The 288,358-nt window shown below is 47.0% G+C and overlaps 1 protein-coding gene across 1 annotated transcript; it reads right to left on the reverse strand.

Annotated features, from left to right (window-relative positions):
• Nucleotides 1-10,858: 10,858 nt before the first annotated feature.
• Nucleotides 10,859-147,848, reverse strand: LOC138266432 (carbonic anhydrase 15-like). Its single transcript, XM_069215192.1, has 8 exons — nt 146,324-147,848; nt 97,653-97,688; nt 59,682-59,852; nt 40,212-40,372; nt 33,737-33,829; nt 14,854-14,920; nt 12,664-12,830; nt 10,859-11,460 (listed from the first exon to the last, which is right to left on the reverse strand). The coding sequence occupies exons 1-8, from the start codon at nt 146,385-146,387 to the stop codon at nt 11,251-11,253; spliced, it is 969 nt and encodes a 322-aa protein (XP_069071293.1). The 5' UTR covers nt 146,388-147,848; the 3' UTR covers nt 10,859-11,250.
• Between the last annotated feature and the right edge of the window lie 140,510 nt (nt 147,849-288,358).

Here is a 288,358-nt window from a genome sequence, read left to right on the forward strand (position 1 = left end):
CAACACCCCGATATTCTGGAGATCCACATAAAGTAAAGGAATTTCTGGACCTTTTGACAGTCTTCTTTGCCTTTCGATCTTTACAATTCTCATCTGACAAAGCCAAGGTGGGTTGTTTGATCAGTGCCTTGTCTGGCCCTGCACTAGCTTGGGCGACCACCTTGGTCTCAGCTGAGGATCCTGTATTAGCTAATTATCCTGCCTTTCTTAACCTCTTTAAGCATATGTTTGAACGACCAGGGTTGGAGGCAGCTGCTGAAGAAGCATTATGTGACATACAGCAAGGCAATCAGGATGTATTACAATACATAACCTGATTTAAACAGCTAGCAGCTGAGACCACTTGGGTGGAACACACTTTTGTAACCCTGTTTCGCCGAGGACTTCGAGAAGAGATAAAAGATGAATTGGTGCATTCTACTCAATTTAGATCTCTGAAAGAACTGATGGATCAAGCATTGAATATAGAGTATAGGTTGCAGGAAGATGGAAAGGTGAAAGACTCGCTTACAGTATCAGTTTGGATACCCTGTTCCACAACTCGTCGTTCTGACGAAGTCCATCATGAGGCAAATAAGTCTACAGGAGAAGAACCCATGCAGATAGATCTAGTCCTTGTTCCTTTATCTGACTCAGAAAGAGAGGATCGGCGACAAAAGGGCCTTTGTCTATATTGTGGCAAAGCTGGTCACTTGATCCGGATGTGTCCTGTCCGTCCTTCCAGACTTTCGGGAAACGCCAGCTCCTGCCCTTTGTGAGGAGGAAGGGGACGGGAGGTGTAGACTTACCTTCAATATGTTCCTCCACAGAGAATATCTCTGCTCTGTTTATACTGTCTGTTACAGTACGGTGTTCCCATAGTGAAGAAGAGCAGGTTTTTGCTTTATTGGATTGTGGAGCCAGCGGTATATATTTGGATGAGACTTGGGCCAAAGAAAGAGGTATACCACGAGTTCCTAAAGAAATACCAAAACAAGTCCACACAGTTAATGGGTCTCCTTTAACCTCAGGACCAGTGGTGGATTCTACGCCCACTCCCTGTCTGTGTTTTAGGAGACACCAGGAACACATTACCTTTGATCTAATATCCTCTCCAAATCATACCATGATATTAGGAATTCCTTGGTTAACTCTGCATAACCCATATATCAATTGGTAAACAAGACCAATATCTTTATCATCACAGTTTTGCCAACAGAACTGTTACTCTAGGAACTCTTATTGGTCTCCAAAAGGTTTAATTCTTTCTTCCAAAGATACGAGCTGCTTTATCAACATGATACAGGGAGTACCAAGTTGTTACCAAGAATACTGTGACGTATCCCAGAAGCCTTGCAAACCTGTTTTACCTCCTCATCGGGTCTATGACTGCGCCATTCCGGGAGAAGAGGTTCCCTTTGGACGGATGTATTCGTTGACTGAACAAGAAAAGAAGGTACTTAAAGAATACCTAGATGATAATATACAGTATGGTTTAATCGTCCCCTCTTCATCTCCTGCAGGGGCTCCTCTTTTCTTTGTTCCAAAGAAAACAAAAGATCTGCGTCCCTGTGTTGACTTTCGCGGACTCAATAAAATAACCATCAAGGATCGATATCTCTTACCCCTTATTAGGGATCTACTTGACACCGTCCAAGGTGCCAAGAGGTATACAAAATTGGATTTGAGGGGTGCCTAACATCTCTTACTTGCCAAAGAAGGAGATGAATGAAAAACAGCTTTTGTACTCCATCTGGTCATTATGAATACTGAGTCATGCCTTTGGGTTTAACCAATGCACCCTCCATATTTCAACGATTCATGGACTCCGTTTTTTCTGACTTATTGAATCACAGTGTGGTGATTTATCTGGACGAAATCCTAATATATTCTCGTATACCTGAACAGCATACTGAGCAGGTACTTCAGGTTTTGGAAAGACTCAGACAGAATCAGCTATACTGTAAACCTGAAAAAATGTGAATTTAACAAGACTAGAGTACTGTATCTTGGATTCTGCATCAATCAGACTGGAATAGCTATGGATTCAGACAAAGTACAAGCCATTTTGGATTGGCCCTCTCTCTCTTCTGTTAAGGAAACCCAATGCTTCCTAGGTCTCTCCAACTTCTGTTGGCAATTCATACAAGACTTTGCCCATCAACAAAGTTTTATCACCCAGACCATCAAGGGATAAAATCTGAAGAAGGGATGTGTCTGGACTGACAGTACTGAAATGGCCTTTCAAAATCTGAAACGGGCCTTTACCGCAGCTCCTATCTTATGACACCCGGATACTACTTAGAAGTTTATAGTAGTCACTGACGCCTCTGAGAGAGCAATTGGTGCAGTCTTGCTTCAGAAACAAGAAGACAATGGCTTGGAACATCCTATCTTTTACTAATCCCACATACTAACAGAAGCCGAACGCAATTATTCTGTGTTAGAACGGGAATTACTTGCTCTCAAGGCTGCCTGTAAAGAATGGAGACATTTCTTAATGGTACCAAAGAACTGTTTGAAGCAGGAACTGATCATCGTAATTTCCAATGTCTCTGAAATTTCCAATGTCGAAATAGCCATCAGGCAAGATGGGCTTTCTTTTTCAGCCAATATGACTTCATTGTGACCTACATTCCCGGATCCCAGAAATTAGTAGCTGATGCATTATCCTGTCATTATCCAGAAAGTGCTACCACTTCCTCTCCAAATATAATAGAATTCAGTTGAATCATCGGGGTTGCTCAGTCCTTTCTTGATCATGTTAAGTCAGAATACCTGTATGTTCCACTTGAAGAATGGAATACTTTGAGTCCTCAATTACAAAAGGATCAGGACTACTTCTATTATCAAAACTTACTATTTTTGCCAACCAAGAAAGTACAGACTCAGGCTTTACAGATGTGCCATGATTCTTCTGTAGCTGGACATCATGGAATTAAAAAGACACAGAAGTTGCTCGTACGTTCTTTTTGGTGGCCTACTCTTAAGACTGATGCCGAATCCTATGAAAAATCATGTCCTGTATGTGCCCAAACTAAGGTACCTCGGACCAAGCCAGCAGGACTATTGATGCCCCTGCCTGTTCGCTCTGCTCCATGGCACACCCTATCTACAGATTTCACATGTTCATTACCTTCTTCTTCAGGGAATCATGTCACCATGGTAACCGCTGATTCCTTTACTAAGATGGCACATTTCACAGCCTTAAAGAAATTGCCTACAGCCAAAGAAATGAGTCATATATTAATGCAAGATATCTTTCGCCTACATGGCCTTCCACAAGTAATCATTTCATACCGGGGACCCCACTACATGTCAGGTTTGTGGAAGGGTTTTTATACCTTACTGCATATTGATGACTCCCTTGCATCAGGATTTTATCCACAAACTAACGGTCAAACCGAACACTTGAATCAGGAACTCCAACAGTATTTACTTTGTTTCTGTAATGCCACTGAAAGTAACTGGTCGTATTTCCTTTCTTTAGCTGAGTTTTCTCATAATAATAATGTGCGTAGTGCAACAGGATCAACACCTTTTTATTGCACCTATGGCTTCCATCCAAAGACATTTGCCACTAGTCCTCATGTGCTGCCTTCTGTTCCTGTGGTTACATCATTTTCATGATGACTCTGCCATATTCAGGACCTGATCCGTACTGCTCTTTCGGATTCTAAACAAACTATGAAAAGAAAGACTGATAGCCGACATCGAGTGGCACCATCTTACCAACCGGGAGACAAAGTGTGTTTTTTGTCTAAATTTCTGCCTTTTCGTTTTTCTCAAAACAAGTTCAAACCCCGCTTTTATGGTCCTTTTTGAATACTTCAGTTATTGAATACTATTGCTGTTTGGCTATGTTTACCCCAGACTTGGAAAGTTCATCCAGTTTTTCTTGTCACACAGCTTAAGCCTTTTGTTCCTGATCCTCACCATAGGCGTTTTCAATGTCCTACTCCTCTTTCTGTGGATGGCCATCCTGAATATGAGGTACAGGAAATCTGTGATTCACGTATCTTTCGGAACAAGCTACAATTCCTGATTCACTGGAAAAGTTATTCCCTCAGTGACTGTTCATGCGAAGATGCTTCCTCAGTTAATGCACCCCGTTTGGTTTGCACTTTCTTCTCTCTTTTTCCTGACAAGCCTGGGGGCCTGGGGAAGAGAGCCTACAGTGACGCAGCGAACTACCATGGCGTCTCTCTATGGGACCATGGTCTGGCCGGCAGTCTGCATTTCGGGATGCTAGCACTGCCGCGGCCTGTTTTTCTGTGTTCATTTTGCTGCAGTGAGGCCCAGGAGGCACATTTTGTGCTCTGGGTCACGCCGCAGCCCCTGACAGCCTCCCTGATTTTCCCTCTACTCACCTCCTTGGGTCTTTCCTCTTCTTTCCTCCTTTTTCTTTTTCTTCTGTCTTCGTTTCTTCTTTCTTCTTGGTCTCCATATTGTCTTCTTCCTTGGTGTTCTTCTTCCCAGAATGCCTTTTTCCTTTTCCTTTTCTATTTGGTCATTTTTCCTATTCATTTCTAAATGGTCTTTCCCAATCCAAGATGGTGTCGTAATTTCTTCCTGTTGTGTCACTTCCTGTTTTCTGGTATATAAGCACTGCAGTTCCTTTCTTCCTTGCGTTGCAAACACTCCTGTTTTGGTGGTGATCCTCACTCCTGTTTTCCATTTTCTCTGTGCTCCTGTTTCTTCCTGCAAGATTATATTCCATTTTTCCCTTTTTTCATTGTTTTTTTCCTCTTTTTCAGGAGTTCCTGTGTGGAAGAGGTTTTTTCCCAATTTTGGGGTTTTTCCTCTGGGACTCCTTCTGGAGGCTACGGTCTGCCTTGGCGTCTTTTCCAGTCAGCAGCACTGTGGCTACTAGAAAGGCTCGCTCCTATCTTTGCAAGTCCAGAACTAGTAAAAGACCAGGTGTTCCTTCAAGTTCTTCAGCCTAGGGTGGTAAGAGACGTGCAGACTGTGACAAAAGCAGACTCCCTGTGACATTAAGGGATGGTAAAGGTTTGTAGGGTTCAGGGATGGGTAGCATTGAGGGGGAGTTAATGGTTTCAGGATTCATGGAAGGGCAGGTTGAGGGTTAATAAGGAGTTTATATGGCTCATGAAAGAGTAGCATTAAAGGGTTTTTTATGGTTCAGGGAATAGTAGTGTTTAGTGTTCCAGTTGGAATAGTATTTAAGGCATGTTGACGATTATAAAAGTTATTTTTATTTTATCTTTTCAAAATATAAAAAAAGAAGTGTTGCTTTTCACAGTAACCCTGCACCTAATTAATTTCAAAGAACACACTAGAATTGTGAAGTAAAGCAATTAGATGTGTTAGAAAGGAAATTATGCTATTTCTCAGTGAAAAAATGAAGTAACAACGTGTAACAAACCTATTATGAGGGCAATCAAATCTGTGACCTGCAAATACACACAATGATGCAAATTACACACAATGATTTCTGCAGCCAGCGCAGCATTATGGAGCAGGGCCACTGCCTTGGAAGATGTCCACTGCCCAAGAGCAAGCTGATGTGTGCAGACATGGAATGGAGATGAGCACGTCACACCATTCCAATATTCTTTAATCACACCTGCATAGAACACATCCCACGGACAGCAAGACAGCTTATAAAAACCAGAGGCCATGTGGTGTTTGAATAAACAGCCACACTAAATGGGCTACCACAGATTTCAAAACAGTTTTTAAAATATGATTATATATATATAGTGTGTGCGTGTGTGTATAAATATTCACTTGAAAAACAAAAGATTACAGGGACGTTATAGTTAGGCTCACATTTTAAACGTACAAAACCATAGAAATTCACCTGTTATAGTTAGAGTTGTCTCAAGTAACTATAACTCATGCCCTAAGGTAACTATAACACGTGCCCCCCAGCACATAGCAGGAGCTGGCCCTTGGGGGGTGGCGGTACCTAGGACAAATACTAGCTCCCCGAGGGGAGCTGCACAGCCCCCCTCCAACGAGCATTGCCCAGGGAGGTGGTGGTCCCCGGGCTGGGGGGGCACATGGCCCCCGCATCATATTAGTTTAAAGCCCCAGGGCTGCGGTGGGGCCGAGTAGCCCACAACTTATATTTGCTTAAAGCCCCAGGGAGGTGATGGTCCCCAGGGCTGCGGGGGTGGAGGCAGGCGCCCCCCATGCAAACTTTAATTGCCCCAGGACCTGACCCACCTGGGTGCTGTTTACAAAACAAGCGCTGGAGCCTGTGCCTTTTTATTTTTATTTTAGGCAGATCTGCCCTTAATTGTTTTTTAAAAATTACTTTATAAGCCCTAGGGGGTCCCTCTGGGACTCCAGTAGGAACCCGTTTTTTTTTTTTTTTTTTGGCAGATCTGCACTGAAAATGTTTTAACAAATGCTTTATAAGCCCTAGGGGATCCCTCTGGGACTCAAGCACCTGAGCTGTGGGGTCAGGGTGTCTTTACCCTGGTCCCTTTTCTTATTTTTTTACTTTTTTTCTGGGACTTGGCTGAAGTCGAGTCCAAATATGGCTGCCCACACTTCCTTGTACAAGTGTTGTCAGCCAATCAGATCTCAGCACAAGATTGGGAGGGTTTGCAGAGCCTTTGCATTCCTATATATACACATTTGGATTTTCTTTAATTTCTCAAAAACTACTGAAAATATTTACACCAAAATCCAGAAAGGCGCTTTCTGGACCAAAAGTTACCTTTCTGACAAATTTGGTGTAATTCGGTCCAGTGGTTCAGGTTGTAAACTGGTTCAAAATCCCTACGGGAATTAACATTGGAAACGCACCTTTTTTACCCCCCCACACTCACTTTTCCTTGGTCCCTGCTGGACGGATTACCCCCAAACTTTCCAGACAATAGCTGATGTGACTGTCAAATTATTTAGGAACATTTTGTGAAGATTCATCAAGCAGTGCTTTTTCTATAGAAACTTGGTCCTAACTATAACTACCTAGTGGCGACAACCACTAGGTAATACAGGTAGAGCTATAGATAGATATAAATAGATACATAAAAAAAATCAAAGTACCTCAGTGTAAACATGAACAGGAGCACTCAGGATGAGGAAGTGACCACCAAAAGTGTTTATTTCAGTAAACACTTTTGGTGGGCACTTCCTCATCCTGAGTTTCTGTTTACATGGAGGTACTTTGATATTTTGCTTGTTTTATATATATATATATATATATATATATATATATATATATATATATATATATATATATATATTTATACATATATTACCTAGTGGCGGTCATCACCAGGTAGTTATAGTTCGAACCTATTTTCTATAGAAAAAGTAGTTTTTTGCTTACCTATATCTTTGGCGCCGCTTGGCAAATCTTCACAAAATTTGCCCCAAAATTTGACAGTCATGTGAGCTGCTGTCTGGAAAGTTTTGGGGTGATCTGTGAAGCAGGGGCCGAGATAAAGGGGGGATGAAATTTGGATCATTTCAAATGTTAATTCCCATAAGAAAAATTGAACAGCGATAGCGCCAAAACCACTGGACGGAATGTGAGCCTCACTATAACGCCCCTGTAATCTTTGTTTTTTTGCGGAAATTTCTTAGTTTTTAAAAAAATTCTATTTCCTAACTTTAACGTCCCTGTAATCTTTGTTTTTTCAGTGAATACATATATAGATACATACATACACACTTACATGCATATATATATAAATTCACTTAAACAACCAAAGGGTTACAGGGATGTTGTAGTTAGGCACACATTTTAAACGTACAAAACCACAGAAAATCACCAATTGTAGTTAGAGTTATCTCAAGTAACTATGGGCCAGATGTATCAAACATTTTTTGCGATCGCAAAAATGCATTTTGGTATGTAACAAGTCCAATTTGCGGTTCGGTAACTTGTTATCTAATCACAAATTGGATTTGCGACTACATACTGATTCGGTATTAGGAAGGGGCGTGTCAAGGGTGCCCTTCCCAATACCGAAACGCAGAGGTATGTATGATTGTTTTGTGACCATGAATGTGGTTGCAAAACAATCACAGTTACTACCAGTTTCAAATTGGTGGTAAACCATTCGCAATGTGAATGCATGCGAAAACATTTTTTAGGAGCAGGCAGTGGCCCCACGGACCACTGCCTACTCTTAAAAAATGAAAAGAAAACTTTTAATTTTTCTTTTTTAAACGTATCCCGTTTTCCTTTAAGGAAAACAGGTGGCATTTTTAAAAAAATTGCTTTATTGAAAAGCAATCTCAGACATGGTGGTCTGCTGAGCTCAGCAGGCCACCATCCCTGTGATTGTAGCCATTCGCAGTGGGTTGCAGATGCGAACTACCTCATAAATATTAATGAGGTAGGTCAATTTGCAAGCCCTTGCAAATCACTCTATGAAACTCCTAGAGTTTCATACATTCAAATAGCGATTACTTAATTGTGATTTGCAAAAAAATCGCAATTTGGTAATCGTTATTGTAAAGAATGATACATCTGGCCCTATAACTTATGCCGTAAGATAACTATAACTCGCACCCCTGCCATGACATTTTTTTGTCAAAAATGTTACTGCAGATATTATATTGCTATCAACAGTGATATTATCAAAGATGTCATGAGTGCTGTAATTTGTGGGGTAATTAGCAGTGCATGGCTAGGGCACGAGTTATAGTTACTTAAGATAACTCTAAATAAAATAGGTGAATTTCTATGGTTTTGTGCATTTAAAATGTGAGCCTAACTATAATGTGTCTATAACCTTTGTTTTTTAAGGTGAATTTCTATGTTTTTTTTAAATTCTATTTTCTAACTATAACATCCCTGTAACCTTTGGCTTTTGCAGTGAATTTCTAAGTTTTTTTAATGTAATGTAATTTTCATTACTATACGTTAATACAACCAAAGCCATGTGCAGCCTTTGGTCATGCATGGTGGTGGTTGGCCACAGGGCCCGGCCTGTGGGCCAGTCCCTGTGGCCAACCCCCTGGCCACCCAACCCCATGCTCTACCCAGACTTTGACTACAATTCCATGGGGAAGGCATACATCCCCCCTTCCTAGGCCCACCTCTGCCCTAGGACTCCATTCTCCGGGGCCTAGCCTTCAATAAATGAAAGAGGACCCCCGCATTCATACTTTGATTAGCCCCAAGGAGATGATGGTGGTCCCCGGGTTTTCCGGGGGGCTGCATGCCCCCCACCTCCCCAAGTCATAGTGAATTAAGCCTTCAGGATGTGCCAGTCCACGGGGCATGGATTCACCCAATCCCAAGCTGCACATGGTCTTCGGCTGCATGCAGCATTAGGTTGGATGCAGTGGGTGGTTTGTTTTTTTCAATTTTCTTCTGGATCCGTGGATCCACTGTGTGGATCCGTAGATCGGACAAAAAAAAGATAATTTTTTGCCCATGAGGGGTCCGACCCCTCTTTGTGTCCCTAGGGGTCAGGATACCTGTATCCTGACCATTTCTGTGTTTTTGCACTCTTATTTTTCCCACACCCCAGCTGACGTGATGAACAAAATGGCAGGCACAACTTTCCTATCAAGTTGCAGCCAGACAATCAGGGTCTTGCTTTACCCCACAGATCTGGGGAGCTGACAACAGATCCACAGATCCAGATCCGCGGGTCCTCTGAGTCCCTATATATCCATATGATTTAACCTTAAATAACTCCAAATCTACTGAATGGATTTACACCAATTCACAAAACAGCACAATCTGCATAGCAAGCAAGATCTAACTTTCTGCCCAATTTGGTGACACAATGAATTAATGTACATCTAGGTTAATTGTAATTGCTGGATAGGTATCTTTGTTAGTTTTATTTTAATGTATTTTAATTGCAATGAGTGGGTTTTATGGTACACTTTTTGATAGAGGTGACACGGGTGCACATATCCGTACACACATATACACAATTTTTGAATATCAATTTTAGGGCTGTCTAGGTACATATGTTGGTTGCTGTCACAATAAAATAGAGTTTCAGAAAACCTCTTGGAGTGCGATGAATATTTAGTCAAAATTGATTTTAACCAAGGTTGGTCTCCTCCGTCATTAGCACCATCAGTGGATTGCGCGCAACCTATAATTATTTTCAGACCATTCGATATATATATATATATGTATATTCATTAGTGTATAGATATTCATTGATATATATATATATATATATATATATATATATATATATATATATATATTTTTTTTTTTTCATTAGTACTACATTTCAAAACAACAAAAATGATCAAATATCGAAGTCTACCACATAGGTTTGCTAGTTCCCTCTACGTTACAAGAGCGCATGCCAAACTCTGTTTAATGTCATTTAAACGACAATGAGCCTGATTTAGGTCTCGCGGGAGGGGAATACTCCATCACAAACGTGACAGATATCCCATCCACCTTATTACAATCCCATTATATCCTATGGAGATCGTAATAAGGTGGACTGGATATCTGCCACGTTTGTGACGGTGAATTCCCTCGGCCAAGGCCTAAATCAGGCCCTAGGTAATTAAAACCCAAATTCAGCTATCTCATTTCTTCTCTCTGAAAAGGAAGGTTCTGTTTAGGAATTTATCAAAGCACATAATTCTAACCATATAAAGTAATTACATAGGCCACCACACTTCTTTTACGAGTCCCCTACTTAAGCTTTTTATTTCATTCATTTTGTGGCAACCTAGAACCTTATTTGTCCCACATAAAGCAGTAGTGTACGGTGACAAGTTTCATAGAGATAAGTTTTAGAAATATTAATCGAACTACATACCTATTAACCGATTTTTCGATGAAATGTATCCAATCGGGGGAACAGTATTTTTTCTAGTTGTAGTTCTCACTAAAGGCCACTGGAGGCAGAGTGAGCTAACTTCTGTTGAAAAGAATGGAAGAAAGACGATATCCAATACAATAGGTAAAAACACTAAAGATTTAATTGATTTTCGCAAAGTATTTTTTAAATATTATATTTGTGTGCGTATATACAGAGAGAAAAAATTTTCGACAAGGAAAAAGTGTTACATGTGAATCATCAAATATTTTCATTAGCATCATCACTTGCATAACAAGAATTTTTAATTTATAAAAGCTATCCCCTGATTCCTGAAAATCGTTCCCCTCCCCCGTTGACAAACTAAACTTCTTTGTCAGTGTTAATCGATAATATTACGCACATCATTTACATTCAATCATTTCCAGTGCGTTACAGGCAGAATCACAGTGCGGAAGTGCAGGTACGATCACAGTAAGACACAGTTTATAATCAATAAAGCCATCCTGGAGGGTGGGCTTGGGAGAAGTCTTCAGGTATAGACCATGTGCTGGCCAATCAGGAGCAGGACAAGCAAGGCAAATACGCTGGTGTTTGACATGGCCCCCCGGTTTACTGTTGCGTCTCTGGAGGCGGAGACCTTCCTGCTTTTCAGGGGTTGTGGTGGTCGAAAGTTGTTGGTCATCTTCTGTCTTGCTTCCCCAGCGGCGGAGAAGTGGGCGGTGTCTACGAAGATGTCAAGCTGTATTGGCGGGAGAAGATAAATGGGTCATTTGTCATGCAACACAAAGGACAGACTTGTCCTTTGGAGCATTGGTTCCCAACCTTTTGACCTCTGTGGAGCCCCACTAAATCATTACTGGAATCCAGGGACCCCTCCAATGAGTCACTACAAAAAGCTGGGGACCTAATCTGTTAATATTATTTAATTTTCTAAGCAGTTGCGGCTCGCCTGAGGAGGCTTTTTGCGGAACCCCAGGGGTCTCCGGACCACAGGTTGGAACTACTGCTGTAGAGCAATACAGAGCCTATTTGCAATTCTTCTGCCTCCAAAATGGTCCTGCCTGGCAAAGTAGTTTCTTTGCTCTAGCCCTCCTACCCAGTCATGAATTGTGACTTTACCATCTTACATGCTATGGTCAGTGCTTAGTTTGTAAATAAAAAGGTGCCTGTGCCCAAAGCCCTCCTCTTAAACACATGGCTGCTGCAATTAAATGTGTGAACACGGAATACTGAGGCGGTGCAATCCTGAAGACATCTTGGGCCTCTTCAATCCATTTAAAGCCACTCCCTGCCCCTTCAGCTCACTCTAGCAGCTTTCTACTTTCTCCCTTTGTGACGCTTTTTAGTTTTTCCCTTCCTCCGTCTGTCCCATATGTGTCTTTTGCTCGCAGCAAATGCTTGAGGCTAAAGAATAAGCCCCGGCCCTCAAAAATAAGTGCCAGTGCTCAGCACCGGAAACAACAAGCACAAATTAAGCACTGGCTATGGTCGTTTACGTTATGCCTTGTAAGGGCAGCCATGATGGAGCAAGCCTGGTATTTAGAAATTAGAGAATACCTGCAGCCTTTGCACCATCACTCAGGCTTTGCCTCTGACACTGCACAGTAGAAGCACAATTGTACACACTTCCCCCGAGTCTCACAAATTCCATCACTGGCTCTTACGATCCAGATGGGCCAAACCCATTCACCTTCCCAAACTTTTTGGATCTCACTGGAGGCACACTCATTCCCTATTACTCGCTCATCCTCTTCACAAGAACTTCACTAATTCTCGTTCTCTTCAAGAGAACATTATTCGGTCCTCAAAACCTGGCTTCATTCACAGGAGTGTGCCCCATCAGTGCCCACGTCCCTGGTCTTAAGATTGCTCGATCCTGGGTCCGCCCTCCACCTCGTTCACAATGTGGTTGGTTGCAATGGGGGTGATATCGGGCTCATACCTGTGCACGACTGATGTTAACTGGTTCTTCCAGTACTGTCCAAGTCACGGCCTCCGAGCAGTCAGGTGTGGTTAGAGAGCCCTGGTAGCGGTAATACCTCGAAAGCTTGTCTGCCCTGGGGAGTAGGCTATCCAGGCGAAAGGTGGAGGCCAGTTCTACAAACTCTCCTGCACGAGGGAAGAACAAACAGGATAAGGCAATGGGCAAAAGGAGAGTGAGAGAGTGGAGGGCTGAATAGGTGGCATAAAAAGGCCAGGTAGAAATATATTGGCAAATCAAGAAAGTAAAGAAACTTTTACAGGCTAAACAAGCAAAAGGAGACCTCTCTATATCCCCATTTGTTTTTTTTCTGTGCCTTTGTATTTGTCTCAAGTCTTGAGCATGACAAATATAGATACATAAAGAGAGGGAAGCTCAAGGTTAGTAATAAAGACATAAACAAGTCAGTAAAACGTCCTAACAATCATGTTCTGTGTGTCATGTATCCAGGGCATCACATACCAGATTCGTTTGGGGGGTAAAGAAGGTGAAAGCGAGAGATGTTGAAAAAACTTCGTTCAAAGAATTGCTAAAACATCTTTTTATGGTAGCACGTATGTGCAGGTGCCCCTGGACGCCAATGACGTCACTAATCCACCCTCTGACTATCCATCCATCGCCAAAGGCAACAGTCCATCTCCTGGGTACCATGGTAGTCCCAGCGCAAAGAAAGCTGGTCATACAGCCTCTTCTGGGACCTTTGTTGATGTCCTGGGGATACAGTCTAGGCTTCCACCCATGACATCTCTCCCTGTGGTGGACTTCTACATCACTTCCTGTTGCTCTTTCCTACATCACTTCCTGCGGCTACCTCTTGCCACCTGCTTCTCCTCCCCTTGTTCTAACTTTACCTACCGTCTCTGGCTATATAACCACATCATATCCATATCTAATCCATTATTTCACATTCCCAATTGGATCATTACTTCCTGTACCTGGCCCAGGATTCTCTGTTGCTTTACGTTTTATGCTCCTCCATTATTTCGTGACCTTGGGTCATCCATCAATTCCTGTCCATTTTTATGTATCTTTTATTATGTCTTGAATTTCCAGCACTTTACAGCTCTTTGCTTCCACTAGGCCCTGCCGCTGGCTTATACATAACTTCCTCTTCTTGACACGTCGTTACTTCCGGTACCTTGCTCCTCGTCATTTCCTGTCATGAGAAAGTGTTGTGGCATCTGTTTGTCTTCATCACTGCTTTCAGTGCATATCTATTTTATCACTGTCTGTCTCTGGCTCTCCCATTATTTGCTATGCCTGGTTCCACCTTACCTCCTTCATCTTTTCTTCTCCTTCTTGCGCAATCATTTCATTTCTTCTCGCCATGAATATAATTCACATCATTACTTATTCCTCAGGCCTCCAACATTCCCTGTTCCTGTCGCTCCCTCCGGTTGATGCTCTCGGTCTCCCCACTGGGATCCTGTTACTCTGACTAGCCCACGCCTCATTTCCTCTTTTACTTTTTCCAACTCAAGCATTTAGACCCTAGAATGCATTGCTTATTAAGCACTCTTTGCTCCTTGGTAAATCCCTATTCCTAGTGTTTCATTTAAAAAAAAAAAAAAAAAGTGCTAAGGCCCTCGTCAGGAGGCTACTGCAGCCTGAACCCCCTGTTCTCCCTGCCAGCTCTTGTAAGTGTCAAAATTCTAGGTTCCTAAAGCTATTTAAAAAATTTAAAAAAAGGCCTGCGCTGTAGGTATTGGTCAGTTTTATTGCTTATTAAATTAACAAAACAGCTGTTTTGCTCATCTCTAAATTTGACTGACAGTGCCACCATGTGGGAGAATGTCATAAGTGCCAGTGTTGACCGTTAAGTGCCTATGCCAAGCACCGGAAACCACCAGCACAAATTAAGCACTGTCAATTCCTTTCCAATGATTCAAGATCTTATCTCCGGTTCCATTATATCATCTAACATTTTCTACTCTGCTTTCTGCCACTCTCCTCTTCATCTGAACTGAAATGCCAATGTCACATTACATTATGTTATGTTCTGTTATCCTTAGGTTGGAAAGCAAACAGTCATCATTGGTATGGTCTCTTGGGCTCGGCATGTACCGGTATGTAACAATGGAACTAGGGGCCAGATATAGCAAAGGGTTTTTCCCATTCTGTGTCAATGGCCCTAGGTTACCAAACTCTTACCTTCAAGGGACACGTTCTTCATGGCAGCTACTAGGGTGTTATAATTTGTGTTATCAGTCTCCACCACCTGCACAGAGGAAACAGCAATGATAAGACTTAGAGCTCAGAAGAGAAAAGTAGAGCATGGCCTAGTGTCAACGAGGCCACCTAGGTGTCTCTGATATCGCTCAGGCGTCTTTAAGGTCATCCTGGAGTCATAAGACATTCATGATCAGAAGGAGCAGGGAGGCCAGGACCAGGAGGACCAGCTAAGGCCAGCATAAAGAACATGAGGATGAGAAATAGGACCAGGAATAGAAGGATGAGGACCAGAAGGAGAACCAGAAGAAGAATATCAGGCAGAAGACCCTGAGGATCAGAAAGAGGACATGGACCAGGAGTCAGAGGAGGACCAAAGCAACGGTACCAGGATGCAGGGGAGAACTAGGATTATGGGGAGGACCAGGACCCAGAACAGTAACTAACTAGGAAGATTACCAAAAAGGAAAATCAAGTGGAAGAAGCGTGGATTGGGAGTAGGAGAAAGAGGAAGAGAATAGGGCCAAAAGCGATCAAGAAGAATCAAGGTGAGGAGGACCAGGTAAGTGGTGAGGAGGAGAAGATTGGAAGGAAGGCCTGGAGGAGGATGTTGAGAAAGAACAGATGATCCATGGGGAGAAGCCAGATCAGAATGAAGAAAAGGGCCATGCAGAATGAGGCCAGTGTGACTATACGCCACCTCAATAAGGACACACCCTTGATTACAGAGGCCACAACTCATATATATGGCTCTTAATTACTGTTCAATAGTTGCCACATTTACCAGGTCCAGGGGTGGTGCGCTGCTCCAGTCTAGATTTTTTCCTTTGAATTCTGGGACTTGTAGTTCTGTTTTATAATGGAATAAACAAGACTACAAGTCCCAGAAGTCAAAGGAAAAACCTGGACTGGGGCAACACATCACCCATGGACCTGGGAAACTTGGTAGGGTTATTTTTAGGACACCACCCCATCAGAGGCCCTATCTTTCTCACACCACTGAAACCAGCACGTATTCCACTCCTTTATCTTTGAATACAGTCGGCAACCAATTAAGTAAGCCAGAGCATCTCTACTGTCACATTTGTCCCTGTTTCTTTGGAAGCATAGTTTTTTTGGTACTATTGTATAGGCTGCCATTGGCTCCGCCCCTCACGACAGTGTCCTTTCTGACTCTGTCCATGTAGATGCAGGGAAACTAAAGAAAACACCAAACAAACACTCCCTGTCCCCACAGATTCGGCCAAACCGAGACTGTCCAGTGCCCAAGATACACAGACATAAAGTACTGAAAACTTTGCAGTTTATACAATACATTAAGAACAGCCCAGGGCAAGAAGACAAAGAAAGGCCGACAGAGATAGGAAGAGAGAAACGACAATAGAAAGATAGGGAGAAACAAACAAAGTAACAGAAAGACAGGGAGAGTTGAGGCGAGAGGGTCAAAGATAGACAGTTCGGGACAAGAAAGATAAGAATAGACAGGGTGAGAAAGAAACATAGAAGGGTGGGAGGAGTCAAGGAAGAGAATAACAGGGAAAAACAAAAAGACAGAGAGATAGGGAGAAAAAGTGGGAAGAAAATATGGGAAGGAAGTGAGACAGAAGGGAACAGAAATAGAGAGATACACATACAGAGAAATACAGAGAGAGAGAGAGAGAGAGAGGTAGAGGCAGAGATGGGCAAGTAGAGAGAGATAAAACTGTCTGAGACAGGGAAAGAGAGATTCTCTTTGTCGCTCTCAGTCTGTGACTCTTTACCTATCATTGGTCATCTATGTCCTTTTGTGTCACATTTCTCTTTACTCCATCAAAACATGGCCTGTGCCCTCTGCACCACACTTAAAGTGCCATTGACTCTAATGAACTCATAATACAGCAGAGAGGGCATCACCACATTTTTGACAGAGTACCTGTACACCAAACACTAACTAAGGACCTAAGTCTGTTTAAATCGCAATCTGCCCATTATTATTGGGCAGACATTAGTGTGTGTGCAGCACAGGTGATTGCAGCTGTTGCCACTCCCTTGGGCCTTTGACATGGGCGGCTCTAACCATGGCAGTGCACTGCATGGAGGCTGGTAGCAGCATGTGATGTACATGTGAACTTGGCACAGCCAGCGCCACCATGACTTCCTGTGCTCCCTGTGACACTGCAGAGCCACAAACGGAAGCTGTCACTTGAGCTGTGCATTGCATGCACAGCTGCAACAACAAAGGTCCTGCTTACAAAGGCATTTTGGTTTACATAAAACATAGCGCCTGAGTCACAAAAGTAAACTTTAACTTTTGTGGAACTTTACTACTTTTTACAATTCACAAAATAATTTTAAGAGTAGTATCTTTTTTGAATGCATATCTTTTTTTTTTTTTTTAAGTAAGCGCGCAGACTGCACAGTCATATAGGTACTACTTATAAATTCCTTTGTGAATTGCAAAAAATGGTAAACGTACACAAAAGTGAAAGTTTACCCTTGCGACTCAGGCCCATAGTTCCGCAGTATTCTTTTACATACTCTTACATGCATATGTGTATCAGCCCTGAAACATTCAACTCCCTGTTAGCAAAAGAGCCACTTGATTCAAACAAACCTGGCTGATGAGGGGTGATACCCCGAAACCAGTCCCAGGATGCTTGTTTCCGGTCCAGGGAGGACCTGGTCTGGCAGTTCGGGTTGGACTGTTCCGATGGGGAGCAGGGTCAAGACTGATTTGCATATGGCTGGGTCCAGTGCTTAATTTGTAAATTAAGAGGTGCCGGTGCTCACAGCCCTTCTTTTAAAAACGAGGGTGCTGTAATTAAATCTGCCAGCACTGAATACTGAAGCAGAGTAATCCTGAAGCCGTCTCGGGCCTCTTCAATCCCTTTACGGCCACCCCTGCCCCTTCAGCTCATCCTGCAACTTTCTAATTTCTCCCTTTATGACGCTTTTTAGTTTTTCCTTCTTCCGTCTTTCACATACGTGCCTTTTGCTCGCAGCAAATGCTTGAGGCGTAAGAATAAGCCCTGGCCCTCACAAATAAGTGCCGGTGCTCAGTACCGGAAAAAACAAGCACAAATTAAGCACTGGTTGGGTCCAAACTACGGTGAGGTGGTGAGCAACAGAACCATTTATTAAACCCAGATCTGTGACTGGGGGTGAGTTGTCTCAAAAGTTTCTGCCCATCGTCTAGTTGTGTAGCAAAAATGGGGACAGGGCACAGTCCTTTCTATTAGTACTAATTGCATATGAGTATTCCCCCAATTTTCCCATCTCATTCTGATGTTAGATGTTTTGGGGCTAATTCAAAAATGCATGGAAGAGTATAGAAAAGAGTATTACAGGGTACATTTTTGCATACTCCTAAGGACCGCCCAACAAGTGAGAGATATCTTTTATAAGGACATTTTATCTAAAGAGTTAACAAAATGCGTTATTATGGTCCAACTTCAGTACGGATTACACTATCTGACTTCACACTCGTGCAGGTGTCATTAATAACCGAAATATTGGTACTTTTTTAACTCAGCCTCTGAAAGGGTAACTTCTAAGTCTATCTCACTGATGTTCAAACCTGTGACACACTGATCCCTGCCACAGACTCTCAACCCACTAAGCTTTCACATGAGATTTAAGTTACATCGAAGTTCTAGGGCATTTTTCCTATTATTCAGTTAACAAATGGGACATTTATCTAAGCAATGAACCAAGGCTGGAGGCTTTTCAGTGGTCTGTTCATCACCTTCTCCTTTACATTATTGCAAGTAACTGAAAAAGTAAGTATACAAAATAATTGAATGGAAAGCCCCAGAGCTTGAAATGCACCAAGATTCGAGTCTTTCTTCTGTTTTAAGAACTAAGGGGTGTTGTCAGTGTGTGATGGGCACACCAATACTTAGGAGGGAACCTGGGTGTCCAGAACAATGGTGTCGTAGATTTACTAATCAGCAAATGCGTAGGTGGTGTGCTGAAAAGACCGGAGGCTACCATTATGCATACATCCCTTCAACGCTACTCCACACAGCACTTAAATTGAATTAACATCATAAAGGACAAAATACATTCTAGAATAGAACCATCAAACACATAAATAGAGTTTCCCGTGCAGAAAGGTGTTAGACAGGGATGTATGTTAGCTCCAACCCTTTTCTTGCTTTTTATAAATGCATGTATCCCATATTTGCTTGATACCCAAAATGATGCACCGAAATTGGGTGGTATCAAGACACCATGCCTGCTGTTTGCTGATGACACCCTGCTCTTATCCCAAACTGCCTCTGGATTATCTAGGCTTTTGGAAAAATTCTCGGATTTTTGCAAGGACTACGGCCTTCAAATAAACTGCACCAAAACTAAATGTATGATATTTGGTGACCCAAAATTTAGGCAAAAAAAAAAATGGTCCTAGATGGTGAGGTCCTTGAATGTGTCAGTGATTTTGATTATTTGGAAATCAGGTTAGACAACTCCCATAACTGGACATCACACCTGTCAAGGTCCGTTATGTCCCTGAAACAAAAGGCATTTTGAGATTTGCAGCTAAAACGCCCGCCTTTTCCATCACACCCGCAATGGATATTTATAAAGTGCAAGCTAGAGCAGGTATTTTATATGGCACTGAGCTCTGGGGGAATGTCAAGCTCCAAGATATAGGAAGAGCAGAAAATCTCTTTATTAAAGCCCTGTTAAAAGTTCCATCTAGTTCTCCAACCTTGCCCATCCGAATGGACCTAAACCTGCACTCAATTATGGATCTTGCAGCTTTGCAACTGCTCCAATATTGGATTTGGATTTGGTCCTCAGTAGCGTATAAATAGTCCAGCTAGACAACATTCTGCCTCTTTTAAATGCTGTCCCTGGCAGAGAAGTATCTCCTTTATTACGATGGCGCTTAGCGTATTGTATGTAAAGTATATCCTTGACATTTTAATTTGTGTCCTTAAAGGACATGGCTATCAGCGCTTTTACAAGATCCTCAGGTTGATATAATCCCATGGTGCAAGTATGTAAAAAGGGGCTTTTTAAAACTCGGGCTGGGGTCCTACTGGGCGGAACCCTTGCACCTTTCAAAAAATGCTCCCCAGATGTTGAAGGACGCATACTGGGAAAATGTACATACGTTTTCTCTAGCAGCTGTCCCGTTGGGTAGTATGGCAGACAGTTTCTTATCTTTCAAGTGTCACTATGAGTTTGAGCATTTTTTAGACACTATTACACACCCAGTGGCACGTGCACTTTATCTAAGACTTAGACTGGGATCCTTACCAGTGCGCAATCTTATCGCTAGATGGAAGCAATCTAGTAGCTCGTCAAATTCTTGCCCGATAGGATGTAACACTAGAGAAACTATTAGACATCTTCTATTCTACTGTCCAGCATTTGAAACGCAAAGAGCCCATTGGATAAGACCTCTTTGTAAGACATTGGGCATCAGAGACCGTCGTTCGGCCCTTAGGATTTGTAGTACAAACACCCATGGGCTGGTGGCGTGTGCTGAGGCAAAGTTTTTAGCAGCTATCTGGCGGCACAGAGCAGGTTTCATAAATTGATAGAAAATGTACTTAAGGGTAGCGAATGTGTTTTCGATTGCTATTATTTCAATTTCTAGATCTCAATACATGTTTTTATTATATTAAACTTTTTAATATTGGGAGGAGATTCATAGGTTCTGTGAACTTTCTTAGTATATGGTTTGTGTTCCCCTAGGCCCATTTCTAACTATTGTGATTTTCACTATTTGCACTCTTTTCTAACTGTTTTTACACCTGTTTCGGCATACTACTGTATATAATATGTGTATTAATTATCTCCTAAGGGAGTATAGTCTCCATGGTATTTTTGGCATTTGTGTCACCAAAATAAAGTATCTTTATTTTTGTATTTTCTTTCATGCATGTGAGTATTGTGTGACTACAGTGGTATTGCATGAGCTTTGCATGTCTCCTAGATAAGCCTTGGCTGCTCAGCTACAGCTACTTTTGAGAGCCTGGCTTCTAAATACTGCCTACATTTCACAAATAAGGGATAACTGGACCTGGTGTAAGGTGTAAGTACCATAGGTACCCAGGCCAGCCTCCTACAGTTGAGGAGTGTGAAGACTGCCTTCATGCGCATCCGGATTCAAAGCAGAGGATGGGATTTGCCTGCGGGCGCTTCAACCTCCGCTAAGGTCTTTTCTCTGGGGTCTGCCTCAACGCATAGATGGGCTGTGGCAGACCCCAGGCCCTTGCACTCTGTCGGAGAATCTGTTTTCGGCCCAGAGATTTCCGAGCATAGGTCCCGATTGAGAGGTGGTGCCTTGTCCTCCCGTTCCCACATCGGTGCAGCGGGTGAGGCTTCAGGCCAGAACCTTCCATTCACGAACACCGAATCAGATGCACTCCTCTTCGAGGAGTCAGGCGATCTTTGACTCGCAATCGGACCAATGCGTCCATTTTGGGAAGTGATGCGTTTGGCCGAAATTAGAGGAGAACAGTCCGCAAACAGCTTAGCCCTTGTTTGACTGATATTGACTGCTACACGGAGACTGCAAGTGTCTCTTTGGTAACGGTGGCAGTTAGCTTAGCCTCGATTAGCTGTTTCTCTCTCCATCGCAACAGCTATTATTTCAAGAATAATTATATATATATTTACTGCAGTATAATTATTGGGATTATTTTAACCCCTTATTGTTTTACCTAGCACTGCTAAAATTTTGGCAGAAGAGCTTTAATTCATATTTCATCAATTATTTATAAGTTTTCTCTAGCCAAGAAAGTGATCTGCCTGAATTGTCTCAAATAAGAATGGATGAGGAGATGATTAAAAAAGTATTCAGCAAGAAATGCGGGAGACCCTTAACCAGGTTATGTCCATGAGAGATTCAAATAAGGATGAAGGTCTAGGATCCCTTATGAGGGTAGTGTCAACAAGAGAAAATTTTGAACGAAAAAGAAATCGAAAATCCAAACCTTTTGAGAAAGGGGTTATACCGGTTAAAAAAAGAGGAGGTCTAAGCACTTCAATGTTAACTGGAGGTCTAAGCACCTCAAAGAGACAAGAAGGTCCAAGCACTTTGACGCAGAAAGGAGGTCTAAGCATCTCAAAAAGTATTTACCTGGGAAAGCAAACATTTCTGCAGATTGGAATTTAAAGTTTTTGTGACACTTCACTGACTGGAAACTGAACAGTCTTTACTTCAGACAGTTAGCTCACATATGGGGTAGCCTGAAGATAGATCTCTTTGCGAGCAGGTTGACTGAAGACATGCTACAGTTGGATGCCAAACCCAGGTGCTCTAGCAGTGAATGTGTTTCTTCAATCATGGAAAGGAGCAAGGGCTTATGCCTTTCCCCCTTTTGCCATGATTCCGAGAGTTCTTCAGAAGATCAGACAGGAGAAATGTTCTCATGTTCTGGTAACCCAGTTTTGGAGTTAACAGGTATGGTTCACAATGACCTTGGAACCAGCATACCACACCCCTTACTTTTTTCTGGCAGAGGAAGGTCTACTGCAAAATGTAGATGGGGAGGGACATCCTCTGGTTCTGAGTGTAACTTTGATCCTTCTTGCCTGGAGAGTGTCCGGAGATCTGCAGAAGGATCAGGACTTTCAAAAAGGGCTAAGGAACTCCTGGAGGAATCCTGGGCACCAAGTACCCATGGTAGGTAAAGAGGAATATGGAACACATGGGTGCATGGAAAGGGGCCTGGATCCGGTGCAGGCGCCTATAGTGGAAGTTGTGAATCTTCTAGTTAAACAATTTGATAAGGGTCTTAGATACAGAACCATAACCTGTTATAGATCTGCAAATTCCACAGGTCATAGTTTGATCAATGGCAAGACTATAGAAAATAATGTTTTGGTTTGCTGAGTGCTCAAAAGCATTCGATTGAGGAGACCTTTAGAGCTAGATACAATTGTTTGTGGGATCTAAATGTAATCTACTTTATGTTTACGTCGTGCCCTTCTAATAAGTTTTTGGATTTGAAAAGACTTTCTATGAAGTTGGCTTGTTTACTTTGTTTGATTTCCTTTCGAAGAGTGTCTGATATTAAGGCATTGGAAGTGAGTAATAGAATCTTTGATGAGTTTGGAGTGAACCTTGAGGTGACTAAAAGAGCAAAACAATATCTGACTCCCAAGTTTTGATACTTGTAAAAAACTTTGCGTAGTGAATTGCATGAAAGAGTATGACAATAGTATGTATGAACTGCGTCCAGATGCTGTTAATCAACTTTTGATTTCTTATGTTAAACCTTTTAAAGCAGTTACCACGGCCACCTTAGCCAGATGGGTTAAATGGATTATGCAATCTGCTGGTATAGACTTAGATATATTTCAAGCGCACTCTATGAGGGGGCTATGGCAAGGTTATGGCAAGTCAGACCCTTTTCAAAGGTGGCAGATTGGAAGGCATTTTGACAGCAGCTGACTGGTCTAATTCCTCCACCTTTGTGAAACATTTTTTTAAACCAATTGAACAGATGTCCGATGTGGTACTGAGGGGCTACCAACATGCATAATGGTAGCCTCCAGTCTTGTAATGAAATAGCTATTCTACAATTGTAATGCCAAGAGAATAAGAATTTCATTAAAGACACTGAGGCTAACATTATCCTACCTTCCCGAACCCTACACATAATGCAAACATTTAAAAAAATTAGATTTTGAAGAATTAAGGTATATATAAGTTATTTATAAAGTTTGTAAATTGAATGATAAACTATTATATGCCTATTGTTATACAGTTCTTTTTCTGTTTGCACACCTCTAGATGGTTAATGTCTTACATTACCTTTTTTCTTTCATTGTCTTTGCATTTCTTTTATTGTCTTTACATTTCATAGGTTGATATCTAACATTTTTTGTTTCAGAAAATATCCAATAAGGATCTGTAAACGAAAGACCCGATCCTTGGAAATTCTACATTTCAAGTGGGTTAATTTCAAGTGCTTGTTCCCTGATCGGCGTTCTATGTTTTGGAAACTACATTGTTTGCATTTAAAAGAGGCAGAATATTGTCTAGCTAGACTATTTATAAGTTTGATGGTTCTATTCTAGAATGTATTTTATCTTTTATGATGTTAATCCCTTTTAAGTGCTGTGTGAAGTAGAATTAAAGGGATTTATGCATAATGTTAGCCTCCGTGTCTTTAATGAAATTCTGATTCTCTTGGCATTACAAATGGAGAATCGCTATTCTAAGCATAGAAAGCAGAGTATAACATATTCCACTTCAGGATTAAATAAAGCTCAAATATTTGAAATATAATATGGAATAGTTACATCAGTACTCATCTATGCATGAGGAGCAAATATGAAGAAGCAGTTCGGTTAATACAGCATAATTTTTCATAGCAAATATGAATACAAAAATGTAGGAAAACTGCTCAAAATGCAGTGGCATGCCAATGAAATACAGTGTCCTTTTGTGTAAACAATCAAGTACCAGAAAAAAGAAACTATGACTGAATCGCTTATTAAGGGAGTGCATGCCACGAAGGCGTCATTACGACTTTGGCGGATGGAAAAGGCCATCCGCTGAAGTCCTGACGGTCAGGTTGCTGCCAGTGCGGCCACATTCCCGCAGGCCCCATTAAGAGTTTCCCGCTGGGTCAGAGGGCGGAAACAATGTTTTCGCCAGCTGGCCCAGTGGGAAACTGCCTACAACATTGACGTTGGCTCATAATACAGCTGGCGGCAATGCTGTAGTGCGTAGGGTGCACCAGCACCTGTTGCGATTTTCACTGTCTACAAAGCAGACAGTGAAGATCGCAACAGGGCTGGCCAGAGGAACCTGCACTGTCCATGCCAAGTGCATGGGCAGTGCAGGGGCCCCCGTGGGGCACCCTGCACCCCGTGTGCGCCAGCAGTAACATGGTGTTGCTACCGCCATGTAACCGCCGGTTGAGAAGGGACTCGTAATCCCCAGGGCTGTATGCAGCACTACCCTGGCAGATTAGGTCCGCTAGCACCGCCAGACCGACGTAAAGTCATAATCAGGCAGTGCTGGCAGTCCGACAGTGGTGCAACCGCCAGGGTCATAATGTGGCTGTCGGACTGCCACATTGGCGGTGGTCTGGCCACCATCACGACCCTGGCGGTCTCAAGACCTCCAGGGTCGTAATGAGGCCCTAGATGTTCAGTTTGCTTAAAGGAAATGGCATATAGGTTTAGTCAATGGTAATAACAGTAAACTTCTCAACCCTAAAGGCAAGTGCCTGAGGGTCTCACCAGAAGAATGTCAATCTAACTTGTGTCATGAGTCACAGTGGGCATTTATACATCCGGCATTCAGACATCTGTATGGTACATATGGCTTTGATGCTCTTTAAATGGAAAAAAGCCTGCTTTAGGTTCAGTAGAATCACTGGCCAAGAAAACAACTTGAACCAAATCAGAGCAAATAGAACCACTCAATGTCAGATTCCTGCTCTGAACTCGTACCTGTATGAACCATCAGAACACGGCAGAAAGAGGCCCTGTCCGCATATGCATGCATATCGGTTAGGAAGGCTTTCCTCAAATCCTAAAGGCAAAAAATATTAGAGTAAATTTGTGACAAGATAGCTAAACTAGAGAGGAAACTCCAAGGACAACAGAGGATGTCTGGAAACGGGGAGGTTTACAAACAAGTTTGATTGCTTCTAAAACCATCTGGCTTCCTAAAACCTGTTACTAATTCTAAGTGAGTCCAACATGTTTTGTGTAGGAAACCCCTCCTTTTTGCCCTGGTCACCCTCCAAACTTTTTGGGAAGTTACTGGTGGTTACTGACGCTTGGCTGTGCCCTGGGCACTGCTTACCAGTCCCAGGGCCATTGCTCTGTGTAAAGTGGATATGCAAATTAGGCTAATTATAATTGGCAGAATCAAACCTACCTATAAGTCTTTAGTATATGGTAGGGCATGTAGGTGTAGGGACCTCAGCATAAATGAGGTGCCCAGTGTCATTTTAAAGGCAGGCCTGCCTTGCTGACGGCTTCTACACTGAAGTTATATGCAAGACTTCCAAAGACTTAAACTACCTTCTTTTTACATATGTCACTCCTAAGGTGTGCTCTAAGTGCCCCTAGGGTTGGGTGTCATGTAACTATAAGCAGGAACCTTATAAAATTGTTTTATAAGCCCTGGTGAGGTAAAATAGCAGAATTCGTTTTTCCCTTACTGTAGTGAATGGCCTCCATAAGCTAAAATGGGGAGACTTTATTTTAATTAACTAAGTCCCCTTAAGTGTCAGATACCTTGAGTTTGGTATCAAATTAATTGTTATAGTAAATCCCACAACTTGCAATTTTTGGATTTAATATAACTAGTTCAGGTAAAGAGTTTTAAAACCCTACCTAGGAGTTGCCAACTTCAGCTCTGTAGTGCCCTTCTCTGATTGGCCAGCCTCTGGCAGCCAAGGTGCCTTGACAAAGTGTGAAGTGGCTGGCCTGGGTTGAACACAAAGGATGTGCCTGGGGAGGAGATCTCCCTCAGCAGATGGTGAAGCAGGATGGGGGAGAGTGGCCAAACTGGTCTTCAAAGGCAGGGAATGACATCTGGAACAGCTCAGGACCTCCCTCACATCCTGCAATCCCAGACAATTAGGTGCCCTCTTGATTAGATTAGGAGAGGGCGGGAGAGGGGTTTGTTTCGGATTTTTAGCCACACCAGTGGGTGGGCTCAGCCAGATCTAACCTCCAAAAATCACTTTCAGCCATGCTGGATTTTTGCCGATTGTTGCTCCCTGGGATAGATTTTGAGGTGAAATAGCCACATTAATTTTTCCCTCACTGTAGTAAATGGCCTCCATAGGCTAAAATGGGGAGACTTTAATTTAATTAACAAAGTTTCCATAAGAGAAAGATACCTTGAGTTTGGTATCAAATTAATTGTTATAATAAATCCCACAACTTGCCATTGGTGGATTTAATACACCTACTTCAAGTAAAGAGTTTTAAAACTCTACCTGAAAGTTGCCAACTTCAGCTTCGTAGCGCCCTTCTCTGATTGGCCAGCCTCTGACAGCCTAGCTAGGCTGCCTTGATGAGGTGTGTAGTGGCCTGGGCTGAACACAAAGGATGTGCCTGGGGGAGGAGATCTGCCTCAGCAGATGGTGAAACTGGACGGGGGAGAGCTGCCAAACTGTTCTTCAAAGCCAGGGAAGGACATTTGGAGCAGCTTGGGGCCTCCCCCATTTCCTGCAACCACAGACAATTAGTTGACCTCTTGATTAGATTAGAAGAGGGCAGGAGAGGGGTGTGTTTAGGATTTTTAGCAATACCAGTGGGTGGGCTCAGCCAGATCTGACTTCCAAAAATCAGTTTCAGCCATGTTGGATTTTTGAAGAATGTTGCTCCCTGGGATTGATTTTTTCCACACTTCTCAGGAAGTGGTCATTCAAGTGGGGAGTGGCTTGCCTGTGATTGGACATTCGGGCCCCCTGCTTTTAATCCCAGGAGCAAGGATACATTTGGCAGAGCTGCACCCACACCTCAGATCCCTACAAGGAAGAACATTAGAAGAAGAAGGACTCCCCTGCTGGACCCCTAACCTGCAGCTGGACAATGCACTCTGAAGGACTGCACCAGCTGCACACTGCTTCACCACAAGAAGGACTTTGCCTGGCTTCCTCTGCTTCAAAAAGGGACTCCGTGCTTGCTACATGTGGAAAATAGCTAACCAGAGTTCCCTGCATCAAATCCTGAAGAAACTGACCAGCTGACCACTGTCCAGTTGGAGTTCGAGCCAGGTGCATTCTGGGAGTTGGAGTCCTAACCCTCAAAGAGATACTTAGAGCTTTTGGAACCTTGGGGTGAGCTGTGGACTCCTAAAGGACCTTTAAAGGCCTCTGGAAGAAGATCCAGAATTTTGGAGAAGCTTGGAGAACTTTTGGAAACAAACTCCATAAAGACACTGACCTGTCATCAAGAGTCAAGCAAGCTTACGTCGAACGTGACCCGGCCTGACTTGCAGGCTCGTCCCACTGAAAAGCTCCAGACTTTCCAGGATTTCTCTGGGGGCTCCTGCAAAGGCAATCTGACAACATCGACTCAGAATCGGCTTGCTGTGGAGGGTTGTCCAATGTTGGAGAGAAAAAACTAAAAAAAAAGGGACTAAGGCCCTCATTACGACCCTGGCGGTTTGTAACCGCCAGGGCCGCGGGACGCGGTGGCACCGCCGACAGGCCGGCGGTGCCCCGCGGGGCATTCTGACCGCGGCGGCTTAGCCGCGGTCAGAGAAGGGAAACCGGCGGTCTCCCGCCGGTTTCCCGCTGCCCCCAAGGAATCCTCCAAGCCGGCGCAGCTTGCTGCGCCGGCTTGGGGATTCCGACTCCCCCTCCCGCCATCCAGTTCCTGGCGGTTCTCCCGCCGGGAACCGGATGGCGGGAGGGGGAGTCGCAGGGGCCCCCGTAAGAGGGCCCGCTTGTATTTCACTGTCTGCATAGCAGACAGTGAAATACGCGACGGGTGCAGTAGCACCCGTCGCACCTTCCCACTCCGCCGGCTCGATTACGAGCCGGCTTCATGGTGGGAAGGTCGTTTTCCCCTGGGCTGGCGGGCGGCCTTTCGGCGGCGTCGGATCAAGATTCAGCTTTGGCCCAGACAAAGATCATCTAAGGCAGAACGTAGAAATCTTCACGGAGGACTCCTGCAACAGGTATCCGAAGAGGGCTCCAGGGAGGTCGAATTGGATTGGTGACTTCGTCCCACTGAAGAAAATCTTCAAGAAAACAACTAAGTCCGAAGGTAAACTTTGACGGAGGCCTCCCACTTGCTGTAGCCGAGCAGGGTTCCATCGCGGTTGGCCTGAAACGTTGACTTTGCCCTGGTCGAGGTGCAACCAGAAAACCAGATTGGCGTTTTTAGTTTCTATGTGCTAGAAAACATGAATTCTTTAAAAATTCATATCTCCGGTTCCCCATATCCCATTTTATTCAATTTAGTATCAAATTAAAGATACAAATATTTCCTATACTTATAAATTGGTTTTGGATTTTTGAACTGTTTACTGTGTTTTATTTTATTACTCTTTTGTGATACTTGAACGCTTTACAATCTTTGGCCCTCATTACGAGGCTGATGGTCATGAGACCGCCAGCCTCGCCGTGGCGGTCCCTCCGCAGCGGAGGCATACCTTCCACAGCAGAGCTGGCGGTAAGGACTGCCACATTAGGAGTTGTGGGGCTTGGCAGACGCCAAGCCTCCATAACCCCCTCCTGGCCCACCGGTGCTGTCACCCAGCCACAAAAACCCTGGTGGTGATGCACCCTGGGACAGGATTCTCCATTCCTGTCACCAGCACACACGTGCACACATGTCTCCACACATGTACACACCTGTCCACACACTCACAAACACTCACAAACCCCTTCACGCACTCACATACACACCCATTCAGCACATGTATACATGCACTCAGACACCCCTCCTCACTCGCATTCACCCACTCAGACACCCCCACTCACTTCCATTTATTCACACAGACACACCCATACACGCACACATATACGGACACACACATTCACATTCACTTGCATACACGCACGCATTCACCACCCCCTCCTCAGACACGCACACACGCACCTAAACACACAGACACCCTTCCCCCCCTTTTGGACGCCCACTTCCCTTCTCCATAGAGGAGGACATCTGGGAGGGGATGGGACCTGACGGTCTTCGATCACCAGCACCACCACGCTAGCAGGACTCCGCCAAGCCTTTTTATGGCTTGTAATATGGGGGTCGAGTCCTGCTGCAGTGGCGGTGCCAGCGGTGGAACCGCCTCTGCACTGCCGACCGCGAGCATGACTGCTGGTGGCTTTCCACCACAACTATGATGGATGGCTGACATCAGTTGTAGTATGCCGGTCTGCAGACCACCAGCACTGGCGGTCTAGTGGCGGGTTTGGATTTTGACCACCAAAGTCAAAATGAGGGCCTTTGTCTCCTAATTTAAGCCTTGTTGCTCGTTGCAAGCTACCAAGGGTTGAGCTGGGGTTAATTTATTGAGACCTAACTGAATCTAGTGGGGGTTAGTGGCCTATTGCTAAGTGTAGGCACTTACCTGCCCTTATCAATAATCCACTTCCCAACATGTTGGCTTACTGACAATTAGTGGCATTGGAATTATGCGATTCTGCGGCGATTTTCTAATTATAGATTTGCCACATTTGCCACATTATCCATTATCTGACGCATAATCTGCAGATTTTAACACAAACAATTGTTTCCAGCTCAAACAGATCAAGTGTTACAAAAAATATGTTGACTCAGGTTCCTGTGCACCAAAAGGCTTTTTTCAAGAGTGGACTGGTCATCTTTCAGTTGCTAATTGCTGTAGTTGAGTGTTAAATTGGTACTACTTAATATGAACTCTTTCTGCAGACAGTGTTACCAGATGTAACAAGCATTTGCAATGCGAAGGGCCTCGCATTTGCTCGACTTAGAGCTATTAGCGTTGTAAATTTCTAACTGGACTTTTCTTGCCACATAAATTGAAAATGAAAAGTAAAACAGTTGACATAAGCAAGTAAATTCAAAGCGCCATGGCCGCCATGAGTACAAAGGAGAGACACAAAGGGGAAAAGAAGTTCGCTCGCAGTCAAACTTATCGCCAAGCGTGCAATTATCCATGTAACAGGGGCAGTCTGCAAGGCGGTAACAAAACTGCCCCAAGGGGGGACAAACGTAAAGCATTTATCAATGATAACAAGGGATTTTTGAAAGGCAAGCCCATGAACGAGTGATAGTGATGGGCATGCAGTGGGCGTGGTTAAAAGCCAACAGATAGATTACAACAGGCCAGAGAGCTTGCGTGCTCGACCTAGAAATGACAAAAAGATGAAGTAATACCACCAAAAAATGTGCCACACTATGGGCCAGATGTAGGTAAGTAACAAATTGCGACTTGCAATTTGCGAGTCATAGCGACTCGCAAATTGCAACACGCAATACGAGATGCAGAAAGGTGTCTCAGACACCTTCTGCGACTCGCTATGGGGTCGCAAAGACCCACCTCATGAATATTTATGAGGTGGGTCGCAGTTTGCGACCCCATAGCGAGTCTAGGCACTCACAGGGATGGTGGCCTGCTGGAGACAGCAGACCACCATGTCCGTGACTGCCTTTTTAATAAAGCAGTTTCTTTTTCTTTTTGCAGCCGGAAAACGAGCTGCAAAAAGAAAAAATACTGAAACCATTTAGGGCCATATGTACGAACACATTTTCCCATTGACACAGAATGGGAAAAACCCTTTGCTACATCTGGCCCTTAGTTTCGTTTTTTTCAGAGTAGGCAGTGGTCCATAGGACCACTGCCTGCTCTGAAAAAATATTTTTTTGGGCATTCACAAAGGGGAAGGGGTCCCAGAGGGACCCCTTCCCTTGTGCGAATGAGTTACCATCCACTTCAAGTGGATGGTAACTGCGAGTTGGTTTGCGACCGCATTCGCGGTCCCAAAGCAACTCTGCATGGCGATGCGGTCGCAAATAGGAAGGGAACACCCCTTCCTATTTGCGAGTCGCAGCCAAAAATTGCGAGTCAGTACCAACTCGCAATTTGCGGTTGTGCATCGCGTTTGGCCTTTTGCGCCTCGCAAACTGCGTGTTTCGGCGTTTGCGAGGCGCAAAAGGCTTCCTACATCTGGCCCTAAGTCTCATACTTTGCCTTTTCCTGCTGCATAATGTAGTCAACTCTGCCGCATAATTGGGTCCTCCTCTGCCTCATAAATCCATTGTCCCTGCTAATAATTAATGAGGCCTTCCATAAACCAAGAAGCTATTATGTTCCTATTGATTTAGTGCAATGGAATGGCCTAGATATGATTTATGTTTCATAGGGTTACATAGTTTCTCTCAACTAGTCACCTGGTCCACCCCAAGGAGCTAACCATCTGCATGTCGGGAGATTTCAGTAAGGCAGTGTTCTTTGCACCTAGCTCTTAATTATACAACTCATACTTACACTAGGCATTCAATTAAAAGAGCTAGATGTGTGTTATGAGTCAATCAGCTTCTTCAAATTAATTATTTGGCATTACATCACCTAATAGTAATACATGTGTAAGCCACTGTTAACGGAAACAGATTTTAGAGGCTGGAACTATGGGATATGACAGTATAACCATAGGGCCCAAATGCAGAGCTCCCTACCTTAAAGAGCTGTACGTGCCACAGGTTCTTTGGTGACAGAGTGCATGGCCAGAACTATTGGTCAGGACAATACACGCTCCTTTTCTTCAAGAGCTGTAAGTGCCACAGGTCCCTTGGTGACAGAGTGCATGGCCGGAACTATTAGGTCATGACAATAGAACATGCTCCTTTTCTTCAAGAGCTGTAAGTGTCACAGGTCCTTTGGTGACACAGTACATGAATTGAACTATTGGTCATGACATTAGAACATGCTGTAAGTGCCACAGGTCCTTTGGTGACAGGGTGCATGGCCGGAACTTTAGGTCATGACAATAGAACATGCTCCTCTTCTTCAAGAGCTGTAAGTGCCACCTATCCTTTGGTGACAGGGTGCATGGCCAGAACTATTGTTCATGATATTAGAACATGCTCCTTTTCTTCAAGAGCTGTAAGTGCCACAGGTCCTTTGGTGACAGAGTGTATGGCCGAAACTATTGGTCATGATATTGGAACATGCTCCTTTTCTTCAAGAGTTGTAAGTGCCATAGGTCCTTTGGTGACAGGGTGCATGGCCGGAACTATTGGTCATGACATTAGAAAATGCACCTTTTCTTCAAGAGCTGTAAGTGCCACAGGTCCTTTGGTGACACAGTACATGGCTTGAACTATTGGTCATGACAGTACATGCTCCTTTTCTTCAAGAGCTGTAAGTGCCACCTGTCCTTTGGTGACAGAGTGCATGGCCAACACTAAGGGCAGTTTTGACCTGGTGAGATTGGTGGACTTACCTGGGTCTAACCTCGTGGTGACAGAAGTCAGGAACTTATGACGTTAAAATCCTGGTTTACTGGGCAGGGCCCTTGAGCACTTTCCAAACAAAATCCAGTATAGTAGCTCCGCCCTCCTTGTTTTCCGCAAAAAATGTTGATTATACTCATAGTAAATACTGGTCTGTTGCTTACTATTAGCGCAATAATAAATGGAGCACCAGTGGCGTTCACTAACATCTGAGGCAAGTACAAAAAAATTAAATGTATGTTGTGCGCATGCGTTGGCTTTATCAAACAATACATGTGGGCACAACTAATATTGTTTTTTAAATCTCTCTTTCCTCTCCCTGTGATTTATGAATACATGTTTCAATGTTTCATAAACTAGTGTACTATTAAATCAATACAGTTTGTGGTGTAAATAATTTAAATTCCCATAGTCTGTTCTGGTTTTGTAGCACTACAGCCTCTTCAGATAAACACATAACCTTCAAAACCTTTCAAGTGATACTGATATAAAGAGAAACGCGTAATGTTCCTGTGGCATACTGTGCCAGCACCCTAATAGAGATGGGATCTACAATAGAAATCTTTCTGTGTTGAGTTGTTAAATTAGTTATTATTATGGAACCTTAATGATGTCAATTATTGTGAAGTCATCAATGTTAAGTTCATGTGACATCACTTCCTAGGAAGAAGCAGGGTCAAAGGTCATATGATGTCACTTCCTGTAATGTCATGACAGTAAAAGCGTGTGTGGCTTCCCTTCCACTACTCCTGGCATTTTGTTGAATCAATGTCCATGAATTTGTATGGTGAACCAATGGGCAAAACCACAAACATGGCTACTCAATATGGTTTGATGGTTGTGTTCTCCTTATGATGTCTGCACCCTTTTAAGCCAGGTAGGACCGCAGCAATTAGCACAAACATGGAACCCCTCACAAATGTATAAAGATGTAAACACACCTAGATGGTTAGATGGGCCCATAAATGGGGTTTGCGTCACCACTTACCTTAAAGAGCAGCCCCAAGACAGCCAATCCATCTGCATTTGCTTTAGCAGCCGCGATGTTCGTATACTTGGAGTTCAGATGAACGATGTGCAGCTATGAAACAAAAGACCAGGGGAAAATGTTACCCATAATCCTCAGCAGCTTCTGGACCAGGTTAATGGTTACCTAATAGGCTTAAGCTCCCTTTCTGCTTAGCTACCTTCAAGTGAAAGAGTTGCATGCTACCTCAAGCTCTTTCACTCACTGGTTAATGGGCTCCAAGAGGGTGGGTTGTTTGTGAACCTCAGCCTCCCTCTCTTCCCGGCTGCAAGGTACCTAAGAGAAGGGTTACCGGTTAACCTAAAGCCACCTTGCTTTAGGGTTACTTTGTTTACATGTTGATGTCACTATTAACACGTCAGGTGTTCATCTCAGGCCTCTTCACTTCCTGGTTATATGGGTCATGTGTTAAACACAGTTTCCTTTATTGCTTGGTTACCTGGGTCCAGCGGCAGCTCCTCCGCTAAGGAGGAGGAGCATTGCCCCACTGCTTTCAGGGAAAGTAAAAATAAAATGATAACATCATTTTTTTTTCACCTGGAACCAGGTTAGGTTGGGGTGGGGCTGGGCTAGAGGGTCAAACAGACATGCGCACTTAGCTGTGCAATACAGCCGGGAGGAGAAAGTGCACAGGGTCCCACTCCCTGTGTGAGTGCCGAGCGAGACCGCTCACACCAATCACGACGCTGCTGTCATGCTGGTGACAGCAGTGTCGTGATTGGCTTAGGGGAGGGTGGGAGCCTGTGTGCTGCCCAGAAGAAGACAAGGCTGCTCAGGTCGAGAACGGAAGAGAGAAGAACCCCTCTCCCGATAGAGTAGGTGTTTTTTTATTTTTTTATCCCTCCCCTGCCACTCCAGTTCAGTGGCAGCCACCTCTGCATGGGTCCTTAGGTCTCCTTCACCTCCTGGTTACCTGATCCCTAAGTGGAAGGGTTAATTGTTTAACTCTGGCTTCCTTGCTTCCTATTTACATCCTACCAGGAGTACTCCAGGGTCTCTCAAAGACTAGTTAAATACTGCCAAGTTAAAGGATTACCTTTGCACCTGTAGCTTTGTCCTCAACAAGGATACAGCAGAGTACTGGATCCTAAAATAACACTGCTCTTCCGTAACAAGATACCATCATGGAACAACTAATTCGTTCTGCACCCTCACTGTTCAGCAACTAGAAACCAAAATAGACAACCCAAACCTTCTTCTCTTTTGCTGACCAGGAGATGATGCTGATGAAAACAAATAAAATGAAAGGAAATGGCATGGCAGTTATAAAGCGCACTATCACTCCGGTGAGTATTTTGGCGCTCTGCTCCTCTAGTTAACTGTCCAGAAGCAGCAGACTGATTATACCTGATTAAAAACCCACATTTTCAGCTTTTTTCTGAGCTGAGCAATGCCTGAGATAGTCTGCAGCTCCAGAGGAAACTTGTCCCAGGCTGTAGGCCCTAGAAAAGACGTGGACCTACTACTGGGCCTAGCACACCTAATCCTAGGAATTCTAGGCAAAAAAGCATTGGCTGAACATAAGTGCCTAGAGGGAGCATAGAAATTGATCCTACCCCTGAAGTACGGTGCGCCAAACTGATGAAGGGCTTTGTGGACAAAGACAAGAGTCTTAAATAAAATCCTCGTTTTTACAGGAAGCCACTGGAGTGCTCTCAGGTGCAGGGCACATGTGCTCTTAGAGGCAAGGCTGGGAGAGGGCAGGCTGCAGCGTTTTGGACCACCTGTAGTTTGTTGGACAAATATTCAGGAAGGCCAAGATATAAGGCATTGCCATCATCCAGCCTTGATATAATTAGAACCTGTATGACATTTCCTGGCTGACAGCGAGGGAGAGTGTAAAAACACGTCACTGCCACTGTATTACAATCGTATTTTGTAAGTTTGCTCAGCTTTTGCGTCAAAAGTATAAATCAGGGCCTTATTACCCAGATTGTTTACTGAGTTCGCTTGCCGTCAAGGACGGGGGCATCCGCAGGCCAAAAAGTCCTCCTGTCTCAGGGGCCTCCATGCCAAAGAAAAACAACTCACTCTTCTCTGCTTTGCATTTGAGCTGGTGTTGGGTGAGCCACATTAAAACAGCTGACAATCTCTGATATCCTTGGAATGCCTAGAACTTTCCACTCTGTTCCTGACCAGTTCAAGATATTAATGGGGAGAATTTCCTGAAACTTTGGCTAATACAAGAGCCCACTGAGTAGAAATGCCCAGAACCTTCAGCACTTTTACTAACCAGTGCAATAACTTATTGAAAATAATAACATGGAATCGTCAGTTACCATACTGATGCATTTAAGGCACCAAGAATAAATGTTGCCTAGAAAGTTAATCTCACTCATCGTCCAGTACGTAGCATCTTAGAAAAGCTCTCTCTAGCATCTTCTTAAAAAATAAGGTCTAGGAGGGCCTCAACTAATCCCGGGGGCACCAGCACTGGCCAAAAAAGCATTATGCTGATCACAGGGTTATGTTTTAGGATGGAAAAATGGTCGGCATAAAATGGCTCTGTAATGGGCCATCACTAACATGATTTCTCATTTATATCCAAACTGGAGTGTGTGTCAAAAGGGAAGGGACTCCAAATACCCTTCAAAACCTCCACCCCCAATAATCACACTGTGGATACTTTTACACATTAGTAAGGCCTGCCTGACCAGCACAGTATGTTTGGCATCATGTATTTGATTGTACTTTTAAAACAGTAAAATAACTTAACTGCAATGTTTAAATGTTGCCAATTTAATCACATAATTGTGAAAAATTTGGTGGGGGACCCTGATGATTTTATTTTCCTCTGAGGGGGCGTGACCTTAAAAAGTTTGAAGACCACTGCTCTAGCAAAACAACATATTAATGAAAAGGCTTCATGAACTTTCAGCTCCTTTCCTGACCTCTCTGGAACCAACACAAACTAGGATCATTACATTTCAACTGCTTGGTTCATCAGACCAAGAAAAAAGTACTCAATTAAAAGGAACCGATCAGTAATGTGGAGTATTACCTAGTTCATTCTTTTAACACCTTCTAATGTCAAGGGTTACCTGGAAATCTCACAGCCCTAAGGTCCTTCCATCGGGGTTTTGGGTTTCAGTAAAGAGATGAGTGGGTAATTACTCTTCCAGACACACTACAGCCAGTTGCGGCTTACTGGAGGGAGGGGGGGCGTGTGGCATGGGCGGGTGACCAAAAAAAACTCTTTTTTTTGTTAACTTACCGGTTTCGCCGCGCCACTCCGAACTGCTCCTCATCTGCAAGGACAGGCTCAGGCTCCCAGCCTGCCCTGCATCCAATCCTACTGCTGCTTTCATGCTGCTGCCAGCATGAAAGCAGCGGTACGACTGGACGGAGCACCCTGGCTGGGCAGTCCGAGGCAGAGTGTGAGCCTCTGCCCACTCTCTCCAATCCGGCACTACGTTGCCGGGTTGGACAGAGTCTGCTGTGCATGTATATTTGGCTGGCCCAAAACACCTGGCCAAACATACATGCGCACTGAAGGGGAGTGCTATGCACTCCTCCTCAGTCCCTGTCACGCCCATGGCCCAGCTACTTCTGCAGTAAAAACATAAAACATAGTTTATTTTGTTTTTACTATAAAAGTTTTTCAGCTGTTGCTGCAGGCGGGGGGGGGCGACACTCCTACGCAATAGCAGATGAGCGGCCTCTGCTTACAGCCCTCTATACTTTCTGTTCCTGCCTCTGACTTCACGAGAACAGTGGTAGCAAGGTAGGGTGACCAGTGGTCCCAGATTTGCCCAGGCAGTCCTGTTTTTTTGATAACTGTCCCTGCGTCCTGACACTTGTTGCAAAAACAGATAAATGTCCTGGTTTTGAGAGAGGGTCGGCTGAGCGCGCACATTTATCACTGTGCTCTGAAGGCTCACGTTCAAAGCGACCCTCTCATGGCACCAAAGACAGAGATGTGTTTAAAAGACTCTCATCCTGTGCTGCCTGACTTAATTTAGGCAGCACAGCAGGATTTATAGGGGGTTTCATTAACCCCTGCAGTGTCCATCACCTGAGGCCAGATTCACAAAGCCCCCCTTGCAGAACATGGCAGCATGGCTGAGGAAGTCTTTAATTTTCGTGCTACAAAGGTGTGTGTTTCTGTAGCGTGGAAATTAGAGACTTCCTTGGTGGGGTGGGTGTGTGTGTGTGTGTGTGTGTGTGTGTGTCTGTCTGTCTGTCTCTCTCTCTCCCTGGTCAGTGCAGTGTCAACATTGAGTATTATTTCTATGTCAATAGCTGTCCCGATTTTTTATTCTGGAAATCTGGTCACCCTATAGCAAGGCCAGTACTAAGGTACCAAGGATGCCAGGGGTAACGAGCTGTCTCTGAGCTCCTGGTGAGAGTGGAGTCACCACATGTAAGACGCAATGCCACGTGAGGACGTCACATGGCACGGGCAAGCGCTATTCATGACGTGACCTCTGAATAAGTAACACCAAGCCCCATCCAAGGCGTTTTTCCATTTCGTGTCTAGGGGTTAAGATTTCAGGGTGCTGTCTGGGGGAGAAGGTAGTAGTAATCGGCGAAAGCGCAGGAACAGGGAAAGTTTGTTCTCAAGATGGCAATAAAAAGGAAATATCGCAAAAATGAGGGGTCTGAAGGAGAATTGGTTTAATTGTGGCCCGAATATTTTCCCTTTGCAAGACAAAGGAAGAAAACATGTTTAACTCACGTTCATATCGCAGCCCTTTGTGTAGAAATGTGTTTGTGTTATATTTAGTGTGAGAAGTTTTTGAAACCTGAGCAGATTCCACAGGGAAAGGCTGTAGTTATTTCTGAATTGCAATAAACAGAAATGTTTTCCAAACATAGCATCCCTTTCAGATGCAATTGTCCCACTTTTTCCTATAGGTTGTGTGAACAGAGTTGTAAGAGAGCACAAGTGTGACAAGGTCTGAACCAAGGTTGCACTGGCTGGGCGTTTCCTCGGGAGGCTGGAAGGGTAGGGGCAGTGCTTAGTTTGTAAATAAAAATGTGCCAGTATCCAAAGCCCTCCTCTTAAACCCGCGACTGCTGCAATTAAATGTGCGAGCACGAAATACTGAGGCAGCGTAATCCTGAAGCCATCTCGGGCCTCTTCAATCCATTTACAGCCGCTCACTGCCCCTTCAGCTCACTCTTGCAGCTTTCTACCTTTGTGACGCTTTTTCATTTTTCTCTTCCTCCGTCTTTCCTATATGTATCTTTTGCTCGCAGTAAACGCCTGAGGCAGAAGAATAAGCGCCGGCCCTCAGAAATAAGTGCTGGTGCTCAGCACCGGAAACAATAAGCACAAATTAAGCACTGGGTAGGGGGCTGCTTTGGTTACTAGGGGGCGTTTTTTAAAAGAATTGCAGAGTTCCTTGTATATCCAACAGTTTTCAGGCAAAAATAAGAGTGGCAAGATAACTCTGATGATGAATGTACCTGCTGGAGAGAGATGGAGTTTTGTCTACTGGCAGTTTTGACTCATCTAAGGTAGTGCAAAGGGTTAATATGCCTGCTGCAAAGAACGGTTACTACCAGATCACAGAACAGTATTTTATGTGCAATGCTCAGTGGGATACTGCTTTTGCCACAGAGGTCCTTTTGTTTCTGTGCAGTTCATAAGTTACAATCATAATCTAGCACAATGAGCTATGAACGGCCACCAAAGACCTGCATGCAAACTGCATGGTACAGCTTAGAAAGGTATCTGTGTCTTCGATTGTCCTACTTTTGCTAGAAAAGGATTTGTTTTGGTAGAAATAAATTGTTATTATTAAAGTCAGCTCAAACCACTGTGTTACTTTGTGAATCCTAAGATTATACTTCCCCAGACCAATAACTCGTAAAAGGGGTTATGGAGAGATGAGAGGCCCTGTTACACGGTGATGTGAGGAAATCATTGAAGAGCCCCCATAAAGACTGCCATCTCCTGGTGCACTGTAAGGTCATCGTTTACTATGCTTTACAAACTAACGAATATAATTGAATATTCAAATATATAAAATAAGATGCTTTGGTGCCAACCATGGATGTCATTTAGGGGTCGCCAGCTTGCCCTTTGTGACCCCTGGCACTGTCTTGGTGACCCCAAGCTTCAGAGGTGGCAGATTCAGTGCCAAGAACACAGTGGCAGCTCTCTTTGTTTTCTGTCAATTTTTTTGACAATAATATTGAATAATAAAATATTATTCACTATTAGTGTAGTAAAAAAGGGGTGCAATTAGCTGGAATATGCCCTTCCATGGCAACTGCAGTAAGTAAAAATGCTTTTGTATGTATGGTGTTGCATGCATGCAGGTGAGAGTGTGTTCATGTGAGAGAATGTGTATTTAAGTGTAAATTTGTGTGTATGCGTAAGTATGTGTGTGAGTGAAAGTGGAGGTCAAAAGGCGCGTGATGTCACATCCGCCACCCCTGGCATTTCGGTGAATTGACGCCCATGTGCCGATCCCCCATTTCCTACCTCCATGGGGTACTGCTTCCCGTCGATCCAGTGCTCCGAGCCATTCTGCTTCAGGTCCCCCCAGTGGAAATGGAATTGTACCGCCTGGAAGACATTGGGGAGCCCCGCCCCGCTGATGTTTATGTGTCCCAAGATGGTTTCCCCTTCCAGGGTGACCAGCACTGGTAAGAGAAACAACACACAAGAAGTTCAGAAGACAAACATGGAGTAAATATACTGCACAGCAAACACGTGCCAGAGATGGAGGGATGCGCCAGTATGCACATGGCACAGAAAGACAGCGGGGGATGCACACCCTTGCACAGGGGAAAGACATGAGGGGTGATGCACCACTGTGCACCGGGCACAAACAGACAGCAGGAGGTGATGCACTCAAGTGCACAGGGGACAGAAGCACCGCTGGAGGTGATTGTCCACTGTGCACAAGGCACAAACAGACAGCAGGGGGTGAAGCACCCCAGTGCACAGTGCACAGACAGACAGCATGGGTTATACACGACTGTGCACAAGGGACAAACAGACAGCAAGGAGTTATGCACCCAGGTGCACTGGGGACAGAAGCACAGCAGGAGGTGATTGTCCACTGTGCACAGGGCACAAACAGACAGCAGGGGGGTGAAGCACCCCAGTGCACAGTGCACAGACAGACAACAGGGGTTATACACTACTGTGCACAGGGGACAGACAGACAGCAAGGAGTGATGCACCCAGGTGCACAGGGGACAGAAGCACAGCAGGAGGTGATTGTCCACTGTGCACAGGGCACAAACAGACAGCAGGGAGGTGAAGCACCCCAGTGCACAGTGCACAGACAGACAGCAGGGTTTATACACCACTGTGCACAGGGGACAAACAGACAGCAAGGAGTGATGCACCCAGGTGCACTGGGGACAGAAGCACAGCAGGAGGTTATTGCCCATTGTGCACAGGGCACAGACAGACAGCAGGGAGTGATGCGCCCCAGTGCACAGAGGACAGACAGACGGCAGGGAGTGATGAGGTCCAGTGCACAGGGCACAGACAGCAGGGAGTGATGCAGCCCAGTGCACTGGGTACAGACAGACAGCAGAGAGTGATGCAGTCCAGCGCACAGGGCACAGACAGACAGCAGGGGTTACACACCACTGTGCACAGGGGACAGAAGGGCAGCAGGAGGTGATTCACCACTGTGCACGAGGGACAGACAGACAGCAGGAGGTGATTGACCACAGTGCACAGGGCACAAACAGACAGCAAGGAGTGATGCACTCCAGTGCACAGTGCACAGACAGACAGCAGGGGTTATACACCACTGTACGCAGGGGACAAACAGACAGCAAGGAGTGATGCACCCAGGTGCACTGGGGACAGAAGCACAGCAGGAGGTGATTGACCACTGTGCACAGGGCACAAACAGACAGCAGGGGGGTGAAGCACCCCAGTGCACAGTGCACAGACAGACAACAGGGGTTATACACCACTGTGCACAGGGGACAGACAGACAGCAAGGAGTGATGCACCCAGGTGCACAGGGGACAGAAGGACAGCAGGATGTGATTGACCACTGTGCACAGGGCACACACAGACACCAAGGGGGGATGCACCCAAGTGCACAGAGGACAGAAGGACAGCATGAGGTGATTGATCACTGTGCACAGGGCACAAAGAGACAGCAAGGGGGGATGCACCCAAGTGCACAGGGGACAGAAGGACAGCAGGAGGTGATTGACCACTGTGCACAGGGCACAAACAGACAGCAGGGAGTGATGCAGTCCAGTGCAGAGGGGACAGACTGACAGCATGGAGTGATGCAGTCCAGTGCACAGGGCACAAACAGACAGCAGTGAGTGATGCAGCCCAGTGCACAGAGGACAGACAGACGGCAGGGAGTGATGCAGCCCAGTGCACAGAGGACAGCCAGACGGCAGGGAGTGATGCAGCCCAGTGCACAGGGCACAGACAGCAGAGAGTGATGCAGCCCAGTGCACAGAGGACAGAAAGACAGACAGCAGGGCGTGATGCAGCCCAGTGCACAGAGGACACCCAGAGGACAGACAGACAGACAGACAGACAGACAGACAGCAGGGAGCGATGCAGCCCAGTGCACAGAGGACAGACAGACAGCAGGGAGTGATGCAGTCCAGGTCACAGACGACAGACAGACAGCAGGAAGTGATGCAGCCCAGTGCACAGGGGATAGAAAGACAGCAGGGAGTGATGCAGTCCAGTGCACAGGGCACAAACAGACAGCAGTGAATGATGCAGCCCAGTGCACAGAGGACAGACAGACGGCAGGGAGTGATGCAGCCCAGTGCACAGAGGACAGACAGACAGCAGGGAGTGATGCAGTCCAGTGCACAGGGCACAGACAGACAGCAGGGAGTGATGCGGCCCAGTGCACAGGGCACAGACAGACAGCCGGGAGTGATACAGCCCAGTGCACAGACAACAGACAGACAGCAGGGAGGGATGCAGTCCAGTGCACAGAGCACAGACAGACAGCAGGGAGTGATGCAGTGCACAGAGCACAGACAGACAGCAGGGAGTGATGCAGTCCAGTGCACAGGGCACACACAGACAGCAGGGAGTGATGCGGCCCAGAGCACAGAGGACAGACAGACGGCAGGGAGTGATGAGGTCCAGTGCACAGGGCACAGACAGCAGGGAGTGATGCAGCCCAGTGCACTGGGTACAGACAGACAGCAGAGAGTGATGCAGTCCAGCGCACAGGGCACAGACAGACAGCAGGGGTTATACACCACTGTGCACAGGGGATAGAAGGGCAGCAGGAGGTGACTGACCACTGTGCACGGGGGACAGACAGACAGCAGGGAGTGATTGACCACAGTGTACAGGGCACAAACAGACAGCAAGGAGTGATGCACTCCAGTGCACAGTGCACAGACAGACAGCAGGGGTTATACACCACTGTGCACAGGGGACAAACAGACAGCAAGGAGTGATGCACCCAGGTGCACTGGGGACAGAAGCACAGCAGGAGGTGATTGACCACTGTGCACAGGGCACAAACAGACAGCAGGGGGGTGAAGCACCCCAGTGCACAGTGCACAGACAGACAACAGGGGTTATACAACACTGTGCACAGGGGACAGACAGACAGCAAGGAGTGATGTACCCAGGTGCACAGGGGACAGAAGGACAGCAGGAGGTGATTGACCACTGTGCACAGGGCACACACAAACACCAAGGGGGGATGCACCCAAGTGCACAGAGGACAGAAGGACAGCATGAGGTGATTGATCACTGTGCACAGGGCACAAAGAGACAGCAAGGGGGGATGCACCCAAGTGCACAGGGGACAGAAGGACAGCATGAGGTGATTGATCACTGTGCACAGGGCACAAAGAGACAGCAGGGGGGGATGCACCCAAGTGCACAGGGGAAAGAAGGACAGCGGGAGGTGATTGACCACTGTGCACAGGGCACAAACAGACAGCAAGGAGTGATGCACTCCAGTGCACAGTGCACAGACAGACAGCAGGGGTTATACACCACTGTGCACAGGGGACAAACAGACAGCAAGGAGTGATGCACCCAGGTGCACTGGGGACAGAAGCACAGCAGGAGGTGATTGACCACTGTGCACAGGGCACAAACAGACAGCAGGGGGGTGAAGCACCCCAGTGCACAGTGCACAGACAGACAACAGGGGTTATACAACACTGTGCACAGGGGACAGACAGACAGCAAGGAGTGATGTACCCAGGTGCACAGGGGACAGAAGGACAGCAGGAGGTGATTGACCACTGTGCACAGGGCACACACAAACACCAAGGGGGGATGCACCCAAGTGCACAGAGGACAGAAGGACAGCATGAGGTGATTGATCACTGTGCACAGGGCACAAAGAGACAGCAAGGGGGGATGCACCCAAGTGCACAGGGGACAGAAGGACAGCATGAGGTGATTGATCACTGTGCACAGGGCACAAAGAGACAGCAGGGGGGGATGCACCCAAGTGCACAGGGGAAAGAAGGACAGCGGGAGGTGATTGACCACTGTGCACAGGGCACAAACAGACAGCAGGGAGTGATGCAGTCCTAAGCACAGGGGAAAGACAGACAGCAGGGAGTGATGCAGTCCAGTGCACAGGGGACAGACTGACAGCATGGAGTGATGCAGTCCAGTGCACAGGGCACAAACAGACAGCAGTGAGTGATGCAGCCCAGTGCACAGAGGACAGACAGATGGCAGGGAGTGTTGCAGCCCAGTGCACAGAGGACAGACAGACGGCAGGGAGTGATGCAGCCCAGTGCACAGGGCACAGACAGCAAAGAGTGATGCAGCCCAGTGCACAGAGGACAGAAAGACAGACAGCAGGGAGTGATGCAGCCCAGTGCACAGAGGACAGACAGACAGCAGGGAGTGATGCAGTCCAGTGCACAGGGCACACACAGACAGCAGGGAGTGATGCGGCCCAGAGCACAGGGCACAGACAGACAGCAGGGAATGATACAGCCCAGTGCACAGAGCACAGACAGACAGCAGGGAGTGATGCAGTCCAGTGCACAGAGCACAGACAGACAGCAGGGAGTGATGCAGTCCAGTGCACAGGGCACACACAGACAGCAGGGAGTGATGCGGCCCAGAGCACAGGGCACAGACAGACAGCAGGGAGTGATGCGGCCCAGTGCACAGAGAACAGACAGACAGCAGGGAGTGATGCAGCCCAGTGCACAGGGCACAGACAGACAGCAGGGAGTGATGCAGCCCAGGTCACAGACGACAGACAGACAGCAGGAAGTGATGCAGCCCAGTGCACAGAGGACAGACAGACAGCAGGGTGTGATGCAGTCCAGTGCACAGGGCACAAACAGACAGCAGTGAATAATGCAGCCCAGTGCACAGAGGACAGACAGACAGACAGAAAGCAGGGAGCGATGCAGCCCAGTGCACAGAAGACAGACAGACAGCAGGGAGTGATGCAGTCCAGGTCACAGACGACAGACAGACAGCAGGAAGTGATGCAGCCCAGTGCACAGAGGACAGACACACAGCAGGGTGTGATGCAGTCCAGGTCACAGACGACAGACAGACAGCAGGAAGTGATGCAGCCCAGTGCACAGAGGACAGACAGACAGCAGGGTGTGATGCAGTCCAGTACACAGGGCACAAACAGACAGCAGTGAATGATGCAGCCCAGTGCACAGAGGACAGACAGACAGCAGGGAGTGATGCAGCCCAGTGCACAGAGGACAGACAGACAGCAGGGAGTGATGCGGCCCAGTGCACAGGGCACAGACAGACAGCCGGGAGTGATACAGCCCAGTGCACAGACAACAGACAGACAGCAGGGAGGGATGCAGTCCAGTGCACAGAGCACAGACAGACAGCAGGGAGTGATGCAGTCCAGTGCACAGAGCACAGACAGACAGCAGGGAGTGATGCGGCCCAGAGCACAGAGGACAGACAGACGGCAGGGAGTGATGAGGTCCAGTGCACAGGGCACAGACAGCAGGGAGTGATGCAGCCCAGTGCACTGGGTACAGACAGACAGCAGAGAGTGATGCAGTCCAGCGCACAGGGCACAGACAGACAGCAGGGGTTATACACCACTGTGCGCAGGGGATAGAAGGGCAGCAGGAGGTGACTGACCACTGTGCACGGGGGACAGACAGACAGCAGGGAGTGATTGACCACCGTGTACAGGGCACAAACAGACAGCAAGGAGTGATGCACTCCAGTGCACAGTGCACAGACAGACAGCAGGGGTTATACACCACTGTGCACAGGGGACAAACAGACAGCAAGGAGTGATGCACCCAGGTGCACTGGGGACAGAAGCACAGCAGGAGGTGATTGACCACTGTGCACAGGGCACAAACAGACAGCAGGGAGTGATGCAGTCCTAAGCACAGGGGAAAGACAGACAGCAGGGAGTGATGCAGTCCAGTGCACAGGGGACAGACTGACAGCATGGAGTGATGCAGTCCAGTGCACAGGGGACAGAAGGACAGCATGAGGTGATTGATCACTGTGCACAGGGCACAAAGAGACAGCAGGGGGGGATGCACCCAAGTGCACAGGGGAAAGAAGGACAGCGGGAGGTGATTGACCACTGTGCACAGGGCACAAACAGACAGCAGGGAGTGATGCAGTCCTAAGCACAGGGGAAAGACAGACAGCAGGGAGTGATGCAGTCCAGTGCACAGGGGACAGACTGACAGCATGGAGTGATGCAGTCCAGTGAACAGGGCACAAACAGACAGCAGTGAGTGATGCAGCCCAGTGCACAGAGGACAGACAGACGGCAGGGAGTGTTGCAGCCCAGTGCACAGAGGACAGACAGACGGCAGGGAGTGATGCAGCCCAGTGCACAGGGCACAGACAGCAAAGAGTGATGCAGCCCAGTGCACAGAGGACAGAAAGACAGACAGCAGGGAGTGATGCAGCCCAGTGCACAGAGGACAGACAGACAGCAGGGAGTGATGCAGTCCAGTGCACAGGGCACACACAGACAGCAGGGAGTGATGCGGCCCAGAGCACAGGGCACAGACAGACAGCAGGGAATGATACAGCCCAGTGCACAGAGCACAGACAGACAGCAGGGAGTGATGCAGTCCAGTGCACAGAGCACAGACAGACAGCAGGGAGTGATGCAGTCCAGTGCACAGGGCACACACAGACAGCAGGGAGTGATGCGGCCCAGAGCACAGGGCACAGACAGACAGCAGGGAGTGATGCGGCCCAGTGCACAGAGAACAGACAGACAGCAGGGAGTGATGCAGCCCAGTGCACAGGGCACAGACAGACAGCAGGGAGTGATGCAGCCCAGGTCACAGACGACAGACAGACAGCAGGAAGTGATGCAGCCCAGTGCACAGAGGACAGACAGACAGCAGGGTGTGATGCAGTCCAGTGCACAGGGCACAAACAGACAGCAGTGAATAATGCAGCCCAGTGCACAGAGGACAGACAGACAGACAGACAGACAGACAGAAAGCAGGGAGCGATGCAGCCCAGTGCACAGAGGACAGACAGACAGCAGGGAGTGATGCAGTCCAGGTCACAGACGACAGACAGACAGCAGGAAGTGATGCAGCCCAGTGCACAGAGGACAGGCACACAGCAGGGTGTGATGCAGTCCAGTACACAGGGCACAAACAGACAGCAGTGAATGATGCAGCCCAGTGCACAGAGGACAGACAGACAGCAGGGAGTGATGCAACCCAGTGCACAGGGCACAGACAGACAGCAGGGAGTGATGCGGCCCAGTGCACAGGGCACAGACAGACAGCCGGGAGTGATACAGCCCAGTGCTCAGACAACAGACAGACAGCAGGGAGGGATGCAGTCCAGTGCACAGAGCACAGACAGACAACAGGGAATGATACAGCCCAGTGCACAGAGCACAGACAGACAGCAGGGAGTGATGCAGTCCAGTGCACAGAGCACAGACAGACAGCAGGGAGTGATGCAGCCCAGTGCACAGAGAACAGACAGACAGCAGGGAGTGATGCAGCCCAGTGCACAGGGCACAGACAGACAGCAGGGAGTGATGCAGCCCAGTGCACAGAGAACAGGCAGACAGCAGGGAGTGATGCAGTCCAGTGCACAGGGGACAGACTGACAGCATGGAGTGATGCAGTCCAGTGCACAGGGCACAAACAGACAGCAGTGAGTGATGCAGTCCAGTGCACAGGGCAGACAGCAGGGAGTGATGCAGCCCAGTGCACTGGGTACAGACAGCAGAGAGTGATGCAGCCCAGTGCACAGAGGACAGACAGACAGACAGCAGGGAGTGATGCAGCCCAGTGCACAGAGGATGCACAGAGGACAGACAGACAGACAGCAGGGAGTGATGCAGCCCAGTGCACAGAGACCAGACAGACAGCAGGGAGTGATGCAGTCCAGTGCACAGAGGTCACACAGAGGACAGACAGACAGACAGACAGACAGAAAGCAGGGAGCGATGCAGCCCAGTGCACAGAGGACAGACAGACAGCAGGGAGTGATGCAGTCCAGGTCACAGACGACAGACAGACAGCAGGAAGTGATGCAGCCCAGTGCACAGAGGACAGACAGACAGCAGAGAGTGATGCAGCCCAGTGCACAGAGGACAGACAGACAGACAGCAGGAAGTGATGCAGCCCAGTGCACAGAGGATGCACAGAGGACAGACAGACAGACAGCAAAGAGTGATGCAGCCCAGTGCACAGAGGACAGAAAGACAGACAGCAGGGAGTGATGCAGCCCAGTGCACAGAGGACACACAGAGGACAGACAGACAGACAGACAGACAGACAGAAAGGAGGGAGCGATGCAGCCCAGTGAACAGAGGACAGACAGACAGCAGGGAGTGATGCAGTCCAGGTCACAGACGACAGACAGACAGCAGGAAGTGATGCAGCCCAGTGCACAGAGGACAGACAGACAGCAGGGTGTGATGCAGTCCAGTGCACAGGGCACAAACAGACAGCAGTGAATGATGCAGCCCAGTGCACAGAGGACAGATAGACAGCAGGGAGTGATGCAGCCCAGTGCACAGAGGACAGACAGACAGCAGGGAGTGATGCAGTCCAGTGCACAGGGCACAGACAGACAGCAGGGAGTGATGCGGCCCAGTGCACAGGGCACAGACAGACAGCCGGGAGTGATACAGCCCAGTGCACAGACAACAGACAGACAGCAGGGAGGGATGCAGTCCAGTGCACAGAGCACAGACAGACAACAGGGAATGATACAGCCCAGTGCACAGAGCACAGACAGACAGCAGGGAGTGATGCAGTCCAGTGCACAGAGCACAGACAGACAGCAGGGAGTGATGCAGTCCAGTGCACAGGGCACACACAGACAGCAGGGAGTGATGCGGCCCAGAGCACAGGGCACAGACAGACAGCAGGGAGTGATGCGGCCCAGTGCACAGAGAACAGACAGACAGCAGGGAGTGATGCAGCCCAGTGCACAGGGCACAGACAGACAGCAGGGAGTGATGCAGCCCAGTGCACAGAGAACAGGCAGACAGCAGGGAGTGATGCAGTCCAGTGCACAGGGGACAGACTGACAGCATGGAGTGATGCAGTCCAGTGCACAGGGCACAAACAGACAGCAGTGAGTGATGCAGTCCAGTGCACAGGGCACAGACAGCAGGGAGTGATGCAGCCCAGTGCACTGGGTACAGACAGCAGAGAGTGATGCAGCCCAGTGCACAGAGGACAGACAGACAGATAGCGGGGAGTGATGCAGCCCAGTGCACAGAGGATGCACAGAGGACAGACAGACAGCAGGGAGTGATGCAGCCCAGTGCACAGAGACCAGACAGACAGCAGGGAGTGATGCAGTCCAGTGCACAGGGCACAGACAGACAGCAGGGAGTGATGCAGCCCAGTGCGCAGGGCACAGACAGACAGCAGGGAGTGATGCGGCCCAGAGCACATGGCACAGACAGACATCAGGGAGTGATGCAGCCCAGTGCACAGAGGACAGACAGACAGCAGGGAGTGATGCAGCCTAGTGCACAGAGGACAGACAGACAGCAGGGAGTGATGCAGCCCAGAGCACAGGGCACAGACAGACAGCAGGGAGTGATGCAGTCCAGTGCACAGAGGACAGACAGACAGCAGGGAGTGATGCAGTCCAGTGCACAGAAGCCAGACAGCAGGGAGTGATGCAGCCCAGTGCACAGAGGACAGACAGACAGCAGGGAGTGATGCAGTCCAGTGCACAGGGCACAGACATCAGGGAGTGATGCAGCCCAGTGCACAGAGGACAGACAGATAGCAAGGAGTGATGCAGCCCAGTGCACAGAGGACAGACAGACAGCAGGGAGTGATGCAGCCCAGTGCACAGAGGACAGACAGACAGCACGGAGTGATGCAGCCCAGTGCACAAGGGGCAGAGATACAGCGGATGGTGAGAACTAGGGGCCAGATGTACCAAAGGATTTTACCCATTCTGTGTCTATGGGAAAATGCTTTAGTACATATGGCCCTAAGGCTCCCAACTGTGGTATGGGGCCCTAGGCCCTCATACAGCTTATTTTTGCAGATAACACACAGACCGAAAATTATTTCAACTATTTAGTTGCCTGCCTGCTTTATTTATACATGAGGATAAAAACGGAAAGTGCATTTAGCTCAGATTGACACGTGAGTAAGTTTGCTGATGGAGCTTGAGCATCTGCAGGTGTGCGCATGCGTGTACTACCCTTGTGTTTTCACGTGTGCGTACTTCAACTCTTCTGTTTTCGTAGTGCTTCAGATTGTACTGACGCGGCATCTACGAGTACCTGAGACATTAAAATGCATCCGACGTTCATGTAAAATGTACCATTGATAAAATGATGAGGAAACATACTAGCAGCAGCTTAGTTTTTTTCACAAACCCTAAAATATTCGTAGTTAAATACATTAAAAGCAGAAAATACATATGAAGAAATGAAGACTGAAATGCCTGGAAACTTGGAACCCTAGTGACAGCAAACATAGAAACACACTGACTGCAAGAGCCAGTACGGAAGGACGCTCATGGCTCCCACATGGCTGGGTCTGGCTAGAAAGAGTATCCGATTCTTTTTCGGAGAAACTTAGGCCCATATTTATACTTTTTTAGCACCACATTTGCATCATTCTTTGACGCAAAACGGCGCAAACTTGCAAAATACAAATTTAGGCCCATATTTATACTTTTTTTAGCACTGCATTTGCATCATTTTTTGACGCAAAAGTGGAGCAAACTTACAAAATACAATTGTATTTTGTAAGTTTGCGCCGCTTTTGCGTCAAAAAACGGCAGAAATTTGGCGCTAAAAAAGTATAAATATGGGCCTTATTTTGTAAGTTTTCGCCGTTTTTGCGTCAAAAAGCAGCGCAAATGCAGCGCTAAAAAAGTATAAATATGGACCTTAATGTACAAGCAGACTTGACTCTCATGATCAGACACACCCCACCCCGGGCACAAATTGCACAATATTTACTGGGTGTGCATTTTATGTACTATTGCAAGTTTCAGACCCTGGGATGGCAGAGACCTCAGTAAATGCACGTTTTCCCCTTTTCCAGGTGCGCAAACTCGAAATGTGAACATTTTGCCTGCACGATTGGCTCCGTGTTTCACATGGTGAACATCGTGATGCAATAAACCCGAGGGGTGCACGGTTTGTTCACAGTCCGCCTGTAACTCTACCTGTACAAAGCACAAAACACTAAAAATAGCAGCCCTTCCATTGTGTGAGCTAAGCTCCCAGAGCACTGCAGTGTTTGTTGTCTGTATTTAACTACTTAAACCTATCAGATGAGACAAGCAGAGCAGTGTTCACCTTTTCTCTGTGTGCACCTGTACGCTATTACACATATCACATGGATACACCTGGGTTTATAGACTGTACCTGCCTGACCTGAACCCCAAATCCGAATAGAGTTGAGTTTAGATCATGAGGGATGGAACAGTGGGGTGAGTACAGTCTCCATGCATCTGAAGATATGATGAAGGAAGTGCAGTTTTCAGCTGCTGTCGTTGTATCTGTCAGCGCTCTAAGCATCTTATGAATTAATAAGTCTTTAGAACTTAATAAAAACTTACTTTAATATATGGACAGTATTGAAAAGAAACCCAATTGAGCCCCTTCTCGTGAAGTTCCATGGTGTACAGATTAGTTTCATGAAAGTTCGAATCTCTGAAGAGTTAGCTGTTATTCGTTGTTCCTGATGTGGATGCTTCAGTTCTGTATTGATTTCCATTCCTAGTTATGTCTCTCTGATTAAAGGGACTGGGGGTAGTGTCTATTACTCTACTGCCAGGTGGCACAATTGCAGTGTGCCATTGGAGAGCAGTAGCTCTGAATACTTTGCTATTGAGTCTGGTAAGAAGAACTCAGCAGGATGTGGTTTTGAAGATCAAGAAATGTAGGACAGAAGGAGACCTGGACTTTCAAGGATGCACTTAGTAGGGATATGAAATAAGTCTGATATGCAGGTTTTGCACGTTTTGGTGACGGCTCACATACAGTGTATTGTCAAGGGGCACAAGTGCAAGAATACCTTCTTATTTATGCTTTTTTATTTGTGGTTACAGATTTGCGTCCTGCAAATTATGTATTTGCTGAAAGTCATCAGAATTTCCATGATGCTGTTCTGGTCTCTCTGGATGTGCTTCACAGAAGGAGGACTTCATCCCCATTTCCAGATGTAGCCTGCTAGTCCATCCAGGGGCGTACCTTCTGGGGGGTGTTTGGGGTGTTGCATCCCCCTAATACATGTATTTTCTGATGAATAGTTGGGTACAAGCGCTTTCGGTTAGATATGTTGAGGCGTCTGTCAGATTTCACCTGGGATTTTTGCATCGACACACTGGCAGAAACACACACATACCTCTCATCTCTGTTTTGGAAACCCTAAAAATGTTGATTATTTCACAAAATATTGTTTCTCTCACTTAGTAATCCTACCAATCCACATTCCTCTCCCTTTTCCACTACCTGTTAAGCCCCTCTCATGCGCCTTACTTGTTGTATAATGTATTTTAACATAATATGCCATCGTGATTGTTGAGAAATCTGAAGCTCACACCCCCAATCTTACTGACCAAGCTAGGCCCCTGAGTCCAGCTTGGCAACAATGTGTTAGGTTAGTTTGATATCAGCTGGACTCATCCTCATTTCCAGACATAACCTGCTAGTCCATCTTTGGTGGTGATGGGTTACATGAGTTTGATAAAAGCAGTTCTTCATTCTCATTTCCAGGTGTAACCTGCTAGTCCATCTTTGGTGGTGATGGGTTACATGAGTTTGATAAAAGCAGTTCTTCATTCTCATTTCCAGGTGTAACCTGCTAGTCCATCTTTGGCAACAATGTGTTAGGTTAGTTTGATATCAGCTGGACTCATCCTCATTTCCAGACGTAACCTGCTAGTAGATCTTTGGTGGTATGTGTTAGATGTATTCTTCTGGGGCACTGTAATTGTTAGATCATGTTCAGGAGTATGCGATCCTTCCAGTTCTCAATGTCACAGTAAGCCCCCACTTTCTTTTGCAAGTTTGATCCTTGTTCTATTGGTCCAGGATTAAGACCAGTGAAATGCTGATAATATCCTGCCTGGTTCCCTCCAGGTTTGACTGCCTCCATAATAACAAATCATTATTCAGAGCAGTCACAACCAGTTGCAAGAATGCACTTGCAGAAGCCTTAGGTACCACCTGATGGCAGCTAAGGTTGTCACCCCTCAGTAGCCCTCCGTCTTATAGGTGATGAGTGCCACATACTCTTAACTTGACACAGGAACATTGTGAGCAAGAGGCCCTCTTCTAAACCTTTCTGCATTGCACAGGGGTTGCACAGCAGGAAAGGTTACATTTGGAAACGCTGCAAGTGCTATGACGTATCCATGAGGGAAAGTCGGAGCTATCCTACCCCGTACAAGTCTCTAAAGCAGTTTTGGGGGCTCACAAGGCCGACCTGTGACAACTACATGTAAATGATGTCAGTGGCCCACCTGCCAGATGTCATGTCCTGCTACATTCCCTTCTTTTAGCCTTTAAAAATGACTGCAAAGAGATATTTTGTGCTAAAAACAACCAAAAACACAAAAACAGGCTAAAACTCATTTGCACTAGTATGCCAATTACTAAACTGACATGATTGCTCACATTCTTGAACAGGGAAAGCTTGGTATCAGTCTACTCACACTCACCACAATATAATGCACTCCCTCCAAGACTGACAGTTTGAATACAACTATTTTAAGATACAACATAGTGGCAGATATTTTACTTATCTTTTCTGGTTTCTTCCCGGCTAAGAGGTCATTAGTGGTATACCTTCAGAGAAAAAAATCTAGAATTTCTTGTAAAACATTGATTCAGGAGGCTTTATCAGGTGTGTAGCTTCATGGGGGCAGGTGTTTGTGTTGTGACACCCCACCAAATAAATTCATTCTAGACTTGGTAGTTGGATCTGGGAGCTCTGCTTTTTCTCGTTGTGAACCAAAAATGAAACACAAAACAGTGACCTTTTATGTGAACAGGAGGGGGAGAGACCCATCTAGTGGCTGAATGGCAAAATGTAAAACTAGATAACCTCTAATCAATATTGGCTCCCCTGCTCGTCCAATTTATGTGACCCTAGGCAAATATTGTATTTCACAGAGCAACCTTTTTCTTAATTGTCACATATTAAATACTTGAGTTCAGGATGTGCGCTGTACAAGCACCTCTTATATTAGACTATAATGTTGCTCTAACTGTAATATGAATCTAGGCCATGGTTAAGGTTTACATGACATCGTACTTGCTTCTTGTTTACTAATGACTCTGTTGTTGGGGGTCAATGTATCAATGTATCACTTTTAGTAAATTTCTATCTATGCAGGGATATAATCTGATGTACTAAGGTGAAATGCTTCCACGTCTTAAAGAAATACACTTTTTTGAATTTTGAAGCAATTGTATCATATCTTTACGTTATGTTTATTCCATGATTTACATTCCTAATGTTTTCATGGTTTGGCTCATGAACGGACTCCTGGAGCCAAGCCAGACCCGTGGCTCAGCTCAGCTCACCCTATCATCTTGCCTGCATGCCCTCCTCTATTTGCGGTTTGGCTTACCACATGGGGCCATCAGTCACTTGCTAAAATGATTTGTAAGAGGTGAGGACTAGACACATGGAGCCCTTCATACATGCATTGATTTCACAACTCTACCATTAAGGCTTCTTGTAGCAGAGATGAAGAAGAACACATGCAGATAAAATACATTTAAAATAAGTGATCCCAGGGAATGAGCTCAAGGCCATTGTGCTGCATGTTACCCTAGTCATGAGTTCCCAGAGAGAAATACCAGGCCAGGGAAAGTGGGGGCAGGGTTGTGACTTCAGAAAGGGTGTTTTTGTGTGACACCCCTCAAATGAATACCTGGTTTGTTGGTTTATTTATTTCTGTCTCTTGATATAGCGCATGACTTGCTCGCGGAGGAGTATCTCGGCACTTCAGTGATCAGGCAAACTAAGGCATTTTAAAAAAAACATGTTTTGAATTTATTTTAAAATTTAACAAATTTGGGCAAGTAAATGTATAAAGAGAAAGGTGCATTGGCTCAAGAGGCCCTGAGTCAGGTCTGCTATGCCTGTGTCAGTTTGTTCTCGTCCTTTCACTTCACTAAAAGTGTTTCAACAGTGACCGGTTTACCAAAAAAGTAGTAAATCTGAACCTATAGAAGTGCTCCTTACATTAATGCAATTTTACTACTGTTTTGGAATTCAGAAACATTGGTAGCAGTACACTTCGATAGCTTCACCTGTCTCAGCTTTCCAGGCATTTATGGGCAATCAGGCACCCAAAAGGTGGCAATTGCTCGGGGGAGTGTTCCAACCCATCAGTTTTTGTCCACTATGTCACTCTAGACAGAGGCCCACCTCATGCAAATTAGTACTGACCCAGTTCCTTGTGGAAGTGCTCCATCTTGAACATTGGCCATCTCACCCCCTCACCCTGTAGCTCGCAGCTTTTTTTTATTTGGGAATTTTGACATTCACATCCCAAAATCTCATTGACTAAGCTATGCCCCTGTGATTTATGCTTGTCTTCGTAGAGATAGATTGCAAATGAACGCCGTCAATGGGATCTGGCGAGGTAGAAGATCATGCTTTTGCATCTGTGATCAGTGTCATTCTGGGAGGCAGGATTTACAGAATGGATTATTCATGTGTCTCGCTCTATCTCCTCCCTGCATAAAATGTCAAAGTTCAAGGGTAGTGATGCAAAATCTGTGCAGGAAACTACAACATTTATATCAGGGCCTCCCTCCCTAAATTAATATTATGAAATTGCTTTTTTTATTGTAAATTATGAAATTATGTATGTTTAATTGCTCTGCTTGGTGATTTTGTTACTTTTGTAAAGAAGAAGAAGAATTTATAGATCTTACGTAGTGGTCATCATCAATTTTTTTTAAATACACCTGGAATCTGGTATAAAATATATATAATATCTTACAAAAACACTTGAGTAATGAAAACAAAACCTACTAGATGAATTCTGGCTAAAATATCAGACAAAAGACCATAAAGGGTAGAAGATATGATGTTTTTAGAACAAAAGGAGAGAGACTTCAAGGTATGAATATATGTGACAAGCTCAGAACGAGGACAGGGAGAGTTAAAGATATGAATATGTGTAATACGTACAGAACAAGGAAAGAAAAGCTTGAAGATATGAATATGTGTGAGAAAGACAGAACAAGGAAAGGAGGGGCAGGGAAATATGAATATGTGTGATAACAACAGAACAAGCACAGAGAGGCTTCAAGGTATGACTATGCTAGATAATGAAAAAACAAGGACAGAGTAGCCTGAAAATATGAATATGTAAAAAAAAAAAACAGAACAAGGTTTAAGAGGCTTAAAGATAAGAAAATGTGAGAAATGACTGAAGGTGGACAGGAAGAATTCAAGTTATGAATATGCCGGCTGACAACAGCATATGGACACTTGAAATACGAACATGTCACATAGTAACAGAACATGGACGAGGAGAACTGAAGACATGAATATGCCAGATAATGATAGAACAAAGAGAGGCTTGAAGACATGAATATGCCATATAACAACAGAACACGGACAGAAAGACTTGAAGGAATATGTAATATAACAACAGAACAGGGACAGAAAGGCTTGAAGATATGAATATGTAATATAACAACAGAACAGGGACAGAAAGGCTTGAAGATATGAATATGTAATATACCAACAGAACAAGGACAAAGAGGCGTGAAGATAAAAATATGTAATATAACAACAGAACAAAGACAGAGAGGCTTGAAGATATGAATATGTAATATAACAACAGAACAGGGACAGAGAGGCTTGAAGATATGAATATGTAATATAACAACAGAACAAGGACAGAGAGGCGTGAAGATATGAATATGTAATATAACAACAGAACAAGGACAGAGAGGCGTGAAGATATGAATATGTAATATAACAACAGAACAAGGACTGAGAGGCGTGAAGATATGAATATGTAATATACCAACAGAACAAGGACAGAGAGGCTTGAAGGAATATGTAATATAACAACAGAACAGGGACAGAGAGGCTTGAAGATATGAATATGTAATATAACAACAGAACAAGGACAGAGAGGCCTGAAGATAAGAATATGTAATATAACAACAGAACAAGGACAGAGAGGTGTGAACATATGAATATGTAATATAACAACAGAACAAGGACAGAGAGGCTTGAAGATATGAATATGTAATATAACAGCAGAACGAGGACAGAGAGGCTTCAAGAAATGAATATGTAATATAACAACAGAACAAGGACTGACAGGCGTGAAGATAAGAATATGTAATATAACAACAGAACAAGGACAGAAAGGCTTGAAGATATGAATATGTAAGATAACAACAGAACAAGAGCAGAGAGGCATGAATATGTAATATAACAACAGAACAAGGACAGAGAGGCATGAATATGTAATATAACAACAGAACAAGGACAGATACAGATATGAATATGCAATATAACAACAGAACAAGCACAGACAGGTGTAAAGATATGAATATGTAATATAACAACAGAACAAGGACAGAGAGGTTTGAAGATCTGGATATTCAATATAACAGCAGAACAAGGACAGAGAGACGTGAAGATATGAATATGCAATATATCAATAGAACAAGGGAAGGGAGAAATGAAGATATGAATATGTGATATAACAACAGAACAAAGACAGAGAGATTTAAACATATGAACAAACCAGATGATGACACAAGAAAGACAAAGAGGCAGTAGGACATGAATGTGCCACATTATGACAGAACATAATATAACAACAGAGCATAGACAGAGAGGCTTAAAGATACAAATATGGGATATAACAATAGAACAAGGACAAACAGGCGTGAAGATATGAACATGTAATATAACAACAGAACAAGGACAGAAAGGCTTGAAGATATGAATATGTAATATAACAACAGAACAAGGACAGAGAGGTGTGAAGATATGAATATGTAATATAACAATAGAACAAGGACAAACATGCGTGAAGATATGAACATGTAATATAACAACAAAACAAAGACAGATAGGCTTAAAGATTTGAGGGTGCAATATAACAACAGAACAAGCACAGGAAAGCTTGAAGACATGAATATGCTTGATGACAACAGAACAAGGACAGAGAGGCTTTAATATGTGATTATGCCAGATAATGACAGAAGGACATAAAAACATGACTATATGAATATGTGAGATAAGATAACAAGGAGAAAGAGGTATGAAGATATAAATTTATGGAGCAATGACAGAGCAAGGAGAGGCTTGAAAACACACATTTGTTGATGATCCCTTTTTCGATGAACCTTTATTTTTAGATTTTCTACTTCAGGAACACTACAGACTAACTCTGGACTCTGCAAAGTAGTGTGTTGCCCTTCCGCAAAGAGCTTCAATGCCTCGTCAGGGTAGATTAAGCGCTATATAAATCTACAATACAATTGGTTCCCCTTGAGAAGAAATGGGGCAATGGAACTTACAGGGCAACAATTAAACGCCATTTAAAGGCACTGTAGGGAACTACTTTACAGACCCACTGTCAGAGGCTGCCAGGTTACAACAAAAGGCCTAAAAAATGCATTGTAGCTGGGGCAGGGCGGCATCAAATGGCAATTCATCATTTTGCCAGGGTCTTTAAAAACATTAGCACCAGAGCTGCACCAGAGGGGACACCACCTACCACATGCTTCAGCTGCCAAAATCCATTCATGCCTGCACTGTACCTGAGAGATGGGGGGAAATTGTTTGGGAGGGACAAAGATTGTCCAATGCCCAGCTCTCCCCGTGCTGGTACATCGTCCTTGCTCCTGTCTTCTCCCTGCTTTTCCCCCATTTTTTGTGAACCTCCTCCTTGGCGTTTCCTCTGTTTTTGTGTGCCTTCTCCTTGCTTTTCTCTCGTTTTGTGTGTGCTTTCTCCTTGCTTTTCCCCCCGTTTTTGTGTACCTTATCCTTGCTTTTCCCTTGTTTTCTCCTTTGTTTTTCCCTTGCCACTGCTGTTTCCTGCCTCCAACCTAGCCCCGCACACCACCTCCCAGCGCACATCCCTCCTCCCAGGATCCGCATAGTGGAGGCCCCAGTGCGACTCTATTGGGCACGTCCCAGGCCCAGCTCCCCCGTGCTGCTTCGTCGCTCTTGCTCCTCTCTTCTCCTTGCTTTTTCAGCACCTTGAAACCTGCACGGGTGATTTGCTGCGCTTTATAAATCCTTGATTGATTGATAGAATGAGCCGCTCAATGGACCAGGTTTTATTTTTGCAATCCCACTTAATCCACCCTTATCACCTGGCAGGAGTGAAGTTCAAATAAAAAGTGACTGAATTTTACATCGTAAATAGTCTGCGGGCATGTAACCTAAACCAAAAAAGCTCTCTCCTCCCGCAGAGTGCCTAGAAACAAATGAGTGCTGTAGTGTGAAACTTCCAAAAACATTAAACACATATCATTGAGAGATGTCCAGAAGCGCCACCCACCTGTGTGTCCATCATTCATGATCTTCCACTTGCCCGGAGGTGCCTTGTCGTAGCCATTGAAAATGATTTCTCCCAGGTTCTTGTCTCTGCTGACCTTGGACCTGTCAATGTCAATAGGTGACTGGTTGTCTCCCCCACAGTTGTGGTTGATGTCCTTCCAATGGTCAGGGCCTGGAGGGCGACAAGCAGTGGTTGGCTGGTTAACTCGGTCGGTTTTTACGCGCCTGTGATGTTTTTTGGGTGGGGATTTGGCGTCCCTGCTAGAGAGCTCTCACCATCTTAGAACACTTTGCACTGGTTCAAAAACCAGGCAAATTATTTTGAGCAATTTAGTTGCTGGTGTAATGGGAAATAGAGCAAACAAATGTTATTCTAGTCCATACTGAAAGTGATTTATAACACACAAACACATAGGAAATAGATTACAGAACCATTGCTAGATACATGTAACACGCTTACTGCTTACAAAATTAACTATTTGAGGGTCCAGCCGAGATTTTAGGAAAGGATTCCAAGTCCACAAACATTGAAAAAATAGTGTAAAATGATTTTACACCGACTTTGCTAATTATGTAATACGAAGAAAACGATTTTGCTATATGCACAGTATCATCTTGAGCATTTAGTAAGTCCAGGAGTACATATTCTCCATGTCATAGAATGAGACACAGCAACACACTGTGAAATGAGTCTTCGTCCTGCTTCTTCACGCTTTGACCTGCTGAAAAGCTTTCCGATTGGAGCACATGCTACAGTCCCCATGATGCAAGCAGCAAAAATGGTGTAAACAGTTTTTTCCACAAAAGTACACATGTCTGTATTGTGTGGCTTTGTGTTTGCAATAGTTGGTCATTGGGATGTGGGATGCCGGGCTGCTTTTTTTGAGCCACCCTCCTCGTGCAGTCCTCTCCCATCTCTCCTTAACTCTCCCACTTTTCTGTTCTGCTCATAACCTGGGTATTGTCTTTGGTCCACCCCTCACCTTCTCCAGAGTCCCTCACATCTCCAGAAAGGATGAAGACCACTGGATGAGTTGCTGACCTTGGAAATGGGAGACCATCATTTTAATTCTGGGCCAACCATTAAATCACCCGGTGGCTCAAATCGCAAATAATGGTGAAATGCAAAAATAAATGTTGACAACGGTAGAGTGTATTCTCTTGAACCCTCACCATCAAGTCCTAGTTTTTGGTGCCCCATAACCTACTGCCCTATGGGTATCGTTTTGTGATGCTCGGTTTGCCCTACACAAGATACCTTGTGCCTGATTCACATTTCTGTAAGTTTACTTTTTTTCATTATTCACAAAACTGCAATTTAATAGTAAGTTTAGGAGTGTGGAGGCTCCACAGTTGGAGCACTCTACACATAAAAAGATAGGAGAAGCCTATATTTTATGGGTAAGTTTAACTTCATCAATCTGGCCATCAAATTCGAAAGCTAGAAGAGAAGAGATAATCTTTATTGTATAGTTGCCTGAAACAATAAGAATTATTTATTCATTCAGCAATAATCACCAAAAGATACCAAAAATCAATATGCATAAAACCATCTTATGTGACTGATAAAATTGTCAATGCGTTAAGTAAAAAACTGTAATTCAATCATATATAAAATGGACATAGGTAGCCTCGGAAGTTTTCTGGTTCTATTTGCTATGTTTTCTGGGAGTTTTGTTTCAGTATTCTCAATAAATACAAAACTCCGTGGTTATCAGTGTGTATACTTTTTTGCTCTCTAGGAAATCATGGGAGCGGTATTGTCTAGTGCTTATAATTTGACTTTTATTTCCTTCCTTGCCTCATTTATTCCAAATATCAAATGTTCTGTCCCTCTTTCCTTGTCTTAAATCCATTGTCTCTCCCTTTTCATTGAATTTGCTCTTGCAAGTACCTTTTCATTATTTCCCCACCACCCTGCCTGTCTCTCATTTCTTCTCTGTGAAACTGCTCTTTCCAGCATTCCAGTCTCCCCCTGTATCCAAGATGTGCATGGATGGAGATATGTTGCACCTCAATATGATTTAATTGCAGCAGATAAAAGGTTAATGGTGGCCATTTAACACACCTTCATCATTGCTCTAGTCATCCTACAAATGGCAAAGAGCAGAGGAATGAAGAATGAAGATGTTCTAGTTAGGACATGAGATATGTATTGTGTGGTACTTGATGCTTTTTAGGTAAACGCTATGCTGTCTGATACTCTTACAAAGTCTTGTGGGCATACTGAAAGCTTCCCTGGGAATACATTCTGCACATTTCTGGCCATTGACTTTGTGGTTTGTAAATCACATTTTCTTGTTTTCTATTTGGTGGCTTTATTTGTTTTAGGCTGTCCAGCTTGAGTTTTCTCCTCCTGTTGCCCAAAACTTGTTTACTGCATTCTTCCACAAGCTCCCGCTCTGTAAAAAGTCCTTTAAATCTTGTTCTTATCATGTCACATTTGCTGTGAATTTAAAGACAGAGGTCAAATGTCAGCCTCTGTCTTCCAAGGGAGCTTTGTGTTTTCTTTTTTTCTCTGACTTCAAAGTGAGAGAATGTATGTGACAATCCTGCTGAGTGGCATGTGAGAGAAGAGGTTGTAGGTTTTTTTCCCTAGCACACAAGCAAAAATGATTTGTGCTAATGTTTAACATTTTATCAGAATTAGTACAAATTAAGTTCTTTTTTGTAATTCCAAAGTTTCGTGGAAACAACTATTAGAATACGATCAAAACACATCCATACACATCCATACACTAGGTGTTGACAGGCATATATTATTGTTTGTGCACAGAAAACCGTATTTTTGTGCAAATGTGATGGTCATTTCAATTGAAAATGTGTTGTTTGTGATGGCTGTGCACTACCACACCATGCATACTCCACACTACACCACTCCACTGTACCCCCTCTCACTGTATTAAATGCCACTCCATTCTACAACACTCCACTCCACTGTAGGGCACGCCATTCCACTTTATGACACTCACTAAACAACACATCAGTCTATTTTACACCCCTCCACTCTATGCCCTGCTCTCCGCTCCAATCTACCCCACCCCACTCTAATATACCTCACTCTCCACTCCATTCTATCCCACTCCACTCCTATCTACTCCAACCAACACCATTCCATTTAGCTACAATTAAGTCCACCCCAATCTATCCCACTCCACCCAATCCACCCACTCAGCTCCAGTCTATTCCATTCCAATCCGCCCATTCCAATTTACCCAACCCCATCCATATCTACCCCACTCCAATCTACCACACATAGCTCCAATGTACTTCACCCCACTCCAATCTACCCCACTCCACTCAAATCTAGCCCAATCCACTGCACTCCATTCCACTCTTCCCTATTCTACCCCACTCCACTCCAGTCCACCCCAATATATCCCACTCCACTCTATCCCTATCTACCCAGTCCACTCCAATCTACCTCAAGCCATTCGACTACAATCCAATCTACCACACTGTACTACAATCTACCCCACTTCAATCTACTCCACTCTCACCCAGTCTACTCCACTTTACTCTAATCCACCCCAATCTACTCTACTATGATCCAATCTACCCCACTGCACTCCAGCCTACCCACTCCAATCTACCTCACTCTACCCCAATCTACCCCACTCTGCTACAGTGTACCTCACACCACTACAATCTACCCCACTCCACTACACGCCAATCTACCTCACTCAATCTAACCCAATCACCCCACCCCCTCTAATCTACCCCACTCAACCCCAATCTATTGCACTCCACCCAAATCTACCCCACTCTGTTCCAATCTACCCCAGTCTATCCCACTCGAGTCCACTCCAATCTACCCCACTTTAATCTACCCCAATCATCCCATTTCCAGTGTACCCCAATCCAACCCACCCCACTCCAATCTACCAAACTCCATGCCAATCTACCCAACTCCACCCAACTCCAACCTACCCCAATCTATTCCACTCCAATCTACTCTACTCCACGCCAAGCTACCGACCCCACTCCAGTCTACCACTCCAATCTACCTCACTTCAATCTACAACAATATACCGTACTCCACTCCAGTCTACCACACTCCAATTCACCCCACTCCATTCCAATCCAATCTATACCACTTCACTCTACTACACTCCCCTTTACCCAAATCTACCCCAATTCACATCACTCCAATCTACCCAACTCCAATCTACCACACTCCACTCCAATTTACCCGACTCCACTCCAATCTAACCAACTCCACCCCATTCTAATCTACCCCATCCTGATCTCCCCTGCTGAAATCTACCCCTCCCCACTTTGCCCCACCCCAATCTACTCCACTCCAATCTACTCTACTCCAATCTGTCCCACTCTACCCCACTACTCCCCACTCCAGTCGACCCCACCCCACTCCACCCTACCCCAGTCTACGGCACTCCATTCCAATCTACCCGTTCCACTCCACTCTACCTCCCTCCAAACTATCACACTCTAATCATCCCACTCCAACCAACTCCACTCCAATCTACCCCATCTAATTCCAATCGTTTTACTCTAATACACCCAATCTACCCCCCACCACTCTAATCTACCCCCCTTTACTCCACTCCAATTTACCTCACTGCACTCTTCGCCAGTCTATCTCACTGCACTTCAAACTCAACTTCACTCCAATCTATCCAACTCCACTCCAAGCTACCCCACTCCAATCCATCCAATCTACACCCTACCACTGTCTCCCACACTCTATCTCACTCTCCTCAATCTACCCCATTCCACTTCACTCCAATCTACCACATGACACTCAAATCTAGCCCACTCCAGTCCAGTCTAGCCCACTTCACCCCAATCTACCCAACTCCATTCTATCTCACCCTACTCCACACCAAACTAATGTACTAACCCAACCCACCCCACTCCAATCTACCCCACCCCATCTCAATCAATTCCAACTCCACTCCAACCTACCCTCTCCACTCCAATCTACCCTACTCCACTCTCACTCCAGTCCAATCTACCCCACTTCACTCTAATATACCCTACTATAATTCACTCAATCTACCTCACTCCAATCAACCCCACTCCACCCTAATCCACCCTACTCCAATCTACCCCACTCAACTCCAGCCTACCACACTCCACTCAAATCTGCCCCACTCCACTCCAATCTACCTTTTACCACTCCAATCTAACACCCTACAATTTGCCACAATCCATGTTTCCCCACTCCAGTCCAATCTATCCAGATTCACTGCACTCCACTCTTCCCCAATTTACCCCACTCCACTCCAATCTATCCCAACATATTCCACTCTACTGTCTCCCAATCTACCCCTCTCCAAACTACCCCACTCCACTCCAGTCTACCGCATTCTACCCCACTCCATTGCAGTCTGCCCACTCCACTCCAATCAACCCAAACCACCCCACTCCACTCCAATCGACCCCAATATAGCCCACTCTACTCTACCCCAATCCACCCAATCTACCTTACTCCTATCTACCCCACTCCAATCTAGCCCACTGCAATCTTCCCACTTCAATCTATCTTACTTTACCACACTCCCCACTCAACTCCAATCTACTCCAATTCAATCTACCCCACTCCAATCTACCATGCCAGTCTACCTAACTCCCCCACTCCAATCTACCATACTCCATTCTACCCCATTCCAATCTACCCCCCTCCAATCTACACCCATGTCAGCCCTACCCCACTCAACCCCACTCCAGCCTACCCCAATATACCCTGCTCCACTCTACTCTGTTTCACTCTACCCCAATCTGGCCCACTCCAATTTACTCAACCCCACCCCAATAACTTTTAGCCATGCTGAACAGCAGCCTCACTGGTATTCAACATGGCTAAAACACATTGCCAAAATCAATAGCCCTTGCATAGGCGAGACCTATTGGCTTTGCCAATGCTTTTTATTGTAAGCCAGTGTCACACTTCTCTGATTTTTGTCTCCAGATACCAAGAAGGGACTAGACTATTAAATGTGGCATTAGTATCCAATCTGGGCCTATTCCTGCTCAAAGGGGAGAAGTCTGCAAAATAACTAATGTGATCACTGTTGACAGCAAAACTCTGCTGCTGTAGAGAGAAGCATCTGAGGTAGTAAAGGAATGTCATGACCTTCCGTTATTTGCATGCACAGTTAACACAGCAAATAAAGTTTAGATTGGGTAATGCCTGCGGGGTTTCTGTTTCCTTGAAAGCCAGTGTGAGGACCGCCAAGCATTGATTTTTACCAGGCATGTTGGCCTTTGATTGTTTGAAAGAAGTGTGGGAACTGCGCTCTTGCCAGATATGTGTGAAAGTTGCCCAAGGCTCTTTACCTTTGTGTCCTCTGCAGCATTCACTGTTCTAATGCATTTACACCTTCAAGGATAGAATGGCCACATCCCAATATGTAAACAATGTAACTGTAGCTTGTGCAGTTGATTTTGCCTAGTGTCGAGCTTTGTTCTGGCACCCTAAGTCCAAAGTTGGATGCAATAGGAATGAAAGTTGAGCTTGAAGATCCTGTAAGAAAACAGGGCTGATTGCAGAGCCCCCCTAACCTTTTGCCACCATTTTTCACTTTTTGCTGGTGTTTTACTGATTCTGACGGTGCCCTGGAAACTGCTAACCAGTCCCAGTGCTTGTGCTCTTTGTAAAATGGGTATGCAAGTTAGGCTAATTATAACTGGATATGTGAACCTACCTATACGTCCCTAGTATATGGTGGGGCATGTAGGTTTAGGGACCCCAGCATAGGTAGTGCCCCATAGGTGCACTGCTGAGGTGCCCAGGGTCATTTTAAAGGCAGGCCCGCCTCGCTGGCTGCTTTTAAAGTAAAGTTATATGCAAATTGGACTTTGGAATTAAATGTTCTTCCAAAGTCTTAAACAACCTTATTTTTACATATAAGTCACCCATAAGGTGTGCCCTATGTGCCCCTAGGATTGGGTGCCATGTAACTATAAGTAGGGACCTTATAAAATTGTTTTAGAAGCCCTTGTAAGGTAAAATAGCTAACTTTGTTTTTCCCTCACTGTAGTGAATGGCCTCCATAAGCTAAAATGGGGAGACGTTATTTTAATTAACAAAGTCCCCGTAAGTGTCAGATACCTTGAGCTTGGTATCAAATTAACTGTTATAATAAATCCCACAACTGGCAATTGTTGGATTTAATATAACTAGTTCAGGTAAAGAGTTTTAAAACCATACCTAGGAGCTTCCAACTTCAGCTCTGTAGTGCCCTTCCCTGATTGGCTAGCCTCTGGCAGCCTGGCCAGGGTGCCTTTATGAGGTGTGAAGTGGCTGGCCTGGGTTGAACACAAAGGATGTGCCTGGGGGAGGAGATCTGCCTCAGCAGATAGTGGAGCAGGATTGTGGAGAGTGGCCAAACTGGCCTTCAAAGGCAGGGAATGACATCTGGAGCAGCTCAGGACCTCCCTCACATCCTGCAAGCCCAGACAATTAGGTGCCCTCTTGATTAGATTAGGAGAGGGTAGGAGAGGGGTGTGTTTAGGATTTTTAGCCACACCAGTGGGTGGGCTCAGCAGATCTAACCTCCAAAAATCACTTTCAGCCATGCTGGATTTTTGAGGAATGTTGCTCCCTGGGATTGATTTTTGCCACACTTCCCAGGAAGTGGTCATCAAAGGGGTAAGGAGCCTGCTTCTGATTGGCTAACAAGGCCCCCCCCTGCTTTCCTCCCAGGAGCAAGGATAAACATGGCACATCTGCACCCACACCTCGGATCCCTACAAGGAATAAGACAAAGAAGAAGAAGGACTGCCCTGCTGGAACCCTGCACCTCGACACTGAACTCTGAAGGACTGGACTAACTGCACACTTTGGCTTCACCACTAAAATTACTTTGCTTGTCTTCTACTGCTTCAGGTACAAAGGAGCTGCCCAGAGGCCCCTGCATCAAGTCCTGCAAGCAGAGCCCAGCTGACCAGCGTTCAGTGGCCACTTGAGGGTTCTGACCAGGTTCACTCTGGGAATTGTAGTCCCAACTCCCAAGGAGAAACTCAGTGCTTCTGGAACCTTGGACCAAGTTGAGGACACTTTAAGGACCCAAAAAGGACCTCTGGAAGAAGATCCATAAGCTAGGAGAGGTTTGGAGCAACTCCATAAGTTGAAGAGGTGCATTGTGGGAGTTGTAGTCCCAAACCCAAGAGGCAAACCGGAGCCTATGAACCCTGGGCTGGTGCTGTGGACCATTTTCCTGAATCAAGAAACACTTCTGAAAGTAAGTGTGACAGTGTTACGTCATGGGTGGCCTGAACTCTGGACTTTGTCCCTTTCTAGGTTGACCATTTTTTAACCCTTGGAGCGCTAGTTGCTTCTATGTGCTAGAAAACATTAATTCCTTAAAAATTCATATCTCCAGTTCACCATATCCAATGTTAATCATTATAGTGTAATTTTAAAGATAAAAATATAATCTATTTTTATAAAATGGTGTTGGATTTGTATTGTGTTTTGTGTTTTACTTATTTATTGTTTTATGATTTTTAAAAGCTTTACACTCTTGTCTCCTAAGTTATGCCTTGTCACTCGTTGCCAAGCTACCAAGGGTTGAGCTGGTTTTAATTTACTAAGACCTAACTGGACCTAAGTGGAGGTTAGTGGCCTATTGCTAAGTGTGGGTACTTACCTGCCATTACCAGTAGTCCACTTTCCAATAGATCCTAATTGTATATACGTTCTACTTCTGTAGACAGGTTTTTGCTCAAACTGCTGTCTGCAGCCCATTCTAGGAACCACAGAGCATTAGTTGTCTCTTCAGGTTTCTTAGCTGCACTGTCTGCAGTTCATGTACTGACTCACAGATTAAGTTTAAGTTAATATATATGCACTGCTGTTAGTACAGTGTTAGCTAAACCAGCACATAGACCCCTTCTGGAACTGTAGGTGGTTGCTAAATATGTTCATAAGATGGTCCTTGTCCTTCCGTATGAGGGATAGCAACACCTATAGGTCTCATTTTCTTCCCATCGTAATTTACATCTAAGAACAGGAGTGTTCTATATGGTGCTTTATAGGACATTGATTTAATGGGCGTCATTTCCACAGACATCTTTGTTGCTACAATCTTGATGCCTGAACGATGGATGGTATTTTATGCGATGCAGAACGATGTGGGACATGTTTACAGGCGGGGGTTCTGACTGTGGCAGATGGTGGAATGTAGCCTAGTGGCAAGTACCGGACCTGTGTACTACTGTACTTCAATAATGTATCTTCAACCACTTACATGGGCTTCTCATTACTGAGCTTTCAGAAACCAAAGTTCTGTCCTGCTCTCTGTGAAGGAGGAGGATATTATGGTGGTGTCTTTGGTCCTGGATGGACGCCTTGTTCATAGTTCAGCTGCAAAACTCTAACCACTATATAGAAGCGTACAGTTAATGGTGAGCTGAAGACATTTAAGGTGAGATAAGCACCCAAAAGGGGGTACAGGTAGTTCCAGGGAGTCCAGTGGGCCCAGAAACCTTGTAGACGGTCAAAAGGGCATATTAAGTAGCTGACCATTGCTGAAGTGGATCATAATGAGAGCATCCATCATAGAACATTGCAGTTAGAGGCTGCACTTCTACAGCTTTGACACCAAAATGGTAAAAGATTAGCAAAGGCTGGTGTTTCCACTTTTACTGAAAATCAAGTTTCAACATACCAAGCATTTGTCCTGTGCTTGTTGATGAATGCAAAAGATGATCTGGGCTCCTCTCAACAAGCTCAAGGTTCGCACATGTTGTCAAGCACTTATCCTTTCAGTGAATAGAGAAAACCCACAATTAAACACCAGATTTGTCAAGTTTATGGGCCTTGTTGAATGTAAATTCCAAGAAAAGGACAGTGAATTAAAATTATTTTTAATAATTGTTTGCAACTTTGTTGGAAAGACAACAACCCATCCTCCTTGTCAAATGTGAGTCAGGCATTGACTAGCAGAACGCAAGTATGGCCTATTTCTAGGGTTTACGGTTTTCAGTTAAAACCGATTATAACCGAATCAGTATTTGATTCTCGCTTGTATTCACTAAAGCATTTGATATTGTCAGAACGACGAACTCATGCTGTGCTAGATCTTTTGTTGAAAACATGTCAACCAGTGCCTCATGCATTTGAATTGCAGGTTTGGGGGAATCGTATTATCCACAATAAGAATGCCAATGACCAGGCTCAAAGGTATTCATTCCCATCCAAGAATGTGATCAATCATTTAAAGCAGATTTGTCATATACCTGTGAACTGATTGTTAAAGCTTACCAAATATCAGCCTTATTTGAGCCTGTGATGTGCAAGTCAAGAGGCAAACAATGTGTCTATAAACATTAATTTCAAAGCTGTTAACTTTCATAGTCTCACTATTGTCCTCTCTTATCTCGCTATCCTTCTTATCCTCCATCCCCTCATTTTGACTATCACCCCCTTTCAGTTACTGTTTAATTGCTCATTCTGTCGGATTGCCTCTGGGTAAGAACTCGCTCTATAAACTCCTCATTCATTCATTCTTTTTAAACTCCCATATTTTGCTCATATCTCCTCTTCCCTTATTTCTTTCATTCGTGGATGTGGATTCACTGTAATGCCAAGAGCAGCTGAAGTGTCATTACTTACCCTTTGACATATGATGGCATCACAGGTTGGGCCCCTTGACATATCCTTAGCTCCGCAACACATTCCTGTTTTCCGCAGAAAGATGAGAAGGGCATAGAGTGCCAACTACATAAAATGGCAACGGGTATTCAAATCTATGGGGCATATTTACAAGAAAGTGGTACATCACAAATGATGCTTCACTATTCTGGCGTCCCCCCTACCGGCCCCTAACGACACCATAGTTGTGCTGTATTTACAATACGGTGTACCGTGTCAAAATCAAATGTAAGTCAATGAAATACAATTAACCTGAACTAGGCAATATTTGAGGACAACTAGTAATGAAGTGAGGTCAGTTTACCCCAGTCGGGAGTCAGAGCCAACTTGGACTTAGCCACATTTAGTGGCCAATCGCTGAGGGCCTTAGTTTAGGGAAGGGTTCGTGGGCCATCCCGTCCTAACTTTTACCTTCAGGTTTGAACTTTTCTGGAGCATTTAAATACCCAATGGAACATGGGTGTAATCTGAGGCTGAGCAGGGCTCCTTGAAATAGATACATCTGTCTTGTGGTACCCTGGTAGTCTTGGACTTCACATTCAACATATTCCAAGCAAGACAAATCTGGAAAATGCAGAGGGTGAAGACTTTTCTTTTTCTAAGACTGAACTTTCAGGAAAACGTCTGTAACTTCTTTCCTGTCGCTTGAAAAGCCTCCAAACATTAAGTAAAGTCCCCATGAACACTAGGTAAGGGCTTGAATATGGAGAAAGTCTAAATGCGAATCTCAGTCAGATCCACAACTTAGTGCCATATTTATGGCCTGGTTTGCGTTGCTCTTGCACCACGCTATGTGGTGCAAGAGCGACACAAACTTAAAGAGAGATTTATGGAGCCATGCAAGGCCACTTTGCGTGGCCCTGCAAGGCTCCATAAATCTTGAGTAATGTAAAGTAGCGCAAATCACTGCGTTACATTACTCTGTGCCAGGGAGGCATTTCTATGGGTGTTGCTTGGGTGTTCCTACGCAACATCCATGGATTTTAACGCATTCACAGATTTATAAGAACTTGTAAACCAGTCAATACACCAAAAAGATATGTCTCCCCAAGAGAGGTGTAACGAGGGGAAATATCTTTATTTCTTCTTGTTTTTTCCTCTTTCTTTGTGTGCTGCTTTCTGCAGCACACAAATAAAAGAAGAAAAAGCCTCTCAGGATTGTTTTTGTGCAGGAAGGTGTCCTTAGCCTCTCTTTCCCCGTGCCCTGCTTGCCATGGCGGGGGCGGAGGGCAGTTGAGAGTTCCCAATCCTCCGGCTTTGTTAGCCCTCTGCCTGCTGACCTTGCTCAGTTGACTCCTACGCACTTGGGGCGTGTTAGGATCGACCTCTGTGGGCCTGCTACGTTGGCCCTGCCTGCGCTCATTCCATATGATCCTCTTTGGTTATTTATGGCACTAAGTCAGCTGAAATAAAATACTCTAGGCCTGATTTAAGAAAAGTGGCGCTGCATCCAATGCAGCGTCACTTTTATTGCACCCCTTAGCGCCCCCCAATGCCACTATGTGTGCGCTGAATCCAAGATATGGGTGCACCAATGCAATAGTTAGGGAGCTAGCATCAAAAAATGTTATGCTAGTTCGGAGCTTTGCAGCATTAGCCTCAAAACTGTTGGCGCTAATCCTGCAAAGCCCATTGAGGCCAATTGTAAAGAATGCTCTGCCACCTTTTAACGCCTGCACTGAGCAGGCATTAAAAGTACAGAAAAAAATGACGCAATAAAATCTCATGGATTTCTTTGTGGCATTTTTTTGACCCCCCCTAACGGGGCAATGCCCTCTTTGCATACATTATGCCTGGCGCAGGCGTAATGTAACACAAAGGGTTACGAAGTGGTGCAATGCATGCATTGTGCCACTTTGTAAATTTGGTGCAGTGATTTTGGCTTTGTTTGGGCCACAATAGCAGAAATTGAGGTCCATTGCAAACAATTAGAGCGTCACTTCATCGCCTGCCTAAGGGAGGCATTAAAAATGAAGCTGAAAATGTTGCAGTGAAATCTTGTGGATTTCATGCACCATTTTTTTGGGCCTCCCTGCGTGGGAACATCCCCTTGTATACATTATGAGTGACGCAGGTATAATGTGGCGCAAGGGTTTACAAAGTGGCGAAATGCATGCATTGGGCCACTTTGTAACTATGCCGCAATGACAATGCCTCCTTAGCGCTAATTTAGCGTAAAACAATTATGCTAATGTGGCGCAAGGAGGCGCGAGGGGCTTGTAAATAAGCCCCGATGTGTGTGTGTGTCATAAGCAAGAATGACACATGACAAAGATGCTGGAGGTGGAAATGCTAAGGGCTTGGGATCTCTTTATTGCTGCTTACAAGCTGACAGGATGTGTCCTTGCAGTCAGAGCTGCCAACTTCAGAACTGGCGAACCAGGTTCGAGTCCCGGCGTTAGCACAACATCCGGTGATTCTGGGCAAATCACCTCACCTCCCTGTACCTGCAAAATGAATGAGATTTTGTGCAATGTAACTCCCTTCAGTTTGAGTTTGCGCCGTGTAAATAAAAAAAGAAAGAAACGTGGATTGGTGGCTTGTGTGAAGCCTGATGCCCAGGTCTGCTGTCAACTCCCTTTATAAAGGGCTCACAAAAGTCAATGTACAGATCCGCATGCGCTGAAGGGAAGCTCCGAGTCAGAGCTTGCGCTGTGATCTTTGGAAAGAGTTTCTGGATTGATTTTTGTTGACCCGTGGGCTGCAAGCAGCCCATCCTCTGGCGGTTTGCTTACCACAGTTCCCACAGGCCCACGCTGCACTAGACTGAAGCCCTGCCAAGCCGGTCATTAGCTCCCCCACGCCTTCCGCACAGAGATACCCCCCTTGACCTTTGTTAATATTAAGGAGGAGAGACCTTTTTAGAATTAATTTATAATTCATCAGGATTTCCTCTCCGTCACCGAGCTATTCCTGGAGCTGACAGTTTCTCCTAGGCTGATGTCAGTGCTGTCGGATTGATGTCTTTCTCCCAAGCAGGGCCTGACTGGCCGTGCGGGACACAGGGAAAGTCCGGGTGGGCTGGAGGACCGGGGGGGGGGGGGGGGGGGAGGGGGTACAGCATGGCAAAAGAGATTTTCAGTCAACACAGTGCCATGAATTAAAGTATCTGCATATTTCACGAGTTACTTTACAAAAGTGACTGTAAAATCGAGGGCTTTGTCGCCCGTTTACCTGCAAAGTTATAATGTAGTCCTGTTTAAAAAAATATAGGGGCATATTTGTGAAAATCGCCACTTTTCTTGTGCCACTTAGCGCCCCCTAACACCACAATGTGTGCGCTGTATTTCATATATGGCGCACCACGGCGGTAGTTAGGGAACTAGCATCAGATTTTGTGATGCTACTGAGATGCTTTGCAGGATTAGCGTCAAGAAGCTTGAGGCTGATCCTGCGAAGCACCCAGAGGCCCATTGTAACCAATGGGAACCTCCTTTTAACACCTGCTCGGAGCCTGGCTCAGGCACAATGTAGAGCAAAGGGTTACAAACGGGCGCAATGGATGCATTGCGTCACTTTGTAAATATGTTGCTGCGCTTTTTGGCCATCTAACGCCTTATTACCGTAAGAAAAATGGCACTAATGTGTCGTTAGGATGGCGCTAGGCCCTCTTAAATCTGGGCCATAACTTTCTAGTCTACAACTCACGCGTGCTCTTGCTATGTGCAGCATGAGCTGGGTAAGATGCAATCCTTGGGGGTGTCGGTGTACAATCACCCTATTTTGTACACCTGGGTATTTGTTTTGCGTTGTTCTCGTCATGGAGATATTGCCAGCACATAGTAAGGTGCAGAGTTTTCCATCTTCAGTCCTATACCACACTATCAAGAACTGAAGTGCGGTTCTATGAAAATATCAACCCCAGACCATCGACTGCCAATAGCTGAACGAGAAAATTGTACAGGTAGATAAAATGGATTTACCATTCTAAACTACTTGCCTTTGCCATGTGTACGTTGATGTGGAGTATGGAATAGTACATTTATATTGACCTGTACACACCCGCCTCTGCGATTCAGAGCCAGTCAATATCCAGGAGTCCATTTTTTGGATGATATTAAAACACAACAATGTGATAAAACACAATATTTTCTCATGTTAAGTTAGCTTTTTTTTTTTTTTTTTAATAAATGTGCTACTTACAATAAATAAGTATTTTTCAATGCTGCTTTTAGCTCCCTCCCGAGCCCCGCCCCCAGGTCTGACCAGCAGACTGATGGACACTTTTATGGAAGATGTCTCCACGTCAAGGAGGCACTTCTGGGCGCACAATTGAAGCAAGTCAACCCGAATAGGGCACCAACAACCTGTGTTGTGCCAGAGCAAAGAATGAGCTTTACTGACTGCAACAATAAGGGAGGAGCCAGAAAACTAAAATGCCCCCGCCCCACTTTGAACCATGTCCCGAATAGCTGTGATCCACAGAGACTGCCCCCCAGGAGGACATTCTAAACTCCTGTTTTCCATTCCTTCCTTTTCTGCATTGCTCTTTCGCCCTTTTGTCATTCATTCTTTAAATCCCTGTGTACCTTTACCATCCATTAGGCCACCCTTTCTACCTTTTCCAGTCATTTATTCTTCCTTCTCTCCATCCTCCTTTGTCTTTTTCCTTCGGTCCATTTTTATCCATCCTTTCCTTCGTGCTATTCATCCATCATCAATCTGTCCATCATTCATTCTAGCCAAACCCTCCATCCATCCATCATCCACCTTACATTCCTTCCACCCATCACTCTATCTTGTCTGTCCTTCCATTCATCTTTCTCTCCATTCATACTTCTCTCCATTCATCCATAACTTCATTCACCTCTACATCCGTCCTTCTCTCCAACCGCCCTCTCTTCATCTTTCTCTGCATCCATCCATCTCTGATTCATCCATCTCTGCATTCACTCATCCTTTTATCCTCTCCAAATCCTCTCCCCACCTCTCCTTCTCTCCATCCATCCCTCCGTCTCTGCATTCATTCATCCTTTTATCCTCTCACCATCTTTCTTTCTCTTCATCCCTCCTTCCTCTGCAAGAGATACAGTTATACACTTCTTGCAGACCAGAGCTTCCTACCAATATCAAAGGACAATAACTTACATCTTTCATATCACACACAACTGACCACTGACGTCCACCCCCACTCAAGCTGCTAAAGTGAGGGGTTAATGACGCCCCTCCTGCAAAACACAGAAAATAAGATGTAAATTGCACAAAGAATTTGTACTTTAATAAAGAGCATTTAGAAGAGCAACGGTGACATCCATCGCAGTAACAGGGATGGGTGAAAATATTCCCAAAAATGCAGCTAATGGCAAATGAGCTATTTTCTTTCACCATGGAGTGGCCCTGCTTCCAAGAGTGGCATAACTCTGCTGTACCTTCATGTGTCACTGACCGAGGAAAGTATGGACTGACCAGGTACTCTGACTGGCTGCTCGGTAGACACTGTGGATGATTTAAACTTTCAGGCACATTTGAATAGTTGAAGACAGCCAATCTGGTTTCAGCCATTCCCATTGGCTGCCTTTGACCAATAATACTGGTCATTGTACGGACCATTGAGCTTGGCAGGCAATCAAATAGCCTGGGTTTGAAGTGCTTTACTGTTCAAAAAGACAGGGGTTGTCTTGTACAGGGTATAAGGCTGGCACAGCAGGAACCAGAATAGGTCTGCATCGCGCTATGCAAATTCATATAACTATTTTCTGCCATTTTTGTCCCAGGTCCAGAAAATGGTGGATCCACTTCAGCAATCAGGGAAACCTGCATCTTGCCAGCCCTACTCTGGAGCATGGCTGCAAAATAACACTAATTCCACTTTTATTGGAGTTTCCTTCTAATTGACATGTACATTCACTTCCTAATGCATCGATTAATATCAACAAACATATTAGCCTTATCTCAGAGTCCAACATTGCCTTCAAGTACAAGGCTCCAACCCTCTGTGTACCCTCTGAACAAAGAGATGCCTTCTGGGTACCCTCTGAATAAAGGGTTGCCCTTTGGGTACCCTCTGAACAAAGGGATGCCTTTTGGGTACCCTCTGAATAAAGGGTTGCCCTTTGGGTACCCCCTGAATAAAGGGATGCCTTTTGGGTACCCTCTGAATAAAGGGATGTCCTTTGGGTACCCTCTGAACAAAGGGATGTCCTGTGGGTACCCTCTGAATAAAGGGATGCCCTTTGGATACCCTCTGAATAAAGGGATGCCCTTTGGGTACCATCTGAAGAAAGGGATGTCCTTTGGATACCCTCTGAATAAAGGGTTTCCCTTTGGGTACCCCCTGAATAAAGGGATGGCCTTTGGATACCCTCTGAATAAAGGGTTACCCTTTGGGTACCCTCTGAATAAAGGGCTACCCTTTGGGTACCCTCTGAATAAAGGGGTGCCTTTTAGGTACCCTCTGAATAAAGGGTTGCCCTTTGGGTACCCCATGAATAAGTACCGTCTGAATAAAGGGATGTCCCTTGGGTACCCCCGGAATAAAGGGATGCCCCTTGGGTATCCCCTGATTAAAGGGATGTCCTTTGGATACCCTCTGAATCTTTATTGTTTTTTGGGGGGGGTTTACACAGAGGTAGTTTTAAGAGTAGTTTGTATCCTGTGTGTATCTAAGTACCACTTATTCTGAACTCTCCCTTCTGTAGGTTGAGACCACCTTGACGGTAATTACCTATCAAGGTGGGACGTATAAGCTGATGATGAGGCATGCTACAAAAGTGTGGGAGAGACTTTTCTGTCCAGTATTAACAATATTGACTTGCAAAGCCCATTCGCTTCTAAATATGCATATGTCAATATTTAATCTTCTTGTGTGTGTGTAGATTGGAGGGTATATATTAGCATAGGAATAACCTCTACCTCTGCGCTTGTCGTACACATTTGGAAAAGGATGTCCCTTCAGCTACATGATAAAAATGTGTTTTCCGTCAGTAAAACTGTACCTGTTTATTCAATTTCCATAGTGCATGCAATAAACCGAAATCTCTAGTGCCTCTAATGCAGTAAGTGTTGTTACTTAGGGCCTGATTTAGAGTTTGGCGAACGGGTTACTTCTTCACAAACGTGATGGATATCCCTTCAGCCGTGTTACGATTCCCATACGTTATAATGGCCCTAAATCACTCAGTGATTTCCAGTCAAATGAATGACCTCGGAAAGATAGAAGGCTGAGTCAGCTCTGCCAGGAACCCAACCTGTGGCATGCAGATACAGAGCTCTGGTGCTGGCACTCTTCCACTCAGTCGTAGGTTACATTATGTTATCTGGCGTTTGTATAGGGGCAGCTGTTAGTAGTGTTACATTGATGCGATCAAACTAGGGGGAGAGATTACACTTGATGTGTTTGGTGTAGTGTGTGGCTCTAATAAGACCTGTCAGAAGAGTTGGGTGAGGTGTGTGAGGTCTTGATGTTTGGTCTTCACGTGTCTTGATATGTTATCTAAACATGTTACAGGCAACTTGGTGGTACAGCTATGCATGCAAATTTTTATGGAGGTATGTGAGATTACTAGGGAGCATTTCATGCAGCATGTGTGCGACATAACAGACTGAAGCATAGAATCATGGTGGGAGCGATATCCCTTCCTGCTAGAGGTGATGATGCAACCTGGAAGAGTGAACATAGCGCCTCAGTGTGTGAGACTCTGAGGTCCACCCAACTCTAGGGAGCAGCCAACTCAAGAACTCCAGTGATGCCATCAGCAGAAGGGCCCATGGATCCCCAGAAAGGGCCCAAGAGAGTCCACTGGAAGCTCAGTGGGGGGCCTAGGGGTCCACCCGGGGGGTGGTAAAAGGTATAGTCTATGGAAGCTATTTGCACCTCATTCCAGGACCTGCGTGGCCCACTCAGCTTAATTTCAAATGAATTTGTAGAAGTGATTGGTGGAACTTTCACATTAGAGTATTTGAAAGTATTGGTACATCAGTGTCACCCCAGTGTATTGTGGTGCATGTATTTTTCAAGTTCATAGACCCAAATCTCGGTAGAGCCATTGTGGACAATATCAGAGAACAGGGCCGGCTTTAGCACTGAGGAACCCAGTTCAACAATCTTTTTTGCCCAAAGCCCACCACGCCCCCGCCATGACCTCCTCCTCAGATTCCCTCACTGCACTCAGCAAACATGCCCCTCATCCCTCCATAGCCCCTCTCTCACAGATATTTTATTTGTTTTAAAGCGCTTGTAAAGGCTGGATTTACTGATCCACAGAGCTATCCACACAAAATACAGACCTGTTCTTTGCAGCAGGCATATTAACCCTCTGAGCTATTTTACAGCATGTCAAAACTGCCACTATACAAAACTCTGATCTCTCGCTAGCAGAAACATTATTCACAAGAGTTATCTCGACTTTTTTATTGCTGCCTAAAAGTTGATGCACAACGAACTCTGCATCAAGTGTTTTTAAATAATAAGATATGGCTAAACACGTATCCCCCATCCCAGAGGTCAGCGTCCCCCATTCCAGGTCTGTGCCCAGGTGGCACTGCCCTCAGCCCTGGCAATGAGCTGTCTCCTGACATGTGCTTCACGCACACTATTGATCATAAGAGCTGCTGAAGTTTTCTTGCACGTAGGCATGCTTGGCATCCAAACTCTGGCGCCAGCGGTGGTATCAGAGCCCGGGCTGTGAGATGGTCGAAGCAGATTCAGAGGAGGGCCGTCGGTGTTTAAACTAGCGGCGCGTGGCGGTGCGTGGGGTGCGTCACGTGGCGGGCTGCTGCAGAGCGCTCAGTGCACCCGTGCATTGCCCATGCTCGCACTGGAGCAGGCCGCACCAGCACCAGAGAGGGGCTCTGCCAGCCTGCCCGCCTCCTACATTAAACTCTCCCTGGTGTGCACATTTCTCGTCGTTGGCACCTGCTAATGACACTGTCTAATGAGCAGACACGGCGGGGCATCTGTTCAGCTACTCAAGCGAGAACAGTCGAGCGAGAGGAACATTAATTTATGCAGAGCAGGGTTTGCTGGAAGCGGATTCCATCACCCGAGCCCGCCCTCCCTTCTCTCCCCTCTGCCCACCGATGCTGAAGGCAGCACAGGGTGAAGGGCACCAGCTGCCAGGGTCTGTCCTGGCACCCTGTGCGCCGCCGCTTGCCAGACTGCTGAAATGAGTACATACCTGCGCCTGTGGAATCCATACCATGATTCTGGAAGGCATTACACTGAGAAGTTAGTGTTCAATATCATTGCATTCAGACTGATTTCTGTCCTTTGTGAAATTAGGGCCCAGAAGTTCCAGAAGAAATCCAGTTCTCTTGGTCAGAGGTCAGTAACTGTTGTACCAACTTCACTGCGAGGATGTTTAGAGCTCCAGGCAAAATGGCAGTTCTCCATTTGTGCACTCCCACATCAATAGGGCCATTGCTAAATCTGTGTTTTTTTATTTTTTTTATTGCAATCGGGTACAATCCAGGATTAGAGGAATTCTGTGACTCTGCGGCAGCTGTTTTTCACAACAATATGGATTTGCTGTACTTACAACATAATCGTCTGCCTCTTAATTTATAGATTTTTACCCAAAAAAAATTCTAGCTCAAACAGATCAAAAGTCACTGACAATGCTGCCACACGTTGTGGCACAGTGGAAGGCCCTTTGCAAATGTTAACTTGTCACTTTTCATTTGATGATCGTTGTATTTAAGTATTGCACTTCTATTAATCAGGAAAACCTTTGAGCGAAGGGTTTCAAAAATGAAGAAAAGTCAAAATAATGAAGCAAAATGTTCACAAATTCTGTCACTTTCTGCTGCATCATTTGCCTTTTCATGACACATCATTGAATCACCCTGCTACATACCCTGGTCTCCTGCCATGCAGCTCCTGTGGCCCTGCCTGGATGGAAGACGTTGCTTCTTGTGTCTGGAAGTTCTTCCTTCAGCAAACAGCGTGTGGCAGTAGTAGGCACACATGGGTGCTGCAGTGGCACCTAGGGTCTCACTTACGAGTCCCTAGCGGCACACTGCGCCACTGGAGTGTCGTTTCTTTGATGCTCCAGGGGCACAATGTGCCAGGCTATATTGACAATGGCATTCAAATCCACCTTGCGCGGCTTTTCATGGCCTAGTAAATTTGGACCCTTTTCACACATAACACTGTGTGAAAGGAGCGTTCAATGGGTGCTGCTTGGGGTGTTTCCTTGCAACACCCCTGGAACTGGAAGGAATATGACACATCCCCAGATGTACAAGTCTGGGGATGCATCAGATTCCTATGCCCCCTCAGTGGTGGCGTAAGAGTGACGCAACAGAGAGAAATATCTTTATTTCTCCCCGTTTTTTTCCTCTTTCTTTGTGTGCTGCATTCTGCAGTACACATCAAAGGAGGAAAACAGCTCTTGTGACTGCTTTTGTGCAGGAAGGTGTCCCTTCTTGTACAACAAGGAATCACGCCCACAGTGCATGGATCCTTGCACCATGGTGCACCATGGTGCAAGGGTGCCTACGTTGGGGCATGGCAGCAATTTATGCACCAGCACAGGGGGAGAGGACAGAAATGTGCTGTATCTTGTAGATATAGTGCATTTTTGCCCTTTCCCAGTGGCACAGGGCGGCACAGCAAGGCACTTGCTGCACCTCCGTGCGCCACGGGATGGTAAATGAGGCCCCTAGTGTGGGACAGAGTGCACATTTTTATTTTATGTATTTATAAAGTGTGATTCCTGGTACGCTGTCTTGGCTCTAGGTGGATCCACAACAATAACCATTCCAAGCAGGTTCTTAGTCTGTTTGCGACAAGAAGCTAGTGTTGTTTCAGAATATGGTTAGGGACGTGGGACCCATAGACTTTTAATGGCATGGGTAAAATGGGCAATTGTCCATGGCCCACACCTTTCAAGGGGCCTCCGGGGAAATAAATGTTCTCTCTATTTGACCACTGTCTATTCCAGATCTAAACCTCTTTTCCTCTTTATTTTCCCTACCAATGAGTCTATCTCTCTTTCCAATGTCATCTTAGGGATTTTTGAGGTCCCAGGGAAGACATATTTCAACAGTTTTTGCGTGATCCTGTTAAAGTTTACCACATCATTTAGTATTGTTTGGCATTATGTGGTACATGCACTTGTGACATCACACCGTGACTATGCCAACATCCTCTTTCAGGGTCTACCTGCCTATTTGACCTGTAGACTCCAGAATGCAGCGGCCAGGCTGATTTGGCAAGTCCCTTTTGGACAACACATTTTGCCCCACATAAAGCAGCTACATTGACTTCCAGTGATAAAACGGATCAAATTTAAGGTCCTCGCTCTGGCTTTCAGAGCCCTTGAAGGCAAAGGTCCTCTCTAATTGAGAAGCAGACATGGCCTGTACCAACAAGAGAGATCCTTGAGATCTAACAACTTCCAGCTTATGCATGTTCCCAGATTTGCTTAAGTTCAGCATGGAGGAAGGTCATTCATGGTATTGATGGTGAAGCTTTGGAACACACTACCACTCAAACTTTTCATGGTCCAGTCAGAGCACTGCTTAAAAAAAAAAGCTAAAATCCTGGCTCTTTGACCACGATTAGGCTTGATAGTCTGGTACATTCTCAGTCGCTACTTTGAGCGCCCGGACCCTTATGCCAAAGCAGCCAAGCGCCTTACAAGTGCTCCTGATTGATTCTGTAGGCTTGAATTAGCAGGGATTGGGAAAAAAATCTAATTTGTTCCACATCGGGCCCTCAAAATATTTCTTGCTCAGGCCCCCCAAAATCCTTACAATGACATTGACGGGGTCTCCTAGATGGATCCAGAAGTAAGTGGGTGACAGAACTTTCAGTAATCCATTGTCCATTATGATGTGCCGTGGAGGGCAAAAGAGCACGCAGGAGCCAGGTAGGTGCTTTCCAATCGTCTATTTCTCATGTTTATAGGTATGGTCAAATCAGGGGTCATGCGTCTTGAGAAGGTCCCTTCCATCCTCTTTGTCCACTGGTCCTTAGTATCCTGTGTCCCCTTCCTGTCCTCACCACTTCCCGCTTTCCCCACCAGCTGCTCAAGAAGTGGTGTCCCTGGTATCCTAGTGTCCACGACACATTAGCCCAGTACGCCAGGGGTCCTAGTTAGAGTGCATGGCAGTAACAATAGTCTCGACTACTGCAAACCAAAAGGAGGGGATAGAACATCCTTCACTATTTTCAGATAAAAGAAGCACATTTCTGATCTTTTATTAATCGCAGCGGCCAAGATCGAAACCCATCAAAAGGGACCTCTAGGTAGTGAATCGTGGAGGCCAAGAAGGGGGACTACCTAGCTCTGATGGACAACAACCAAGGCACCAGATTGAGGGGACCCACTAGGAACTTACTCTCACTTTATAGGGTTCTTATTCTTCTGTTCTGCTACTTTAAAAAAACAAAGATAAAGGTTGGTTCCATCATCTTGTGGATGGTGTCTGTTCTCAGGATGAACTGAGTATCATCCACATAGGTCATAAAGGTGAGCCCAAAAGGAGTGAATGAGGGGGGCGAGCAAGGTGCCCCTGAGGTTGAATAAGATTTCGACTGAGAGAGAATTCTGGAGGGATCCACAGGTAAACTATTGTTAAGAGGATTCTCGAGTTGGTGCCCTAGATGGCACGCAAGATGTGACTATTCCATACAAGTGATCTGTATGTGCCCAGTGGTGAGGGTGTACCGGGACATGCTTAAAAGACAAGTACAGTACCATTCGGCAAAGGAATAATTAATCATTGAAGCAGTGTGTGGTGGGTCTCCACCCAATACCAAAAAGGCAAAATGAGAAATAAAATGGCGGTGGTATCCCTACTCCTCCCAAAGAGGGGTTTCACCCAGAGAGATGTTTTAATTCATGGGCAAAGTGGGCAGTTACCCAGGTCCCCACCTTTCAATGGGTCCCCTGGGTAGTAACCATTCTCTCTCTCGCGTCTCTATCTACTCTGCCCATTTCATTGTATAACCCTGCCTCCCTTTCTTTATCGGCCCCACCATCTCTCTACCCAGTCTCATCTTAAGGATTGTTATGGTCCCAAGGAAGACATATTGCATCCATTTGTGTGACACTATTCAAGAAAGTGTCATGTATATTTCATCATATTATATCTTCATGCAAGGTTGAATTAGCTGGAAATGTGTCATACAATTTGGAGTTGCTCTGAACATGGGCCCCTAGCATATATCTTGCATGGGCCCCCAAAATCCTTAAGATGGCACTGGTATTGCCATCCACTAGTTAGAAGGTGTAAGGCCATCTTATGGTGGTTGGCTCTGAGACCTCAGAGGATTCTTAGGTGAAAGAACTCGCATGGTGAGAGTCCCTACAGATCACGTAGCAGGAGAAGGTTTTAGAGATCAGAGAGAGATTATGAGAAGTTAGTGGAAGATGGGAATGAGGAGCTGGCCTCTTCCTGGAGGATTAACCTCACACAGGGGCTACTGGATAGAAACTACGCACAGGCAAGAATATTACATGGCCCTAATTGCTATGATACTTGTAAAATGAAATTTGTGCTAATTGCTCCAGTGTAACAATGTTGCTGCATTGTCACATTTGTTGATGTGAAATGGGGAAGAGTTCCGGCTTGTGACTAAGCTGAGACACCAGCCAAGCTAGCGCCTTGATATGGTTAAGTACAATCTAGTCGCAGGATGAGGATATAATGAGACACGGCGTCAAAGACAGCGAAGAGGTCTCGTGGGGTTTTGACGGCAGTCCTGCTCTGGTCCAGGGTGAGTTGCTTGATCCCTTGAGAGTCCCATGGTCCTGGCAAAGGGACAGGCAGATGGCACTGTTCATGCAGCTAGCCAGGGGGCAGGGTCAGCCAGACCCGGACAGCCTCGATGAGGAGCAAGAAAGATGAAGGCACGTAGCGACACCTAGTGGGCTTCATCTGGAGTGATGAAGGAGGGAGCCGACAGATGCAGGTATTTCATTGACACCCACTGTCACTTCTAGAGATCTTTACAGAGGGAGTAGATGGACCAGGTTGTTGCAGGGGCCCCTGCTGAGGAGACAGAGTTGTGCACGGTCTAAAAACAGAGAAGGAGAAGCCGACAGCCATAGGTTCTGGGTGACTGCTAGTGGACAGGAGTTTGGCATTGTCTAAGGGTTGGATGTTGGGACACCAAGAGGGAAGTGTATGGTTGGGTCTGCAGACTTTAATGGCAGAGTGGACACACGTGGTGGAAGCAGGGCAACTCAGTGACGCCTAGTGAAAGGACAGCGAATGAGGGTGCAGATAGACACACGCACTACAGTGACATCTAATGGAAGGGTAATGGTGTGGTCTGAGGTTCTTACAGACGGAGCAGTCAGACATGGTGCTACAGTGACAGTGAGGAGAATCAGGTGTAATCTGAGTTCTGAAGGGCATAGGAGAAACACGCAGGTGACGCAGTGCCACCTAGGTGAAAGACTGTAGCTAGGGCTGACAGGCAGACTAGAAAGAGAGGTGATGAGGTACCACCGAGCGGGAAGACTAGTATGGAATTGTCTGAGTTTCTGCAAGACAGACCAGAAAGACAAAGGTGAAGCAGTGCCACCTAGCGGGAAGGGGATGGCATTGTCTGAGATTCTGAAGGGAACAGTAGAAAGACACAGGTGATGCAGTGCCACCTAGCGGGAAGGGGATGGCGTTGTCTGAGATTCTGAAGGGAACAGTAGAAAGACACAGGTGATGCAGTGCCACCTAGCGGGAAGGGGATGGCGTTGTCTGAGATTCTGAAGGGCATGCTAGAAAGACGCAGGTGATGCAGTGCCACCTAGCGGAAAGAGTATGGAATTGTTTGAGTTTCAGAAGGACGTAGTAGAAGGACACAGGTGATGCAGTGCCACCTAGCGGGAAGAGGATGGCATTGTCTGAGATTCTGAAGGGCATGGTAGAAAGACACAGGTGATTCAATTCCACCTAGCGGGAAGAGGATGGCAGTGTCTAAGTTTCCACAAGGTACAGGAGATTGTTGGTGCAAGCTCGGGGGAACATGGCGGCCAGCAAGAGCGCTGAGCCGCGAGCTCCTCGTCGGATGGGGAACGGAACGGAGACGTCTTGAGACGTAACACCGCATTCGCGGTGAGCCTGGAGTGTTGAGCAGACGCGCGCGAAGCCGCTCGCCGTTGCTGCTCGTTGCTGCTGCTGCTGCTTCTTGGCAGCGGCAGGTTTTTTAAGAAAAAGGATACGGGGGACGGACGGATTTCGGCTTCACATATGGAGAACAACGTGGAGTGGGAGTTTTGACTATCAGATGTGCTCGCCTTCTCTTCGTGTGGCCTGGACGGAGCGGCTTTTTCGAAGGGAGGTTTGTCCCTGCCCCCGCGGTGCAAGCTGTGCACGGGGAGTAGGGTTTTTTTTTTCTCCGTTTAACTGTTTTTTTTTTTTCTTTCTTCTGGGGCCAGGGGAGACTTATGAGACTTAATTTGCCATACTATAGGCTATATATATATTTTACTCACTGCATCCTATTTTTTACTCAAGACTAAATAACTTGAAGTCTTTCTTCCCTCTCTATTGACTTAGTTTGACTAAGGTATATATCATAGGTATTTACCTAGAGAGTGGAGAGCAGCCACTAGCTACTAGGGAGGCTACATAATTATTTTCGACTCTTAAAGGTGATACTCAACTGGTTATTCTCACTTTGGAGAGATTTTGAAGCAAGAGGTCTCTAAGTTTGGACTGTGGTATTGATCAGGGCTCTGAGTGCATATATGTATTTTTGACGGACTTAATAAGTCTTCTTTTGGCACGTATATCGATTAAAAAGGAAAATAGCGGCAGTCTACTCCACCTATTGGCAAAACAATGTTTTTTTTTTTTTGCATTGTCTTTCCCTGGCCCGGGGTGGGTCACGAAGAAAACGGCGGACAGAAGAAGGGAGGTGCGGGCTCCAGCGAAAGGTAGCGAGGCGGTGGGTTGGAAGGAAGCATCGGTCTCCAACATCTGGGCAGAGGCGGTAAGGGGTGTGCGACGTGGGCGATCCTACACCTCTCGCTGTTCTCTTCGTGGAGGCTTGCCAGAGACTCCGGGGTTTTCAACCAGGAGGAATTTAAATGGAAGTTGGATAAGAGAAGAACAGGTTAACGTTGGACTTTCCCGGTGCATGTCGCCAGTCAAGCGTCGCCCCAGGGGTGTCCGGGCAGAGGTAAAGGACTTGGTAGGTGTGAAGAAAGGTAAGCCTGGCCTCCGTGGGGCGAGTATCAATCCCCAGCTGTCAGAGTCCATAGCGGCAGTTATCGCGAGTACAGGAGCGGAAATTGGTGATGATGGTTCAGCAAGGGGGATTGAGCATTCAGCATCGCAATTAGAACTTTCCCAATTCCACCTCGAGGAAGCCCGAAGGGAGCCTTTTGGAAAGGGCGACTCATTGATTACAAGGTATTTCCGAAATACATCCTTCCCCTCGCAGGTCATGGCAAACGCTCAACCCATTTTAGATGACTTGAGAGCATCAAAACAGGTCAAGAGTTTGGATAAAAGTATGGCAGATCAAGTAATTAAGAGCGAGAGGGACAGAGGGGGGTTTCTTCCAGTTCATTAACATTGTCGGAATCCGGGGGGAACCCCTCTGGTGGTTCAGGGTCTCATAGCACAGATGTACAGGTTTTGTTAATTTCTCTTACTAAAGAGATTAGGGAGAAATTTGAGATTTCAGAAAATAATCAAGCCAGAATTCGGGAAGCCTGTGAAGTTTTGGAAAGTAAAATGAATTTGTTATCAGACCGGTTGGGTAAGCTGGAGACTGTGGTGGAGGTTCAGGAGGAGAGGTTGTTAGCACAATCTTTGGTTATGGTTATCCTAGGAATGATAGGGAGGGTTCCCTTGGGGGGGGGTTTGGGTGTGTGGTGGTGTTGGTGGAGGGAGAGGGTGGCACTAGGTGTAGGGGTTGGGTTTGGGTTAGGGGGTTAGAAAATGTTAAAAATAGGAAAGTCCTTAAAACTTGCTATATGGGAGAGGGGAGGTTTTGTGTTCAAGTTTTTTTTTTTTTTTTTTTTTTTTTTTTTCCTCTTTTCTTTTGGGTATGACTAAGTATGGGAATCTACGATTAAAATTTCTTTCTTGGAATGTTAATGGTCTAAGGGTGCTACAGAGGAGGAGGAAGATTTTTGAATATTTAAGATTGGCTGAGGAGGATATTATTATATTGCAGGAAACTCACCTTCAACGAGAGGAGTGGGAGAGTTGGGTTAAACGACTGAATTGGGTCTCATTTAGTGTCTGTTCTTTTCAATCTAGCACAATTAAAGGTGTGGCAATCTTATTCAAAAATTCTTTAAGGTTTAAGATAGGAGAGGTCCAAGTAGATTCTAGGGGTAGGTGGGTAGTGGTAGAAGTTTGTGTATGTGGCTACTGGGTAACAGTTGCAGGTTATTACGGCCCAAATTCGGATGATCCGACGCCTTTTCAAGATTTGTTTAATATCTTACTGTTAGCTAGGTACCCAGTAGTACTAGGTGGCGATTTTAATATTCTGTTAGATCCCGTTCTTGATAAATCAACCCCCAGGGGTACGGTTAATTCACCTAAAACAAGGGCACAGGTGAGGCAAGCCATGCGGGATTTAGGTTTGATAGACATATGGCACTGGAAAGGGGGTGAAGGAGACAGATACACATTCCACAATAAAAAATATGGACACAGATCCAGATTAGATTTTTTTTTACTACATAAGAGTTTATGTTCAGAGGTGATAAAGGTAGCTCACAACCCAGCACACCTTTCGGACCACTCAGCTGTAAAACCACATTTGGATATCAGGGTTGTAAGCAAGGGCATTAGGACTACAATTAACCGTTTTTTATTCTTAAATGACTCGATAGTAGAGGAGTTAAAGAAAGACACAAGAGATTTTTTCTATTTAAATCGAGGAACAGCAAGCTTAGGCTATGTCTGGGACGCTTATAAGGCATATATTAGAGGGAGGCTTGTGAGTCTAGCAATATATAAGCGTCGCGAGGAAAGGAAGCAGGTGGGGGGCATGGAAGCATCCTTTAATACTTTTCAAGCTCTAATCCATAAAGCACGAAGAGAAGGGAAGGAAGAATTACTTGAGGAGTTGATACGCCAAGAGGATAAAGTTCGGATTGACCTAGATTGTTTTTTGGAGAAGCGTAACAGGTTGAAATGGGAAAGTAGTCAATATGCACATTTTGAATATGGAGAAGGTTGTAGTAAATTGTTAGCTTGGAAGGTTAAGTCAGATCTCTCTAAAAGGCATATTTTATCGGTTAAAACAGATTTTACGAATCAGATTTGTACGGAGCAAGATGAGATTGAGGGGGCATTTGTGTCTTTTTTTCAGGAAATGTATTCAGAAAGTTTGGTAAGCTCAGAGGAGTCGGTTAGGACTTTTTTGGAAGAAGTGCATCTTCCAGCTCTAGATGATTCAGCAAAGTTGGTGTTGAATTCCGAGATAAGTAGGGCTGAGCTTGTCGATGCCATAAAAGCTTTGAAGACAGGGAAAGCAGTTGGTCCAGATAATTTACCGAATGAGTTATACAAGGTACTGGGGGAAGATCTTATTTCGATTTTATTGGAGTTATTCAACTCCATGCTTGTAGAAGGGGCACAGATACCTAATTCTTGGAGAGAAGCTATAATTTGTTTATTGTTAAAATCGGGTAAGGACTCAATGTCTTGTTCATCATACAGACCAATTTCATTGTTGAATTCGGATTATAAACTGTATACAGGGATCTTATCTAGGAGACTGGGGAAGGTTATGGGTAACGTGATACATCTGGATCAAAAGGGATTTATGAAGGGTAGACAACTCCGCGAGTTAACTCATGAGTTATTTGCTGCAGTAGATCTAGCTGAACAAAAAAAGGCTCCATTAGCGATTCTGACTTTTGATGCGGAGAAAGCTTTTGACCGTGTGAACTGGTCTTTCTTGGGGGTCGTGCTGGAAAAAGTGGGATTGGGTTCTCCTTTTATTAGGGCTGTTAGAGAATTGTATAGATGCCCTTTGGCGAGAATCTTGGTTAATGGTCAGTTATCACAGGAATTTAGGATTTTTCGGGGTACTCGACAGGGGTGTCCTTTATCTCCCTTGCTCTTTAATCTATACATTGAACCTTTGGAAACTTTATTACGGGTTTGTAAGGACATCCCACCGTTTCGGATTGGGGACGGGGAAAAGAAAGTAGCATTGTATGCGGACGATCTTATGCTATACACTAGTGATGTGATGACTACTTTACCTATTGTCAAGACATTGATGGAGCAATTTGGTAGATTTTCAGGTTATAGTATAAATACAGAAAAAACGGAAATCATGTGTTGGAACTTGGTTTATGCTTCTCCTTTAGTTAAATAAGAGATTAAATACTTGGGAATTCGGGTCACAAACGATCTAAATGATGTAGCTAAGCTAAATTTTGATACAACCTATAGGGATACTAAAAAGCTGTTAAAGGCATGGGCTGTTCTTCCACTTTCTATAATAGGAAGATCTAATATTTTGAAGATGTGTATACTCCCAAAGTTTACCTTTTTATTTAACACAATCCCACTAGAGTTTAAGAGGAGTTGGTTTAAAAAATTGCAGGGAGATTTATCCTCGTTTGTTTGGGCTTCCAAGGGAGTGAGGATCTCTTGGAAAAAGATGAGTAGAAAAGTAAAGTGGGGTGGTATTGCATCTCCAGATTTTTTTAGATACTATCTGGCCTTTCAATTAAAAAACACCAGAATGTTATGGAATAGGAAGTCAGAGTATTCATTGGTTTGGAGAGCTTTGACGGCACACCTTGAGGGAGGTGCGGACTATTTCCTATATAAATTTGGTCACCCAAAGTATTTTAAGAAGGTGCATTTGAAGCTCCTCAAACAGGCTTGTAATGTTTGGATCCATCTTCGGAAAGTGCTAGGGATACCTTATTATTGCAGTTCTGCTCCTATTTGGGACTCTCCCGGTACTCCTGAATGTCTTACCAATAAACTATCAATCCCTTTGAGAACTAGCGGGTTGGTAAGATGGGGTCAGATTATTGAAGGTTCTGATTTGCTAACCTGGTCTGCATTTCAGGAGTGTACTAGGGGGACAAGTTCTAAATTCAAGTATCTTCAATTATCTAGCTGGGTTAATTCTCGACGATTGGGAGAATTAGGGAGGAGCATATGGGAAGAGAAATTAAACTTGACTACAATTAAAAAAGAAGTTGCCTTTTGGTATCATGCTTTGTTGGAATCAGTAGACGATGCCCCTTCCCTTCCTGTGTTGAAATGGGGAAAGATTTTTCCAACCTTAGAAGTCGCAGCTCTATGGCAGAAGTCTTGTTCAGAACTTTGGTTTACTACTAAACCTGCGGGATTGAAGAAAAACCATTTGTTTACACTACATAGGGTTTATTGGACACCTGCTAGATTAACAGCTATTGGGAAAATTAAGAAATATTGTCCGCGATGTGGGGAAGACAATGCAGACGATGTTCACATGTTTTGGCAATGTGCAATGTTGAATAAGTATTGGGAGGATATAGGAAATATTCTGAGGGTAATTTTTGATGTAAACGTAAGAATAAACCTTCTTGTGGTGGTGTTTGGGGTTTGTGACCCGGGTACAAATTACCTGAAATTATCAGCACAACAGGAGCACTTGTTGTTTGTATTAATGCTTTTGGCTAGACGAGAAATATGTCGTAAATGGGTTGATCCACTGCCCCCCCTTGTTAAAGACTGGCAATCATCAGCAAATCGATTGTGTAAAATGGAACAATGTGGTCCTCTGACTAGAAGAGATAATTTTTGGGTGGATTGGCAAAATGTGTATCAGTAGCTTACAAATGTTGAGTAGTTTTCAGTCATATAACTTATGCTTTGTGGTTTCTTTGTTTGATCGCCTCCTCTTGAAATTTCAGTCCAATAATTAGATCTCCCCTCTCCTTATTGGGTGTTGCTTTGGTTATGATCAGGTTTTGAAGAAAATAATAAGACTTGGTCGATGGCAGTCGATTGGGAAAAGTGCAATATCTAGAACAGGTGGGGCGGCCCGGCAACGATGTGGACCGCACATCTGGACTCATATCATAAGTGCCTCGGCTTTTGCCTTTTCCTTTTAACCAAAGCAAGGGTGGCGAAATGAGGACAAAAGATAAAAAAAATAATAAAAAGGTACAGGAGATTGTTGTTTCACACAACGAAGAAGGACAAAGACATCCAAGAGACTGTCGCGGGGTAAGCATGTGCTCTATATAAATATTTGTCAGCCATAAGCACTGCTCCGACATTTAAGTGCCCATGAATGGAATTGCTTGTGGTCCCAGATGTGACCACGGAGAGACACTTGTGCCGGAGTGACCAATTCCACTGGAGGCTTAATGATGTCCAGCGCATGTCCTGCCCTTTACAATATTTTCAAACTTCATGATTTTCACCATCTGCCACTTTAGGCAACCTAAAAGTGCATTGTTTTATTCCCCTCATGAAAAATAACACAAATCTGTTCGAGGCACATCGCATGAAACTGCACTTTTGCTTCCACTGGACACACAATGAACAATAGGAAGAACAGACACACATTGCACAAAAAGCATTGATTTCAAAACCCATATTTCACAGGAGTAAGGTCATAATTGTGAATTATTCATCCATGCATAGTAATTATTCTCCGAAATCGACAATGTGAAAAAATAATCTGCACAGTTCCAACCTGATCTTTGTCCTTTATTTAATCAGCATTCTCTCCTGGAACAGTGAACAATGCCTCAGCATTCCATTGTAATCAGAGACCCAATGTTACCTGAATACTGAAAAGCACAGGTGTAAAACCCTTGAATTCAACAGACAATACCAGCTAGAAATCACTTCACTAAAAAGTCTCGGCTTTCACTAATGTACAAAAATAATATGGGCCTCGTGTACAAGAAACTGGTGCATCGTAATCGATGCACCAGTTTTCCTGCACTGCCCAGTGCCCCCCCTAGTGACGCCATGGGAGCGCCGTATTTACAATACAGTGATCCATGGCGCACAGTGTCCACAACTGCGATGGAAATTCTGACGGAGTTGTATCGCTAAACCTTAGCATTGCTAGACTAGCGTCAAAATGTTGGAAGGTGACGCAAGTCCAGCAATGCAAAGGGGGCCCCATTGAAAACAGCACAGTGCCACTTTAACGCCTGCTCTGACCAGGCGTTAAAAAATTACGCTGGGACAGCACCGAATGGCACAGTGAAATCTTGTAGATTTCACTGCGTCATTTCTGCATGGCTTTTTGCGGGGGAACGCCTCCCTTGCATACATTATACCTGGCGCAGGTTTGATGTGGTGCACGGCTTTACAAACTGGTGCAATGGTCTCATCGCGTCAGTTGGTAATTGCGGCACACTGTAGGGGACTGTTTGCCCCACCGTAGCATAAAACAAATGATTCTATGGCGGCACAAGGGCTTGCAAATGAGCTCCCATGGCAAAAATTGTAAACTTTGCACTTGTATAGTGCACTACTCACCTGTAGGGTCTCAAGGAACTGTACGCATACTTTTCCCTGTGAGGAACCCACTCCTGGACAGCCCCAGGGTGAAGCCAGGCATCCAAGCGCTGTGAGGGCCGTTGTGGAGATTAAGCAAGCTTTTGCCTAGAGTTACAGAGTGGGACCCATGAATTAGATTAGGCACTGAGACAAGAATTATCTGGTCCAAGGGAATTGAGCCCAAGACCCACCAAGGTGGGAATTGAACCCTGGTCCCAGGCCAGATCTCTGCATCAGGGTCTGCCACTCTAACCATTGTGCCACACTTATCCACTTTTTTTTTACTTCGGAACTGCAGCCACTCAGTGTACTACTGTATTTAACTTAATATTCAAGTAAATATTTTACTTTTTGAATACAATTTGACTTTTTTTATGCCAACTAAACTAAATATATCTGTAAGAGCCTACGTTATAAACATCATTTATACATATAGATTTAATTTAAACATGCAAATTAGCATGATTTATGAGTGCAAATTCATATTTTGTGTTTACAAAATATGAATTTTTACTTTCAAATCTAGTTGCTCACACTAAATAGTAAATAAGTATGGAGCAATGTATGGAAGTAAATCAGTTCCCACAAAGGAAGAGTGGACATTACAGGGCAGAGTAGCCATGGAAAGTTTGTGCATACCCACAAACGTATGGGTTTGTAGGTATTTATGAACCTTGTCCAATGCTGAAAATGACCAGGGACTTACTCCTATCTAAGGAAGAAGTAAATTCGTTTCCAGGCTAAAAGAAGAACCCAGCCCATAAATTTGTGGGGAAGTAGTGGAAGGAGTTTTCCACACGGAAAGTATTTCCTGAAGAATTAAAAAGTTTTTGAAGTGCAATTGCACACATTAGAAAAAAATAAGAATGTGTAATTGTAAAGCAACCATACCTGTCGAAATGCCTTTGGATTAGCATACAGAGGAATTTTCTAATGTTTTAAGGAGTACACCTATGAACCTGTGAACGTCACAGCTTTCCAAGAATTCTAGATATGTGCAAATCTGCACCTAAATGTAGGCGAATCAGAGTCTCACGAGGACCAAGGGCCCTATTCACAAATGTATTTTGGCCATAAACATACATTTTTAGTCAAAAATATCTCAGTTTACACCTACAAGGAATTCACAACACAGCAAAGGTGTGGTGCTTGACCTACACCAAGGCTGGGCTACAGTACATTTAAGTCTGTTTTGACATGATTAGGCCTGTAGTAACTTTAGAAGTGCATTTTGTGAATTGAAAAGGTCTATCGTGCCTGCTTTCGACTTTGGCGATCAGGAGGATGCCACCAAGCTGGCAGCCTTCCGACTGCCGTATCACGATGTTCCCGTGGGGCCGGATGGCAGAGCCGAGGCCAATGCCGCACAGTCGGGATGCGCACTGTTGCAATTATAAACAGTGCGCATTCCTACTCTACTGACAGGGAGGGCCTCGCACAGCCCACGACAGAGGCATGGGCAATGCAGCGGCCCCCTGGGGTCCCATCTCTGCCTTTCCATCGGCTTTCGGCACTGCCGGAACCGCGGTATCCCTGATCCTGTCAGTTACAGCGGTCTTGTGGCAGTCCGACCACCAGCAACCAAATTTGGCAGTCTGACCACCAAGGATACAGTGGGCAGACTGCCACCATGGGTATGGCGGTCCTAGGACCACCGTACTCGTAATCTGGCCCTTAGTCTTTTGTGGGTGTGTGTTTTCTAATACCATGTTCCTTCTAAAACTGTCTTTAGTTGTCTCTTAACCTCACGGATTTTTGAGTAACTATACCCCATTTTCTCGCCACTCTCCCTGGTCTCTGATTCGAGAAAAAAAATGCTTCCCGCTAGGCATCTTCTGACTGATCCAGACTCCCAGGGGCAAAAAGTGTCCAACTTTTTGTGTGTAAAATGTCAGGAAATGTCCAGAAATTTGCATTAATATTCGAAGTTCACAGTTGTAAAAACAAACGGACAAAAACTTTCTCGCAGGGCCTGCTCACTTTGGGTCATACGTACAAACCATTTTTGAGATAGGAAATGGCTAATCGTGCCGTTCCCAACCGCAAAAATGCTTTTACATATGTACAACAAAAACACAAATTGCGGTCCGGTAGCATGTTACCGAAATCACAATTTGTATTCGCGATTTGGTATTTGGAAAGGGCGAGTTTAGGGCCTCCCTTTCAAATATCGAATCTGAATGGTACGTATGAATGTTTTGCAGCTGAATTACGGTCGAAAACAATCATGTTTTACCAACTCCTTGAAGGAAGTGGTAACCTATTCACAGATAGTAAGGGGTTCCCAAGGAACCCAGTTCCCTTTGAGAATAGAAAACAGATATTTTTTAACTCAATGGTACTCTGTCCAAGGATCACAGGATGAAGGGGGTGTCAATTTCATTCTTCAACTAAGGGACAGATTTACAAGGCCCCGTGCTGCAGGGCAGTGAGGCAAGGGTCTTGCTGCGCTGCCCTGCACCACCGGGAAGGGGCATAAACGCACTGCATCTATGAGATACAGCACATTTCTGTCCTCTCCCCGTGCACGTGTGCAGACATTGCTCCTAAGCGCCAGCCCAGGCACCATTGCACCATGGTGCAAGGGTGCCTTCATTGTGGGGATGATTGTTTTTGTGCAGGAAGGCACAAAAACAATCAATGGAGGCGTTTAACTCTCTCTATGTGTGCTGCAGAACGCAGCACAAATAGAGGAAAAAACAGGGAGAAATAGATATTTCTCCCCGTTGCATCGCTCTTACGCCACCCCTGGAGTGGTGTAGGCTTTTCACGCATTCCCAGGTTTACAAAATCTTGTAACTATGGGAATGTGTCAAAATCCACACAACACCCAGGGAAACGCATCCCTGACGCATAGTAAGGCAACGCTGCGATTTGCGCTGCATTGCTTTATTCCATATCTACAAGGCCATGAAAAGCCATGCAGAGTGGCTTTGTGTGGCCTCATAGATATGGGTCACCAGCCTTCGCTGCCGATGCATCACTACAAGTGAGGCATTGGCGGCTGCTTGTAGATATGGGCCTAAGTGTCTCACCCCAGAACCCAGGGGAATCTCGAATCAGCGGCCACTGGGATCTGGATTCACAGCTTCGCACAATTCAGATTTCACTGGAAAAATGTTGCCAGGAAAAACCTGTCAAAGTTGTCTCGGGACAACTGATACCTGTTCCTAATGGGGCAAAAATACTGATCGATTTCTCTAAATTGACTGTAAAAACATCACAAGTATTCCGTATAAGCGATGCACTCCCTTTTTCACATTTCACTCATTTTACTTCATCTTGCATGCCCTCTGAGTTGTGTTTTTTCAAGATGTTGTGCTTCTGTAGTTTTAAGACTCTCGTAGGGGGCACACCTTGAACTCAGTCGCCTGCTGGGCCTGTGTGAGCTCAGGTGTTCAGTGGGTGTCTGTGATGGTGGCACACCATGGAGAGCTCTGGAGTTGAAGCTGAATGCACTGCAAGTTTCAAAGAGTTCTTGTCAATGGGTTATAAAGATATGCAGACTTCGAGCACCTTCAATCCTTGGCCTCTCAGAACTTAGGACTGGTTCCACGTTGGCCAATTTGGGAAAGTGTGAGATATGCAGATGGAGGATTTCAGAAAGATTTGGGGGCAAAAAAGGCCTAAGATTGAGGGTCTGCAAAGGAAAGTGGTGTGAAGGAGAGCACAGGAGTGTCTGAGAAATTCCGATGGTCACTGCCTATCCCACAGACCATAGTAATTTTTAATTCACTGTCTCAAATTTTCAGAATTGAGAGATTTCCAATTCTAATTATTCACTTTAAAATCGTTGTTATTCGTTTATTTGATACCACTAGCAAGCAGTGGCAAAGCCAACAGGCCTGACTTGCTGAAAGTGTATGTGTTAGTTGTTGTGACTTGTATGGATGCGCTGACACACTGTGTGAAGTGCAGAACATTTTTTTTGCAAAGTTTACTGTTTCCCAGTTTCGGTAAATGTCACCTGTGATAATAGTTTTGCTCGAAAATGATTGATCCAGAGAATTCTTGTTCATAAAACATATTTGCAGGATTATTTCCTACTAATAGGTCATTTGCAGAATTTTTGTCTGCAAAACTAATTTTAGAAGACGTTTTCTCAAACTGCGTTATTTTTAGCTGAGCAAACAATTGCATGTTTGCAAATATTGCAAATAAATATGAAGTTGCAGGCGGAAAAACATCTCCACACCTTGGGACACATTCATCCTGTGAATTGCACAGTGGCAGCTCCTCCGTTTGGGTGGAGGAGCGTCACCCCCTCACCCCCACCAGCAAAACCTTTTCATGTCCTGTTTATTATCATTTTCTTTGAAAGGGGCGGGGCCACGGGGGTGACGTGCACTGAGGGGGAGTGCTCAGCACTCCCCCTTCACGGCGCATGTGTGTTTGGCCAGCCGTCTCGGGCTGGCCAAACACACATGCGTTGTAGGCTCTCTCCGGCCCAGCAATACGGTTGCTGAGCTGGAGAGAGCCTGCACAGGCTCCCAGTCTGCTTGCGCCAGAGTCAGGATTGGCGCAGGGCAGGCTGGGAGCCTGTGCCTGCAGAGGCAGAGGAGCATTGAGGGACAGAGGAGCAGTAAGGAGGTAAGTGTTTTTTTGTTTTTTTTATTAAATTCAGTGTTTATTCCTTCCCGCCTCCCCTCTCCTCCTGCGCCTCCCACACCGCCCCTTCCGCGGCCCGTGAGCCGCTACTGGAATTGCACACAGATTTCCGCAGCACATGAATTGACCCACTCAGCTAGTTTACTGGTCAGTGGATCACCATTGTCATGAACAGACCGTCTGGAGGTTTGTAGGGCAGTGGACAAGTCACTTATCGCTGTTTCACGGTATGTGGCCGCATAAATGATTCTCACATGTTTCAAGCGCCTGGACTACCAGCTTTGTGACATGGGACCAGGACTGGCCACCGAGACATTACAGAGGAAACAGGTAACTCACCACATGATGGGTACTGAGAAGAGTAGCACCAGTGACCTGTAGAAAAACAAAAAGAAGCCAGGTGAGATACCATGTAGGCGCTAAATACACCAGCACGTTAATATGGTGGGCGCGATTTCAGGGGGCATTACAGATGAGAGTCAAGAGGAACCACAGAGACAGTGATTTCTGAATGGCTACTGAGCCCCCACATTTACCCCCATTTGCAACTATTTTTTGCAAATTGACCTTCGAAGAAAACTGCTTTTCTCAATACATATCTAGGCAATGGTACAAGAGAAAGGTAAGTGGTCCCAAAGGGTCAGGCAGACCCCACTCACAAATGTCCCATGAAATTCAAATCAAGTGGTTTTGTCTCACACAGGTTTAATGTGGATATCTTGAAAATCAGACTCGATTGCATAAATGTTAATATGCAGCTGTCCCCAGGATATGAGTGAATGGAGATCGCCAAGGGTCACAGATATTTGGGGATCCTGTTTCAGTTTAACTAATACCCTGGGGTTGTCTCCATACTAAGACCCTAAGATGGAGGGCAAATACGGTAATTATTTACAGGAAAAGCAGAGCAGCTGATCAGATTCCCAGGACCCCTGGTTGATGATGAGTAGTGGGAGGTAGGTATTTACCCAGTGCTTAATTTGTGCTTGTTGTTTCCGGTGCGGAGCACCGGCACTTATTTTTTTAGGGCCGGAGCTTATTCTTCTGCCTCAAGCATTTGCTGCGAGCAAAAGACACGTATGGGAAGACGGAGGAAGGGAAAAACGAAAAAGCTTCACAATGGGAGAAAGCAGAAAGCTGCAAGAGTGAGCTGAAGAGGCAGGGAGTGGCTTTATAAGGATTAAAGAGGCCCGAGATGGTTTCAGGATTATGCCGCCTCAGTATTCCGTGTTCCCTCATTTAATTGCAGCAGCCGCATGTTTAAGAGGAGGGCTTTGGGCACCGTCACGTTTTTATTTACAAATTAAGCACTGTATTTACCCATCCAGAACTGCTGCTTTGAAATCTTCCTGCAGGATGCTGCCCCACCCATCATACCTAACAGGATGCACCAATCTACGTCCTCCTTGTTGTCAGCATCCCAAGAGGTGCCTCGCTCTCACCATCCTTGTAGAGGGCACAAATCACAAAATGTTTTGTGCCAATAAGTGCCACTTGTGGTCGCAAAATGTTGAATTTACATATGTAATCTAAAGATCCTGACTCATGAAGCCAATATTTGTGTATATTTGTGTAACCTCAAATTCCACATCCTAAATTGAAAAATTCATCAATAGGGTAGATCTTCTGTGGTTGGATGTCGCGATGGCGCTACAGAAATATCGTTCTACCGAAATATCTTGGCCAAATTGCTGAGGACCAAAATATCGAAGAGGTTACTGCATATAGATAACTATAGATTTAGGGCCATATGTACGAAAGCTTTTTCCCATAGACACAGAATGGGTCAAATCCTTTGGTACATCTGGCCCTTAGTACTCTTAAAGGTCCATCTATGTACCTTGAAGGTATATATGTTGTCTTAGTCACTTGTAACTGCGTCGCCTCGCCTTGGGAGTCCCATTAGAAGTAACAGGAACCTCAAGACGGCTCCATGTGAAAACATTGTTTTCCAAACATCTTTTGGAAAAGTCACTTTTCAAAAATCATCATTTACAATAACTTTTTTAAGCGGTGTATTATTTTGACTAAAACATGTTTTAATAAATTGCACCCTTTCTTCGACATTTTCATTCAATTTCATTTTATGCATTTACATCTGTTTCTATTTACATAACTGTTTCCATTCACACTCTTGTATAGCTATACCCGCTGTTTAGAGGTATAGGTAAGCATAGTTATGTTCTGATTTGTGTTTTTGGTTTGGCCTTTGGTATATAAACAAACCATTCAACTCAATATACTTTTATATGTTTTATGTGTGCCTTTCTATTGTGTGTGTGTGTGTGTGTATAAAACATATCAAATGTATAAATAATATATGTACATAAATAATATATATATATATAGTGTTATTCTGGTTTGCTAATAACTTTAGCAATGTTTGGCGAACATTCACAAAACTTCCCCCCAAAAAAGCAAATTAACTTCAGCTCCTTCCTGGAACGATTTGGGGGGGGTTGGGGGAGGGGGATCCGCCAAGAAAAAAAGGGGGTCTGAAAAAAAAAGTCCCCATGAATTTTCCATTGACTCCTTTGGGCAGTGCTACCGCAAAATCTGCAGAATGGAATTACACCAAACTTAGCAAGAAGCTAGATCTTGGTTGCAGATTGTGCTTTTTGTGATTGTGTTTAAATCAGTTCAGAAGTTTTTGAAAACTTAAGGTACAAAAATATTTGTATATCTGGATGGTTGGGCCCGAGGGACTCCTGCAGGAATCTCACGGGAGCTCCAATTTAAAAGTAGAGTGTTCTGATTGGCCCAGGGAGTTATTTTTTTCCCTGGGGTCAATTCGCTCCTGTGGGACTTAGACTCCTGCGGGAGCGAGCACTCTCATTGGCTGCCAGCAACATGAGAAAAATGTTGCTGGCAGCCATTGCAGGACTCGGAGACTCAGTCCACTGAAGTAAAAAAAAAAGATATATCTAAGGAGGCAGGAGAGGGATACCATGCCCCCTAGACCGTCTGAAGGGGGGACCCAGAGCCAAAAAATTTAAAAATGGCAATCCTGTAGGATACCCATTGGATCACGGCAAAAGAAGATGCGTCCCACTTTTTTTTTAAGTATATGAGATGGGCTTGTGAGTAGTACTCCCCTCCCCAAGGCTAAGGAGGCCCCAGAGACCTCATGCCTCAGAGCTGTTGCTTTGAACAAAAGGGGAGCGGGCTGCATGGCCCGCCTCGCTGAGTCTTTAAAGGCCCAGGGAACCCCATCCCTCAGGTCTGGCTCACTTACTGTTTCTTGGGGGAGCCCAACTTCAGGACATAGTAGTTTCCCTGCCCATACTAGCACAGGCAGGGAAACTTGTGTTAGCTCCCACCTGGCGGAAGCGTTTTTAAATCTTGAGCAAACACGTAGGGTCTTATTACGAGGCTGGCAGTCCGATGACCGTCAGCCTCGGGGTGGAGGCCGGATCGCCGCGGCTGTGGTGGTCTGACCGCCACATTACGAGGTTGGCGGACAGACCCACCAACCTACTGCCGTCCACACCAGGATTCAAGATCCCGAGAGACTAATGGCAGTCCTGGTTGTAATCAGTGCCGGCCTACTTATTACAACCATGTACCCTACCAGCCTTTTCCTGGCGGTTCAACCTCTATGAAAAGGCTGGTGGAGAACAAGTGCAGGGGCCACAGGGATCCCCTGCACTGCCCATGCCTGTGGCATGGGCAGTGCGGGGGTCCTCCTTCCCAGCACCCTTCAAATGCACACTGTCTGCTGGTGCACCCTGCGTGTGGCAGCATTGCCGCCAACTCAGTTATGAGCCGGAGTCAATACTGCCACACCTTTCCCAGTGGGAAAGTTGTAATAGGGCCAGTGGGGAGGCCGCCACCTCGACAGCGGCCTCCTCACCACATGTCTGGCGGCCAGGTTTTCTGACCGCCAAACTTGTAATCAGGCCCTAAGTCTGCTCCCAGCTGGTGGGAAATGTAAGCATGCTCCTGCTGGCTGGGATGCGGGCAGAGATAAAGAGAACTTATTTATGCGTGGCCCCTTCCGTTTTTTATTGTATTTGGCCCCGGGGGATGGGCTTCCCAGGACCTGATAATGCTTGGCGTAGGAGGATACATGCCCCCCCTCACCTTAGACTTTGGCTTTGGGGGATTGTGACCACAGGGCCAAAGGAGGTTTGTAGAGAGGGGCAAGTGGGCCTCCTCCCCTTCTTTATACAATTTGGCCTAGGGGGGTGGGGTTCTTGGGTCCTATTCAGGCTCAGGTTGTAGGGGCTGCATGCTCCGCTCCCTTGTTTTATTGTATTTGGTACTGGGGGATAGGTGCACTGTGACCAATCCCCGCTGCGCATGGGCAAAGGGGTGGGGTTAGCTCCCTGCTAGGGGGTTGGCCACAGGCCCAGCCATGCAGCCCACCTTGCAGCATGGGTTGGCTGCCCTGCAGCCAATCCCCCGCCGTGCTCCGTTTATTACCCACATATTAATTCACTCATAACATCTTCTATGACAGCATTGATGATATCAGTGCAACATTTGCAATGAAATTATTGATAAGAAAAGTGTGCATGGTATAGTTACGTTAGGGCATGAGTTATAGTTGCTTGCGATGACTATAAGTGGTAAATTTCAATTTTCTTCTGTTTAAAAAGTTTTGTTGCTACTGAACATTTCACCTAACTGTAACATTATTTTAATGTTTTTTTTTTTCAGTGGATAGATAGATAGATAGATAGATAGATAGATAGATAGATAGATAGATAGATAGATAGATAGATAGATAGATAGATAGATAGATAACCTCTGAGGCCATAAAAGCTAAAATAAATGGACATCCTCTTGAACCTTATGGACACACTTAACATGGTACAGCATGTCACACAACTGACACACTCCAAAGGACACATATTTGACCTTGTCTTCTCAACATAATCAACAATCCAATACAAACCACCAACATTCCTGGATTGGACTGACCACTTTGCCCTCCCTATCTCACTGCTCAGTGTGCTACCAACAAACCAAGGGCAACACAAATGAGAAGATGACGACTTCATATCCTCCAAAGACTTCTCCATGAATAACCTAATGCTTGAACTTGTGCCTCACCCCATCAACTCCACGTCCATTGTCAATACCCTTTTAAAAACATCAGCAACTTTTTGGAAAGCTATGTGAACATTCATGCACCAATTATATAACATGCAATTGAAAATGAAAGCCTTCAGTAACCTGCTACTCTAAAGATCTTTCTCACAATAAATGATCCATCCGCAGACAAGACAGAAAACGGAAGAAAAACATAACTCCGGGGTACCTCTTGATACTGAAGTTCTTCCATGCAACACACAGACAGCGGATCATATCAGCCAAAGCAAATGCCAAGCCAGCTCCATCCATGAACACACCAACAGAAGCAGAATGCTGTACTAGACAATCCAGCTCTGCATCAACCTCCTGCACACCCACCCATTCCTCACTCCACTGAAAAGTGCTTTGCCATCAACTGCTTCTTCAGTGAACAACTACAGAAATTCCGACAGCACATTCACAACACCAAGCCTGCTCCATCTCTTACACCCACCCATTCCTGTAGAAGCCTGCAGTGTTCACCCTCTAAAACCCTCTCTCTCTCCCACATCTCGCTGACATACTCACCTCCCTCAAAGCCATGTCTTATGAAGATAATTTCTTACCATCATTTCTCATCAAAGCTCTGTCATTATCAACTTTTTTTTTAATAAAAATTCTATTTGTGCAAAAAGAACTACAAATCGGATCAATTACATTAGGTTAATTTTAAGAGAGTTTTTTTTTCAACTTACGAAGTCAAACATTCTCTTCATCCCTTCTCACCATTGTCATTCTGCCCCTCACTGAAGGCATCCTCTCAGAAGCTCTCAAACAGACCAGATCCTCCCACTCCTAAAGGAACCTAAACCAGACCCTGTTGACTCGCCAACTACCGGACCATCACTCACCTACCATTCATTAGCAAGATATTTGAAACAGCAGTCTACGTTCACCTCCAAGGTCATTTCAGTGCTAACCATCTCCTGGATGACTACCAGTCTGGCTTCAGATCACACTGCAACACGGAGACCACTACCCTACACATCATAGACAACGCCCTCCTGACCGCAGATGACCCTGACTCTTGATATGATTGGACCTATTAGCTGGCTTCAACACATCCTTACACACACCCTCAAATGGGATTTACAGCAATATCCTTAACTGTTCTCTACTCCTACCTTTCCAACCAATGCCAGTGTATTCACATGAGCATCTCCAGGTCACTAAAGATCCCATTTGCTTCTGGAGACCCCAAGGGCTCCATACTGTCTCCTGTCATCTTCAGCCTTTACATGGAGCCACTTGGTGGTCTACTCACAGATAACGTCATCAAGTATGGTGTGGTGGGGTGTTGTGTTGTGTGGTATGGTGCACAAATATATATATGGTATGGTGTGGTATGGTATGGTACGGTATGGTATGGAATGGTACGGCATATCATATGGTATCCTAATACAAAGTATGTTATGGGATGGTGTTGTATGGCAATTCACAAATTGGTTGGCATTGTATGGTGTGGTGTGGCCTGGCATGGTGTGGAATAGCATGGCATGGCATGGTGAGGCATGGTATAGCATGGTCTGGTAGTATGATATGGCATGGAATGGTATGCTAATGCATGGTATGTTATGGCATGGTATGGTCTGACAATTCACGGTATGGTATCATATGGTACTGTATAGTATGGTATGGCACATATAGAGTGACATGGTATGCTCATGCAAGGCATATTATAGAATGGTGTTGTATGGCAATTCACAGTATGGCATGGTATGGCATGGTATAGTATAGTATGGTAGGGCAAGACATGCTGTGGTATGGTGTACTAATGGTCTGGTATGCTATGGGATAGTATTTAACAAGAGTTCCCAGATACAGAGGTTTGTAAAACTTCCCACCTGTAAAATCCACTAGGCAATGACGTCCTGTCTAGTGAGGAGTCTGATCATCAGAGTGTGAATGTTTCCTAAATATTGTCACTTGTGATATTGTACATAATATCATGTGCAATGGAATTCTGGATATCATAGGACGTTTGCAATTCATAATATAACATGCAGTTCATAACGTGTCATTCATAATGTAAGGCGTCAAGTCATATTTCATGTCATTCAAAATGTCATTCATAATGTAATACGTCATTTAGGTCATATTTCTTGTCATTTCTTAATGCAAAAAAAAAATCATATTATAATATAATTCATCAATTCATATGTCATTCATAATGTAATACGCCTTTTAGGTAATTTTTCATTATTCATAATGACAAAGCTAGTTCATAATAAAATGGCATTCATAATGTAATATGTCATTCATTATATAATACACCACCTGGGTCATATCTCATGTCATTCATAATATTCAAGTCATTCATAGTATCATATGTCGTTCATCATTTCATGCGCCATTCATAATGTAATATGTCTTTCACCAAAGCATGTCATTCATAATGTAAGACGTTGTTAATAATGTAAGGTGTTTCATGATGCAATGCCATACCTGTATGTCATGCCTTTCTTTATATAGCCCTGTCATGCCATTCATAATATAGAGGTGAGTTCATCATTTCAGATAAGGATGCAGGGTCTCCGAGGTTTTCATGGCATCTAAATCAGTGCTTAATTTGTAAATAATAACGTGCCGGTGCCCAAAGCTCTCCTCTGAAACGCGTCTACTGCAATTAAATGTGCGAACACAGAATACTGAGGCAGTGTAATCCTGAAGCCATCTCAGGCCTCTTTAATCCATTTACAGACACTCCCTGCCCCTTCAGCTCACTCCTGCAGCTTTCTGCTTTCTCCATTTGTAATGCTTTTTCGTTTTTCTCTTCCTCCGTTTTTCCCATATGAGTCTTTTGCTCGCAGTAAATGCTTGAGGCTGAAAAATAAGCGCCGGCCCTCAAAAATAAGTCCACCAGCACAAATTAAGCACTCATCTAAATGCTACTGCAACAAGCATTCCTTCAGAGAAACATTTCAGTTTGAGCTCCATGACTGGGGGCTCGAAGGGTAAAACACACAGCTGACCCGGAAGTACATATGTGCGAAGCAGCGGGAAGATGCGCAAATCAGGAGTCACAAACTCAGGCCTGCCAAGTGCCACCCATCACACGTCACACTAACGCAAATCATTGAGGAGCACCGCATTGACTCACTGGAACATTTTTTGACACAATCTTGAGGGCTCTTTTGAGCTGAGCAGCAGTAGCTGTTTGTTTGACACCCAGTGGAAAAAGTTGCTTATTTGTCAGTGCAGTGACTATAAGTATTAAGCAATACGGGGTCAGGAAAGGTTAACTGTTGTCATGGTTAGACCCCCAATGTGCACTATTTTATAAGGCTTATTTATGATGGGAGTCCCTGCTCTCTATAGACCTAGGTAACATTTTATGGCTTTCTGTTGCCAGTGAGCAGCAGTGTCTCCCTGCAAGCAAGAACAGTTGAACAAAAATAAAGTGCCATTTACTTCAAGAGTTTCATGTTGTGCCAGTCAGGAGACTTTCAGATATGTATCTTATTCCAGGGATTTTTCTGTCTATGTTTAATCAGAATTAAGTTTTGCTTTAAGGGCCTGTTTTAAGAAAAGTGCAGCCCCACTTTTCATGGCCCCATAGCACCCCCTAATGTCACCATGTGTGCACATATCTAAGATGACCATGGAGGTAGTTAGGGAACTAGGTCAACATTTTTGATGCTAGTTTGAAGCTTTGCAGGATTAGCACCAACATTTTTGACGCAAATCCTGCAAAGCCCATTGAGGCCCATTGTAAACAATGATGTGCCTCCTTTTAATGCCTGCTCTGAGCAGGCGTTAAAAGTGTTGAAAAAAATGATGTAAAGAAATCTCTTATATTTGTTTACGCCATTTTTTTAATCCCCCCTAATGGGGGAACGCCCCCTTTGCATACATTATGCCTGGCACAGGCATAATGTACCACAATGGGTTACATAGTGGTGCAATGCATGCATTGCACCACTTTGTAAATTTGGCACAGTGATTTTGGCCCCGTTGAGCCACATTAGCATTTTTATGGGCGAGCGCAAAGCGCTCCATCCCATTCTGTAATCTCTCTTTGGGCTAACAACCACGCCCATGTCACATCAGTCACTTACATTGATTTGTGGGCTTGCCTTTTAAAATCCCCTTGTTATTATTTGTGAAAGGCATGCATGCGTCATGCCTTTTCCAGTGTTTAGCCCACCTACACAGTACCGGTAAACTACTAAAAACATCCGAGGCTCGATGTTTTCGGCATGGTGTCTGGACCACTTTATCTGTTTATATTCCACGCAGCGCGATCGGGCTGCATTTTACATAATGCGTTTGCACTGTGTTTTTTTTTCTTTACAACGCTAATAGCTGTAACTCGAGCAAATGCGAGACCCTTTGCATCGAAAATGCTTATTAAAAAATGATGCTAATGTGACACAAGGAGGCGCTAGGGGGTCCCATATCTACCCCTAATATCACTCATAAGCGCACTTAAACGTTGGCAATGTCACACATATGGGATCTGAAGTCTTGGCAGCTATGCAAACTGAAGCCGCGGAGTGTAACCCATCACTTCCTCCTCCCTGGGTCGATGACTGTGCCAGGGCCTTGGCACCTTCCAGGAGTCTGGCTCCGCGTATCCGTGGTCACGGGCACCTGCCGAAGCACCACCCTCTCCAATGGAGAGCAGAGCACCCTGTGCCAGGGTCTTGGCACCTTCCAGGAGTCTGGCTTCATTACCTGTACTCACGGGACCCCTGCCAACCTGTCACCCTCCGATAGAGAGCAGAGCGCCATGTGCCAGGGCCGTGGCTGCTTCCAGGAGTCTGGCTTCCTCAACCCGTGCTCAAGGGCCCCTGCCAAAGCGCCACCCTCTCCGATGGAGAGCAGAGCGCCATGCGCCAGGGCCGTGGCTGCTTCCAGGAGCCTGGCTCCCCGTACCCGTACTCACACGACCCCTGCCAACGCGCCATCCTCTGATGGGGAGCAGTGTGCCCTGTGCGAGGGCCGTGGCTGCTTCCAGGAGTCTGCCCCCACACGTACTCACGGGCCCCTGCCAAAGCGCCACCCTCTCCGATGGAGAGCAGAGCGCCATGCGCCAGGGCCTTGGCGCCTTCCAGGAATCTGGCTTCATTACCTGTACTCACGGGACCCCTGCCAATGCGCCATCCTCTCTGATGGGGAGAGAGAGCCCTGTGCCAGGGTCTTAGCGCCTTCCAGGAGTCTGGCTTCATTACCTGTACTCACGGGACCCCTGCCAACCTGTCACCCTCCGATAGAGAGCAGAGCGCCATGTGCCAGGGCCGTGGCCGTGGCTGCTTCCAGGAGTCTGGCTTCCTCTACCCGTGCTCAAGGGCCCCTGCCAACGCGCAACCCTCTCCGATGGAGAGCAGAGCGCCATGCGACAGGGCCTTGGCGCCTTCCAGGAATCTGGCTTCATTACCTGTACTCACAGGACCCCTGCCAAAGCGCCATCCTCTACGATGGAGAGCAGAGCGCCATGCGCCAGTGCCGTGGCTGCTTCCAGGAGCCTGGCTCTCCGTACCCGTACTCACAGGACCCCTGCCAACGCGCCATCCTCTGATGGAGAGCAGTGTGCCCTGTGCCAGGGCCGTGGCTGCTCCCAGGAGCCTGGCTCCCCCCACCCGTACTCACGGGCCCCTGCCAAAGCGCCACCCTCTCCGATGGAGAGCAGAGCGCCATGCGACAGGGCCTTGGCGCCTTCCAGGAATCTGGCTTCATTACCTGTACTCACAGGACCCCTGCCAACGCGCCATCCTCCGATGGGGAGCAGTGTGCCCTGTGCGAGGGCCGTGGCTGCTTCCAGGAGTCTGGCCCCCCCACCCGTACTCACGGGCCCCTGCCAAAGCGCCACCCTCTCCGATGGAGAGCAGAGCGCCATGCGCCAGGGCCTTGGCGCCTTCCAGGAGCCTGGCTCCCAGTACCCGTACTCACAGGACCCCTGCCAACGCGCCACCCTCTCTGATGGAGAGCAGTGTGCCCTGTGCGAGGGCCGTGGCTGCTTCCAGGAGTCTGGCCCCCCCACCCGTGCTCACGGGCCCCTGCCAACGCGCCACCCTCTCTGATGGAGAGCAGTGTGCCTTGTGCCAGGGCCGTGGCTGCTTCTAGGAGCCTGGCTCCCCGTACCCGTACTCACAGGACCCCTGCCAACGCGCCATCCTCTGATGGAGAGCAGAGCGCCCTGTGCCAGGGCCGTGGCTGCTTCCAGGAGTCTGCCCCCCCCACCCGTACTCACGGGCCCCTGCCAAAGCGCCACCCTCTCCGATGGAGAGCAGAGCGCCATGCGCCAGGGCCGTGGCTGCATCCAGGAGCCTGGCTCCCCCCACCCGTACTCACAGGACCCCTGCCAACGCGCCATCCTCCGATGGGGAGCAGAGCGCCCTGTGCCAGGGCCGTGGCTGCTTCCAGGAGCCTGGCCCCCCCACCCGTGCTCACGGGCCCCTGCCAACGCGCCACCCTCTCTGATGGAGAGCAGAGTGCCTTGTGCCAGGGCCGTGGCTGCTTCTAGGAGCCTGGCTCCCCGTACCCGTACTCACAGAACCCCTGCCAAAGCGCCATCCTCTGATGGGGAGCAGTGTGCCTTGTGCTAGGGCCTTGGCGCCTTCCAGGAGCCTGGCTCCCAGTACCCGTACTCACAGGACCCCTGCCAACGCGCCACCCTCTCTGATGGAGAGCAGTGTGCCCTGTGCGAGGGCCGTGGCTGCTTCCAGGAGTCTGGCCCCCCCACCCGTGCTCACGGGCCCCTGCCAACGCGCCACCCTCTCTGATGGAGAGCAGTGTGCCTTGTGCCAGGGCCGTGGCTGCTTCTAGGAGCCTGGCTCCCCGTACCCGTACTCACAGGACCCCTGCCAACGCGCCATCCTCTGATGGAGAGCAGAGCGCCCTGTGCCAGGGCCGTGGCTGCTTCCAGGAGTCTGCCCCCCCCACCCGTACTCACGGGCCCCTGCCAAAGCGCCACCCTCTCCGATGGAGAGCAGAGCGCCATGCGCCAGGGCCGTGGCTGCATCCAGGAGCCTGGCTCCCCCCACCCGTACTCACAGGACCCCTGCCAACGCGCCATCCTCCGATGGGGAGCAGAGCGCCCTGTGCCAGGGCCGTGGCTGCTTCCAGGAGCCTGGCCCCCCCACCCGTGCTCACGGGCCCCTGCCAAAGCGCCACCCTCTCCGATGGAGAGCAGAGCGCCATGCGACAGGGCCTTGGCGCCTTCCAGGAATCTGGCTTCATTACCTGTACTCACAGGACCCCTGCCAACGCGCCATCCTCCGATGGGGAGCAGTGTGCCCTGTGCGAGGGCCGTGGCTGCTTCCAGGAGTCTGGCCCCCCCACCCGTACTCACGGGCCCCTGCCAAAGCGCCACCCTCTCCGATGGAGAGCAGAGCGCCATGCGCCAGGGCCTTGGCGCCTTCCAGGAGCCTGGCTCCCAGTACCCGTACTCACAGGACCCCTGCCAACGCGCCACCCTCTCTGATGGAGAGCAGTGTGCCCTGTGCGAGGGCCGTGGCTGCTTCCAGGAGTCTGGCCCCCCCACCCGTGCTCACGGGCCCCTGCCAACGCGCCACCCTCTCTGATGGAGAGCAGTGTGCCTTGTGCCAGGGCCGTGGCTGCTTCTAGGAGCCTGGCTCCCCGTACCCGTACTCACAGGACCCCTGCCAACGCGCCATCCTCTGATGGAGAGCAGAGCGCCCTGTGCCAGGGCCGTGGCTGCTTCCAGGAGTCTGCCCCCCCCACCCGTACTCACGGGCCCCTGCCAAAGCGCCACCCTCTCCGATGGAGAGCAGAGCGCCATGCGCCAGGGCCGTGGCTGCATCCAGGAGCCTGGCTCCCCCCACCCGTACTCACAGGACCCCTGCCAACGCGCCATCCTCCGATGGGGAGCAGAGCGCCCTGTGCCAGGGCCGTGGCTGCTTCCAGGAGCCTGGCCCCCCCACCCGTGCTCACGGGCCCCTGCCAACGCGCCACCCTCTCTGATGGAGAGCAGAGTGCCTTGTGCCAGGGCCGTGGCTGCTTCTAGGAGCCTGGCTCCCCGTACCCGTACTCACAGAACCCCTGCCAAAGCGCCATCCTCTGATGGGGAGCAGTGTGCCTTGTGCTAGGGCCTTGGCGCCTTCCAGGAGCCTGGCTCCCAGTACCCGTACTCACAGGACCCCTGCCAACGCGCCACCCTCTCTGATGGAGAGCAGTGTGCCCTGTGCGAGGGCCGTGGCTGCTTCCAGGAGTCTGGCCCCCCCACCCGTGCTCACGGGCCCCTGCCAACGCGCCACCCTCTCTGATGGAGAGCAGTGTGCCTTGTGCCAGGGCCGTGGCTGCTTCTAGGAGCCTGGCTCCCCGTACCCGTACTCACAGGACCCCTGCCAACGCGCCATCCTCTGATGGAGAGCAGAGCGCCCTGTGCCAGGGCCGTGGCTGCTTCCAGGAGTCTGCCCCCCCCACCCGTACTCACGGGCCCCTGCCAAAGCGCCACCCTCTCCGATGGAGAGCAGAGCGCCATGCGCCAGGGCCGTGGCTGCATCCAGGAGCCTGGCTCCCCCCACCCGTACTCACAGGACCCCTGCCAACGCGCCATCCTCCGATGGGGAGCAGAGCGCCCTGTGCCAGGGCCGTGGCTGCTTCCAGGAGCCTGGCCCCCCCACCCGTGCTCACGGGCCCCTGCCAACGCGCCACCCTCTCTGATGGAGAGCAGAGTGCCTTGTGCCAGGGCCGTGGCTGCTTCTAGGAGCCTGGCTCCCCGTACCCGTACTCACAGAACCCCTGCCAAAGCGCCATCCTCTGATGGGGAGCAGTGTGCCTTGTGCTAGGGCCGTGGCGCCTTCCAGGAGCCTGGCTCCCCGTACCCGTGCTCACAGGACCCCTGCCAACGCGCCACCCTCTCTGATGGAGAGCAGTGTGCCCTGTGCGAGGGCCGTGGCTGCTTCCAGGAGTCTGGCCCCCCCACCCGTGCTCACGGGCCCCTGCCAACGCGCCACCCTCTCTGATGGAGAGCAGTGTGCCTTGTGCCAGGGCCGTGGCTGCTTCTAGGAGCCTGGCTCCCCGTACCCGTACTCACAGGACCCCTGCCAACGCGCCATCCTCTGATGGAGAGCAGTGTGCCCTGTGCGAGGGCCGTGGCTGCTTCCAGGAGCCTGGCCCCCCCACCCGTGCTCACGGGCCCCTGCCAACGCGCCACCCTCTCTGATGGAGAGCAGTGTGCCTTGTGCCAGGGCCGTGGCTGCTTCTAGGAGCCTGGCTCCCCGTACCCGTACTCACACGACCCCTGCCAACGCGCCATCCTCTGATGGGGAGCAGTGTGCCCTGTGCGAGGGCCGTGGCTGCTTCCAGGAGTCTGGCTTCATTACCTGTACTCACAGGACCCCTGCCAACGCGCCATCCTCTGATGGAGAGCAGTGTGCCCTGTGCGAGGGCCGTGGCTGCTTCCAGGAGTCTGGCCCCCCTACCCGTGCTCACGGGCCCCTGCCAACGCGCCACCCTCTCCGATGGAGAGCAGTGTGCCTTGTGCCAGGGCCGTGGCTGCTTCCAGGAGCCTGGCCCCCCCACCCGTGCTCACGGCCCCCTGCCAACGCGCCACCCTCTCCGATGGAGAGCAGTGTGTCTTGTGCCAGGGCCGTGGCTGCTTCTAGGAGCCTGGCCCCCCCACCCGTACTCACAGAACCCCTGCCAACGCGCCATCCTCTGATGGAGAGCAGTGTGCCTTGTGCCAGGGCCGTGGCTGCTTCTAGGAGCCTGGCCCCCCCACCCGTACTCACGGGCCCCTGCCAAAGCGCCACCCTCTCCGATGGAGAGCAGAGCGCCATGCGACAGGGCCTTGGCGCCTTCCAGGAATCTGGCTTCATTACCTGTACTCACGGGACCCCTGCCAATGCGCCATCCTCTCTGATGGGGAGAGAGAGCCCTGTGCCAGGGTCTTAGCGCCTTCCAGGAGTCTGGCTCCATTACCTGTACTCACGGGACCCCTGCCAACCTGTCACCCTCCGATAGAGAGCAGAGCGCCATGCGCCAGGGCCGTGGCTGCTTCCAGGAGCCTGGCTCCCCGTACCCGTACTCACAGGGCCCCTGCCAAAGCGCCATCCTCTACGATGGAGAGCAGAGCGCCATGCGCCAGGGCCGTGGCTGCTTCCAGGAGCCTGGCTCTCCGTACCCGTACTCACAGGACCCCTGCCAACGCGCCATCCTCTGATGGAGAGCAGTGTGCCCTGTGCGAGGGCCGTGGCTGCTTCCAGGAGCCTGGCTCCCCGTACCCGTACTCACAGGGCCCCTGCCAAAGCGCCATCCTCTACGATGGAGAGCAGAGCGCCATGCGCCAGGGCCGTGGCTGCTTCCAGGAGCCTGGCTCTCCGTACCCGTACTCACAGGACCCCTGCCAACGCGCCATCCTCTGATGGAGAGCAGTGTGCCCTGTGCGAGGGCCGTGGCTGCTTCCAGGAGCCTGGCTCCCCGTACCCGTACTCACAGGGCCCCTGCCAAAGCGCCATCCTCTACGATGGAGAGCAGAGCGCCATGCGCCAGGGCCGTGGCTGCTTCCAGGAGCCTGGCTCTCCGTACCCGTACTCACAGGACCCCTGCCAACGCGCCATCCTCTGATGGAGAGCAGTGTGCCTTGTGCCGGGGCCGTGGCTGCTTCCAGGAGCCTGGCTCTCCGTACCCGTGCTCACGGGCCCCTGCCAACGCGCCACCCTCTCTGATGGAGAGCAGTGTGACTTGTGCCGGGGCCGTGGCTGCTTCTAGGAGCCTGGCTCCCCGTACCCGTACTCACAGGACCCCTGCCAACGCGCCATCCTCTGATGGGGAGCAGTGTGCCCTGTGCGAGGGCCGTGGCTGCTTCCAGGAGTCTGGCCCCCCCACCCGTGCTCACGGGCCCCTGCCAACGCGCCACCCTCTCTGATGGAGAGCAGTGTGCCTTGTGCCAGGGCCGTGGCTGCTTCAAGGAGCCTGGCTCCCCGTACTCACAGGACCCCTGCCAACGCGCCATCCTCTGATGGAGAGCAGTGTGCCTTGTGCCGGGGCCGTGGCTGCTTCCAGGAGCCTGGCTCTCCGTACCCGTGCTCACGGGCCCCTGCCAACGCGCCACCCTCTCTGATGGAGAGCAGTGTGCCTTGTGCCGGGGCCGTGGCTGCTTCTAGGAGCCTGGCTCCCCGTACCCGTACTCACAGAACCCCTGCCAACGCGCCATCGTCTCTGGTGGGGAGCAGAGCGCCCTGTGCCAGGGTCTGGGCGGCTCTAAGTGTTCCCATCCCAGGGGAACGAGCGAGAAGCCATCGATCGCGTTACAATTGCTTGACTTTGATTAAAAGTCCAATGCATTTTGTTAAAAACAGCTGCCTTTTAAGGCTGGCACACGCGCGCCCCGCTGGCTCTAAGCCGAGACAGGAGAGTCCCTCAAGTACCAAGGTCATTTTTCCAGCAGGTTTTTTAAGTACATCACGGTCTCAGGTGGCGCCCAGGACGTGTGCTTGCTCCCTGTTTCTGGGCGCACCCAGGGCTGTGGCTGTGAGCAATCCTGTCTGATGCCAGCATCTCCCCGAGTGTCTCCATCCTTCTGACACATTTATTCTTGGTTTTTGCTGTGCCTTTTGACTCTTTTGTCCTTCTTTGCCATCCAGTACAGTCCCTGTGAGATGGACCTGGGTCGCCACATTCCCAGCCCCGGGCACTTGAACTGATCCACTGTGAGCTACCACGTAAGGCATGTGGGTTCCGTCTTAATGTAGCAGATTTCTCTATATCTTTTTCCAATAAAGACATATGGGACAAAATACATAACATTATGTTTCAGCTCAGGATGGAATAAAGTGAATTCAGATTTCTGTCTGGAAGAGGAAACTTAATTAAAGAATGCAAATGCTCCATTTGGCTTCTTCTAAAAATAATTATTCATTTTAATGGTGTGGATGGTGAAAAGGAAGTGAGCCTCGGTAACTGCACACACTAAATGTTGCCTTTCCTGTCTGCTTCGCCCCCACATCAGTCCCAAACCAGACAACAGGTCTCCAACCGAACAGCATAAGTCCTGGCACCTGTTGCAAATATGACTGAGCTTTGATCTAGAGAGAGTTCACTAGCCATTTAGGAATCTCTTTGTGTGAAGGTCTCTAGGACAGTGGTTCCCAACTTGTGGTCCACGGACCCCTGGTGGTCCGCAAAGCCTCCTCAGGGGGTCTGCGACTACTTAGAAAATTCCCAGATTCCAATAATGATTCAGTGGGGGTCCCCAGTATCCAGTAATGATAAAATGAGGGCCCAAAGAAGTCAAAAGGTTGGGAACCACTGCTCTAGGAGATTTTCAACCACAAGCTATTCTTATTGGACAGGAAATACTCATAGGCATATTTAAGAGCCCCTAGTGCCATTCCACCGCCACATTAGTGTAATTTTTTTTTATGCTAATGTGGTGTTAGAAGGCCAAAAACGCCACTCCATATTTACAAAGTGGCGCAATATATGCATTGCGCCACTTTGTAACCCTTTGCGCTACATTATACCTGTGCCAGGCATAATGTATGTGCAAAGGGGGCGATCCCCTGTTAGTGGGGCCTAAAAAATGTTGCAAGGAAATCTAGGAGATTTCCTTGCGCCATTTTTTTCGCCACTTTCAGGCGTTAAAGGGAGGCTTCCACTGGTAACAATGGGCCTTTGGCTTCTTTGCAGGATTAGCGTCAACAGTTTTCACGCTAATCCTACAAAGCACTGGACTAGCGCCAAAATGTTTTGCACTAGTCCCCTAACTCCTGCCATGGTGCGCTGTATTTTAAACACAGTGCATACATGGTGGTGTTAGGGGGACGCTAAGGGGTGCAAGAAAAGTGGCACTGCACTGTGTGCCGTGCCACGTTTCAGAAATTTGTCCCATAATTTCATAGTAAACAATGGGGTGTGGTCGTGTAGGAATGTTAAGCCATTCCCATCAAACACAGATTCATATACTCCTACTAGGGACTCTGCTGCTGAGAAGCACCTTGCAACTTGAAAGAGGAAGGTACATGCTCTGCCCTCCAGGATCAGACAATCTCCCCACTGACTGTCAGTGATAGAAGGGACTGCAGCAGTGCTTAATTTGTAAATAAAAACATGCCGGTGCTCAAAGCCCTCCTCTTAAACATGCGGCTGCTGCAATTAAATGTGGGAGCACGGAATTCTGAGGCAGCGTAATCCTGAAGCCCTCTCGGGCCTCTTCAATCCATTTACAGCCACTCCCTGCCCTTCAGCTCACTCTTGCACCGGTCTTGTTTCTCCCATTGTGACCCTTTTTCGTTCTTCTCTTCCTCCATCTTTCCCAAATGTGTCTTTTGCTCGCAGCAAATGCTTGGGGCAGAAGAATAAGCCCCGGCCCTCAAAAATAAGTGCCATTCCTCAGCACCGGAAACAACAAGCACAAATTAAGCACTGGACTGCAGCCAGCTCATTGGAGGTGTCTACTGGCTGCCAGCCTGCTCGAAGTTCTGTGGCCCACTGGAGGTACTTACTTGCTGTAAGAAACCTTTGGTGCATCTGCAATAGGTTGGTTTTGAGGCCCTGCCTGTCCTACGGAAAGACTCGGGTGGGAGTCGCAATGTGGGAGTTTGTATATGAAAAACAAAAAAAAGCCAATGGCCCCTATGCCATGGGAATTTTCGCCTAGGCTGTAATTGTTTTTTTCTGTCCTTCACCACCAGGTATGTCCTGGCATGACAGAGAGAAAAAACATCACACCATCAGCTCTAAATTGTGCAAACAGTGTGATGGCTTTGCTGCAACAGTCCCTAATCTGTCGGGCAAACAGGAGCAAACTTTCCCTCAACAGAGCCAGCTGAGGCTCCACTGATAGGAAGCTTGTAGTTTGTCCATCTCTAAATGAGGAAGGCAGACAGAGAGTTTGCAGACAGGGTACTCAGTCAGATTTGCAACAGAGAACCTCTCTGCCAAGCTCTAATCAAACTTACAGTCCTGTGACAATTCATGGAATGGACTTGTCTTGAAAAGTGTAACTTTTACAACAATCTATGATGCCAAAGGTTAACTTTCTCTGAAAAAAATTGTCTTGATTGGGTTTGATTCCTGAGAAAGTGATCCCGCAATGTGGTGAAAACTATCTCACAATGCTCAAAAAACCTTGCAGGGCAAAAGAAAACTTAAACCTGCAAACTGAAAAGTTTATGAATTGCGAAAATTGAAACTTTGCACTTAGCTGGTGTAAAACAATGAGCACTCCCCCAAGTAGCAGGGCCTATGTGGTTTAAGCGTAGAATGGGACCCTTTCTGTCTGCCTCTTTGAGCTACCAACTACCTCTCATTGTCCCATAAATTGTGATTGGGCTAAAGGATGAATTCTCCTGACTGCTGATCAGCTACATCCTTGCAAGGGGTATCTCAAGGATCCTCAAGAGCCTTGCCAAGTGTCCTGCCACTTTCTCATTTACACTTGAAATCCTGTGCTCCAAGACATTGAGACGTTTGCCTGCCTTTAGCTCTTCTATGGAGTTTCTAGTGGAGCTGGTCTCGAGACCCCTTTTGTTGCAAGAAGAGTTTTGCTGTCGGGCATCTGAGCTGCAAACTGGGATTTCATGCTTTTTTGCACCACCACAGATGTCCTATTTGTAACAGAGCAAAAGAGCTATTTGTAGTCTTTGCATAAATGTTAGCATATATATATATATATATCCAAGAAAGAAGTGACTCAAACAGATGATCACACTCATTTTCTTGTGGCTCTTTGTATCCTTTGGGATCCAGATTTTTGCCCTGGCTGGCTGTTGTTTTCTTGTGATCCTGCATCTTCCAGTATATATATATATATATTGTGCAACCTTCAGAATTCCTGTAAAGGCAGAAATGGTGGCCTGAGAGGCAAAGCAGACTTTCGTCAATATTTTCGCATTCACGCATCGCTATCTTTGTAGCCATTATTACTTGTTCTTTGCTGAGTTGCATCTACTAAATTTAGGTTTGCTTGTAATATAACTAAATGCAAGTAGCCGTGGACTCTAGAAAACTACATTTCCAATTCTTGCTGCCCCAGGATTCCCGCAGCTAACAATATAATAGAAATGGTCCCTCACGAGTATTGGTATCCCATCAATGGCGTGTGATCACAGTACCCATTAATACAAAACAGTGGGAGTCACAAAGAAGTTAGGATGCAAGTTTCATGTTCCTCTTTTCCTTACAAGTAGCAAAAATTTGCAATATGGACAGTATGAGTCGCAAATCCAGTGCCACTCATAGTGTCGTTGTACAATGCTGCAACTTCGACTTTTCTGTTTGCAAAGCCTTCATACTCCATATTTTACAAGTGCGCAATTCTTTAATACATTAGCCCCAGAGTCCTTTTTGGGTCTGAGACTGTGATAGCAGGCGCAAGCGCATGTGTCTCACTTGCGAGACAATATTGATAACAAAAAGGGCCCACCCGTTGCTTACCATTTGTTGGCTTGCATGGCACTCTTCATCAGAGCCTTGCATTTGGTCAATGCAGGCCAAGCATCATTTCCATTCCTTTCAGTGGAGCAACATGGCTAAAACACATTGACAATGCCAATAGCTGTTGAATAGGTGAGACCTATTGGCTTTGCCGATGCTTGTTTAAAATTAGTTATGAAGTGCAGTGGAATGATGTTTTTTTCCTTCCTTACACAGCCATCGAGGTTCCATTCTTTTCAGGCTTGAGTTCAGTGTTGGAGTCATTGGAACAAAGAAGCTCTTACTTTCCTGCTCACTCAGAAACTGTCAGACTACCCTCTGCTCATCAAAGCACGGAACCCCTCCTAGACAGATGAGTGCTCCCCATTGCCATAGGCACCTAACACTCTTTATTTACACACAATAGACATAGTTGGTGCAAAACAGCCGCAGTTTATTCACAAATCAAGTATCATCGACAACAAATCCATGACCACCACAAACTTCATGCATAACTGATATTGTTAACGCCATGTTTTGTTTTAGTCCTTTGACATGACAGGACCCTCTGACAGTGACTTGAGCGATTGCCTCCCTTTCTTGTAGACATCTTGCATCTGTGTGGCCCCCTGGCTCCACCTTGCTGCTAAGATTTTTGAGGCTGGGCCTTGTGCTTGGCCCGGGCTGCAAGTGCTGTTGCCACCATGTGCTGATCCCCTTTCCTGGCCATTCGCCTGCTCCCCAGTGCCCCTGCTGTAAGGCATCTCAAGGACACAGAATTGAGTGGCTCCTTTTTGTAGGCTATTGCGCTTATCCTAGATGTTCTTCGGTGCTGTCTATGCCACAATGCCAGTGGTTTTCTGAATTCAGGCAGATCCCCCCATGCTTCCTGATTTTTCTCCTAGATTGACAGCACTCTCTGGTGCCGTTCCAGTCAGTACAATGTGAGAAAAGGAACCCTGGGGTTACGCGGTGTGGCTTCTAGGCTTCCCCTTGCTCCCGATGTATGACATTTGTGGCACTCTCTGGGTGGGCCCGGGATGCAAGTACCGTGCCTGCTCTGAGGCTATCCCCTTCCTGGCTCTTCCAATGCCGCATGGTGTCTGTAGGAGGCTGACCTGGTTTGTAGAGGGTACCAAAGGTACTTTCACCTTATACCAGGTCCAGTTATCCTGTATCAGTGAAATGTAGTCAGTGTCTAGAAGCCAGGCTCTCTGGAGGTAGCTGTGGATGAGCAGCCAAGACCGAACTAAGAGACATGCAAAGCTCATGCAATTCCACTGTAGTCACACAGTACACACACACAAAAGAAAACACCCAGGCCCTCATTAGGACTTTGGCGGTATATACCGTCTACCGCCATGGCGACGGCCGGCAAAAGACCATTGCCGCGGCTACCACCTGTCTGCCGTACCATGACCACAGCCGGATTTCCACCAGAAGGTTGGCGAAAATCCAGCTGTGGCCATGCCGGCGGATGGGGGTAAGGTGGTGCTGCTGCCACCAGCAGCGCCATGCCAGTAGACCGCCGCCAGCCATATTATGAGAAGTAATAAGGCCAGGCGGTGTTCTGCTGGCGGACGCTGCGGCTGGCAGCAGCACCACGTCCCGTCTCCTGTGTGGGGGTGTGTGTGTATGACTGTGCATGCATGTGTACGGATGTGTGTTGAGCGTTGTATGTGTGTGCATGCGTGGGGGTGTGAGTGCGTGTATGTTGTGTTGTGTGAATGCGTGTTTGCATATATGTATGTAAGTGTGTGGATATGTGTGTGAATGGATGTATGCATGCATGGATGAATGTTGGAACGGGTGTGTGTATGCGTGTGTGTGTGTGAAGGGAGGGGCATGTATGAAGGGGGTCTGGTGAGGAAGGAGGGGTGGGGGTAAACCTGAGGGGGCAGGGAAGACCCCTATCAGTGACAGGGAAGGGATTCCCTGTCACTGATAGTGCCTACCGCCATGGTGTTTGTGGCGGTAAGGATGCCATGAAAACCATGGCGGTAGGCGGGCCATAATCCCGCAGGCGGGCACGTGACAGCCGCCGAGCTGGAGATCGAAGTCTCCAGCCCGGCGGCCGTTACCACTGTGGTAGTCGGTGCAGTACATTGGCGGTTTGGCTGGAGCCAAACCGCCAATGTCATAATATGGAGGAAAGAACCGTCAGCCTGTTGGCAGTACTTTCCTCCAAATTACCACTGACCGCGGGGTCATAATGACCCCCTCAGTGTTACAAAAATAAAGGTACTTTATTTTAGTGACACAAATACCAAAAATACCACAGAGACTATACTCCCTTAGGAGATAAGTACTACACGAATGATATACACTAGTGTTCAAAAACAGGGGTAAGAATAGTCAGAAAACAGTGCAAACAGTGACAATCACAATAGTTAGAAATCGGCCTAGGGAGAACACAAACCATACAGTATACTAAGAAAGAGGAATGAGAATGTTGGTTTCCCACTTAGGCAAGTGTAGTGTGTAGAGGGGCGTTGGGAGTATTAGAAAACACCAAAGGTAACTAATAGAACCCACCCCAGGACCCAGGAAAACAGGAGTAAATCACAGTAACTTTCCTAGAACACTTAAGAACACGAGAAAGAAGATATTGCAAGAACCAGAAGAGACTGCATGGCACCATTGATGGATTCCTGGACCTGAAGACCTGTGGAAGAAGGGGACCAAGTCCAAGAAACACAGAAGAGTACAGGGAGAACAGGAGCCTCTGCTAACATGGATGAAGGTGCAAAAGAAGAACCACCGGTGAAGAACAACATTCAGTACTGCACCCAAGAATAAGGGATGTCGGTTTCTGGTTGGTGCATACGATGTGCCACGCTGGATGGATGATTCAGTCTGGTTTGCGTCACAGGATTCTGCCAACAAGCCTTGGCACATGCAAAGCTCTCAGTTAGCGGAAGATGGCGTTGCCCCGGACCATGAAGGACGTCGTGAACTCTACCCGGGAGAGGGAGTCAGAGAGGGTTCTCAGCAACTCAGAGAGCCCACAGAAGACGAGGCAGCATGCACAGGAGTCCCACAGCACGGGGACAAAGGAGGTGCAAAAGGAGGCCCACGCAGCACTACAACAAAGGATCCCATGCCGCTAGAGAACCACTCAGGAAGCTGTGCATTGCAGGATGCAGTGCTAGGGCCAGAGCTGCAGGGTGCACAAAGAACTTTGTGGAAGGATGCCAACAAGCCCTGGCAACTGCAAAGCAAGCAGCGCATGGGGGTACTGTCTTACATGGGGAGGCAAACTCTTACCTCCACCAAAGTCGGACTGTAGGAGATCAGGACCATCAGGACCACTTCAGTCCACCACCTGTGATGTTGGATCCACGCAACTCATCAGGAAAGGGGACCCACGCTGCCGGTCATCGATGCAGAGAGGTGCCTGTTGAAGCAGGGGAGTGACTCCTTCACTCCAAGGGAGATTCCTTCATTCTTCTGGTGCAGGCTGAAGACAGGCTGTCCTCTGAGGATGCACGACCAAGAAACAGTTGCAGTTACTGGCTGGAGCTGAAGATACAATGTTGCAGACATCATCTTTGCTTCTTTGTTGCAGTTTGTGGAGTTCCTAGAGGGTCCAGATGCAATTTCTTCGGTAAAAAGGTGAAGTAAAGGATGCAGAGGATTCCTGCTGGAGTCTTGCAATCCGAATCTGAAGAACACCCTAAAGAGAGACCCTAAATAGCCCTGGAAGGGAGATTGGTCACCTAAATAGGTAAGCACCTATCAGGGGAGGGCTCTGACGCCACTTGCTGGCACTGGCCACTCTGAGGCTCTCAGAGTTCCCTGCCAACCTTGAATTCAAGATGGCAAAACCCAGGGACCCTCTGGATGAGCTCTGAGCCCCACCCCTGGGGTGATGATGGACAGGAGAGTGGTCACTCTCCTTTGTCCAGTTTCACGCCAGAGCAGGGACTAGGGGTCCCTGAACCAGTATAGACTAGATTATGCAAGGAGGACACCAAATGTGCCCTTAAAAGCATTTCCAGTGGCTTGGGGAGGCTACCCCTCCCAAGCCTGTAACACCTATTTCCAAAGGGAGAGGGTGTAACACCCCTCTCCCAAACGAAATGCTTTGTTCTGCCTTCCTGGGCTTGAGCTGCTCGAGCAACAGGAGGGCAGAAACCTGACTGAGGGGTGGCAGCAGCTGGGGCTGCCTTGAAAACCTCAGAAGGCTGTAATGGCAGTACTGGGGGTCCTCTAAGGAGCCCCCAGGGTGCATGGAATCATACAACCAATGCTTGCAAAAGCATGGGGGTATGATTCCTACATGCTTGATACCAAACATGCCTATGTTCGGAGTTGTCATTATGTACCTGGACATAGGTAGTGACCTATGTCCAGAACACATGTCAAATGGCGTCCCTGCCCTCACAAAGTCTGGGAAAATGGTCCTGTAGGTCATGGGGGCACCTCTGCTAGTGCAGTGGTGCCCTCACACACAGGTACTCTGCACCCTGCCCTCAGGGCTGGAGGGACTGCTACAGGGGTAACTTATAAGTGACCTGGTGCGGTGTAAATGCAGTGAAAGGGTGCATGCACCTTTTCACGCAGGCTGCAATGACAGCCCTGCAGAACCCTTTGCATGAGCTCCCTATGGGTGGCAAAATATATTCTGCAGCCCATAGGGATCCCATGGAACCCCAATACCCTGGGTACCTAAGTACCATATACTAGAGACTTATAAGGGGGCACCAGTATGCCAATTGTGGGTGAAATACTTGATTACCAGTATTCAATAACCATAATTTAAGGGAGCGAGCATAACTACTGATTAGCAGGATCCCAGTAGACACTGTCAAACACGCTGACAAACAGGCCAAAAGTGGGGGTAACCATGCTACAAAGAGGCTACTTAACTACAGTGTGCCTGCTGTGTGGCTTCTCAAAGGCACCTGATCTGGCACTTTCTGTATTATTGATGCTGATTCTTGGTGCTGCCTCAGCCACGCTGTTGGTGGTTTCACGATCGCTGACATCTCCTCCCTTTCTAGCAGGCAATCCTCTTCCTATGCATGAGCCCCGACGATGTCAGGAGGATGAAAGAAGGCTGATTTGACACTCTGGGATTTGTACCTGTGACCAAGAAGTCAAACTCAGGCCCTTAGAGTGGACGCATTACTCCCTGAGCCACTAAACCCGAATGTGAACCAATCAGAAGGCACTTTAGAACCAGTTGCATTTCCGAAGGCCATGTTCCTGTTTTATGTAGGCCCGGGAGATTACACGATTTGCCCCAAACCTCTGGATGTTAATCCAGCTCCGATACTCGCGACTGATTGCCTTTACCGAAAGTCACCACATCCTCACCCTTTATTCATGATTAGCTCGCCCTTTCATCATGAGGTACCTCCTCCTCCGCCGGAGTTCACGAGCTCCGGCGGTGTTCTGAAGCCACCTGTCCATATCAACCCGAGAGTTGTACCCAGTCTTTTGAATAGTAGCCTGGTACTTTGAGGCTGCTGAGCCTGTGAATGACACACTCCCAACCATACCTCGCAAGGTGCACTCAATACAATCATGAACTTCCTCGAGGGCAATCAGGTGTCCTCTACTTGTTCCCAGTGGGTTGACCTGGTCTGTTCTACTGGGCCTCTGTCGCACAAGTAGCATCATCCATGACTTGGTCCGTTTCCTCCTGTGGTTCTTAACAGGAGTTGTTCGACCGACATCCGTGCTACTTCACCTGCAGGTGGTTACTTATTCTACTCGTTACTTATATCGCTGCTACCAGGCCTGGCTCCAAATGACTAATTCAACAGCCGGATTTTGCTAGATTCCAGCAACCTGTGTCACTCTTAGCCTGAGGACTACCGGTAGTTAGTCATCCCTCCTGCTATCTTCTGTCCCTTTGCTAATGTGCTTGGTTATAGGACACTATACTGGACTACATCCTTCGGCCCATCCGTCCTTGCGTGCGGCTATTAGAAGGCCACCCAAGGAGTTACTTGACTCAGTGATCTCCCAGTAGCTTTGGAACGGTGAGCTTGTATATTGCATTTGGAAAAGATCCATCCCCTAGGCCAGGAGTTTCCTAGGTAGAGATTTGTGGATGGAGTACAATGTTGTACTCATGCATCCTACGCAGCCCTGCACCCACCAGAGCTGGGGAGCTTGGCCTATTGGGACGTGAATCGAAGGCCGGTCTCAGAAGCCCTGACTTTCAAGGAAGTGACTTGTGAACGGAGGTGATTCTGGCCCTGAACGCATCAAGGCCACCCCTCGACAGGGCAAGACCAAATGAGCAGCAGTATACAATGGGCAGTGCCCTGGAACCATGGGGCAAGAAAACAGCAACTGTGCCCGCTTTGCCCTCAATTATTCGTCACCTCGCAGCTGTCAGTCGTGCCTGGTCTCAGGCTTCATTCCGATAATCCAGTGAAGTACTTCACTACCACCTCCATGGACTGGCCGGTGACCAATCGAGACTGGTTAAGCAGAAGATAGGTTATGTGGCATGTGCGGCAAACCCATAATTAGTTGGTAGAGCTTGAGTTCCACACCGCTGTAGCCTTGGTAATGGCAGATTCCCCCCATCATGTCAGTCTCCCTTCATCCCTGTGCCGCCGCTTGCCCCTTTAACCTTGTCCTCCACAAAGCTCTCCTTACGATTGGGCCATTTAAATGCCTCCAGCCAATCGTGGTGCCCGCTTCTCGCGGGCTGGGGTCCATCCTGCTCCAATAGAGCCTTTGCCAAAAATGCCGAATTTCGGGGAAATGAAGTCCCTAGTTCCGCCGGAACACTTGGTCCATCCCCCATTCCTTCCCATACTGGACCTTTAAAAGCTGCCCTCAACCCGGTGCAGGGTGACAAGACCACATCACCCCAGTCCTTTGGGAACTCAACTGGCTCCAACTTCAAGAAAGTAGAAGGGAGGTTAAAACGGCTTTATACATAAACTTAGCTAAAGATGGAGTGAATGCCATATTATTGTAGGTCAACATTAGCGATCTCAATATAGTGCCATGCAGCCCGAACAGGCCTGCTCCTGTTCTCTGCTGGCCTTCTCTCCTGGTCTGCGGAGGATGTCTGCGCTGCACTGACAGACTGTGCCCCTCCCTCCCATCTATCTCCTCCCTGGTGTCTGCCCGCGCTCCTCTCTCAGTGGTACCCACACCTAACCCTGGCCCTGGTCTCTCCTGGTCTGCGGAGGATGTCTGCGCTGCACTGACAGACTGTGCCCCTCCCTCCCATCTATCTCCTCCCTGGTGTCTGCCCGCCCTCCTCTCTCAGTGGTACCCAGGCCTGCCCCGGGCCCTGGTCTCTCCTGGTCTGCGGAGGATGTCAGCGCTGCACTGACACACTGTGCCTCTCCCCTCCCATCTCTCTCCTCCCTGGTGTCTGCCTGCCCCCCTCTGTCAGTGGTACCCAGACCTGCTCCTGTTCTCTCCTGGCCTGCGGAGGATGTCTGCGCTGCACTGACAGACTGTGCCCCTCCCTCCCATCTATCTCCTCCCTGGTGTCTGCCCGCCCTCCTCTCTCAGTGGTACCCACACCTAACCCTGGCCCTGGTCTCTCCTGGTCTGCGGAGGATGTCTGCGCTGCACTGACACACTGTGCCCCTCCCATCTCTCTCCTCCCTGGTGTCTGCCTGCCCCCCTCTGTCAGTGGTACCCAGACCTGCTCCTGTTCTCTCCTGGCCTGCGGAGGATGTCTGCGCTGCACTGACAGACTGTGCCCCTCCCTCCCATCTATCTCCTCCCTGGTGTCTGCCCGCCCTCCTCTCTCAGTGGTACCCACACCTAACCCTGGCCCTGGTCTCTCCTGGTCTGCGGAGGATGTCTGCGCTGCACTGACACACTGTGCCTCTCCCCTCCCATCTCTCTCCTCCCTGGTGTCTGCCTGCCCCCCTCTGTCAGTGGTACCCAGACCTGCTCCTGTTCTCTCCTGGCCTGCGGAGGATGTCTGCGCTGCACTGACAGACTGTGCCCCTCCCTCCCATCTATCTCCTCCCTGGTGTCTGCCCGCCCTCCTCTCTCAGTGGTACCCAGATCTGACCCTGGCCCTGGTCTCTCCTGGTCTGCTGAGGATGTCTGCGCTGCACTGACAGACTGTGTCTCTCCTCTCCCATCTCTCTCCTCCCTGGTGTCTGCCCGCCCTCCTCTCTCAGTGGTACCCAGACTTGCTCCTGGCCCTGTTCTCTCCTGGTCTGCGGAGGATGTCTGCGCTGCACTGACAGACAGTGTCTCTCCCCTCCCATCTCTCTCCTCCCTGGTGTCTGCCCGCCCTCCTCTCCCAGTGGTACCCAGACTTGCTCCTGGCCCTGGTCTCTCCTGGTCTGCTGAGGATGTCTGCGCTGCACTGACAGACTGTGTCTCTCCCCTCCCATCTCTCTCCTCCCTGGTGTCTGCCCGCCCTCCTCTCTCAGTGGTACCCAGACTTGCTCCTGGCCCTGTTCTCTCCTGGTCTGCGGAGGATGTCTGCGCTGCACTGACAGACTGCGCTCCCTCCCATCTCTCTCCTCCCTGGTGTCTGCCTGCCCTCCTCTCTCAGTGGTACCCAGGCCTGCCCCGGGCCCTGGTCTCTCCTGGTCTGCGGAGGATGTCAGCGCTGCACTGACAGACTGCGCTCCCTCCCATCTCTCTCCTCCCTGGTGTCTGCCTGCCCCCCTCTGTCAGTGGTACCCAGACCTGCTCCTGTTCTCTCCTGGTCTGCTGAGGATGTCTGCGCTGCACTGACAGACTGCGCTCCCTTCCATCTCTCTCCTCCCTGGTGTCTGCCTGCCCTCCTCTCTCAGTGGTACCCAGACCTGCCCCTGGCCCTGTTCTCTCCTGGTCTGGGGAGTATGTCTGCGCTGCACTGACAGACTGCCCTCCCTTCCATCTCTCTCCTCCCTGGTGTCTGCCTGCCCTCCTCTCTCAGTGGAACCCAGGCCTGCTCCTGGCCCTGGTCTCTCCTGGTCTGCGGAGGATGTCTGCGCTGCACTGACAGAATGCGCTCCCTCCCATCTCTCTCCTCCCTGGTGTCTGCCCGCCCTCCTCTCTTAGTGGTACCCAGACCTGCCCCTGGCCCTGTTCTCTCCTGGTCTGCGGAGTATGTCTGCGCTGCACTGACAGACTGCGCTCCCTTCCATCTCTCTCCTCCCTGGTGTCTGCCTGCCCTCCTCTCTCAGTGGTACCCAGGCCTGCTCCTGGCCCTGGTCTCTCCTGGTCTGGGGAGGATGTCTGCGCTGCACTAACAGACTGCGCTCCCTCCCATCTCTCTCCTCCCTGGTGTCTGCCTGCCCTCCTCTCTCAGTGGTACCCAGGCCTGCTCCTGGCCCTGGTCTCTCCTGGTCTGGGGAGGATGTCTGCGCTGCACTAACAGACTGCGATCCCTCCCATCTCTCTCCTCCCTGGTGTCTGCCTGCCCTCCTCTCTCAGTGGTACCCAGGCCTGCCCCGGGCCCTGGTCTCTCCTGGTCTGCGGAGGATGTCAGCGCTGCACTGACAGACTGCGCTCCCTCCCATCTCTCTCCTCCCTGGTGTCTGCCTGCCCCCCTCTGTCAGTGGTACCCAGACCTGCTCCTGTTCTCTCCTGGTCTGCTGAGGATGTCTGCGCTGCACTGACAGACTGCGCTCCCTTCCATCTCTCTCCTCCCTGGTGTCTGCCTGCCCTCCTCTCTCAGTGGTACCCAGACCTGCCCCTGGCCCTGTTCTCTCCTGGTCTGGGGAGTATGTCTGCGCTGCACTGACAGACTGCCCTCCCTTCCATCTCTCTCCTCCCTGGTGTCTGCCTGCCCTCCTCTCTCAGTGGAACCCAGGCCTGCTCCTGGCCCTGGTCTCTCCTGGTCTGCGGAGGATGTCTGCGCTGCACTGACAGAATGCGCTCCCTCCCATCTCTCTCCTCCCTGGTGTCTGCCCGCCCTCCTCTCTTAGTGGTACCCAGACCTGCCCCTGGCCCTGTTCTCTCCTGGTCTGCGGAGTATGTCTGCGCTGCACTGACAGACTGCGCTCCCTTCCATCTCTCTCCTCCCTGGTGTCTGCCCGCCCTCCTCTCTCAGTGGTACCCAGGCCTGCTCCTGGCCCTGGTCTCTCCTGGTCTGGGGAGGATGTCTGCGCTGCACTAACAGACTGCGCTCCCTCCCATCTCTCTCCTCCCTGGTGTCTGCCTGCCCTCCTCTCTCAGTGGTACCCAGGCCTGCTCCTGGCCCTGGTCTCTCCTGGTCTGGGGAGGATGTCTGCGCTGCACTAACAGACTGCGCTCCCTCCCATCTCTCTCCTCCCTGGTGTCTGCCTGCCCTCCTCTCTCAGTGGTACCCAGGCCTGCTCCTGGCCCTGGTCTCTCCTGGTCTGCGGAGGATGTCTGCGCTGCACTGACAGAATGCGCTCCCTCCCATCTCTCTCCTCCCTGGTGTCTGCCTGCCCTCCTCTCTCAGTGGTACCCAGGCCTGCTCCTGGCCCTGGTCTCTCCTGGTCTGGGGAGGATGTCTGCGCTGCACTAACAGACTGCGCTCCCTCCCATCTCTCTCCTCCCTGGTGTCTGCCTGCCCTCCTCTCTCAGTGGTACCAAGGCCTGCCCCTGGCCCTGTTCTCTCCTGGTCCGCGGAGGATGTCTGCGCTGCACTGACAGACTGCGCTCCCATCTCTCTCCTCCCTGGTGTCTGCCTGCCCTCCTCTCTCAGTGGTACCCAGACCTGACCCTGGCCCTGTTCTCTCCTGGTCTGCGGAGGATGTCTGCGCTGCACTGACAGACAGTGTCTCTCCCCTCCCATCTCTCTCCTCCCTGGTGTCTGCCCGCCCTCCTCTCCCAGTGGTACCCAGGCTTGCTCCTGGCCCTGTTCTCTCCTGGTCTGGGAAGGATGTCTGCGCTGCACTGACAGACAGTGTCTCTCCCCTCCCATCTCTCTCCTCCCTGGTGTCTGCCCGCCCTCCTCTCCCAGTGGTACCCAGGCCTGCTCCTGGCCCTGGTCTCTCCTGGTCTGCTGAGGATGTCTGCGCTACACTGACAGACTGCGCTCCCTCCCATCTCTCTCCTCCCTAGTTTCTGCCTGCCCCCCTCTGTCAGTGGTACCCAGGCCTGCTCCTGTTCTCTTGTCGTTCGGTCCCCCCCGACCCCCCCACAGGCCGGATCCTAGCTCCCCACGGCTCCCAGTGTTAATCACCCTCCTGGTTGGTGGGTGGGGAGGAGGGGTGCTCTGGCTCACAGGTCTCTGCTCTCAGGTCATGTTCTCCTTTTGTCTTGTTTTCCCGCCTCTCATTAAGTGGTTCATCTTAAGCCTTCCCTCATCCCTCTCCTTCTCCCTACTCTCTTCCGCCCTCTTCCCACTGTCTCTCCATTCCTCTTCTCACCTCCATCTCTGCCTCCCCTCCTCCTTCACTTTCACCCCAGTGTCTCACCACCCTCAGTCTCTCCTTTCCTTCTCTCCACTAGCCAGTCTCTCTTTCCCTCTCCCTCTCTACTTCCCCTCTCCTCTTCCCTCTCTCTCCCTCTCTCTCTCCCGCTCACACTCCCCCTCTCTGTTCTCCCTCTCTCTTCTCCCTATCAAGAGCTGTAGTTTCCATCAGGCTGTCGTAGAAAAACAATTACCTTGATCCCTCTAAGCGCTAGTGACCCAGTCATAGGAGCTGTAGTGACCCTTGACTGTGGGAATGTCCTCATTCTGGGCATCTCGAAAAGATATCAACAGGTTACAAAGCGTGCGGACGTCGGGGGTGTGTGCGAAGAGATATCCGAGGCAGAGGAAGGCTCTGCTGACCGCCAATCCTCTCACGAGTTCACTTCAAGCTACCAGGAGCTGTTTTTAAATCCCTTCAGGCCGTGGCACCCGGAGATCTGCAGGAGATCTTCTCACACTGCTTCCCTTCATGGGTCCCTTGGATCCCAGGATCTGTTAGATTCCTTTCAGTCTCCCTGGTACGAGTGGAAAGCACCCGAGGGCTCCTCGCTCTTCTACGTCCTTTGGAGTTATGGAGAATACAATCACTCAATCAGTTTTTATAAAGCGCAACTACTCACCCGTGGGGGTCTCAAGGCGCTGGTGGTGGGTTTGTGCCTCATTCGAAGACCCAGGTCTTGAGGTTCTTCCTGAAGATAGTGAGTGATGGGCTCTGTCTGCGGTGAGTGGGCATGTTGTTCCAGCTCTTTGCTGCGAGGTAGGCAAAAGCTCCTCCTCTGGCGGTGGTTTTCAGGATGCGTGGGATGGTGGCTAGCGCCTGCTGGGAGGAGCGGAGGGGTCTGGCGGGGTTATGGAAGGAGATGCAATGGTTCAGGTAGGATGGTCCAATGTTGCGAAGGGCCTTGAAGGTGTGGGTGAGTAGTTTGAAGTTGATTATCTTCACCACTGGTAGCCAATGGAACACAGGTCTCTTCCCTCTGCAAACTGATTCTCACATGAAACAGATTTACAAATCTTTCATGCAATGCGACTCAGCAACCAAATATGCTCAACGACGCTGATTGCACAAGGGATCAAACACAGTGTCGAGCCATTTCTACTAACATTGACCCGCTGTGGTGTCATCCCCGGCACTGGCCCTGTAATAAGGCTGCCTCGCACGATGTACAACCCTGCAGCATGGTGCAGGGGGGAGTATGTGCTGTTTGGCACAAGACTGTACTGGAAGCACACCCGTCCAGAGCCAATTCCTATGCCTATATGAACTCAGAAGGATCCTGGTCATGGGTGTGCACTGTGTACTTCAACACAAATGCAAGGTGTGTTTTTCTGTTTTTGAGAAATGAAAACATTTCCCCTTGTTAACGCCTGCATCAAGGAGGCTGGTTTCTGAGGCAAAGAAGGGTGTGGCTATCTAAGTAGATTAGGCTTTGCTCAAAACTTTGGGTGTTTGCACTGATCTGCCCAAGTAATGCCCCAGTAATGTCCTTTTGACGCAAAGAGACACAAGACAATGCAAGGTATTCTTTTGCGATGAAAAAAGGGTGCCTTTCCAGCTCAAAATATCTAGCAGCCCTTTTCTCGCTCAATGTCTTTCTCCCATCCCTTAAACCCAGGCTGGTACTTAAATGTGTACTAGGCACCTATCCACAGAGCCACCCATAAGGAGGTATGCGGCCCCTACAAGCAAAAAATATTTTCCCCATGCAGGTGTTGGGGTGGTGTTAGTGACCGCAAAAATTACTTGATGTGGACAGCACTTGCACCACCCCATCCTCTGCAATCCTGCCTGGCGTGTGTGCACGTACCTACACACCCACACACCCACCCACACTGAGGCTCCAAAACTGGAAGTCATGTTTCAAACGAAAAATAATGGAAAAAAATAGTTTAGCAGAAGTGCAAGGCATAGAATGACAATTGCTGATGAATGTTAGAGATGCAGGATTGAGTATAGAGAATTGTATTTCTCTCTTCACTGGAATGTATGGAAATGAAATCTGAAAATCTCAAGGCTAGCAAGTATTACACAGGCTTTTTTCCACTTACAATTTGATTGTGCTGAAAATTTAGGAAAATTAATAAGAATTGATTTGAACTTCGCCAGGAGATGCTGTCATTACAGAGAAAGGTGAACCCTACAGAGAAAATGTGTTACTGAATAATACCTTTACAGAGAAATCACTACAGAAAAAAGTCGATTCAAAACAAACTATTTTAGGCTCTGACACTCAAAATAAAAACCACTCAAGCTGACTTGCAGTAAACTGGCAGCTTCTTTCCAAACCATAGAAGTCAGAACCTCAGACTTTGCTGGTTTCATTGAAATCTTCACATCCAACACCTATGTATTAGTTATTATGTCGGACCCATCTATCCATAGGTGGGATTTGGAGAATACTTTAATGTTCATTCTAAATCCATGAAGGTCTTCTTGCAAAATTGTCTTTCTTCATTTTCCCTTCCAGCTTTTTTCAGGAATATACACAATCCTGCATTTACTTCTGTTTGAATTGTGTAAAATAGTAGGTTTCAGTCTTATTGGGATGACAATCCTCAGAGTAATCTGTCAAGTGGAGACCCGAGAAAAAAAAGGGGGGGGCATCCAAAACACACTTTCCCCACACAGTTTCATGAGAAAATGTAACTTCAATATCACAAAAATGGCTAAATGGAATATTTGGCAGACATTTGGCAGAAAGCTAGTCCTTGGTTCAAAAAGCATGCCTTCTGTGATTTGATGTAAATCTGTTCAGTAGTTTTTGAGAAATGAAGATTCACATTTTTTGCATATTTCACACCACAGACAATATGCAGAGCTGACAGATCACAAGATGAGATCTGATTGTCTGCCACCAATGGGGGGTCGATGTGTTTGGTTTTTGGAGAGGGAAGGTACAACACTTCCCTCAGCCTGTTTTATGCACTGAGGACCCCATTCTCCAAGTCCACATTTCACTAAGTGGGGATATAAGTGTGTGACCCCCACAGCGCCCTGGGCCTTTTTAAGGCTCGCTGTGTCCCCATCTCCTGTGGCTCATTTATTTGTTCAGAAAGGGGGCCCTGTGGACCCCATCACCTGCTGCCAATTTCTGTATGTAGTTATGCATCTATATAATTATTACTTTACTCCTACTGTAGAAGAAAGAAAAAAATAAACTTTGTCTCCAATGCACTACTCTATGTCTCATCCTATACCTCTCTCAATCTATCCTCTACTCTCTGACGCATGCTAAACCTCAATCTATTATTATGATCTTCCAAATAACCCTTTCTAGATTCTTCCCCTGATGTATCCCTCCTTTGAATAATCCCAAATCTCATTTCACAACATTAATCTCACTAATCCCTTTGCAGACTCTTCCCCTCTGCATCTCTCCTTTGACTCATCCCAAGCCTCATCTTACTATTATGATCTCCAAATAACACTGTCTATCCCAGAGGTCTTCAATCTTTGGGACGCGACTGCTAGGGGCGCCTTAGAGTCCTGGGAAGGGGGTTGCACATACCCCCAGACTGACTTTGTTTTGGAAAAAGACAGCCAACCCTCCGATCATTAAAATGCTTCAGCTGAACTTTAATTCATCGAGTCTCCTATGCTGTGAAACAAAGCTGCACACACAGCTATAGAAGCCTTCCTGCCAAGGTGCCTGCTTCCTGAATGAAATGCAAAAGTGCGCGACGAGTTAATCTGCAAATGCAAAGTGTGAACTATGCAAATGTAAAGGATTCTGGCTTTAATTGATCAAATCACTCCAAGCTTTGTGATGGCAAAGAGTTGTTCTTTTTGAGTGGTAGTGCAAAGAGTTAACAACTGGGCTGTGAAGTGTGTGTTTTTAATTGTAATTGTATTTACACTTTGCTTACTACCCCATAGGTAGTGTGGAAGGGGCAGCTATTAAAAAAGTGTATTACACATGGTCTGGTATTACTTAAATCTACATTTTGGAAGCGCCATTTTATTGTAAAACTATTTGCACATTTTGTAGCAGTCTATCTTATACTGTGTGTAATTGAAGTTTGAAATAATGAATTACATATTCATAAAAATTATTTGCTATGGGAATTGGGGACATTCATGGTTGCCAATGATGAGGAGTACCAGGTTCTAGAACTTTTTGTGAGGAGGGGGTCCCTATGCCTAAAATGTTTTGAGAGGGGGGTCCCGGCCTCAAAACGTTTGGAGACCTCTGGTCTATTGTCTTCCCTCCTCGATCCATCCATTATCCTGTTCAATCCAACTAACGGACTCTCATGTCCATCGCACAACTTAACTCATATTTCCCTATGCTAATCCACTACTAATCATTTTTGGGTTCAGGAGTAGCGTGCTATTCGTCGAAAGGCGATTTGACCCCTTATCAGGGGTAGCAAGCACTATATAAATACAATTACAATTAAAATATTTATTTCAATCTCTTTATTTCAATATGAGTTTAAGAATAAATTAACGAGTTGAAGGTACTACAGATGGATAGTGGGAGGTTTAGGGATGGAAAAGATGGTGGTTAAGGTGTAGAGGGATGTTCAGGGTTAGGGTGTGTTTATGGCTTCAGAACAATCATCAGGTTCCAGGTATGGATTAGGACACGATTGCTGGTTTAGAGTTACATTTAAGGGTAATTATGCAGCTTAGAAGCAGGTGTATAGAGCACACTTTCCATGAAAAGTGTTTTTGTACCGGATTTTCTTTTGAAGTTGTTTGTCTCTTAATTAACAAAGGTCTGGTGAGGTTGTAGTGACTGATCAGCCAAGAGTATTGCTGGTTTCTCTTTAAAGGTCTACTTTGTAATGTCAGAGATGCTTCTGCCAGCAGAGTGTGTGTGTTTTCCATGGAATGAATTAACAGGAATGTCACTGCTGTTTTCACCGGGCTCTTTAATTCATGTGCAGTTTCTGGTAGGCAGATATTAAGACAGAATTCAATTATTTGTTGGTAAAACACACAATTATTAGGTGCCTCCGGTAAGCTTTCATTGGAAGTGTGAAAAACACTGGAAGTGCGTGAACCTTCACCGACTACTGTTAGACAGTCCTACTGGCTGCATAAATTCTAGAAAGTACACCTGCCTTTGTTAGACACTCTTACCAAGGCCACAAATACATGATAATTTTGTTCATTTTGCTTGACATACCTACGATCAACATAAATGTTTGATTGTTTTCCAGCCTTTGTTAGGCACTAACCACAGCCATTAAATAATGATTGTTCTGTAGCCATTGTTGGACAATCCTATCGCTGCTGTAAACGGAAAGTTACTCTTCCCCGTTTGTTAGATAACCCATCGCAAGTGCTTAATTTGTGCTTGTTGTTTCCGGTGTGGAGCACCTTAAGGGCCAGCACTTATTTTACTGCCTCAAGAATTTACTGCGAGCAAACAACACATGTGGGAAAGACGGAGGAAGAGGAAAACGAAAGCGTCACAAGGGGAGAAAGCAGAAAGCTGCAGGAGTGAACTTAAGGGGCAGGGAGTGGCTGTAAATGGATTGAGGAGGCCCGAGATGGCTTCAGGATTACGCTGCCTCAGTATTCCATGTTCGCACACTTAATTGCAGCAGCCGCGTGTTTCAGAGAAGAGCTTTTATTTACAAATTAAGCACTGCCATTGCCACCATACATTCATGATTGTTCGCTTGTCTTTGTTTCACAACATTACCACCATGACATCAACAAGTGTTCTCCAGCCTTTGTAAGACAGTGGCACAAAGTACATTAGTGTTCTCTTGCCTTTGTTATGGGATGTTCATCACTGTTAATTCATAATGGTTCTGCTTTTGTTAAACAATCCCACCATCTACGTTAGTTCATGACTGTTCTAATCTAAAGCATTTGTTAGACAATCCATCCAACATCAGAATGTCACATTTGAATTCTTACCTACCTACCTTTGTTGGGCACTCAGCAACATCATAAATGTATTTGTTCTGCTTTTATTAGGCTTTTTTAACAACGCAATACATTCAGGATTATTACCTTGTATTTGCAGCACCTTTCAACGTGCACCAAACATTTATGATTGGGACAGGTGTGCCCAGATGTGAGACCCTTGCCCACTCAGGTTTAAGACTCAAGCTGCGTTCACTGATGAAACTCAACCAACTGGTCCAGGATGTAGCCAGATCTGAACTGTTCCTACTGGAGCAGGGCCAAGGCTGGTAGATATCTGTCTACAGTGACTCAGGCAGGCGAGGTGACCTCAAGCACTAGACCTGTCACCCTTTCTCAGTAACAATGCTATTTGCACATGCCACACACCCATTAGGACTTGGAAAGGTGTTAATGTGCATTGGACATCCGCCCACAGCATTTCCCTTCCTACCTGAAACTGGCAAACCCTCGGTAGGATGAAAACATGTAAATGTGATTTCCTCAGGCTTTAGCAGGAAGAGTCATTCCTTCTGAGGGATGGCATGCAGCTCAACACTTGAGAACTAATGTAGTGACTTTTCAAAAGCTCAGTGAGAGGCAGTGAGGTTCATTTGTATTCGATGCCTGTGTCTGCGATGTTCAACGCACCACCTTTGAGAGCAGAAGTGGAACTCACCGCCTGCAGTATGAGAACTCACTGCCAGCAGTGTGAGGAGAACTCACCGCCTGCAGTGTGAGGAGAACTTACTGTCTGCAGTGAGGAGAACTCACTGCCTGCAGAGTGAGGAGAACTTACCGCCTGCAGTGTGAGAACTCACCGCCTGCAGTGTGAGGAGAACTCACCGCCAGCAGTGTGAGGAGAACTCACCGCCTGCAGTGTGAGAACTCACCGCCTGCAGTGTGAGGAGAACTCACCGCCTACAGTGTGAGGAGAACTCACCGCCTGCAGTATGAGAACTCACTGCCAGCAGTGTGAGGAGAACTCACCGCCTGCAGTGTGAGGAGAACTCACTGCCTGCAGTGAGGAGAACTCACTGCCTGCAGAGTGAGGAGAACTTACCGCCTGCAGTGTGAGAACTCACCGCCTGCAGTGTGAGGAGAACTCACCGCCAGCAGTGTGAGGAGAACTCACCGCCTGCAGTGTGAGAACTCACCGCCTGCAGTGTGAGGAGAACTCACCGCCTGCAGTGTGAGGAGAACTCACCGCCAGCAGTGTGAGGAGAACTCACTGCCTGCAGAGTGAAGAGAACTCACTGCCTGCAGTGTGAGGAGAACTCACCGCCTGCAGTGAGGAGAACTCACCGCCTGCAGAGTGAGGAGAACTTACCACCTGCAGTGTGAGAACTCACCGCCTGCAGTGTGAGGAGAACTCACCGCCAGCAGTGTGGGGAGAACTCACCGCCTGCAGTGTGAGGCGAACTTACTGCTTGCAGTGTGAGGAGAACTCACCGCCAGCAGTGTGAACAAAACTCCCCGCCTGAAGTGTGAGGAGAACTCACTGCCTGCAGAGTGAAGAGAACTCACTGCCTGCAGTGTGAACAAAACTCACTGCCTGCAGTGTGGGGAGAACTCACCGCCTGCAGTGTGAGGGGAACTCACCACCTGCAGAGTGAAGAGAACTCACTGCCTGCAGTGTGAGAAGAACTCACCGCCTGCAGTGTGAGGAGAACTCACCGCCTGCAGAGTGAAGAGAACTCACCGCCTGCAGTGTGAGGAGAACTCACAGCCTGCAGAGTGAAGATAACTCACCACCTGCAGTGTGAGGAGACCTCACAGCCTGCAGTGTGAAAAGAACTCACTGCCTGCAGTGTGAAGAGAACTCATTGCCTGCAGTGTAAAAAGAACTCAGTGCCTGCAGTGTGAAGAGAACTCACCGCCTGCAGTGTGAGGAGAACTCACAGCCTGCAGAGTGAAGATAACTCACCACCTGCAGTGTGAGGAGACCTCACAGCCTGCAGTGTGAAAAGAACTCACTGCCTGCAGTGTGAAGAGAACTCATTGCCTGCAGTGTAAAAAGAACTCAGTGCCTGCAGTGTGAAGAGAACTCACCGCCTGCAGTGTGAGGAGACCTCACTGCCTGCAGTGTGAAAAGAACTCACTGCCTGCAGTGTGAAGAGAACTCATTGCCTGCAGTGTAAAAAGAACTCACTGCCTGCAGTGTGAAAAGAACTCACTGCCTGCAGTGTGAAGAGAACTCATTGCCTGCAGTGTAAAAAGAACTCAGTGCCTGCAGTGTGAAGAGAACTCACCGCCTGCAGTGTGAGGAGACCTCACTGCCTGCAGTGTGAAGAGAACTCATTGCCTGCAGTGTAAAAAGAACTCACTGCCTGCAGTGTGAAAAGAACTCACTGCCTGCAGTGTGAAAAGAACTCACTGCCTGCAGTGTGAAAAGAACTCACTGCCCGCAGAGTTCAGTGTGCTGCCTCTCAGGGCACAACTCACTACCTGCGGTATTCAATGTGCTGTCCTAGTGTGTGGATCTTACTTCCTGCAGTATTCAGTGCACGGCCTCCAAGTGTGACACTAGTGGGGTTTCAGTGCACTAGCTCGGAGTGCAAAACTAACTGCCTGCGGTATTTAGTGCAGGTGAAACAAGCCCTAAGCACATGCAAACCAAAACGCAATTCCACAAAATAGTGAGGTTTAAACCTTCCTTTGTTTGCTTTATTCCGTATCTCTTTAAATCCATGCCACAGCCAGCCAACACGTGTTTCGTCACTCGGTCATATACCCCACAACTTCCTCAGGACTGGAAAAAAACAATAGCACAACTTACAATCAAAATTCCAACATTTTACACTTTGTCCCCAAGTTAGTCTCAGATCCAAAAGTGAACATATTAAAAATTGTTGAATGAATTGTAAGATAAATTGAAGCCACGCTCTCACACAATAAGGCAGGTACACAAATACCTCACTTGTGTCACACGTCCATTGCCACGCCATCATATAGGAATTCCTACTGTAAACCACACCAGTCTAAAGACTGGAAACTCCTACAGTAATCCATAGGTAAATACCTAATAAGGTCCAGGTGCCATTCGGAAAGAACATAGACATAGTCACTAATTGATATTTCAAAAAGACAAACTATTGAAGGATTATGTGTCGATGAGACCCAGCATTACCTTTTGAAGAGGTCAGACACTGACAACTTTACTGAGTCCCAGTTACCCAAAACAGCTGTCACAGGGCAATTGGCTTATACAGCAGACATTGGGTTTTCACAAATGCGGACACCTGAGAACGTGTAGGTGGGCGGAGGACAAGGTTAGGAATTTCAGAGGAATGGATATGAAGGAATATGCCATAAGCACTAATATTACCTCTCAATGGAAATTTTTAATTTACGTTATTACTTGTAAGTGCAACCTGAAGTGCGTAAGAAGGACTGTACGGACTCTCAAAGAAAGATTGGCTGAAGATATAAGAGCTGTGAAGTCAGGCAATACTAAACACCCATCAACGGTTCATGTGATATATAAGGGATATACAAAAACGTGACATTTTGTGGCATTGACCACGTGCCCCGGGACCCTGGAGGAGGTAATAGGCAATTGTTGCTGAGAAGACGTGAAGCTAAATGGATTATGAAATTACAGACTGTGGAACATGGGCTAAATATCAATCATGAATTGCAATACTATTTGGGCGCCCAATGGAGGAAGATGTGGTTCTGAATTGTAATGTGCCAGATGTGTTATTGCCTCTCCATCAAGGATAGGGTAATTCTATTTGGAGTGATGGTACAGGTTTACCCAAGTAAAGATTAAAGTTAAGGCGGTTTGATATACACTACAAGCAAACCATGGAACTATCTCACTAATACTGAGGGTAGTTATCTGTAGCTATGATAATTTTGCACTTAACATGATGGTCTGGTATTCACAGGTTGTAGGGATGACACATACATTCCATTTCATTGTTGGAATATTGGGACCTAATGATAAAGGAAGCTTTCTAAAATGACCATACACAGTAGATAGGTAGTCCATCATTAGTTTAAGCCAGTTCCTTGTACAAACTTAAAAGAAATAAAGTTGCAACAACGGGATCAATTAGATGAAACTGAGAGTTTGATATCAAGCAGAGAAGTGGAAAGGATTTTTACGGAGGCAGTACAGTGGGTTGAAAAAGATTCATAATTGGTGTTTTGTTTGGATCTATCCAGATTATTAAGATGAATGATACATTACAAGATGTCACCAGTGATGCTGATGGACGTATTGTTCTTCATTGCTTTTAGTACTGCAGTGTTACCTGTTAGACAAAAGGTAGTAAGATGGCGCATGGGTAGACCGTGGACACTGAGAACATACACATCTTAGCTCACAGGAGCAATTTATAAATACTCGGTGAGGGATATTACGGACTGCAATGAGGATGATGTAGTAGGGTGTGAAGTATGTACTATGTATTTGTGGTTACGAGGTTAGGCCGAGGGGCTTCAGTGGGACTTGATATGTATGTGAGATAGATAATGGACAGGAAAGTTGATACGGCACGTGGTATAAGAGTTATATGTAGATGATACTTCAGCATCAGGACGAGTGTTAAGTAAGCGAACACTTCAGGAACACAATCTGAAGTTAACAAATGTTATCTGAAGTTTTTGCATTTGTCGCCCCAAGTGGGAAGGGTATGCCCAGACGTGGGTCCCGTGCTCTCCATGCCACTGGAGTCAATCTGGCCTGGCTGATGAAGGGTGATAAAACCGGACCTAGGATGCTTGTTTCCAGTCCAGGGAGGGCCTGGCTTGGCAGTTCGGGCTGGACTGTTCCGATTGGGAACAGGGTCAAGACTGATTTGCATATAGCTGGGTCCAAACTGGAACGGCATGGGTGGCAAAAAAACGATGGATTTAGGCCCAGATCTCTGTACTGGGGGTGAATGTTTGACATTGTTCAGCATTCCGTTCATCACTTGTTGTTTTTGCATTTTTAACAAATAAGAGGATGCCACAGGGAATGGTAAAGCAGGATATATTGAGTATGTGCTAATTGTGATACGGATATGCCGCGTGATCCTTCGGGTACTTGTTAATAGACTAATGTTAGTGGAATACCCGTTGATGTATATATTTATTTATTTTCCTTCAGTTAATTATTGCCATTCACACGAAGGGTGACCGTAACATGTCTCATTAAGATACTGGATTGGCTCATAAGTGCACCCCAGAGGATATCAGAATTATTGGATGACAGCCAGGTGCGAGTAGCAGCCTAGGTTGAAGGTATGCACCATGGTCATATTATATGACTAGCATAAGTGATGATGGTCGGTTCGGTGGTAATTGAGTGGGACTCTGTTCTGTTTCAGCTTCAGTCGACAAGAAGAAGGCATTTTCACACGTCACAGGTGTTTAGTGATGGCTAGTGAGTCTGGGTTTGGGTATTAATTAGTGACTATGTCTATGTTCTTTCAGAATGGCACCTGGACCTTATTAGGTATTTATCTATGGATTATAATGGGAATTTCCAGTCTTCAGTTTATGTGTTCTATATATTGGGTGCAATGAGACTGGTGTGGTTTACACTAAGAATTCCTATGTGATGGCGTGGCAATGGACATGTGACACAAGTGAGGTATTTGTGTATCTGTCTCATTATGTGAGACTATGGCTTCAACTTATCTTACAGTTCATTCAACAATTTTGAATATAATTTCACAGTGATGCATCGGTTTCCACTCAGTTCACTTTTGGACCTGCAACTAACTTGCCATGTGTGACAAAGTGTAAAACGTTGGAATTTAAATTCTAAGTTGCGCTATTGTTTTATTACAGCCCTGATGAAGTTGTCGGATATCTGACCCAGTGACGAAACACGTGTTGGATGGCTGTGGCATGGATATAGAGATACGGAATAAAGCAACCAAAGGAACGTTTAAACCTTCGCTGTTTTGTAGAATTGCATTTTGATTTGCATGTGATTAGGGCTTGTTTCACATGTATTACCTGGTTCGTTAATTGGGATGTTGGACTGGCAACCCCCCCACCCCCCCCCCCCCCCATTTAGCACTCTGTATTAATATCTCCTGTATACTTGTGCATTGTGTAAGAGCTCCGGTTTCCTTATGGGCACCCTTTTTTGTATATTCAGTGCAGGTGCTCTGAGTGTGACACTGCTGAGGCATTCAGGGGCATATTTATGAGAGGCTTGCACCCCCGTTGCCTCACTGACAGTGACGCAATAAGATCGCAAACTTTTTAACCATATCTATGAGGCTAAAGCCACTTTGCATTGCTTTGAATGGCCTCATAGATATGGAGTAAGGCTGCACAAATCGCTGTGTTTCCTTACTCTGCATTACGGAGAAGTTCCATGGGCGTTGCGGTGGATGTTCCCACGCATTCCCTGATTTCAAGGGCCATGTAAATCTGGGGGTGCGTCAAAACCTTACACCTCCCACATCCTTTCCTTTTACACTTCCTGTACCCCTGCAAGAATGTCAGATAACTAACTTTACAAAATGCTCCAACTTTGCAGTTGAAGAACATTAAACATCGAAAACCAGAAAGGGAGCACCCTGCCTCACACTCCAGCATGCAGTAAGCCCCAGTGCATCATGGTAAATGCAGTACAAGTTCGTTTTTTATCCTTAAAGTAAACTGTCGTTTTTCACCTTAGTAAGTGCAGCAAGTGCTGTAAATCTCTGGACACGTGTCTCTGGGTAAGCCCTTCATCAGCAGAGAGCAGCTTTGTCTGTGGGGTTGTTGGAAATGCTGCCAAAAGTCCTCTCAGGTTTCTGTACCACTCACTGGCACGCAGGTGCTTCAACCAGAGCTCGTCAACTCACTGGCTCAAGGGAGCCTTCTTAAACAGGAAAACCTACTGGAAACCTACTTCCAGCGTCTATGAATGATTTTCAGAGAGCAGAGGAAATAGAAAAAGACAATCCTTACCCAACGTTTCTAAGTTGTGTAGTGTCAGAGAGATTCTGATGTAAGAGTCTGCACTTTAGAGAGAGCATTGCACAGCACGCATCTAAGCCTTCTCTGGCGATCTATGCGTAGATTACTTCTGGAAGTGGATGCTTTCAGTAGAAATACTATGCTAGACTGTTTGCATTTGCTTATGTGTTGCGGTGTGAGACTGATGGAAGGCTGGCTGCGTAAAAATCTTACTAGACATAGCTGTCTTCTTTTTTTCCCCATTCAGGGAATACAGCGAATTGTTACCCATATTTTGGCGTAATGTTTGCCAAAGTTTAGCAAATTTTCGAGGGGGTTCCACTGTCTCTACGCATAATGAATACCTCATGGCTGAGCATCAGTAACGGCAGTGAGAGTCAGTTTCTGATTATCTGGTGGAGCATTATTACATCATATGCAAGAGAGTTGGGAAAATATGGCCTTTATTACCAGTTAGAGCCCTCACTTTAGGCATCCTGATTGGTCAGTTCATAGGCTGCATGTTCTAATATAAGGTGAGACTGTAAATAATTGAAGAGGCACAACTATGGGGTGAAACATATTCCCTCTTGTGCACACTATGAGAGACACTCTCAGTGCTGTGACCAGGGCCACTGGAATTATGCGGCAGGAGGGGGGGGGCAAATTATGTGGCAGAGTAGAATAAATTATATGGCAAGAAAGAGCAAATGATGCAACATAATGCAGCACATTATGTAATAGTACCAATTCATTATTTTATCATTTTATTTTACTTGGTAACGCTGTCTGGGCATTGGCTGCACCTCGTTAGTACCAGTGTAGTACCCGAAAATAGCAACAGGCAACACAAAGGTGACCAGTCCAGTTTTTCAAAGGGCAATCCAATGCAGGGCAACATGTGCCACTACATTTTTTGTTACTTTTGAACCATTTGAACTAGAATCATTTTTTTTTGCTAAAATCTGCAGATTACGCGGCCAATGATGGGTTATGTGGGAAATGCGGCAAATCTATAATTATGCAAAAAATGCCACGGTCGCACAATTGCATTTTTCCAGTGGCCCGAGCTGTGACTTTCATTAAAAGAGCTGCTAGTATTGCAAGCCATATTAAACATTTGTACAACAACCCGAACAGAGCTGGGGGTAAACGGAACAAGAATGGGGAACAAAGACGCTTGGTCCTGCTAAGCACAAAACATTTTTACCAAACGTATGATTACCAGAACCTGGCAGGTAATTGCCGAGAGGAGATGCTTCAGCATAAGTCTATAGGTAAGAAAAATAGTATATGTAATTAGGTACATTGCACCGTTTATACATACATTAATCTATTCAGCCTGTGTGTACTTTGTAGGCCAAAGAGAAGAAAAATACATTCTTCCCAAGTAAAGAATTAATACCTTAATTAGATTAACAAAGTTATTTATTTACATTGTGGGGATTAGCTGGTTAATAATGTATGTCCTTGGACTCTATTCCGTTTCACTCTTGGTGCAATTTGTGGCTTGATTTTTTCATTGTGTTGGGTGATGGGTAGTCATTTTTTTTTCTTTCTCTGCATGTTTATGTTGTGTTGTGTTAAAAGTGTTTACTAAGAGCACATATACATGAGCCTCTTGGCGCTACGGATTTTAGCAAATCAATGACAAAACCTAAGCAATAAGATCATTTTTGGGTTAAAAGGTCAGTTTTAGATGCATCTTAAAAAGTGAGCAATAGACTTTAGAATGCAGAGATAAGGAGTTCCACAATTTTACAGAGGAAGAGAAAAATATTGTCACCAGGATCTTCAGGGAGAGTTGTGGACTCATCAGAGGCTGGTCTTGATGGAGGGACAGAGAGAGTTTATAGACTGGTGAAAAGGAAACCTCTTTCTGAATGATGCCAGGATAACTGGGTGCCAGGACACCAGGGGGGGTTGCCTCATGTGTCATTGACTTAGCTATAAAGATAATTATGTTAAGTATGGGGCCCCCAAAGGACAGATTTGGTTTAGTAGGCTAGGTAGCCAGAGTTGGCATGATCCAGTCTTGGCTGAATTCTCACTTTTATGACAAGAATAGCAAAGTCACGGTCCAACAGAAAAGTTTTTTCAAGAATGTTTTAGTTGAAGAAGACATCTGTCCTCCAACTTGAAAGCTAGTGATTCACAGAAAAGGAAGTTTCAAGATGAAAACCCAGAGTTTTTACAGAATTTGCAGGGACCTATTACAGCAGGTCCGGAGATATCATACCTAATATCAGAAGCCGTAGTCAGAACCTCACTTTTCAATGGATTCATTAATTTAAGAAAATTCAGAGCCGTTTCCCATTGAGTAATGGTCAGGCAGTCATTCCGCTTCTCAAGGATGGGGTCTGGTGAATGAGATTTTCTTGGCGGAAGGAGATGGTAAAGATAAAGTGCGTGTCACGTGCGTGCATGTAAAAGCGTGCATCGTGCTTATGGAGTAGATCTGGCTAGCGGGAGCCTGCAGTGAATGACTTCATGCTTTAGGGGTTGTGTGGCTCGATACTCAGGAATAAAGATACTGCCAACTCCATTTTAATCCTTAACTGTCATCATTATATGTTTGTTAAATAAACTAAGCCTTGCCACCCCCAACACGGGTGTATGTTTACTAGTCTCTTTGGTGGGTGGAAGGACTGCTTGGCGCACGTGTGGCCGAATTTAGCGCCCTGACATCGCCGCATGGCTAAGCTCGGCGCTATACAAAACGTCTTGGTAAAGATATACATGAAACACGCGTAAGAAGTGAGTGCTAAAGGGTTTCCTGGTGGCAGGTTCGTGTTTCGGACCCCTGGACGGTTCCAGCCACCGTAGGATTGTGGGAACGAGAGAAGGCGCCTTGAAGAGCGTAATGAAGCGCTCTCCACAAAGGGGAACACTTTTTGAGGTAAAGAGCACATGTGAACAATTGGTGATGTGATTAGGGATTTAACATAATGTGTTACTGAGAAATTCCCTTTCCAGAAGGCCTCTCAGGGAAAACAATTTGTTCTATGGCAAAACTGCTGACGTGACCTCAGTCTGGCGCCCTGCATTCCAATCCCAGCTTCGGCACTTGACCAACTATTCGTGTGATCTGGGGCAAATCACTCTATTACCTGCCTGAAATTCTAAAGGTAAAAAACTACCATTTTCTGTACAGTAGTGTTTCAGTTCCTCGTCCTTTCTGTGTCCATCACTGCGCCCAGACTAATCGGTTCACACGGGGACCCCCGCGAAACTACTCTGCTACAATAAAAAAATGTCTGGTCCCTGGCGGTCTTTTCTTTATATCCAATACCTGAAACAAGTAAGCGGCTATTAGATCTGTGTGTACTCACGCCCAGGGAAAATTCTCACGAAAAATGCGTGAGCCTTGGGCTCCTGCGGCCCAGAGCTCCTTGAATCAGGCCATTAATTTCCGATAGCCGGGTTAATAAACCCTACGGTGCCTTTTTAGTCCAGTGCTGCGTCGGGGCATTCTCACTGCGGGTGTTTGTAGTGAGAAACGATGACACAGCTGAAGGGGGGCGTGGGGGGGGGACACCACACACCCCGCGCCTGCTCGGGTTTCACTGGAGATAAGAAGGGGTTAGGGGTTAGATGGCTCGTTTATAGGTGCGATTTCACTGAGCTCAAAACAATCAACGAAAATAACCGGCCCGGGGGGGGGAGGGCTCAGGGGGGGAGAAGGAAAATAGAGGAGGAGAGAGGGAAACAGAGAACCCGAGAGGAGGTAAAGAATTAAATGGATGGGGCGAGGGGAAGCAGGAGAAAGGAAAGAGAGAGCCAGCGAGGGGGAGCCAAGAAAGAGGGGGAGAAGTGAATGGGGAGGGAACGAAGAGCGAGAGAAGAGAGAGAGAGAAAGGGCGACAGAGAAAACGGATTAAGTGCACGAAAAAGAGAGGGAGAAAGAAAGGGAACGGGATAGGGCGCGAGAGAAAACGAGAGGGGGGAAGAGAGAAAGAGAAAAGAAAATAAGATAAACGGGGGAGTCGTGGAGAAACACCCCGAGAAAAGAAGAGATGTAGAGATAGAGGTAGGGGTCGTTGTAGGGAAAAGGGGCAGATAAAGGATGGGGCGCACCCCCAGCAGAACCAGTAGAGAAAGGTGTCTTCGGGGGTAGGGGAGGGGGGGTGGGGAGATATACGGAGGGACAGTCTTGGAGGAGCAGGGAGAGATGAGAGTTACTGGAGGGATGGTGGGGGGAGTGCACCCTGGAAAGAGTGAGACACCCTGACATGCTCCCTTTAGACCAGTGGTCTTCAAACTTGTTAATGCCGCGCCCCCCCAGTTGAAAAATAAAAATCATTAGGCCCCCCCCTCATAAATTTTAACAATTATTTTAGAAGGATGGCAATGTTTAAATAGGTCTAGACCTATTTAAACATTGCAGTTAAGTACTGTTACCTTTTTAAAACTGCAATAACATGCTTCTGCTTCAAACAAAGGCATGTTATCTGCATAATATTTCTTTTGGCCAGAGTTTGGCGCCCCCCAGTTTGAAGACCTCTGCTTTAGACTTACCTCCTGCTGCCTCAGAAATGAGAGGGAGGGCGAGGAATGTTAGGCACAGTCCCAGGACCTTCATCCTTGCCGAGCCGATGGAAGCCCGACAACTCCGTCTTCTGTGCACAAGTATCCAACCAGGTCGGTGCGGCTCCTAGGCGCCTGTACACTAGTGCTCACCCCGGAGGCGAGCAATACCCTGGCTCCTGGCACTACTACTCAGCACGAAGGGGAGCAATACCCTGGCTCCTAAGCCCTAGTGCTCACTCCGAAGTGGTACAGGAATCTACCTTACTTGCACTAGTGTCCATTGCAGTTTGGCACCGTGGACCCCGTGCAATTCTGCAGTCAGCACCCTGGTTCCAGTGCACAACTGTCCATCCCAGTGGAGTTCCGCACCCTGGCTCCGGTGCACTACTTCCCACCACAGCACGAATCGGCACCCTAGCTCCCGTGCACAAGTATCCACCCCTGAACAGTCCGGCACCCTGGGCCCGGAGTCCTGATGTCAGCTTCAGAGCAGTGCGGCCCCCTCACTCCGTGCTCTAGTGTTTCACGTGGCTCCCGAGCACTAATGCCCCCCACGGAGCATGTTAGCGTCCTGGCACCGGTGCACTAGTGTCCACTGCAGATCGGTGCAGCGCCCTGGCACCGGTGCACTAGTTTCACCGTAAGAACAGCGCTCCGATGTGAATCCGTGTTCTGGTGCCTGCTCCAGAGCCGTGCAGCACCGCGGCTCTCGTGCACCAGTGTCCACCTGGACAGGTGCAGCAGCCAGGCTCCCTTGTTCAAATAGTGCAGCACCTCGGATGCTTGTGCGGTAGTGACCAACCGAGAACAGTGCACAAGTTCTGAGCCCTGGAGTTGGGTGATGCTCTGTGCTCCGCCCACACGTTTTCTGCCTGGACAGGTGCAGCAGCCCGGCCCCCTTGTTCAAATAGTGCAGCACCTCGGACGCTTGTGCAGTAGAGACCAACCGAGAACAGTGCACAAGCTCTGAGCCGTGGAGTGGGGTGATGCTCTGTGCTCCCTCCACACGTCCTTGGCCCTGGACAGGTGCAGCGCCCCAGGACCCCACGCAGTGGCAGGCACAACAGGCTGGTGTAGCGCCCTGAGCTTCGCGGCACTAGTCTTCTGGTCCCGAGATGTCCAGCTCCACTTCCCACAGCTGAGGTGCCCCGCACCGGAGACGTCCCGAAGTCCTGGAGGGAACCAGGGTCTCTCTCGCTGCTGTCGGCGGGCAGGGGCCGGGATCCTCCCTCCTAGTCCGGGTCCTGGTCCTGCTCCCTCTGGTTCAGCCCAACAGGATCCCGGCTGCAGCAGCCGCGAGCTTCACCCGGCCAGCCAGAGCAATCCCTGCCCCGCTCTTAAAGACTCAGCACAAGCCAACTGAGCTAACCATTAACCCCCTCCGGCCGCAGCACCTGACCAGGGAAGCACCGGGGCCCCTGCTCCGGTGGTTTCTGGTTTCCAAAGGGGCCGCCCCGGACCGGCACCTGCTCTCCATCCAGGTACCACCCCCCTCGTTGGAAGAGCGCTCGACATGGAGGCTGGACCAGCAGGAGGGTGGACAGGCAGGGAGGCTGGACCAGCAGGAGGGTGGACGGAAGGGAGGCTGGACCTGCGTGAGGGTGGACGGGAGGGAGGCTGGATCAGCAGGAGGGTGGACGGGACGGAGGCTGGACCAGCGGGAGGGTGGACAGGCAGGGAGGCTGGACCAGCAGGAGGGTGGACGGAAGGGAGGCTGGACCTGCGTGAGGGTGGACGGGAGGGAGGCTGGACCAGCAGGAGGGTGGACGGGACGGAGGCTGGACCAGCGGGAGGGTGGACAGGCAGGGAGGCTGGACCAGCAGGAGGGTGGACAGGAGGAAGGCTGGACCAGCAGGAGGGTAGACAGGCAGGAGGGTGGACGGGAGGAAGGCTGGACCAGCAGGAGGGTGGACAGGAAGGAGGCTGTACCGGCAGGAGGGTGGACAGGAGGAAGGCTGGACCAGCAGGAGGGTAGACAGGCAGGAGGGTGGACGGGAGGAAGGCTGGACCAGCCGGAGGGTGGACAGGCAGGAGGGTGGACCGGCAGGAGGGTGGACGGGAGAGAGAGGCTGAACCAGCAGGAGGGTGGACAGGAAGGAAGATGGACCACCAGGAGGGTGGACGGGAGCAAGGGTGGACCAGCAGGAGGGTGGACAGGAAGGAGGATGGACATGCAGGGAGGAGGGTTGACAGGAGGAAGGCTGTAGCAGCAGGAGGGTGGACCGGCACGGGGGTGGACAGGCAGGAGGGTGGACAGGAGAAAGGCTGGACCAGCAGGAGGATGGACATGAAGGAGGATGGACCTGCAGGAGGGTGGACAGGAGGGAGGAGGGTGGACAGGAGGAAGGCTGGACCAGCAGGAGGATGGACATGAAGGAGGATGGACCTGCAGGAGGGTGGACATGAGGGGGGAGGGTGGACAGGAGGAAGGCTGGACTAGCAGGAGGGTGGACCGGCACGGGTGGTGGACAGGCAGGAGGGTGGACCAGCTTAGGGTGGACGAGCTTGGGAGGGGGGAGGTGGCAGCAGAGAGGGGAGGTGGACCAGCACGACGGTCGACCAGCCGAGAGGGTGGACCAGCAGGGAGGATGGACCGGCAAGAAGGGTGGATCAGTGGGGGGGGAGGGGTCGCAGGCAGGGTGGACAAGCTGAAGGATGGACCAGAATGGAGGGTGGACCAGCCGGGTTAGAGGGGGTGTATGTGGACAGGCACCGAGTGTGGACTGGCACTGAGCGCGGCTCAGGTGCAGTCCTCTGCCGGCGCTCACTCATCAGAGCATCCCTTACTGCCCCGAACCAGACCCTCAGAAAGGTAGAGCTCTGCGGAGGCACCATATTCACAAGGACAGCTCAGCGGGATAATGCGCTCACCACCTGCAGCTCCCAACAGCACCGAGGCTGGGGTTGCACAGCACGTAATGTGGCGACTTTAAACCTTTCCCTTGAGGTTGGCCCCCGTGTGTCTGTCTAAAGCATAATTACTGGGCTGCTTTATTAAAACAATGACATACCAGATAATAGCAATTTCTCAAAATATGAAAAAAACAAAACATCAGTACAGATATCTGCTCTCTTTGAGGATCAGAAGCCCACTAGGGCTATCACCCAGTGAGATTGGAAGGTTCCAAATGCTAATTTCCGTGAGAGAGGGGGGCTTGCTTTACATCAGCAAATTTATACCTGACCTTCCAGGAGGTAAACCTTCTGCCCAATATGTACCAGTCCCCTGAGGGAGGAAGCTTGCACTGTCTCTGCCCCAGGTGCACCTTCCTGTGAGGGAGGAAGCTTGCACTGTTTCTGCACCAGGTGCACCTGTCCTCTGAAGGAGGAAGCTTGCACTGTTTGTGCCCCAGATGCACCTGTCCTGTGAGGGGGAAAGCTCTCATGCTGCCTGTCCCCTGGATGTACCTGTCCTGTGAGGGAGAGAAGCTTGCACTGTCTCTGCCCCAGGTGCACCTTCCTGTGAGGGAGGAAGCTTGCACTGTTTCTGCACCAGGTGCACCTGTCCTCTGAGGGAGGAAGCTTGCACGGTCTCTGCACCAGGTGCACCTGTCCTCTGAAGGAGGAAGCTTGCACTGTTTGTGCCCCAGATGCACCTGTCCTGTGAGGGGGAAAGCTCTCATGCTGCCTGTCCCCTGGATGTACCTGTCCTGTGAGGGAGAGAAGCTTGCACTGTCTCTGCCCCAGGTGCACCTTCCTGTGAGGGAGGAAGCTTGCACTGTTTCTGCACCAGGTGCACCTGTCCTCTGAGGGAGGAAGCTTGCACGGTCTCTGCACCAGGTGCACCTGTCCTCTGAAGGAGGAAGCTTGCACTGTTTGTGCCCCAGATGCACCTGTCCTGTGAGGGGGAAAGCTCTCATGCTGCCTGTCCCCTGGATGTACCTGTCCTGTGAGGGAGAGAAGCTTGCACTGTCTCTGCCCCAGGTGCACCTTCCTGTGAGGGAGGAAGCTTGCACTGTTTCTGCACCAGGTGCACCTGTCCTCTGAGGGAGGAAGCTTGCACGGTCTCTGCACCAGGTGCACCTGTCCTCTGAAGGAGGAAGCTTGCACTGTTTGTGCCCCAGATGCACCTGTCCTGTGAGGGGGAAAGCTCTCATGCTGCCTGTCCCCTGGATGTACCTGTCCTGTGAGGGAGAGAAGCTTGCACTGTTTGTGCCCCAGATGCACCTGTCCTGTGAGGGGGAAGCTCTCATGCTGCTTGACCCCTGGCTGTATCATTCCTCTGCGGGTGAGAGGCTTGCACTAATTCTGCCCATGGTGCACCTGTCCAGTGAAGAACAGCTGTGAGGTAGAGGAGCTCACACTGCTGCTACCCTAACTGTACCTGTCCTGTGAGGGAGAGAAGCTTGCACTGTTTGTGCCTCGGGTGTAGCTGTACTATGAGGGAGGGAAGCTTACACTGTTTCTGCCCCAGGTGCACCTGTCCTGTGAGGGGGAAAACTCATACTGCTGCTATCTTAGCTGTACCAGTCCTGTGAGGGAGAGAAGCTTGTGATGTTCCTGCTCCAGGTGTACCTGCCCTGGGCGGGGGAAAATTACACTGTTGCTGCCCCAGGTACATCTGTCCTGTGAAGAGCAAACTTCACACTGCTGTTTCTCTAGCTGTACCAGGCCTGTGAGGGAATACTACTGCTGGTCATGTAGCACATTTGTTGTGTTGTGAAGCTCAGTATCAAACTTCCCATCACAAAAATAGAAAACAGTTTGCCTTGCCAATGCATATTTTAATGAATATTGTGAATGAAACAGTGAAACCTCACAAAATGCAAAAGCACTACTTAATTATGGTTTTACAATGAATCCCGTGCTTTTTTAAATGGACTAGGTGACTTTGTACATTTTTTATATATAGCTGAGAAGTCGACTCATGTCTGGTAAAACAGCTGCGCCAATATAGGTATTTTATCCAACAACATGTTGGCTGCTGGGGTTTTGAGCCCATACAACAGTGTAAGAAGAAAAACTACAAGACCCACAATGCAACCTGCCGTAGCCTAAAAAGCCAGGAATGGCTGACAGTATCATGTGCCATAGCGGTACTTCAAACACTTGTGAAATGCAAAATAAACTTCAGTTTTTTACTTTTTGTCTTTTTCTTTCTTGCAGACAATCATGTATAAACAGCCCAGTGGGTGAGAGGAAAGAGCCAGCGTTTCAAATGCTAACTCAAGCCTCTTACATTTAGTAAGCTAGTAATCACACTCCTTGTAATAAAATGGCTCCTTTACAGCAGCAGGTGAAAGTGTCTGAAGAAACACCAGGAAATGAAGAAGCGGTTGTCCCTCTTCCTCAGCCCATCCTCTGCCATGTGGAGCTTCTGCAACGCCAATGGGACGTTCCGTGCATGAACGGGTGCAGCACGTGCTGCAAGGGTTGCCAGTGGCACTCACAACAGCCAGCGCATCCTCTCGCGAACAGGAGTCCCCAAAGAGAGGCCACCTTACGCGACACCGCAGTCACGGCTCACTGACTTAAAGCACTGCTAGTGCTTTAAGTGGGATGAAAAATGTAGAGGGTCTCAAGAAGGGGCGTGGCTAAGGAAGCGTAACTAGGAATCCTTTCCAAGAGGAGGGGCATATTTAAAAAAGGGAGTGGCCTAAAACATTTGATCTAAAATCCTGTGCTTCACACAGTGTGTCAGCTGACAGGTATTTTGGTGGCCTTCTGTGAGCATTTCGTTATTGCATCCAGATATATCACACAGCAATGAACATACCCCTGAAACAAGCCAGAGCTATTGGCTTTGCCAGTGCTTGTTAGCAGTATCAGATAAACGAGTCACAGTGATTTTGTTTACATTGAACTGAAAATGTTTTGATTTTGAAAATATGAATGTGTGAATCAAACATTACTAAGGTCTGTGGGGCGGGCGCTGGCCTCAGTCACTCCAGTTCTCCCCTTTACAGCAGTTTCTGATGCATTTTCTCCATCAATTACACAATTCAGCACTTCCCACATCTTCTGAAAATCCTCCAGCTCCATCTCTCACACATCAGGTCCTTCCTCTTCATCATTGCCTTTTCATTGCCCTCCTGCCTTGTATACCCTCCACTTCACCCCCCCCTCTCTCTCTCCCACACACGCACTCCTTCTTCTCACCCGAAAAAGACAGCATTTTCTTTACATTTTTTTGCTATCAATATTTCAATATATAAATATATGTATATATATATATATATATATATATATATATATATATATATATATATATATATACACATATATATATATATATATATATATATATATATATATATATATATATATAAATACACACACACACACCCTTCACATACTTTCAATTAAAATGGGAACTACAGTTGTGTGATGATCATTCTGTGCGTTCTGCAAAGAGGCCAAGGACTGGATGAGCATGTAGTCTGAACACCTTTATGACCCACTGAGAGGATGTGTGGGAAACTCACTCTGCCTTCAGCCTCAACTTCACAGCTCTCAGACGCGTCCCACCATGCACACCCACTCACAACCAGAGCTCATCAAAACGCCTAGCAGTGACTCAGTTCACATTACAGGAGTCATGTTGCATGACAAAACTACAGAAACACAACACCTTGAGAAAGCAAATAGTCTAGTCTTAGGAACAGCAGGATGAAATAAATATGTGAGGTGGAAACTAGGACTGTAGAGCTAACCTGAATTATCCTAATGGTTTTCACCACCATTGTTGAAAAATCGCTCAGCGTTTTTGCCTATGAAGTTAAGGACATACCCATAGGGCCCAGTAGGAACCCTTGTCACTGCCGGGACTGAGACCCAGGAGGACCCAGCACAAGGAATGCCCTGTTTACTGCCCCCAAACAAGAACCACTTCCCCATCCCAACGATAGACCCCTGCAGAGGTACAATAGCCACAGCTTAATGGCTGACAGTGCTCACTGAACTTAGAGCTCTGAAACGAGAGTCCCACAAACCAGGTCTTTGCTGATGCACGTGGTCACGCAGACAGCTCAGTGGGTTAATGCGCTCAATGCAGCCACTGCACGGTGCCCCAAAGGCAGAGTTGAGTACTTGGAGGACAGACAAGCTCAGTGCGCACCTTCAGTCACTGTACGTCAGTCACCAGCACATCCCCCGACATGTTCCAATCTCAGTATTAAACATCAGTGGGTTAATGAGCCTGCTGCAGAGTTCTGTGCGTGCATGAAAGTCTCAATCCTAGTTACAACTAGTGGTGGGCAGAACTCACCAAGTTTCACTCCGCAGAATTCTGCCGAGCTACGTAAAAACTCTGCAAGATTACATGGAGTTCTGCAAGCGGGCCGAATCGGGCACGTCCTGCTGCTTGCCCTGATTTTTAGCACTGGGAGCTTCTTCTGTGCTGTAAAATCAGCGCAGACAGCACCACGTGGTGAACCAGAAGGCGCTGCTTCTTTCTGCCGCTCAAGTACATTTTCTTCTCGAGCAGCAGCTTTCTTAACCCGAACGGTCACGGCCAGCCACAACCGCCCGTGCTGAGAAATCTCACGGGAAGCGTTTTAGTGCCCCAAATTCGTGCTACTGGACGCAGATTTTTGCTCGCACTCACCAACTTAATGTTGGCAAGTCAGGCGTGAAAAAAAGTCCACCACATGGCTATTGGCGTAATTTTACCTGAACTCCGAGCTACAAGCATAGCGGGCGAAACTCTGCGAACTCCACCAACGGAGCAGAATTTTACTCCCACCCCTAGCTACAACCCCTGCTGGGTTAATGTACCTACGTCGTGATTCGGTGCGCACCGTGAAGTTGACTTGTTCCATTCACCGTATAAACCTGTGTGAGTTAATGCACCTGTCGCAAAGATCTGTGAGCAACCTGAAGATGGTGCATTCCAAGTTGGTCAGAACTCCCAAACCCAGCACAATGCCTGGGCGGCTTCCACGTTCTTGCTGCCGTGGTCTGTGTGCCACAGGAAGGTCACAGGTCCTGGTCCCAGCAGTAAGGCTCATTACATTAGGCATCTGCGCCAGGTGTCCGCGTGGAACATGAAGGTGGCTGGTTTCAGTCTCCAAAATGCGCCTAACTGGGTGAATGTGCCAGTTAAAGCTTTTTGTGTACAACATGGGGGGTCACAATTTCCAGTCACGCCGATATACCACAGTGATTTAATACTCCCACTATAGACATATGTGTGGTCTGAAGGTCACAGCTTCTACGCCCCTAAGATAACTCAGTGGGCTAATGCGCTCTCTGCAGCGATATGGGTGCGTCATGGAGGTGACAGGTTTCAGTTCCAGAAGTCCGACTGCCGCCTCGGCCCATGTGAAATCCACAGGCGACATCTTCAAGTCTCTGCAAGATAGTGTAAGGGGTTAATGCTCCTGACGCACAGCGCGTGCAAAAGCCGTAGGCCAGAGGTTACCGGGTCAAACTGCCTCCTGCACACACCTGCATGCTACTCGCAAACCACGTGATGAAATGCCCCCAGTATGAATTCATCTTTTTATCCTTCTGAGGTTGGTGTTATTGAGTTTTTCAAAAATAGCGCTTGGTAGCCCTTTAAAGAGGCAGCTAGGGTAGAGAGCCTGGTATGGAGGGGTAAATGGACAGGACCAAGCGGATACATTGGGAGTAGTTTTCCAAGATCCCCAAGTTCTATTTCTATTTTTTCCGCCTGAGCACACTGTGTGATCCTGGGCAAATCACTTTCTGTCCACGTGTCCTATCTTCATTATCTGCTGAAATTAGCAGCAGTTATACAACTGGATTAGGCAATATTAAGTGTTATCCTTCGTAGGTAAACAGTCCCAGATATAATACGTCCAGAGCTGTGATCTTGGGCTGACATCCCCTCTTCCCGCTAAATAAAACATGAATAATTGAGAAGCTTCTGCCATTAACCATACAGAGTCCGTCGACATCCATCTCGCTCTACAAGGGCCTCTGTGCTCTGTCCTGAACGGGTTTCTATCTGGCCAGGATTTCTACCACGTCAAGCTGAAAAGGGCAGGCACCCCAGAACCGATTGACTCTTGAGTTTGTGGCACTACATTGCATTCCAGGACATCCTAAGCGATATCTCTGCTGTCTAAAGACCTCCTATGACCCTGTGCACGGATGAACAGAGCGGGTGACTGACAGTTTATTGCCTGCAATGTGTGTTTAGCTTAGCATCATGAGAGATAGCTCTGCTGTCTGAAGATATGCTATGAAAAGTAGGACACCCGAGCGAAAGAACTGGAGGCTGAGCCAGCTATCTGCCTGGAGCATTCGTGTACCTTCACAACTCGAGAGATATCTCTGCTGACTGAAGATGTGCTGTGAAAACCAGGACACTCGAGAGACAGAAATGGAGGCTGAGCCAGCTATCTGCCTGGAGCATTCGTGTACCTTCACAACTCGAGAGATAGCTCTGCTGACTGAAGATGTGCTGTGAAAACCAGGACACTCGAGAGACAGAAATGGAGCCTGAGCCAGCTATCTGCCTGGAGCATTCGTGTACCTTCACAACTCGAGAGATAGCTCTGCTGACTGAAGATGTGCTGTGAAAACCAGGACACTCGAGAGACAGAAATGGAGCCTGAGCCAGCTATCTGCCTGGAGCATTCGTGTACCTTCACAACTCGAGAGATAGTTCTGCTGACTGAAGATGTGCTACGAAAACCAGGACACTCGAGAGACAGAACTGAGGGCTGAGCCAGCTATCTGCCTGGAGCATTCGTGTACCTTCACAACTCGAGAGATAGCTCTGCTGACTGAAGATGTGCTACGAAAACCAGGACACTCGAGAGACAGAACTGAGGGCTGAGCCAGCTATCTGCCTGGAGCATTCGTGTACCTTCACAACTCGAGAGATAGCTCTGCTGACTGAAGATGTGCTACGAAAACCAGGACACTCGAGAGACAGAACTGAGGGCTGAGCCAGCTATCTGCCTGGAGCATTCGTGTACCTTCACAACTCGAGAGATAGCTCTGCTGACTGAAGATGTGCTACGAAAACCAGGACACTCGAGAGACAGAACTGAGGGCTGAGCTAGCTATCTGCCTGGAGCATTCGTGTACCTTCACAACTCGAGAGATAGCTCTGCTGACTGAAGATGTGCTACGAAAACCAGGACACTCGAGAGACAGAAATGGAGGCTGAGCCAGCTATCTGCCTGGAGCATTCGTATACCTTCACAACTCGAGAGGTAGCTCTGCTGACTGAAGATGTGCTACGAAAACCAGGACACTCGAGAGACAGAAATGGAGGCTGAGCTAGCTATCTGCCTGGAGCATTCGTGTACCTTCACAACTCGAGAGGTAGCTCTGCTGACTGAAGATGTGCTACGAAAACCAGGACACTCGAGAGACAGAACTGAGGGCTGAGCTAGCTGTCTGCCTGGAGCATTCGTGTAACTTCACAACTCGAGAGATAGCTCTGCTGTCACAGACTTTGTTATCAAACCAAGGGGCATTCGGGGAACAGAGCAGATGCCTAAGCCAGCTCTCTGCCTGCAGCATAGTTGTACCTTTTCGTATTGCTAGCGCAGGAGTTTTTAATAAGAATTATTAATGAATATTCATGTATCTTGAGTGTCGAATTTGTTTAGAAAATGTAAGAAAATGTAACGTAAGAAAATGAATGCACGCGATCACGAGAAGTGGCCACCAATGTTCACGAAGAGTATAAGAGGCTTATTAAAATGAAATGTTGAGCATATGTTTGATCAATGTAGTAATACATTATATTAAGGGTTATGCATTATGTATTTGCCTTATTAATTGAAAGCCCTAACTTAGTGGAGGTCTTGGCCTAGTTGCACGGCCTCATGTCAAGCTGCATTTCTTAAACGATTAATAAAACAGCTGTTAGAGAATTAAACTGTGATTTCCCACTGTACTGATAAATGTGCTCGTAGCTAAGTCTTTCTCACGAGAACCGATTGCTAGAAGATGCAGTTCTTGCTGAATGTAACATTATGAATGTAAAATGTGTAAGACTGACTTTCTCAGGGGAAGAACAATGGAAACACTGACTAGAGTATAAACTGCAACAATATTGTTACCTGACGAGACGGATGATAAGAACATTACAAGGAAAGCCAATCGGCAACATGTGAACGGGGCAGTGGTAGAATTCATAGATTTGAAGTTTTAGTTTTATTGGATAAAGTGTGAACATGCGATCCCTTGACCGATAGGGAATTGGTAAGTAGTTTTAGTGAATCTAACTTAACGGGACTGCACCAAGAGAAGAGACCGCATTTGCTCATTTTCTATCTTGCCTTAAGGCTAGTATTTTCTGAGTGCCTTGAGAAGAGACGTGCTTAACTTTAATGCTTAAAGAGACTTTGCCTTTTCTGAAAGCTGAATCCTGATGCCTTCCTGACCAGACTGATGTCCTGGGGACAAAGACTGTCACTGCTTGCGGATCCATACTGAGGATAGGTAGTATAAATTAGAATGTTAATTATATTGTATATTTGCTTTTCTCTCTAGGTACCAACCGCGCTATTTTGACCGAGCCATAGTTAGATGTTTTTCCAAATTTGTGTTGACTAAATTGTTTTGCATGAAGCCCAACATGCTAATTCTAATCAGGTGTTAGTCAAGGTTCTCACTAATGAAGTTGAGTTAGGGAATAACAACGGATGTCTTTTCCTTGCTGAATAAATGTATGTAATATCGTTTGCGCAATTATTCTTGCTAATAATTTGCACTGTAACCTTAGAATGTGTAGTAGCTCAAGCTTTGATTAGGTTGCGTCTCTTTCGCAGATTTGGACAGCCAGAGTTGTTTCTATATGTTTATCATCTGATTTTGAGATTAATTTATGTGACATTAACATTGTTAATACAGGGAAATAAATATTCTAACTTTTACATAAATGTGTGATTATTCATGACTGAAAGGTCATGGTGCGTCAATTACTGACTCCTATTGACTATTAATGTTATTAATAAATGTGGATAATGGATGTTAATAATTAACAACTGGTTATCGATTTGTGATAGTACCGGACCTACATGGTGGGAACATCCCAAGCGTTGGTCAAAAGGTTCATCGGCCTATGCGCGTCTCCTTGTAAATTTACTTATTAAGACTGGCACGCTAACACATTGAGGGATAGCGCTGCTGTTCGAGCCTCTCCAATGAATACGAGAGCACTAGAGTAATGAAGGTAAATTCACCCGGAGACGCTACCTGCATATATAATATCGGTTTACATATACAGCTCTGCTGCCCAAAGGTTTAGATAATCCCTCACAACACTTGGAAGTCTTTTATTCCCAAACGGTGTGCATGAGATTGGCCGTGGATGGGCCAAGAGGCTCTAGGCCTCCTCATATGCCTCCTTCCCCTCCCTCCAGGCTGACCACCATGAAAGAGCGAGGTCTTCGTTGAGGCGGCCGTGCTGGGCAACCTTTTAAGTTTTGCACTGAACGTCCCCTTGTTCATGTTTAGTGGTTGCCCCTGGGTGCCAGCCCTAGGGTGGCACTTAACAGGGACCTCACCTGTCCAAGTGCTTCTACCTTCGCCCAGAAGGGATAACCCTCTGACATGACTACGGGTGATTACCTGCCTGGTGGAAGATTAACTAGAAGAGATGTACCCCTCTGTCCCGATGAAATCTACGGAGCCCCCTTTTATGTCTGGCTAGACAGCGCAGCTGTGCCAGACAATTATGTAAATTAGCACTTGTCTGGCGCACTACTCACCCGTTAGGGTCTCAAGGCGCTGTACTCATACCGCTATGGAACCCCTCCTGGCTTTTCCCTGTGAGGCGCCCACTCCTGAGCACCCCCAGGGTGAAGCCAGGCATCCAAGCGCTGTTGGGGCCGTTGTGGAGATTAAGCAAGCTATTGCCCAGAGTTGCAGAGTGGGACCCATGAATTAGATTAGGCACCGAGGCGAGAATTATCTGGTCAAGGGGAATTGAGCCCAAGACCTGCCGAAGCGGGACTTGAACCCTGGTCTTGAGCCAGATCTCTTCTTCAGGGTCTGCCGCTCTAACCATTGAGCCACACTTCTCCACATTATGTGAGAATCACCAAAAGAGAGGCTTCGTCTCCGGCCACATGTTGTGAACCAGAGGTACGTTTTGATTGAGCAGATGGTGTGTGCTTCCACAAACAGATTTATACTCTGTTTGCGCTGAATTTGCGTAATTTTTTTATGCAAATTCCGCACAAACCTAACTCCATATTTATATTTTGATGTTAGACACGTCTAACATAAAAATATAGGAATTGGCACCATTTTTTGGATGCGTGCACCTACCTTGCGTCAATGAGATGCAAGGTAGGCGTTCCCATCTAAAAAATTGTGCTATCCCCATAGCCCCATATTTATCTCTCATGCTAAAATGATGCACGGGAGAGAGGAGGGGCTAAATAATGGTGCATAGCTTTCTTTGCACCATTATTTAACGCCTGGGTCAGACCAGGCGTTAGGGGACCTGTGGACCTATTTCCATGGTTAAACACCATGGAATGGTTCCACAGGTGCCCTCCCCAAGCCCCAGGAACACACCCACCAGAGGGACAACGTAGAATGGGGTCCCCATCCCAGGTACGTCTGGGTAAGTATTTTTTTTTTTTTTGTGTCATCGGGGGCCCTAACTTGGGTCCCCCTGCATGGCACAGGGTGCAATGGCCATGGCCAGGGGACACTTGTTCCCTGTGCTGGCCATTGGGATGGTGGGCATGACTCCTGTCTTTCCGAAGACAGGAGTCATGTTTTTGGTGGTTGTGCCCCAGGAAATGGCGCTAGTTTCTTTTGCCTCTAATCAGGGTAGTGTAATTTTCTGACGGACAACCCCCTCCTTCCCTACCGCCACTTCCACCCACCTAGCGTCTTCTTTTAAGATGCTGGCCCAAGTTTATAGCGCTGGCTTGAGCCATTCCTTTAAAATGGTGCCCGGCTGGCGCTGTGGAATGGCGCAAGCCAGAGCTATACTTTTTGCCACAAAACTGCATTTGCGCAGTTTTGCAGTTTTAGGCCCTCATTACAACCTCAGCGGTATTTCTGGGTCCCTATTATGACTTTCCGTGGCCCAGCGGAAAAGTCACATCAACATTGCTGCCGGCTCGTAATAGAGCCTGCGGCAATGCTGATGTGCAGCGGGTGCAGTTGCACCCGTCGCGCATTTCACTGCCCGAATTTCGGGCAGTGAAATGCGCGACGGGGCTACACCTGGGGGCCCCTGCACTGCCCATGCCAAGTGCAGGGGCCCCCAGGGGCACCCCAAGTCCCCCTTACCGCCAGCCTTTCCATAGCGGTTTTTACCGCTGTGGCCAGGCTGGCGGTCGGGGACTCATAATCCCCTGGGGATTATGACCGCCAGGTTTAGTGGAGGGGCCGGCGGTATGGCCATGGCTATTGCGCCACGGTCATAATAGCTGGCGGAACACCACCAGCCTGTTGGTGGTGTTACAGCCAGCCTACCGCCAGCCACCAGGGTCGTAATGAGGCCCTTAGTGTCTTAGATATCTATGGCATGGCATTTCTCTCTGGCAGAACCACAGATGGGAGGACGGCAGCATTAACATACATGGATTTGTAGGCAAGGCTTGCCAGTGCATTCTTAAATCACAGCTCTTGGCATTGCCAATGCTTGTTAAAATTGTAGATTAATTTTCCAAACTATAAAGCTGTGATTCGACTATGCACGCCACTCAAGAGTTCTGTGATAATTTAGATTAGGTGTCTTCAACCTTTTCTTTAGCAGTATCTACTTATGTTCAATAAAAATCACACCCAGCTACTAATATTAGTGTTGTAGTGTGAAAGTGCCCGGAGACAAGATTACTTTAGTGGCCACCAACTACAAGACTAGCACCAGTGAAATACTCTGTGCTTCAGGCAGGGTTTCTAGAAGTGATATAAAAAGAGATTTGTCACTTTGGAATGTCTTTATATGGGAAATGCACAAAGGTCGTAGCTGCAACCCTCCTGGCACCAAGGTAATAACTTTCCCCAACACCAAATGATTTATCTCTCAAATATCATCTTTAAATATATTTTGGAAGTACAACCATTTTTTTCTCCAAACACCAGCTTAGGAGTTCTAAAAATACACACATTTCGTCTCAGATGCACACTTTTGTATGCACATTCATTCAGCCAATCAAAAGCTTCTAATTTTGTGGTCTGGGCTGCACACAGGAGAGCTCCTTATAGGTATCTGGAGGCCTGCCGGTAGCTTACGAGCTACTCGTTGGAGAAGCCTGATTAAGATTTTTTCCCTAAAATAATTATTGATTATCAGAATTCTTTCCTAACTAGTTTTAATTCAGATGCGTCCTCAGGCCTCGCTCCCCTCGCACCTTCCAGATCACAAGGTTCTTCTTCTCTGGGAAGAGTCTCCCCTTGAGCTGCTGCATCCAGTGACACCGGGTTCAATTTTGGACCCTTGTCTTACTTAGTGCTTGGTGTTTTCATCTTCTGGATCCCCCTATTCCTCCTGGGATTATCAATATTTTAAAACAAGTCTTTCTTAGGTGTGGCTGTGCCAAGCACCTGGAAGCAAGCCGTTGTGGTCTTTTAGCTGAACAGACCGTCACCTGCTGCTTCTATTCCCAGCCTTGCCCCCACAGGCATAACAAAGAGCCCTGCAGGCCCCACTGTGCAGGGGGGGCCCAACCAGGGGGCCCCCTCAGCACAGCACCTGGCCTGAGTGAGTCCAGAGGGGGGTCCCCCATCCATATCCTTTGCAGAAGGACCCCCTCCAGTCTTGTTACGCCACTGCCTCACCCCGCCTCGCTTATGCCTTTTGTGGCATAGGTGACTGAAAGAGTGGTTAATTCAGAAATCACTAAACATCATTTGTGAGAGCACTCATTGAAAATGTCAAATAATCAAAACATTCAGGTGGTCATTACGAGTTCGGCGGTCCGAGGACTGCCATTGTGGCGATGGCGGTCCCACCGTTGCAGGGCCAGTGGTGAAGACCGCCATATTATGACCATGGCGGTATTCCCAATGGAACACAGCCAAAATACCGCCAGTGTGGACAGGCTGATGCAGACGGTGGTAGGCATCTCCAGGCCAGCGGGGAGTATGTTTCCGCTGACCATATTACGAGGGTGCACACCCGCAGGATTTGCGCTGCGGTTGCACCACCACGAAAAGCCTGGTAGAAACGAACTACATGAAAGGGGACACTCACCTTCAGGAACACAGGCACGTCCGCAGCCGCCATGGAACCAGAACTGGAGGTCTTCCCAGTGCTCCTGCTGGCCACACAACTCCAGAATCAGCGACACCGTCAAAGACAACAACCGTAAGTACACCCACCTAACACACACTGGAGGGAAGGACATTAGTACACAGCCACACACAACACACATGTACGCAAACATACACCTGTTCCAATACACACACACACACACACACACACCAAATAACACATATACAACACATACATGTGGAAGGAAAGCCAGGAAAAGTTTGGTACCCTTGACACCGATTCCTGGTAAAGGCATGCGTGGAATGGCATGCATGGTTCCAGCATGCGACCTCCCTGACCCCCGCCCTTAAAACTACTACAACCACCCACCCGCCCCTAAAATTACTGCAACCCCACCCCATAAACCTAAAACCACCCGGCCCTAAAATTACTGTGACCCGCCGCCCCTAAGCCTAAAACCACTCCAACCCCCACCCTGAAAAATTACCGCAGCCCCCCCCACTCCTGCCCCTAAAACTACTCTGAACCCCCATCCCCACCCCTAAAACCACCCCACCCTTAAAATTACGGCAACCCACCACCCCCACCCCTGAAACCTAAAACCACCCCAACCCCTAAAACCTAAATTACCCCCACACCGCCCCTAAAACCTAAAACTACCCGACCCCCCACACCACCCCTAAAACCTAAAACTACCCCGACCTCCCACCCCACCCCTGAAACTACCCCAACCCCCCTACCCCACCCTAAAACTACTGCCATCCCTCACCGTGCCCCTAAAACCTAAAATTACCCCAACACCCCACCCAGCCCTCAAAATTACCACGACCCCCCACCCCGGCCCCTAAAACCACCCCACCCCTAAAATTACAGCGACCCCTGCCCCTAAAACCTAAAACCACCCCTCCCCCCCTCCCCACCACTAAAACTACTGTGACCCCCACCCCTAAAATTACCGTGACCCCCCACCCCAGCCCCTAAAACCACCCCAACCCCCCACCCCTAAAATTACAGTGACCCCTGCCATCTAAAACCACCCCAACCCCCCTCCCCACCCCTAAAACTACTGCAACCCCCACCCCTAAAATTATCGTGACCCCACACCCCGCCCCAAAACCTAAAACCACCCCTGCCCCTAAAATTAGCACGACCCCCCACCCCTTCCCCATAAACCACCCCAACTCCCCACCCGCCCCTAAAACCTAAACTACCCCAACCCCACCCCTAAAACTACTGTAATGCCACCACTAAAACCTAAAATTACACCTGCCCCTAAAACTACCCCCCAACCCTACCCCAGCCCCACTTACCTGACCGCATCCTCTCTGGTCCGGATTCTGTTTTCCTCTGCCTTAACCACGCATGTTTGTTGTTCTGGACATGCATTGTTAAGGCAGAGGAAAACAGGGTCGTTGTTCAGGAAAGCTTTGTTCCGCTTTCATGGACCACGACCCTCGTTGTTCCGGTGTCATTCTTCAGGCTGCTTCCCGATGCTGGGAGATGGCAGGGTGGATTTGTGAGTGTATGTTGTGGTGGTGTCTGCAGGTAGGGTGGATGTGCTGCATGTGGGGGTGTTGATAGTTGTGCTGAGTGTTCATGTAGTGTGTGAGGTGCATGTATAGGGCTCTGCTATTGTGGTGATGGTGAGAATGAGGGCACTTGTGGCAGGACTTGGGAGTGATGATGTAGTGACTGCAGGTTTGAGTGGTGTAGTGTCTATGAGGGGGGAGGTGGTGGCGGAGTCCGTGTAGAGTGGATGTTGTTGTGTCTGCATGTGTGTGTGCATGGCGGTGGCTTTTGTGGTGCTTGTGTTTGTCCTTGCAAACCGTGTCTGTTGATGTGGATGCATGTTGGACTAAAAGTGTGCCTTTGATGGGAGTGGGGAGAGGGGAGAGGGGATTGGGAACAGGAAACTGGAGGGGGGACGGAAGAAGTAGGGATACTGGCTGCCGTCAATGAGGAGGCCAGAGCCTGAAAGGATCTCTGCAGGGCAGCCAGGGCACCATGAATGCCTTCCAGGTAGGCATTGGACTGCTGCATCTGTGATGCCAGTCCCTGGATGGCATTTATGATGGTTGACTGCCCCACAGAGATGGACCTCAGGAGGTCAATAGCCTCCTCATTGAGGGCAGCAGGACTGACTGGGGCAGGGGCAGAGGTGCCTGTGGCGATGGAGATGCCCATCCTCCGGGTGAGCGGGCATGAGGAAGTAGGTGGGGAGCTACAGGGAGGGTGGTGCTGGTAAGTGGGGGGTGGCAGACAGGGATGGTGCTGGGCTGGTCCCAGATGGGTCCGCCACCACCAGGGAGTGTCCATTGGAGGAGGAATCGGAAGAAGTTGTCGTTGATCCTGTCTCCCCCGTGGCACTCCCCTCGCCCTCCATCTCACTGGTCCCCTCAGCTCCGCTGGTATCAGCCTCCTGGGTCCCGTGGGCTGCAGCTTCCACACTCGCCGGTGCCCCTTCTCCTTCGCCTGATGATGCTGATGTACATAAAGATAGAGGAGGAGAGGGAGGGAGGGTGGCAGAGAAAGACAGTGTGCAATGGGTCAATACAAACCGAACATTCACACAGAGTAAAATCATTATCTGCTGCTATGGCATAGCAGGCCATGCCTTCACATATAGATGCAACAACAGTAGGAAACAATGGGGGAAACTACAGCAATGCTGATGTAAACTGCTGATGTGCGAATATTTGCACTCATGTACTTGTTAAGGGTCATACTAGTCACACTTGCCCAGTACTTGGCACATTCTCATGGTTGTTTATATTGACATATCCTGTACTCCTAACTCACAGTATCCTGCATGGGTATAGCATGTCCACTAACCCATTAACAAATTGCACAGTAACATCTGGGCCCAACGTGCCTATCTACACATACAGTACAAGGCAGCTGGTTGAGGACTCACTAATCACCTCTGTCATAGTGGTAGACTGATACTGATGGCAATGCCCTGACACCTCAGGTATACTGATGCTGATGGTAGGAGCTGGGCACTCAAACTTTGTTAAGGGTGACCACACAAATCCCAAATTGGAAGTAAATACCCTCATAAGTCACTGTCTGCATGGTATAGTTACACATCTTTGATACCAATCCTGCCAGGGTGGCTGATACTCATAGTCGACGTGCATCTACCAATGATCTACGCTACCTCTTCCCCCAGTAGGTAACCCAAAGCCATACAAGCATTACATTATCGAGGTGTGAGTGTGTACTTAACCCTTGTGGCTGCTGTGCTGCCCTCAAGCGCCCATCCAGTTTAGGGCAGGTCACTGTCAAAATGCGGCCATTAGGGGGGCCAGGGTCCGACGGGCACTCCTCCCTCATTGGGAGGACGTCCCCAGCTGGGCCTCTGTGGTCTTACATGACCAGCGTCTCAGGTCTTCCCACCGATTTCTGCAGTGGGTGCTCTGCCGGCTATGGATCCCCACAGTCAGCAATTGCTTGGCGATGGCATGTCAAATCCCCTTCTTCTGATGGGCGCTGACCTGCATGGGTGACACAGACAGAAGAACAAATTCATGTGGAGTGGCATCACTGGGACAGCAGTGGACATCACACTTCGGCCACACTAACTTGTCGTCATGCAACTAACGCACCAACTCCTTTGCCATCTCCATGCATCTACTCCATCTGCCTCGTCCCAATGCCTTTCAACCTCACACACATCACTATCAGACAGATCAGTGACATAAGACCTGCTGCTCTAGTGCCCCATACACCTGTCCATATAGCAGTAGGACCCCGTCCACAAGCTTCTCCAGCTCCTCCTGGGTGAAGGCAGGGGCCCTATCTCCTGCAGGACGTGACATTCTGGCTGCCAGAAAGAGTACACAGCAGCTCACCCAGTGGAGGTCTTGCTTGCACGAGTGTCAGAAGTCAAGTGAGCTATGCTGCAGAAAATGGCAGTCACGCCCGCCGCGTACATGACTGTCACCGCCGGCAGTGATCACCATTGGCCCCAGTCTCCCATAGGCAACAATTTTATCCAATGAGGAGTTGCACGGCGGTTGAGACGGCCTACCGCCATGATGACTAACGCCGGCGGTATGAGGTCACTTCCATCTGTCCTGTGCATGCAGGACAGGCAGCTGCCATTTTACATGTACTTAGTGAATTGCAGGTGAATTTTAGGTGCGTCATGGATGCAATATAGTGACTACTGCATAGATTGACTATGTCCACACCTTCAAAACATCAACTTTTGGCTTATCCTCTCTCCCATCACCAGATACGGTGAGAATGAGACATGCCCTGTGTACCAGCCCCATGTCAACCTTGCTACCCTGGAAGATCACCGTAGTAACATTAGGTGCACTCGCATCACTACGAAACTTTGTGCTCATTTTCTTGAAGCTCCCCACAATCCTGACGATCTGAGATGGGTGGTTCTGGATGCCCCAAGTTTTCAGGGTGATAACACGCGTTCGCTGTTTAGACTTGAACAACGTTGGGTTTAGAGACTCCGGTCACATGTTGCTGGCCTTAACGATGATATACCTTGGATAACATTGTCTCAGTAGGCCTACCAGACCCCCTCCCCCTTTCTTTGAGTCTCAGTTTAGTGGGATTTTTACACATGGCTAGTGACATTGGTCCCTCTTTTTGATACAGTGTTTTTCCTGATACTTCTTTTTGATACAGTATCTTTCCAAATGTTTTACATATAATTGAGTCGAGCTCCATCTGGTTAGATAATGATACTCAGATAGTGATGCTCCACTCTGTGAGTCCTCTACCTTTTTGGTTTCTTGGTGTAGAAATGCTCAACCAATTAATCATTTTCTAAAATACCCCCTTTCTTTACTTACAGCTTTGTTGGGGTTCCTGAAATTTGATTAATTATCATTTGTGCTTTCAGCACTATCACAATGCTATTGCCAATCGTTAACTTTACACTACGAGTTTCTGTCTTCTGTAATTCTGACTCCCTTCATACTATGGCTTCCATCAGTTGTGGATTGCTAGTCCTTTTTAGTGTTTGTGAATCTTCTGCCGTTGGCGCATTGTTCCTTCTTTTATTTCGCTAGCACACACGCTGGAGAAACGCAATCACTTCCGCGTTCCCCGGCTTAAAAACGTTACGCCTCCCGCAGCGTTCATCCATTCGGGAGGACACGCTGGGGTAGGTGACAGAGGAAGGGACTGACGCAGAAATATATGAGTACTTTGCCCTCCCTCTCCCCACCGAGTTTGAATGTGTGTGCGCTGGACATGCAGTACTTTAGCTTGCCCCCTGGGAAAGATCATGCAACCTTGATAGGAATGTTTCACTGGCGCATGGGCCCCTTCACATGTATACTTTGAGCGTTTGTACATTTGATGAGTTTCACCCTAGGCGCTGCCATTGGAAATCCAATGTGCTGTGTTCTTTGATGATAATGACCACTAGCTCTTCCTAACGAGTGCATCCTCGTGGATCCTACATTTATATATATTTTTGTATATCCTGCGCACGGCTTGAAGTAATGTTTAAGCTAGTTGAAATAAATGTGATGTATATTACAGCAACTATATATTACCATATTTTGACCTGATTAAGGTTGCCATTTGGACTCACATGATTTTCTTGATCATTGGTTTGAATGATAGCAGTTTCTGCATTTGTGGTTTTCCTTCTGTTTTCTTCTAATTAGTAGCGACAATCCCATGCTTATACCTCCTAAGGAGCCCTTCCTACAGTTGGGGATGGTAAGCTCACTTTCGTTTTCTACACTATGCTTTATGATTTTTCACCAAGTGTGCGCACTAATCTAGCACAAGTCACGTTTGCACTACCATTACTTATGTTGTTTCCATCTAATTTGTAACTGTTTTCAGGGCGACCTATATGTGTTATTTGACCGGTTGGACAGTACGCTTCACTGTAAGTGACTGCTAAGGTTTGTTTGGTTTATTTGACATAGACTGTATTAGGTACTTTGTTCCTTGTGACACAGGAGAAGTTTCTTTGTTTTTGATGGTCCTGAAGAAGAGTCATAGGATCTGTTTGACCGCTAGACGCGAAACATGTTGACCAATATTTAGGTGGCCATGAGATAGTTTCCCGCCCCCTACTATTCTAGAAAGTGTTTGAGCATTATTTCTCATTTTACCACTTTCGAGCTGTTTTTAATCTTGATCTTACTCCCTTGTTGATTATTAAATTAGTGATTTTGATGGGATATAGAACCAATTTTAACTCTCTCCTGTCTTGAGCTATTACCTGCTTGTAGGTTTTAGTGTCACACATTCCACCACAGCAGTATTTATAAAAAATCTCCGGCAAAGAGCCCCCTCATGGGGAGCCCGTCAGACATTGCAGCGCCGGTCTGACGAGGAGCACCCCGATGATGAAGCATGACATCTGAATGGATGTGTGAGGGCTCTTGCTCCTAAACCAGTGGGTTTCCCGCTTCCTTGTCAGGAACAGTGTATTCATTATTGTTTATTGTTACTTGGGGACACTGTACATTGGACCTTCAATTCTCCCTGTCCCTCTCTTTGATGTTGATACCCTGGAAGAGAGACACGTCATACCGACATATCATCTGAACCGTCAGACTAACATGGAGCTGTGTGCCCAGTTGGAGCCGGATCTGTTACCTGCCATACGTCATCTCATGCCATCCCTCCCACAGTACAGGTGTTGTCAGTGCTCCAATTCCTTGCCTCAGGGGAGTTCCAGATGACAGTGGGCTTGGCAGCAGGGATGTCACAGCCGATGTTCAATCTTGTGTTGACAGATGTACAGTGTGCTTTACTCAAGCACCTGCTCAGCTACATCAGGTTCTCCCAACGTGCAGATTTGACCACTGTTAAAGCTGACTTTTATGATACGGCACATATCCCTCATGTGATAGGGGCCTTAGATGGCACCCACATTGCCTTGGTTCCTCCTAGGAGAAATTAACAAGTGTACAGGAACCGTAAACATTTTTACTCCATAAATGTCCAGGTGGTGTGTCTCGCTGACCAATATATCTCCCAAGTTACGGCTAAGTTGCTTGGTTTTGTGCATGACTCCTACATTCTGAGGAACAGCAACGTCCCACACATAATGGCACAACTACAGATGGACCGGGCCTGGCTTATCGGTATGTGTCCAGTAGTATGTGTGCCCCTGTAATCTCACCTCGCTTCACATTCTGCCCTGTGTCTCTACTGGTTTTGAGATGGGTCCAACCTTTATGCACACAGTTATCTCTGGCTATCCTAACCTTCCCTAGCTTCTGACACTTGTGATATATCCAAATACAGATGGTGAAAACCGTTTCAATGAGGCAAACAGCAGGACGAGGCGTGTCACTGAGAGGATGTTTTGGCTACTGAAGGCCAGATTCCGTTGTCTACATGTCTCCGGAGGTGCCCTGCACTACAGACCACTAAAAGTCTGCCAGATCATTGTTGCAATCTGGCCCTGAGACAGCATATCCCATTACTGGATGTAGAGGAGGTGGCAGCTGGTCCAGTGGCTGATGATGATGACATAGAAAGTGATGAGGAGGCAGATGATGAGGATGCAGCTGACTCTAAATCAGAGTTGATCCACCAATACTTCCAATGAGAAACATGTATGTGTAAACGGTTTTGTATGTGACCTGTACTCCTGTCTGCCTTGTGACATAGCTCCTCCTGGTGTGTGTTATCAGTGGAGGTCTTGAGTGCAGCTATCGCTCTGTGTGGGTTTGGGGGGCAGGGACATATTGCACATCAGGGTAGGTGTTACTGTTCAAATGTCAGTGCTATTTTCACTCTGCTGTTGTGTAGCATCACATCTGCAAAGTATTGTCCATGTTGTATGTTACCCGTACTGCTATGTCAACTGCAATTGAAGTGCCAAATATAGTGGTGTCATCAGTATTGCTACTTATCCTCACAGTCCACAATGGGAGAATGTGTAACCTAACTTTTACTGACAGTGGAATTAGCCTTTAGTTGAGTTTTGTGTTGTGAGGGAAGGACCATTGGGTATGGATGTCTAGGAAATGTGGATCTGCCATGGAAATATGGTTTGAGATTCCACTTGCCAAATCACACTAGGGAGCTCAGCATTGTACTGCATGTGTGTTGAGTGGCCAACATTGACTCCTATCATTGTCCCTGTCTTGGTCTATTTGCAGGCCATTTGTTTGGTGCAACTCTGGTTCCAGCCTTGCCTGGTGGCTCCCTTGAAACATGTATCCAGAAGATGCTATCATCCTTGCTGCAATTTTCTCCCCCTTCGGTCAATCTCACAGACATATGAAGGACAATGGTTTGACTGTTATGACATGTTATACAACAGTAAATCGTACTTGTTAAAATAAAGACACATAGGCAGTAGCTGTGCTCAAAGGTGTTTAATGTGATTCACAAGTGCAATGGGTGATGAGTGGGGTCATGGTGGGTGAAATCCTCAGAGCAGTTGGCCCAGCTGAAGGTAGTCCAGGTCCAGTATCCAAGGGGCCATGGGAAAATGGAGACATGACAGTGGATAGTCAACAGGGTGTGTCAGTGGCAGACAAGGGAGAATGTTCAGAAGAGGGTCACTTCCTGGCAGTGGTTTTGTTCTTGGCATCAGGTCCTGCAGGATGTCTGGATGGTCGACCTCGCTTGCGTGTGGGTTCCTCAGCTATAGAGGGAGGGGTGCTGGTGGTCTGTGGGTCCTCTGACAGGGCCTCCATTCTTCCAGCTGCCGCAGATGTGGAGGCCTGAGTTGGAATGTGGCTAGTGGGAGGGGCCTGCTGGTGGGTGGAGGGTGCATGCAGGATGGTGGTAAGTTCCTTGAGCATCCCTGCAATGGAGGCCATGATGGCATTGAGGATCTGGCACTGCTGCATGGCCTCCTGGTGGTTTTCCCTCTGCAGCCGCTATTTCTCCTGCAAGGTTGTGAGTATCTGGCCCATCTTGTTCTTGGATTGGTGGCATTCTCCCAGGACTTGGGAGATGACCTCCTGGCCAGTCGTTTGCCTTAGGTGTCCCATCCCTTGGGCCACAGGTGCCCTCCCACTGCCTCTGGGCCTTCATCATCTTGGGTGTGTGGGCTTGACTCTGGTCCCTGTACTGTGGGGCACAATGCTGATTGAAGTGTCCTTGGGACACAGGTTTGGGGGCGAAGGGTTGGCGGTGGTGTTGTAGCCACTGCGGTGGGGGACTCCGATGTGTCCAGGGTGGGGCTGGTGGTGGTGGACTGACCAGTTGTCCCAGATGGGCCAGGCAAGTTGTCAATGTCCAGACATCCACTGGGGCCTTCATCCTGGGGAGGGCTGTCTGTCTCTGGCATCCTCTTCAGGGTGGCAGTGGCAGAGGTACCTGTGGATGGAAAGGGAGAGAGTCACATTGTGGAGAGGTACTTCTTCGTATCTTCGTCTGATACATGGAGTAGCTTGACTTGCTTCCCAGTGATGGCAATGACGGATGCAGCACTGCAGACATTGTTTGCGGGGGACTGATTGTGACATTGTTTTTTTGTTCCATTGAAGGTAGAGGATGGTGGATGGAATTGCTGTCATTGCCATGTAGTAGAATGCAGTCAAAGTATCCAGTTGGTGTTGCATGTGCTAAGGTTTTCCGTGCAGGTGTTCTATTGTGAAGTGGGACTGTCATCCTTTTATCTATAGGGGGTGATGCATTCTGGGAGTTGTGGTGCTTGGCACTGTGACTGGTATCCGTGCACTAGGGAGGGACTGTGTAGGGATAGTGAGAGTCGGGTGGTGTGGCATGGGCGTGTGGTGATTGGGGGGGTGCAGAAGTGTGAGATGGGGTGGATTGGAGAGTGATAGGGTGGTGGGGATGCATGCTTTCCAGAAGTAGTTGGTGCCTGGGGAGTGTTGTTTACTTACCAGAGTCGAGCCCTCTGATGATTCCGGTCAGGCCTTCAGGATGCAGTATGTCCAAGACCTTCTCCTCCTACGATGTGAACTCAGGGGGAGGAGGTGGGGGCCCACCGCCAGTCTTGTTAATGGCAATCTGATGCTTGATGCCATGGAACACACCTTCCCCCTAAGGTCGCTCCACCTCTTCCTTATGTCCTCCCTTGTGCATTGATGTGTGCCCACTGAGTTGACCCTGTCAACGATCCTCCACCATAACTTCATTTTCCTGGCAATGGATGTTTTATGGACCTGTGCTCCAAACAGTTGGGGCTCTACCCTGATGTTTTCATCAACCATGACCCTCAACTCTTCATCACTACACACACCTTCGCGCCATAGTGCAAGGGTGTGTGTGAGAGTCTAGCTTACTGGAAGGATGGCATTCTAGTACAAAATACCATGCTTAGACACCCTTTAAAACTTTCCTACTTTGTATGTGTGCTGCACAGTGCAGCATGCGTGCAAGGTCGGAAAAGAAAGGAGAAATTAAAATATTTCTCCTAATGCCTCCTTTCAAATGGCGTTACCTTTTTGTGCTAAACCCTGTCTACTATTGCTTGTCGATAGGCTTTTGCTTCAATGGCATGGGTGGCTGCATGGGAATGCCCATCTTTGGCGCTAAGTGACGCAAAGCAGAGCTGCGTGCTGTTTTGCATTACTTTTAGGGTACTTTCCAGTGGAAAATAAGTTTGGCACTGGAAAGTAAATTTAAAAAAAATGTGGCTCATAATTATTGGCAATTGGCATAAGGCAGCGCAGTAAATTCCTTTGCTAGGCTGCCCTATGCCAATGTGAAAGGGCAGGAGTGCACCATATTTATGAAATACGGTGCATTCCTGTTCTTTACCCCTGCGCCGGCACACAATTTGGTGGCTAGCGTGAATACAGGTGCCCTTGTACCATGGTGCAAGGGTGTCTGCGTTGCATGCGGGATTGTTTTCCTCTTTCCATGTGTGTTGCAAGACACATGGAGGAAAAATTCTAGGAGAAATAAAAAATGTTCTTCTCATTATGCCACCCCTTGGGAGGCATAAGGTTTTGGCGCTGTCCCAGGTTTTAAATAATCTTGTTAATCTGGGCCAGCGTCAATACATGGATGTTGCGTGGGAAAGCCCACCACAATGTCCGGCCCACACACAGAGTAAGGCAACGCAGCAGCTTGCACTGCTTTGTCTTACTCCATATCTATGAGGCCATGAAAAGCCACACAAAGTGGCTTTGCGTGCCCTCATAGTTATGGTCGAGAGATTTGTGCCACCAAAGCATCACAAAAAGTGGCTCTTTGGCAGCAGAAGCGCTTCGTAAATATGCCCCTTTGTGCTGGTTAGCATCACTTTTGTGATGCTAGCCCAGCACAAATTCTTAGTAAATCTCCCCCCAAATCTGTTTTTCTTTTATCACTGGAATCGTTGTAAGATATAACATCCAAGTATCGAAACTCTAATCACAGTGTGCCCTGAATACACTAGACTGGCACAAAGGAGGTTTGTACAGAGATTGTCTGAAAACAGTTGACTCACAAACGAAGAAGACAATACCCACAGAATCAATGTCTGGTCCATCACAACCTACGTGGCTCTCTGTGCCTTCAATAGGTGTCCCCCCCGCTGATCCCCTTACCAATGATGCAACAGCATCTCTGCGAGATCCCTTCCTAGGCTTCCCCTCAAAATTCTGCTCCGAATGCCAATCTAGGGACCTGTCCTGGCAGATTCTAAATCGTGGTGGGTTTTGATTGTGTGGGTCACAGTTCCACTAGGGCTCAGAATTTGCGGTTGTTCACCACACTCAGGAGTAAAGTGACAATGGCTGTGGGTTGAGCGGATCTGCGGATATTTCACCGCGGGGCAAATACGACTCCCTCTCAACACTGGTGTTTGCCCAGAGGTGATTGCCACTTTAAAAAAATGTTTTACTGGGGTAGCCCCCCTCCCCATTTCTCATTCCGCTGCTCCCCTTCCCAACTTGGCAGATATTAAAATGCAGTGTTTGACGCAGTCAATTTGCGTTGGAAGGTGGTATTCAAAGGTTGGCTAAGGAGATGATGATGATTAAGTTGTGACAGTTGCTGAGGAAGACTGTTCGTTCCTAGCTGTGCTGAGTGGTGGTCAGGGTGCCTTGGAGACTGAGGCGCGCAGCTTTCGTTTTCTTGGTAGAGGCCTTCTCTTGGTAGGCTAATGTCTGCAGGTTGATATTTTTGTAGTGGTTGATGGAAGCAGTAATGAGGTTGGTGATTTCTAGGGGTGGGTGACTTTTGCCCACTGCGCATTCTCTTTGGAGCGTGGAGTTCCACAAAACTCCGCCAACCGCGTGTATAGGTTTTTTTTTCTCATACACAGATCGCCAATGTTAAGTTGGCAAGCACTAGTGAGAATTTGCATCCCCTAGTGTGATTTTCAGGTGCTAGAACATCTTCTAGCAAGATTTCTCAACGAGGGCGGTAGCAGCAGGTCGCGACCGTTAGCAATGAGAGATGTGCCGCTCGAGTGTAGAATCTACTCAGTCGGCAGAAAGAAGGAGCACCCTCCTGCACTCTGTGTTGCAGTTTGTGCTGATTTTACAGCACGGAACAAGTTCCTGGTGCAAAAAAACAGCATGAGCAGCATGGTGTGCCCGGGTTTTGCCCACTCATGGAACTCCATGAGTTCCACACAGGCCTGATGATTTCCTGGTGGCCTTCAGATCAGGATAAAGTTGGTCAAATGTGAAGTAAACATTAGGAAGTGCATGTGAGGAGGTCCATGAATGTGAGGAATTTGAGGGGTGGAAAAGTACAAGGTTACCATTGAGTGCAAGGCCATGAAGGACATGCTTATGTCTGAAAGTGCTGCCCCATGTTTACCTCTTCCACTGGTGTTTTAAATCGTGTAGCCCATGGGGAAGAGGATGTCCGGCGCATATGAAGCTGTGGCTTTGTTATGGTTCAGTGATGAAAGTGTGTGAGTAGGTTAACGGTGGTCAAGGTTGTATGTCTACTGTATGGTAGAATGCAGGGGGTAATTTTCAATTGGAGTGTGCAATGTAAGTGTACTACAAGTTTACTCATCTCAGGGTGCAGTCATAATATGGAAATCCTAAAATGAGAGGTGGAAATATGAGAGAAGTCACTAGCCCTCAGTGGCATGAAAAGGAACAAGACAGTGAGTTAGAAGTAAAGGGGGCTGATCGAGGAAGAAGGCATGGGATCAGGTTATGTTTTTGGGGGGTGTTGTTGGTGAACAAAAACATCCAATCATCTGACCAGGACACATAGCACACAGGTAGATCTTCCTTTTAAGTCTGTGAACTTTCAGCAGAGTTTGCAGACTTTTCAGGGCTGGAAGTTATTACAGCTTCACATCAAATTAAAACATGCCTGTTCCATTGCAACAGGAGGCACAGCCACCATTTTGTGATAAGGATGCCACCTGTAGAGATCAGAAACTGAGCCAGGGCTGCATTGAAAGTTCAAGAATGTCTGACACAGCTGGCTAGGAACTTCCTGGAACATCTTCTGAAGCTGAGCAATGGGAAGTTACCTGTACAGGGCAGATCATCGAGTGAGAATAACTATAAAAGTATACCATTGTGTAGGGATTTTTCCCTCATCTACCTGGTGAGAGAACACACATAAGCAAGCAGGAGGCACAGAAGTCTGTGCTCCTTTGGCATTTCTATAATTACATGCCATCTCAAGTAAAAGCCTGAAAGCAAGCTTCTGTTTGTGAGAAAGTAGCCTCTTTCAAGCATGGTTACCCCCATTTGTGGCCTGCTTGTCAGTGTTTTTCAGTGTGTTTTTACTGTGTCACTGGGATCCTGCTAATCAGAACTCCAGTGCTTATGCTCTCTCTGGTTCCAAATTTGTACTTACATGCTGGTAACCCAGTATTCCACTCCAAATAGGTATACTGGAACCCCCTTATAAGTCCCTCGTATATGGTACCACAGTACCTAGGGCATTGGGGTTCCACGAAATGCATATGGGCTACAGCATTTGTTTTGCCACCCATAAGGAGCTCATACAAACATTTCTTCAGGACTGCCATTGCAGCCTGAGTGAAATAGTGTAAGCACTATTTCACAGTAATTTTCACTGCACCAGGTAACTTATAAGTCACCTGTATGTCTAACCATCAGACTCTAAAGGTTAGGTGCATAGTACCTGTGTGTGAGGGCACCCCTGTACTAGCAGAGGTACCCCCATGTCATCCAGACCCATTTTCCCAGACTGTGTGAGTGCGGGGACGCCATAATAAGTGTGCACTACATATAGGTCAATACATAAATGTAGCTTCACAATGGTAACTCCGAATATGGCCATCTGAGGTTTCTAACAACTGGGAATTGTACCCCAATTCTGATTCCAGTATTGGTTGCACAAACCCATGCACTATGGGGGCTCCACCAGGCCCCCCCCCCCAGTACTGCCATATCAGTCTTCTGAGGTTTTCACTGCAGCCCCAGCTAATGCCACCTCACAGACAGGCTTCTGCCTTCCTGGGGTTTGAGCAGCTCAATCCCAGGAAGGCAGAACAGTGTGTTTCCTTTAGAAGAGGGGTGTTACACCCTCTCCCTTTGGAAATAGGTGTTACAGTCATTGGAGGAGTATCCTCCCAGAGCCTCTGGAAATGCTTTGAAGGGCACAGATGGTGCCCTCCTTGCATAATCCAGTCTACACCGGTTCAGGGACCCCCAGTCCCTGCTCTGGCTTGAAACTGGACCTAGGAAAGGGGAGTGACCACTCCTCTGTCCATCACCACCACGGGGGTGGTGCCCAGACCTCCTCCAGAGTGTCCCTGGGTTCTGCCATCTTGTTTTCAGTATGGTCAGGGAACTCTTGGAGCATTTGAGAGGCCAGTACCAGCAGGTGATGTCAGAGACCACTCCTGATAGGTCCATACCTGGTTAGGTGACCAATCCCCCTCTAAGGGCTATTTAGGGTCTCTCCTGTGTATGTTTCCGCAGATTCAGATTGAAAGACTCCAGCTGGACTCCTCTGCATCCTTTGCTTCACCTTCTACCATCGGATCAACCCCTGACTGCTCCAGGAACTCAACAAAATTGCAACAAAGAAGCAAAGACAACTTCTGCGACCTTGTCACTTCAGCACCTGCCAGCAACTGCAACAGTGTCCAGGTTGTGCACCCTCCGAGGACTGCCTGTCTTCAGCCTGCACCAGAAGAACTGAAGGAATCTCCTGTGAAGTGACGGAGTCACTTCCCTGCTTCAGCAGGCACCTCTCTGCAGCGACAACCAGTACTCTGGGACCCCTCTCCTAATGACGAGTGTGGATCCTGGAACACAGGTGGTAGACTAAAGTGACCCTGGAGGTCCAAAGGTCCAGCTGTCCAAATTTGGTGGAGGTAAAAGCTTGCCTGCCTGTGCCAGACAGTACCCCTATGCACTGCATTTTTGGCAGCTCCTATGGCACCTGTGTGCTTTTCCAAGTATTCCTTTGTGCACAGCTTAGCCCAGGTCCCCAGCACTCTACCCTGCGATGCTCAGCTCGCTCTCTGAATTGTTCTCCGGTGGAGTGGGATCCCTTTGTGTAGTGCTGCGATGACCGCCGTTTGAAACTCCTTTGTCCCCGTGCTGTGGGACTCCTGTGCATGCTGCCTGGTCTTCTGAGGGCTCTCTGAGTTGCTGAGAGCACCCTCTGTCTCCCCTTCCTGGGTAGAGTCGAACTGGTCCTTCCTGGATCCGGGCAGCGCCATTTTTCATGAAACGCAAGTTTTGCATTTGTCAAGGCATGTTGGTGGAATCCAACAATGCAAATCAGACTGCATTCATCCATCTGGCTGGCGTGGGACATCTTCCTCACCAACCAGGAACCCACATCTATATTCTTTGATGCAATACTGGCTTTGTCTTCTCACCGATGGTTCTCTTTTTGCACCTTCATCGAGGTTAGCAGGGCCTCCTGTTCCTTCTGGACTCTTCAGTGCTTCTTGGACTTGGTCCCCTTCTTCCACAGGTGTTCAGGTCCAGGAATCCATTGTTGGTGCCTTGCAGTCTCTTCTGGTTCTTCTACTGTCTTTGATCACAACTTCTAAAGTGTTTTAGGACACTTGCTGTGTTTTACTCCTGCTTTCCTGGGCTCAGGGTGGGGTATTTTACTTACCTTTGGCGTTTTCTTACACTCCCAGCACCCCCCTACACACTACACTTGCCTAGGTGGGAAACCAAGTTTCGCATTCAGCTATTTTAGTATATGGTTTGTGTTCCCCCTACGCCCATTGCAACCTATGGTGATTTTCACTATTTGCACTATTTTCTGACTGTTTACTTAGCTGTTTTTGGTTACTAGTGTATATATTGTGTAATGTACTTATCTCCTAAAGGAGAATAGTCTCCAAAGTATTTTTGGCCTTGTGTCACTAAAATAAAGTACCTTTATTTTTGGTAACACGGAGTATTGTCTTTCATGTGTGTGAGTGCTGTGTGACTACAGTGGTATTGCAAGAGCTGTGCGTGTCTCCTAGTTTAGCCTTGGCTGCTCATCCACAGCTACCTCTGGACAGCCTGGCTTCTAGACACTGACTACATTTCACTAATAAGGGATAACTGGACCTGGTATAAGGTGTAAGTACCTTAGATACCCACTACAAACCAGGCCAGCCTCCTTCATTGGTGGTGCAGCGGTGGGATAGGTACTTGCAATTGCCTTATCACTCTGTCACCGGTGCTTTCCGCAGGAAAGTGTACTCTGTACTTGGAGCTATACAAAAATTATACCTAGTCTTTCTCACTTGCATTCCAAAAATCTAAAAGTTAGATAAAGTAGGTATTTTCTTCATTTCACTTTACTCTAACTTTTCTATCACTATGTCTTCCTCTGAGGCCAACCCTAGGGTTATCAAAACTACCCTAGGGATTGTGAAGAACCCTAACAAGGATTTCCCTTTAGATCTCCTCCTGCAGGATGATCAGGGTCAATCTGATAACCAGGTAGAGGAGGTAGAGGGGGATTCTGACCAGGTAGATTCAGAAGAGGGTGCCTGAAGATGCAGGGGAGAGCCCTTCCAACAATCTTTCCACTAACAAACCACATAGTGTAGCTGGTAGTGGGAGGGGGGGTCGCAGACAAGTAGAGCTCCCTTCACACCTAGAGGCCATGTCACTAGGGTTACACAAGTTAGGGAAAGATCCACTTCTACTCATTCCCATATCACCTCAGTCGCTGAAGGGTCTCACACATCCAATCCTGACAATAACTCCCTAGATAGGGAATTCAGAAACCTGAGATCGGAAGAGGCTAGACTGAGGCTGAAACAGCAAAAGGTGGCCTTAGATAGGGAAACTTTAGCTGTAGAAAGGCAAAGACAGGGGTTGTGGTTAGTTCCCCGTGGTGGCAGCAGCATTAACAGTTTCAGAAGTTATGAGGTCAGGGAGGACAACATTAACTCCAGAAACTTACATGAGATTGTTCCCCAATACAAGGTGGGGGATGCTATTCAAAAGTGGTTTGCTGCACTTGAGGGGGCCTGTAAGGTTCGAATGGTCCCTAAGAAGCAGTGGGCTGCTATACTTTGATTGTCTTTCTCTGGCAAAGGGAGGGACAGACTCCTCACTGTTAAGGAGGAGGACTCAGACAATTACAATATTCTCAAAAAAATCACTAATTGATGGTTTTGGGATCGCCACAGAGCAATACAGAATGAAGTTCAGGAAAACCAAGAAAGAATCTTCACAAGATTGGGTTGACTTTGTAGACTGTTCTGTCAAAGATTCAGAAGGTTGGTTAGGTGGCAGTAAAGTGTCTGATTACTACGGTCTGTATAATCTGATTTTGAGAGAGCATATATTGAATAGTTGTGTGTCTGATTTGTTACACCAGTATCTTGTGGAGTCAGGTCTAACCTGTCCCCAAGAATTGGGAAAGAAGGCAGACAAATGGGTCAGAACAAGGGTCAGCAGAAAAGCTCATACAGGGGGTGACAAAGAAAAGAAGAAAGATGGTGAAAAATCTCAGGACAACCATGGAGACAAACATAAACATAAATATCCTTCTTCAGGTCCACTACACTCCTCTGGGGTGGGAATAAAACCTCTTTGTCTTCCAACTCTACACACAATAAAAACCCTTGGTGCTATGTGTGCAGCGGTAAAGGCCATAGGCCAGGGGATAACTCCTGTCCAGGTAAAGCCCCTGAGCCTACCACCACTAATACATCCACTTCAAACTCTAGTGCCCCAGGCAGTAGCAGTAATAGTGGTGGGTCTACTAGCAATAGTCAAACAAAAGGTGTAGTTGGGTTCACTTTTGGGTCCATTATAGAAACTGGGGTAGTTATAGAAACTCCCAAGACAGTTTCTGTCTCACCTGGTGGCATTGGCCTTGCCACCTTGGCTGCTTGTCCCCTTAATATGGACAAGTACAAGCAGTCAATTGTAATACATGGTGTTGAGGCCCAGGCCTACAGGGACACAGGTGCCAGTATCACTCTGGTGACTGAAAACCTGGTGTCACCTGCACAACACCTCCTTGGAGAGAAGTACCAGATTACTGATGACACTCAGTCTCTCCCCTTATCTGTAGCTCAACTTGGTTGGGGTGGAGTTACTGGCCCAAAGCGGGTGGTGGTATCACCTAGCTTACCTATAGATTGTCTCATAGGTAATGACCTAGAGGCTTCAGGTTGGGCTGAAGTAGAGTTTAGGGCCCATGCATCCATGCTGGGTATCCCTGAGGAATGGCTTCCTCTCACTTCAAGTCAAATGAAAAAGCAATAGAGAAAGAGCCCTGAAGCCTCAGGATCCTCCTCGCCTTACAGGTAAAAAGGGTATCAAAATATCCCTTCTCCAACCTGCCACTAAGGATACAATTCCTGTGGTGGGAGAGAGCTCTCCTGGGGTGGAACATGTACCAAGGGAGTCTACAGATGCCACAGCCAAACTCTCACAGGTAAAAGTCCCTCTCTGTGGAATCACTAAACCAGATAAGCAAAACTGCACTGTTTTAGTAAATTTGGAACAGCCCTCCCAGAGAAACTTTAGTGCAACAGCCCTGCACTAACTCTAAACATAGAGGACAGCAGTCCTGCTCTTGTTTGGAGCCTATAGGACAGCAGCCCTGTCCTGATCCAACCCAAGAGAAACAGCAACCCTGTTCTCTCTTACAGCCATATGAACAAAACTTTTTGCCCAGCTATGGCCTTGTTGAAACAGCATCCCTGCCTAGCACTCCCATCCTTAGGACAGCAGCCCTGTCTTGACTTAGGGTCAGAGGAACAGACACACTGCCCCCACTTTAAACTTTACAAATGGAGAATCTTTGAGTACACACTTGCACCGTTTTCTAGGTAAAAATCTCCAAACAGGGTGGTTAACATCCCTACAGGGAAGTTACCATACAGTGGATGATAAAGGGAGGAGCCACTCTATTGCAGATCTACTCTCCACTTATCACCACTTAGACAATAAAGTCTCAACTGGCCAAGGTTAGCCTTATTGGCCTTCGTTTTTGGTGGGGGGGGTTATGTGAGAACATAGCCTCTTTCGAGCATGGTTACCCCCATTTTTGGCCTGTTTGTCAGCGTGTTTTTACTATGTCACTGGGATCCTGCTAGTCAGGACCCCAGTGCTCAAAGTTTGTGCCCTACATGTCAGTATGCTTCACTGTGTTTGTCAGTATGCTTGACTGTGTCAATGGAGTCCTGCTAATCAGAACTCCAGTGCTTATGCTCTCTCTGGTTCCAAATTTGTACTTACATACTGTTAACCCAGTATTCCACTCCAAATTGGTATACTGGGCCCCCTTACAAGTCCCTAGTATATGGTACCTAGGTACCCAGGGCATTGGGATCCAGGACATCCTATGGGCTGCAGCATTTATTTTACCACCCATAAGCTGCTCATACAAACACTTCTTCAGGACTGGGATTGCAGCCTGAGTGAAATAGTGTGAGCATTATTTCACAGCCGTTTTCACTGCACCAGGTCACTTATAAGTCACCTGTCTAACCTTCAGACCCTAAAGCATAGTGTCTGTGTGTGAGGGCCCCCCTACACAAGCAGAGATGCCCCCACGTCATCCAGGCCCATTTTCCCAGACTTCATGATTGCGGGGACACCATTGTAAGTGTGCACTACATATAGGTCAATACATATATTTAGCTTCACAACGGTAACTCCGAATGTGGCCATGTGAGGTGTCTAACAACTGGGAATTGTACCCCAATACTGATTCCAGTACTGGTTGCACAATCCTATGCACTCTGAGGGCTCCACCGTGGCCCCCCAGTACTGCCATACCAGCCTTCAGAGGTTTTCACTGCAGCCCGAACAGCTGCCACCTAACAGACAGGCTTCTGCCCTCCTGTTGCTTGAGCAGCTCAATCTCAGGAAGGCAGAACAATGCATTTCCTTTAGGAGAGGGGTATTACATCCTCTCCCTTTGGGAATAGGTGTTACAGGCATGGGAGGGATATCATCCCAGAGCCTCTGGAAATGCTTTGAAGGGTACAGATGGTGCCCTCCTTGCATAATACAGTCTACACCGGTTCAGGAACCCCCAGTCCCAGATCTGGCATGAAACTGGACAAAGGAAAGGGGAGTGACCACTCCCCGGTCCATCACCACCCCAGGGGTGGTGCCCAGAGCTCCTCCAGAGTGTCCCTGGGTTCTGCCATCTTGTTTTCAGGATGGTCAGGGAACTCTGGGAGCATCTGAGTGGCCAGTGCCAGCAGGTGATGACAGGGACCCCTCCTGATATCTCCCTACCTAGTTGGGTGACCAATCCCACTTTAAGAGCTATTTAGGGTCTCTCTTGTGGGTGTTTCTGCAGATTTGGATTGCAAGACTCCAGCAGGACTCCTCTGCATCCTTTACTTCACTTTCTATCGTCGGATCAACTGCTGACTGCTCCAGGAACTCTACAAAACTGCAACAAAGAAGCAAAGACAACTTCTGCGACCTTGTAACTTCAGTTCCTGTCAGCAACTGCAACCGTTTCCAGGTTGTGCACGCTCCAAGGACTGCCTGTCTTCATCCTGCACCAGAAAAACCGAAGGAATCTCCGTGGAATGACTGAGTCACTTCCCTGCAGCGATGACTGGTACTCTGGGTTCCCCTCTCCTGATGACGAATGTGGATCCTGGAACACGGGTGGTGGACTAAAGTGACCCTGACTATCCAAAGGTCCAGCTGTCCAAATTTGGTGGCGGTAAGAGCTTGCCTCCCCATGCCAGACAGTACCCCTGTGCACCTGTCTTTTTGCAGCTCCTTGGGCTTCTGTGCGCTTTTCCAAGAATTCATTTCTGCTCAGCCTAGCCCAGGTCCCCAGCAGTCTACCCTGTGACAGCTCCCTGAGTTGTTCTCCGGCAGCGTGGGATGCCTTTGTGTAGTGCTGCGATGACCACCTTTTGCAACTCCTTTGTCCCCATGCTTTGAGACTCCTGTGTGTGCAGCCTGGTCTTCTGAGGGCTCTCTGAGTTGCTGAGGCCTCCTCTGTCTCTTCCTCCTGGGTAGAGTTGACCTGGTCCTTCCTTGGCCCCGGCAGCACCATTTTTCATGAAACGCCAGTTTTGCGCTTACCAAGCCTTGTTGGTGGAATCCAGTGACGCAAATCAGACTGCCTTCATCCATCCGGCGTGGGACATCACCTTCACCAACCAGGATCCAGCATTTATCTTCTTTGGCGCAATACTGGCTTTGTCTTCTCACAGGTGGTTCTCCTTTTGTACCTTCATCCGGGTTAGCAGGGGCTCCTGTTCTCCCTGGACTCTTCAGTGCTTCTTGGACTTGGTCCCCTTCTTCCACAGGTCTTCAGGTCCAGGAATCCATTGTTTGTGTCTAGCAGTCTCTTCTGGTTCTTGCACTGTCTTCTATCATGACTTCTAGTGTGTTTTAGGAAACTTGCTGTGTTCTACTCCGGCTTTACTAGGCTCTGGGGTGCGGTATTTTCCTTACCTTTGGTGTTTTCTTACACTCCCAGCACCCCTCTACACACTACACTTGCCTAGGTGGGAAACCGAGTTTTGCATTCCACTATTTCAGTATGTGGTTTGTGTTCCCCCCAGGCCCATTGCGACCTTTGGTGATTTTCACTATTTTCTGACTGTGTACTTACCTGTTTTTGGTTACTAGTGTATATATTGTGTAATTTACTTTCCTCCTAAGGGAGTATAGGCTCTAAAGTATGTTTGGCATTTTGTCATTAAAATAAGGTACCTCTATTTTTGTAACACTGAGTATTGTCTTTCATGCGTGTGACTACAGTGGTATTGCAAGAGCTTTGCATGTCTCGTACTTCAGCCTTGGGTGCTCTGCCTAAGGCTACCTCTAGACAGCCTGGCTTCTATACAATTACTACATTTCACTAATAAGGGATAACTGGACCTAGTTTAAGGTGTAAGTACCTTAGATACCTACTACCAACCAGGCCAGCCTCCTGCACTGATGACCCAGGAATACTCTTAGAAAATGAAAAAAACAACAGTAAGCCAGGGTGCAGAGAGACTCCAAAATGTTCTGGAAGAAGTGCTACAGGAAGAGTGAAAAAGCAATCCCCACCTAAGAATCTCTGTAGTCTATTGCACTGAATGAAAACAATTTTTAAATTTTATAAGGAGCAGTATGCCTTGAATGTTGAAAAGTCAATATACAAAAAATGCAAATAAACAAAAACTCACAAACCAAACAAATTGTTCTTTTGAGAACCACTAACAAAACTCAGATTGCATACAGGGTATGGTGGAAGGCTTGACTCATGGGCCAAGCCCCACTGCATACAGATAAAGACTGGGCATAGCATCCGCTGCTGGAGGAGATTGGTTAACGGGGTGGGTTGGGTGCAGGGCCTGACCAGAGGCAAGGCCCTCCAATGAACAGCTCTTGAACGTGACTGAAGGCCGTGTGCAGCTATGGTTGCCTACTAGCAGTGCGTTGGGGGTCAGAGCCTGGCCAAAGGATAGATAGATAGATAGATAGATAGATAGATAGATAGATAGATAGATAGATAGATAGATAGATAGATAGATAGATAGACAGACAAACAGACAGACAGACAGACAGACTCCAAACTTTTATTCCTCCAGTTTTTCATCTCCCTTCAGTGTCATCATCCCTGACTGGGAATAGTCAGACATGCCTCCATCTCCTCCTTGCTAGTTGCTTGAGTCGCCAACACTGCCATGCCATCCACAGGGAAGGAGCCACTCATGAACTCCAGGGACCCCTCCAGCGGTCAGGGTCTATTTTCAGAATAGTTTCACTGCGCCTCGATGTCACATACAGAGCTGCCACTGTCATCAGGAATGAAAACCTGAGCTCCTTGCAGGTGATATGAAATCTCAGTGCACAAAGCAGCCTGCGGTTGAAGGGGAATTCTTTAGTTACTGACACTAAAATGTTATGACAAGTCTCTTGTTCTGCTGGAACCTCGCACTGCTCTTGAGATCTGAAAATTGTCTTTGGCATTGACAAGGAATGCGGATGGAAACTTGAGTCTGAAGATATTTAATTTCCTGTATCACTGAGGTGAGATGCTTTTTGAAAAAAAAAAAATCTGTTTGTGTTGACAAATGATGGACCACAGGCTCGTAGGACCACTAAAGTCAATTAGCTCTCGGGGGTGGTCCCAGAGGCGTTTTAAGGCATAGGCAAAGTGGGCTCTGTCCCAGGGCCCCGGCCTTTCAGGGGGATAATAGTGCCAGAATAGGAGCCCTGATTACCTCGAATAATTCCTAAACAGATTCTTTCAAATACAGTTTTCTTTTAATTTATTTTTAATGTGAGTGATGTGTGAGAGTCTAGTACAGAAACTTTGCAGAGAAATGTTTTGTTTATGTTTCATGCAACATCCATACATAAAGTTTCTTTTAGATCAAAACAGGACTTCACATATGAGAAATGGGAGAGTGTCGCAGAATTTTTTGCAGTGTTATTAGTGAGCTGCTGCTGTGTTACAATATTGAAAATACACCTCACAATCCCTCAATATTAAATGGAAACACATCTAGAATTTGGACTGATGTGTCTCTGCACTGTGAATGACCTGACCAAAAAAGGTAAGCAAGAGCTGAAATTGGATCATAAATTCAAAGCTGTTCCGAACAGGGGCCCCTAAAATATATTTGGTGCAGGGCCCTCCAAATTCTTAAGATGTTCCTGGTCCCGAAGAAGGACCGCACAATATAACATGAGAGACACTCATCTTCCCGGCAGAGGTCTCGCTGCCTTTTGTACATCCATCACTGCGGTGGTTGCAGTTTTTTCATCGGCTCAGCAAACTGTGTTGTTTTTCAGAAACAACCCCCAAATCGCGGGGGTCTCTGTCCCAAAACAAAAAAAAAACACCCAATAACGCACTGGGAGATCTCTGCCAGCATCTGGGTATCATTTCTATTTCCTGTTTGGAACTTGGAACTGCTAGTCTTTTCCTGGTGGTCTCAAACAGGAAAAAAATGGTCATGAGAAGGTCTGCCGCACGCAGGGTTTGGGTGATCTTCTGGTGTACATAGTCCTAAAGCCACCTAGTGTACATGAAGCTGGACAAACGTTTCCAGCATCGGAGATGGCCGAGGCTCCATCACCAGAAAGCTGGAGCTTCACCCAACTCTCAATGAAGCAGGGGGATCGCAAGTGTGGCCGGGTGGGAAATCCACCCCTTTACCGTGTGGTTACCGCTCTGCCAGACTCTAGAAGAGCCCCCAGGTCTCCTTTCTGACTTCACATCCCTCCAGGATCATTACAATAGGGCTCCCAGTTTTATGGTATTTGTGTTTTTTTAACATTTCTGTCTGTATTTACCCATATTTATTTTTTGGCCCTCTTATTGGTATTTATCCATATTTATTTTTGTTTTGAGTCAAAATGAAGTTGTAAAATGGTCTTTTTCCACATGTATTTAACTAATAATTGTACAATTCAATTCAATTTATTTATTCCGTGATTTGTAACTCCAAAGAGGTCCACATGCAAAACCCGTACACACACCAATAAAATAATATAAATACAGTTCCATATAAAATTAAGTTCTTACAGTTACTTTCTCTAAAATCATAAAAAGAAAGTCCTCCCTCCCACTCTTTGCCACATACCTCATCCCGACTTCTATGTTTCAAAAAACAGACTCTAAAAGAAATCATTCTGATTGACTTCCCTGAGACCTTATGAGAATGTCCAGATTAAAATCACAGTTGGACAATCACAGTATGTTGCTGGTACCAGAAGCCAAAGATCTAACATAGGCATGCTGCCCTCTAACCAACCACTTGTTTGTACAAAACTCACTTAAAATCAACAAATCCTTATAAGATCCCTCCTCCAAGGTAAGTCGAGGGAGTCGTCCAGCACCGACCCAACATTACTATATTGAGTCAGCGCTGGCAAACCCCCCACACTCACCAATCGAGAGGGATTTAAAATAGGTTTAAAAAGGATTTAAAGAAATTGAAAATCCTAATACAGAACATTTCATTTGGTGGTTTATATAAAGCGTTCAGGGCCTCCCCAGCTGATTGGATATTTAGTCACAAAAACAGGGGTTTAAGACATTTTTTCCAGTGAATGGTTAAAGCAGGGCAGACAAATAAAACATGCTTAATATTCTGTGCCCCCCCCCCCCCTTGGCACAGATCACAGATATTCGTGGCTCCATCCCATTTGGGGATTAATTTCCTGAGCGGCACTCAATCTAATTAACATGAAAAGGCGCCTCACTCCATAAGGGAGATTCCACACGAGATAGGGCTGAGCATATTTGAGGGTTACAGTTTTAGTTACTTTCTCAAGACTCCTCTTTAGGAGACAAGACTCCTGATCCATTAAAAACCCTTTAGACCATGGCACCTCCCTTCAGGATTTTTTTTAGGAGTAGCATGCGGTACCGTTGTTGAAAGATCTGGCTCCAGCTCTTACAGCTGAACCGCACAAGTAGAATTTCTGAAAAACCTGGATTTTCCTCCCAGACTATTGAAGATTTCAATAAAAGCCAGGTTTCTCAGAGTTCGTTCCTCACTATGTGCTGGACAGTGGGCCCTCCGGACACCGCCGCAAGGCCCTGGGCAAAGAGACTATTAAACATGCACTCATACAATGATGCCTGTCACGTTTTAGCAAATTAAACATCCAAAAAAACAAAACACTACATTAACATCTAAATATTAGCATTAAATACAAATATATTGATTTGAGGAAATCTCATCCTGTTTTTAACTCCCCTTGCTGTATCTGCTCAGCTGTTGACCCTGAATTCATGAAGGACACCACGGAGAGTCACTCACAAGAACCACACTTTTCTGTATTTTTCTGCTTTTAACAATAAACACAGGCAAGAAGCACATTGTTTTCTGCTTGTATTGATCAGTAAAAATGGAGAACTAGAAACCTTAATTATAATCAGGTTCTTTGAGCAGGCCGATCACAACAGCCCATTCTTTACAACACAAAAGCACTCTGTACAACCAGCTTGGACTTATCAGGTGGTAAAACCGCTGGGTCACGGTATTAGCCAAAGTGGTTTTATCATCCGATTCCAAGTGTCATGGATTAAAATGAGAAATAACATGCAATCTTAGTTTTAGCATCCCAGTTCCAACCCACGCCCGTGTGCAGACTCCTTCAGTTCATATAAGGACAGGTTTATGCAGGGAAAACCAAGGGTCTATGCAGGGCTTTAAGTGGGCCGGGCCCTGCCAATGCTCATCACTGGAGGTTCTAACAAAGCAGATGCTGAAATGGGTCCTGTACTGGGCTCTCCACTTTGCCCTCCCCTTCAGAGTGAAAAAAAATCTTATTTGTGCATCAGTAACACCATGCACTGCCTCCGATGTAACTTCAAAGTGACTTGTTATATAGTTCTTTCACAGTCTCGTCATTTCAGAACGGAAGCATTTTTAATATTTTACACAATGAAGCCATTGTTGTTGTTTATTTATCTTATGCCACTAACAACCATTGACAAAGGCAATAGTCCTGGCTTGTTGTAGGCGTAATTTTACTTGTTGTAATATATATCTGGATGCAATGACAAAAAGAAGCAGCCAAAGAAATTGGACAGCACACTATGTGAAGCACAGATTTTTAGCTTACGTGTTTTTGAGCCACACCCTTAATTACATTGGCCACGCCTCTTTGAGAGACCCTCCAGTTTTTTTATCCTACTTAAAGCCCTGGGTCTATTCAGAATTTTCCCCGAACTCTGAATCCAGAATCAGGCGGTTCCACTGTGTCGGAGTCCGCATTTAAGCAACAACTCGGAATTCTGGGATATATCTTGTGTTTCATCCACTGTCATTTTTTTGTACACAGAACTCACCTTCATAAGACATGTCTGGCTATTTCCAGGTTTAAATATTTACAATTTCACTAGCGTGACTTCAAGAAGCACAGTGGCTGGTCATTGGGGGTAATATACTTCATTGACTGTAAATTCTGTTTCTATATATAATATATTTTTATGCTATATCTTAATCCTTTATTGGTCTGTGTTATGTTTACTTAAAAAATGGATACTTACAATGCCTGAAGATAGCAGAATCTCTATTGAAAACAGGAAAAACATGGTCACTGTTCTGTTCAGTTTAATTTATTCGTCCATTCAAAACTAAAGTCTATTTCATAGGTTTCTGAAAGAAGGCAACTCCAAATTTCACTTTTAAGAAAATATAATATATGAGATTTGTTTAGATTACCCAACAAAACCTTGATCACAGAAGGTGGGGAGGTCAAATGACGTCCATATTTTTGTTTAAAGCTCAAACTTAGCCAGTTTCTATCTTTGCATTCAACAATCATACATACAGAATCATTCAAGCGAGCATGTCCACTCTTTCTACACCTAGCTTCTAGCGAGGTGTTTCAAGTGTGTGAGGATATGGATTTATGTACATTTTACATCTTTAATTCAAAAGTGCAATTGTAAAGATAGGGAAAGATCTTACTGAATACACCCTTGAAGGGATAATGAACTTCTCAGCTATGTAAACTGTTAGCAATAGGTACAAAATAATTTGGATTTACCCAAATATTTAAAGGGACAACCAGCAACAAATAAATGTTACCACAGGATATGGTAAGTCAATAAAATAGTCAAAAGACCAAATAATGCAAAAAATCTGCATTATTTCAAAACTCAAATATGGATATTGCTCAAGCAAGCAATCCTTATTCTACAATGAGATAACTGAGGTATATTCAAAATATGTAGGCAATGCTCAATACTCATCGTACATGCAATTGAAAAGTTTGAAATTCAAGCGATGCTGGAAAGATGTCCATGAACTATGAAAAATGTATAAACTGATCTGTCTGTTACACTGCACATGATGGATTCCAATTTCTAAGGGCGTCAACTTTTTCATTATTGCTAAAATTCAATTACTGAAGCATATGCATGCATTCTGACAGTCCTAAATTAAGCGATGGGGTAGAGTTTAATTAGCGTAGGAGATCTGAAATTATCCTGAAAATAGGAATCTAAAAGCTTAAGAGCAAAACGAACGGTGTTCCCTCTGAAATCGTCAAGACAGAAGTAGTGATCTTCAGCAAGAACACCTCTCCATGGGCTCCAATTGGTGGCCATCCAACTCGGACCCACACCCAGCGCTCATGCTAGGAACTCGGAGTCATCAACAGCAAACTGGATATTTAGTTGATTGTATTGTTTTATTATGCTATATTTAGTTTATTGTTTCGTTTTGTTCTGTTATGTTTAGTTTATTGTTATACAGTATGTTTCATTTTTTTGTTTTGTTATGTTTAGTTGATTGTTTTGTTTTGTTATGTCCAAATCACTTCCCACAGCGTTTAACACCGTTTAAGGCCTCAGTGTTACCAAATGGTCAATGCGGTTGTTGCATCCCACTTCCACACCTTCCAGATACCGAGGAAGACCTTCATGTGGCTCCCAAGCAACACTAGAAAAACCACCACTCAAGCCTGGGTGACAAACAAGTTGGACAAAGGAAACACCCTCTACACCGGGATCACCAAGAAACTCACCATAAGACTACAAACCATCAAGAACTCAGTGGCCAGGCTCGTTCTCAACCCCCCATAACTCACATCACAACACACATCAGGGAGCTCCACCAGCGTCTGATACACACAGGCACTAATTTCAAACTCCTCACACATACATTCAAGGCACTACACAACTTAGTCCCCCACCTACCTGAACTGTTGCATTTCCTTCTCCAACCATCGAGACACCTCCTCTTGACTCCTACTCACACACATCCCACACATATACAGAACCAGATCAGGATGGACATTCTCTTCCATCACTACTAAAGCATGGAACAACCTCCCGCTCCACATCAGAACCTTCTCCTCTCTTCTTGAATCCACAAGAAGCTGAAGACCTAGCTTTTCCATTAACTAACCAACCATGAGCAGCGTTAGGCACACACGCCTGCCCTGCGCAAGGATACCCCCCCGAGGGTGATAGTGCGCTTTACGAATACACATACCAGGGGTAATGCTTAAATCTGAAGGGCAGGATAATCATGCTAGATTCACGAGACATAGTAGGAGCCACACTTGTACGGTGGATGTATGAGTGCCTGTAGTACATTTGTGTTACATAAATTGACTGTGTTATTATGCAACAAAGCATTGGACAAATGAGCCAGACATATGTTACATCTAAAGTACAGTATGCATTATATTGATTATGATAATAATGGACCATTACAGCACTTGATTGCCTCTGGGTTGGTAGAGCTATATCAACAAGGAATGGGCAGAGATATACTCTACTCTAAATGAGTTATGGGGACCACATTACAGAAAAAAAACACTGAATGGACACTTCTTCCATGTGCCTCATTATTAATTCATGAAGTGCTATTGTGCTAACAATGTGTATAAGGATCCCTTTTGCCATTCTGAGTGTGAACACATGCCGCAAACCAAGGATCTTGTAGCGACTGTTATGTTTAGTTTATTATTTTGTTATGTTTAGTTTATTTCTTTGTTATATGTTTAGTTCATTGTTTTGTTGTGTTATGTTTAGTTTATTGTTATGTTATATTATTTTATTGTTTTGTTATGTTATGTTTAGTTTATTATTTTGTTATGTTATGTTTAGATTACTTTATTGTTTTATGTTTAGTTTAGTGTTATGTTTGGTTTATTGTTTTGTTATGTTTAGTTTATTGTTATGTTTCATTTATTGTTTTGTTATGTTTCACTTTTTGTTCAGGTATGTTTAATTTATTGCTCAGTTATGTTTAGTTTATTGTTTAGTTATTTTTAGTTGTGTTATGTCGTGTTAAGTCATGTTAAATCACGTTAAGTCACGTTAAGTTGTGTTAAGTTGTGTTAAGTTGTGTTATGTTATGTTATGTTATGTTATGTTATGTTATGTGTATTTGTAGAGTTCCCTATCACCCAGGAGGGTCGAGCCAGGACTTCAGCTTCTTGAGTAATTCAAGAATCAAGGAGGCAGCTCTGATATGAAGGGGGAGGTTGTTCCACACTTTAGGAGCGATGTCTGAGAAGGTTCAGCCGCTGAATCCGTTTCTTTGTATGTGTGGGATGTGTGTGAGTTTGAGTCCTGCTGAGCTGATGTGCCTGGAGGGGGAAATGAAGGAGAAATGGTTGGTTATGTAAGCAGGGCATGTGTTGTGTAGTGCCTTGAATTTGTGGGTGAGGAGTTTGAACCATGCACCTTTTTGTATCAGGAGCCAGGGGAGCTGTTGCAGATGTGTTGTGATAGGTGTTCTGCGTGGGAGGTGGAAGATGTCTGCCTGCTGCATTTTGATGGTTTGCAGCCTGATGGTGATCTGTTTGGTGACCTCTGGTGAAAGGAAGTTCCCATACTGCAACCTGCTGGGTGAAAGTCTTTCTGAGGTTGTTCAGCAGCCATTTGAAGATCTTCGACATTTTCAGGATTTGGTAGCAGAAGGTGGTGACTGCACTTACCTGGGAATACATGTCCAGCTTGTTGTCAATGATGATTCCTAAGTTCCTGGTATGTGAGCTGGGGGTCAGAGTAGGTCCCAGGTCTGCTGACCACCAGGTGGAGTGCCACAGCAAGAGTGTGCTTTTGAAGATCACCACTTCTGTCTTGTCAGGGTTGAGTTTGAGATACATAGACTTCATCCAGGTGGATACTTCCATCATACAGGCAGTGAACTTGTTCCTCGTGTTGAGTTTTTTGTCAGAGAGCCAGCATGGGTTATGTGTTGTTGTCCCCACCACATCCTCCACAAAGTTCTCTCCCCATTAACGAAGTCCTCACTCCTATTCTGAATCCACACTCATAACTTCAAAGTCCTCTTCCTTACCCAGCCTTACCCTTACCCCACTTTTAATAAATAGTATCATTTAGGGGAAAGAGGTAATTTTAACTCACTGCACTGTTTCACAGATCCCACCATGACTCTTTATCTGGAGACTTGCCCTCCTGGTGGTGGGAGGACCCAGTGATGATGCTATCAGCTACTAATACACCAGTGGAGACAATATGTCGCTGATGGAAAATAGCTAGTGAGGGTCTCAATATAGAGTCTACGGTCTTGAGCATAATGTGGTTTCACCCCTATTGATATTTACTTTGAACTGATGTCCTGCGGGTGTGGACGGCCATCTGTGTCAATTGTTTCCACATGCTGAGACCCCACCAAAAGAAGCCCTGTTTTCCCTCCTTTACATGTGGCAGAAGAACTGTGATCTTGACGGGATGGGTGATTAGCCAACTTAAGGCATTTTACTCACAACACCAAACTCAAAACAAGGGCCTTCTGTTTGCTTCTATGGAATCGTAACAAGGGACTAAGGATCACAGAGGAAAGGACACCACAGTCAGCTATAGATTGCCAGTTTCTTTCACTATTATAGTTTTTTTACCTGCCGCTGGAGGCTACTGGTAGGCCGCTGCAAAAGTATATCTCAACCCTAGAGCCTTTGACAACTACAGCCCCCTGTTTTGCTCCTCAAGGAAAATGAAACCAAAAAAAATTACTAAACCCGAGTGTAGGATGTAGGTGCGGGACAAGTGAAGAATCCATCCAGTGATGAAGCATCCTCCTTGGTTATGAAATCCAGCTGTGTCTCGCTCTGAACGTAAGGCTTCAGCGAGAGCTTGATGAGGTACCAGATTTTGAAGGGCGCTCAGAAAGCTCAGCATCTCCACTAAAGTACTCTGAGAGCCAGAAAAGTAAGTCCTGAGGAATCATTGACCAGCATGACCTGCTAAAGTTACCCACACCTCACTCCATCACAGTCAGCCTGAAATCGTGCCTCGGTCCCAATCTACTGCGAACATTGTCTTTCAGAAACACATTGCCATATCTTGGCATTTTTTTACCATCAAACTGTAAAACGGGATATCTGTTTCCACTAATCCATCTTTAAGAATGTGTGTAACGTTGTCTCCATTAAATGTTTCTTGAGTTTTGCAAGTTGGTTTGGGGATTTTATTGTATTATGTTCTGGAATGTTTTTGCTACTGCTTGAACTTAACACACATTTCACTGGGGAACTGCCTGTTGGCTGTGATGCGGCCACCAGGCGTTAAGCGAGTGTCTCAGTACACTGTGGGTAACCTAACCAAAGTCTTTGCTATTAGGTTGGTAGAGTAACTATTCCAGCCAAATTAAGTCAGCAATAACCATGCATGGGTTCAATTCACAAACAGATGAGTATGTCGTCCACGATTGTTGTGGATGTAGATTTACTCATTTTTGGACTTCAGAATGTTTTTTTCCAGGAATCCACCATGCACCTGGAATGTCACTTTGTGACTGTGCAATTGCGACCATGCAGAGGAATTCCGACCTGTAAAATTGTACATAGTGCACAACTCTGCACAGGGATATGCCATGGCAAGGCTTTTTTTCCATGAGGATTTTGTTCCCTGTGGAACAACCATTTCCCCTATGCCTCCATCAATTCTGGGTGTTCTATTCCATTTCCTAACCTGCAAAGTGATATTCTACTTCCTTGGTAAGGAGTAAACCTTTGAGCATTTATATGGGTAAACTTGGTCAGTGCAAATTTGACATTAACTAAAAATATTCTAGACTTTGTGGCCTTTCCCATGCTTTACAAAGAAACTGTGCTTAGAACCTTCCCACGCCTCCCTTCTTAAGATGGATTTACACGTGGTCTATATCACTCCATCCTGGGGTAATACTGTGCACGACCGAGGGAGTTAGGGATGCAAGGGTACATTTTAGGACTACCTTGCACTCATAAATTGGGCCATCTGTACAGGTTTGTTGGCCTTACAAGTAAATACAGAGTGTCATTCATTCCTCTAGACAATGACACAAGAACGGGTGAAGCTTACATTGGGTGCAACAAGCCCTAAGCTACAGCGCCCCACAATTAACAGCATGACTACCCGATTTATGTGCAACATGCAGGTGGCTGGTGTGAATCCTGTGAGGGCCTACTCAGCTTTCCATCCTTCTGAGATCGAGAAGCTGAGCATCATTTAGCTAATTAAATGCGCTTCCAAGCGGCAGGGCTTTGGCAGCACGTGGTACGTGAATAAATAAGTCACGATCATTAATTCTAGATAAACTCAGTGGGAGGTTGCTCACGAGAGCATTGATTCCTGCACAGGGTTGGGTTGGAACGGCCTCTTCCAGAGACAGGATTCCACAATCATCAGCCTATCGTGCCTGCCCTCTGCTGGCCGACAGCAAAATAGCACCTTGGGCAGTGCACTGTCCATGGTGCTGTAAGAAGGGCTGAAACAAGCATTGAACAGTGCACGGATGAAGGAGGCTGAGATGGGCTGCTCTGTGTGGGACACACAAACTGTGGCTGAGACCAGCTCTGTCCCAGCTAAAGACACAGAATGCTGCCCAGCTGTGCGAAGCTACAGGCGCCTTTACTGTACTTTGTTTCCAGGCCTGGAATTACCAGTCTGAAAATACCACTCTGTCATATTGCCATGGGTCCTGTGTTTCTAGAGCTGAAATTGACAGTCTGAAAATACCACTCTCCCTTACTTTCATGGGTCCTGTGTTTCTACAGCTGAAATTACCAGTCTGAAAATACCACTCTCCCTTACTTTCATGGGTCCTGTGTTTCTGGGCATGGAATTACCAGTCTGAAAATACCACTCTCCCTTACTTTCATGGGTCCTGTGTTTCTGGGCATGGAATTACCAGTCTGAAAATACCGCTCACTATACTTACGTGGGTCCTGTGTTTCCGGGCCCCGATTTACCAGTCTGAAAATACCGTTATGTCATGCTATCACGGGTCCAGTGTTTCCGGACCTGAAATTACCCTCAGAAAATACCACTCTGTCATACTTGCATGGGTTCGGTGTTTCTAGAGCTGAAATTACCAGTCTAAAAATACCACTATGTTATACTATAATGGGTCTTGTGTTTCTAGAGCTGAAATTATCAGTCTGAAAATACCACTCTGCCATACGTTCATGGGTTCTGTGTTTCTAGAGCTGAAATTAGTCTGAAAATACCACTCTGTCATACTTACATGGGCCCTGTGTTTCCAGGCCTCGAAATACCAGTCTGAGAATACCACTCTGCCATGCTAGCATGGGTCGTGCGTTTCCAGGCCGGAAATTACCAGCCTGAAAATAACTCTCTGCCATGCTAGCATGGGTCCCCTGTTTCCGGTCTTGAAATTACCAATCTGAAAATCCCAAATCCAGGTTCTAATAGATCTGATTGAAGCTCAGTAAACTGTGGTTTAGAGTGGGGTAACACTGCGGAGGCAGAGCCCGGGCCTGCCCCCTGCCAGCAAGACCCCTGCCAGCGAGAACAGACAACGCCTACCCCCCCTCCCCCTCCCCTCCTGAGCCAGGCCACTGACTCCCCTCGCCACAGACAACCCCACCTCCAACGCCTGATTTGCACCGGAATATTCTTCGGAATTGGAAAAAACGTGCGGATTTTCAGCCGGGATTCCTGGCTCTACACAGTTAACCCTCATGCCGGGAGCCATAAAGGCCAGAGTTAGGTGCAGGGATGAGGACTGGAATCAGAGAGTTTACCCTCGGTACCCAAACAGACCAACTTGTGATGAGGTCCCGAGAGCTGTGTGTTCAAAGCTCCCCTGAACTGCGTGGGGAGCAGACGGTGTGGGTGCTCTGAGCACACACCACAGAAGGTATACTGGGTCCAGGCAATCCCAGCTCCCACGCTACACCAAACTGGGTGCTCGTGCGACAGTCACTCTATCGTCCCAGTGGAAGAGATCATTAATCGCCACTATCAAACATCACATAAAAAGTAAATCTGCTAAATCAATAAGTGACCTAATTTACATGATTTTGGCAATTGCGAGGGGTTGGGCAAAAGCACCTTTTAACGAGGGGGATGGGTTACTAATGAGGAGCTGGACCACAAGGAGAACAAGGGATTTGTTCCAAAGGACATGGTTTTCGAACAGGTGCTGAAGACGTAATTTTAAAACCCAGGGCTTTAGACTCCAGGTGGAACATCCATAAAAGTTCTACGATAATACCTGGAAACCACTTTGTATACAGTTCCCCAATAATTAGGGTGACCAGATTTTGAGGAGCAAAAACCGTGACAGCACAGACACAAAACAAGGACTAAAAACTTTACTCTCACTTTTATATCTGGCCTGTCCCTTTTTTTTTGCGTAGCTTTGTGAATGAATGTGTGCCTATACATATGTGTGTGTTTATATGTATGTATGTATGTATGTATGTATATATATATATATATATATATATATATCCAACAAAAGTGCTCGTTCCGGGCTCAGGGTGGCCTGCAAGTGGTGGTGCGCAAAACCGGCAGAGCAAGTCGATAGAAATACAATCAATTGAAAAAATAAACAATGAAATACGCACACTCAGGACTTCCGAGAAGTAAAGAAAAAGTGGTGAGCTTTAATCACAACGCTTTTCGGCTGTCTCAGCAGCCTTGATCACGTGTATTATGTCAGGTCCCCGGGAGGGCCTGAATAAACACGAGACACGCTGTGACTGTAATACGTGTGTCTTTATTCAATCTCACTCCTTAACTGCCCTCGCGCCCTTTCCGCTCCTCCCTTGTCACCTCCCCTTGATCCGTCACCGCCCAGTCCATCCTGTCCCTACCAGAGGGGTGATAACCTCTCACCATTCTCGTGCTCCTCTGGTGGTGTGGTCCTGTGCTGGTGACGACACCACATCCCTCCCCAACGGGGAAAGGAATATCTAAACTGAACATTTAACTTATCTGATAACATGTTTACTTCGCCAGTGTGGCTTTTCTAGTGGAACTGTTCTCGGCCCTCTGGGTGGGGGCCCTTGGAGTTGCTCAATCATCAGCATAGTTCTCATATCGTCGGGATGGGCCTGGATTGTGCCTCAACATGTATCTCCCGGTCTTGGACCGGTCCGACACCTGGTTCCACTCTGCTTTCTCGTCGGATGCTGCTCCGCCGGTGGGTTGGCTTTGCCTTTGCTCTGCCGTTGGGTGGGTTACGCTGTGTTCTGAAGTGCCTCCTGTTTCTCCGCTTGCGGACTCCGGCCTGTCAGTGTCTGCATTCAGGTCTGTCCATTCTTCGCCGCTATCTCTGTCTCTTTCGCCAGTTGTCACTTGGGGTATGTGTTTAAACAGTGCCGCATTTCGTGTTACTGTCTCCGGTCCTCGTCGGGCTGTTATAATGGTGCCTTTCTTCGCTGTCACTGTCCAGGGTTGTACTTCGAATGGGAGGTGGAATTTCCCTCCCGGGTGGCGGTCTTTTACCAAAACGGTGTCCCCGATTTGTATTGTCGTTTCGCGGGCTCTCCGTCTCTTGGATGCTTGCGCGTTGGTGCTGGCTCTCCTTGCTTCTGACTTGTTTGGTGGTGGTGACCTCGCTCCCCATGATGGGTGGTGTGGGATGGCATCAGACACCGTTCTCCCCAAACAGAGCTGGCTGGGGGTGGCTCCTGTGGTGTGACTCTGTATTCCCTTAAGAAGGTATAGATCGCTCTTTCTAGGTTCTCACCCTCTGACACCGCTATGCGAATGACCTTGTTAAGTGTCTTTACAAATCTCTCCACCTCCCCATTTGCTTGTGGCCATCGCGGTGTGATTCGCCGATGTCTAGTGTTTGTTGACGCTAAGAATTCTGCCCATTCGTGGCCGTTGAAAGGGGGCCCGTTGTCGGTGCGCACTTCTCCGAAGAGTCCGTGGGTTGCCATCATTTTTTCGAATTTTGGAATGACTGTGTGGGTGGATGTGGAGTGTACGATTTCGACTTCCGGGTAGCGCAATTAGTCGTTTATCACTATGACCATGTGTGAGCCATCAGGAAGGCTCCCGAAGTCCGCACTGACTCGTTGCCACGGCGCTGTAGGTCCTCTCTCGGTGATGATCGGTGTTGGGGGGTCTGGGCTGCCGCTGGCCTGACATACTAGGCATCGTTTGACTGTGTCTTCCACCAGCTTGTCCAGACCAGGGAACCATACTTTGTCTCTGATGCAGGCTTTTGACTTTACCATGCCTTGGTGCGCCCCATGGGCTAGGGATACTGTTCTGGTTATCAGACTCGATGGGATGACCAAACGGAGGCCTCTCAAAAGGCAGCCATCTTCACTCACGGAGAGTTCTTGCCTTATGTTGAACAGCGCATGCAGTCAGGCTTGAGCTTCTTGTGTTCTGAAAGTGTCGGGGCGTTGTAGGGCTCGCCAGTTTCCTGTTTTGGTAGCTGCTATGGCTAGCTGCAGGCATTCGTCTTGGGCAGTTGCTTCGACCACTTCGCTGAGTGGTATGGGTAGGGGCCTTGCGCGCTCCACTACCATCCTGACGTACTCCTCTGTTTCCTGTGTTTCTTCCACCTCTTGTGGTGTGGCTGTGCGGGCGTGTCGGGAGAGGAAGTCTGCTGGGTTCCTTGTGCCCGGTTGGTACTCCAGTGTGAAATCATATTCTTGGAGTTGCAGGATCCATTTTTCTATCCTCGGTGGTGGTTTTGAGGATGAACCTTTGAATAGTGGTAGTAGGGGTTTGTGGTCTGTCACCACTGAGAATGGTTTCCCGTACAGGTAGAGATGGTAGTGACGGCATCCCCAGTGAATGGCGATGGCTTCGCGTTCGATCTGCGAGTATCGCTGTTCCGTTGGTGTAAGTGTGCGGCTGGCGAACGCGATGGGTGCCCACTCTCCACAATCCTGTTTCTGCACCAACACTGCTCCTAGCCCTGTAGGGCTGGCATCGACAACTAGTTGTGACTGACGTTGCAGGTCGAAGAACGCCAGTGTGGTTTCTGCCGATAGCGCTCTCTTCGTGGCTTGGAATGCATTTTCTTGTTCTTCACCCCATTGCCATTGTCGGTTTGCTTGTGTGAGCTGCCGCAGAGGTCCCGTGATGTCTGCCAGGTTTTGCATGAAACGACTGCAGTACGTGACCATGCCTAGGAAGCTTCTTACCCCTGAGACTGATTTGGGAGCTGGTGCCTCTTAGATGTCCTTGACTTTCAGGGTGTCTGGTCCGACTCCATTTTTAGAGAACCGGTATCCAAAGAAGCAGATTTCTTGTTTTAGGAATTCACACTTGTCTTTGTGTAGTGTCAACCCTCTGCTTTGTAGTCTGGCAAACACTGCCCGCAACCTCTTCAGATGTGCTTCAACGGTGGGCGCATGTACTAAAATGTCATCACTCACGTTGAGAACTCCTGGGAGTCCTTGCAGGACTTCCTTGATGACATGCTGGAACACTTCAGCCGCACTAGAAATGCCAAAGTTTAGTCTCTTGTATCTCCAGAGGCCATTGTGGGTGGAGAAGGTGGTGATGGGTCGTGATTCTGGGTGCAGCATAATTTGATGGTATCCAGACCGAAGGTCCATTTTGGAGAACCAGTACGACCCTGACAGTTCGCTGAGGATGTAATCTATTGTCGGAGTTAAGTGTCGCTCTCTCTTGATTGCTAGGTTTGGTACGCGCATGTCGACACAAATTCTGACCGCCTCCGGTTGCTTGGGTTTCTGGGCAACTACGATGGGGGAGACCCACGGTGTCTGGCCCGACACTTTTTCTATGACTCCTGCTTGCTCCAGGAGACGTAGTTCTTGTTCCACTTTGGGGCGCAGGAGGAACGCTATTCGACGGTGTCTGAGTGCTGTGGGGGCTACTGACTTGTCGATGTGTAGGCGTAGTGGCGGTCCTTTGAGGCATCCAATACCTTCAAATAGAGTTTTGAAGTCTTGCATTAGGACTTGGAGCGTGTTCACATGGATTGTGAAAGCAAAGTGTACCAGGTTGAGGTCTTGGGCCGTGCGGCAGCCAAGTAGGAAACCTGTTCCGTCTTTGGAGACATATACTCTGGTGGCCATTTCTGTGTTGTCGTGGGTAATGTCAGTTGTGAAGACCCCTGCTATGTTCAACGGTCGGCTGTTTCCAAATGCAAACACTTGTATGTTTGTGGGCCGGAGTGCTGGTCGTGGTTGTGACAGGTTGTTGTATACGTCCATGGCCATTAGGTTTATGGACGCGCCTGTGTCCACCAATGCCTGTGTTGGGGAACCTTGGACTATGACGGTGCATGTGGGTAAGCGTCGGCCTCCAACCGCGTGAATTACATGGATTGTGTGCTGATCGTTGTCCATGTCGCTGTCTGAGTCTTGATCTAGTGGTGCTTCCACCATTTTGATGGTTTTCTTTGTGGGGTTGTTTGTTTGCTTCGGTGTTGATTTGCAGACTTTGGCAAAATGATTGAGCTTCCCGCATGCACTGCATATCTTTGCCCAGGCTGGGCAGGTGGTCGGGTGTGGTGCTGGGCCGCCGCACCACTTGCATGGTTTGCCCCACAGTCTCCCTTTATATGGTTCTCTTTTCTGCCGTGGTGTGTTTGCTTTTACTGCGTTGGCTACCTCTGCTTTTATTCGGGTTGTAGATGGTTGTTCCATGTGAGCTGCTCTAGCTCGCGTTAACTCTTGTGATCAGCCCAATGTGAGGATGTCCTTCATTGGCATGTTGGGTTGTTGGAGAATGCGTTCTCTGAGTTTTGATGATGAGCACCCCTGTATGAACTGTGCACCGATTTCGTCCTCTTCATCGGGCAGAGTGCAGGTGCTGGCTAGTTCCTTTAGCCTTGTGTAGAAGACATCGACGGACTCATCTGTGGTTTGGCGTGCTTGGCGTAGTAGGAACCTCTGGTAGTCTGAGTTGGCATACGGCTCGAAGTGTGCTGTGATTGCTCTTTTTAGTGTCTCATATGTGCGTGGTTGTACTTCTGTGACCGATTTGAATATTTTGTGGATGTCCGCTCCGCCGATGTGGAGGAGGAGGGGTCTGCGCCGTTCTGCTTTGACGTCTAGGGCTTCAAAATACGTTTCCAGTCTTTCTACCCAGACTTTCCACCTTGCTGCTTGGGTGGGGGGCGCGCCTGTGACGGTGAAAGGTTCTAGCGGCGGTATGCCGGCCATCGTGGTCTGTGTTCCCTCGGGTGGTGCAGCAAAGAGATGAAAATTCTTGCAGGGGCGGGGCCCGTTTGTGCGCCACCCTGTTGTGTTTGTTGTTGTATTTGTTGTTGTATATGTTTCTCCCTTCTTTCACTTCTCTTTGAGGGGTAGGTACGACTTTATTTTTTTATTTTTGTTTTTATTTATTTTTTGAGGGCTCCTGCCCCTTTTTTTTTTGTAGCTCCGGGAGGGGCGGGGCACTTCTCCTTTGTAGTGTGCTCGCGCTTGAGTAGCGTGTGTTGTGTGCTGTACGTGGCTTTTCCTGCTGTAGCGCCCCGGCTGGCAGTTATTTATTGCTATGCATATGTTCTATATTTTTTTTCTTTCCGGGAGCTCATGGATGCGCCTCCCGGCTCGACAGCTGCCTCGCTCGCGCAGTGCGTGGCGATGTGCGCCGGCCGCACTCGCGTAGAGGAGCGCGCGATCCCTCCGGTCGGGAGGAGTGAGCAAACGGGCACTTGCTCGCTGCAGTGCACTGGCCGCTGCACGTGGCTGTCTGCAGGGGCGGTGGGTGCGGTCGCGCTGAGGAGCGCGTGTTCCGTCAGGGGAGCAGAGACAGGTGAGTACCTGGTGGTGGTCGCTCACCGGCCACGTCGCGTCAAGGTGCTTGGGAGGCCGGGTCTCGATATTGCAGCTCTCTTGTGTCGCTGTGGGTTTCCCGAGCTGGGTAGGCGAAAGTCATCAGGGCGTGCTGGTGTACAGACGCTTTTCTGCCCTGGGCTGGGCCGTACAATCTGGTGTCTTCGTGGGTGGTGTCGCTACCATAGGTGGTAGGCCCACTCTCGTCGCCAATTGTCAGGTCCCCAGGAGGGCCTGAATAAACACGAGACACGCTGTGACTGTAATACGTGTGTCTTTATTCAATCTCACTCCTTAACTGCCCTTGCGCCCTTTCCGCTCCTCCCTTGTCACCTCCCCTTGTTCCGTCACCACCCAGTCCATCCTGTCCCTACCAGAGGGGTGATAACCTCTCACCACTCTCGTGCTCCTCTGGTGGTGTGGTCCTGTGCTGGTGACGACACCACATATTACACATCCAATCATTGACAGTTAAATACAATTGTATTCAGTCGCAGAGAAACAGGACCAAAGAAAGAGGAAGGGAAGCAGAATGTAATTGTTAATATCAATGTGGCTTATCATGTTTGAATGAATACAAAAGTACAAATAAAATCTATGAATAATTAATTGATACATAGTATTCAAACCTAAGTAAAGGGAAAATGCAGGAACACTTAAGTATCTATAATATATCTAGAATAACAAGCAAGGCTTACATAACAAAAATTCAAATAAATTATCATTCCTGCTTAGACCAATTAGTGTAATAAAAAATGGAGTACAATTAGGTTGAATATGGATATCCCTTGCAGCTGAGGAAAGGAATAAGAATCAAGTATTTGCAATGCAGTGGGCCTCGCGTTTGCTCGAGTTAAAGCTATTAGCGTTGAAAACTTCTTACTGGACTTTTCTTGCCACATAAACTGAAAAGTAAAACAGTTTCACATAAGCAAACCAGCGGCCGCCATGAGCATGAAGCAGACACATAAAGGGAAACAGAAGTTTGCTCGTAGTGAAACATATCGGCAAAAGTGCAATTATCCATGTAGCAGGGTCGATTTCATACAAAACGCTTGACTACTGCCCAGCGAGATTGCCCTGCCTACGAAATAAAGAGGAAAATTAGTCCGGAAACCATACGGAAAACACAGAGCCTTGTATGCTTACAGTAGTTGGCCTGTGGGCTTGAGGCAGGCTAAACACCGGCTAAACACCGGAAAAGGCATGACGTATGCATGCCTTTCACTAATGAAATCAAGCGAATTTTAAAAGGCCCACGAACCAACCAAACTGATGGGTGTGACATGGGCATGGTTAAAAGCCCACAGAGAGACTACACCAGGGACAGAGCGCTTTGCGCGCTTGACCCTAAAAAAAATGCTTTTAAATGTATGTTGTGTGCATGCTTGCCAGGTGGAAAGGGGGATGTTTACATGGGAGAGAGTAAATGTGTAAGTGTGGCTGTGTGTGTATGTGGAAGCATGTGTGTGTGAGTAAAACTGAAGGTCACAGAGTGTGTGACGTCACTTCCGCTACCCCTGCCATTTTAGTGACTTGACGTTCATGGGAGTGTCATTAATATTTTAGACCTAACTCAGCAGCGCTGTGTGACATCAAGCTGCAGTCAGAAAATGTCCTTAAAACAGTATTGGCCCGCTGGGTGGGTTCCCGGGGTTCATGCGCATGCGCTTCGGTGCCGGAGGCATGGTAGCTCTGAGGCACTGAGCACCCTTCACACACAGAAGAGAGAGGTTAGACAGGCGCACAGCGACCCCTACTGGAACGGAGTTAATTACACTGTAGGGAGATGCAATATGAAGAACCCATTGGAGTCTGCAAACAGTCCTGCGCTTGCGCTCAGCTCGATATAAGTTTATTGTTCATGCAGGGCGTCCTAAATCTAGGTGTTAATATAAGTTGTTGATGTATGTCAGAGGTCTGCCTCTCAGAGCAACCTGATGTTTTCCGGAGCTCCTGCATGTGTGCTCTCATGTATGGGTAGGTGGAAACGTGTGTGCAAGGCTGAACGCTGCTTCGCCACATTTTACACATTTTCACTAAATATATTTAAAGTTTAAACTTTGATTTCACCCTGCATAGAAATGACAAAATATAATGTTCATCGACACTGGTTTGGATATTGATATATTCGCTGGTTAAGATATTTATGACACGCATTATAAACAGTGGAGAAGACCAGAAGGGAGGTCCAGGAGGTTGGACAAGTGCCGCAAAGACCAAGGGATCTTGTGAGAGGGCGGAGGCAGCAGGGTCGGTCGGTCGGTCTGTCTGTCTGTCTGTCTGTCTGTCTCTCTCTCTCTCTCTCTCTCGTTGCACGGACACATCATTGCGCACGTGTGATGGATCAAATGACCTTTGGGAAATCGGATAATGCTTGGAGCTGTACGCATCAAACACTCAGTGCTTAATTTGTGCTTATTGTTTCCGGTGCTGAGCACCGGCACTTCTTTTTGAGGGCCGGGGATTACACTTCTGCCTCCAGCATTTGCTGCGAGCAAAAGACACATATGGGAAAGACGGAGGAAGGGAAAAACGAAAAAGTGTCACAAAGGGAGAAAGCAGAAAGCTGCAAGAGTGAGCTCAATGGGCAGGGAGTGCCTTTATATGGATTTAAGATGCCCGAGATGGCTTCAGGATTACGCTGCCTCGGTATTCGGTGTTCCCACATGTAATTGCTGCAGCCGCATGTTTAAGAGGAGGGCTTTGGGCACCGGCACGTTTTTATTTACAAATTAAGCACTGCAGACACTTACACCATCCCATGGCTCGTACGCGTGTCCATCTCTAAGGTCCATCCCCCACTCCCTGCCCCACATCCTCTCTGGAGGCGACAGGCACGGTGAGCCAGGCAGGGTAGGAGTGGGTGCCTCCGGGTGAGAGAGTGCAGGGCTCTCCCTGCATGTGTGGAAGCGAGTGCGCCTCAGATTCTTTGTACAGCAAGAGGGTGGACCTGGGAGGGCATCGAAATATAGCGAAGTGAATCAAGGCGGGTACTAAGGCCCTGATTTAAAATACTTTTTTTGCACCGCATTTGCGTCATTTTTTGACGCAAAAGCAGCGCAAGCTTACAAAATTGCCCCTATTTATACTTTTTTGGCACCGCATTTGCGTCAATTTTTGACGCAAAAGCGGCACAAACTTACAAAATACAACTGTTTTGCATAAAAAATGACACAAATGGGGCACTATAAAAGTATAAATCAGGGCCTAAAGGTTTCTTCTTCTGTTATTCTGTGTCAGATAAAGACTAGGGGGGTCATTTAGAGTTAACGGAATAACATCCAAAAATCAGCGGATGTCCTTTCCACTATATTTAGAGTGTATCCTACCTGGCTGGGAAAGGTTCTCCTGCTTGAGACCTCTGAATGGGAAATGTTCTCCTGCTTGCGACCTCAGCATGGGAAACATTCTTCTGATTGAGACCCATGCATGGAAAGGTTCTCCTGCTTGAGACCTCTGCATGGGAAACATTCTTCTGCTTGAGACCTATGCATGGAAAGGTTCTCCTGCTTGAGACCTCTGCATGGGAAACATTCTTTTGCTTGAGACCGCTGCATGGAAAGGTTCTCCTGCCTGAGACCTCTGCATGGGAAAGGTTTTCCTACTTGAGACCTCTGCATGGGAAAGGTTTTCCTGCTTGAGACCTCTGAATGGGAAATGTTCTCCTGCTTGCGACCTCAGCATGGGAAACATTCTTCTGCTTGAGACCCATGCATGGAAAGGTTCTCCTGCTTGAGACCTCTGCATGGGAAACATTCTTCTGCTTGAGACCTCTGCATGGAAAGGTTTTCCTGCTTGAGACCTCTGCATGGGAAAGGTACTTCTGCTTGAGACCTCTGCATGGGAAAGGTTCTCTTGCTTGAGATCTCTGCATGAGTACGGTTCTCCTGCTTTAGACCTCTGTATGGGGAAGGTTCTCTTGCTTGAGACCTCTGTATGGGAAAGGTTCTGTTGCTTGAGACCTCTACATGGGAAAGGTTCTCCTGCTTGAGACCTCTGCATGGGAAAGGTTCTCCTGCTTGAGACCTCTGCATGAGAAACGTTCTCTTGCTTGAGACCTCTGAATCATCATCATCAGGCAAACATCATCATCGTCCCCCACCTCTGCAAAACCATCAACAGCTGCTTCGAGTCAGCCACCTTCCCAGAAAGATGGAAGCACGCAGAAATCAACGCCCTGCTGAAGAAACCAAAGGCAGACCCAGACGACCCCAAGAACTACCAGCCGATCTCCCTCCTCCCCTTCCCAGCCAAGGTCATCGAAAAAATCGTAAACAGCCAACTATCCCGGTTCCTGGAAGACAGCAAGGTACTCAACACCTCCCAATCCGAATTCCGCAGAAACCACAGCACCGAGACTACACTCATTGCTGCCACAGACGACATTAGGACCATGCTCGACGAAGGAGAAACAGCAGCACTCATCCTCCTGGACCTCTCCGCAGCTTTTGACACGGTATGTCATCACACTCTCCACACACGCCTCCACAGCGCTGGAATCCGCGACAAGGCACTCGACTGGATCTCGTCATTTCTCTCAGGCAGAACCCAGAGAGTCCGCCTCCCACCGTTCCTGTCAGAAGCCTCCAGAATCATCTGTGGCGTTCCCCAAGGATCCTCGCTCAGCTCCACGCTCTTCAACGTTTACATGGCCCCCCTCGCCAACATCGCGCAAACCCACCACATCAACATAGTTTCCTACGCAGACGACACTCAGCTCATCCTCTCCCTCACGAAAGACCCTACAACTGCAAAGAACAACCTCCACAACGGACTTCACGCCATTTCCAGCTGGATGGAATCAAGCCACCTCAAGTTAAACACAGACAAGACAGAAATCCTCATCTTTGGCACCAACACCTCAGCTTGGAATGACTCCTGGTAGCCCACCTCCCTAGGAACCGTGCCCTCACCCACCACCCATGCACGCAACCTAGGCTTCATCTTGGACTCCACACTCAGCATGACTCAGCAGATCAATGCCATCTCCTCTTCCTGCTACAACACTCGCCGCATGCTCCGCAAAATCTTCAAATGGATTCCCGTCGAAACCAGGAAAACTGTCACCCAAGCCCTGGTCAGCAGCCAATTGGACTACGGAAACGCCCTATATGCAGGAATAACAACCAAACTCCTAACAAAGCTGCAAAGAATCCAGAACGCATCCGCCCGCCTCATTCTGGACATCCCACGCCGCGACCACATTTCCCCCCACCTCAGAGACCTTCACTGGATACCAGTATCAAAGAGGATCACCTTCAAACTCCTCATCCACGCACACAAGGCCCTCCATGACACAGGCCCAGCCTACCTCAACGACAGACTCACCTTCCACACCCCCACCCGCAATCTTCGCTCCGCCAGCCTCGCCCTCACCTCCATCCCCTGCATCCGCCGCACCACCGCCGGAGGAAGATCCTTCTCTCACCTAGCTGCCAAGACCTGGAACTCCCTACCGCTCCACCTTCGCCAGACCCAAGACCTCTTGACATTCAGGAAACGCCTCAAGACATGGCTCTACGACCAGTCGCTCCCCCCCCCAGCGCCTTGAGACCCTAACGGGTGATTAGTGCGCTCTATAAGTCCTTGATTGATTGATTGATTGAATGGGGAAGGTCTTCCTGCATGAGACCTCTGAATGGGAAAGGCTGCATGATGCCTGGTACTGGTGAAGCAGCCTGGGCCCCAACCCTGAGACCTTAGGGCCCATGAGGTTGCAGGACCAGAAGTGTCATGATGGGCAGCCGTGCCTGGTACTGATGAAGCAGCCTGGGCCCCTGCCCTGAGACATGGATGCCCATGGGGTTGCAGCACCAGAGATGAATGGATGGCCAGCCAGGGAACCGCTGGTGGGATTTAAAAAGATCCCAATGGAGATCCCTGCAGCACACGGGGCCCAAAATGAGGAAGGCAATGTAAAAGCCTCCAAACACTGCTATGAGTAAGCACACAATATTGACAAGCTCCTAGTGAGGGTGACCGTTCCCCAGGCAGATAGATGGAGTGTCGCCCTGATGGGTGAGAGTGGAATGGTCCCTCCAGGTCTTCCACGTAGATGCAGAGGGACATTTTAACGTGATTACACTCTGCGTGATCTGCAGCCGGGTGCGAGCCGATTCACATGTCACAAGTCCCCACACTTCACACAAAGCCCCTGTGTTTCATATCTGTAAACTGTTCAATGGAAGGTTTCCCTCCATATTGGACGGAACAAGCTATCCTCCCAGATAGCCTCAACGCCACTGTCTAGCAGGAAAAGGGGAGCTTCTCAGCTCTATCGACTACCTACAAGAACACAGTCCCCTCTCTGTGCGAATCCATCAAAGAGATGATTGAGCCTTTGTGTGTTGGGGGAGGGAGGAAGACCTCTACGACCTGCTCACCTGACATCTGTAGCATCCAAATCAGCATGCCACACACGGAGCTCTGTCACAGACATCTTTATTCTTCACCATACTACCACTCTTCTCCTAGCACTGCATCATTACGTATACAACCACACCTTACCACCACCCTTCAGTTACCTAATTCCTGTCTAGAGTCCATCCAGGACCTTGAGGGCCGTAGCTCGCATGATATCAAAGACACTACAACAGCGGTGAAGGTAATTCCCTGAGGAAAGTCGGTGTGTTAGATAAATTCCTACTGAGCTCAACTTGTAAAGTTCTAGTGAAGTCAGGGGGCATTAGACAGGAGGAGCTAACAAGGTCCAGCAACCCGTCTCCTTTTTTGTCCATCACTCTTTCAGTGTGGTCTGTCCTGGATGTGACCATTCTGTGGGTCGGATAGAAGGCCGACCAGTATAGGGGGCTACCCAAGGCAGGATCTATGTCCCTTCCACCAGGGTGATGACTGACCCCACATGCAGAGGTACAGTAAGATAGGGTGAAGGGGGCATGGGTGGTACATTATCCCCTGTAGGCCCAAATGCTATTAAGACAAACACCTTTACAGACTGATTTTGACATTTGGAAATAGTGACAAATATCTTAAGCCATCCTCAGGGCCGAGGAAGTGGTGAACTTTTTTCTGCTGAATTTGGTGTAATTATGGAGTGGGCAAGTTTCTCTAACAGAATTTGGTAAATACCTTTTGCTGCACAGTGCACTGAATAATTCTTTTATTCGGTCTCTTTATTCAGGCCCTTTCCTACGCCACAAAACCAGGTGATAAAGGGTTAAATCCTGGGGTGAAGGGCAGGTTTGTTGGGTTACACAGGCCACGCTATCAGAATTAGGGTGGGTGATAAATTTTGCTTCACCAGAGGAGTTTTGACAACTACTTGTTAGGCATGTAATGCGGAGTTCAAACTAAAATCCGCTGACGGCCGTATGGCAGTTTTTTTCTCAAGTGTGGCTTGCCAACGGTAAGTTGTTGAGTGAAGACTGCCAACCCCTAGCATGATTTTTGGGCTCTAGGGCAGCACCCAGCGAGATTTTCCCAACATGGGCGGTCGCAACCATTCTCTTTGAGCAAGCTGCCACTCGAGTAGAAAATCTATTTGAGCGGCAGTAAAACCAGCTTGAGAGGCAGCGCCCTCTGGTAAACTGAGTGGTGCAGTTTGTGCCAATTTTTCAACAGAGAATAAGCTCCCGGTGCAAAAAAATCAGCACAAGCAGTGCGACATGCCGATTTCTGCCCGCTTGTGGAACTCTGAAATTTCACAAAGTTTTCATGTAACTGCGTGGAATTCTGCAGAGTGAAACTTCGTGAGTTCCACCCACCCCTAATCAGAATGACTGACAAACCAGGTCTGGGAGGTCAGAGCTCTTTTTAGGGATACATATTGCAGAGTGGACGGGGTGAATACCGTGGGCAGTAATGAATAACTGTGACTGGTCAGTAACCACTGCCCCCTACAGAAAGAGAGAAGATCGCCCACCAGAAACAACCTCTCTGCTGTATTACCGCCGAGGTAACATTACCACCAGCGATTACTAGATTATCAACATCCAATCCCATTACAGAATCTATATCCGGCCCCCAGAACATGAAGCATTGGTTTCCCAACTGCAAACACCTGGGCAAAAGTGCAGGAGTTTTTCTCTTAAAGTCTAAATATATATTTTTAGTGGGGTAGCATTTTATTGCCCGTGGGTACATTTTCCTCGCAAAATTATTATTTAGCTGCATAGATGCACGTGTTGCATTAGCTGTATTCCTCACTACCTGACATCATTTACCACTGGTGGTAATTCCAAACCACTGGCAGTAATGCATAATTACACTGCAACCGGGAGGTAGTGAGATTAAAGAGTGAATCCCTCAGAGCTTCAATTTAACACCATTGGTTATTCTTAAATAATGAAGACCCTGAGGGTGGTGGGGAGCATTAGCTATAGGCTGTGAGACCACTGAGCCACCAGTGCCTCAAAGGAAGCACCTGTGACAGTAGTGGACGGTCTGCTGCTTGCACTATGAAACCTAACTTATCTAGCGCAACAATCGCCGAATCGTCTAGGTGCTGATGTCAAGCACGTCCATTGTTTGCTGAGTGAAAAGGTGGGCTTTTAACAGCTTTCTGAAGCATAATTGATTCAGGGATGCACGTAAATGATAGGGAATATCAAACCTGGTCTTTCAGGGGGTCTGAGCGGTGGCAGTTGGTGACAAATTACAACAGAGGGGCAAAAAACACATACACAAAACACTACACACAACACACTCATATAATTACACATACACATTGATATAAATAGAATAAAAAATAACTTTCCCTTCTGATGTTCTGCAGCACGTCATCCAAGCTTGAAGCCAACAGCCAATTCCCTCATGCAATCAAGATGCTGTTTTCATGCTGTTAAGCAGCATGAAAAAAGCGTCTGGATTGGCTGGAGCGGGCCAGCTCCACCTTCCAAAAGGCACTGTAGGCCTGTGCGTGCTCGCCAACCCAGCTGTCCAAGACGGATAGGTTGGAGAGGTATGAATTGCACATCAGTTTTGCCACAGAAAGGTAGCCAGCCAAACCAACATGCGCACTTCAAACTGAAGTGGCAACTTCTCACTGCTGCTAATCATTGGCAGCAGAGACGCACTGGCCGCGCCCTGCCCTCATACTCTATTTGCTGGCAGAAAACATCAGAAATAAAATGATAATAAAACCATTTTATTACTATTTTATTTTTGATGCTTTCTGCACAGCAGTGGGGGGGTGACGCTCCGCAGCTCCAACGGAGGACCCGCCGCTGGGTCTGAGTTAATGATTACGCCTAAACGTTGCTCTTTTAGGCTTTTCATCTCAAGCAAGTGGGACCTTTACTCCAGGATGGCTTGTCCTTGTGTGGCAGGAGCTATCTCAGGGTAGAATCTCTGTGCCACAGGTTCTACATGCCAGGGTTACGTGAAGTATCATCACAACATGTAGATTGGTGTTTACAAACTCCCCTCACTTTGCTGTCAGAAAAAGAAAAGTAAAGTGAATTATGTGACAATCCTGCTGGGGGCACAGGAAAGGAAGGCTATAGGATAGCATTTTTGGAGCACACAACAAAATGTAAATACCTGCAAATGAACTGTACACATTCAGCAGTTAAGAAAGCAAAAATAAAGCCAACATTTTTGTAATTCTGAAGTGTGATGGAAACAAAGATTTTAATAGGATCAAAACAAATCAAGACACTTTGCTTGGTGATGCACAAATGATAAATATTCAATGAAAACCATTTCCACACATCATCATTTGTTTGGCGTTTAGTTTTATCAATACAAATGTATGTCTGTGCAAATTCGGTATCCATTTCAGTGGAAAATTTGCTGTCTGTAAATAGCAGTGTGCTACCACACAATGCTTTAGTTACATTAAAAAAAATGCTCGCCTCATGTCCATTAAAAATGGGTAGGTCACAAAGGTTTGTTGCTGTAATAAGTGGGTCATGGTTCTAAAAAGTTTGGTAACCACTGATTTAGAAGAACGCTTTCTCCTGGAAGCAGGGATAGGCAGAAACCATGTCCTCCGTTTTTCAGAGATGTATCAAAACCACCCAGTTGTAAATCAAAGCCACGGTCTCAGGTCCTGGTGTAGCCCACATGCCCAACAAGGTCGCGGGTGGCATTAGGAGCCTTCACTCTAAAACATCCAGTAAGGCCTGTTTTGCCATCCAAAATCAAACATGCCCCAGGAAGCTCCCTGACAGCACAAACTCTAAATTAAGTATGAATATAAAATACACAGACCTCTAGAGATATTTACAGAAAACTCAAAAAAACTGGAATCAGAACAGTAATGTGGCAATAGGTGGCTGTGTTTCACTGCGGTCGGTCTCTCAGCAGTGCTCTGGAACAGAGCCAGGCTGCAGGGCTGAGCCGACACTGGCATATGTATGTAGGCGCATACACTTCAGTGTGCTATGTGTGCAGAGTAGCAGCCTGAAGCGGCTGAGGGAGGACTCCCGCTTTCCTCTACAACCCAGCCTGGTGTAAACGCCTCAAGTAAAGGATAATCAGCAAATCCTCTATCCTAGTCATATCCTGAGTGAGTGAGTGAGACTGAGTGAGAACACTTAGAGGTCAAAAGCTCCCAGATGGAACCTAACACATTGCTGCAACCTCAGAGGTACTCACCAGGGAAATATAGCCACAAGGTGTCCCTTCACACATTACTAATAGATAAACTGAGACCTGGAAGTGGCTTTTGGCTTTCTCCAGCTCTGAATGGAGATGGGTTAGGTTTCTGCATGCCCTGTAAGAATATCATATATATATATGTGTATATATATATATATATATATATATGTGTATATATATATATATATATATATATATATATATATACACATATATATATATATATATATATATATATATATATATATATATATATATATATACACACATATATATATATATATATACACATATATATATATATATATATATATATAGCTATATATGTGATTACACTGATAACCACTTGTATGGAACTTACTAATAAACATTTGTTACTACTTTAAAAAAAAACATTTTAACAATGTTTAAAATAGCAAAATGTCAACAAAAATAGAAGGGTCCTAATTCATTCCTTGCAGCTTACATGTAGCTATTTGACATGCTTGTGTAACCCAACGAGCTGTATTACCGGGAGGGTAATGTATGACTTGCAGGTAACATAAGGATAGCTGCAACAAAACATTAACCCACTCAGCTATATTAGATTAAAAGAAATATGAGACCTGAATTCTACACACTGTGCTCTGCAGCAGATACATGAACCCTCTATGCTATTTTGTGATGAGTCAAACCTGTGACCAGACTGGACACAAATCTCTCCAGCAAGAGCATTCAGTACCAGAGTTACATTACTACTATTATACCCTGTAACGAGCTGAATCCATAATGATCTCGTCAGCCTTAACTCCAAAGGATGTCTTAAAATTAAGGGCCTGATTTAGAGTTTGGTGGATGGGTTGCTCCATCACAAACGTGACAGATATCCCGTCTGCCGTATTACAATCCCACCATGGCCTGTAGAAATCATAATACAGCGAAGTGGGTATCCGTCACGTTTGTGACAGAGTAATCCCTCCGCCAAACTCTATATTATGTCCCAAGTAATTTGAACCTATTAAGTAAGACAGAGCAGGTTTACTATAACATTGGCCATAAATGTCTTTGGGGAAAAGTGATAAAAAAATAAGACACAAGCAGATTGTCATCAATTTGACTGATAAGCTGCAGGGACACAACAAGCTGCAAGAGGGCCTTTCTGCAGCTGGCTAGCTTACTCGTTCCAACTTGCCCAGGACCTTCTGGCCTCTGCTGGAGTGAGTCTCGACCCCACCCCTACTGCTGTCCCCAAGGTTCTTGGCTGGTGACAAAGAGTACACCTCCTAACATCCTGAACAACCTGGGACTTAGAAACCTTTAGGCTCCAAAGACCTACGGAGGAGCGTGACAAACCTGCCTGTCAATCAAACAACTGTGCGATAAAGCTGGGCCAAAGACTGAGGTTGCTCTCAGACCCCTTCAGCAGCAGCAAATCCATTTCAGCAGGACCTTGTGGATGGGGTGTCCGGCCTAAAGAAGCCCTCTTCGACTGCATCTTGCAGCTTTGCTGGATCAATCAGAGCTCCAACAAAAAGTGACTACATCTGAAAGTAATAATCTTCACAGGGCAAAGACATCGAAAGTATTTAGCTGATGAGGAACCTTGTTTGGGCATGAATTTTGAACTCCTCCCTCTTTGAGCTTTCCCACCAAAAGTCAATTGCCTCATCAGGAGCTTGTCTGATTGCTATCCAGCCTCGTGAATCCTTACTCGGCCACGGCTGAGAATGTTTGACCTCCATTTCAGAGAGCTAAATCAAAAGGTAAAACTTCTGGCCAAGTTGAGCCTGTTTCTATAGCCGACCAGTGCCTCATCGTGTTCAGCCTTGTATCACACCTAGGTACTTGTCAAGTGCAAGTGAAGTCTGCGGTTGGTGCTTAACAGTTTTTTGCACTATTTTTATTGAAAGCTTTAAAATTCATATCTCTGGTTCCGCTTATTGGATTTTCATCATTTTGGTGTCATTTTGACATTAAAGTATTCTATATTTTCATATATGGGAGTGGGATTTTTATTGTGTTAGGTACTCCTAAATGCTTTACACATTTTCTTAAGTTAAGCCTGCCTGCCTGCTCTGTCATAGCTATCAGGGACTGAGCTAAGGGTTAAATTACTGAAACCTTCACTGGACCTAACACTATTACCCTTTGCAAGGAGGACACTCTCTCCTAAGGAACCGTGCATTCTCCAGAAAGCTGAATAGAGTACCATGTCGTCCATTATGGAAAGTGACTATTGTGGCAGCAAGAATCTGTATGAAGAACATTCCGGCTGCAGATTAATTTGTGCCTGAAGACATCATGGCAGATTCATCGTTGCATACACACCTATCTGTGGAGTAAACGCACTCATGACCCCAGTGAAAGATTTCATTTTCCCACCTTGGTGTCCTGTTGATGTTAAGTGGAGGGAGGGCTGAGGGAATCTACCGCTGTCACTTTCGATCAGCATCTGTCCCTCAGGGGGGTACGGAAGAGGAAAGGCTACTCGGCCAAACTGGACCTGAACTTGAGTGGTATGGCTGGAGCTTTCTTGCTTCTGAAAATGGTTTAGCAGCTGACTGCCCTTACACCATCTGAGTTTCAGAGTCAATAACCAGCAGGAGGCGGTTGTCTAAAGGGTACCTCGTTTCATTTGACGAAGTACTCTGTTACTGCACGATTCTGTCCTTGCTGCAGTGGGGAGCTACGTTAAAGATACTTTGCACAAAGACAGCCTCCATGCCTTGCTATAATATCACACCCTTCTGATTTGTGCATCTAAATTCTTTACGTAAAACATAGCAGCGGAAGTCTAAGGCTGCACTAGAGCTGTCAACTCACGCGGTACTACTGTGTGTCACACCATTTCGGCTCCCTGCAACGGGTCACCCGATGAGGAGCCAGAATCACGAGGTGGTCGGATAACGAGCTGAAAAATACCAAACAAAGTAATTTCCAGCTTGTCTTTAGAAGCTGTAAGCAGCCATGTATATTAAGGGGTGAGAAAACACCACAGGACATCGGTGACAGCCTCAGCAACCTTTTGCTGGGTTGTTTTAGGGAAGGAGTAAGGTGATTGGTGATTGGTAGAGGGCAGAGTGCCTCTTAGCTTTGGGGGCCACAATCAGCCCCCTCCTCACACAGGTGAACTTTAAGTTGGCAGGCCTGCTACACACCTAGCAGACAACTCAGCAAAGGGTGTGGCTTGAAGAAGAACAGCGGGTACTCGGAAACAGCGCTGCAGAACTCAACCCATGCACTCAACGGACCCAGAGAGTCTATCAACCTGCATCCGACCTGCATGCGCACGCTGCAATAATTCTAGATGTACCCTTTGAAAGGAGAAAGTTAGTTCAGCAGAGTATTGGTTCCTGCACAGGGCTGTCTTGTTCCCAAGCCAGGCTTCTCCGGGCATTGCCCAGGCCCTGCTGCCCCCTGGCGGCAGCGAGGAGAGTAGCAGGCGCTATCCATGCTGCTGTAAGAAGGGCTGAAACCATTTTTTTTTAGGTGGGAGCGGGGTCTCTAGGTTGAAAAGTCCCCACCGACTGGATGAGGAGTGCACCCTTTACGAGTCTCAGGCTGGGTGAGATCCCCAGCTCCTCTTAGAGCAAGGTCTTGCAAATGGGGGGCGAGCCCCCCACGGGCCCTCCAGTGATCCCAGGGTGGGCGCCAGGCTCCGGCCAAAAGAAACATCATGGTGATAACAGGGCTTTGTTTTAAAACTGAAAAAAGTAGCAGCAGTTAACTGCTCTAGCCATCAGTATCTGGTTTTGTCATGTATATCCAAGCTGGGAGTATGTGTCAAAAGGGAAGGGACCCCAAATACTCCTAAAACCCCCACCCTTCCACACTTCTAAAAATCACATTGCAAATACCTTTACAGGTTAGGAAGGCCTTTCTGAGTAAAGTAGTATGTATTTGATTCCGTTTTTAAAACAGTAACATAACTTCAATGTTTAAATAAGTCTGGGCATATTTAAACATTGCCTGTTTAAAAGAATAATTGTGAAAAATTCTGAGGGGGGGGTGTTTTTTTTCCACTAGGGTTGGGCGGGGACGACATTAAACAGTTTGAAGACCACAGTCCTAGAGGAAGGGTAAAAAGCGCCCCGAAGCTGTGCGAAGCCACAGCGAGCACTGTGTGCACAGCTCTGATGAACTGTGCACACATGGCAGGACAGCCTCGTGTCTATGCCACAGAAGGGAAAATGAAGCCAGACAATTCACTTCACCAAACAGTGTGATCGTGGGCATATCTCTTTAACTCCCTGGTGGCCGACACCAATTCTGTCTAAACAATTGAATCAGACGCAGGCTACTGTCACAGCAAAATGTGGATTGGCAAACTTTACAACTGATATACTCTGCACGGCTTTAGCGACATCGGAGGGTTTGGTCAACTGCATGATCTATGGACAGCGACGTGTTATTTTAGGTTATTGACAAAAGACGGATTAACTGAAAGGAGAAGTGTGTGTGTGCGTGTGTCTGTGTGCGTGCGTGCGCGTGTGTTTGTGGGTATGTGTGTCCGTGCTGTTCCATGGGGGTGAAAAGCAAATTGATTTAAATCAGACTATTTTTCTCCTGGGACAGAAGAAGTAATTAACGAGTTGTGTGATGATTATCACACCATCACAGTGTTCCCTTCACGGATTCTGGCATCGCAAACCGCCTGCTATTTATTGGCGGAAAAGGCTCGAGAAAAAAAGACAAACTATCTAGAATTAGTGTGTTAAAATAGATTCTGAACGTTGTGCCTCGCTGCATGCTGAAACACAAATTGAAGGTATTTACCATATCACAAATTACCTATTTCCAAGTAAATGGTATTTACCGGGACCGGTAAATATCTCACACTCCACATAATTGGTAATGAGGCCCACTGATTTCTCAGCATTCCCATTGAAAGAAAAGAGTGGATCAATCAAATAATAAAGTGATCATTAAAATATTTTAGAACAAAAAGTTAGACAGTGAATTAAAAGTACATTGACTGCTCTAGTGCAGTGGTTCCCAACCTTTTGACTTTTGTGGACCCCCACTTTATCATTACTGGCACCGGGGGACCCCCACTCAATCATTATTGGAATCCGGGGACCCCCCCACTGAGTCATTACTGAAAGCAGGGGACCTAATCTGTTAATATTATTTCATTTTCTAAGCAGTCGCGGACCCCCAGGGGTCCCAGGACCACAGGTTGGGAACCGCTTCTCTAGAGTATTATATATGCTGCCCGAAATGTACGCGGCCTTTTTTCTGTGGCATCTGAGAAACGTTTCGACAGATTCTGCATCTTGGACTATTCTCCAGGAACCAGACTGGATCCAGTAAACCTTTCCCATAGCACCCTGCACGGCAGCTCCATGTGATGACACGCGTGTATCAGGTTCCACTCACCACTTTGACATGAGTTCCCTGTTCTTCTTCCGTGACCTGCCAAGGCATACAAAAATAGCACAATATCAACAAACGGAAAGACACAATAGACCGAGTAGTGTCCCAAGGATCAAACCAGTTATGAGAAGCCTATCCCCCAAGACAGACCAGCCTGACCCCCTCTCCTTAGGGTAGGACGGTAGGTGGGTGATGAGGCATCTGCAGGAAGATAGACTGTCCACCAGAAAGAGCATTACCAAAGGCAAGAACCATCATTCCGATGGACTCTTCTTCCCGGTGACGACTCAGCTTTGAACGTATCTCCCAGCAGTACCTTTATAGGAGGAGGACTCCAGGGTTAGATTAAAAGTAATGCTCACCCTTCTAGGCCTGGGAATTAAAGTAGTATTTCTTGGTCACCCTGTGGCTGCATGGCATATGTTTGCCACAGGAAGACAAGGCTGTGGAAACAGTCTGAGCCCTCAGGGAATCCTTTTTGCACCACCATTTGCAAAGCTTGGTACAAAGCACAATGCACCAGCCTATCCTGCGCGTCTGACCTCTTGACCTTTTGCCAGACTTGCAGAGTTAACAAAAAGCTCATCAGCTACACACACTTCCTTATCCTGGTCATTTCAAAAACTGAGTGTGCTCCTAGGATTCAAGCTCCTCATCTTTGGAAGTGTGTTACACTTTAAATAAAAAGCTGATAATGTAATAGAACAGCCAGAGTGGAAAGGGGAAACAACCTCAGGCAGGAATGAGGGACTAGAGACGAGAATCAACTTCACCTGAAGATTAATAGTAAGACAGTAAATGGGGTTGTAACTCTCTTGCACTATGGGTGATGGACCATGTGCACAGTCACCTTCAGTGCCAGGGCTGCTGAGCCAGTACTCTTACTCTGCCAATGCTTTTCCCCATTATCTACATTTTCATTATGTCTGGGTCATTCTTGTATGTTTAAACTGCACCTTCAGGTTACTGTAATTCCAAGTCAATAGTAGCTTTTTGTTGGGAAATGGGTTATTGGTAAGGGCAGGTAAGTAACAGTAACAGCCCGTGGGAGGCTTCAGTCAAAAGTTTACCTTAGGACTTAGTCGTTTTTCTAGAGATTTTCCTCAGCGGAACAAACCTGCCAGTCCAATCTGACCTCCTGGAACTCTTCCTCGGATACACATCGCGGTAGCCCTCAGTGGAGATTTTTACCTTCAGACTTAGTTGTTTTTTCGAGGTGAAAATCCTTCGACCGGGGCAAACCTGAATCTTGATCCGACGTCCTGAGAGCCCTCTTTGGATACACTGCCTGGGAGGTCTCGGTCAACTTCCTACGTTCAGACTTGGTCACTTTTTTGGAGATTTTCTTCACCGGGACGAACCTGCAAGTCAGGCCGGGTCGCAGTTGAGGCAAGCCGGCTAGAGTTGCCGTGCCGGGTCGGTCCCTATATGGAGCTTTTTTCCAAAAGTTCTCCAAACTTCTGGATCTTCTTCCAGATAATCTTTTAAGGTTCTTTTGAGGTCCACAGTTCACCCCAAGGTTCCAGAAGTTCTGAGATGCTCCTTGAGGGTGCGGACTACAACTCCCAGAATGTACCTGGCGCAAACTCCTTTTTGGCCAGTGGTCAGCTGGTTGGTTTCTTAAGGAGTTGGTGCAGGGGACTCTGGGTAGCAAGTTTTCACCTGTAGCAAACAGGGAGTCCCTCCTTGAACCAGTTGAAGTTAGGCAAAGTCCTTCTTGTGGTGAAGCCCAAGTGTGCAGCTGGTGCAGTCCTCCAGAGTGCAGTATCCAGGTGAAGGTCAGGGGTCCAGCAGGGCAGTCCTTCTTCTTCTGTAGTTCTTCCTGGTAGAGATCTGGTAGGGAACTGAGGTGTGGGTGCAGGTCTGCCAGTTTTATTCTTGCTCCTGGGTGAAAAACAGGGGGGGTCCTTGTTCTACAATCAGGGGCAGGGTCCTTCCCCTTGTGATGACCACTTCCTGGGAAGTGTGGCAACAATCAATCCCAGGGAGCAACATTCCTCAAAAATCCATCATGGCTGAAAGTGATTTTTGGAGGTTACATCTGGCTGAGCCCACCCACTGGTGTGGCTAAAAATCCTAAACACACCCCTTTCCTGCCCCCTCCTCATCTAATCAAGGGGGCACCTAATTGTCTGGGTTTGCAGGATGTAAGGGTGTTGCTGGGTTGCTCCAAATGTCCTTCCTTGCCTTTGAAGGCCAGCCCTCCCCCTTCCTACTTTATCATCTGCTGAGGGGAGATCTCCTCCCCCAGGCACATCTCTTTGTGTGGAGCCAGGCCACTTCACACCTCATCAAGGCAGACTGGCCAATCAGATCAAAGCAGCAAAAACACTGCAGGGCTGAAGTTGGCAACTTTTCAGGTAAAGTTTAAAACTCTTTACCTGGACAAGTCATATTAAATCCCACAACTGGAAGTTGTGGGATTTATTATAACAATTAATTTGATACCAAACTTGTAGTATCTGTTGCTTAAGGAGATTTTTTAAATTAAAATAAAGTTTCCCCATTCTAGCCTATGGGGCCATTCACTACAAGGAGGGAAAAACGAATTCGGCTGTTTTACCTCACCAGGGCTTATAAAACTACTTTTATAAGGTCCCTGCTTATGGTTACATGGCACCCAGCCTTAGGGGCACATAGGGCACACCTTAGGGGTGACTTATATGTGTACATAAGGTAGTTTAAGGCTTTGGAACTACTTTTAACTCCAAAGTCGAATTTGCATATAACTTTAATTGAAAAGCAGCCAGCAAGGCAGGCCTGCCTTTAAAATGGCACTGGACACCTCAGCAGTGCACCTCAGCAGTGCTACCTATGCTGGGGTCCCTAAACCTACATGCCTTACCATATACTAGGGACTTATAGGTAGGTTGACTTAGCCAATTATAATTAGCCTAATTTGCATATTCATTTTACACAGAGCACAGGCCCTGAGACTGGTTAGCAGTACCCAGAGTACCATTAGAGTCAGGAAAACACCAGCAAAAAGTGAAAAATGGGGGCAAAAAGTTAGGGGGCCTCTGAAATCAGCCCTGGTTTCTCACACTTTTGTTTCCACCAATAAGAATCATTTTCCTGTGATGTGAGCGAAAAATAAAAAGGGTGTTTCTTTCTTCTAAGGTTACACCCACCTCTACTGTTCTATTAAAATGATATGCAATGGTCATTTGTTTGCACAATGTATCATTTTTATTGCAAGTATAAAGCCACCACGTTTAGGTGATGGTATGATTAATTAAAAAAAATATATATATTTTTTTGTGGACTATCCTTGCTTTAAAAAAAAAAAGTTAACCCTCAAATCACTTTGCTAAGTTCAGACTTACTGGCGTTTTAAGTGTTTGTTTACTAATTACTACCCCAAGATGGCCGTCCACCATCTTAGAACTGTAAATTTAATGTTAGATAAAATGTCATACCCAGCATTATGACATATATGAGTGCCTGTGGGGTGATGCTTGCGTACATACATAAGCGTCATCAAATTAGGGATCACCATTTCCCTTTTTGCCAATGCTGTTCTGCATCAGCCACAAGCATTGGCAAAGCTTAAAGGGCGTATACGTTTTGCCAATGCTTGTTACATATTCGATTTAGCTAATTCAAACTCAGAGAAAATTGGAAAAGAAACTAAAGTAAATGTGGAGGACCCTAATAAAGAGTTATGTAGTACAAACTCTTAACTGCATAAAGAAGATGTATTGTGTCAAAGGTAGCAAGCATTGGCCCAACATACACTGTTTATTGATGTATGAATGTTAGCATTGTCTGCATTACTCTTACTATGTATTAAAAGCCTAATAAATATAAAAAAAAAAATAAAAAAAAAGTATCGAGCATTGGCAAAGCCAAGAGGTCTTGCCTAATTGACATTGCCAATGTGTCTGGCCGGTGCACAAAGACAAGAAAAGGAAGAAAAGTCATTGAATAAAAAGCAAGCAAATTAGAGTGACATAAAAAACAACCAATGGGTAAACAATGGGCGGGCTCTAAGCCCACTGTACGTTTTTGGCATATTCCACAAGAGGCTTCACAACAGAGAGCTAAAAGGTGTTCGGAAGGAGAGACCTAAAAAGGAAGAAGAGATCCAAGAACTCCTTTAGATTGGTATTCGTAGTACACCCTCGAAATAAAAAAGGATATTAAAAACGCTAATGAACTGCAATGTGGTTGTGCATCATTACAAAAGTAATAGAATCTCAATGTGGCCTTTTTATTGGTGAGGTATCCTTGGAGGTCAATTTGGTCTCCTAAAAGATGTTTTTATATGGTCATCTTTGAATCCTTTGGGCATTTTAAACATTATACATGTAGGTTTAACACATGCATTAACCACAAGCTCCCAGACCTAAACCACATCTTCTTCTCCCTCATCACTGGATGGACCGCAGGTCAACAGTGAATCATGCAGGTAGTAAACAATACTCCTCGGGAGACACTTCACTCCAGGTCATGAGGGACACCTTCTACAGTCCTGAACTTCTCACCCATAGAATCTCTGTTTTCATGTATGTTAATCTACTTGGTTCAAAGGAAGAAAACAAGACTACAACACCCAGAATGCATTAGCAAACCACACAAAAGTCCAGAACTGGAAACAGTGTCCATAATGACCTGGAGGGAGGCTGCCATCCTACAAACTGTAGACTCCTAAGAAATATAGTGGGCCCTACAACTTACTGTTTTTTTAATACAAACTGAGCACATATGTCAAACCATCTTCTTTGTGATGGTGATTTTGCAGTTGCAAGCCTTCGGCCAAAGCATTTTGCTAAAATGTCTCTTCTTCTAGGTCACAGGGTGACCTGCCTGAACTTCTTTGATCCGGAGAATATGAACACGATTATACCTTTTGTGCTCCATTGACGAGGCCATGATCCAAAGACCAGACCAATCACAGAAACAAGAGGGGAAGGGGAGGCAGGAAGTGACCTTGTAATCTTACAGCTAGAAACAGAGGACAGACTATGCTCCTCCACCCCTTGTGTATCTAAACTCTAGTACCGCTGCACAAATACACAATTCTTGCAGCCAAGGGGCATTGCGGGCGCCCAGTGACAACAGACCACAGATCTGACAAGGGGCAGGCAGCCCCCATTATTGTGCATGGTAATATGCCTGTGCCCCAATGTAAAAGCTCAGCTTTCACCCGCTGCTAGTTATGGCACGGCGCGGGGTGGGGACTGTTCTCACACAGGTTAACATTAGTTCCACTTTGTGTGGACACCTAAAGTGCTGGTGTCTAGAACTCTGCTTGGAGGCAACACAGACACATGGAGATGCCCCACTAGGAGATTGGTGGCACAGGTTATCCCACCAGGATACCACAGCGGTACTTACAGAGTGTTAAAATGTGGACTGGAGAATAGCACATCCCTCTGCACCTACATGATGCCCTGTGTCATCCCTACGTGGGTTCCTGACTTGCATTCTATTGTTCTCTTCATGTGTGCAGAGTTTGCTGCTGATAGCTTTCTGGGTAGAAGTTTGACTGTAATGTAGGTGTTTGGAAGCTCCTGTGTCTTATTTAGGTGGAACGAGGACACATCTGCCTACTTCCACCACAGTCTGAGCCTTTGGAGCTTGAAAGTCTCTGTTGAGTAACTCATAAACTTTCACAGAAAATCCATTTCCGTACAGAAGGCAACTCATGCTTCATGACAACATGTATGGTAGGCAAGCAGTGAGATGTAACACCACTGTCCATGCCCCGGTGCAACTAGACTCGCTTTCTCCAGCCCTAAGCCTTTCACTCTGGTCTGGGAATGGATGAAACAAGTATCCGTGCATCCTCACTGGGAAATATGCAGCTAACCTGAAACTCTTTCCAGCTTATTATTGATAAAATGGCAATACTGGGCTTTGTTCCAGGTTAGTAGATCGGAGAACCAGAGAGGAAGCCGACTCTAGTGATGTTCAAGTTAGCTGCTACAAACCAGCCTTTAGCACGTGTCTACCACGGTTTATTCCAAAGCGGGACATCTAAGAAATATATATTGGTCTTTAACACACATAGCTCAATCTACGTGTGAAAAAGTTTACTTATCTACTGATCTCTCAAAAAGTCAGTTTCCAGAGCCTATATTTTGGGCATTAAGGATATGCAGGAAAACTTCAAAAGTTTACAAATCCATTAGGCTCCATACAACTGCCCTACTGGCTAATGGAAACCAGAGAATTAGGGGCACGTTTGGCAATGCACCCCTAAAATGTTCAGAGTTCAAGGGAGAGGCACTGAAGTGGTTACCCCTCAAGCATCCTCAGTTAAGGACCGCAGAGCAACCCAGATAATTCAATTAGATAAAGATAAATGGACATTGTTAGAAATGGGTTTTCTTGTTGGCAGAGGTATACACCCTTGTCCAAGTAGGGACCACAGTCCTAGTCAGGGTAAGTCATAACACAATCCAAATCATCCTGTGCCCACCCTGTGGTAGCTTGCCACCAAACAGTCAGGCTTAACTTAGAAGGCAATGTGTAAAGTAATTGTGCAAGAAATCATGCAATAACACAGTGAAAACACCACAAGAATACACCACACAGGATTAGAAAAATAGATAATATTGATCTGAATAAAATAAGGTCAACACGACAAAGATTCAATAAGCACAAGTTGAAATATCACTTTAAAAAGGTTACAAATAGTCTTAATCCTTGAAAATAAACAGTTGTCTCTTTGTTACACACAGTACCTGGTATGTGTCAAAAACATCATGCACGGAGACCGCAGAGGAGGAGATGCGTAGAAAAATAGGGTGTTGCATCAGATTTTCCAACTCAGCACAGACAATGCATTGTTTCTTTCCACGGTGCAAGGGGTTTGCGCCATTTTTCGGTGCGCAGTCTTTGGTTCCTCACTGCGATGCAGGGAACTTTTGACGCTCAGGGACGATGTGGGGAAAATCCTTGACGTGCTGGAAGTAGGCATGGGTGCTGTGTTGATCTGGTAGGCGTTGCGTCAAATTTTCGATCCCAAGGCAGGCGCTGCATCAGATTTCTGGTCGGGAAGTGGGGCTGCGTCATTCCGGTTGGCTGTGCGGCAATTTCTCTGTCGCAATGCAGGCTTTGCGTCGATTCCGGCAAGCGGTGCGTCAATTTCAATGCACAAGGAGTCTTCTGAAGAGGTGAAGTCTTTTTGGCCCTGAGACTTCAGAAAACAGGATGCAAGCTCAAGTCAAACCCTTGGAGAGCACTTTTGTGGACGTCAGTGTCTTTCTCAGCACAGTCAGAGGCCAGCAGGGCAGTAGTCCTCCTCAGCAAAGCAGTCTAGATGAGTCCTCTGGGCAGCCAAGTAGTTCCTCTTGAAAGGGTGCAGGTGTAGGTACAGAAGTGTCTGTGTTGGTGGGGTCAGAGACCCAGTTTAAATACCCAAAAATGCCTTTGAGGTGGGGGAGACTTGATAGAGGGGGTTTGAAGTGCACAAGTTCCCCTTTAAGTAAAGTCCTGTTTGCCAGGGTCCCAGTAGGGGGTTTGGCAGTCCAATGTGTGAGGGCAGGCCAATAGCCTTTGAAATGTAAGTGTCAGGCCCTCCACCCTTTCAGCCCAGGAAGACCCATTCAATATGCAGATTATTGCAGATGTGACTGAGGCCCTCTTTATGACATTGGCGGTATAAACTGCCTACCGCCACAGTGACAGCCGCCAAAAGACCGTCACCGTGGCTACACTCTGTCCACCAGATTATGACCACAGCCAGACTTCCGCCACAAGAAGGGTGGAAATCCGTCCGTGGCCATACTGGCGGATGGCGGTAAGGTGGCGCTGCTACCACCAGCACCGCCACACCAGTAGACCGCCACCAGCCGTATCATGACATATGATATGGCCTGGTGGTGTTCTGCTGGCGGGCGCTGCTGGCGGTAGCAGCGCCCTGTCCCGTTCCCTGAAGGAAGACCAGCTGGATGAAGGTAAATTGGGCTTCCGACAGGGGAGGGAGGTGGGAGGTGTTGTGTGTGTGTGTGTGTGTGTGTGTGGGGTTGTGTGCATGAATGTGTGAGTGTCTGCGTTAATACGTCTGTGTGTGTAGTGTTGTTTGCGTAGGTGTATGATTGCGTGTAAGAATGGAAATGTGAATGCGTGTGTGCATGGCAGTGTGAATGTGTCTACGGATGTGTGCGAGCATGACTGGATGTATGAGTGTATGCCAGTGTGAGTAAGTGGGTGTATGCGTGGTGCATGTGTGTATGTAAGGAGGGGTGGGGGATCAAAAGGGGGGCGTGGATGGAGGGTGGAGTGGGGGGGCATTTGGGGAGTGTTTGGAGGGGGTGGGTGAGCCTCCTACCAGTGACAGGGAAGGAGTTCCCTATCACTGGTAGGGCCTACCGCCATGGTTTATGTGGCGTTGCTAACGCCACGAAAACCACGGCGGTAGGCTGGCTCAAAATTCTGCCGGCGGTACTATAGCCGCCACTGGGCTGGAGATTGATATCTCCGGTCTGGCATCTGCTACTGCCATGGCAGTATGAATGGTAAATTGGCAGGTTGGCTGCAGCCAACCCAACAATGTCGTAATGTGGCGGTATGTGCCACCAGCCTCTTGGCAGTACTACCGCCACATTAACACCTACCGCCAGGGTCATAATGACCCCCTGAGTGTCTTCTGTTTGTGGTTGTCTCGGTGAAATGCACAAGGTAAACCAGCCCAGACGTTGACTGGAGACAGGCTGTAAGGCACAGATGGTTTTTAAGTGCAGAGAAATGTTCGCTTTCTAAAAGTGGCATTTCTAAAATAGTAATATAAAATCCAACCTCACCAGTAAGCAGGAGTTTCTATTACCATTCTGACCATACTAAATAGGACCTGGTTACCTCTTCCAGATCAGAATCTACCACTCAAAAAGTATATGAGGGCAGTCCTAATGCTAGTCTATAATAAAAGGAGCAGGCCTCATAGTAGTGGAAAAACAAATGTAGGAGTGTTTCACTACCAGGACATTTAAAACACATATGTCCATTGTTAGAAATGGGGTCTTTGGTTGGCAGTCAGGTTACCCCCTGTCCAAGCAAGGACCCTCACTCTAGTCAGGATAAGTCACACACAATCCAAATTATCCTGTGCCCACCCTCTGGTAGCTTGGCACTGAGCAGTCAGGCTTAACTTAGAAGGCAATGTGTAAAGTATTTGTGCAATAAACAAAATGTTCGCCACACAAGGAGTCCAGTTGCAAGAGAGAATTCTTTTTGGTCCTGAGACTTCAGGGAACAGGAGGCAAGCTCTATCCAAGACCTTGGCGAGCACTTCTGCAGCAAAGCAAGAGAGCAGCAAGACAGCAGGGCAACAGCAAGGCAGCAGTCCTCTGTGGAAAGCAGTCAGGTGAGTCCTTTAGGCAGTTCTTCTTGTCTGGGTGCAGGTTCTGGTTCAGGTTTCTTCTCCAGGAAGTGTCTGAGGTGGTAGGGCAGAGGCCCTGTTTTATACCCAAATGTGCCTTTGAAGTGGGGGAGACTTCAAAGAGTGGCTTAGAAGTGCACCAGGTCCCCTTTCAGTTCAATCCTGTCTGACAGGGTCCCAGTAGGGGGTGTGGCAGTCCTTTGTGTGAGGGCAGGCCCTCCACCCTCCCAGCCCAGGAAGACCCATTCAAAATGCAGATGTATGCAAGTGAGGCTGAGCACCCTGTGTATGGGGTGTCTGAGTGAATGCACAAGGAGCTGTCAACTAAACCCAGCCAGACGTGGATTGTAAGGCACAGAAAGATTTAAGTGAAGAGAAATGCTAACTTTCTAAAAGTGGCATTTCTAAAATAGTAATATTAAATCCAACTTCACCAGTCAGCAGGATTTTGTATTACCATTCTGGCCATACTAAATATGACCTTCCTACTCCTTTCAGATCAGCAGCTACCACTTCAACAATGTATGAGGGCAGCCCCAATGTTAGCCTATGAAGGGAGCAGGCCTCACAGTAGTGTAAAAACGAATTTAGGAGTTTTACACTACCAGGACATGTAAACTACACAGGTACATGTCCTGCCTTTTACCCACACAGCACCCTGCTCTAGGGGTTACCTAGGGCACACATTAGAGGTGACTTATATGTAGAGAAAGGGGAGTTTTAGGCTTGGCAAGTACTTTTAAATGCCAAGTCGAGGTGACAGTGAAACTGCACACACAGGCCTTGCAATGGCAGGTCCGAGACAAGGTAAAGGGGCTACTAAAATGGGTGGCACAACCAGTGCTGCAGGCCCACTAGTAGCATTTAATCTACAGGCCCTGGGCACATATAGTGCACTCTACTAGGGACTTATAGGTAATTAAATATGCCAATTGGGTATGAACCAATGTTACCATGTTTAAGGTAGAGAGCATATGCACTTTAGCACTGGTTAGCAGTGGTAAAGTGCGCAGAATCCTAAAACCATCAAAAACAGTATCAGAAAAGTGGAGGGAGGTAGGAAAAAGGTTGGGAGATGACCACCCTAAGGGTGTCAGGTCTAACAGACATAACCTATGGAATGCCACAGAAGGATAATAACAGCCTTATGGAAACTAACAGAGGGCAATAATGACCCTATAGAGTTCTAGGTAAGAGACACAATTCACCTTATTAAATTCTGCACGAGTCCTTATGAAACACAGAATTCTGCATGAAGGTCATCGCATGACCAATGAAAATCGAGGAAGGTCATAAAAGCTGGTGATCTGTAAACTAGTGTTCTTACAACCTATGGATCTCTACATAAGTTATCATGTAACCTGTGGATTTCTGCCTGGATGGTGGAATATAAGAGGGCTTGGTCCTATAATACCCTTTAAAATTCTGCTTGATGGACACAACATATGTGATTTTCTGACTACGTTCTATACGTGTCATCACATCTTATGGGGTTCTATAGGCGGGCCTCAGAGTAAATCACAGATTCCTGTATGAGAGTCATAAACTATGAAAACCAGCATGGATGTTGTAATTTCTGTTATGATATATGAGAGGGTCGGTGGCCAAGATGGCGGCCGGAACGGACGCTTAAACAACGAGCTCTGTTCTCGGCCCACCAAAATCAGCCGAAATCCTGATCCCTGCGATGCCCGACATCAATGCACGCAATAAAAGAAGACCCCTACGCACGTAGGGAATCTGCAAACATTGTGGGGAAATAATGCCATTCGTACGGGATCGACACAACCGATGCCGGCGCTGCTGGGGCCTGGGCCGCGGACTTTGATCGTGAGGTGAGCGCTGGCTGCCGCTGGCCGGGAGCCTCCCGGGTCCCACCCGCACTTGTCCCCACTGCGAGGAGGGGCTGGATCGGGCCTGCGAACCGTGCGTGCCCGGTGCGGGGCCCCCGGAGGTGTGAGGCCGCCCGGGCTGTGGCCTACCTGGACTCTTCAGCGCTGGGGAGGCCTAGTCAGCACTGATTGGAGCGGGCGGGGACGCTGGCAACCCCCGGCGCGGCCTCCCGGCTCCCCGTCTGGCCCTGTCTTCGCCGTTGCAGTGGACGGGATTAAGGTCTGTTGCGCAGCGGATGCCCGGGCCTGGGCCCTCTGGGGGAATAGTCGGGGGAACCGCGGCCGCGGCTAAATATATTGACGCGGGGGCTCACCCCCGATGGATGGCTGCAGTAAATGTAAATTAGCACTTGGTCATCCCCCCGTGGAGAGGCAGGGGAGCGGAGCGAGCTGGGCTGGGGCCCTTGTGGTGATACTGTTGGCAACTAGAAAAAAGAAAATAAATAAATAAACAAAAAGGGACATAAACGCACAACAAAACAAGAGAAGTTACTCACCATCGTATAAAGAACCACAAGCCCAAGATCGCTTTGTCCACTCAGAGTAAAACATAAGGAAACATGAAAGGGCCGTAAAGCGAATACACGACCCGACAGAACTTTTAACAATTGCTTTTCTAGCATCAAAGCTTCACGCTGGATCGAGAAGTTTAACCTGTAACTCCTCAAACACCTAAAGAACAGAAATAAACAACAAGGAAACGGAACTTAAGACGGATCAATAAACGTGAGGCTCACTTGGGCACCATAAATTCTGGGTAGAATACCGACTCAGCAGAAATGTAGCTTGGACGATACACAGCTCGACGAAGTGTTTCCTAGAGCCCTGATAATAATTGCGGAATGCCCTCTGACCTCTCCTGCCGGCAAATAAGCCCACACTAATCGCCACAGCGGAGCAAGAACCCCCCTCAATAACTTGCCAAATCACATAAGTTCTTTAGTATTAGGGGAAGAGACATAATTGCAGTGACACGTATAGCTCTCAAGGTAACCTTCGCTAACGGAATCAACCAGGTTAAATCATCAGCACACCCTGTGTCCTTTAGGTAATTTCAATCAAATCCAGCTCCAACCTGTAACCCAGCAGTGATCGTTGCCGCAGGACACAATGGTCAAGCCAAAACAGCCCAAACCAGGGAACCACATGGACGGTGGCAAACCACCCCAGCAAGCGAGCTTGATATGCAATCCGTAACACTCCATCAAGTGAACGAAACACTGCGCACCCATTCTCTGCAATTCGACAAACTTTTACAAGCAATAATAGACACCAAGTCCTCCCTTGAGGGCAAAATTGACACGGCGGTCATGGAGGTCACACTACTTCGTGCGGACCACCGCAAATTAACGGACAGGGTCAACAATACAGAACTAGCACTAAAAACTGTCCAACCCAAGATCGCAGACATGAAAACTAAAATTCAGCAAATGGAAATGGAAATGACGCAACTACAACGCAGGACCGAGGAAGTGGAGGGCCGCTCCAGACGTAACGACATCAGATTCCTAGGTATACCAGAACAGAAAAAAGCACCCAATGCTGAGGAATTTTTAGAGAGCTGGCTGAAAAACATAATGATAATACAAGACTCCACTAAAACACCAGTGATAGAAAGAGCACACAGAATCCCCGGCAGACCTCCACGGCCAGGCGCTCCACCTCGCCCTCTGATAGCGCGCTTCCTGAATTGCAGAGACAGAGACCATGTCCTCCAACATATCAGAACTACAGGATTAGTCAGTCTGGAGAATAGCAACGTCGCTGCTTATCCAGACTATACAATGGAAGTACAACGTAAAAGAGCATCATATATCAAAATCAAACAAATATTGCGTGAGCACAAAATCACTTACTCACTTATGTTCCCAGCTCGCCTCCGAATAATAGCGGATGAAAAAACTCTTATGTTCCCAACCCCTGAAGATGCATGGGCATGGTTACATGCTAAGGGCCTAGTTGAACCGTCCAACGATGATGCAGCAAGTGAGGAATGGATCACTCCCAGCTCTAAATCCAACTAAATCACAAATGGCGGCTTATCAAGCGAAAAGTGTGAGTGACACTAGCACATTTACCCGTCTGCTGTCAGACACAAAAGACGAAACAGATTTAAACGAAAGTGGCTTGATGCGAAGTGGCTCCAGCTCCTCCCTCTCCCAGTTACTTGGTGGCCCGGACCTCACTCCGCGCCTGGCAGACGAAATTTGAAGACCCGCAGAAGTTAATTTGAATGAGCCCGTCAATCCTAGGACAATAGGGGCTGAGTCCCCTCCCCCCTAACATGCGGAAACGGACACACATGGACATCCCACAACGTGGCCAGACCTTGTGCAGATTAAACAAGCCACAAGAAATTAAAGCCAGATAACATGAACATACCCAGGGTCATCGCAGAGGAAAAAAGCATTGTGGTGGTGGGCTGACAAGGTGCCCGACCTCCACCAACCCACGCCCCCCCACCACCTGAACGGTACCCGAATGGAACTGAACTGTACAGATTCAAGTTTAGGCACCAGTTGTGCCACTCCGTTTAAAGCTGGGCATCTGCCCAAATATCCTTTCACGTTGTTTATCTATACTTTTCCCTTCTTATATTGGGGTCTATCCCACCTTCTTCAGGTCGGTTTCATCCTGCGCGGGGATGGGAGTGGGAGTTGGGGGGGGGCGGCTGTGGGGGCAGGCTCTTGGGGGGGGGACTATAGTGGAGATGGGGAGTTCGGACAGAGGGCTCCTTAGGCAAGGTGGAAAGGTAGTGGTAACACTATAAAATACAATGCACAAAGAGTCCATCTATAACATACTAACTTGGAATGTGAAGGGCATGGCTGGAAAGTCCAAACGCAATAGAATATACGTGCACTTAAAACGCCATCACATCCACATTGCTATATTACAAGAAACACATGTCACACCGGAAGACATTAAACACATAGAGAAGAAATGGGCGGGAACAATATATTGATCAGGGACATCAACTTTTGCAAGAGGAGTACTGATTTGGATAGCTCCAGGGGTCCCATACATAGTAGAACACAGCACTATGGATAAAGATGGCAGGTTTATACAAATAGTAGGCTCTCTAGACGGTGAAACACTAGTAATCAATGGGATATACGTTCCGAATATCAAACAGGGCGAGTTCCTATGAAACACGATCTATCAATCGACTTAACCTCACCCAGTATCTGGGGAGGGGACATGAACTGCGTTCCGCAAATAGATATGACATGTCGCACCCCCCACTAGTAGCCACCCCAGTAAGGAAAAACTCTGAGATGTTACAGTCATGGATAACAGACCGACGCCTAATAGACGTATGGAGACACCTGGATCCTCAAGAAAGGGAATACTCGTACCACTCCCCTGTACATTTGTTACACACCCGCATAGATTTAATACTCAGCTCACAGGACTTGACGCACAGAATTATGGGCGCAGAATACACTGCAAGGGTAATCTCAGACCATTGTCCACTGGTCGCTCACATCAAATGGGGCAGACCACGTGCTTGCATCCCAACTTGGCGACTTCAACCACGTTTATTGCAGGACCCCCCCTTTAGAAAAGAAATAGCTACACATATTGCCTCATATTTTACCTTAAACAATGAGACTACAAGCTCTGGAGCAAATGAATGGGACACACACAAGGCGGTCCTAAGGGGCACATGTATATCGATGGCAGTGGGAGTACGACAAACACTGACTCTGGAGCTCCGACGGCTAGAGCGGGATGTCCGCATTGCAGAATACAAACAAGTAGAAGACACCACCGTTGTGACAGACCTTAACAGACTACGTACAGAATGGAACAAGGTGGACCGGTGCCTAAGACAGTATGACTACCGTCACTATCTGGCTCGTGTGCATGCGGAAGGGGATAGATCTGGTAGACTATTAGCATGGTTACTAAAGAACGAACGTCGGAACTCCCCAATAGGGGCCATTCGCCTTGACACAGGGATAATAGTAAATACCCAAAAGGAAATAAACAGCGCCTTCAGAGAGTATTACAGCACACTATACAGGGCTCCACCCCCTCCATCAACAGAACAGTTAAACAAGTTCTTCAGTGGGATAAAAATAAACCGCTTAACTCCAGATCAGGTAGAGGATTTAGAAAAAACGATAGACCTGGCACAGATACAGCAAGCTCTACAACAATTAGCACACGGCAAAGCGCCAGGCAACAATGGCATTCCCATAGAGTATTATAGCACATTCTCTGCATAAACATTAACCCCATATTTGGGAATGCTAACCGAGGCCTTAAAACTCGGTCAAATACCTGACACTTTGAGAGAGGCATTGATAGCAGTACTCACTAAGTCGGGTCGTGACCCATTAGATGTCCGCTCATACAGACCACTATCTCTGTTGAACACAGACTGCAAGTTGCTTGGCAAAATCCTGGCAAACCGGCTACTTCCCATGTATATCAGGCTTGGTCCACCAAGATCAATCCAGTTTCATACCTGGCTGCAATACTTTTGCTAATATACGGAACCTATTGCGACTAAAGGCAAATACCCCAGAGTGCGAATATAAACAAGTAGCAGTATCACTTGACATTGAAAAAGCATTCGACACGCTGGGATGGCCCTTCCTTATAGAAACTCTAAACCGCATGGGTTTCAGTAAGACATACATCAGCTGGGTCAGGGTTCTCTATTCCAGCCCAACAGCGAGAGTCAAGACAGGCGACACAATGTCCGAGAAGTTCCCCATAGAAAGGGGCACTAGGAAGGGTTGCCCGTTATCCCCACTGTTGTTCGCCCTCGCCACCGAACCACTAGCCGCCCGGCTACGTACATTAGCCCCGGCATGGGGCATCCTAGACGGACATACGCATCGCATAGTGTCACTGTACGCGGACGATGCGTTAATATTCTTACGAAATTACTCAGAATCCCTGCCTGACTTGTTAGGGTTGCTACACAAATTCGGGGTGGTGACCGGGTTAAAAGTGAATTGGTCAAAATCCTGCCTATTCCCTATGCGGCGAGTACCTGAAACACACCGGTTGACCTCTAGCCCGGGTGACCTGAAATGGTGCTACACCCCATTTAAATACTTGGGAATAAATGTATATCACGACCCACAAGATCTCAAAGATGGCAACCTGGGACAAGTGATACGTTCCGTCAGGGGCTCACTGTCTTTCTGGTGCTCGCTCCCGCTCTCTCTCATGGGAAGAGTGGCTATAGCAAAGATGATAATACTACGGCGTCTGCTGTATTTCTTCATGGCGCTCCCATTGGTGCTCCCGGCTTCTTTTTTCAAACCACTGAACAGCATATTAATAGACTTAATATGGGGCAAGAGCTGCCGGCATGTGGTGCTAACAAAAAATACATCAACCACTAATGATGGGAGGGCTGGGGGCACCAAGATTTGAATTATACTATGCCTCCGCCCAGCTACAATGGGTGTTTCCATTGCTTGGAAATCTCACGAATGAAGAAACACAGACGATACTCACAGATCTAGGACACACTAGCATATTACAATACCTGATGAACCGAGATGGATCAACACACACACAAAACATTCTACTAAATGTCGCTCATTGGATATGGGGACGCTTTGCACTTGCTGGGGACAAAGAGCCGCAATACTCCCCTAGGATCCCATTACTGGCCATCCCGAAAATTTGAAACATAGCAGGAAAGGTAGGCCTGAACACTTGGCCAGAGAAGGGCATACAAACAATGGGTGATATTTATAGTGAAGGTCGCATCCTAACATACGAGGCACTGTCTAACGCCCATAATTTGGGACAAGGAAGCTTCATAGCATTCGGTGCATTACAACACTTAGCTCGCTCAACCTGGAAATGTGGGCGAAATGAGCCAAAAACTGCCCCTATACTACATGATTTGTTAGAAAGCGCAGCAACTCCAATAAACGTATCCAGAATATATAAAATCCTGACAACGCATATCGAACATGGGCAAGAACAAGCAAAAAATAGGTGTGATCAGGTCCTCTCTGAGCCGCTCTCAACACAAGCATGGAACCAGGCTATGAAAATGATTTATGAAGTATCACGCAACCCCCGATTCCGTTACACCCAGTTCAATTATGTACATCAAGCATATTTATCACCTCACCGACTAGCACGCATGTTCCCCCAAACGCCACAGAGGTGCCCTAGATGCGCCACCACAGAAGCCACCTTTTTCCATATGACATGGGAATGCTCACCAATTCAAAATACATGGAATGATATTATAAATTTGTTGACTGAGTGGACTGATATTCCAATGTCTCCTAATCCGGAGCTATGTCTATTGGGTATAGGGGTAAGATCTAAAAGACGAAAGCAGACACACAGATGCATTGCACCAGCACTAGTGTTGTACAGACGCCTGATAGCCATGCATTGGAAAGCACCCAGCGCGCCTAGCATACATCAATGGCAAACGGAGATACTGCGCTGGGCAAAAGCAGAAGAACAAACACTGCATTCACTCCAGGACAAGGGGATCCAGGTTAAGGGAGTTGAGACCTGGAGCTCCTTTGTGACACTGTTAGAAAGCAAAGATGATGAATTACCCCCCTGAATAAACTACACGAACGGGTAATAACTAATAAATCATAGCACACACCTGGAGTGACGGCACAATTAAATAGACTAGTGAATACAGGGTGCAAACCACATAGTGTGCAATAACCGTAACATCAGGAATCGCAGGAACACGTATTGGAGGACGCGGCATGACACGAACGCACCTTGCAATTAATCAAATATAGGAGCGAAAGGGCATAAATGCTCTACCTGTCGCAGATGGCCTGGGTGTGGAGACCTAACTCCGCAGACACGCCCACCTCACTGACACCGCCCCCTGTGCATCTGTGATTGCTGAACCGCCCCCACCTGCCCAGACCCGAAATTATTGCAAGAGTACATATCGTTCCACGCCGGAGGATGCTGGAGGGTCTGCTTGCGCACGAAGTGAGCTGTACTCTCCTCCTCCCTCCCTCCTTCCTCCTCTCCCCCGCGCGCACACTCACTCAGATTCCTCCCGACCATAACTCCTCTCTTCTTTCTTTATATTTTTAGGTTCTTTTTTTCACTCTCTTTGTTTTCTGCCATTTGTTATAAGCAATATAGGTGGTTATTACAACCCTGGCGGACGGTGTTATAGCTGCGGTAATACTGCAAACAGGCCGGCAGACAAAAAAAGGGAATTATGACGTGGCGGAAACCGCCAACATAGACAGCCACTTTAACACTCCGACCGCCACAGCGGTACAGACAAGCAGCGCGGCGGTCACCGCCAACAGACAGGCGGAAGACAATGTACCGCCCACAGCATCACAACCCGCCACCTTTTCCGGGGCGGATTTACCGTGGATAAAAACACGGCGGGAACAGCTTTTGCAATGGGAAAACGCTCACCTTAACACACTCCACGAGGAAGGAGGCCACCAAGGAGCCCGAACTACAAATACTCCCTGAGTTTGTCTTCCTGCTCCTCTACAATCACCAGCAACGTAGGCGCCGAAGACAACGGTGAGTACTGCACCTACGACATAAGGGAGGGGGGAGGCAAAAGTCAGGGGGACACACACACAACACCCCCAACCCCAACCCGACCATCACCCACTACAACACACACACCAATGCATTTCCAAACAGCACAGTAACAACCCACAACCCCCCCCGGAAGAATGCAAAGACAAAAGGAAATCAGTTCAAACATTGTAATGTATCAAAATACAGTAACCAAATATATACAGATATATATAAACATTCGAAAATCATACATCACGAGTAGTACTGCAGGTATGCACATATCAATGTCTGTGGACGACTGGGCCCAAAATGCATGGGCGAGGCCCACACTAGATACCTGTCCACAAACGGAGAGAACACTGCAGGGGCATCTGATAGAAATACAACAGGCACCTCAGGGGGAAGGGAAGGAGGGGGCTCCTCAGCCGGATTACAGCACCACGCCAGATCCACGACGGGGCTCCATGCCCATTGATGTATCCTGGGGAGTGCAAAGCCACAGTCTCTCAAGTCTCTCCAGTGGGTGGCTTGCCCACTGCTTTATCCTGGGGAGTGCAAAGCCACAGTCTCTCAAGTCTCTCCAGTGGGTGGTTTGCCCACTGTACCATCCTGGGGAGTGCAAAGCCACAGTCTCTCAAGTCTCTCCAGTGGGTGGTTTGCCCACTGCCTTATCCTGGGGAGTGCAAAGCCACAGTCTCTCAAGTCTCTCCAGTGGGTGGTTTGCCCACTGTACCATCCTGGGGAGCGCAAAGCCACAGTCTCTCAAGTCTCTCCAGTGGGTGGTTTGCCCACTGCCTTATCCTGGGGACTGCAAAGCCACAGTCTCTCAAGTGGATGCAGGTCTCCACTGATTCTGGAGGGGGACTGGTGCCCAGAGTGCTTCATCCTGTGAAGGACAGACAGAGTGGATGCAGGTCTCCACTGGTTCTGGAGGGGGAATGGTGCCCAGATTGCATCACGCTCCCCGTGACGGTCCCAGTTCCGTCACTGTCCCAGCTGCACATGGGCTAACGATGCTTGATTTGGCGGTCTTTGCCCTGTTCAGCGGTGCTTGCCTTTGCTGTCTCTGACCTGTGCAGCGGTGTGTGGCATGACGGTCCCTCAGTGCCCAGCGGGGCTGTGGCTGCCGGGGCCCTCCAGGGCACTGACGCTGGCGGTGGTCTCCAGACCAGTGACGATACTGCTGCCCTCCAGGGCACTGACTCTGGCGGTGGTCTCCGGACCAGTGACGATACTGCTGCCCTCCAGGGCACTGACTCTGGCGGTGGTCTCCGGCCGGCGGGGAGGATGGCGGCCTTCTCTGCCGTGCTGCTCTTACCAGACTTTGGAGACTTCTTCTGCCCCTTCACCACCTTGGGAGGAGTCACAGCTGACTCAGCACTCCCCCCGGGACCCTTGTGAGCTGTTTTACCGGCAGGAGTCTTCACCCTCTCCCGTCGGCCACTTTCCAACTTAAGGTGCTTTACAAGGGGTGGACTAGCAGTGCTTTGGCTCCGTGTCACACTGGCTGCCCTGGTGGCCGGTGCACTCCACACACCTTTAACACGCACCACTGGTACCGGACTTTTTTGGCTGAGGTGCTACTACGGGACCTATGAATTGGAGGGGTGGGGGTGGTGGGAAAGAGGTCAACGTTGCTGAGGAAGAGTTTCTGACGAACACTGGGATGGGTAGCTGGAGGGGGTCTGGGAGTGGAGGAAGAGGAGGTGGTTGTAGGAGGTGTAACTTTAGGTGATTTGGGTGCAGGTGCAGGTACTGGAGGCTGTCGTGAGGTGGATGGATGTTGGGTGTGTGGGTGCCGCGTTTGTGTACTTTGGGAGGGGGAGTCACACACACACTGGGAGTGGACACAGGGGACGCGGGAGTGGTGAGTGCAGGTGAGCGGGGTGTGGTGCTGGGTGTTCTGGTGCGAGTCCTAGTGCCTGTAGATGTAGTGCATGCAGGTGAGATTGTAGATGACACTGGGAGGGAGGAGGGAGACGACGAGGAGGGGGACACAGTGGAGGCAGTGGATGTTGCTGTGTCTGTATGTGGGTGATGCTTGTGTGAGTGCCTGTGGGATGTGTGGTGCTTATGTTTGCCTGAGCTACTTTTGTGTGTTGAGGTGTGTGCATGCTTGTCTGATGGTGTGCTTGGGATAGGCTGGGGTACAGGGGATTGGGTCTGGGTGGAGGAAGTTGGAGGGGGGAGGCTAGACACAGGGACAATGGCTGCCATCAGTGCTGAGGCCAGAGATTGCAGGGTTCGATGAAGGGCAGCCTGACCAGAATGAATGCCCTTCAGGAATGCATTAGTGTGTTGCAACTCCCTTTCTACACCCTGGATGGCATTCACAATGGTAGACTGCCCAACAGTGAGTGACCTGAGGAGGTCAATGGCCTCCTCACTGAGGGCAGCAGGGGTGACAGGGGCAGGGGCTGAGGTGCCTGGGGCGAAGGTGATGCCCACCCTCCTGGGTGAGCGAGCACGGAGCTAAGGCTGAGGGGCTGCTGGGAGGGCGGTGTTGGTAGGGGGGGTGGCGGCTGTACCTGTAGAAGTGGGGGCCACATATGGTGCTGCCACCACAAGGGAGCTCCCATCGGCGGACGAGTCCCTGTCGCTGTTTGCTAATCCGGTGACCGACGTGAAGCTCCCCTCGCCCTCCATCCCACTGGTGTATTCAGAGTCTGTGGTGTGGCCCTCCATGGCCATGTGGGATGCAGCTCCCTCGTGCTCCGGTGCCACTGTACCTCTGCCTGATGATTCTTATGCACAAAAGAACAGGGAGAGCACAAAAAGGGGGGGGGGACGACAGAAGAAAGACAGGTTGAGTGCATGGCTTACCGCTACCGTTGGCGGACAATACAGACACAGCAGCCCCCTGCACTACGCCGTGCTCTTGGCCTCTACAGATGCAATTCCTGGGATCTGGCCTACATGGCTATGAGTGTCATCTGTCCACATAGATGACACAGGGGCATGTATACCTGTACTTGGCACTCTACAGAGGTGGGGTGGAGGGCCACAGGGCCATGCCTTACGAAGGGGCCTAGCCTACGTAACTCGCCCTGGCCTAGGGAAACCCACAGCCCTCCTCCCCCACCCAGACCCCTCCACTGCGCGCAAAGTCCGCAGAATGAGAGTGTACTCACCCCCTTGTGTCTGCTGTGATGCCCTCAAGCGCCCATCCAACACCGGGTAGGCCACCGCCAGGATCCGGAACATCAGGGGGGTCATGGTGCGACGGGCACCCCTCCCACGTTGTGAGGCCATCCCCAGCTGAGCCTCCGCCGTCTTCTTGCTCCAGCGGCGAATGTCATCCCATCTTTTACGGCAGTGGGTGCCCTGTCTCTGGTGGACCCTCAGGGTCCAGACGTCCTTGGCGATGGCACGCCAAATGTCCTTCTTCTGGTGGGCGCTGACCTACATGACATGTACAGGGGAAGAAGAGAAGTCATTACCAACTGCACCGTCGAAGTGAGTGGCCCCCATCCCTACCCTTGCCATGTGGCACATGCATTCACAGTCCTTCATGGTCGCTGAACTCTGCCCCCTTCCTACTGACATCCAGCCCTCTCCACCCAGCATAGCCCATACAACGTGCTCCCTGTGTACTAACCTGTTGGTCTGGAGGACCGTAGAGTAGCGTGTACTGGGGGAGGACACCGTCGACTAGCTTCTCCAACTCCTGAGCAATGAAGGCAGGGGCCCTTTCCCCAGACGCAGCAGCCATTGTCTCTTCCAGACCGAGGTCACAGCAGCACTTGCAGTGTAGGTCCTCTCCTGTCGAAGATCAGGTATCGAGTGATAAAACAGATAGAAAATGGCAGTCACGTCCGCGGCGGTGCGTATCATCACCGCCAGCGCACTTCATCATTGGCTCCTGGGACCCATAGGGTCCAATGTTAACCAATGCAGCATTGCGCCGCGGTCTACGACCGCCTACCGCGACGGTGTACAATGCCAACGCAGATACCTCACATCCCATTGTCCCACTTTAGAGGTCAGGCAGCCGCCATTTCAGGGGCCCACATGGCTTCATTTACTACTGTGTCACACATACCTAGTCCTACACTCAACACACATACAGGAAGAGTTTTGTATTTGGTGTCGTGTTCTGTGTAGCTGTGGGTACATACCTGAGAATTTGTTGACTCTGTGGTCACTGTTGTCCTTCTTAGGCACCGTCAGCTGGGACATTTGAGGAGATGGCGGAATCCTCCGGTGTATCGACCGCTGGTGGACCTGTTAACAATGGAGGAGCGACATTTGATCATCACCTACAGGTTTGACCGTGCCACAATCCAGGAACTGTGTACCTGATCTCACCAATCCGCCATCCCACAGGAATACCCCCTGAAGTGCAGGTGCTATCAGTGCTCCATTTCCTTGCAAGTGGATCATTTCAAACAACTGTGGCCATGGCATCAGGGATGTCCCAGCCTATGTTTTCCAACGTGTTGTCCAGAGTGTTGTCTGCCCTGCTGAAACACGTAAGGAGATACATTGTTTTCCCTCATGTGGAGGATTTGGCTACAGTGAAAGGTGACTTCTATGCCCTTGGACATATCCCCAACATCATAGGTGCTATTGATGGGACCCATGTAGCTCTGGTCCCCCCCCACAGGAGTGAACAGGTGTACAGAAACCGGAAGAGTTATCATTCCATGAATGTACAGATGGTATGTTTGGCAGACCAGTACATCTCCCAGGTAAATGCTATGTTCCCTGGCTCCGTGCATGACGCCTACATCCTGCGGAATAGCAGCATCCCGTATGTGATGGGTCAACTCCAGAGGCACCGGGTGTGGCTATTAGGGCCTCTGGTTACCCCAACCTGTCATGGCTACTGACCCCAGTGAGGAATCCCAGGACCAGGGCTGAGGAACGCTACAATGAGGCCCATGGGCGGACTAGGAGGGTGATCGAACACACCTTCGGCCTCCTGAAGGCCAGGTTCAGGTGCCTCCATATGACAGGTGGTTCCCTATTCTACTCACCAAGGAAGGTGTGCCAGATCATCATCGCCTGCTCGATGCTTCACAATCTTGCTTTGCGACGCCAGGGGCCTTTTCTGCAGGAGGATGGACCAGATGATGGTGTTGTGGCCGCTGTGGAGCCTGTGGACAGTGATGAGGAGGAAGCTGAGGAAGAAGACATAGACAACAGGGAGTCAGTCATACAGCAATATTTCCAGTGACACACAGGTGAGAACAATTTTTTTACTATTACATTCACTTTCACACTTCTACCTCTATCCTGTCTGTCAATTAGAAGCAGTATTTGGTAACTGAGTTGTACATTTCCATTACGGTTTCACAGGTGTGGTTACCAACGTGTGTCATCTGCTTGCATCCTTCATGGATTTGTGATGTGTGACATAGGTATGTTGGCATTACATTTGAAAACGCATTTTGTCACTGTCATTGCTAATACACATTTTCAAAATCACAGACTGACTCCAGATTGTTTTGTGCTTCAAGGGTGTTTATTGAAGTGCTAATTATTGGAGGGGGTGGCAAAATGGTGATGGGTGATGGTGGAGGAATGTCCATGGCAGAGTCCAGTCTATTAGTCTCACAGGTGCACTGCCCATATGGTCATAGGAAGTGGAGATGGGGCAGTTCCAATCTGGACAGGGTAACAAAGTGAGACAGTGGGAGGACAATCAGGGTGGTCTCATTTCCTGGCGGGGGTCTTGCCATCTTGCTCTGTCCTGTTCCTGAATCTCAGGGACCGCTTGCGGGGTGGTTCCTTGTCTGCAGGGGGTGGGGTGCTGGTGTGGTGGTCCTGTGGTGGGGCGTCCTGTCCACTAGCGCCGTCGGAGGTGGTGGGCAGTTCATCGTCCATGCTAGTGTCAGGGGCCCCTTGGAGTGCCATGGTGTCCCTCATGGTCTTTTGTATGTCCTTCAGCACCCCTACGATGGTGCCCAGGGCGGAGCTGATGGTTCTGAGCTCCTCCCTGAACCCCAAATACTGTTCGTCCTGCAGGCGCTGGGTCTCCTGAAACTTGGCCAGGACCATAGCCATCATCTCCTGGGAGTGGTGGTATGCTCCCATGATGGAGGAGAGGGCCTCGTGGAGGGTGGGTTCCCTTGGTCTGTCCGCCCCCTGTCACACAGCAGCCCTCCCAGTTTCCCTGTTTTCCTGTGCATCCGTCCCCTGGACCGTGTCCCCACTACCACTGCCCCCAGGTCCCTGTTGTTGTTGGGGTGGTGGGTTACCCTGGGTTACCTGTAGTGGTGGACACACAGCTGATTGACGTGTCCTGGGTACGGAGGTATGGGCCCGCTGGGTGGGTGCTGTGCTGGTGTTACCAGAGGGTGGAAGGTCAGTGTTGGGCTGTGCCTGTGCAAGGGGAACCGACTGTCCCGAGGCCCACGATGGTCCGGGCTGGTCAACTGGATCCAGTTGGCCAGAGCTGCTGTCGTCACTGTGGGCCTCTTCTGTGGGTGGAGTGGAGATGTCTGGACCCTCCTGTGTGGTGACGTTACGTAGTGGTCCTGCAGGGGTGTAAGAGCATGATTATTGCATGTGTGTGTGTCATGGTGTGCAATGGGTGGGTATGCGTGTACCCCAGTGCAAGCATTCCTGTGTGGGGGCTTGTATGATGATGGTTGGGGGGTTGTTATGGGTATGTGCAGTGAGCATGCTTTAGTGCTGGGTGTCCATGCTTAGTTGTGTCATGCAGGGCTTGGTGTTGGGATGTGTGGTTTGTGTTATTAGTACATTAGTGAGGAGTTGGAGGGATAGAGGAGGGGGTGATGGTGGGGGTGTGTGATAGCATGCAGGTAGGATGGGGGATATGATAGTTAAGATTTGACTTACCAGTGTCCATTCCTCCACTGACTCCTCCGAGGCCCTCTGGATGCATGATGGTCAAGACCTGCTCCTCCCATGTTGTTAGTTGTGGGGGAGGAAGTGGGGGTCCGCCGCCAGTCCGCTGAGTTGTGATGTTGTGCCTGGAGACCACTGAACGCACCTTCCCCCGTAGGTCGTTCCACCTCTTCCTGATGTCCTCCCGATTTCTTGGATGCTGTCCCACAGCGTTGACCCTGTCGACGATTCTTCGCCATAGCTCCATCTTCCTGGCTATGGAGGTGTGCTGCACCCGTAAGATTTCCTCCACCATGACCCTGAGCTCCTCCTCGGAAAACCTGGGGTGTCTTTGGCGTGACATGGGGTGGTGTAGGTGATGTATGGGGTGGTGTATGTGTTGATGAGTGTGGTGGTGAGGGGTGTTTTGAGCGTGGATGTTGTATGGGTGATGGTGTTGTGTGCCTCTGTGTGGTGGGGTTGTCTATTGCTGTAGTCTCTGTCTGTCGCCTTCGTCTTCAGTTTTTGGTCGTAGGGGTTTGTGGGTGATGTGGGTGTGTGTTTTATATTGTGTTGGGTGTGTGGGAGTGGTGTTTGTATGTGTATCAGGTGTGTGTATTTGGAATTGTCCAATGTGGCGGTGTTTTGGAGATGTGTGTGTATTTTGAGCGCGGCGGTGTGTTCCGCCAATGGAATACCGCGGTTGAAAGACCGCCACGTGGATTTGTGGGTCGTGATAGCATGGGCGTGTTTCTGTTGGCGTGACGGTGGAGGTTTTGTTTTCGCCAGTTTATCACTGATCCTTTGGTGTGGCGGACTTGTGTGGGTGTCTGAATTTCGGCGGATTCCGTGCTGTGGGTCATAATAGCTGTGGCGGAATTCCGCGGCCGCGGCGGTGTATTGGCGGTCTTCTGCACGGCGGTAAGCGGCTTTTACCGCCAATGTTGTAATGACCCCCCTAGTGATTGCTGAGTATATAATGTTTCAAAACTTCTTGCCTAAATAAACAAACAGTATTGGTATCGTTAACATGCAAATTTAACAGGGAACAATGTTGAAACATGGAAAGAATTGAGAACTTTGGTAAACTCGCATATAACTGTAACTTTCTTTATTGTCACTGTCGATATAATACAATAAATACATTTAAAAAAAAAAATGATATATGAGAGAACTATACGCTACGGGGTTTCGAGGGGGTGTTCAATTTAGCAGAATTGGGAACGCCTGGGACACATTCTAAATTAGTTTAGAGCAGAAGCACCTTTCATGGAAACAGCTTCACTAGAAATCTCATCTTCAGGTTCAATTTCTGGGAATATCACAGGTCAAAACATGAAAGTAGAAAATGTGGTAACAAGGGCTTACAGCAAAAGTGGGGTTGCAAACAGGGTCTAGAGAAAGCGAAGCACACCTCTCTTCTCCAATGTACACGAGCACTTTCTAAAAATAGAAGCACGTGACAGAATAATTGTAAATAAGTGACATTCGAATATGTATCTTTAAAGTGTAGACGCCTCCATGCTCAGCAGGGAGTAAGAAACCGGAATAATAAATGACCAGCTTTGACCATAAAAGGCGCTTTCAATCACTGAAGCAGAGGGAGCCCGCACTGCACGTCTCAGATTTTTTTAAACTGAGCCTGTAATTAGATGTAAATAGTTTTCTGCCCACAGAACTTGTAAACTAGTTTAATTGTTCTCAAGAACAATACACATGATGGCAAGTTCTTGGCTAATAAAAGGAAGACGATCAACTCTAAAATATCTCCGCACTTTCCGAAATGGACTGGAACACAGCTGTTCAAAGCAAACAAAATCACTTTTAGGATAATGCAAATATTCAGAGTTAAAAGTAGCCAGTTAGCTGTAGATACATGCAGGAGAGTGATGGCGCCGTGTTTTCAGATGTGAAAAGAACTCCAGCTGTGCACGTCATCCACTATAAGAAGAAAGTACATTTATAGGAAGTTTCTACAAGTGTGAACACCTTCAGCAGACAAGGGCCAAGGCGCTCATCCCAAGAGAAGTTTCTGACTGTCAGCTGATTTCCCAGACACTCACGCTGAGTACTGGTAAGGCGGTGTAAATTGTAATTATATTGAACAATACTTTTTTTCCAAATAAAAGTAAACTGAGAACACCATGTAAAACTGTTAATATCTCTACTCTGGCAGGGATTTTCTGTCATATATACATTTTGAAGATTTTGCACATATGTATTCACATAAAATGGTATTTCATGTTTTTACATTTTTTTGGCCCTTTTTGTAGACCAGGGTCCGAGACCTAGGGGCATATTTACAAAACAATTGGCATAGGGCAGCGCCACAATTCGTTTTGCTGCGCTGCCCTACGCCAATTTGAAATGGCAGGAAGGCACCATATTTATGCAATACGGTGCATTCCTGTCCTTTCAGTCAGCGCTGGCACACAGGTTGGTGCCTCGTGCCAACGAAGGCCACCTTGCACTAGGGTGCAAGGGTGTCTGTGTTGCATGCAGGATTGCTTTTGTGCAGGAAGGAGAACAAAGGCCCACACAGCCCCAGTGGTGCAGGGAGGTGGAGCTCCAGGGGGCCACCTCAGGCCTGAGAGCTCCTGAGTGTGTCTGGAGGGGAGCTCTCCATGTAATTTGCAGCCCCCCCCCTCATGTTTCATTACTCACTGCATAGTCAGAAAGATTTAACTTGATGGTGTAAATCAGGGGTGTCCAACGATGGCCCACAAGCACTGGAGCCATACAATACCTTCAACAGAACCGCAGACTTTGTCTATAATTCTACTTTCTATGAAAATGTATATGTTGTTCACATACTGGCAAACTGGAGTGATGGCAGCTCTGATGATCGAACAGTGGTCACTCCAGTCTAAACCATAGACAATCAGTTTATTTTTTGTTAACATGAAGCTAACGTTTGTAGATTCCCCCAACAATTTAGTAGGGTGGGTGGATTCAGGTAGTTTTAGAGCAAGTGACTTAGATCAGCTGAAAATTTTGGAAAAAAAGCAAATAGTAATGGATTAAAATTATTGATTACATTCCATACACTGATACGTTGGTGACATTCAGTTCCATCATTAACAGGCTGGTCTGTGTTCTTTCCTTCCTTCACTGAGGCAACTACACCTCGGACATATTTGACAGTGTACTGAGTCTGGATTGAAGATTTCTGGACCCTTGCTGATCTTGCAGTCAGCATGTAGCCAGGAATTTCACAGAGGCTGCCCAGTGTAGCATGTTCATGGTAAATGCCTTATTCCCCACAAGAGATAACAGAGAAAAATTAATAAATAAAAAATAAAAAATAAAAAAACCTGATTGCCTGCCACCACCGTGCACCGTGCTCCTCTGCCTCCACTGCAGCTGCAGGCATGCGCTCCCAGCCTGCCCTGCAGCCAATCCGAACGCTGCTCTCATGCTGCTGGCAGAATGACAGCAGTGGTTGGATTGGCCGGAGCGCCAAGCCAGGGCGCTCCAAGGCAGAGTGGGAGTCTCTACGTGCTGCCTACAACCCGGCAACACAGTGCCGGACTGGGGAGAGCACAGTGCGAATGTGTGTTTGGCCGGCCAAACATACATGCATACATACATGCTCACTGAGGGGAGTGCTGTGCACTACCCCTCCATGCTTGCCATAGCCCGTGGTCCCACCCCTTTTACAACAGAACAATAATAAACACAGTTTATTATCGTTTTATTGTAAACGTTTTGCTGCTGCTGCGCTGAGGGGAGGGGGGAACGCTCCTATGCCATAGTGGAGGAGTCGCGCCTGCTGTGAACAATGAGGGCATCTCTGATTGGTTGTACCACCAGTCATTCCTTCTCAGCACCAACCTCCAGAGGCCCGAATCCCGTTCTTCAATCTTTACCAACTCTACATCATCTGTGTGTTGTTGTTTTATGATTGAGTCTCTCCCTCTTCCTGCTAATCTCAGAGATCTGGACTACCTGCCACCTGACAAAAGAAACCATTTAAAATCACTTTTCAGTTGTTTAAGCCATTATCCTACCAAGCTTCCTTGTGTAGCTTAGATCCTATTATGGTTTCCAAAATACTTTCATAAAAAATGAAAAAAGATTTACAGTAGCGCTAAAATGTATTACATTGGCTCATTTTCACATTTCTACGATGGCTACAAATATCAAAGAAACAAAAGTCACAGTGCTAGATTCACATAAAATGGAAATGCACCCCCCTAGGTTTTCCTACCTTTGGAGAAAACTATTGTATTGGAATTTGCAAAGAAATCCAGGCATATGCATGAAGTGCTGCTACAGTCAGAGGTTCCTAAGACAACTAGTAGAATTATTTTGTAAAACTCCATTTACAACCATGGGATGACATTTTAACACGTGTACACATACACTAAATCTATGTGCACAGGCCTAAATGCAAAGCTAAAGTGAAACTATACTTTAAACTTTTTTCTTATTTCTCTAGAGAAAATATGTTCTCCCTGGAGAAGCCCACTCCCTGACACTTTCAGCAATTTTGTGAGTGTTCCCCCCTCTTACCCATCTTTGAATAACATTTGACATGAGTCAGGAATCAACAGTTTAAGGGTTCAGAGTTCGATGCAAAGCGCTGTGAACAATTGATGCGCTAAAAGGCTCCAGGTTATTACCTCCCACAATACCCACTCTCTATCCCTGTAGGAAAATTTACTCCTCCATAAAAAAGTTTGGTTCACTCTGTTTTTATGAGAAAATCCACCTTTTGTGAATCACAAATGCCTGTTTACAAACACTATAAGGCAGCTTCCCCAAGTATCATCTCTCAGACCAACTCTTTTTAACATCTACATGGCACCGCTCGCCAACGTCGTCCGATCCCACAACCTCAACATCGTCTCCTATGCCGACGACACCCAGCTGATCCTCTCACTCACCAAGGACCATGCCCTCGCCAAACCCAACCTCCACGACGGACTGCACGCCATCGCCACTTTGATGGAGAAGAGCCGCCTCAAACTTAACTCAGACAAGACAGAGATCCTCATCCTCGGCTCCAACCGCTCCGCATGGGACGACTCTTGGTGGCCAGCCACCCTAGGAACCGCACCAACACCCACCACCTACGCACGCAATCTAGGCCTCATCCTAGACTCATCCCTCACCAAGACGGAGCAAGTCAAAGCCGTCTCTTCTTCCTGCTTTAGCACCCTCCGCATGCTTCACAAGATCTTTAGTCGGATCCCCACCGAAACAAGGATGGTCACCCACGCTCTTGTCAGCAGCAGACTGGACTACGGCAATGCGCTCTACGCAGGGACCACAGCCAAGCTCCAGAAGAAACTACAACGGATACAGAACTCCTCTGCATCCCTTATCCTCAACATCCCTCACTGCAACCACATCTCAACCCACCTCAGAGACCTGCACTGGCTCCCTGTCACCAAGAGGATCACCTTTAAACTCTTCATCCACGCTCATAAAGCCCTTCACAACACAGGCCCGGCCTACCTCAACGAGCGACTCACCTTCCACACTCCCACCCGCCAACTCCGCTCCGCCAACCTTGCCCTCGCCGCCGTCCCTTGCATCCATCGAACTACAGCTGGCGGCAGATCCTACTCCCACCTCACCGCCAGGACCTGGAACACCCTCCCCACCCAGCTTCGACAGACCCAGGACCACTTGACCTTCAGGAAATGCCTCAAGACCTAGTTATTAGAGCAGGAGCAGTCCTTCCCTCCCCCCCCCTTCAGCGCCTTGAGACGCTAGCAGGTGAGTAGCACGCTTCACAAATATCTGATTGATTAATTGATTGTGCATGTCAGTTAAACATGCATGTTTAAATGTCGATGTAAACTGGACCGAAAACATTGTCAAAACTGAGATACATCAATGGGTGCAATGCTTGATCCCACATGTTAATTTATGTGTGGGCTGGTAAATGCAAACCACTGGTTGGGTAACCACAAACGAGCAATATGGGAAAAAGAGAAAGTGATCTTACGAATGAGATTTAACAAATGATCTCTTCATTAACTGAAACAGTGAAAATTAAGAATCATGGCATTTGGCTGATGAGCTGCATAGGAAGACATACAAATCAAAATGTACATGTTATTCAGTGGAAAAGAAATGTATTTCCTGGAGATTTACAAATTTCCTGTTTCTACAAGAGGGCTGTCCTGCTGCTGGAGGGCAGCCTTGCTCTTTGGGAAAGAAGACTGGACCTACTCCCTTCATCACAGGCTACCCTGAGTGACTCCAAGGGTCAGAGGGCCGACCTCCTATCTGAGCTACAGGGACACAACAAGCTACAGAGGCCTCCCTGCAACTGGGGAGCTGACCTGATGCACTGGACCTGCAACTGGACCTGCCTGAGTCCTGCTGACCTCTGCTAGAGCGGGTTCCTCATCCCCAGGAAGTGCCTCCTCAGGTCCTGAACCATTGGTTGGCCAGTCTGCCCAAACTATAAAGCAGTTGAGATCCTCCAGTGAAGAAAGATGAAATCCTAAATGATAGACTTTTCATCCTTGACGTGGTCTCCCTTAACTTTTTGCCTCTGTTTCTCAGGTTGTTGATGTGTGCTGGACTCTGATTTTGCTGTTTTTGTTACGCTGGGCACTTTACCACTGCTAACCAGTGCTAAAGTGCAAGTGCTCCTTTACAGAATGTGTATGTAATTGGTTTATCCATGATTGGCATATTTGATGTATTAGTAAGTCTCTAGTACAGTGCACTGGAGGTGCCCAGGGCCTGTAAATCAAATGCTACTAGTGGGCCTGCAGCACTGGTTGTGCCACCCACATAAGTAGCTCTGTAATCATGTCTCAGACCTGCCACTGCAGTGTCTGTGCGTGCAGTTTTCAACTTGGCAGGGGTACCCACTTGCCAGGTCTAAACCTTCCCTTTTCTTACATTTAAGGCACCCTTAAGGTAGGCCCTAGGTAGCCCCAAGGGCAGGGTGCAGTGTATGGTTAAGGTAGGACATATAGACGGTCATTCTGACCACTGCCGCCCGCCATGCGGTCACCGCCATCTGGCCGCACCGCGGTCAAAAGACCGCAGCAGCCATTCTGGCTTTCCCGCTGGGCCGGCGGGTGCCCGCCAAAGGAGCGCCCGCCGGCCCAGCGGGGAAGGCCCCGCAACACAGGAGCCGGCTCCGAATGGAGCCGGCGGTGTTGCAGGGGTGCGACGGGTGCAGTTGCACCCGTCGCGATTTTCACTGTCTGCTAGGCAGACAGTGAAAATCATGCTGGGGCCCTGTTAGGAGGCCCCTGCACTGCCCATGCCAGTGGCATGGGCAGTGCAGGGGCCCCACGACACCCGTTCCCGCCATCCTGTTCCTGGCGGTAAAAACCGCCAGAAACAGGATGGCGGGAAGGGGGTCAGAATCTCCATGGCGGCGCTGCAAGCAGCGCCGCCATGGTGATTCAGCCCAGCCAGGGGTAATCCGGCGGGAAACCGCTGGATCCCCTTTTCTGACCGCGACTTTACCGCCGCGGTCAGAATGGCCAGGAAAGCACCGCCAGCCTGTTGGCGGTGCTTTCCATCGGTCACGGCCCTGGTGGTTTTTACCGCCAGGGTCGGAATGACCCCCATAGTCATTTGTTTTATATGTCCTAATAGTGGAACATTGCTAGATTCGTTTTTCACAGTTGCAAGGCCTGTCCCTCTCATAGGTTAGCATGGGGGCTACCTTTAAATAAGATTAAAGTGTAGGTTCCCTTTGAGAGCGGATTGACATGTGGAGTTTGGGGTGTCAGAGCTCACAATTTAAAAATACATCTTTTAGTAAAGTTGATTTTAAGATTGTGTGTTTGAAAATGTCACTTTTAGAAAGTGAGAGTGTTCTTGCTTATACCATTTCTGTGACTCTGCCTGTTTGTGGATTCCCTGTCTGGGTCAGTTTGACAGTTGGGCTGGTTGCACCTCACACTAGACAGTGACACAAAGGGAGCTAGGGTGTGGTCTATATTTCCTGATAAGCCATTTGTGCTAGGAGGTAGGGGAGGAGTGGTCACTCACACCTGAAAGGGCTGTGCCTGCTCTCACAATGCAGTCTCCAACCCCCTGGTGAGTGTCTGGGGCCTGGCCCGCTCAAGGCAGGATTTCACATCGAAGAGAGACTTTGCTTTGAAGTAAGCCTACTTCAAAAGGAAAAATGGTTATAAGAAGGGCGCCCAAAACCACAGACTTTAAAACACTTCTGGAAACCAAGAGGAACTTCTGCCTGGGGAAGAGCTGAAGAGCTACCCTGCCTGTGACTGTGCTTTGTGGAGCTATCCTGCAGTTGCTGCTTCTGCCTGTGCTAGAGTACAAAGACTGGACTTTGTGTTGCCTTCCTTCTTGTGAAGAACTCCAAGGGCTTGATTTAGAGCTTGCCTCCTGTTATTTGAAGTCTCAGAGACAGCAAAGACTTCTCTCTGCCAACATCTGGAGTCTCTGAAGAGACTCCTTCTCTGCCAAGTGGTGTCCATCCAGTTCCTGGGACCATGGAAGGAGAAGCTGGCAGCCTAAGATGGAGCACAGAGCGCCGCACGGGGAAAAGATCGACACAACTCCAACCTGTGGCTGAAAAATCGACACGTGTCGGCTTCATGGCTGAAAATCAACGCTCGCCTGCAATGCGACTTGAAGATTGACGCCCGGGGCTGGAGAAACGATGCACAGCATCGCTGACGGAGGCTGGTGAGATCGCAACCTGCGCTGCGTGGTTTTCAGATCATCGTGCAGCTTTCCTGCAGGATTTCCGACGCAAGTACCGCTGGGCGTGTAAAAACAACGCAAGGCCTGCCCGGACCCGAGAGTGCTGACCAGATCGACGCATCGCTCTCCTGCGGAGAGAAGAAACGACGCGCCCGACCCCACGAAAGGAGAAACAACGCAAGGTCTCGCTCATGAGTGAAATCGATGAATCGCAAGCCCTTTTTGACGCACACTCGCTCGTGTGGGGTTATTTTTGACGCACCCATGGTACATTTTCACGCTAACAATGTTAGTGTGTGTTTAAAATTACATGAAGACTCTTTTTGCATTTGTTGTGATAACTTGACTTGTGTATTGTGGATGTTTGTCATTTTTGTCTTGTTTTGTTTAGATAAATATTGCCTATTTTTCTAAACCTGTGTTGTGTCATTTTGTAGTGATTTCATTAAGTTACTGTGTGTGTTGGTACAAATGCTTTACACCTGGCACTCTGAAGTTAAGCCTACTGCTCGTGCCAAGCTACCAAGGGGGTAAGCAGGGGTTAGTTGAGGGTGATTCTCTTTTACCCTGACTAGAGTGAGGGTCCTTGTTTGGACAGGGGGTAACCTGACTGCCAACCAAAGACCCCATTTCTAACACTAAAGTTTTGGGTCAGTTAGTACTGAAAGTCTGGCACCTGCAACAATGGTCAACGCAAAACTCTGATGAACCCAACTCTTCATACTACAGCGACCACCAGCGATGACCAGCAACACAAGATCTCCACTTTAAGCTACAGCAATGACAGGGGTGACTACCCACTTGTGGTTCCATCAACAAGAGTCAGAAACGCAATTGGATCTTCACTCTACAGCAGGAACCTGCTAATCCTACTACAGAATTGACTATCTGTGATGCTCTCCCTGCTTCCTGCAGCATCCTCTACCGCACAAGGATCTCATCGCACCATACTATGATAAGGTAACTTTTTCAGTGGGACTAACTTGGTCAATGTATTTGTTCCCGTGCTCCATCGCGGTCAGCCTAAACTTGTGACTTTCACCAGTCTAGTACAAATAGAAGACCGCAAATGGCAATTTGGGCTTTGAGGTGCTATATGTTCCTATAACTTTAAAATTGCATATCTCTGGGTCTACTGATTAGATTGTTGTCATTCTGCTAACATTTGTTTTTATTTAAATTTACTGTTTTTCTAAATTGGTTTAGGATTTTTGTTGCTTTGCTTTTACTGTATTACTGTGTGTGTGTTGCAGAAACACTTTGCCTCGAAGTTAAGCCTGACTGCTTTGTGCCAAGTTAATTGAGGGTTAACCACAGGTCAAGTTAGTGACTCACAAGGCTTGCCATGAAAAGCATTGTTGTTCTTGCCTGAGTGAGGCTTCCAACACCTCAACCAATAACTACATTTCATGTTGCAAAAGTCTTTGGCCACACTAAACTTGTGATCTGAGGGCTGGGGGGTATCTGGGGAACATACCAACATTGAACACTAAAATCCAGTTTGGGGCTGTCACTGCACCCACAATAAACCTAGAGACTGAAGTCTGGTAGAAAAAAGCAGAGTACTTGAGCAACTAGGCAGTAAATACACAAGAACTGTCTTGACATTTGGTACCCTTCTTTTCAGGTGTGCCCCAAATATAACATAACATTAAATTAAATTATATTATAACATAAAACCCAAAGACAGAAGTCTAGTAGGACAAAATCAGGGTTCTTCAGCAATCCAATCAGACAGTGGCTACATAAGTACTGGCTTGGCATCCTGTTCTCTCCATTTCAAGTGTTACATATGGCTTAGCAGAACTATCAAGCAAGAGTTAGTACTGTGCTATAGGGAGCAGGCCCACAGCCTCACACCGCATCTCCTACAGTGCTCAGAGGAGTCATCTCTGCCCATTCGGTCAGCCTCCTGTTTGCTTATGAGAAGCATACCACACCAATTCAAAGATAAATCAGTGCCTGGGGGCTACCAGAAAGCTATGCTAATTATCCTTCTGAGAGTTCAGGCAGGTAAGGATAAGTTTCCAAAAGTTACCCATCCGCAATAATAAACAATTCGACTTCACCATTGAAATGGATTTTTGACAACTATTAAAAATAATGGTTTAATTACTTTTCTAGCTAGACCCATGCTCGAGATACAGTATTTTTATTTTAATCTGTATTCTGCTTTTCTACATAGGACAGATAGGCCTGCCACAGTGAAAATGGCTCTTATGTGCTAGTCACTATAAGGACATGTTAACTTTAAATTTTTACATGCCCTACTTTTAAATATCATGCACCCTGTGCATTGTGGGCAACACAGCCTGCATTGGGGTGATTTAATAATATTTGTAAATATTCAAAAAAGGAGGTTTTGACCTGTCAAGATGGTTTATTTTGACAGGCCGAATTGCAGTTTTTATACTGCTACAGTCAGGCTACAATGGCAGGCCCGCGGCCATGTTTGGACTGTCACTGCAGTCCACGAGTGGTGCGGAGCATCAGCTGTCAAATCCAGTACGATGCTTGTTGAGACACAACAGACCCATGATCCTGTCTGATGTTTGATGAGATGCATCAGATGCAGTATAGCACTTGGTGAGGAGCATCAACTGCCATATTCAGCCTGAAGCCTGGTGAGATGCCAATCCATAGAAGGGGGTGAGAGGAATAAAGGTCCAGCACCCAACCTTCCTCTCATATATACTCAAAAAAGAAACAGTGTGCAGTTCTCAGGAGAGGGGAAAATATTCACTTCACCCAAAATAGACTGTAGCCATTAGACAATTTGTCTCATTCAAACTGTTATAATTATAGGCAACATGGTTGCAGAGCACAAGCTCTTACCCACCAAACGGTGGCATGTTTCATCATCGGGCTGTGGTCCCCGTTGGGCTGGTGCTGCAATGCCTTATGGGCCCAATGAGTGGCTCTTTGCCAGAGATCTTTTTCCAAAAAGCTAATAGAAGCTAGATATATCTAGCATCAGTATTGTCAAGTAGTTTGGCCAACAGATGTGTGAAAATGAATTTAAAATGAACTAAAGATACCTTAGGAAAACTCATAGGGAATTTTGGGAATCTTTAAAGTTAAAAACAAAGGGGGTCATTCTGACCTTGGCGGACGGCGGAGGCCGTCCGCCAGCCAAGGTACCGACGTCAGAACACCGCACCGCGGTCGAAAGACCGCGGCGGTGATTCTGACATTTGCCCTGTGCTGGCGGGCGGCCGCCAAAAGACCGCCCGCCAGCCCAGGGCAAATCAACCATCCCACTAGGATGCCGGCTCAGAATTGAGCCGGCGGAGTGGGAAGGTGCGACGGGTGCAGTTGCACCCATCGCGTATTTCAGTGTCTGCTGGGCAGACACTGAAATACTTTTTGGGGCCCTCTTACGGGGGCCCCTGCCGTGCCCATGCCATTGGCATGGGCACGGCAGGGGCCCCCAGGGGCCCCGCGGCACCCCCTCCTCCATCCTGTTCATGGCGGGAGAGCCGCCATGAACAGGATGGCGGTAGGGGGTGTCAGAATCCCCATGGCGGCGGAGCGCGCTCCGCCGCCATGGAGGATTCAGACGGGCAGCGGAAAGTCGGCGGTACACCGCCGACTTTCCGTTTCTGCCCGCGGCTGAACCGCCGCGGTCAGAATGCCCAGCGGTGCACCGCCAGCCTGTTGGCGGTGCTACCGCCGACCTCCGCCATGGCGGTAATTACCGCCATGGTCAGAATGACCCCCAAAGTGTGGCCTTTATGGATAGCAATGTTCCTAAAGATCTGAAAATGGACGACACGTTTCTTGCCTCAAACTGTCCCAAAAGGATTAATGGCAATTCATTAGGACAGAGTAAACACTGCCTAATCTACATATAGGTCCCCTGAAATTAAATTTTGAGGGGAATTAAACAAATAGTGTGTTGAAATTATACATCATACAATATGGTTGTCACCCCTATTCAGGAGGCTGCCTATACTGCGCCTTGTTAAACCTATAAGAAAACAAACATATCAATGGATGATGTCAAATGACAACAATATTCAAAAGCTGAGCGTTCACCGTGATACACAGCATGCTGCAATTCACACACTGGCCCATTGTGCTACTCATTTTTAGTGCAAACAGATAACCTCTAATTTATATCGGAGTGAAATCCGCTATTGTGAAACGTTATGCCCAATAAAATATAGGATTATGAGGTACAACAATCCTTCCCATCTGAGACACACCCCTTTTTTGCAAAAGATAATCTCACCCAATTCGGTTTTGAGAAAAACGCCCTTTGGGAATCCATAGGCGGGCGAACCAGAGGGAGGGAGGAAAAGCGTGAATATAGTGGTGCAGGATGGGAAGTGTTATTTCTGTGTCGTTTAATGCATCCCGACGAGAGAGTCCTGAATTATACAGAACTGCCAGTGCTCCTTCCCAGTCATCATAATCAATATTACAAATGAAGGAATTTCTGTAAAAGATAACGTTCCAGTCAGACATTGGTGTTGTAGGTACATCTAGGTGTACTCATGCATAAGAGAAAGAGAGACTGTATAAAATGCAGGATTGTTTATGTGGTAGGGCCCAGGGTATCTCATCATTCAGTTCAACAATGTTTGTATGCAGTTCAAAGACCCATCTCTGTTTCTTCTGAAAAAGTTTCCGCTTAATGTTTTCACTGCTATTCAAGGTTTCAAGAATCACCCAAAAATGTATTTTCACCCATAAACCAATGCCAATTTTTAATTTCTGCTTTAGAGTTACATAAGTTACACTGGGCACAGGGATAATGGCCCTGGATGGGGGAGAGGCCCCACAAATGTGTTGTCCTACTGTCTATGACCTCATTTATAGGTCTTGTGTGAACCAAAATGTTTGACAGGTTGCTGAATCTTTTGAAAGCAAAAAGGAGTGGCTTGGATAGATATTTTCCCAGGGTTAAGAATATACACCTGTTCTGGTTGATTTTTGGACCCTGGGGGTAAACGCTGTGACATAAGTTAACGTAGGTTTTGTATTCTTAATTAGAACATTGGAAGTTGGCAGCTCCATTGAAAACAATGGAGTGCTCCGGGCTTTTACTGGCCGGTAAAAGCCCGCAGCGCCAACATTCCAATGTTCGCTTTGTTCACAGCAACAGCTGTGAACAAAGCTTCACGGAGCTCGAGGGGATTTTAATCCCCTCGGGCTCCGTGAGCAATTTTTTTTTTAAAAAGAACATTCTGCCCTGAGTGGCAGAATGTTCTAATAGCCTTAGAACCCGCCGTAGCGGGCTCTACCGGCTATTAAAGGCCCTTTCCCTTGTTAAATGAACGCAGGAGCGGGCCTTTAATAGCCGGTAGAGCCCGCTACGGCGGGTTCTAAGGCTATAGTATATTTTCAAGAAAATTGTCCCTGTTATTATTCTTGGCCCTCCTATATGGCCTTCGGATAATCTTCTCAGGGTACTTCACATTTCATAATTTTTCAAATCCACTGACAGCTTCAAAATCATTCAGATTCCTGTAGTTTCTCCAAAGGCGAAGGAATTGGCTGTAAGGTAAGGGCATACAGAAGGCTCCTGGGGTGATGGCACTCTTATAATATGAGGCTATTACAATCCGTCTCTTTTTGAACGGACCTTATTTTCCGGACACCATCCTCAATAGTAATCATAAGATCTAAGAAAGAGATCTCTTCAGTGGAGATAGTGTGTGTAAATTTCAAATAACGGTCAAGAGAATCGATCCAAGTTGTAAACTCCACCAATCCGTCCTCAGAACCTTGCCATACAATTAAGATGGCATCAATGTACCATTGCATAGATGGATCTCAGTTTTAAAAGGATTGCTATCTGACAGAATAAACTCTCTCTCAAAGTGGTACATATAGAGACAGGGCAGACTGGGGGCAAAGGTGCTGCCATCGAAACCCCTTGGATTTTAAGATAAAAACTAAAAATAGTTTTCTTTCAATGCCAAGTTAGTACAATCCATAAAAACCTCAACTGGTGTTTGAAAATCCCAATCTGTAGTTCATAACAGCTCCTCAACAATCCTCAGGGTTGCATCTTGCGGTACGCAAGTGTAAAAGTCCTCCACGTCCAGTGTCGTGAGGTCAGTGGTGCCTTCCTCATTATGTTTTTAATCAAATTCCCAAAATCCAAAGGGGAAGATCCCTCCACTTGCGTGCAAATAGCCTCTGGAATTAATTCAATTTTGGAATCTGGTGAAGAGCATCACCTGCCAGATCCAGTAAGAAGCTCGGCGAGATGAAGCAGTTGCAGTTCTGGTCTGAAGCTTGGTGAGACGCAGCGGTTACCAGATCCAGTCTGACGCTTGCTGAAATGTAGCAGCTGTCAGGTCCAGTCTAGAGCTTGGTGAAGAACATCAGATGGCAGATCCATTCTGAAGCTGGTAGAGTGGATCAGCTGCCAGATTCAGCCTGAAGCTTGGTCAGTTTCATCAACTGGTAGATCCAGTCCCAGTCATTGCTTCTCCCGTCCCGCCACTGACAACAGCTTGTGAATTTTGCTTGACCAACCATTGCTGGATATTTTCTGTTTGAGAGAGCAGGGATACCATGTTTGTGAACTAGCGAGCATCAGGACTTCCCCTGAAATGCATCTCGATCAGCAAATCTTGGGATAGGAGCAAGGCAGCTGAACTGTTGCATAGTGCTTGCACCTTTCTGTGATAATCAGAAGCACATAGAGTTGGATGAATCCAGGTACTGGTATCTTTAGACCAATGCGAGACCAGTTAGGTGTCAGGGAATCTAAGAGTCCATTGATGTTAGACCTTCTCAACACTTCCTAGTGTAATTCCAGTGTAGCAATTCATAGTGCCTCCTGCTGAGGTTCAGACTTGAAGCACAATAGACGCAAGTGAGGTCAAACAGGCATTCCAGATTGCACACTAGTAGGTTTAGACCTCATGAGTACAAACCCAGAAGCAGGCATCCTGGACACAGGCAAGGAGTTGGTGTTAAGCATCAGGGGCTCATTGGACTAAGGCCTGTACCAGAAGAACACCTCATACACTCCAGCAGCGCTCATCTGGCCTGATCAATTCTCCCATCCACATCACGCAACAGGATAGTTGTTGGTCATTTGTGAACTCTTGGGCAAAGATGGCAAGATGCTCGTTCTGGAGGGCATGAAGGGAGAGTGATACAAAATGCAGGTACTAAGGTGAGCTTGAGGACCAGATGCTCTAGACTGACCCTCTGTGTTTTAGCTAAAATGGAATTTAGAACATACTCAACTATTCACTGAAGTGTTGTGCAATAAGTAAAAGTCCTGGAACCCACCCAGCATACCAGTAAACTGGAGCCATCATGTTGTGGACAATGGAAAAGAGCACCCAAGCACAACAGAACCAAGGGCACAGAGCACAGTCCCACGCTAGACAAAACACACCCGACCTTTAGGACGTCAAGAAAATGGTATTAACACAAAGGACTTGTGCATAAAGGACCAGTATTGCATCTACACTTTAATGTGCAAATCGTTCTGTGACCTGCAAAATCACAAACCCTCTTTTCATCTGGAACTGGAGACACATGAAGCGAAGAAAAGGGGGGTGAAATTACCACCACTCCAAAGTTACAGAAGAGTTATACAACAGTTGCGACAGACACTCGTCTGTGGTCCTGTACTAGGCTTACAATCATTTTTCAGAAGCAGAAATTTACTGTCAAAGGAACCATTCATAAAACAGCTTCAGTAATGTTAACAACCCGATGTTATACAAATGGAACAGACTAACTTACTGGCATGTCTTGTAAAGAATGTTTATGGAAATGAACAGACTCAGGGTCTCAAACTCTTTTGGTCGGAAGACCACCACTTTGGCCTTCCACCCACTGACCCTTTTATGAGTTTCTCACTGGGCCAGCGGTAAACTACCAAAAACATTGACGCCAGCTCATAATCGAGCTGGCGGCAATGTTGCAGTGCGTCAGGTACGACAGCTCCTGTCGCGCTTTTCACTGCCAGTAATTCAGGCAGTGAAAAGCATGATGGGGCTGTCCATGGGGGCCCTTGCAATGCCCATGCCAAGTGCATGGGCAGTGCAGGGTTCCCCATGGTGCCCTTTGTACCCCGTCTCCACCAGCCTGTAGAACCGCCATGCTAAAGCTGGCAGACACTGGAGACGTAATCCCCAGGGCAGCGCTGCTTGCAGCGATGTCCTGGCAGATTAAGACCGCCAGCACCACAAGGCTGTTGGCCAGTGAAAAAGTGACGGTGCCGGCAGTCGGACCGTGGCGCCTTTGCCACGTTCGTAATGCGGCTGTCAGACCGCCATCATGAGTCTGACGGTCCGCAGACTGCCAGACTCGTAATGAGGCCCACAGTCCACAATGAGAGGACAAGAGAGTATTCATTAATTAATGAAAATTACATTAAATACCTTTCCATCTACCACCGATGCAGTTGAGTACAACATGGGAAGCTTACATTGGAATGGAATATTGGAGCCGGAAATATATTGTACTAAAACATTGGTTTTGCACTCTATCATGCGAAAAACACATTGGACAACTCTAATGGCCTTTCATTCAACATAGGGCATCATTTTTGACATCTGAAATGGCATCACTGATGACCTCCTCCAGGCTACAGCTCCTCAAATTACTCGGGACACTGCTAGATCATTTTTAGTGAACAACGTAGGTAGTAAGGGGCCCACAAATATACAGTCTATATGTGTGCATCTACAAAATAGGAATACTGTAGCAATGGAGAAAAGTTTGAATCACGGTCATAAAGGGTATGTGGTGCACAATTTAGTTACCAGTAAAGCTGCAAACAGCACTTCAATTAAACAAGTTATAGACTGAGAGCAAGTAGTGCGAGTCGCTGATGTATTGGGTTGAGGCTTAAATCAAATATTGCCAAAATATGCGAGTAAGCTAAAGCTTATCCCTACAATACTCAATATGCAGACTTCTGTGCACATGCTGCCAATAGAGTTGACATGTAGTGCTGTCAGAAATTTCTATATAAACTGGAGATTTATTAGCTGCAGATATTTATTTCCAAAAGTTCAGTGAAAAGTATAAGACATTATACATTGTTCAAGAATGTATAACATATTGGTGACTGTTCAAGTTGCAGTAAGATTGTATATTGGTCTAATGGTGCACGCCATTCTGCTAACGTGTGTACACATAGGGCTTGAATGCACATGCCTTATCAGTGGTTAATGTATAGATATGAAGTGGTTAACTTAAAATTCTTTCATTTTAAGTATTTAACAGGTAAATAACCACTCTTTTGAACAGCATCCAAGATTTAATACATTTCTGATTGCATTAATCGACCGACTAGGACTGGTCACAATGGTACCTTAAACTTGTGAGTAATTTACACAAGTTTATTCTTACATAAATTGTTGATAGCTATAATTTCTATATAGACATTGCTATTTTTGCACCTGAACTCTAGAAATCAGTAAATAGCTTGCATCCTATCCATGTCCTGCTAATTATTTCCCATATTACATCACTCATGACATACTCTATGACATAATTGATAAGATAACGGCAAAATCTGAAATTACATCAGTGATAACAACGTGTATGGCAAGAGCCGAGTTATATTTACTTTAGATCCCAAGTTATAGTTATACTATAACTGGTGAGTTTTAGGTGGTTGTGTTGGTTTAAAATAGTAGAACTCATTTTACACATATATATATACATATATATATATATATATATATATATATATATATATATATATATATATATATATATATACATATATATATATATATATATATATATATATATAATGCTACCCTGCAAGCATCTGTTCGTAGTGTAGTGCTATAGATCCACATTCTTAGCATACTCCTGACATCTAGTGTTAGGGTTGGAAATCTTTAAGTTGTTTTCCTTTGAAAAAGTTTTTGGAGTCACAAGGTGTATTTACCTCCCCCCCCTCGCTTATGCAGCAAGATGGATGGGCATTGACTCCATTGTTTTCTCCACATAGGAGGTAAGGATAGTATATGGATGGTGATGATGTACATTTGTCCTACATAAGGCATGGGAGTAAATTGTGAGAAGGTGAAGACATCTGTGAATACATAGTCACAGGTCCGGGGAGGTGGGTGGGTGGGTGCATGTGAACCCACAGCACGACATGCTACAAACAGATGCTTACAGGGTAAACTCACCGTTCATACTATGTGTTGGTGTAGATACACATGCTTAGCAAAGTTTTAAAAAGCAATAGCTTGGCATAGCAGTTGTTAGGATGAGAGATGTCTCAAACAGTTTTGAGGAACATTTGGCCAACCATCGCTTGTTGTCTGGCTGGGACCATCACACAATAGTGTTTAGTGAACATGTGTGGGGTTGACCATATAGCTGCTTTACAAATGTCAGCTAATGGAATATTACCTCGGAAGGTCATGGATGATGCCTTTCTCGTGTAGAGTGAGCCCTGGGTTTTTACAGGAAGGGTTCTTTTTGCCTTGTGATAGCAGGTTTGAATGAACGTAACTATCCATCTGGGGGACACTGTTAGTGGGCAACTAAGGAATTCTGTGCCCAGAAAATGCAGGACAAGGAGGTGCTGCTACACCACACCACACACGCTATTAAAGTGTTATTGCCGTCCTACTGCGCCGGACACATTTAGCAGCCAACCAAGAACTTCACTGCTCAGAAAGACAAGGATAAAGAGAGGGTGCTTCACCAAACCACATTGTGCTATTAAAGAGCTCTTGTCTTTCCGCGACGCAGAAAGTGACCAGGCGTGAGCCTGGGCCAAGACTTGGCCAAGAGCGAGCACGTGGCTGCCGTACCAGGCTGAATAAGGCTGGGCCAGCCCTCCCCACCCTCTTCAAAAATCAGCATCAACATAGTAAGAGCAAACACGTTTATCTTTACCTTCTTGCGTTCTTTGATAACAAACATTGTGTCGTCAATACGAACTATCACCATGGGCAAAAGAAACCCTATGCTGGAACGTACAGGAAAGGAAATTACTTCCTCTGGATCAAGTTCCATTAAAACGTATCTTTCTGGGGCTATGAGGCTGCTAAATAAAGAGATCGTAAATGCAGAGGAAAAGATTGGAAGCAATGTAGTGAACATAACTGAAGTCTTGACTACAGTGGGGGGAACTAGGGATATTGAACTAGGAGAGTTCAAGTGAGCTCTCCCATGGAGGAGCTTCATCCACAATCTGAGAATAACCCATGTGAATCACATGCCCCTTAGCTACTTTTACAACCCCAAATACTTATGCCTCCCTCCCCCCCCCATTAATAATAAAGGAGGCGATTCTGATAGCATGCATGGTCAGGCCTATTCTGTGACATCCCGCAATTGATTCCCACCCCTCTTTGACACTTAGAGGAAACTGATTGATTCTGCACTTTCGGGTCAGGCACGGTACACGTCTTTCATTGCACCAATAGCATATGGACCTAGCCACGCCACCTACGTCTTCTACTGGTACTTAGGAAATACCAATAGTCTCTTGGAATGTGGCAGGACTGGCTAACAAGCCTTTAACAGAAGGCTGCTGTAAATACATCAAAGTAGCGCAGATAGTCTGTCTCAAAGAACCATGACTAGTTTATACGTTTGCTGAGATGGCTTCATATCCTTCTTTACAGTGGCCACTCAATCTAGAAGGGAAGGTCTAAATGGGGATTGATCTAATGTCAACCAAAGTTTTACTGCAAGGGTCTAAAACGTTTTTTAGCATCAATGTATTACCAAATGGTACGGCCAACTTCTGAAGTTAATCCTGAGTTATTAAAATTTCATCTTCATAACATAGGTGATGCTTCATATGTTGGTGTGGTAGAAGTCTTGGAGAACGACCTAGATGTTTCCTCCGCTGTGGGACAAATTAAGTCTACATTATGTGGGCCGGGGACGTCAATATTACCAAATGTTTTGTCCCCTCAAAACAGATGCACAGCCTTACTGACATGCAAGGTGAAGACCATGGCCATTGTTGACATTGTTCTCATGGCTCAGCTTTAAATAAACTGATGTATAAACATAACTTTACTATGGCAGGCACTTACTGTTCCAGTCAAGGCCCCTTGCCTCCTATCTTTATTGGCAGAAGAGCCAATAGTAAAATTGATCATATAGTTCTTTCAGTTAGTGATAAGTTATCACCCAATAAAGAGGAGGAAACCTATACAAGTGATCATAATCCACTAATCCTTGCTATAGGTAGAGGCTTATGATCATTAAAAGATCTAGTTAGAATTCTTTATACTGCACCAGTAAGGCAGAAGTGTTAGAATTAAGTGGACCAGAGTTGACCCTTCTGGTTTCACCACAACTTTACTTTACTGGAAAACAAAATCCACTTCTCAACTTGCCTAGACCACGAGGCCGGCTATGGGCAGATTATAAAGGCACACAATCAAATCTCAAATTCCATCATCTTATTTTTAACAAAAAGAATTAAAGGTAAGGGATAGCAACAAAAAAAAAAAGGGGGGCTGGTTCAATCAGTCATGCACATAGTGATCTCATGAAGAAGCTGCACCATCGTCTTAGGGAAGTTTTTTTCCATCCATGCTTGTAGAATTAGGTATAAAAAGGCTGTATCATCTTGAAAAAAAGAACTACAAGAGAAGGCATGGGCTAATTTAATCCAGGCAGCAGAGACCAAGGATAAGATCTTCTTCTGGAAAACAATAAATGTCCCTTTTCCCAGTAATACCTGTTCCAAACCTTGATTATTCAATCCCAGCAGATGCATGGGTGGTTTACTTCTCTTCAATATGTATGCCTCTCGAAAAGTCAGATACAGAAGCTGATGCACCTCTGGCCCTATGTTCAGCCCCTACCTTTTTTACCTAAGGGCAGATAATCAGAGCACTGGATAAAATCCAGTGGGAAAGGCAGCTGGCCCTCATAGTGTTCCTTCAGACACCTATAAATACTGACCTTCTTTAGGGGGGCCCTTGTTAACTATGGTACTAAATGCCGCTGGTATTGGTAATATATCCTCTTGTAGATCAGAATCAAAAATCGTTCCAAACTTTGAGGATTCAAAAAATGACCCAAAATGCTATTAACCAATATCACTCCTCGATTCCTCAGCAAAATTACTAGGAAGGGTAATTCTAGAAAGACTGGAACATTAGGCTGAAGAAAATATTCTGACCAAGGCACAGTATGGATTTAGGAGAGGGTTGGGGACTGTAGATCAGTGCTTCAACTTGAACCTCCTGGTGGGGAAGCAAAAAAGAGCAAAGGAAGGAAGCCTATATAGGTGCTTTATGGACATGAGTAATGCTTTGAGTTGGTGAACCATGACAAATCAAATTGTGGAGGTTTATGGATCTAATGGGTGCACCAAAAGTTATAATCTCCCTTCTAGCTCATATGTATAATAAGTTATCATCTAGAGTTCATTATGGTCCGTCAGGGGAACTAACCCATTAAGATAAGAAGAGGGGTGAGGCAGGATGCACCCTCACTCCTTTTCTTTTCTCTCTCTATATTAATAGTGTTGATGGGAAGTTACAATCTCTTGGCACTGACACACCCAGAGTTACCCAAAGATGCGTACTGATACTCCTGTATGCAGTCGATACAGTCTTATTATCTGAAACTCATTTACGCCAGCAGTCTTGTTAACATCTTTACTGAGTACATAGAGGAGTTGGACCTGAGGTCTAATCTAAAAAGAATTTACTACGAGCTGTGGTAAAAGGAACCTAAATGTTAGACCTGGCATCCTTGGCGTGGTCTCCCGTCTTTTTTTGCCCCTGCTTCTTTCCATGTTTTGACTGTGTGCTGGACTCTGTTATTGGTACTCTGGGCACTTTACCACTACTGACCAGTGCTAAAGTGCAAGTGCTCCTGTGTAAAGTGTATGTGTAATTGGCTTTTCCTTTATTGGCATATTTGATTTACTAGTTAGTCCCTAGTAAAGTGCACTAGAAGTGCCCAGGGCCTGTAAATCAAATGCTGTTAGTGGGCCTGCAGCACTGGTTGTGCCACCCACATGAGTAGACCTGTAAACATGTCTCAGGCCCTGCCACTGCAGTGTCTGTGTGTGCAGTTTTAAACTGCCAATTCGACCTGGCAAGTGCACCCATGCACCTGGCCCAAAACAATAAATGTCCCTTTTCCCAGTAATACCTGTTCCAAACCTTGATTATTCAATCCCAGTAGATGCATGGGTGGTTTACTTCTCTTCAATATGTATGCCTCTCGAAAAGTCAGATACAGAAGCTAATGCCCCTCTGGCCCTATGTTCAGCCCCCACCTTTTTTACCTAAGGGCAGATAATCAGAGCACTGGATAAAATCCAGTGGGAAAGGCAGCTGGCCCTCATAGTGTTCCTTCAGACACCTATAAATACTGACCTTCTTTAGGGGGGCCCTTGTTAACTATGGTACTAAATGCCGCTGGTACTGATAATATATCCTCTTATTAGACCCTAGATAGCCCCATGAGCAGTATGCAGTGTATGATAAAGGTGGGACATGTGCTTGTGTGGTTTTTACATGTCCTAACCGTGAAAGACTACTAAATTTGGTTTTCACTGTTTCAAGGCCTATCTCTCTCATAGGTTAACATGGTGGATGCCATTAAATATCCTTAAAGTGCAGTTTCCCTTTGAGAGTATATGCAAATGTTGAGTTTGGAGTCTCTGAACTCTCAACTTAGAAATACATCCGTTAGTGAAGTTGGTTTTTAGATTGTTAGTTTGAAAATGCCACTTTTAGAAAGTAGGCGTTTTCTTGCTTTCACCATTCTGTGATTCTGCCTGTTTGTGGATTCCCTGTCTGGGTCAGACTGACAGTTGGGCTGTTTGTGAATCTCCTCTAGACAGTGACACAAAGGGAGCTGGGGTGTAGCCTGCATATCCTGATGAGCCATCTGAGCTGAAGTGGAGGGAGGCCTGGTCACTCACACCTGAAAGGGCTGTACCTGCCCTCACACAATGCAGTCTCCAACCCCCTGGTGTGTGTCTGGGGCCTGGGCAAGATAGGATCCTATAAACAACAGATACTTTCCTTTGAAGTTTGCCTACTTCAAAGGCAGATAGGGGTATAAATAGTGGAACCAAAACCCCAGACCTTAGATTTCTTCAAGATCACTTCTGGATTCAAGAGGAACCTTTGCCAAGGAGAACAGCTGAGGAGAAGTGCTGCCCTTGCCTGTGACTGTGCTTTGTCAGGCTATCCTGCAGTTGCTGCTTTTGCGTTTGAAAGGGGACAAAGACTGGGCTTTGTTATGCATTCCTGCTTGAGAAGAATTTCCAAGGGCTTGAACTGAGCTTGCCTCTCGTTTTGAAGTCTCAGGTCCATCAAAGACTTTCTCTGCCAGCACATGGACTCTGCTGAGACTCCTGCCCTGCCTAGTGGTGCCCTATCCAGTCTCTGGGCCCTTGAAAGGTGAAGTTGGCAGAACAAGGACTAAAATCCACGTACAGAACGCTGCAAGGGGGAATTTGACGCACCATCTGCAACGTAGCTGATAAATGACACGCCACCCGCTTTGCAACTAAAATCTACGCTCCACCTGCATCGGGGCTGGGAGAGCTACGCATCGCGGCTGGAGAAACGACACAACACACGCTTGCGGCTACTGATAATGATGCAAACCCCACGCAATGCAGTTTTCCAACACCGTGCGACCGGATTTCTCAAGCATTGTCCCTGGGCGTCAGTGTCATTGTGAACTTACGTGGATCTGAGGTGCCCTGTTCGGAAATCGTCGCATCGCTCTCTTGCAAGGGAGAAAAAAACAACGCAACGCCTACCCAACCAGAGAAGAAATTACACACGGCCTCACTTGCGAGAAAGGATTTTTCGATGCACGCTTGCCCGTGTGGCTTTATTTTTGACGCAAAAAAATGGAGTAATGGAGTAAGACTCTTATTCTTTTCGAAAATTCATATCTTGACTTGTGAATGAAGGATTTTTGTAGTTTTGGTCTTGTTTGATTTAGATAAATATTACCTACTTTTCTAAACTGGTGTGGTGCCCATTTTGTGGTGTTTTCACTGTATTACTGTGTGTGTTGGTACAAATACTTTACACATTGCTTCTGGGTTAAGCCTTTCTGCTCGTGCCAAGCTACCAAGCTAAGTGGGGGTTAACCAGGTGTGTTTCTCCTTGGCCCTGACTAAAGTGAGGGTCCTTGCTTTGACAGGGTGTAACCTGACTTCCAACCAAAGACCCAATTTCTAACACTAAAGATCCTTCCCTTCTTTACTAAAGGGTTCAGGAGTACAAGTACCGAGAAGTTCAGCTATCGAGGTTTACATTGCTCCTCAAATGACAGCTGGAAGCACCATAAGGAAATTAGTTGCACTAATATATATTTCGGTTTGCCACCAACTTAGGCACTAAGGGCCACATGTAGCAAAGTCCGATACTGCGACTCGGAAATTGCGAGTCGGTGCGACTCGCAATTTCCGAGTTGCATTATCGGATGCAGAACGGTGTCTCAGACACCGTCTGCGACTCGCTATGGGGTTGCAAAGACCCACCTCATCAATATTAATGAGGTGGGTTGCATTTTGCGACCCCATAGAGAGTCCCTGCACTCACAGGGATGGTGGCCTGCTGAAGTCAGCAGACCTCCATGTCTGTGACTGCTTTTTAAATAAATCAGTTTTTTTTTTCATTTTGCAGCCCGTTTTCCTTAAAGGAAAACGAGTTGCAAAATGAAAAAACTTCCGAAACCATTTGGTTTCGTTTTTTCAGAGTAGGCAGTGGTCCATAGGACCACTGCCTGCTCTGAAAAATATTTTTGGCGACATTCACAAAGGGGAAGGGGTCCCATGGGGAACCTTCCCTTTTGCAAATGAGTTACCACCAGTGTGACACTGGTGGTAACTGCGAGTTGCTTTGCGACCGCATTCTCGGTCACAAAGCAATTCTGAATTTTACCTTAACTTGTATTTATTTTTCATGTAAGGTTTCTGCATTACTTTATATACAGTTAACTGAAAGTGAAAAACAAAACACTTGAATAAATTGGTGTTTTTGACACGTTTTTGACCCTGCTATCACCTAAATGGGTCAGAAATTGTGGCAAAAAAGTACAAAATGTTCTGTAAATGTCTTGTATTCCACTTTCAGTTAACTGTATAAAAAATAATACAGAAACCTTAAACGAAAGATAAATGCAAGTTAATCTAATTGGATGGAAATACATTATGAGATTCTTCATGTATTTTTTAATCACTTCAATGATTTCATGTAAATAAAGACAGCCTGGCAAGGCACCCAGTCGCACTTCCAAGCCACCTTCATTCAGAAGTACTTGTGAGCTATTTGTGCCCCCCCCCCCGGAATGCAGCCAAGGGCCCACCAGGGCGGCGTGTCCCATAGTTTGAAGACCTCTGGGTTAGGGGAACAACAGATCGTTATAAAGGCAAGAGAAGAAATTCCAGAGATGACTCATTGCTGTTTCACACTCAATTTCGGAGGAAGAACCCCATATGAAATTGGGACGCCCGGTTTTAATGGAAACAGGAGATTTAAAATCTTTGCCATTATGGCACTCAATTTGGTCCAAAGCCAAGATGTTCACCAAAGTATTACTAAAAGATTGCTTGGCATTGGACCATGTGTTTAAAATTCCATGGATAGCACACATCAGAGATGCCTTAGATAGATTATATTATTTAGATGGGGATTTCAGAAGATCTCTGAAAATACAGTATGGTTCACAAAAAGATATAAAATATTTTTCCAGTGACACAGGAGCACATGAGAGATATTTGAGAGACCATAATAAAACTAAATTGGTGAGCTATTTGTCAACTCTCAAGCACTTCGGGACACAATCTTTTTCAGGGTTTGGTCCCAGATGTTTACAATACGTGCATTTTAACACTATTCATTTAGAAAGAATCCGTCATTTGGTTGTATGCCCAGCAACCATTTGCAATGCAATCGGTCTCGCATTTGTAAAAGTTAGAGCTCTTGGGGTGTTGAAAATGGCATATATATTTTTGTGTATGCAGTGGAGTGATGCTATTTCCATAGCACTATTGCCATTCCTATGAACTTGTGGCACTGGAGGACCAGAAAATGGGAAATAGGTTATGAGGGAGGGGAAACAAAACTAATATGCTGCCTGAGGGAAAAAATAAGTAACATCATCCTGGAAAAAGCAAACACTCAGAATGTAAGATTAAGTAAAGCATGTGAAATGTAAGCAGCAACAACATGGTTATTGTAACGCTTTTCCACTTAGAATAGACCAGCTGAAAAAAAACTGCAACATTTACTGTTCTAATGAGCAAAAAGCAGGGAAAGGGTGTAGTACTACAGGCTGTCACTAGGTGTCCCTTGGGACCTCTTTTGGATACATAGGGTACTGCAACCTGCAACTTTGAATTCAACACATCCCCAATGACTTTCGGGCGGCGCGCTGAAAAATGAAGCATGGTGCCTGTTTTGAGAAAAGTTTTACGCTGTGCATTCAGGTTATGAGGCAGAGGAGACAAGAGTACTATACTGGCAGAAAAAAAAATTACAGCATCCTGGAAAAAGCAATAACATTGATACAGGATGCAAGATTAAGTAAAGCATGTGAAATGTAAGCAGAAACAACATAGTTACAACAGCTGAGACCAAGAATGTTTCCTCAAATGAAAAGGAAATCTTCGCTGAGCAGGTAAGCAAGAAACAAAAGATAAACACAAAAAACGTAATTATACAGTAGTTAATCCTTGCTCCCAAGAGAAAAAGGAGGGAGAGAGAGGCATGACTGACCACTAGCAAGCAAGGATTTTTAAATGACACTGAAACAAACAAATGAAATTGCTTTACGCCCACAGAGGTATACTAAAAGTATACAAGAGGTCGCACGCTTATGCTCAACCTAAAAGAGGTTTGCTGGGTGCTCAACAACTTGATTTGCCCCTATGAAAAGAGATCCACTCATTCGATATTGCACTTGGAACTGTTTTTGTAAAATGTTACTCTTTTTATGAGAAACAACTCTTAAAGCCATTATTGTGCATGAGATGTTTGATTACCGGAAGGCTTTTATATATTTGATCAATTTTAAATGTCATTCTATGCAATGTTATTGTCAGGTTTCTCAGCTGTGCTATTGCTTAAAGTAAAAGCGTGATACACCTTGAATTGGGATGACTTATTTTAGCAATTTTGGTATCATGTTGCAATGCAATTTTATATGAACTCAGCTTTAGATCATTTCATTGCGTATTTATGTGTTTTTTTACTGTTTAATATTTTTATTACATTATAGTAAGTTGGTCTGTTTTAGGAAAAGTTTGGTTCTGTCTATGTAATACATGAGTGCAGATTTTACATCCAGGGTGTGTATCCCCTAACCGTCACTGAGCTAGGAATAACATCAGAAGCTCTATCATCTGGTACAGGTGGAATAGGGAGACACCTTAGGGAAAAACGTAGAATTTGTCCATAGGACTACATTATCTTTGTGGACTTATTTGATGGGTACCTGAAGTGTGACGGCCAATATCTTATTTACTCAACATAAGGAGGTTATTGCTAAAAGAAAAGTGACCTTCCAAAACAGGTATTGAAACTGGCATGAGTGCATGGGCTCACAAGGTGGACCCATGAGCCTGGTGAGCAGAATGTTAAGGTTTTATATAGGAGCTAGTGGAGGGATGATTTTTGTAAGGCCCTCTATGCATGCTTTAATTACTGGAGTGCAAAAGACGGAACGGTTCCCTGTTTTGCACACACGCTGAGATTGTTATCACAGGAATATGTGTGGAAGTATAAGCTAGACATCATTTTTGCAGGTGAAACAATTGAGTTTCTCTTTGTTGTTTGCAACACTAGAAAGTGTTTCCATTTTGCAATACAGCCTTCATGGGGTAGTGGGTTTAGGTCTTCTCTCAGGATGTCCATGCACTTTTATGGAAGCCCTAGGTGCTCAAATTTAAAGACCTCAGGTGCCATATCGCAAGATTGCACTATTTGGGGTTGGGGTGATTGATTTGGCCCTTGTTCTGTGTGAGGTGGTCTCACCTATTGGCGAGCATCTCAAGCAGGCTGATGGACATTTCCAACAGAGCAGAATACCAGGGCTGTCTTGCCAGGTTGGAGCCACCAGAGTGGGGGTTTGTGATGTTTGTTGCATCTTCTGCACCACTAGTGAAAGGAGTGGGAGAGGCAGAAAACCATAGGCAATATCCCTGGCCTATTCATCCATATCACATTGCCCAGTGACCAAGGGTGTGGGTCCCTGGAGGGAAATTTGGGGCATTTTTTTTAGAGTGGCAAACAGGTCCACATTAGGGGCACCCCACCGGTGAAACAGTTGTAAAAGCTGTGGGTTGAGTTCCCACTCATGGACTTGTTGATGTGCCCTGCTTAGAAGGTCCGCCAGATTGTTTTCCACTTCCGGAATGTATCGCATCATCAACTAAATGTGATGCATGGTCCAATGCCAGATCGACTGGGCTAGGAGAGAAAAAGGGGAGTAAGGTGTCCCTTCTTGCTTCTGATGGTAGTACATGATGGTCATAATGTCTGTCTGAATAAGGACTAACTTTCCCTGAAGGAACACTATGAATGCTTTGAAAGAAAGGTGAATCTCTAGAACCTTTAGGTAGTTGATGTAGGGAGGCTGTTAAGCAGTGGTTCACAGACCATCAGCTGTGCTGTTATTAAGGTAAACTCCCCATCCATCTAGTCAGGTGTCTGTGGTAATGGTAGTCTGTGGTGGGGGGGTTGAGGAAAGGCCGCCCCACAACAGGTTGTTGCTGTTCTGCCGCTCCTGAGAGCAAGGGCATTGACCATTACCATCACTAGATCATTGTAATCCTCTGTCTGATTCCATTGTGATGCTAGGCATCGTTGCTGCATGAAGAACTATCGCAATCCAAGATGACATCATGCCTAAAAGGTGCATTACTGTTTTAACAGTTGTGGCTGGAAAATATGTAAAAGCTGATAAAGGCTGCCACCTTTTAGGGACTTGGATAGGGTTTTCCTGTTTGTGCATTGGGAATTGCTCCTAGAAATGGCTGGATCTAGAGCAGCTGCAACTGAGTCTTGACTGCGTTTATAGTAAAACCCAGTTTGAGGAGAAGTGAAATGGTCTCTTGGGTGTGCGGCAGGCACTGTTGGAGGCTTGCACTCGTGATCAGCCAGTCATCAGGGAAGGGGACAACTAGAAGGCCTTTCTTAGGAGCGTGTTGACCACTGCCAGACACTTTGTGAAGATCCTGGTGAAAGGCGGGCAGAGGGGAGGAATGATGGGGTATCCCGAATGATTGCACCTTGAATCGAAAATGCTAGCCACTTACCACAAATCTTAGGTATAGTCGACGGACACGGCGTAGGAGTAGGCAATTTTAAGAACTAATGCTGCCATGTAGTCACCTTGCTGGAGGATCGGTACGCATCCTGCAGTACCACCAAATGAAATTGCTCTGAGAGGATGCGTCTGTTAAGTTGCCTCAGACCTAGAATGGGCCTCCGAGTGAGTACCCTCTTGGTGACAGCTGGTGATACTGGTGCTTCTGCCTTTGATAGGGTGTAGAGTACAGGTTGTGAAGGCATGTGTGATATGCGTATGCATTGTTCCATCATACATCCAATGATACTGTCCCTCAATGTTCTGTTCATCAAAGATGTTGGGGGATTCTACGTCCTATGACTCCATCCTCTGATGGGCCGACCTGGGCTCCCATCGGTAGCAAAGGGTTTTCTTGGACCAGAAGCTGTGGCAGGCCTTGCACATGGTCTCTCTGTGCTGTGGGGAGAGGCACAGGTTGCAGATCTGGTAGTGGTGAATCCAGGGATATTTTGCGTGGCACTGTGAGCAGTTATGGACAGGAGTTCTTTCCATTATTCATGTAGCAATTTTGTAGAGGAATTTGTGGAAGAAGCACAGGCACCCTGCTACCTAGGATAGGAGTCACTATACCATTTGACTTGAATAACTTCCTTGACAAAAATAAACTTGCAAATGTCTGAGCCCAACACTGTATGGCCGGAGTATGCTAAGCATGTGTATCTATAGCAAAACATGTCTCAAACACACACATATATATATATATATATATGGAAAATGTCACTTACCCAGTGTACATCTGTTCGTGGCATGTTCCGCTGCAGATTCACATGCTGTGCACTGTTCCTGCCATCTAGTGTTGGGCTCGGAGTGTTACAAGTTGTTTTCTTCAAAGAAGTCTTTTCGAGTCACGGGACCGAGTGACTCCTCCCTTTCGGCTCCATTGCGCATGGGCATCGACTCCATCTTAGATTGTTTTCCCGCATAGGGTGAGGTAGGAGTGGTAGAATGAGAATAGTAAAGATGTCCATGCAATGGAATAGATATGTATGTACATAGTTGGTGCTAAAGGAATGTTTATCTACATATATTATTTACATATATACAATTTCTAACTACAACTTCAACGGCTTCAGTCTCCCGGGGAGGTGGGAGGGCGCATGTGAATCTGCAGCGGAACATGCCACGAACAGATGTACACTGGGTAAGTGACATTTTATGTTCAATGGCATGTGTAGCTGCAGATACAGATGCTGTACATAGACTACAAAGCAGTAATCCTCCCAATAGCGATGGTTAGCCTGTAGGAGTTGCAGTTGTCTGAAATAATGTTCTTAGTACAGCCTGTCCTACTGTGGCTTGTTGTGTTGCTAACACATCTACACAGTAGTGTTTGGTAAACGTATGAGGTGTAGACCAAGTGGCTGCCTTACAAATCTCTGTCATTGGTATGTTACCTAGAAAGGCCATTGTTGCTCCTTTCTTTCTAGTGGAGTGTGCCTTTGGTGTAATGAGTAACTCTCTTTTAGCTTTGAGGTAACAGGTCTGTATGCATTTGACTATCCATCTGGCTATTCCCTGTTTGGATATGGGGTTACCAGCATGGGGTTTTTGGAAAGCAACAAACAATTTCTTAGTTCTACAAAATGGTTTTGTTCTGTCTATATAATACATTAGTGCTCTTTTTATGTCTAAAGTATGCAGTGCTCTTTCTGCTACTGAGTCTGGCTGTGGGAAGAAGACTGGGAGTTCCACAGTTTGGTTTAAATGAAATGGTGAAATGACTTTTGGCAGACATTTTGGATTAGTGCGGAGAACCACTTTATGTTTGTGTACTTGTATAAATGGTTCTTCAATAGTGAACGCCTGTATTTCGCTAACTCTTCGTAGTGAAGTGATGGCTACTAGAAATGCTACCTTCCAGGTTAAGAATTGGATTTGGCAAGAAAGCATGGGTTCAAAAGGTGGGATCATGAGTCGTGTAAGTACAATATTAAGATTCCTCGAGGGTACTGGTGGGGTTCTTGGAGGTCTGATCCTTTTTAGTCCTTCCATAAAGGCTTTAATAACTGGTATTCTAAGAAGTTACTTTGTATGTTTAATCTGCAGGTAAGCAGAGATTGCAGTGAGATGAATTTTGATGGAAGAAAAAGCAAGATTTGCTTTTTGTAGGTGTAGTAAGTAACTCACAATGTTTTGTATGGAGGCATCTAACGGTGTGATTTGGTTTGCTTGGCAGTAGAAAACAAACGTTTTCCATTTATTAGCATAACAATGCCTTGTTGTCGGTTTCCTTGCCTGTTTAATGACTTCCATTCACTCATTTGAAAGGTTTACATAGCCAAATTCTAAGACTTCAGGAGCCAGATTGCTAGGTTGAGCGATGCTGGATTGGGGTGTCTGATCCGTTGTTTGTGTTGTGTTAACAGATCTGGTCTGTTTGGGATTTTGATGTGAGGTACTACTGAGAGGTCCAACAGTGTGGTGTACCACGGTTGGCGAGTTCACACTGGTGCTATGAGTATTAGTTTGAGTTTGTTTTGGCTCAGTTTGTTGACTAGGAAAGGAATGAGTGGGAGAGGGGGAAAAGCGTAAGCAAATATCCCTGACCAATTGACCCATAGAGCATTGCCCTTGGACTGAGGGTGTGGGTACCTGGAGGCGAAGTTTTGGCATTTTGTGTTTTGTTTTGTTGCGAACAGATCTATGTCTGGTGTTCCCCACTGGTGAAAGTATTGTTGTAGAATCTGGGGATGTATCTCCCACTCATGAGTTTGCTGGTGATCTCAACTGAAATTGTCGGCTAACTGATTGTGAATGCCTGGTATATATTGCGCTATGAGGCGAATGTTGTTGTGAATTGCCAAATGTTTTGTGCTAGGAGGCATAGTTGTGATGAGTTTGTCCCCCCCTGTTTGTTTAGATAGTACATTGTTGTCATATTGTCTGTCTTAACAAGAATGTGTTTGTGAGCTAGAAGGGGTTGAAAGGCTTTTAGTGCTAGAGAGACCGCTAGCAGCTCTAAGTGATTTATGTGTAGTTGCTTTTGTTTGCTGTCCCACTGTCCCTGTATACTGTGATTGTTGAGGTGTGCTCCCCACCCAATCATTGAAGCATCTGTTGTGAGAATGGCGTGAGGCACAGGGTCTTGAAATGGCTGCCCTTTGTTTAAATTTATGGGGTTCCACCATTGAAGCGAATAGTGTGTTTGGCGGTCTCTCAACACTAGCTCCTGAAGTTGACCCTGTGCCTGCGTCCATTGTTTTGCAAGGCACTGCTGTAAGGGCCGCATGTGTAGCCGCGCGTTTGGGACAATTGCGATGCATGATGCCATCATGCCTAGGAGTTTCATCACAAATCTGACTGTGTAGTGCTGATTTGGTTATATGTTTGACATCATAGTTTGAAATGATTGAACTCTCTGCGGGCTTGGAGTGGCAATTGCATTTTGTGTGTTGAGTGTTGCTCCCAAGTATTGTTGTAGTTGGGATGGTTGCAGATGAGATTTTTGGTAATTTATAGAGAAGCCTAGTCTGTGTAGGGTATCTATTACATATTGCGTGTGATTTTGACACCAGTGTTGAGTGTTGGCTTTTATTAGCCAATCGTCGAGATATGGGAATTCATGCATGTGATGTCTCCTTATATGAGCTGCTACTACAGCGAGGCATTTTGTAAATACTCTGGGTGCTATTGTTATCCCGAAGGGCAATACTTTGAATTGGTAATGTTTGCCCTGTATGACAAATCTGAGGTATGTTCTGTGAGATGGATGGATGCGTATATGGAAATATCCAGATCCAGTGTTGCCATGTATTCTCAATGTTTTAGTAAGGGGACTACATCTTGTATTGTGACCATTTGGAAATGTTCTGATTTTATGGAGAGGTTTAATGTCCTGAGATCTAAAATTGGTCTTAGTGTTTTCTCTTTTTTGGGAATAAGGAAATATAGGGAATAAACCCCTTTTCCTTTTTGGTGGTGAGGTACTAGTTCTATGGCTTGTTTTGTTAATAGTGCTTGTACCTCTATTTGTAATAGGTCTAGATGTTGTGCCGACAGTTTGTGCGCTCTTGGGAGAACATCTGGAGGGAAATGTGTGAACTCTATGCAGTAACCTTATTGGATAATTGATAGGACCCATGTGTCAGTGGTTATGTCTGACCAATGTTTGTGATAAAGTGTTAGTCTTCCCCCTACTGGTGATGTGTGTTGGGGGAAGGGTGACAGTGAAGTCCCTGTTTGTTGTTGGGGGCTTGCTTGGTGAGCTGAAACTTTCCCCTTGATCTTGGGAATTGTCACCTGAAGGATTTGCGAAACCCCCCTCTCTGATAGTGGGACTGGTAGATGGGTTTTGCTTGAGAGGTGGATGCCTCTGAAGGTTGTTGTCTGAAACCTCCCCTAAATTGCGGTTTCCTAAATGTCCCTCTATACTGAGACGAGTAGAGCGTGCCCATGGCTTTGGCAGTGTCAGTGTCTTTCTTCATCTTTTCGATGGCTGTGTCCACTTCCGGCCCAAACAGTTGTTGCTGGTTAAATGGCATGTTTAATACTGCCTATTGTATCTCAGGTTTGAATCCTGTGGATCGTAACCAAGCATGCCTCCTAATTGTGACTGCTGTGTTCACAGTTCTTGCAGCAGTGTCAGCGGAATCCAGTGCCGAACGAATTTGATTGCTCGAGATCGCTTGCCCTTCCTCTACCACTTGTTGGGCCAGTTTTTGAAACTCTTTAGGTAGATGCTGGATGATTTCACTCATTTCATCCCAGTGAGCTCGGTCGTAACGGGCGAGGAGGGCTTGCGAATTTGCGATACGCCATTGGTTGACAGCTTGCGATGCCACTCTCTTTCCCGCTGCGTCAAATTTGCGACTCTTTATCCGGAGGTGGTGCATCTCCCGAAGATTTTGAGTTCGCTCGTTTCCTTGCGGCACCAACCACTACAGAGTCCGATGGGAGCTGCTGCGTAGTGAACACTGGGTCCGACGGGGTGGTTTGTACTTTTTTTCCACCGGCGGTGTGACGGCTCTTCCCATTACTGGCTCTTGAAACACTTGCTGTGCATGCTTAAGCATGCCTGGTAGCATTGGCAGGCTCTGGTATGACATGTGTGGAAGCCAGGGTATTGAAAAGGAAGTCATCCTCCACTGGTTCAGAATGCATAGTGACATTATGGAATGACGCAGCCTTGGCTAAGACTTGGGTGTTTGAGGTGCTATCCTTCTGTGGAGATGGTTTTGAGGGGTATCACTCAGGGCTATTGTCCGAGACAGGGGGATCATAGAAGTCCCAGGGTTCTCCATCATCCTGCGTTTGTACAGTATGTGTGGCAAATGTGGTGGAGAAATGTCTGGCAAAAAGTGGCGAGTTGGTGATGTCTTTCTAGCCACTTTAGCTCTTGGATGATCAGTCTCACTCTCTGTCTGTGTTTGAAAAGCCAGCTTTCTCTTAAATTTGAGAGGAGGGGCAGTTTGGATTTTTCCAGTATCCTTGTAGATCTGAATCCGTGCCTGTGTTTGGTCAAACTCTTCAATGTCCAGTTCCTCCTCAAATCTGTGCCTCTCCTTCAGTTGTTGGGAGAGCCAATGTTCCTATGTGTAAGAGGTCTTTTTCGGCTCCGAAGCCAGTTTTCTCGGCAACAAATGCCCATGGTGATGGTTGGCCTCGGCTCCGAAAGGCTCTTTCGAGGCTTAGTGGCTTCGACAAGGCGATGTTGACTTTTTTCAACACCGGGGTCTCGGCTCGAGTCAGATGACTTCGGCACTATTTTGGCCTTTTTCAGTGCCGAAGGTGTTGCTTGGTCACCGCTTTTTTTATGGGTCGAGCCATGGCCTTCAGGCAGTGGCGTCCCGGAGGCCTTTTGTTTCTTCGGCTGAGTTTGGGGTTGGGTCGGGGCAGGTGTACTCAATTTTTGGCCTGCTGTCGGTGGTCGGTCTCCTTCGAGTCATCCGATTATGATCCCTGGATGGAGATAGCCATCTCCTCCTCTTCGACATCGAGGTGTTGTGATAATTTCGACACCATCTGCATGCGTCTCGCCCTCCGATCTCTCAAGGTCTTTTTCGATCAAAAGGCCTGGCAGGCCTCGCAAGTATCCTCTCTGGCTCCGGTGACAGACACAGATTACAGACCCGATGCTGGTCTGTACATGGATACTTAGCGTGGCACGTCGGACAGAAACGGAAGGGGGTCCGGTCCATGAGGCTTTGACGATGTGTGTGTTCGGGCCGACCAGGCCTCGGCTGGGTGCGGAAGCCCTGAAGGGCCACCAAAACGGTTGTGTCGTCGGTGTCTATGTGTCGATCGAAAATCTATCCCAAACGCAAACAATACAGACGTTTTTTTAGAGGATTTTAATACTTTCCCGATTCGAATCACTGAGCGAAGAGAAACACGTCCTAATCCGATGGCGGAAAGAAAACAATCTAAGATGGAGTCTATGCCCATGCGCAATGGAGCCGAAAGGGAGGAGTCATTCGGTCCTGTGACTCGAAAAGACTTCTTCGAAGAAAAACATCTTGTAACACTCCGAGCCCAACACTAGATGGCAGGAACAGTGCACAGCATGTGTATCTGAAGCTACACATGCCATTGAACATTATATATATATATATATATATATAATGTCAATTACCCAGTGTACATATGATCTTGGTATGTAGTGCTGCAGATTCACATGCTATGCATTATTCTACCATCTAGTGTTGGGCTCGGAATGTTACAAGTTGTTTTTCTTCGAAGAAGTCTTTTTGGAGTCACTGGATCGAGCGGCGACTCCTCTCGGTCATACTGCGCATGGGCATCGACTCCATTGTTAGATTGTTTTCCCGCAAAAGGGTGTAGCAAGGAGTGATGAAGTGTAGTAATATAAATGTTGTATATAAACAATAAGTAAACATAGATGTCCATGCAAATGTAAATGTATATACATATATACAAAATATATAAACTGCAACAACTACAGGCTTCAGGGGAGGAGGGAGGGTGCATGTGAATCTGCAGCACTACATGCCATGAACAGATGTACACTGGGTAAGTGATATTTTCCGTTCAATGACGTGTAACTGCAGATACACATGCTATGCATAGACCACAAAGCAGTTACTCTCCCCCAAGCAATGCGGTGGCTAGCCTGTAGGCTTTGTAGTTGTTTAAAATAATGTTCTTAAGACAGCTTGACCAACATTGGCCTGTTGCTTTGAAAATACATCTACACAGTAATGCTTTGTAAATGTATGTGGTGTATACCATGTGGCAGCTTTACATATGTCTGCCATTGGTATGCTTCCTAAAAATGCCATAGATGCACCTTTTTCCTAGTGGAATGTGCTTTAGGTGTGATCAAAGCTGTCTTTTTGCCTTGATGTAACGCTTGTATATATCTAACAATCTATCTTGCTAATCCTTGTTTAGAGATAGGACTCCCTTTATGTGGTTGTTGAAAAGCAACGAAAAGCTGTTTTGTTTTTATGAATTCTTTTGTTCTATTCACGTAGTACATAAGAGCTCTTTTAAGGTCAAGAGTGTGAAGGGCTCTTTCTGCAATTGAATCTGGCTGTGGGAAGAAGACTGACAATTCCACTGTTTGGTTTATGTGAAAATGTGATACCACCTTTAGGAGAAATTTTGGATTGGTTCTAAGTACTACTTTATGTTTGTGTACTTGGAAAAAAGGCTCTTCAAGAGTGAATGCTTGTATTTCGCTAACTCTATGTAATGAAGTAATAGCTACTAGGAAAGCAACTTTTCAGGTTAAGAATTGAATCTCACAGGAATGCATGGGTTCAAAGGGTGGGCCCATTGATCTCGCAAGTACAATATTGAGATTCCAAGCAGGAACAGGTAGTGTTCTGGGTGGAATAATACATTTTAGTCCTTCCATGAAGGCTTTTATAACTAGGACTCTAAAGAGTGAGGTATGTTATACAGTCTGTAAATATGCTGATATGGCAGTAAGATGAATTTTAATAGATGAGAAAGCTAAATTTGATTTCTGCAAATGAAGTAGGTAGCATACAATATCTTGTATTAATGCTGTAAGTGGGTCAGTATTTTTAGATTGACAGTAATAAACAAATATTTTCCATTTGTTAGCATAGCATTGCCTAGTTGTAGGCTTGCATGCTTGTTTGAGAACTTCCATGCATTCTAATGGAAGTTGTAAGTATCCAAATTCTATGACTTCAGGAGCCAAATCACTAAGTTGAGAGCACTGGGATTTGGATGTCTGATGTGTCCTTTGTTTTGTGTTAACAAATCCGGTCTGTTTGGATGTTTGTAGTGAGGTACTACTGACAGGTCTAGGAGTGTTGTGTACCAATGTTGTCTTGCCCACGTTGGGGCTATGAGTATCATGGTGAGAGAAGTCTGATGCAGTTTGTTGACCAGAAATGAAAGTAGCGGGAGAGGGGGGAAAAGCGTAAGCAAATATCCTTGACCAGTTGATCCATAGAACATTGCCCTTGGACAGAGGGTGTGGATGTCTGGATGAGAAGTTTTGGCATTTTCGCTTGTTGGTCTATTTCTGGTGTCCCCCACTTTTGAAAGTACTGATGAAGTACTTGAGAGTGAATTTCCCATTTGTGTATCTGTTGGTGTGTTCTGCTTAGGAGATCCGCTAGCTGATTGTGTATTCCTGGGATGTATTCTGCTAGTAGATGAATTTGATTGTGAATTGCCCATTTCCATAATGTTTGGGCTAGAAGGGACAGTTGAGATGAATGTGTCCCGCCTTGTTTCTTTAGGTAATACATGGTCGTCATATTGTCTGTTTTTATCAAGACAGTCTTGTGTTTGAGAAGCGGCTGAAACGCTTTTAGGGCAGGGAACACAGCTAAAAATTCTAAATGGTTTATGTGATAATTTAGCTGTTTTGAGTCCCATCCCCCTTGAATAGTAAGGTTGAGATGAGCTCCCCAAAGTGTCATTGATGCATCCATTGTTATTGTGGTCTAAGGCACAGAGTCTTGAAATGACCGGCCCTTCATTAAATTGCTGAGATTCCACCTTTGAAGGGACTTGTGCGTTTGGCAGTCTAAAACACTAGATCTTGCAATTGACCCTGTGCTTGAGACCATTGCTGTGAGAGGCACTGTTGTAGTGTCCTCATGTTTAGTCTTGCATAAGGTACTATTGCTAGGCAGGATGCCTTCATTCCTAATAGTTTCATGAAAAAATGTTACAGTGTATTGTTGATTTGGCTGCATTTGTGGTATGATATTTTGAAAAACTTGTACCCTTTGTGTATTTGGATATGCTAAGGCTTGTTGCGTATTGAGAATAGCACCTAGGTAAGGTTGCACCTGTGCTGGTTGAAGATGGGATTTTGGGTAGTTGAGAGTGAACCCCAGTGTAAGTAGGGTCACTATTGTGTATTGAGTGTGTTTTTGACATTGTATAAAATTGCTTGATTGTATTAACCAATCCTCTAGATATGGAAAGACATGTATGTGTTGTCTTCTTAGCTAGGCAGCTACTACCGCTAGACATTTTGTGAATACCCTTGGGGCTGTTACGCCGAATGGTGGAACTTTGAATTGATAATGGTTTCCTGCTATCACAAACCTTAGGTATTTTCTGTGGGATGGATGGATGGATCGGTATATGGAAATATGCATCTTTGAGGTCTAATGCAGTCATTTAATCTTGTTTTTTAAATAGTGGAATGACGTCCTGGAGAGTTACCATGTGAAAATGTTCTGACAGCATATATAGATTTAGTGATCTGAGATCTAGGATGGGCCTGAGAGTGCCATACTTTTGGGGAATGAGGAAGTATAGTGAGTATACTCCTGTTCCTTGTTGAGAATGTGGGACCAATTCTTTTGCCTGTTTTAGTAGAAGTGATTGTACTTCTGTTGTAACATAACATTGTGTTCTGGGGACAGTTTGTGATAACGTGGAGGAATGTTTGGGGGTGTAGAAATCAATTCTAGGCAATAGCCATTGCGGATAATTGACAATACCCATTGATCTGTGGTGATATTTTACCATTGGGAGTGGAATTGCTGCAGTCTGCCCCCCACAGGAAATGTGTGGGGTTGAGGGATTGTAAATAAGTCACTGTTTAGATGGGGTAGTGGCTTGTTTTGAAGTCTGGAACTTGCCCCTAGTTCTAAAGTATTGGCCGCTATAAGACCCTCTAAATCCCTCTCTCTGGTACTGCTGTTGCTGTTGCCCTTGTTTTGCCTGGGAGGTAGAAGCCTCTGTTGATTGTGGCTTGAATCCTCCTCTGAAATGTTGTCTGCGAAGGCGGCCCTATATAGGGTGTTGCTTATAAGGCTCCCATTGCTTTGGCAGTGTCGGAGTCTTTTCTCAGTTTTTCTATGGCCGTGTCGACTTCAGGGCCAAACAGGAGCTTTTTGTTAAAAGGCATGTTCAGCACTGCCTGCTGTAATTCTGGTTTAAAACCAGAGGAACTTAGCCATGCGTGTCTGTGTATAGTGATGGCAGTATTCACGCTTCTAGCTGCTGTATCTTGATGGCTTGAAAGTCCTTGCTCTTCAGAATAAGAAGACTTTTTCAATTCCGAAGATGGTAGTTTTTTCAGGCCCGAAAATACAGCCGGTTGTTTCGGCTCTGAAGCAGGGCGTCGAGGCTTTGACTCCGAGGAGGGAGGACGCTTGATCGAGACAGAAGTTGAACTCTTTATGGATTTACTTGACTCCGATACCGACGAAGGAGTGGCCTTTTTCGACGCCAAACCCGAAGGTCAGTCGACGAGTCTTTTTTCGGGCCAAACCATGGCTCTCTGGCAGTGGTGTACCCAAGACCTTGGAGGACTTTTTATAAGTGGGCATAGAGGTAGACGTACTCACCTGCTGACCAGCAGTGATAGGCCTATCTTCTTCGGAGTCTGTCTCTCTGATGGAAACCGCTTTTTGCGCCTGTTCTTCCTCCATGTTGTTGAGATGTTCCGTACTCTTCGACGCCATTTCCAATCTTCTGGCTCTCCGATCACGCAGGGTCTTCTTGGATCGAAACGATCGACAGGCCTCACAATCCTCTTCTTTGTGATCGGGAGAAAGAAACAGATTACAGACATAGTGTTGGTCTGTGTACGGAAATTTTGTGTGGCATCGGGGACAAAATCGAAATCGAATCCAATCCATCAGGCTTCGACGCGGTAGTCCCGAACAGGCCATAGTCGGGCGCACGCACCCAGAAGGGCAAAATTTAGTTTTCAACTGCACTATTGGTTCGAGGCTAGGTGGAAAGACGATCGAAACAATACAGGCGATTAAGGTAGTTTTCTAAAGTTGGCGATTCAAAATCTCAGAGCGAGAGCAAACAAGTCCGAACCCGACAGCGGAAAGAAAACAATCTAACAACTGAGTCAATGCCCATGCGCAGTATGACCGAGAGGAGTCTCCGCTCGATCCTGTGACTCCAAAAAGACTTCTTAGAAGAAAAACAACTTGTAACACTCCAAGACAAACACTAAATGGTGGAATAATGCCTAGCATGTGTATCTGCAGCTACACATGCTATCGAACATATATGTTACAGATATGTACATGGTATCGAAGTGTACCCGGATCCTGCATGGAATGGGGAAAATTACATTACTTAACAACAAAGATCCTCCAGTGGAAGACTATTGAAGCAGTTTATTATGCCACATGCATTTATTCTACGTGCAAATGCTATGCATAGATTAAATATCAGTGGGCAATGGCAACAACAGTAGTGCCAAGCAATTCTATTTGACCCCGTTTAATTTCCATTTGTGACTTAATATACACAAAGTAGTATTTTGTGAATGTGTGTATCGACGGTGCAGTCGCTAAAAGACAAATGTCATTAACAGAGAGTTCCAACGACAAGGTATTGCTTGTATAAAGGTGTTGTTTACGTTAAATACCTTGTACGCAAGTTCAAATTGCCTTTGCAGTAGTCTCCCTAAAACAGTGTTTAGGTTCCAAATTGTAATTTGTGTTGTGCGTGAGACTTGTTTGCTCACTGTTGAGAACTTCTGTTAACTGGTATTTTAGGTGTAATATACCAACAATTTTCCATGCAGGATGAAATGGCTGATCTTTCAAATGTGTTATGTAACATCTGTGAATTAATGGGCTTCTTGCTTCCTGTATTATTAATGCATCTATGTGGGCCAGGCTCACTCATATGCGAGTGCAGAGTCGCTCAAGTGTATGTGGAACACGAAGCGCTCTAGCCACAGGATTCAGGAGGGTCACGAGGAACATAATGGGACACAACATACGTATGTGGCGTCCTAGGCACAGCCAACATTTTTGATTGGGGTTTGCAACGTGATATGGATACACACCCTGACAGGTGTATCCATCATATTAAATTGGACCTGTGCAACGCAGTAGTGATGCACACCCTAATACGTGCATAGTACAATTAATTCAGGAAATAGATTCATGGAGAAGAGGATCAGCAGAATATTAAGGTACATTCAAGGTACTTTCATTCATGAGTGAATGTCACAGCTATATTAGTTAATAAAGAAACTACCAAGGTCAGCACAACGTTATCTAGTGTACATTCACTCAGAAGCATTTTCAATTCAGGGGCGGCTCCTCCACTAGGGCACGAGCGTCGCCCCCTCCCCCCGCCAGCAGCGGTAGCTGCAAAACCTTTAAAAGAAAAGGATAATAAACTGTGTTTATTATCCTTTTCTTTAAAGGGGGGGGCACTGGGGTAAACAGCAGCGAGGGGGAGTGCTCAGCACTCCCCCGCAGAGAACGTGTATGTTTGTCCGGCCAAACACACGTGTTGCGGGGCTTGAGAGCACCTGCACAGGCTCCCAGTCTGCCTGGGAGCACCCCCATCCAATCCTGACGCTGCTTTGAGCAGCATCAGGATTGGCCGCAGGGCAGGCTGGGAGCCTCTGCCTGCCTGGCCGGTTTGGAGCGATGACAGAGCAGCAGCGTGCAGCAGAGAAGGTTTTTTATTTTTTAATTTTTTATTTACAACCCCGGACTTGTAGGTGTGGGAAGAAGGGACACTATGGGGGTCATTCTGACCCTGGCGGTCATCGACCACGGAAGCACCGCCAACAGGCTGGCGGTGCTTCAAGAAAAGGGAATCCGGCGGTTTCCCGCCAGATTTCCCCTGCTTGGGCTGAATCTCCATGGCGGCGCTGCTAGATTCCGACCCCCTTCCCGCCATCCTGTTCCTGGCGGTTTTTATCGCCAGGATGGCGGGAACGGGTGTCGTGGGGCCCCTGGGGGCCCCTGCACTGCCATGCCGCTGGTATGGGCAGTGCAGGGGCCCCCTAACAGGGCCCCATAAAGATTTTCACTGTCTGCATTGCAGACAGTGAAAATCGCGACGGGTGCAACTGCACCCGTCGCACACCTGCAACTCCACCGGCTCCATTCGGAGCCGGCTTCATTGTTGCAGGGCCTTTCCCGCTGGGCCGGCGGGTGCTCCTTTGGCGGGCGCCCGCCGGCCCAGCGGGAAAGCCAGAAGTGGCGGTTCCATGACCGCCAGGGTCGGAATGAGGCCCTTAGTCTTTGGAGTTGCTTACTCTGGTTGTTTTGGCACCAAGAACAGGGTCAAACGCATAAGAATGTGTGTAGATCTTAAGAGCTAAACAAAAATATTTGGGTAGATCAGCAACCCCTACCTAATATCTAGAAAATATAGTGTAATAGATATTTCTTCCACCTATCACGGAGTCAAGTTCTCAAGTCGTTCAAACAGCTCACACATTTTGTAAAGGAGCTTGGTGCCCATCCCTCTGTAAGGATGCCGTTTGGATTAGCATCTGCAGCAGCGTCGTTCCAAAGGATAATGAAAAAGGTGCTGAATGAAGTTCCTCATGTATTCCTTTTCCAATATGATATTCTGAATTAT

Source organism: Pleurodeles waltl, chromosome 11, assembly GCF_031143425.1.
Source record: "Pleurodeles waltl isolate 20211129_DDA chromosome 11, aPleWal1.hap1.20221129, whole genome shotgun sequence".
NCBI classification, from domain to species: Eukaryota; Metazoa; Chordata; class Amphibia; order Caudata; family Salamandridae; genus Pleurodeles; species Pleurodeles waltl.

Excerpts from the sequence above, each read along its gene's own strand:
- LOC138266432 (XM_069215192.1), bottom strand. The coding sequence starts at position 146,387 with ATGAAGGTCCTGGGACTGTGCCTAACATTCCTCGCCCTCCCTCTCATT. Across the intron at positions 33,830-40,211 it reads GGAAGCAGTACCCCATGGAG|CTGCACATCGTTCATCTGAA; the intron begins GTAGGAAATGGG and ends TTTGTTTCATAG. Across the intron at positions 14,921-33,736 it reads TCTTGGGGCTGCTCTTTAAG|GTGGTGGAGACTGATAACAC; the intron begins GTAAGTGGTGAC and ends TCCTCTGTGCAG.